The 232229-nt window shown below is 47.7% G+C and overlaps 4 protein-coding genes and 1 long non-coding RNA gene across 9 annotated transcripts; 2 read left to right on the forward strand and 3 right to left on the reverse strand.

Annotated features, from left to right (window-relative positions):
• Positions 1-272: 272 nt before the first annotated feature.
• On the reverse strand, positions 273-15124 carry LAT2 (linker for activation of T cells family member 2). 2 transcript variants are annotated; one of them, XM_064677730.1, is made up of 13 exons: positions 14723-15074; positions 9720-9823; positions 9045-9084; positions 7559-7602; positions 6685-6739; positions 5995-6038; positions 5175-5213; positions 4519-4549; positions 4339-4394; positions 3825-3890; positions 3002-3070; positions 2074-2158; positions 273-1111 (listed from the first exon to the last, which is right to left on the reverse strand). In XM_064677730.1, the coding sequence occupies exons 1-13, from the start codon at positions 15052-15054 to the stop codon at positions 1093-1095; spliced, it is 984 nt and encodes a 327-aa protein (XP_064533800.1). In that variant the 5' UTR covers positions 15055-15074; the 3' UTR covers positions 273-1092. The 2 variants fall into 2 exon arrangements, with proteins under 2 accessions (XP_064533800.1, XP_064533801.1); XM_064677731.1 differs by having other exon boundaries at positions 989-1111; positions 3002-3064; positions 14723-15124.
• Positions 15125-22483: 7359 nt separating this feature from the next.
• EIF4H (eukaryotic translation initiation factor 4H) lies at positions 22484-33976 on the reverse strand. Of its 2 annotated transcripts, XM_064677735.1 has the most exons (7): positions 33820-33976; positions 28364-28545; positions 27405-27469; positions 27197-27296; positions 26473-26538; positions 24465-24623; positions 22484-24350 (listed from the first exon to the last, which is right to left on the reverse strand). In XM_064677735.1, the coding sequence occupies exons 1-7, from the start codon at positions 33876-33878 to the stop codon at positions 24214-24216; spliced, it is 768 nt and encodes a 255-aa protein (XP_064533805.1). In that variant the 5' UTR covers positions 33879-33976; the 3' UTR covers positions 22484-24213. The 2 variants fall into 2 exon arrangements, with proteins under 2 accessions (XP_064533805.1, XP_064533806.1); XM_064677736.1 differs by lacking the exon at positions 26473-26538.
• A 1942-nt stretch (positions 33977-35918) lies between these two features.
• MYBBP1A (MYB binding protein 1a) lies at positions 35919-92321 on the forward strand. The gene is made up of 27 exons (XM_064677733.1): positions 35919-36235; positions 36389-36484; positions 37624-37707; positions 38049-38123; positions 38505-38612; positions 39413-39603; positions 39895-40062; positions 40221-40338; positions 42768-43057; positions 43750-43857; positions 44457-44582; positions 45307-45510; positions 46128-46236; positions 46618-46705; positions 47725-47876; positions 48553-48642; positions 49304-49432; positions 50144-50308; positions 51328-51485; positions 52286-52420; positions 53638-53743; positions 56025-56156; positions 57989-58057; positions 77863-77976; positions 89185-89286; positions 90386-90510; positions 91661-92321. The coding sequence occupies exons 1-27, from the start codon at positions 36035-36037 to the stop codon at positions 92190-92192; spliced, it is 3975 nt and encodes a 1324-aa protein (XP_064533803.1). The 5' UTR covers positions 35919-36034; the 3' UTR covers positions 92193-92321.
• A 3817-nt stretch (positions 92322-96138) lies between these two features.
• SPNS2 (SPNS lysolipid transporter 2, sphingosine-1-phosphate) lies at positions 96139-228338 on the reverse strand. Of its 3 annotated transcripts, XR_010435594.1 has the most exons (14): positions 227897-228337; positions 192334-192399; positions 167054-167190; positions 147103-147254; positions 145226-145292; positions 142519-142661; positions 141235-141387; positions 139470-139659; positions 133881-133946; positions 126664-126762; positions 115751-115914; positions 115097-115179; positions 101030-101076; positions 96139-99302 (listed from the first exon to the last, which is right to left on the reverse strand). XR_010435594.1 is itself a non-coding variant. In XM_064677734.1 (13 exons), the coding sequence occupies exons 1-12, from the start codon at positions 228189-228191 to the stop codon at positions 101034-101036; spliced, it is 1575 nt and encodes a 524-aa protein (XP_064533804.1). In that variant the 5' UTR covers positions 228192-228336; the 3' UTR covers positions 96139-99302; positions 101030-101033. The 3 variants fall into 3 exon arrangements, 1 of the variants encoding a protein (XP_064533804.1); XR_010435595.1 differs by lacking the exon at positions 133881-133946 and having other exon boundaries at positions 227897-228338; XM_064677734.1 differs by lacking the exon at positions 115097-115179 and having other exon boundaries at positions 227897-228336.
• On the forward strand, positions 177655-181176 carry LOC135425376 (uncharacterized). Its single transcript, XR_010435577.1, has 3 exons — positions 177655-177810; positions 178315-178475; positions 180853-181176. It is a non-coding gene; the product is annotated as an uncharacterized LOC135425376 (long non-coding RNA).
• Positions 228339-232229: the final 3891 nt, after the last annotated feature.

The following is a 232229-nucleotide window of genomic DNA, read 5'->3' on the forward strand; positions in this document are numbered from 1 at the left end:
AGGAAGCACCTGGCATCCCTTCTCCTGCTCCAGGGCTCGCTCACCCTCAGCTCCCCTTCTCTGCTCACTCTTACTGTCCCAAAGAGGTGAGTGTGGGCTGTGTTCTTTGCCAGAGCACAGTTTCCTGAACCGGTGTTGAGGAAGGCGGCTTTTAGGGAGCGACATTTTCTCCCCTGCACATCACTCCGTGTCACCTCATGTGCTCCCGTTTCAGCGTCACCCAACTGTGCAGACAACATCTGCATCACAGCAAACCACGACAAAGCACCACGTTTTCTTTGGAAGCTTTTCAATTTTAATAAATAAGTGGTCCAAAGGTGCCAGATCTGTGCATCAGGGCTCAGGAGACCGGGGTTCTGTCTCAGGGCTGATGTTCCTACAGCCCTACCGAGGGACTGGTGCAGTGTCTGAGGCTGCTGGCTGTGGATCTGACCCTCTCAGTTGCTGCTGGTTCTTTGTATCCTTATAAAACAGATACTGAAACACGAGGAAAACTGCCACAGATCAACACTGTGAATCACAAGCTGTGGATAAGGCAGGGACTTAATCCTCTTTAGCTTTTGTGAACAGGTTGGTATCTCATTGAGCTCCACCGAACTACTGCTGTTGTAAATACAACCTCTGCCTTGCCAATTCCTCTCTTGTAGGAAACTGCTTCTATAGGAGAGCACAGGAACTACATCAGAACATAATCCCTCAGGCTTAGTACCATCGTGCATGAGTCACCCTGACAAATTAAGTAACTGGCTGCATTACTGCTCAGCAATTTAAGGATTCACTTCATGCTTGGCAGGAGAAAACATTGCACAGACTGGCCACCCTCCCTCGAGTGGAGCTGCAGGGAAATGAGGTGGGATGATGAGGTGGGGGCCTGCTTGTGGTCCCTGTGGGCAGAGAGCTTTGTCCAGTTGCAGGTTTGCAGTTGGGACTTCTGTGGGCCTTCGAGCAGAGCATTTCTTCCTTTCAGTAACATCCCTTCTATGTGATTGTGGGCACAATTTGGAGAAGAGATTTCACTGAGGGCTGGAAATCTCCCCTCTCCCCCTGTGCATGCTCGCTGGGTGAGCTCCTGCAGCTCAGCCAAGGATTTCTTCAGACCTTATGCAGAATACTTGAAATAAGAGGGGAAAAAAACCAGTGAGTTCTCTGACTTTTAACCTCTGTTTTCAGTTTAACTCTGCTGCCTGCTACGTTTTCTTTCCAGGGACAAGTAGTGATGTACACTACAAGATGTCCATGTCTAAGCAGAAGCCCCAGTCGTGCTCCCAGATGATGATGCCTGAGCAGAACAAGGGGCACAGAGGTGCCAGAAGCCCATTTCTGAATTCAGCCTCCCTTGGTGGAAAAGTTCTGCTGGCATTTGTTGGTTGGATGTGGGGATTTTACAACTTTGCTCTGCTAGGAAAGGCTACAACAGAGGCACTGGTGTAAGGACAATCCCACCGGGTCTTTGTGGGTGCTCTGAGAGTAAAATCCTGACAGGGAGAGCAACACTGGTCCCAGTCTGTCTCCCAGCTGGAGTCCTAGTCCAGTCTGGAGCAGGGTGACCAGCACTAACCAGTAGGTCATTCACTGTCACTCAGTGTCATACAACCTCTCTGCAGCTCTGCAAAGGATTTTACTTTATCTGCCTTGAGTAATTACTATAGAATTCTTTATCAGCAGCAGCAGTTTGGTGCTGATAATGGGGCAGGACATGTGGTCTTAGCACAGCAGACAGGGCTTGGCTGAGCCCAGGGCATCCCTTACACTGCTGAGCCTCAGAGCTGCACAGACCATGAGGGGTCCACAGCATGTAGGACATGGATTCCACAAATTTGTCTCCACAGTCCGCATTAGTCAGACTGGCATCAGCCAAAGATGTGGCACAGCACAGGATGGGCTCCTCCTGCTCCCCCACTGCCCACATGGGCTGCTGGGCATGGGCTCCAGCCAAGCTCCCTTTCTCATAAACCCAATTCTCCCACTCCTAAATAAACACCATAAACCCAATCCTCCCACCCCTATATAAACACCATAAACCCAATCCTCCCACCCCTACATAAACACATTGACCATCTGCTCTGTTTTCACCTTTGCTTTGACAGCAGGGCAGGGACTGATGCAGGAGCTGTGTTGATGTAGACTGGCTCCTCATCTGGGCTCTCTGTCTGCAGGGCTGCAGGCGAGGATGGGAACCACTGATCAGTGAGTGGGCTGATGTAAAAACACACACAACACCCCCCAGACACTCTGTGTGTCCAGCCTTTGGTGCTGACATGTTTTTGTGCCTGAACTAAGAAACCTCAGATCAGTGCCAAGGTCTCCTTGAAGAGGCTTCAAAGTGGTCACAGCAAATTTGTAAACACTCTGGAAGCAGCGAGCCTGGACAGCTCTTCAGAGCATAACGAGATGGACTTAGATTTAATCTAGAGAGTGTGCAAACGGGATAACAAGAATCAGTTGGCTAAGGCAGCTCTCACACCAGAGACAGAAAGCTCTCAAATGTACCTGTGTGCACTCACCACTATCTCCCAGGCCAGGCTACCCCCCTGCCTCACAGGAAGCCACATGTTAGATTAAACTGTGGTTAAAAGGTCAGTTTGAGAAACAGGCACCCTCAAACACAGCAGGAGAGTCACGGGCTGACCCCCTGCCTGTGTGCTGTCTAATTCTTTGTCAGAGGGGGTTACACAGCTGTGCTTGCACCAGGGCAACTTCAAATGGAAGAGGATATAAGACATGGAGAGCAACATTACACTGTAGCATCCCATGGTCAGGGTTTGGGCACACGGTGGCCTTGTGAGCTTGAGAAACACCACGTGCCATCACAGCAGCATTCAGATACAAGAGTTTGTAGCAGTTTGCACATTGCCTTGGATTGTACATCATGGATAGCTGGGAATAAAATTGCTCAAGACAGGCAATGCATTGCCCTGGCATGGTCTGTGCTGTCCTAGGGCACCAGGCACCCTGCCCACGAATCCCATCCCCAAACAGCAAACGAGTGCTGACAACGTACCTTCCTCTTGCTGCAGCTTCCACGTGTGCATGGCCTCGCTGTTCTCGTAGTCTGCAGCCTCATCTGTGACTAAGGAGAGTTTGGACAGGATGATGCTGAACAGCAAATGGTCTAAAAACAGCCCTCTGTGAAAGCCCCGCTCCCGCCGCCGCGCCCCGACCGCGCCGAGCACGGGCTGTTTCCAGCCAGACCTGCTGATGCTGCCTCATCTCTTCCCAGCCCTGGCCACGTGCCTGGATCGCTGCAGGCACGGATGGGGATCAGACGGGTCCCCGCTGCTCCTGCCTCCTGCAATCCCTCCGTGCACAGCCAGGCAGGAGCAGGGCAGGCTTTAGCCGTGCTCAGAGCGGGTGTTAATTCGCTGAAGGAAACCAAACTGACTTCCTATTTTGATTGCAACCTCCCAGGAGTGGTGCTGGAAGCCCTGAAGCAGACACTGTGGTCCAGCATCATCCTCCAGCAGCTTCTCTGCTGGCAGGACATGGTGAGCAACCCGAGCTGGGGGCTAGAGCCATGATCAGCCTGGCTGGAGCAACACTAAAAAGCCAGGGAAGATGCAGATCCCAAAGCTCCTGGATTCCTACAGAACCCCCAAGTCAAAGGAATCAGTTTGGAGGTATCACCACACGTATTTTCCTGCAGAAGGGGGAAATGCTCTGTGCTTGCAGCAGCCCTGGCTCCCTGACTCCACGGCACAGAGCTGACAGGAGGAGCTGAGCCTGAAAAGGACAGGGTTTCCCTCAGCTGAGCAGGTCACCATCCCCCTCTGCACCTCCAGATACCTTTGTGGGACACACATGAACCATGATGGCAACACACCTACCCGGGTCAAAGCCGTGAGACACTCCAATGATGACATTTTCATAGGAATAGGAATCCTCCTCTTTCTCTGGTGGAGGGAAGAAAGAGGGGACACAAGGGACTTAAGGAAGTGCAAGTGACCTGGGAAGACCCCTCAGCACCTGCAGGAGGGGGCTGTTTACCACAATGAAACACAAATTGGCTAAAAAGTCATTGGTCCTTGTGATGGCCTGTGCTGAGCCAGGGGTGGGGTGTCCCAGCACAGATGAACTGGGGGGTCACTGCCCCACAGGAGCACTGTCACCAGTGCAGTGGGGTGACCCTGTTTATAAGGCAACAGATGGACTGATGGGGGCTTGGACATCCCTTATGCCCCATGGCTCTGCTACACCCTTTAATGAACTTGTCTCCTGGATCTGCTCTTGCTTCAGGCCACAGTGATGCACAGACCTGGGCAAGAACAGTCTCACGAGCTCCCTGGAGCCATAGAACAGCCAGGCTGGAGGAAAACCCACCTGACTCTCCTGGACACCTACCCTTGGGTCGAATGAAGAACCTGGCACGGTTGTTGTAATCCAGAGAAATGGGCTCCCTGTGGGCAGAGCAGCACTGTCAGCTCCTCTGCCCCAGGGCACCCACAGGCTCCCCAGGCCGAGCTATGAGAGCACCAGGACAGCACTGGGACCAGTATGGTTTCACTCAGTGAAGGTACTTACACGTAGTCAGAGTCCCCTTGCAGATAATCCTCTGCAAGAACAAGGGTTTGGTGTCAGCACCCCACACCAGGGCATCCACCAAACTGCCATCCCCGAGCACAGCCCGACAAACCCCTGGAGCACAGCCATGGCACATGTCCCCAGCAGCCACAAAGCCCTGGCATGGCTCCAGAGCCCATCCACAGCAGGGGCAGGGGGCTGGGGCAGGGGGCTGGGGCAGGGGGCTGGGGCAGGGGGCTGGGGCAGGGGGGGACGGCCCCGATCCACCCCAGGCCCTGAGAAAACCCCGGCTCACTGCTTCTCATGGACACATCCTGCCAGCTGGCAGGGAGAAGGGGAATATGGGAATATCCTCCCTGGCTTGGGAAAGGAGAGCACAGTCCCCCACACCAATAATCCTCTTAGGGCAGGCGCCAGCTCACAGTGCCCCGGGTGGGAGCCAGGAGACTCGGGAGCATCCGTCCCCTCTGCTCTGCCCGTTAATCAGATCAAGTTGTGTCTCACAAAGCAATCTCTAAATTGACCAAGCAGCAGCTCTGCCAGCTGCAGTGCTGGCTGCCTGTGTGCTCCCTGCTGGCTCCCATTCCCGGGAAGCTCCCATCCCCGTGGCAGCCTTCCCTCCCAAACCCCCCCAGATGTGTGGCTGCAGCATTTACCTGTCAGGAAATTCTGGTACCTGGACTCATCCCTGCTCCCTGGGGGCAAGAGAGGGGCACGTTACCCTTGGGTTCAGGCAGAGTGATGGGAGCAGTTTGACGATGAAGCAACTGAACGTTTTGGCACCGGCAGCTCTGCCCTCGCTCAGCAATGAGCTCTGACAGGCTGGACACTCCAGAGCAGGGGTGTTGGGACAGCCAGGGGTGATATTTAAATAGTCTGTCCTCATGGATTGAGCCAGGACTGGTCAGGCATAGCAGGATGAGCACTGGATTTTAAACTTGGACCCAGATTAAACCCAGGTGGTCCAGCTCAGGGCCCCCAACATAAGATGGATGTGCAGCTGTTGGAGCAAGTCCAGAGGAGGCCATGGAGATGCTCCCAGGGCTGGAACCCCTCTGCTCTGGAAACAGGCTGGGAGAGCTGGGGGTGTTCAGCTGGAGAAGAGAAGCTTCAGGGAGACCTGAGAGCCCCTTCCAGGGCCTAAAGGGGCTCTGAGGGACTTGGGACAAGGGATGGAGGGACAGGACAAGGAGGAATGGCTTCCCTTGCCAGAGGGCAAGGTTAGATGGGATATTGGGAAGAAACCCTTCCCTGGGAGGGTGGTGAGGCACTGACACAGGTTGCCCAGAGGAGCTGTGGCTGCCCCACCCCTGGAAGTGTCCAAGGCCAGGCTGGACGGGGCTTGGAGCAACCTGGGCTAGTGGAAGGTGTCCCTGCCCATGGCAGGGGGTTGGAACGAGATGATTAACTTGAAAGGTCCCTTCCAACCAAACCATTCTGTGACTGAACCTGGGCCTGTCCCAGGGACACACTCACCGTATCCAGCGTGGTGGGAAGCACTGAGCTGCTCGGTGGTTTTCCTGGAAGAGACAAAAGAGACCTAAAATCCCAGGTCTGAGCAAACCCTACCAGGGGTTACAAACCACCAGAGGGACCATCCACAAAAGCTCCCTGTGAGGTTATCACAGCACACGCATGGAGCAACGGAAGAGGAAGAAATTTCGGGTCAAACCCCAAAATGGGAATAACTAGGCCTGAATACTGCAGCAGAGCTACTGCAACTATGTGGTTCTTGGGGCTTTAAGTGATGGGGAGAAGTGGATTTATCACATCAAATCGTTTGTAAGCAAAGAACGGCCATTTCTTTTTCCTGATGTGCCTACTATGTACAGCCACAGCTTGTTTCCCTGGGTTTGATTTAATTGCTTGCCAGAAGAATGCAGTGAGACTGAAGACAGCCCAAAAGAAGTCTAAAGCTACCACTGTCCACTGATAAATGAAGCAGCCTGACTGAGTTGAAGATGTCCCTGCTCCTTGCAGGGAGGTTGAACTACATGGCCTTTTAAAGGTCACTTCCAACCCAAAGCATTCTTTAATTCTAAGCACAGCCCAAGCCACACCTACAGGGCTCAGAGCCCAATCCCAAATCCCAAACATTTATGTATCTTGGGTGAATTTCATCCAACCTTGGCTCTACAGCTAGACTGTTTGGGTTTTTTTACCTACCTTGCTATTGATAAGTTTTCAGGGCCCTTAGTTTTTTCCAGCCTTCGGGTTGCACCTGGCACCAAGAACAACACGGGTGTCGATTGTTATGGCAGCAGCAGATTTTTCAAAGAGCACAGAGCATCCACCAGTGAGGCTTCCCCAGGACTGGCAGGCATTTTCCTAATGCATCCCAAAATAACTTCCAAATTGGTCCTTGAATGTTCACAAGTGGCCAAAGCAGGAAACAACTAGAGGAAAAGCTGGTGTCTGACCGCAGAGCGAACCCTCGCTGGGGGAAGCTACGATCCCAGCTGCTGCCTTGTTGTCTGCTCTCCCCCAAACCTGCTCGATCCGGGGGCCATTCCATGCTCTTCACACTGCAAATCATGAGCTTTGGTTGGGCTGGGCTGAAGCAAAGACTCATGGGGGGGTTATGGGGCTCCAACCCAGCAGGGACCCAGGGCAGGGCTCATCTGCAGACGGTGACGCTTCACACAGACCCGGCAGCAGCTCGTTGTGATACAGAACTCAAAAGGTCAGCGCCAAACCCAGCCTGGTGCAGGAAGCACTGAGGGGGGATGATGAATGACTCACTCCTGTCACTTCAGGCTCACCCACACCTTCATTTTCACAGGGTGCACAGTGTGGTTCGAAGAGCCCCAGTTATTGAGGTGTCGCTTTTCAACTTCGTCGCTTTAGTGAATTGTTTTCAACGCAAAGGGAAGTTTTTTTCCCTAGAGCTCAGAATTTGCATCCCTAGAAGCATCTAAGGCGGCTCTGACAATCCAGGTCTCATCATTTCACTGCCTGGTGTCAAGGTGACCCCTTGAATTTCACTTTCTCTCCCTGTTCTGTGCATGCAGGACCCCCACCCCACGAGGCAGATACTCACTGGAATGGGATCGAATCACCTCAAACCTCTGCTGGCTTTCAAGCCTGGAAAAAAGAGCAGCACAACCTCAGCTGAATTTTGGGGTTGATGACAAGGAAAAGAGATGCAAGAGACCTTGTTGTTTACTGAGTGGAGGACAGAGAGCACGAGCTCCATGCTGGGCTTGGTGAAGTGCCAAGGTGCAGGAGCAGTATGAGCTGGGAGCTGTATCCCAGACTCCTCACTGACCCTTTAAAGTCAAGATGTGCTTTTGGCCAACATCAGCTAAGGGAAGGACACAGGGATGAGGAAAACATCATTTAGGATAATTCCTACTCTGACTCTTTATCCACCAGTTAAGGCCAAAGAGCCTTTTGACCCACAGAAAAAATGGGTGTTCACCCATGAAATGGGTTCAAACTCCATTGCTTCACCTCCACTGCTGCCCCTGCCCTCTCAGCATTCCCTTAACATCAACCTGAAAAAAATAACATGTTATCAACAATAAAGATAACACCCATGCCCAGAAACCTCTTTACTTCTTAGTTAAGAGGAGAGCTGCTCGTCGGAGCACAAGAGGACTCAACATCTCTTCTACTGCAAGTATTAACTCTGATTTTGGGAAGCCTTTCCCCCCCAGTTTCATTGGGGTCACCCCATCCCCAGCCAGGATTCACAGCTCAGGGCTGGCAGGAGATAGGGTGTCAGAGGACCTCAATGCAAATATGTGGAGTCAAAGCACTTTGCTTGCAGAACACCCCAACTAACCCAAAGCAGACCTCTGAAAAGAGCACACAACATCACGAGCCTGAGGTCAAACCACTTAATCCAGACACAAATTACAAGAAGTTGGGGCAATTCAGCAGGAGCCCACAAGGGATGAAGCCTGTGGGGGACAGAACCTGGACTGGCTGCTCACCAGTAATGAAGCACACCACAGAAACAAACACCCCGACCCCTCAGAGGCCTTTGCAGAGCCCCTCTGCACCTCCTTTGCTCCTGTAACAAAGGCTACAACCCAGCTTTTCTTTTTCTTGGTATAATTTACTGTGGTTTGTCTGTTGCTGAAGGAAATAAGGGGGGGTGCATGTGTGTACACTGCATTTCCTTCATTTCTTGTGCTCAGTGGTTGCTCTGGAACAGGGTCCCTCCAGCACCAGCCATGGGCAGGGGCTTCTTTATGAAGTTACCAATCTCTCTACCACATCTCAGGCCATGACAGGTCAGGATAAGGACTTGCCCTTCTCTCCCAGACCTTTTTCCTACTAGTTAATAACTCACGGACATCACGGTCAGAGCTTCAGTTTCATTTTGGATTCTTCTTTTTAAAGGCATTACCCCTCTAGCAGCGCCCTGAGCTGAGGCACATTGCCCTGCATGCCCCATCCTGGCATTAGTTTATTTTATTTTATATAAATCTGGATTTAGCTTGGCTCTGGCTCTGGCCAGGGTCCTACCCCAGGTGAGCTGTTCTGGGGGAGAAACACAATCATGAAAGGCAACTTACTGACTCCTGTGCTCACTCAGTCGCATCTCCCTCTTGGTAGCTGGAAGACAAGGAAATAAAAAGCTCTTAGAAAGAAGATTTGGGAGTCAGAGATCAGAAAGACCAATAAGACACATTCACAAAACTTCTCCAACTCAACAGGACAGCGGAGGCAGCGAGCAGCAGTTATGATAAGGTTTGGATTAATTTTCTTGAAACCACGTTTAAATCCTGGGGTTTGTCTCAGACCCTGCAAAGCAAGGCAGCCAGTCCTGTCCCTAAACCCCAAACTGCAGCCTCTCTCCCACACTAAAACCCACCCAGTGCTCGGGGAGGGGCTCAAACCTCCACTGGGTGCTCATCCCACTCTCCATATGACTTTATCTCCAGACTGCCCCAGACCCTCTGCAGGATTTGTGCACCTGGAGCTGGTCCTCCCGGATGGGGTGTCCCAAAGCCACCCCCACGATGACCACGGAGAGGGGTCTGCAGCCCACAGCGTTACCCCCAGCCCAGGCAAGGGGGGCTGCAGTTCTGGGTGGTCCTTCCCCAGCTCTCCCGTTCCCACTCGGCTCTCGGGAGCATCCCCGCGGGGGCAAAGCTCCCGAGCTGGCAGGTGGCTGAGCAGAACCAAACCCACGCAGGGGGGATTTTCCAAGAGGAAAGGCCCTCCCAGAGCCCGCAGGCAGGACTCACCAGAGAGCTGGCACCTGACGCAGAGGCTGACGGCCGCCCCGAGCAGCATCAGCGCGGCGGCCGCCCCGAGCAGCTCCGGCTGCACCATCCCGGCCACGTCCAGCCTGGAACACAGCGGGGAGGGGAGCCCCGGGAGCATCGGGGGCGTGCGGGGCTGTGAGGCCATTGTCAGGAAGATTTACCCCTAAACAGCCGCCTCCTGTTTGCCCTCACACCCCCCCGGAGCCAGGGGGGTGCTGAGGATGCACAGGAGACACCTCCAGAGGCAGCGCCCCTTCCCCGCGCCGCTCCCGCTCGCTCATTCCCAACCCACAAACCCACAAACGTTGCCAGCAGACACTAATTTTTTAGCATCTCGAAGAGAGGGCAAAGAGGGAGGCACTTGGCAATATTCCAGGTGCCAATATTCCTTTGCACGACGTGCTCTGGCTGTTTCCTGCAGCTCAGAGTGACTTCCAGTGTCAAATTCCCCTGTTGAGCTGGCTCAGCCGCCGGCTCCTCCCCTGCTTTCCACGACAGGCCCTTCCACAAACAGCAGCTAACATTTTGTAACAATCAGCACGATTTGGCTTCAGCTTCTTCCTTTAAAATACAAAACATCCTATAAATATCACAGCAAACAGCCTGCTGGCACTGAGACGGATTGTTTAGCCCATTCCTGTTCCCCAGGGACAGATTTTCTTTAGTTACAGATTATTTTAATTTATTTTTGCTTGTAATAAACTTCTTTTTTCCCTAGGGATGGAGATGCTTCAACTTGCCAAAGGCCAGTATGTCATCATTCCTGGCAGGAAGTTTTCCTGCTGCCTACCTTCAACCTCCCTTATTACAACATAAGCCTGGATTATATTGGTACAGCCACTGTATATATATACACATATATGTGTGTGTATATATATATATGTGTATATATAACCACTAATAATTAAAATAATTCAAAATAATTAAACAAATGGCATTAACAGACAACAGAAAGCAGCAGCTTGATTCTGCCCTGCTCAGAACCTTCTGCCTCTGCTCGTGTAAAGTGGAATAAATAACATTTCTCTGCCCAAAACACCCCATTCACATGGAAGAAAACCCAAAGCCTCCTGTGGCAGCTGAGCCTGTGGGTCCTCAGCAACACCCTCCCATCCCTGCCGAGTGCTTGGCACGGCAGCTGAGCACGTTGGTGGGAGGTTTGTGGCCCAGTTTGGCACTGGAGTCCCAGTCCTATGTCAGGGTTTTAATTACCAGGGCACGGTGCAAATAATTGTGGTGCAAATCAGTGTGAGGCAGGAGAAGGAGAGGGAAGAAGTCCCCCATTTCTGCTCCAGGCAGACCCTTGAGAAAAGCAATGGCCAAAGGGGTTTGGTGTCAGCATCCTCTCAGTGGTTGCCAAACATAGTGTGGCTGCCCAAAAGTGACCTCAGCTTGGCTTTGAGACCATTCTCCCTGCCTGGGAGCAAACTGGGTTTATTCCTACTCCCTCCAAGGTTGCCTGAGCCCCCAGGACACCCTCAGCTCCCAGCACTCCCTCCACCATGGCTTTGCTCTTTACAGAGCCCCGGGGGCCTCTCCCTGCACAGTTTCTTGCAGCACTTTCAGCAGCAGATGGGACGAGTTGTTCCAAATTAACAACGTGCCCAGACCCACCCTGGAGGTGCAGAACCATCACCCTCAGCCACAGCCAGGACATCAGGGACAGAGCCTGGTCAAAACCATGTGGTTTCTCACGTCAGTTTTCCTTGGCTCAGAGTCTCCCACGGAAATCATGAGCTGTGGATCATCCCTGAAGCATCTGCCAGAGGCAGCTGAGGGAAGGTGACCTGATGCTGGTGACTGACACACAAAGGGCTGCAATGCTGCTTTGTTTGTGGGGGGTTTTGGCTTTTTTTTTTTTTTACTTTTTTTCCCTTTTTTGATTTAAAGTGAAGGCCAGGCAGGGCTGAAGGCCCCTGACAACACTGACAGTTTGTCCCATTGCATGACAGGCCACCATCTCCCTTCTAGAGCCAGCTGTATTTCTTCTGCAGGCAGCGAGGCAGCAACCCCCTGCTGCTCCTGAGCCACCCCCACTCACCAGGAACACCAAAGGTGGTTATTTGAGGGGTTGCCAAGCAGGGCATGGTGTGTCCCACCCCATCACAGCATCCCCCCAAGAGAAAGCTCCCAAGTCACACGCACACAATGAGCCCAGAGGTCATTTGTGCTCCCCAAAACACCCAGGTCCACGGAAATCCTTTCTTTTGGAACAAGCCCTGCTCTGGTAAGGAGCTGACAGAAGGAGGTGATGAGCAGATTTGTGACAAGCAGAAGGCTGGAAGCACTTACTCACGGCTGGCAGGATATAAATAAAATATTTGGAAGGCTGAACGTGCTTCCCTGCGCTCTGCCTTGGGGAGAGGGAGAGAATAAATAGACTCGAGCCACTGAGATCTCCACACAGAAGGACACGTGGAGTTCATGGCTGGCCAGCCTTGCTTTTGAGATGCTAAATCCAAACCCAGGGAGGAAACAGGTTCCCATGTAGTTTAGGAGTGACATTTGGGTAGTGCCGCAATGCCCTGTGCTGTTCACACGCTTCCCTCTTCTCCTTTGGCCTGTTTTTCCCCATTTTTGTGCCCACAGGAGCCTCTCCCTGCACAAGTGGGGCCACACTCCCAGCAGTGAGCACAGCCTGACCAGCACAGCCCATAAATCCCCTGGGAGCAGCTGCTCCAGACAAAGCAATTCCCGGGAGAGCAACACATGGGAGTCTGGATCCAGCTGTGGCCTCCATGGCACCTCTCCTGGGAGGGGGAAGCCTTCCCAAACAGGGGCTGCTCCTTCCATGGCCTCAGATATTTAGATATTTTTAGCTATAAAGACAGGCTTTTTTTTTTTTTTTTTTTAAATAGGAAGCATTAATGAACTTGCAAAAGCTCATTCTCCCTGTGCCAGGTCTCATCAGCCTGGCTGCTGGTGTGGAAGGTCTCTAGTCCTAAATAACCCAGAAACAGGGCTCACTATGAAGAGCCAAGGGAAGGAAAGGTGGTTTTATCCAGGAAGATCAAAAGGCCTTTTAAGTCCACTAAAGGGGAGAGTGAGAGGAAATGGACACTGGTGTCCAAGAGCAACGCACTGAAGTGAGAGAAGCTGCTTGAATGGAAATAAGACAATTCTGGCTTATAAAATGAGTGGGGATGCACTGGATATGCACAGGCTAGAAATAAAATTCCTAATGGATGGAAAGTCTGTGAGAAACTTTCCGACACCGGCAGAAGAGGCACAAAACTCACCAAAAAAAAGAAAAAAAACCCCAAACCTGCAAGAGCACTTAAAATAAACTTTTTGCTGAGAAACCAGGAGAGAGAGGAATGTGTTGATGTGGCCTCAGCAATGTCTGGTTTTCCATTAGATAATTTCTCACGAAGACATTTTACCTCCTTGCAGGGTGTCAAGTTCACATGGCAAGATAAAGACCCAAGTTGCAGGTTTATGCAATGAATTTAACCTATTTATCAAAAAATGCCCAAATATAAACCAGTCACCTTCCCTCCCCTCCAGAAAGTTTTGAGGTTTGCACCAGTTTGCAGCAAATTAATTCTAATTCAGGCTGGTGGGATGAGTCACTGGTATGAAATATAAAGTGGAGAGTGTATTTAAAGCCTGGCCATATGAAATTCAGCACACTGACTTGTTGAACAGATGCAATATTCAGCTTGACTCAATGTCTCTAACGTGTCTAAGAAAAGAAACTCTACTTTCTGTTTGCCTGTGTGGTACAGATTGCCACAGAAAGTCCCATCAATTCAGAAATTAGAGTCTCAGACCAAGGAAGCTCCTGTGGCTGGAACCACTCCAGTGACCAGCGCTGAGCCTCCAGAAAAGCTCCTTTCCAGAGGTCTGCACATCCCATTTCCTACCAGATTTATGCCAGTGTGAGGTTTCTTAGGAAAAGCTGCTGCCATACAGTTAAAGCCTGGTTTTTTTCACAGCTATTCAGGCAGATCAGGGTTTATTTTATGCCAGGGGAGCAGTAGATGCATTTCAGCAGAACACAGGGCAAGAGGGGGGTGGAAATTGGAATTGATAAACCGACTTTCCCACGGATTATCACTTTGGAAAACGTGTTAAAAAAAAAACCTCAGGTGGAAAATTGAGCGCAAACCCCATATCACAACACACATGCCAGCACAAGGAGGTAATTCACAGCAGTATCTGATATTTGTAACTTCCCCATCCTTCACCTCCACTGTGAGCCCAGGGGACGCCACGTTAGCAATACAGGCAACCCTCATGTATGTAACTACACACTAAAGAGCCATGAGAACGAGCCCATCTCACACAAGATCATCCCAAAATTATCCTCCTCTGCTCAAGCAGCTGCCTCGTGGCTCACATTACACTGAACACTGATCACAAGGGAAAACTGATGCAAGGACAAAGCTTTTCCCATCCAGGATTAGCAATTTCAAGCACTCACATGCAGTAAAATAAATACTCATATCCACGATGCCAGTCAGCCCCGAAAACGATGGAAAACCCAGGAAATGTCATTTGAATCAGCCTGTTTCATAGGGTTGGGCTTTTGGAGGGGGAGCAGCAGTCCCAGAAGCAGGAGCCAAAAACAGGACCGAGCAGATCTGGGAGGAGAGGAGCTCAGCACAGACTCAATCTCCCAGAATATTTTAGCAGATGTGAATGCAGAAAATAACGTAATTAAAACCCCTCCACGCTGCCACCAGCAGATGGAGGGGGAGATGTAAAGAACAGCACTGGAATTCAGTCCTGGAATCCAGGTTGTATGGGACAGACTCATCGCAGATCCAGAAGGTTTAGTTAAACGCTGCTGAGAAGATAAGAGTTGGTAATTTCCTACCTTGGAGCCTCTCAGTGAGGGGGGAACATCCAGCACGCTGCTTTTCAGAGAGGTTTCACAGGGATGACCCCGAACCCTCCTTAGAGGTCTAGCCCGGGATGGCTGAGCTCAGTGGGACTCCCCACTGCCCGCACAGCCCTCGCACCTTTCCCTACCTCACCCGCAGCTCAGCTGCTCTCCCCGGGCTGTCCCATCTCCTCCTGCCCCTCGCGGCTGTCTCAGCTGGAGCCGGTTCCTCCAGGGCTCGTTACCCGCTGCTGGTTTCCTGTCCCCACGTGAATCACTAACCCCACATCCGCTGCCCGGCCGCTCCAGCCCCTCCTGGGCTGCCCTGAGCCTGCACAAACCCACCCGGGCAGCCTCTCGTGGGCTCCACGGGATGGTTTTTGTACAAACCCACCCGTTTGGCCCTTCGTGGGCTCCCCAGAGTTTACACAAACCCACCCGGGCAGCCTCTCGTGGGCTCCCCTGAGCCTGCACAAACCCACCCATTCAGCCCCTGCCGGGCTCCCCAGGATGGTTTTTTGTACAAACCCACCTATTCAGCCCCTGCCGGGCTCCCCAGGATGGTGTTTGCACAAACTCAGCCGTTCAGCCCCTGCCGGGCTCCCCGGGATGGTTTTTTTGTACAAACCCACCCATTCAGTCCCCTGTGGGCTCCTAGAGTTTGCACAAACCCACCCGTTCAGCCCCTCCTGGGCTCTCCAGAGTTTACACAAACCCACCAGTTCAGTCTCTCCCGGGCTCCCCAGGAGGGTGTTGGCACAAACCCACCCGGGGAAGGTGCTCCCAGGAGCCCCGTGCTTTGTCTGCCCTGGGGAGAGGAAGAGGCTCGGGCGGCATCGTTACCAAACCAGTTGTATTTCTCTAAAAAGGAGCCTGTGCAGCAGCGGGGGGAGAACGTTGTGAGGTTTAATCTGTGAAACAGATAGTGGCTGATGGGCAAGCTCTGGGTTGATGTCCATGTGTTAGGAAAAAAAACAAATGAAAACTTCGGGCTCGACGTGCTCCAGTGCTCTGGGACCTGGGGGAGGGAGTTAACACGGCTCGGGAGGAGGGATGTACCGCGGTAAAGGCAGGATTTATGGGCCACAGGGACATTTGGCAGGACTCCCAAGATAAGGGGGCAGTAATTGTGCTGAGATCAGCTCCAAAGGTAATTCTGGCAGAGGGGGATCTGTGACCACCAACCCACACACCACCGACCCAAAAGGAGAGAAACTGAGCATGTGGACTAATTAGCATGAGAAGTGAGAGAATCATTAGCTAATAGAAGTTAGAGTGCCTATTAATAAGAGAATTATGTAACTTGTAGCCAACAAACACTAATCCTGCGTTTGCTAAAACGTGTTAAAAGTTTTGATGACTGATGTACACGGTTTGTGGAGCAATCCCCATGTACCTTCAGCTCTGAATAAAGTCCTGTCGACTTTCTAACCTAACAAACTGCTAAGAGCTAATTTCCCAGTTTTCAATGACAGCACAGAACCACACCCAGCACCGAGGTCACTTCCCAAGCAGCCCTTGACTTTCAGATGGGCTTGGTGCCCCAAAATTTCAAGTTTCCTTTTACTGAAGTGCCTTTGCAGGATTTAACACCACTCACTGGAAGCGACAGATGCTGCCTGGAAAAACTCAAAGCAGATACAGCAAACTGCAAGACCTCTCTTAGTTTTTACAGAAGAGACGATATCAAGTGTCAAAGGCAGCAAATAGCTGAGGTCACAACTGCTAATGGCCAAACCTGGGGCTGCAAGAATAAAATCATTTCTTATGCTTCAGCGTTGGCAGCTTGCAGGCAGCAGGCACAATTTCACTCTTAAAAAAATAAACTTTAAAAAAAAAAAAATCCCTTAATTTTTTTGGTGCCCGAATAGAACAAGGGGCGCTTATGAACAATGTGGAATTTGTATACTTAGAGCCCCGTCACAGGCCATGAAATACAGGTGCTGCTCCAGCTCTGGGAAAACCTGCACACACGTGGAACTGCGGAGTCGTGGCTGCTCAGAGCAACAGCCACGGGGCACACGCGTTACAACCGCAAACAAAACGCCTCGTGCTGCCCTCACCGAGCCTCTGCAGAGCCTCCCTGACACACAGGCATGTAAATTATTCAGTAAAGGGAAATTTCGTTATATTTAAATTGGGGCACTCAGAAGCTGCCACAACCAGCCACCCACACCCAGCTCCCTGTGAGAGAAGGCGACTCTTCTCTCGCTGAAATGGTTTAAGTCACCGAGTGGTTACAACTTCTGCAATTCTGGGATGAAATTTGGCCATCAAGCTTGCAGAGGGAACGCTGCTTTGATAAGATAATTAACCACTCTAAGGGCAAATAGACTTTCTCTCTTCCAGTTCTAACCTGAGATGCAAAAGTAATGATTTGATGCACCTGCCAGAGCTATTCCCAGGCAAAATCCAGGTGCAGAAGCCTATCTTAAAATCAGTACCTGTAATGTGAAGCAAAGTTTGGAAGAGGCAGACCCAGCTTTGAATTGCTAGCGTGGTTTCTGGCTTGTCTCTGTGTGGGGGACACTACATAATGTGAAATGCCTTCCTGACTGCCAAAACAGTTGCTACAAAATCGGCACTTCTAAAAGAGGTAGTAGTTAATTAACAGCTTTCCAGAAGGGCTTTTACATGTTCAAACATCAGCTGACAACAGAAGTTTTGCAAAAGAGTTCTTTGTGGCAGAACTGATACTCTGAACATGCTGGAGAGATTTACAGTTCATCTTTGGTATCAGAAATCGATTTGATCAGGAACAGGCACTGCTAAAGAGGTGTATTTGCTTACAGCTTCAGGGGTGACTGAGTGCTGTGGTATGGACACTACCACAGTTGGCAGGGGCTGGACCTCCTGGGAGTGCCCAAACTGTCTCCTGCTCCACCACCCAGCCCCTCCAGAGCAGGCAGAAGTCGCTGCTGTGCCCGAGGAGCAAAGCAGCAGGGTCAGCCCAGCGTGATACAGCAGCTCTTGGACAGGGTGATGACCTTCAAAGACATCAGTCCCCCCAAGAGGGCAACCCCCTTGATTAGAGGGTAATTACTGCAGTAACACACACTCTGTGTGTCTCCCTTCTTCATATTTCTCCTGAGAAGGGCTGGATGTGGAAGTTTAGGATGAGAGCCCTCACTCTGAGCACCTCCCAACACAGCCATGGGCTCTGCTCTTCCTAAGGCCAGTCCAGCCCCTCCAACACACACAGAATGACCCCTCAAGCACCAAACCCAGCTTGGGATACCAGGCTCTCCCCTGTGTCCATCCTCTCCCTCCTGGAACCCCTCTGCCTCATCTAGACCTGCTGCTAGAAACCACCTCTGGTCTGATAAAAGGTCAAAGAGGCAGGAGCACCCTGTTTTTATCTACTGCAATCAGTTATAGAAAACACCACCTTACATTTCACCCTTCATGTCCTTTTCAAAGCTCACCCATTTCAGCTCAGGTTTGTTTTCCCCCCCCATAACAAACACATAGTTTGTAATCCTTCAGGCAGTTTCCCCAGCTAACCAAACCTGCTTTTTTACCTTTTGGTACAAAGCTGACCAGCTGCAGAGAGATCTCTTGATGCAGAGAGGTCATGAGAACCCACCTTTCACCCTGCTCAGCTTCCGAGGGCTGCTTTACATCCTTTCAGATAAAGGTGGGGCTGCTCAGAGCCCAGCTGGCTTTGCTTGAACCAGGTGTTGTGACTAACACTGATTAGAAATCAGAGGAGAAAAAGGACTGGAAAATGGTGCATCACCTAAACCTGACCTTCTGCACAAACACACACTGGAAGGTTTGAGAAAGCTCCACTGGGTTTTCCAAACTCCAACAGGCTTTTTTCTCCCCAAGCTCACAGGCTTTGTGGATCAAGCATTGCCTGCTGTGCGGGAGACCAGCATCCAAACCCCCTGAGCTCTGGGACACAATGAGCATGTGTCTCATCCCACTAATTACCCATTTTGCCAAATTTTCGCTGCAGCTTCAATGCAAAGCGACGCCTTGGAGGAAATGTTCTGTCTTGCTGAAGTAGTGCTGGGTATGTTTGTATACACCAAGAAACGGCTTTTCTCTCTGCTGGAGTGGAATGAGCCTTTCCCCAGGCAAAGGGGAAGTGCCACCTCCTCCCCTGCCCCAGCTGCACTGTCGGATCTCTGAAACCGAAAGCGGCTCCGTTCCTGCCGAAGGAAGATAAATGCTGCTACCACCCAGTGGAAAGTCAGCTCACAGCCCTGGGTGCTTCACAAAACTTTGCCCAAGTTTGCAAAGACTAACCCTGAACATCCCTACGGAGCCACAAAGCTTCTTCCCATTCTTAGTTCGTCCTTGTAGATGCAGTAATTCTGAAATTTGGACACAAAAACCTAGAAGGTTTGAATGCTTTTTATTTGAATTTTTATACAGCGATACAAATTATACAGATTTGTTACAGTACAGGTTTTGCAAGGGGTTTATAGAGGTACTTTGTGAGTTTTTGGTTTATTTAAAAGAAAGAGGCAGATCTCGGGAGCACGGTGACATGAACAAAACAATCTCATGGCAGGGAGCAAATCCCTGCCACGGGGAACACTAACCTGGCTGAAACCTACTGGGCAGAAAGGTGGTGGCAGCGTTCCCAGCAACAACATCCCCAAAACATCAACCCTGGGATACTCTTGGAGCTTTACACAGGAATTGGTGAGTGTACAGGTAAGTCCTCACAGCCCTTGGATGCACTTTGCTGCAGAGGGGACAGAAATGGGGGAAGCTGATGTCACACTGAGCAGGAGATGTCACAGAACAGTCACTGCCACGATGGAAAAGGAAACCATAAAATGCCTCTGATTTAGTCACTCCAACAGGTACAGTAAGATGAGGAACACGATCCCAGACTGACACCACATGTGCCACCAGAGCCCGACTGCCCAATTCTTGTGCCCATCTCTGCTGGGTCCAAGTGATCAGACACAGGAGGAGCATCAGAGCTCCCCTGCAGTCCCTGACACCCGGGAGAGGTGCCAGCCACACGGCCAGAGCTTTGGGAGTGTTTCTCCAGTTAGTCCAGAACACACAATGTCATCAAGATATTGCTGTTACTAACGTGCATCAGGCTTGAGAGTCAAGTGCCTGGCACTGAAGGATTAAAGCCTTTCAGAAAGCAGGGTCAAAAATATGATTACACCATCCTAAATGTTTGGTTTAACACTGCTATAGCGAGTGGTATCACGAACAACAGAATAAATTACAGATTATATAGAGAAAATGTGTGCACCAAATAAAAGATGGCTCTCTGCCACTTGCAATACGCTTCATTCCTGTAGTGGTTAAGTGGCTTTTGAGAGGAAGGAGTCAGCTTCCAGATGAGAAAATTCCAGTCTCAGCTGGAAATCAAATTCCTCTTCAGCCACAGAAACTCCCCCTTCTAAAAATTTAGGACAAGCCACACCTACTAAATTTCATCCTGAGAGTCCATCCCAGAGGAGCCCTTAAGAACTACGAAGGTAACTGATTCTAGGCTGGAATACACCAGGACAGAGGAGCAAACCCCTTCTTTCAGAGCCTTTGTGCTCATCTGGTAGCGAAACACAGAAACCATCCGAATGCAAAACATAAACTTAACACAGATTTCAAGGTGCTCAACATTAACAGCTCATCACCCTCGTTCCTGCTGCCAGTGGGAATAACCAGGAGGAAGGAACAAGGTTGGGACAGAAAACCAGTGACTGAAGCCAACCTGGCACACACAGCCTGTGCCCAAAACACACCCGGGGGAGTAGGGGGATTCCTGGTGAAGGGGCTGGACATGCATTCCAAGATTTGCTGGCTTTAGTATTAAATCTTTCCTACAAAAGGAGGGATTACAATATCACAGGATTTGCTCTAAAACTCTCACCATTTTATCATCTCTCCTGAAGACAAGTCAGCAGCCAGTACTACAGGTAGCAAACGTTCCTACTAGACTATGTGCCAAAGTCAGGATTGAAACTATCACAGTATTCATAAGACAAGTGAAAAATATCAACATCATCCCAAACTGCCCTGGGACAGCGAGGCTTGGCCACAGTCCCCCATCATCACCAGCCCTGGGACACCTGCAGAACTTCAGAAATTCATGGTCAGCACTGGAGACTTTCAGTAGTGTCAGCACATCTCAGGAGCAGGTTGTTGCTGCCTTAGGAAGGCCTGTACAGCCACACTTGAGGGCGTGAATTTAACGTGACTCTACCATCACCAGCCCATTATTTGAGTGTGTGGACATTCCTCCACCTCTTTCTTCAGCCATCAGAACAACCTTGATGGCCACAAGCACAAAGAGCACCCTCAGGAACTGCTCCAGGCTTGCACAGCCCAACGAGTCGGCAACACGGCGATGCCAGCACTGGGTGCTGCCCTGAGGACTGGGATGAGCTCTCCCAGGGGCCTTCCTGGGCTTGGGAGCTCAGTGGAGTTTAATTTTTGGTGGTTGCCAGGGAGTTTTGCAGCACATTAGATGCTGCTGTTCACTCCTGCAGTGTCCCACAGCTCTTCCAGACACCCACCTTCCCCACCTGCAACCCAACAGGAGAAACACACCAAAGCACTTCCAACAGTAGCAAACTCAATTCCAATTCCAAAAACTGCCTGCTGCCTTCCTACCTTCAGTTTTGTTTATTTTTCTAAGTTTAAGCTCCAAGAAAGCTCTGCACAGCTACTAGAAATAACTCAGTGAGAACAGGAATAGCCAGAGAGTGAATGATCTGTTTGCTACACTGCTGGTACCTGCTCGGTCTGGGCTTTGCCATGCCAGGCTTAGCTTTAAGCTGCAGATAAAGTCAAGCATTACAGGTTAAACCTCAACTGCTTTTTTGCTGGTGGGATGGGGAGAAAATAATCTTGCTTCCTCCTACAAAACTTAAATGCCACATCCATATATTAAATATAGTCAACTGTTGACACAAGCTGGTTTGATGGGCTTCTGTAGAGGAAAATGTTCATCAGGTAAAATTTTGAAGGAGGGAAAGAAAAAGGACTGGAGGAGTCTGACCCTGAGCTGCATGGGAAGCACAGCGTGGAATGCTCCAAAGAAACCATGAATGTTTGCATATGAAGAACTATAAAAAGGAAAAGAAAAGGTACTAAATGATGTTGGGATCAGGCTGCATTCACTAGTGGGAAACCCTTGACCAAACCAATATTGGCAGATACAGAAAAAGATTTCTAGAACCAAGATGAGCCACCTCTCTCACAAATCAGGGCTCCCTTCCTCCATGCAGTGGTGAAATCACTGGTTCCACTGCAGGGTTTGACAGCCCAGCTGTGGCAGCAGCTGCAGGGCAGCAACTCCCCCAGCCAGCCCTGCCCTTCACACACACCTCGGGTGGGGTCAGGGGGGACACCCAGAGGCTCCAGAGGAGGGCTGGGACTCTGCTCAAGCTCTGCAAAGAGGTCTCAAGAGAAGGTGGACTGAGTAGCCAGAGGCAAGAACTTCCCATCCTTTCAGGCCATGGAAAGCAGTAAAACCAGCAGGGAGGTCAGAGCTCATTTCCTCAATAAAATCATGGCTCTACCTCTTTTAACTTACCCTGCAATAAGCACGTATTTCAAAGCCACAGGGCAACAGTCTCTTTAACTGTTAAGTCTACTGGAAAACAGGTCAGTTGGAAAAGTTGGGAGAAACCCAGCCTGTGGGACACAGTATGAGGAGCTGTAGCACCCACAAGTCCCACCTGGCAGCCTCAGCAATGGCACTGAAGTGACACTGAAACCACAGGGTAAAGAACTTGGGTTTATTTCCACCCATAAACAATTTTTACTTCACTGTTCCAGCACTGTTTAGATTAGATTCCTCCCCTTTATCTTTTCCTCTTCCCCCCTTATTTTGTACCAGAATAGCTCTGGTACAGATTAACACAATATTTGAAAACTGAGGGGGGGAAAAAACATGCTAGAGCAGACTCAAATAAAGACCAATGTTAAATATTACTTAATGTTTTCTTTTATTTAAAAGATCATTCACAAAATACCATATCCATAAATTTATTTTGTTATGAAGCAGAATGTGTTAAGTGTTTGGAATTCATTTCTTATTTTTTTCCTTTGTTTTTACATTTAAAAGTCAACTGTCTTGACTAGAGGTGAGTTTTTATATGGGAATTTGTTCTTAAAATCTTTTCCACATTGAAGATGTAAATAGATCAATTATTGGTTTGGAATACAACCACACAAATGCATGTCTGTCTTAAATTAAGTATTAGTGTTAGACAAATGGTTCTTATCTCAGAAGCAGATTAAGTGAAAGGCAGCAGGAAGGAAAGAGTAGTTCTGTAAATTGCTGGGACTCTGACTTACAACAGGAACTTTTAGGGAAGAAATTCATCACTAGCAGTGGTGCTGGTAGTGGGGCAGCCATGCTTCCAAACTCCTCTTGCAAGTACTCTGGGGTGCCAGCCGTTCTGTCTGAAGGCTCTCACCCCTGGCACTGGGGGCCCAAGTTTTTCCCATGCACTGGACACATCCACACCTCAGGTTTTGGTTTTCAACATTAATGATCTCTCCTTTTGCTCCAGCCTCCCCTCCCTCCTCCCGCACAACGCTGGCAAGAAACATTTCCAAGTGAAAAGAGGTGCAGCAACATGAGATGCTTTTTACCCAAACTTCTACATGAGAATCTAAAGCAAGAGGATTTCTAATCTGCCCACTTTCAAGGTATTCTAAAAGCTGAGGTCCTAAAACTGTACCCCACACTGGGCAAAGAAATTCAGGGGATAGTGGCGATCAAATACTGCATGGCAAAGTATACACTCCTTCAACAAAAATAAAAAAGTCAAATTTTATTGGTAGAAATTTCATTTAAAAATTTACCAAACATGTAAAACCCAAAAAAGTAAGCAGAAAGAGCCAGTGAGCAGTTGTGCTCAAACAGGCCCGTTTTTGCAGCACTCTAACCTTGAGCTCAGAGGTGTAGTAGTATCGTACCATTTGGAAGTCAACAGCCAGCAGGAAGAGGCTGCTGGCAGAGGCTTTATCCATACTGATTCCACCAGCTATTCCCAAGGCTTGTCAGGCAAGGCATCTGTTAAATTGATCCTTCCTGGCAACCCCTGTGAAAGGGCAGCTGCCCCCCCCTTAGTTTCCTAAGGGGCTCTGCTGTGAACAGTAACTGTCACCAATTGTCAGAAATGGCATTTCACTGCTCGGTTAGAACTGTACGTTCCTCTGTTCAACTCATCTGGACTCTTCAGTTTTCCTCTTCAGAGCCACAGCAATACAGAACGAGACATGCAGGTCAGAAGAGGAGCACTGAGAAGTAAAAGGAAACGATACAGGGAAATAACTAAGTCTAACCTGTGCTTCTAAAGTAAAACAAACCCAGAAAGGAAGAAGTGAAGCAGCACCTTTGTCCAGAGACCTCCACGCTCGTGGAAGCAGCCACACTGCCTTTTCTACTGGCAACTGTGCTGCTTGGAAGGAAACAGAAGAGGGCAACTCAGCACAAAGCAGGCACTAGATACAGCAAAGCCAAGAACGTACTAAAAACCACTTGTTAACAGCTGACATGCATTCACAAGCTCTGTGTTTTCGGTTTCAAAGAGGACAAATACCAGATGGCAGGAATGGTAAACTGCAGGGTTGACATTCCAGCAGAGCTAGTCACTCTGTACTGTCTTGCTTTTTCTCCCGCCTCCCCATTCCCTCCCAACCCCAGACTCAGTCGTGCTCTTTTACTACTTCCTCCCGGGGCTTGGCTCCGCCGAAGATCGCAGAGTTTGGGTTGGCTACTTGGTTGAGGGGAGTATCGACTGTTCGAGGCTTGAGCTGCAGTCGGGGTCGCTGTGCTCTTTCCTCTGAAAGAGAGAACAGGCCAGGGCTAAGATCCGGCTGTCGAGGGCAGGAGCTCCCACCTGACAGAGGAACCACGAGTCTCCTTCCCGAGGGAATTACCCAAGGTGGGAGTTTACCTTCTGTTGGCTCTCTGAAGTCCATGGAAGACCCGCGAAGGGGAGGCCCATCTCTGAAGCGACCGGTGCCACCACTTCCCATGGAGGCACCGGGTGGTCGCCGGTCTCCAGGGCGGGTTCCTCTACCCCGACCTCCCAAGAAGTCATCATCTTTGAATCCTGAAGACGGAAGACAGTGGATTTAAAGAGCATATTTTGCAATGTTTTGCATCTAGATTTTTTATCTGGATGACTGGAAAACTTCGCAAGTCACTGCTGCCAGTCCAAGGTGGTGCACTGAGCCTTTTGTCTGCAGACAGATTTGCTTCACAGAGGTCTAACATGTTCTAGAAGAGTCATTCAGATTCCCTTTGAAACCAAGTATACTATGCCAAGTTCAGAAAGAGCTTTATCCACTTAGAGGCTTATTGGAGTGTTGGAGAGTGGGTCAAGTGAGCTTAAAATATGAGCTTCAGCTGCAACTTCAGATTGTTAACACCATTAGCTGACTTCAGAGACAACACTACAAGTACTCAGAGTACTTCTGTAGCCAGAAGATTCCACTGGCTGCAGCCTTAGCATGAAATCTGCAGGAGCAGAGCAAATGGGAAAATAGCTGGGGAGCAGTGAAATACACAGTCCTTACAGAACAGAGTAAAACCCCAAGGCTTTTTAGCTGTACCATTAAGTGACAAGGTATTTACTAGACTAGTTAAAGGATTGGGGGGGAAAAAAAATATCAGATTTTAAACTGATTACATTTCTTCAGTTTATGTATCAAAAAAATCAGGAACTGTCTGTCACTGACCAGAGCTCCAGTCTGTACCAGAGACTATCCTGGAGTATCTCTCCAAACCTCCACTGCCTGCATTGAATTGGAGGAGGATACTTCAATTTAACAGCACAGGAAAGGGAATATACTCAGATTTTCAGAAGCTGCCTGGAAGAGAAAGTTGTTTGGTTCCCAACTGAGATTTTCCTTTCCACTTCAGTATTTGGCAGAGTTGCAGAGCTGTCCCTTACTTACTTCAGTGCCAAACAAACCATCTTTAAAGACTTGATCCAGGGCTGTACGACCTGAGAAGAAAAGCTTTTGTAGCAACTAAGACTTAAATGCTAAACTTTTGGCTCACAAATCACTCGTCCAGCATTTAACAGGCCGAAATGCATCCACATTTGGAGAAGCTGCCAAGGAAGGTATGAAGCTGTGGCACCAGAATGCTTAGCTCCAAAGGCAGGTTAAGCACAGTGCTGTAGCAAGCTCCTCTCTCCAGCATCACACTTCCAATCCATGCTGGTGGCAAGGGCACACTTTGGCACCGCTCCTACATCGTCCATTCCACTCACGCAGAGACCAGACGTTGAAAAGTTGCACTTGCCAGCATCTCCCCAGCAGAAAATGGACCAAACCCATGAGTTCAGAGGACAAAAGCAATTGTGTTAATGCCACCCTGGATTCTAATAGGTAGGAACTGACTGGAAGGCAAGAGCAAACCCGGTGGCTCTGTCACTACCTTGCACTCAGCAAGCTCAGTCACTTGCTGCTGCTTGCATTGCTGTAACAGTACAAGTTCAGGAATATTTTGCATTTAAAAGTACTTTGGAACACTAATCCACCTTTGGAGAAGTCAGTTTCTGCAGGAATACACATAATATGTCACATCTCCCTAAGAAGGTGAAAGCCTCTGCTCTGAAGGAGTGTCAGCCTTTCCACATGACCTGTCTGTCTCTGCTACTATTGAGAAATTTACTCTGCCAGATGTTTGAGAAATGCTTAAAACAGACACCGTGGGCTACATCTGGACAAGTATTCTGTCACTTAGGGTGCTTTCACAGAATTTACAATCAAGACTCTCTCCTCTGTTACAAGGCAATGGAAGATTCCCCCTGAGGAATCCCACCACAGCTGCAGGATGTCCAAGTGGGCACAGACAGTAGATTCAATCAAAGCAGTAAGGGGGACAAATGAAAAGGAGAACATTTCGGTGCCTTTTAGGCTCCCTCTCTGTATAAGTGTGAATACTGGTACCAGAATTGAAGTCATCTCTGGAATCCCATCCACCTCCTCTGGATTCTCGGGAACCTCCTCCCATTCCTAGGAAAAAAGCCACAATTGTGTTCAGATCTGAAGCTGTGGGAAAGACTGGGCAAGGGGATACCAAACCAACGTTTCAGTCCTTCAATGTCCAAAAGTCATGCTGCTGGAAAATCCTTTCCTTTCAGTACTACCAAGTTCCATTGCACAGGAACAGTCAGTTTAAATGAACCAAGAATAAATGCTCAGAAAAGTTTCCCTAATACACATTCAATGGAAACCTTTAGTGAGTCTGGTTCAACCAAGCTTTAACTACAGCCAAGCCTCTCTTCACACTGGAACTGGAGACACAGTCCAAAATAAGTATTTGTCTACTTGTGCTTACTCACTTTTCTTACATCATCATAAAATAGTAGCAGATCAGACTGTTGGGCTTATGATTGTCCTCTGCAAGACACAGCACATTATCAGGGGTATTGGTCTCACTTCCTGGGCTAGGAGTGACAACATATCCAGCCTTTGGACACAAAGCACAGCTCAATTCCAGACACCTCAGGAGCGGCAGCAGCAGCTGGTTAGAAACGTGTATGTGCCACGTTTCTCCTTGCAATAGAATTTTCATGTTCACTTGCATGCCTTGTCTTAGCATTAGTTCAGCACCAGAAGACACAACTACAACCATTATATTTAAGAAGCTACTTAGAAAAATGGAAGTCACCTCTGTCATCAGGCCCGCCACCTTTTCTGAAGCCAAAGCCACCTTTGTCCTGTTTCCTGCCTTCTGCTATGTCCACTCGGAGTGACCGGTCACCCAAGAGCTGTTAAATCAAGGGGAGAATCTGTTCAGGATGTACCACAAGGGCTGCAAAGGAGTTTGAGACTTATGTTTATCTTTGATTTCACAAATTAATTGCAAGTGTACTTACTGCACCATCATATGTAAGAGCTTCCTTGAGTGACTCCACCTCGTCGAACTCTACGTAACAAAATCCTGTAAAAAACAAATCTCAAGTTAACAGCACTTTAGAAGGCCTTTGTAAGAAGCTGCTCCTCCTGCACATCTGCTAATGGCCTCCCTTCTCTTCCCATCTGTGGTAAGTGCAAGATGCATTAATATTGAATGCATTTACCTGTGCCTGTTAATGATGGGGCAAATCCTGAAACAGAACTCTGGGCACTACGTGAATGCCAAGAGCCCTTTTCCACAGAGTTCTCATTGCAGATTAGATCTGATCTATACCAACTGTTTAGGTGAATATTGACACTTGTTTCTTGATATTTTTAAACAAGAAGCTGAAATACCTTCTTGGCCAGCAGTGTGATTTTGTGTCATCACATTACTTAGTGGATTTATTACTTTTCAAAAAAAACCTCTCCAAGTTAAGCCTTTTCCACCCCTAAAAGTAACTTACAAATATAGTCCCTTTCCACTGGCCAATTCCAATGGAAATATGATTTGCATCCTCTAAAAGTTGCCTGAATTGTTCATCTACTTGCTTTTTCTCCCTGTCTACTAAAAAAGGACAGAGGTGAAGCAATGGCAGTCTTCTGAAGTACAGGAAGATTGTGTAAGTACTCAATGCTTAAGGTCATGGGTCTTAAGTGGGTCAGACACTTCAGCTCTGGTAGAATTCACACAAGACAAACAAGGTTTGAGAAAGTCCTTTTAGGGCAGAGCAAATATTGACTCCTGTCACTCAGGTTACATCAAGTGTATCTTAAGGTGATAGAAGGAACAGTGAATCTTGTTCAAATGAGAAACCTCCATAATTCAACATAAAGAACCCAAGATCAACTGTGCCTTAGACTGCAATTCCCCACTGCAGTGGCTTTATTTCCTCCTCCCAGTTCTCCTTCAGCAGCCGACCCAGGTGGGAACACTGACCTTTAAATTTATCTGTTTCCTTGTCCCTGACTAGCCGCACGCTCCTGATGCTGAGATCCTTGAAGATGGCATCTATGTCTCCCTGGACAGTGTTGAAGGGCAGGTTTCCCACATAGGCTGTGAAAGGGGGTTCTGTTGGCAGCTCTTTATTTCTGCGGGAACCAAGGCCACCACCACGAGACCTGTTGGAAAAAGCACAGTGCCCTGGAAGTGACTCCCAGCACGGCCACACTGCAGGCTCTGGGGACTGTCACACAGCTTGGGTAGTTTGTCCACCCCTTTGCCTGCACCTGCCACCTTCACTCCTGGTCAGCTCCTTTCCAGTGTTACCTGGTGCAGTACTTCCATGGAAAAACCAACCAAACAATGTATTTTAATGCATTAGAGGAACTCAGTAACAAGGTGAGGAATGAACTCCTTTCTCATCCCACAATTCATTAAGACCTTATGTTTCCTATCTCTACTGTCCCCTGCTCAAAGACATTATATCTTCAAAACCACATCCTAGACTAGAATTTTGAGAATAATTTATAGCAGTGAGGAAATACTTGTATTTATTTGTCAGCTTATCCTGACACTAAGCTGGATCCAATGCTTTCAACCAAATAGTATATTATCAATACCCACTCCACAATCATCTAAATTATTTCAGCAGCATTTATCTTAACAGAAACACCTTCTAAGTCTGAAGTTGTTGCCATAACTGTCAGATACCTGGACTGGAATGCTTTGAATCAAACACACCATAAAAAACTTGGTTGAGCAAGGGGTTCTAAGGCAGAAAAACCAATTTCAGTGCTGTCTGGATGTTTAGTTCTTCCTTTGTGTCGTGAATGACAAACTGCAGTAAACTAGGTGGTCTTTCCCTGTCTCATCCCTCAGTCTCAGTGAAGCTCTTGGCATTGGCTGCTGAGGAATTAAATTGTCCCAGCTAAATTCTTTACTGCACCATTGTAACACACCTGTGTGTGAATCCCTGTAGAGCCAAACCAGCTTGGATCTCCTGCACAGAGAGCAAGGTAACAAGGCAGCCTGAAGTTAAAGCTCTTGGACTTGCAGACTACGGGGTGCCACTGGTTCCAACACCATTTGCCTCCCTCAGGAACCTCTGATCTTTACCTGGGATGCCTCCCTTCCACTCTGCCCATCTTCCCTTTATCACCTGCCTTCTGCTGGGCTTTGCTCATGTTTGTTCCCCTTCCCAGAGGCTCCCTGTGCATTTAAGAGCCCAGTGGAACACAAGCTGTACTAAAGCAGATTTGCCAGTGTGACATGGACCAATCAGAGTGCTGCAGAATCCTACCTAAAATCCAGGAGGTCAAATAATTTTATTATTTCCTTTTATTCTGGTTGGTTGCATGCAGCCAGAAAATCCATTGAGCCAGCAAGGTACTTGTCAGTATTTTTCCTCATTCCAGAATAAATATTTTATTGCTAATGAATCAGATAATGCATTAAGCTTGAATAAGATTCCTTAACTCTTCCTAGGTGAGCCTGTCATTTGTGCCTTTTTATGGCAGCAGCTCCATGCAGGAATCATTTATCACCACCATTATCAACATGCTGCTAAACATACTTGAATCACAACCTACATATCTTTAATTAGTGTCCACCCAGGTTTGTATTTTTGCATTTTTGACAATATTCCTCATCTGCCTTTGTCTCATTAACAAGTCAAAAACATACTGGAGAACTAAAGCTGCAATAGCTGGGTGCTGTGAATGTACAGCAGAATTAACTTCAGTCACAAGACCAAGTTTTAAGGAGGAACTCCAAGAAAGCTGAGTTGAGTTGCTCTTCTAAATAATTCCATAATACGTAGAATCAGGTCCATGTCTTTGTCCTTAATTCTCATCTATGGCATAAAGAACAGCTATTAAAATGTGCATTTAATTTGCAGCCAAAAAAAAATTAAAATCAATATTTATGCTCTATAGGAACATCAGAATTGCCCCAGCTGAGTAGCAAAGGGGCATCCCCTCCTTGAGCACATTCTCAGCATGTTCCTGAGCTGCCAGTGACCTCCTCAGTGAGCTGATTCACCCAAAAACCTGCCCTGGACTTGAATCCTCAGCCAGATCAACCAGGTGATCTGGACAGCTGCAAAGAGCACCGTGCCAAGATGGGAAGGGGAAGGAGAGCAAGGGCTGGAACCTCAGCTTTCACCAGCAACCCCCACTTGAGCCGCTTTGGGAACCACACCCACAATCCCCAAAAGGATTTTGGGTGTCACAGACAAACCCCATTTCTACCACAGCACACCAGAACTTCCCGGGGTGCCTGTGTGCAAATCCAGGCCCTATTGTGAAATTTGACTAATTTTAAGTCAGGAAGTGAAGTATTCTTTCTGAATTTGATATGAAGGCCTTGGTTATCAGATACAGAACTATGCATTTGGTATTTCAGTTTCTGTTTGAAGAACAGGAATGGTCAATAACTAACTAAGTCCCAAACTGCTTCCTACTGAATCCAGGGTATAGAAACACTAAAACAAAATGGTTTGGTACTTCCCTACATTTTTCCAATACTGAAACAGTGAAGTAAATTAAAAAAAGGGCTGACTTCAGTGACCAAACAATGAGATTGGAAGAAGATTCTCTCATTTACAACAGAATAGGACAAAAGTCAAAAAATAATTGAAAACATCTCTGAACCAAGTGAACTGGGTCACATCACAGTGTTGAATGAATATCTGCATTTCCCACTCAGTGTAACTTGCTCAGACACAATTAGGTAATAATTATGTCATCTCAGTGTGGGAATCTGAAAGACAGGATTTGACTTCCTTTCCAGAAAACCAGAGAGCTGCAGAGGAAAGCTTGCTTCCAGCAACACCCCCGGGACTGAACTTACCTTGTGGTGGGCAGAGTTAACGAGGTGGAAGGACAACTGAACTACCATTTTGAAGCTACACTTTTGGAAAGTTTAGTTCTCTCTCTAGAAAACAAGATCTGTGAAAAGTTCAAAAAATATACTTGCAAGCCAGTAGGTGAGTTAAAGAGCCTTTCCCTAGGGATCAACGCTCAGGATTTGCCAGAGGCAAGAGCCTACCTGGGTTCCAACATTAGAGCCTTACTGGGGCACTGTAAGGATCAGCAGGATGCAAGTTCTGCCAGGAGTCTCCAAGACCACAGCTCTAAATTCATACCCAATTTATTCAAGCAACCCAGGACACCTCTACAGCATCAGATGTCTTCAACAAAAAGCTTCCCCAAGGCTAAAAATTAGGAGACATCTATTAACACTGGATGGGTGAGACACAGGACCCAAAAACTGCCACAAGGACAGGGACTAACTCTCCATTCTCATTGAGCTGAGCAGCATTTCAGCAGGTGAATCTTAACCTTTAGTAAGGTGCTCAGTGCCTCAAGCCACACCTAAATAAACAGCCCAGCAGCGATTCAGGAGTGACAAACACTGTTCCCTTCAACTCTGCAGATGCTTCAACTAGGCCTCAGTATGATTAATTACTGGGTTTTGTGTCGTATTTCGGGCTCCAAAACAGTTCCCAAACAGCCTTTATAGTAAGTTTTTTGTAATTAATGTCAGCAGCATGTTCTTCATCTGGAATAAAGTGACTTCTGCATCCCATAGTGTTGTGCTTCAGCTCTGAATCAGAGCACCATCAGACACATGAGGGGTAGCAAACCAGGCCTCATCACACCAGTCCCATTCTGGTGCTCCTACACCATAATTTTGATTATGAGAAAGAGGCAGATCTCACATATGCTAGAACCTGTTGGGCACTGATTTCCCATCTGTCACACTGAAATCTCACTCTGTACACACCAAAGGTTATGCAAAATGCTACTTCTACAAAAACTACTATATCTCAACTGAGTTTACACTACTCTTACACTCCTAGAGCACCTAAAAATGAGTAGGAGCCACTTTAAATTAACATGGGATTCTTTAATCAGAACCTTCAAGAAGAACAGTCATGTTTTCATTACACTTCCCATATTACAGGACTTTATACAAAGTACAGAGACTTGTTAAGGTCTGAAATTGTGAATTAGCTGTTAGTAACTTATTAGCAATAATGTTAAATCAGATGCAAGGACAAGTTGCACTCTAATATTAGTGGTGTCTGAGGCTTAAAACTGCAGCTAGATCAGAATAAGTACATTTTCTCATCTGTAAATGCATCTACTAGTCTGCAGGATGCCTTTAGCTCTTCAAACAAGGATCCAGGTCTTGCCTGAGAGCAAGTTGGAAGTTCTCTGTTACAGAAATCTGAATATGAAATAGCATTTTAACTGTAATTGCATTACTTCATAGAATGTGCCTACACTGACTAGGCTACACTGCACAGCAACATCTGCATTTATTATGTGTCAAATGCTACTTTAGGCCACTGGCAAGGTTATTTTGTTACAGAATTTAAAAAAGAAAACAACAGAAATGTAAGTGGCTACATCAGCTGTTTGCCCTGGGACATCTCTGGATTAGACACAAAGAGTATCTGTGCATGAAAATGAGCTTAAAAAGCTTAAGGGTCAGAGAGTTTTCGAAGACAAGAAAACTTATTGCTGTTCTAACCCCAGCAGCAGCTTGTCCCTGCTGCCCAAAGAACCTGAAATGAAACCAGGTTATTCCTCTAAGAGCAGAAAAGACATGAACAGTGTCGATCAGGAAACACCTTGGGAGACGAGGTGATACAGTAACATACGTGTGAAGATTTGCTCACCAGGAAGTTTATTCCATGCTTTTATACCTGCTGTTTTGGTTTGGTGCAACAAAGAAACCCACAGGAGCACCAACCTTCAAAAAGTCCATTGTTCGATCGCACCTCCCTAACCTGATTCAAGACAAACTCCTAATTGCTGGTTATTGTCTCCGTAGCTCCTCCCCTACGCGCACTCTCCAGCAAGGAGACAGGGGCGAGCCCTCTCCCCAAGGATCGGGGGCTTGCAGTCGGCACCCGGAGCCCCGGATAACGCAGGACGACGGCTCCCCGAGAGGAGGCACCACAAAGCCCTCCCATTTCCTCCCTCCGCAGGCACCACCACAGCCCCTGCCCCGCTTCGGGGACGCTCCCTCCGCCCCTCCCGGTGCACGATCCCCTGCCGGCCCGCCCTGGCTTCGGCCCAGCACCTCCCAAAACCCCCGCTCCGCTCGCCCGCGGCCGGCGGGATCAGCAACACCCTCCACCCCTCCTCCTCCTCTTCCTCCCGCCCATTCCCGGCGCTCCCGGCCCCGAACCCTGCGGGGCTCACGGAACCACGGCCGGGACCCCCCCGGGACCCGCCGCACAAAGCGGGGCGGCCGCGGCCACAGGAAGGGCCCTGCGGCGCCCCGGGCGGTCCCAGCAGCCGCTCCCCCCGCTCGCCATCCCCTCACGGCGGGGCAGGCCGCGGCCCCGCCTCGCGCGGCCGAGAGCCGCGGGGCGCCGCTCCCCGCCGCCTCCCCCGGCGCGGGGGGAGCCCCCGGGCGCGGCCCCCGGCCCCGCTCACCCGCGGCCGCCGCCGAAGCTGCTGTAGGCCCGGTCGTCGTAGGGATCGAAATCCGCCATCGCCGCCGCGGCCTCGTCCCCGTGCGAGCGTGACAGGACCGCGCCCGAGGACCCCGCAACGCTTATATACGGCGGCGCGCGGGCCGGGGCTGCCCCGCGCCGCGCCTGCCGCCAGCTCCCCCGCCCCGCCGGGGCTGCCCGCGCTGCTGCCTGTGCGGAGGCGCGGCGGTGCCGGGACGGGGATCTGCCCGGGATCTGCCCGGGGATCCCCCTGGGGTCTGCCCGGGATCTGCCCGGGGGCGGTAACGCCTCCGGTGGGTGCGGGGCACTCGGTGCTGACACGAGCCCGGCCCGCGGCTCTGAGGCGGTTTTAGCCGCCCCAGTGGGTCGAAACCTTCCTCATCTGTGCCCCCAAGCATCCCGCTGTCCCTGCGGGTGGGGTCGGGGCAGGGATCGCAGTGATCGTGGAGGTGGATCCTGCTCCAGGGGTTATGTTCATGCTTTAGGGACCACAGGGATGGATCCTGCTCCAGGGGTCACGTTCATTCCCTGCAGTCCCGTGGCTGGCACGGGAGCCTGGAAGGGCAATGGAAGATAGTGCTGGATTTTACTGTAAATAAAGAAAATGGGCTGACCTGTGTCCTTAAGAAGTACCATTTGCACCAACTGGTTTGCCTCCTTTTCCCAGGCCATTATTTCAGTTTTTATAATAAAACCAAATGACAGATTCTTATACAACAGCTGTGCCCACACCTCGTGTCCACCTTTCCCTGAGGGGAGCCCAGGGATCCCTTGGAGCTGGAGCACCAAGTCCTGGAGTCCTGCGGTGGTGCTGGTCTGAGGGTCGGGGAGGGAACATGGCCCTGAGGGGAGCGGGGCTGTTGCAAAATGTGAAATATGTCAAGAGTATCTGAAGTCAGGATGTTCTTTGATGTAAGATCTTTGTACACTTTCAACCTAATCATCAAGAAAGGAGACCTAATGAGAGCAACAGGCAGCAGGAGCATCCCAGGACATCCTGGAAGTAACAACCCTTAAGGATGTATTAAAACAAGATGTTGATGTGTGTCTTTGTATATATTGCTAACCTGGCAAAATCCTCCAGGTGCATGTATCCTATAGCTGACCTACGTTCATTATAATACTGAAAATCACAGGTCAAAAAGACCCTGCCCAGGTGAAGACACATCCCCTGAGCATGTAAAGAGGTTACTTGGGGTTATGTGACTTGCATGGAAATTAATAATAAATCGTTTTAGTCGGGGTGTATTAAAAAAGTTACTAACTGAATTTCTCTGTATAAATAATGGCGCCAAAAGTCTGGTGTTTGTGGAACACACCGACCACGGGGGCTTGCGCAGCTCTGGAATAAATAAATGTGTCTGTCGAGTTGTGTCGTTATTGGCTTGTTGCACAGCGGGGAAACGAACTTGGTTTTGTGGGATGAGGGGCTGAAGGGAGCGGGGTGTGCGGGGAGCGGGGGACGCTCAGGGGAGCGGGGCTGAGGGGCGGCCATGAGGGGAGCGGGCTGTGAGGGGAGCGGGCTGTGAGGGGAGCGGGCTGTGAGGGGATCGGGCTGTGAGGGGCGGCCATGAGGGGAGCGGGCTGTGAGGGGAGCAGGCTGTGAGGGGCGGCCATGAGGGGAGCGGGCTGTGAGGGGAGCGGGCTGTGAGGGGCGGCCATGAGGGGAGCGGGCTGTGAGGGGAGCGGGCTGTGAGGGGAGCGGGCTGTGAGGAGCGGCCATGAGGGGAGCGGGCTGTGAGGGGAGTGGGCTGTGAGGGGAGTGGGCTGTGAGGAGCGGCCATGAGGGGAGCGGGCTGTGAGGGGAGCGGGCTGTGAGAGGAGCGGGCTGTGAGAGGAGCGGGCTGTGAGAGGAGCGGGCTGTGAAGGGAGTGGGCTGTGAGGAGCGGCCATGAGGGGAGCGGGCTGTGAGGGGAGCGGGCTGTGAGGGGCGGCCATGAGGGGAGCGGGCTGTGAGAGGAGCGGGCTGTGAAGGGAGTGGGCTGTGAGGGGAGCGGGCTGTGAGGGGAGCGGGCTGTGAGGGGAGCGGGCTGTGAGGGGCGGCCATGAGGGGAGCGGGCTGTGAGGGCAGCGCGGAGCTGCCGGGCCCGTGAGGCCGCGGCTCACACGGCGGCCGGGCCCGTCCCGCTGCTGCCCCGGAAGAGGCGGAGCGGGCGGGCGGCCCCACGTGCGGCAGCGGCGGCGGCGTGGCCGGGATGGCGGGGACGGAGGAGATGGAGGGGATGGAGGGGATGGAGGGGATGGAGGAGCGGGGCGGCGGGGTGACCGACCCCCGCGGGGTGCTGCGGCAGGGCCGCGCCTTCCTCGACTTCTTCTGGGACATCGCCAAGCCGGAGCAGGAGGTGCGGCTGGCGGCCACCGAGAACCTCCTGCAGCACCTGCGGCAGGGCAAGAAGGTGAGGCGGCGGCCCGAGGGGCTGCGGGGGTGCGGGTGGGTACCCCCGAGCCCGGCTCGTCCCCTCCGCTCCCGCCTGCGAGCGCATCAGTGCGGGCGGCCCCGGTCGGGCCGGGCGCGGGCAGCCATCAGCTCAGCTGGGTCTCTCTTGCAGGACGATGAGCTGAAGTACACCCTGAAGCGGCTGGTGGAGGGACTGGGAGCCACCCGCGAGGCCGCCCGCCCTGGCTTCAGCCTGGCCCTGGCGCAGGTCAGTGTTTCCCAGCGCTCTGCAGCCCCCGGTCAGTTCCTGGGGTCCCCTCTGCCAGCTCTGCGTGCTCATGGCAGGGGAAGGCTCTCATAATAGAAAACTGGTTTTAAATGGTCCTAGTCCGCTCTAGGAACAACGCACTTATAAAGTTATAAACTATACCGGTAGCATATTCATTCCACAGAATTCTGTCCTGCTTCAAGAGCCATCCCCAATTTGCAAACTTTGACCAGGTTTTCAAGTATGCTGCATTTAGTGCTACTGTGATTTCTTAAAACTGACTTGCTTTTGGCTGTTTGTGTGGGAGATCTGAGAAGAGAACCCTTTAACAAACATTTCAGAGTTTGATTTTTTTCCTCCGTGCTGATGGAGTCTGTAACATTGCAAAGAGTCCCAGGAGTTGGGGTCACCAGTGAGATCTGACCTCAGCTAAGAAGAATTTCTGACCTGAGAAGTTCATAAAGCAGAAAAACCTGTGTTCTTCCCACTTCCATCGGGGCCTTGCCCATGCCAAAAAGTTTGATTGCTTCTGTTACAGGATCTGGCAGTTGCAGTAAAATGTGCTCCTCATTAGTCATCTGTCATGTCATGTACAGGGAAACAAAAAAAAAGGAATATCAGCATGTGTATTTGTGTCTGCACAGGATCACAGAATGGCTTGGGTTGGAAGGGACCTTAAAGCCCCGTCCAACCTGGCCCTGAACACTTCCAGGGATGGGGCAGCCACAGATTCTCTGAGCAGCCTGTGCCAGGGCCTCACCACCCTCACAAGGAAGAATTCCTTCCCAATATTCCATCTAACCCTGTCCTCTGGCAGTGGGAAGCCATTCCCCCTTGTCCTGTCCCTTCAGGCCCTTGTCCCCAGTCCCTCTCCAGCTCTCTTGGAGCCCCTTTAGTCACTGGAAGGGGCTCTCAGGTCTCCCTGAAGCCTTCTCTTCTCCAGGTGAACCCCCCCAGCTCTCCCAGCCCAGTTCCTGTTCTGACACATCTTTACTGATCTGGTTGTCTCTATTCTGGCCCAATAAAGCAGCACATCTGCTGCTATGCTGAACAACTGTTCAGCTCTGTTTTAGCTGAACCCAATAAAACTTCACGAAATGGAAGAGTTGCAAAATGAGCTATTCCATCTCTCTCCTCAGGTTTTACAGACTTTTGAGGAAATTCCACTGTGCAGTGTCCTGGAACAGATAAAAGAAAAACACAATCTGAAAAAAGTGAAAAAGGTGAGTCAGCTCATGGCATTTGCCAACTGCTGCTTCAAACTAATTGTTTTCTGTTCTTTGAAGTCTTGGTGTATACTGTAGTTTTGGAGTTCTTGATAAAGCAAACAAGTCTAATGAAATAACAGAAATATTTGTGAAAACTGTAGGTTGATGACATTGTCATTTGGCCCTGTTTTAGCTGAGATTTGCCTGTGTGATGAAAAGGTAATCTAGGACAGTTCTTAATACTGTACAGGGAGTTGCTTTTCAGTGTGTTCCCTCCCTATGGCAGAGCTGTAGCTGGATGTGAAATCTAACTAAAGGGTTTTCTTAATCCTTTTCTGTTTTTTTTTTCTTTTCAGAAACTTGTGAGAAATGCTGCTTTTGGGAACTTTTTTGGAGTTATGGCTCTGTTCCAGTCTGGGCGGCTTGTGAAGGTAGCTCTGCTGCTGGGGGTGTCAGTTCTGGTTCTGGGGCTGTCTGGGGTGGAAAGAGGATCCACAGAGAAAGGGTCATTGGCTCATTGATGCAACAGGACTTGAAGTATCGAGTTCAGTTCTTTTCTGTTGCACTAATCATGGACTTTTTGTACCTTTTAAATGTCTGTTCCTGACTAGAATGTAGGAACTGTGTCAAGTAGTACAGGAGGTTCCTACTTCTCCTGGACACCCATTTGGAAAAGGATGAGTGGCCTACCAGGAAACAATTGTTTATGTTTTTATTACAAGTAGGCATAAGCATCTCAGGAGTGGATTATTACCTTCAGCTTAATCTCTGGTACACACATCCTCTGTTTTTGGCTTATCTTTCCTTCCTAGGACCGCAAGGCTCTGCTGGAGAGCATCCAGCTTCTCCAGGAGCTGACAAACCACCAAACCCACCTCCGAGATCTCCCACGCAGAACTCTCATCGACATCACCTCTGAGGTACAGGCACAGCACGGGGTGGGTGGGAGGAGGGAGGGCTTGGCTTTGGGCTCGGCTTTCCCCTTAGTTTGTTCACAGCTGGAAGTTAAAAGGGATGTGGAAGAGTGAGTTTAAACTGTGGGAGCTGTCTCCTGTACTGCTTATGAGCAGAGGCTTGTATTCTGGGAAGGATGCTCTGGTTTAGCTTGGTCTGATTTCATGGACAAACCCATAGCCTGTTTTTTCCCATTTACTTGCTGGGATATTACATCAGACCATCTGCTCTTTTGAATGTTGAAAGCTCTGATCAACAGACTTTGTTTTTATGCACCAAGCCTGAGCCTAAGCTTGAATTTTGAGCTTTTTGGAGAGAACTGATGTTGTGACAGGGAGTAAAGGAGCTCTGAAGATACAGTAAAAGAAAGAGTTTGTTTATTTCCATCTTTCAAGTGGATATTGTTTGTAGATATGAAGACTCCCAGTGTTAAATCAAAACAGAGTTTCCTCCTGTGAGGGCTGCACGGCTGTACAGGCAGGAGCAGTCAGACAGCAGGAGAACAATTGCAGCTGGAGTCAGGTGACCAAAATTGCTGTCTGATGACAACATATTGTCCTACTCCCCATGGTTAAGCACCTGAGACTGTCTGGCACTGCTGGACACAACCGTTATTTATTTTTGGTTGTGTCACCATGTAGACTTTCTAAAGTTTCCAGAACACTGCAAGCTCTTAGTAGAACGCCCTGCAATGCAGATACTGCACTGCAAATTAGTGAAATACCCTCAGATGTTCTCATATGCTCTCACCCTCATTCCTGTCTAGGTTCCTGAAAGTGTGTTTGAGGAGGTCCTGTTTGACATCTTGCAAGGTGACCTCTCTTCAGCCTTCACATCTCCAGAGAACCTGCACCTTTTGCTTGTGGGCATGAGGAAATTCCCCGGTGTGCTGAAACCTAAAAAGCTGAAGAAGCTGTTTGGCTCACCTACAGTTGTAAATGAGGAGAATATTCCCAGGTAAATTCTTAAATAAGGAGCATTAAATCCAACACTCTTGTCCTCTTGGCTAGCAGTGAGAGAAATGTGACTCTGATTCTGATACCTGCCTGTATTTGCCACTGCAGGTGCTGTTAAGGGCTAGGTGTTAACTGTTACGCCGGTTCCTAAATTATGGCTTTGTCATTTCTCCCAGGAGACACAGCCTGCAGTGCTCAGGAAATGTTCTGTGTCCTTCAGCAGGATGAATTTGGCCTTCAGCACTTCCCCTTCCAGGCCAGATCTCTCACATTATTTTGTTTCTTCTCCTAGACTTGTAGAGCTTCTGAAAAGTGCTGCCAAGTCTGAGAAGGAGGACAAGAAACTGCCTGGTGTAGTGTTTGATTTGCTGCAAGTTGCACTGAAGGAAGGTGCCTTTGAGCTCTTCTGGAATGAAGCTGTGGAGAACGGGCTGTTGAAGGAGAAACCAGGACCCGTGAGGTTTGTTTTCACATACCCTGTTTGTTGTTTGCTGTGTTACCCTTCTCTTTCTCCACCCAGAATTTTTGGCTGCCCTAGCACTCCCTCTCTGTCTTAGCCCTGTGTGTGGATTTACTGCTGTGCCTCAGCCTGAGGGAATCTGCTTTGTTCCCCCCCAGTTACATGTGCTACCGGTTGCTGGGCAGTGCTCTCCCCGTGCTGTCCCTGGAGCAGCTGCAGGTGGTTCTCAAAGGGAAGGTGATGCTGCACTATGGAGAACATATGATAGCAACTCATGTAAGTCTTCTGAATGTGCTTGTGCTCAAGCTTGTCCTGAGCAGGAGTTGTCTCTTCCCCCCTCCTAGTTTCACATCATCCCGGATAAAAAATGGTTTATGTCGTTTTAGACCTTGAACTCTTACTAAAAGCAAGGTTCTTGGATGACCACTGGTTGCAGTGGACTGAATATAATTGCAATATAATTGTAATTGTTTAATTGTAAGTTCCTGTTTTAAGGGTTTGGAAGCTGTTCAGCACTGCCCCACCTGCTTTCATTGCTGCTGCTGAGAAAGCTCTAGTGATGGAGGGAGCAGAGGAAGGGCAGCCCTCAGCATATTGACAGTGTCAGATGTCATCCTTTAGCAGTCCCTTTGATTTTGTGTGTCCAGAAGCTCCTTTTTGTCTGTCATTTGTGCTGGGGGTTGCATGAACGTTTGAAGGCAAAGACAAAAAGGGACAACTCGTGCTTTTGTTTGTTAGTGCTTGTTTCCATAAGCACAGCTGAAGTTTAGGCACAACATTGATTTGGAATTGGATTTTGGAGCCCCTCTTCCTTCTTCCCTCCTGGGAAGCCAGGAAACAACACAGCCCTGCTATAAAGGGAGGAAGAATAAAAGGGGAATATTGATAAAACCAGGCTTTAGCTCAACTTTTTGTAGTAACATAATCCCAAACCTCCTCTGTGGGCCCCAACATCATTGCTGTCACTTGGGAGAAACAGGACTGTGCAGTCTTTCTCTTCTGGTACCAAAGCAGCAACAGATGTGTGGGTTTGCTCTGAAAGTAATGTTTACCATGATGCCTCCCTGCATGGCCTGTATTTCTCCACTGACTTACTCGTTTTCCTGCTTCTTGCTTTTTATTCTCGTTGCACAGTGAATTAAGACTCTGTTCTTCTATCAAAAAAATACATTAATTTAATTCCTGTCTGAAACGTGCAAATCCCCTGAGGACAGTGATTGACTGAGTGGAAGGAGAAACTCCTATTATTGTTGATGATGAGAAAATAGAAACTATCTTAGTTTGAATTTGGTTCTGGTTTTGTGGGTTTGTTTTGTTTTGCTCCTTGACATGAGTTGTTTATTTCGGAACGCGAATACTGTTACCTTGTACTTCCTTATGGGATTCTGGTGGTTGTTGGAGGTGGAACTAGACAAAGCTTGAGCCTGATATTTACTGATAGTTATCCTCATGATTCCACTTTATCAACAGGGGAGCAAATCTACTTGTTTTGCTGTTGTTGAGAGGTGATTGATGAACCCCCTGTTGTGAGCTATTAGCCTGTTTACAATGTCTCTCCTGGAGTTTTTCTCCCAGTTTTCATATTGATGCACAGGTATTGAGTTCTCCAGCAGTGGAAGCAGGAGCTTATTAAGCTGTGTGCTCTGTGAGATTTCTTGCAGGGGTATTTATGTTATAATTGGATGGATTTGTAGTTAATTACAAATTTATAGCCATTACTGTTTTTTGCTCCCACCAGGTCACTGTATTGGGTGTGACACTAGACCAAACAAGTTGTTTTAGTAATTTACTAAAGATGGGTTGCAATTTTTAGTGCAATCACCTCTTTGAGGTTTCTCCAGTCATGCATTTAGATTATTTTTCAGAACAAATAGTGGGATTCAACACTGTGGGCTGTGAAAGACCATAAGGGAATGGGGGGGGGTGTGAGATGGGCCGTGTCCTGGTGGTCTGCATGCTGCTGGACAGTGTTCCAAGGCCAGCAGCCTGCCAGCTTTGTGCCTTGTGAGTCAGTGCAGGATTGAAGGTAGGACTTAGCACGAAACAGCCACACCTCAGAATATGGTTTTTAGGTTAAACATGTCAACTCCCCCTCATTTCAGAGTTCCTCAACACTTCTGAGGCACCAGGGAGAGGAGGTGGCATTTGTTCTACCCCCTGTAGGTCAGCAGGCTCCAGGGCTGCTGGATGAGACCAGAACTGATGGTGGGGAATTTCCACATCTAAGGAAAGTCCAAGGCAGATGATGTGAGAAACACCCAGGACTTTCACCCAAAATAAGAGCTGGTCCAGCCCACTGAAGCTTCGCTGTTTTGGAAGGTGCAAATTGAAGGGTTGGGGTTGGTACATGACAGGAATCTGTGGTTGCTCACAGCGGTTGCTCCTTTGAGAGGAAGACCATGAGCTGGAACTGATGGCCTACTGTAAGCCTTAGGACAAATGTGCAGGCATGTGACTTTAATTTACTTACTGCTACCAAATTCTTTAAAGTGATTTACAAGGGAAGTGTCCAAGGCCAGGTTGGACAGGGCTTGGAGCAACCTGGTCTAGTGGAAGGTCTCCCTGCCCATGGCAGTGGGTGGAATGAGATGAGGTTTAAGGTCCCTTCAAACCCAGGCCATTCTGTGATTTTGTGATAAGTCCTTACAGAGCCACTCAGGCTGAGTGTGAAGTTCCTAACCTGCTTATTTGACTGTGTTTTCCAGCTTCCACAGGGATTTAAGTTTGCTGCAGAGATGGAAGGCTACATAGATAAATTCCTGAGTGACTGCGATGACCCGGAGAGGCAGCTGGCTGTGATGATGGGCTTCTCTACCCTTACCCATAAGGGGAAGCCAGTGTGGCTGAGTGCTTCCAGGGTAGTCAGACACCTACAGGCAGTGGCCTTGCAAAAATACGTCAGCTGGCTCAAAGACATGTTCCTCAGGCCAGACTTGGACTGTTGTTTAGACTTCTCATGTAACCGGCAAAAACAGAACCGGGAAAACGCAGCCGGGTGAGTGTGTGGGTGATGCACCTCCCTCCCTCTGCTCTGTGGGGACAGCAGTTGCCTGTGTGAAGTCTGGCTTGGACAGACAGTGTTTGCTGGTTCCCTTGCCGTGAGTTGACAATTAGTGGTTATTTCCTCTGTCCCAGAGGGTTTAGCCCCAGCATCTGACTCTTTTGCTGGGCTTCAATTCTGCAAATAGCAAACACAGTGAGAACCAGCCAGCCTGACCAAAGCAGGCTGGATCACCAAAAGAGCCTTTTCTCTTCTTTTTCTAGCCCTGACAACTGCCTTGGCAAAGATGTCCAGTAGCTTCCTCTTTCACTACAGCTTCTCAGGTCTTTGTAGAAACTGTGCCTCTCTTTTATCTGTGAATTTAAACTGGCCTGAGTGCCAGTGTGTCTGTGTTACCTGTGTGCCTATAACCTCACTCCACTGACTGCTGCAGTTCTTGAAGAACTTTTTGCTCACCTGCAGTCCCTCAGTGGGTAAATAGACTGTTTTTTTGCATAGTAAAAAGCAAACTTGGGAAGATTATATCTCCTGTAGTACCTGTTGCTCTCGTACTACATAATTGGCCATCTTTAGTGTAAAGCCTCTAAATATCTGAAAATCACCTCTTGCTGTAGTGGACTGTGTGGTTTGTGTTTATTATGGGATAGTTTTCAAACTATTGATTGTGTCCCCTTCCTTATTCCAAGAGCACAACACAAGATTGCTCGACTGAGAAGGTGGATCATGCACAGACTGGTGAGCATCACTGAAAGTGCAACGAAAAAAGAAGAGAGCCTTGTGATGGACATTGCCAGGTGAGAGTGGTTTAAAGACACATGTTTGGGATAATTCTGTTCAGCTTGACAGCAGTATTCCAAGTAATGACACCACCAATCCCCATGACACCAAGCAAATTCAGTAATGGAAATACTCCATAACATAAACCACTTTTGGCTGGGTTTTGTTTTCAAAATACCTTCTGCAAACTTGGAGTAACCTGTGTCATGAGTAGTTGGCACTTAAAATTACTTTAGTCCCATTTAAGTAAATTTTCCATTCCTACTTGCCTAAGCTGCTGGAAGATATTACTTGTAATATCAGGTCTTAATAAGTATTTATCTGTCATTTAGAATGTCTTGGAGAATATGACCCAAATCTGACTATCTGAGTATTGTGTGGCCTCAAGTGCTGGTGCTTCACTTTTGTGAAGTCCTAAGTATTTTTCTCTCTTCTCTCCCCTGTGTACCTCGAGGAAAGGGTCTTATTGTAAATAGTGGCTTTTTTCACCATTTGGACTCCCTCGAATAAGATTATGGTGAATATGTGGCACTGTTTGGTTTGCACACGGGGTCTGGTGTTGCTTTGTGATGACCAAGCTGGGTCTTCATTTTGTTCCTGTCTCCTTCTGTTCCAGGTTTTGCTTCTTCCATGCCTTCTTTGTTGCTAAGAAAAAGACTTCCCAGATAGGTGAGGCGAGTGTCCTTCCATCAGAGCCCCTGGATGAACAGGATCATACAGAGACAGAAAACTACTTCTTTGGGTAAGGATTTACTTGTGTGCTTTATGCCTGCAAATTTCTTTTTTTCCTGAGCATAAGATCAGCCTGTGAATGGCAGGGCAAAAGGTTTGGAATTGTAAGCTGCTACTGGAGCATTTCTTTGACTCCAACAGCCAGGGATGGCTTTTTTTAAGGAGGTCCTGGATGGATTTTTCAAAGATCCATGTTTTGTTCATGGCAAGCCTGCTGAGTATCTGTGTGGTGATCAGGTGAATGTGGAGCTGAGCTCAGACTACTTTTCCCCATAAGATTTCCATGGCCTTTGTTGCAAGCTGGAAGGAGAAGGAGCCCAGAGAGGTGGTGGGGTTATGCTGGTGAATGTTGGCTTTCTGTCTGTTCTGTGTGTGAGCTGCTGATGGCTCCACAGTCCTCCCCGTACTAAGGGAGATGGAATTGGTAATAATAGATGTTTTTAGCTGGGAGGGAAAGCAGAGGACATGGTGAGACACAGCATGGGAAAGAGCTGACAATAATAGTCAGTGTCCTTGGGGGCAGCAGATGTGCTTGGGACCACCAAGACCAGGAGCTTTGCACTGCTGAGCTTGGGTACATGGGGGGGGTTGAAACTTGGCCCTGTGAACCTGGGCTGCAGTGAGTGACCAGAGCTCTGGGCTGAGAGTGCTGTGCTGGTGGGCATTATTTTGGAAAGTGGGAGAAGGCTGTCTGGTTCCTGTGACAGTAACATGCTGGCTGTTCTAATTTGCAGGTTACTTCAGACTTTGAACACCCTGCCTGTTTTGGGGGATACAGCGAAGGCTGCAGCCTTGAGGGAGAAGCACGTCCATGGTGTGACTGCAGATGGGAAGCTGTGGATCTTTCTCCTGGTTGAGTATGCCAACAAGCTGCTCTCCAGTGAGCATGTCAAAGCTGTGAAACCTTTTACCAAGGAACAGAGGGATATCTGGGAGAGGTGAGAGGCTTTGGAGGCTGACCAAGGTGGAAAAGCCCTAGTCTTGGTCTCTCTTCGGGCCAGTAAAAGAGAGATTGTTTTCTCTCATCCTCTCCTGTTCTGGCTGCTGTAGCAGAGCCATTTCACAGGCAGTGGCAGTTCTTTTTCTTTCCTTTGAGTATCCTGCACCAGTGGCTGGGTTTCAGGCCTTTCTGTTTCTCATCACCACATTCCTTTCTTCCTGTTCCCTCTGTGTGTTAACTATGTGATAATCATGTCCTTTTTTATTTTTGCTTGTAGTCCCTCTCCAAACACGATTGTAACTCTGCTTAGCTTTTCTCCTAATAATGACTGTACAAACTTCTCAGTGACTCTTTTCTGAGGTTCATTTTCCATAAAGGTCTAGGCCTTGGCTGTGGTATTAGGAATCAAGCCTGTGCCCAAGTGCAGTTTTTTATAAGCCACACTCAGTAAGATACTATTGTTGGGTTAAGGTTGTGTGCTGTAAGTATGTCCAGTTTCAATAAATTAAATATTAAGTACTCAAAACAGTACTACATGTCATGTTTTTAGTCTGAGTATAAGAGAAGATTTGCTCTTGTAATTGTGAGAAACTCAAGAGAGCTTTCTTTCTTCAGAACACTTCAATCTGTGAAGAATCTGCAGAAGAAGGAAAATAAGTCAGACACTGCCAAAGTTGGTGCTTTCCAGCAGCTTCTGCTTTCGATGGCCATTCATCTTTTCAAGGTAAGACCTCTGAAGAATATTTCTGTGGTATAAAATGGGGTGATGGTTGGGCTTTCTGAACACTGAGCTGGAGGGTTTGTGTTTTTTTACAGCCTCTGGCTTCTGTAACTGGGCAACTGGCAGCTATTAAACTGTGATTCTTATACTGACTGTAGACATGTAGGGGGCAAAGCTTGATCTGAGCATTAGTTTTGCCCTTGATTTGTTGCTGAGTGGAGCAATTTTTACTTGATTTCATGTTTTCTTCTGCAAAACGGTTGTAGTGGCTGGTTGTAGTATCTGTACCTATTTAGGGTGGTCCTTAGAGTTGGAGTAAATTCCCTCTGTTGCTGGTGGTAGTGGGGAATTCTGAGTGTTTATTGTCTGCTCGTGATCAAACAGAATCAGCCTGAAACAGTGGATGTTCTGAGCGACCTCCTGAACTGCACAGAGAGAGCCTTCAGCAAAGAAGCCAAGAAGAAAAAGACTGGTGAGTCTTTCCTGCAAGAAAGAAAGGGAGTGGGATTGTTAGTGGTCTGTGAAAAGGCAGAAGATGGCAGTTCTGCATTAGTGATTCTGACTGCATTTGTTCTGGCTTGATGCACGTACCCCCAGGGGAATCTCCTCTCCTTCCTTGTGTTTCCTTGCCTTTCTGAGTCTCTTGCTCCTCTCTGCACCCTCACTGGGTTGTGTTCCTGTGTGTTCTGAAGGGATTGCTGAGCTCCACAGCTGGCCCTTGTTCAGATGAGCAGTGTCCAAGGTAGTTCTTGTTCTGTTCTGGCCAAGAACTTGACCAAAGTGGTGGATCTGTCTGAGCAAAGCTGTGGGCTCTCCTAATCCCTGGCAGGCCTGAAACATGATTATTTCACAGCTCAAGCTCTGGGCAAGCTAAATGTGTCCTCTGTGTAGATACAACCTATTTGCTGATTGAGGCTGGTCCTTGTTTAGGGCCTCCAGAACCCCTAGCTTGGGACTTGACCAGGAAAGAACTTAGCTCGGTCTTTTGACTTCCTCTCTTGACTGTGGTGTTGTTCTCCTGAATTCCATCTAAATCAATTTGAGGGCACTGTAAAAATAAAAGCTCTAATTTTATGGTGGCTTGATTGTTTTTAGATCAGGATTCCCAAACTTCTGGACTAGTGGACAAGTTTCAAATGCCATCGCTTTTCATGGGCTGCTGTGGCTCCTGATTTCATTGGAAACACTATATATTTTGCTGGCTAGCTGCTGATTGCTTTAATGTGACTAAATAGGTGTCACACGACTTGCAGAACTGCTAATCTACGTAATGGTTCAACGAACAGTAGGTTTTGTTGCTTTGCAGTGGCCAGAAGACCATTTCAACCACGTTTCTCCCTCTGGTTTGTAGTCTTCTGGTCTGTGTTGCTGAGTGGGTACTTTTAAGAGTCAGCTAGAAGAACAATCTTTTTTTCTTCGGTGAATTTTTCTGTAGTTCCTTATTGATGTGCCAGAGCCCCTTCCTGTCATTGTTTGTTTGTTCCTGTGCAGACAACTCGGAGCCGGGATGGGTTGAGGTGATGGTGGAAATCCTTCTCTCCCTCCTTGCCCAGCCCAGCCTACTCTTAAGGCGGATTTCCAAGAGTGTTTTTGTGTGGATTTGCCCAAATCTGACCAAGAGAGGCTTGCAACTGATCCTGGATGTAAGTGAGGCACTAATAGGGCATTGTACTATTTGTCTGTCTTGTCCCTAACAGATGTACAAGCATGTCTCTGTTTTGGCATTGATTGTCTACTTGATTTAGAAAATGTCTGACAGCGTTTGCTACTGAATTCAAAATTACCTTAGAGACAGTTTTTGGGTTTTCTTTCTTCAGTTGTGGTTTTTTTTATGGGAGCCTGAGATCTGTGCTCTTTGGTGGTTTTAGGCTGAAGAAATTCCTGGGTCAGTTTATATAACTAGATTTTATATGTGAGTATAAATGGTAACAACCTTTCTCTAGGAAGGTTAATCTTAGAGGTGCTAAAAATAAGTGACACTAAAAGTCTGAATTGGTCATATCACTGAGCAAGGTGGGGTTTTCTGGGAGAGTAATAGTGTGGATTGCAAAGAGGGGCTGTCAGGTAATTTATGTGATATTAACCTAATACTTCATTTGTAACAAACCAAGATGTGCAATGTCACCAGCCCTCTTCAGTTTTCTCCACCTTTTTTGTAACTTGTAGAAAGAACTTGGCACATTAACGAACAGAAAGTTAATGCCCTTATGTGCTGTTTCATTATTCAGCTGGTTTACTGTGCTGAAATCTCTGTCTGTTGCACACAAGAAACCTGTCAAAACAAAACACTGAAAACACACAAGTCCCTTTTTTTTGTAGGTTTTTGACCCAAACCAAGAGGAAAATGAAGAAAGTGCCGTCGTTGTGATGGAAGAATCGAACAAAAAGACCAAATTAGCGAAGGACACGGTAATTTTTGTACCATTGCCACTGACAAATACTCTTCAGATCTTCACTGTTTAAAAATCATACCTGATCCGTGGTGATGGACTTAATTGCATTTCTCTGTCTGAGGAAAAAGGCTGTTGCTCTGTTGAAGTTTGTTTTAAGGGTGCAGCACATGGATGGCATGTTGGAAGTGCACGTTTGAGTCTCTTGGGCTGCTGGTGTAGGTGTAGCTGGTTGAATAGATGCTTTCAGAGAAGGATTGGCTTTCTCCTGGAGTCAGCACAGGCCTCTCCTTTTTGCAGGCACAGTCTGAATTGTGGCTGTGATGCACAGGCAGCTGAATTCCAGGTCTCACGTTTTAAGAACCGCAGAGATTCCAGCCATAAAGCATTACAGGCATTAGCAGAGGAGAGAGTCAGATGGGGCTGTTACCTCAGATGTTCCTTGGAAGCTTCTCTTTGATACTTACTTAATATGACAGAGAAGTCTGTATTATGTTCTGCTTTTAGCTCTTGTGAAGACCTGCTATCCGATATCTGAGCTGTCTTTACTTGGATCTAATGGCTGGAAGAAAGGCAGGGGGTTAGGGAGGCTCGAAGATTTATTTGTGAACAGTGACACACTGAGAATGGAGTAGGGCTTGAGGGATGGTGGGGTCAGGAGGTGAACTTCTCATCCTCAGGACGAGGAAGGGAGCGAGGACTCCTCGGATGAAGATGACACTGACAGTGGAGATGAGGAGGAGAACGAAGAAGTCGATGATGATTTTCGCAGTCAGCTGATGAATGTTCTGCAAGCGGGGAATGCACTGGTATGTCTTCACTGCCTACCTTGGTACAGATACCAGGAGGTTTGGGGTGGTGAAAGATGATCTAATAACCCACATCCTGTCTGAACTCGTGCAGTGACAGCCCTGGCAGCCATCTCTGTATGGCACTTGAAGCAGGAGGTCAAGACCTTTAAGTGAGCTGTGGGAATAAGTCACTTGTTCTTTTATTTATTGTTAAAATGTCCTGAGCACTTTAGCTTGTCTAGTGTAGCCTGACACAGCTTGTGCTCCTGCCTGTAATAAATGAGATTGATGTGAGCTGAAGCACTAAGATACTGTTCATGATGACTGCATTGGCTGTGTGAAGGAGTGATCCCAGAAGGCCACTCTGGAGACTTCTTGAAGCAGCAGTAGAGTTTGGTTTAATGACTCTGATAAAGGCTACAGACATACCAACATCTGAACCTCTTTACTGAAGAAGCAACAGCACAGAGGGTCTCAGGGTCAAAACCTCAGCCTCTTCCCTCTCCTGAATCCTTTAGTCTACCTGTTAGTGCTGTGCAGCCAGGGTTACCTGATGAGAAATACAAGCAGGATTTCTCATGGACCTGAGAATCTGTGTTCCCTTTGTTCTTCTGGGTTTTGAGGTATTTACATCCCTCCTTGAGTCTGGTCTTGGCTGTGGTTTTCTCTCCTGTGTCTTTTCGAAGTACATGAGTTGACGTGTTGTTTTTTATATTCTAAAAACAAAAGGGTGGAGATGGGAGTGATGAAGAGCTGGATGATGAGGCTATGATGGCTCTTGACAAGAACATCTCTGCCCTTTTTGCGGAGCAGCAGAAACGGATCCAGGCAAAGAAGGATGAGAAAGACAAGATCAGGAAAGAGAAGATCCTGCGGAGAGATTTCAAGACTAAGGTGGGAGAGATGTGTTTGATGTGAAGACCTCTGGCTTAGCAGCACCTAAGTTGAAGCCTACAGTGTGCCATGAGCTACCTGACACTGAACAACTTGGTCATTTATGTATGTCATGAGCTCCTGGAGGCTGGGACTGGATTGTTCTGGCTTGGTACAGCACCTGGCACAACACTGTTGTGGTCAGTGACTGGGGCTTCACAGGCCTTCTTCAAAAAAAAAACCAGTGCTGTGCTTTCAGAAAGTGGACCATGGTTGCCATTTGCTGATCTGAAATGCTTCAGTTTGTTAGATCCTTCCCCACCCCTCCCCAGTGGTGTCTGTTGGTTTTTGTAAACTGGGCAGGCTTAATGTTCCTTAGTGTGACTTGCATGAAATTCCTCGGGTAATTTTGCAACATAAGCTTTTTTTCTTTGGCTTGTTTTGTCGGTAAAATCAGGGGGATTGTGATGAACCCCCGGGTTGGTTTTGACTGTAATGCTGAGTTCAGGCCACCTGGTGTCAGCATGGACCGCCTGGGATATTCCAGCATCCAGGGACAGCTCCAGCTGCTCCCAGACAGAAGTGTCTGCAGTCAGGTTAACCAAGGTGAAAGCTGAACAGTGGAGTGAGCCAGTGGCTTTACTGCACTTCCATGGATGCTGTTGTGTAAAAGGGCTGATTTTATGCAATGCACTGTGTGGGAGTCAAGAGGAGCTTGGAGTTGGTGCTAACAGAGACCTGTGCCAGGTAATAGTGACTGCAGGTCTGGCCAGGTGACAGTGATTCTCATAACTGCTCTTTCTAGGTGGTGTCACTGCACAGAATAGAGCTGCAACCAGCAGACAACCTTTAATCTTTGGTTGCAAATTTTTAATTTTCAGTTTCTCGTGCTCTAACAGGACAAATGATAGCAGAAGGTGTACAAATCTCAGGTGCAGATTGCTTTCCTCAGCCCATGCCAGTCTGAAGGTGCTCTGGGTAGATCCATCTTGTTTCCCTGCCTGCATTGGTTCTCGTGCCAGTAACTCCCGTGTTTGCAGGTGCTGGATCTGATTGATGTGTTCCTGATGAAGCAAGCAGAGAACCCCTTGGTGTTTGATATCATTGAGCCCCTGCTTCAGTTGATTGAACAGTGCATGAGCTCAGGCTCTGACAAGCAGGAGGTTGACTTCCTCCGGAAAACAGCCAGTATCTTCAAGTGAGTGTCCTTAGACTTCCAGATAATACACAATGGCTTTTCATCAACAGCACTGGTGTTGGTTGAACCCCAGGAGTTGGTCTTTCTAACAGTGAAGGCAGTTGCTGTGTTTATAGGTTGTGTAGGATTAGATTATCAGCACCACACATACACACAATGCTTAGTCATAACCTGCAGGAAAGGAATTCGGATCTGGGGTTTCTAGGCTGAGGGACTTCAAGTGTCAGACCTGTCAAACCAGGTGGAAACCTCAAGAACAAACACTGGTACTGCAGGCATGGTGCCATGTCACTGAATATCTCCACAGGCCTCTGACCTCCGAGTCAGACCATGAAACAACTCCCAAGGCTTAAAGAGTGGCTGAAGCAAAACTCCTCACATGTTTTTATTGAGACAGAGTGGAAATTCTCTGTTCATAGCCAGAAGTGAGGGATGATACCAGCTAAGCAGACATAATGCCTGGTGTGTGTCATGAGTTGTCGTCTGTGCACCACTCTCTGACAACCTCACTGCTGCTCTCTCCCCCCACTTGAGAAACAGTTGTAAAGTAATAAGGTTTGAGGCACCCCCTTTGTGGGAGCTCTGAAGGAAAGTCAACTGTGGTGCCTAAATAGGTGCTTGAAGGTGAAGATTAAGTGTCCTCATCCTTCTTGCCACAGCAGTGTGCTGCTCCCAGCTTACTGTTGTTGATGCTGTCACTCCCTCGTGTTGGGTTTGTTTGATAAGGTGATGAGGGTTCCTGATCAGGTGTTCCCAGAGCTCTCTCTGTAGGTAATGGGTTTGTTTGTGGTGCCCTGCAGGAACTCGCTGTGCCGCAATAAGCAGTACTGCAAGAGGGTGGACACCCTGCAGGAACATGTGCACACCTTAGTGCAGAGGCTGGTGAAGAAAGCCTGCAAGCACACTGACTCTGCAGTGGCTCTCTATTACTTCAGGTGAGTGTCCTCCAGGAGCATCTCTGCTGGTGCTGTGAGCAGGTGTGATGTTGCATGTTAAAAGAGGTCTGAGAAGCGAGAGAATCCCTGAAGGCTTGGTGCCAGCATCTGTGTCTTACAGGAGGACTAGTCAGTCCTGGCAGGCTGAAGCATTTTCAAACAGATGTCTGTTTTTTGGTGATCATCCTGTATGGGCTCTGTAATACAGAAATGGTCTGATACAGCTTTGCTGGTGGTGGTGGGAAGCGCTTCCTTGAGGCTTCCTCTGGGAGTAATGCAGTGTGTGCCTTCAGTGGGGGATGAGGGTAATTTCTAGGCAACCTGTGATGATCATTCTGTCAATACAGTGTTTACTGTCTCCCTGATAGCACAATGAGGACATTAATGATTATGAATCCTGACTGTACGTATCAGTGTTCTCTCCTTTGTTGCCAAATACAGGAAAATGAAGATAAGTCAGATGTGTATTTGTTAGGAAACACGAGTGATCTTGCTATTCCTTGGTGCAAATTGGAGTGCTGTTTACCAGCAGGCTCTGTTGTGCCATGCAGGCAGTTTCAGGAGGACTTTCATACTCAGTCTGGGATTTCTCAGCTCAGCTGTGTGTGCAGTGGGTACCGTGTTGCATGGTCAACCCAGTGCCATGGGGCAGTGTTGGCTCTCAGCACACCTGCCTCGAGGCTGGGCAGGAACCGTGGTACTTCTGGCAACACAGGGCTGTCTGTGTGTGCTGCATGGCTTCCTGACAGCTTCCCAGCAGTGGCAGTCCTGGGTGGAGCTGTGCCCAGTTCATTCATTTTCCAAAAGTAGCAGTGTCTCCCTGGTCTCCCAGTTGATGTGCCCCAGTTCTCCAGCACACAGCAGCCTGGTCTGAGAGGCTGCACTGCAGCACTGGCTGAGATGTGCAGGCTCCAAAATCCTGGGTGAATGCAGGAGTCCTCAAATGCCAGTCAAAAGCATGAGCTTGAGGAAACCAGGCTGATAGTGAGGATGTCTGACTGTGGTGATGGCTAATGAAACACGCAGCCTCCTAAGATTTATTTGTCTGTACATCTGGCAAAAGTGGGTTAGACTGAGGGAGGGGGCTCTCTCAGACTCTATAACCCTCTTTGTTATAGAATAAGCTGCCTGCACTGCTTGGCCTCTTCCCTCAGGTGGCTTTGCAGTGGTGCTGTGGCACTGTGGTAACTGATATGTTCTCCCCTTTTCTTTTTTAGTGCCTCATTATACCTGCTCAAAGTGTTGAAAGGAAACACGTCATCAGCTGTTCCTCCCCCTCAGCCAGAGAAGCAGAGCGACAGCAGAGCAAAGCAGGAGGGTCAGGTAGGCCATGAGGCTGCTCCTGAGGATGTGTTTTTTACCAGTAAAGTTGTGTGGCCTGATTTTGCTGAGTGGGCCTTGCTTGTTCAGTGTTCCTGGGCCTGCTGCCTGCAGGTACCTGTCTACATGATTTCCATAAAGCTGAGTTCCTTATCCCCTTCTGGCCCTCCCCCTCCTGCCTTTCAGTGCCTGCTTGCCCATAGCCACCGGGGCTGCTGATGCCCAGTGGATCCAGGTTAGTGGCTGAAGAAGCCTGATGTGTATTTGTGCTGCTCTCCTCCCTGATTTGCTGTTTTTTCCATTAACCTCTTGGCAGTCACTCTGAGTTCTTGTCCAGAGGAGCAGAGAGGCACAGGACAGTGGTGGATGAGAGTGAACTCCTGTCTCCCTGAGGTTTGGGCTGAGTTATATCTGGGTGAAGAGGATGTGGAGCAGCCCTGATTTCAGTGGTAGTTGTTTGCAAGGAGACTCTTCCTCTGGTTGTGGCCATTACTCAGGGAGCCTTAATGCCTGGTCCCCTATCACCTACTGTCTCTGCTGCATTTCACAGGTCTCAGAGCATAGTGACCCTTTATACTGTGCAGCCCACTGCAGTCACCTCCACTGGAAACCCAGCAAAGTAGTGTTTCACCAGCTGACCTGATACTTGCCTCTGAACCTCTCAAACTGAGTGCAGGAATTAATGCCTTAATCCTGTTGACATCTTGTGGGGGAGAAAAACAAACAGGGCTACCTCATGCCAGGGGAGGGCCTGGAAATCACACACACTGAGGTATTATTGGAGGCTGAAAAGACAGCCAGTGTTTCTAGGGCTCAGTGAGAGGCTGAGAGTGTTAATCCAAGCAGCTCTTGTGCTGTGCTGGGCCTTTCTGGAAACAAAGTGGGAAATCTGTGGGGAATGTAGACAATGTACTTGATGTTGAGGCTGGAGTGAGATGTGCTCCACAGCATCCTTGTGCAGCTTCACAGGGAAGGCTCTTATTCCTGCAGGAGCAGAGCTGTGGTCCTGTCCAGGCAAGGACAGAGCCAGCAGCTGATGTCTGAGGGAAATGACAGTTCAATTTGTGTGATGTTGCTGGTGCTGACATTGTGTTGAGGCCAGGAAGGTTTTGCAGTGGGGGACCAGAGACAAAGGTGTGGTGTGTTTCCAGTGAGCTGTGCTTTGTGAGCATAATTTGGAGCTTTTCAATAATCAGGAAAGTGGAACTAGAGCAGAGCTTAGGGTGCACTGGCCCAATTTATGAAAAAACTGGCCAAATTTATGGAAAAATTGTAGAAGAATTTTTTCGTGGTAAACATATGCATGGCAGGAGGAATCAGTTTTTTCCCCTACAGGTGTGTCTGTCAAACAAATGCTAAGTAGAGACACTCAGTTAGGAAACTGAGGTCACATGCTTCAAGATCCATCAGCCCTGTCCCACTTTAGCCTGTGTTCAGCTGCAGTGGCACTGGGAGTTTGCCCTGAGAACGGGACACCACATTAACTTGCCATGGGGCCATGGAAAAATTCCTTGGGCACAGGTTCACAAAAGGCCCATCCACTGTTGTGAAAATCACAGCTTTGGGAAGATCTTTCTTCCCAAAGAGCTGTAGCTTCCCTGGCAATATGAGGTCAGGAACGCTGGAATGGGATCTCCACACTCGGGTCTCTATTCACTCCTGTGTTTGGTTAGATCCACACGGCCTGTGCAGGTCTTGGCTGTTTGCTGTGTTTGGGATCCTTGTTCCCCACCAGAGGGAGATATTGGAGCATGGACAGTGTCCTGGGATTGCTGGGTCCCTGATCGCAGCTAGAGCTTGTCTGCTGAGTCCCTGGGAGTCCTGGACATAGCTCCAAGTGTGTGGAGATCTAGATACCCACATACACTAATATCTGCAGGTTCCAATAGCTCCCCAGCTGAGAACACCCTGTGCACAGCCCAGCCCAGCTGCTGCAGGATGGTCTGGGAGTGCTCTGTGAGCCTCGTGTGTTAGACATGCCCAGCACAAACCTAGAGCACAGCCCCCACACTACCCTGCCTGCACTGTGTGTAGTCTTACTAGAAAGCTGTGCTGCCCTTCACTGACACAGTCATACTGCTGGTGGAGCTTGGGAGAGCACGTTTGGGGCCCACTTGGTTGTTCCTTCATGGTTCTGTGTCATGTCTCGTAGGCCTCTGTGATATAAACTATTCAAGAACAGTTGTCAGAAAAATCTCTGTGCACTGATAAAAATGAATTTCTTCATTGCTAGTGGTTCATCCTTGTGTTTCACTGGGAATGTTCTTGTGATTTTTCCCCCTAGCTGTTGAACCCAGGCTGTTTGGATGTGAAGAGGGTGGCTGTTACCTACCGCCAGGCACTGACCCAGTTCCTGAGCAAACGGAACAGTCCCCTCACGTGCTCCATGTTCCACGATCTCTTCAAGCGCTTCCCGGTAGGTCTTGCTGACTTGTGTGCTGACTGTCTTCTGCTGGCTGTGCTTGTAATTCTGGGGGAAGTAGGGAGAGAAACTTCTCTACTTTACTGTGGGCTTTTAAACTGCTGTGAGGCTTTAGTGGATCTTCACCTGCTCAGACTCTTCATACTGCGTGTTTTAACAGCAGCACTGCAGAAGGCCAGGATCTCATTTATGGTTTGGACTGGGATTCTGCATGGAGAATGCAGGTGAACAGAAAGCTGCTCTTTAAAGCATAGCATAAGAAGCTCTAATTTTTTACCAATATTCAGGACAACGTGGATGAACAAATTTTGCACCAAGGCAAAATGGGCCAGCTTGTTCAAACAGCCAGTGTAGCTCCTGTCCAGCTCTGCTCTGTCTGCATGCTCAGTTTCTCAGTTTTCTTCCAAGAAGGCTGAGGAGTGTAGAGACTAATTGGAATCTAATCTGCAAGCTGGATGTTCAGACAGTGTCAGTGTCTGAAACGTTTGAGGTATTTCCTGCAAACTTGACCCATGCCCAGGGATGGTCTGCACTATGAGGACAGCCAGTTTTTAAGAAACAGGCCTTGGGCCTGAATGTCCTACAGTCCTTCAGGGATTTTTAGGTCAGAGTGAGCCAGAGGCAGTTGCCAGAAGCTCTTTCTCAAAACCTTTTAGGATTATGTCTGACTGAGGTGGGAGGAGATGTAGGTTTGTGTAACTGAGGGAAGATGCTTTCAGACTCTGAGGGAATCCATCCAGGACAGAATTCTTCTGCTTACCGGGTTTCTTAGGACACCAGCCCACAATGCCACCCATGTAAGTTTGTGAAATGGGGGAAGGGCAGGGTTGGGTGCTGCCCACGTGGACAGCAAGCTTAAGATCCCATGTGACTGTTCCTTGAAGAAATGTCTTTTAAAATCACTACATCCACACATCTTTGAAATACTGCCAGAGATGGTGACTCAGCCACTTCCCTGGGGAGTCTGTTCCAATGCCTGACAACCCTTTCAGTGAAGCAATTCCCCAATATCCAGCCTAAACTCCCTGGCACAACTTGAACCCGTTTCCTCTTGTCCTGTCCCTTGTTCCCTGGGAGCAGAGCCCGACCCCCCCTGGCTCCACCCTCCTGTCAAGGAGTTAGAGGGAGGGAGAAAGTCCCCCTGAGCCTCTTTTTCTCCAGGCTGAGCCCCCCCCAGCTCCCTCAGCTCCTCCTCAGACTTGTGCTCCAGACCCTTCCCCAGCTCTGTTCCCTTCTCTGGACACACTCCAGCACTAGAATGTCTTTCTTGTCATGAGGGGCCCAGACCCAACCCCAGGATTCAAGGTGTGGCCTCAGCAGTGAGTACAGGAGGATGATTACTGCTCTTGTCTTATCATAAAGGAACAACTTTGGGATAGATAACCTGTCTCCAGGGAGGCTTTCCTCCTGACACAGTTGTTTCTGGCCACTGTAGCGGGTGGTTTTAGGTGTTTACCAGACACTGAGGTTCTCTAGTCTAACTTGGCATCCTCTCCTTTGCCTGGGACTGTGCACAAAGTGAACTGACACTGCATCAAGTGTCAGGCAGATGCAGACTTTAGTCATCACCAGGCAGAACACAGGAGGTGAAACACTCGCCTCATTTTTCCAAGTGAAGACTTTTGCTGCTGATTTTTGTTGTGATCAAGATTTCTCCCAGGGCTGGTGTGAGCAAAGCTGTTGATTTTCTAATAAGCTGTTGCTGATCTCTTTCTCGTGGCATTTTCTTCTTAGTCAAGAAGCTGTGTAAAATATAGACTGTTTTACTTGAAAAACAAACCTGTCTGTCAGCAAACCATTAATAAGAGACTCTGTCTTTGTTACAGATCATGTGTAAGCCATTAGTAGACACCCTTGTCGAGTTTATCACAGCGGCAGCCAGGCAACATCAACAGGTAAGAATGAAAGTAAACACACAAAGCTGTATTAAACAGTCAATCAGAGGAGTCACTTCATCATGGCAGCTCAGATGGTTCTTAATATGTTTATTATACGTCCCTAGGGCTGCCCAGTTTTGGAAGTGGCTTCCATGGGGGGAGGAACTTTGGCAAATACTGCCTTGCTGCTTCAGGTGTGTGACTGAAGTTGTGGAAGTGCCTTATATATTCACAGTCACGGGGGTCCTTTGGTAGCACCTCCTTTCAGAACCGCCTGCTGAGGCCTGATTGTGGTGGGGGTTGACTCCAATTGCTTATTCCTTGATTACTTCCTTCTTGGGAAGATGTTCCTCTGTGTAAATGGAGCATGCTGTAATCCCTGCCTCCCCGTGCTACCCCGAGGTCGGGTTCCGTGGCCTGGCCTGTGCCTTGCCAGCTGTCCTGCATTTTCTAGGCCATGTGCTGCTGTGTTTAGTTTAAAACCACCTGTACCACAGATCCGATTTTTGATGGTTGATTGCATGTGCCTGACTAACACAAAATTAGTGGAGCCTTATCAATAAAACATTGCAGGGTGAGTGCACAGCTCAGTGTTGCTGGAGCAGGGAATGAGGCCTGTCTGGATTTTCCCTGCAGTGGGGGGGCCTTCTACACAGTTAATAACCAAAACCCCTTTAGGCCAGTAGCACTGTCTCACACTTTCCCACCCCCCAGCTGTACCCTGTGTCTGTCCCCTGCAGGAGTGCATCCTGGATTGATCTTTCTGTTTCATAAATAGCTGTTTTATTGTTTCTGACCATTGGAGGGAATGTGAAGGGGTAGGTATGTGTTTGCAGTGAGGCTGCTTTACATTGTCAGTGTAAATTGCATTTTAGGCTGTTTTACCCAACAGGAATGGCTTTGATTTAAAGGGAAAAAAAAGAGTGAATTAAGCTATTAATAATTTCAGTGGATAGAAATAAGGATGTATTACACAAATAACAAACAAATTAATTGTAAGGCACATAATTGATCCCATCCTCAAGAGACCAGAAGAGCATCCTAAGCAGACAGCTTCATTATGTGGGTATCTTCACTTCTCCACAGGGAACAGCATTGTCCTTCTTCCAGGGCTTCCACAGTTATCTGCTCAAGCTTTGTTTGCAGAGCCTGTTTATCTGTGGGTGGGAGGAGTAGGGGAGGACGTGTGGTGTGTGTGGGAGCTGGGTACAGAACATGGATACACTGCTGTTCAAACAGGCAGTGTGGAGGGTGAGCTCTGCAAAGCCTGTGGAGCCTGGAGGTGCAGCTCTACATTTCTTGCACACTGCTTCCTTTTCAGGAATTCTGGCTTCCTGGTGTCAAATGTCTGATTTGACAGGTCTTCAGTTAAATTTTCCTACTGATTCTCAGTGCAAATGTGCTTTGGTGGTATCCCAAAGGGTAGGGTAGGACTCAGGCTAGGTGGGGTATGTGGCAAAGTGGTGTGGATAAAGCAGGGGGATAACTTCTCCCTGGCAGCCTCTGGAGGAATGAGGTGGAGAGACTCAGCTACCAGAAGGGCTGTCCTAACTCAGAGTCCTGAAGACACCAAAGATATCATGATACCCTGAATTTGGCCAGCCCTGATGGTTGAGGGGCAAGTGGGCTAGTCTCCCATTGTCAGCCCTGAATATTGGCTTCTGGTCATTAAAGTAGCTTAGTCCCAGGGACAGGAGGTTTAATGTCCCTTCCTACAGTCCTGTTATTAGTGCTGATCGTTGTGGCTGTGCCTGCTGCATCTGTATGGGCAGCTAATCCCACTGTGATCCTGCCTTGGCTCTGCAGATCCCTTTGGCAGGGCGTCCTCAGGGCCGTGCCGGGTGGGGAGAGCCGTGCTCTGCACGGGGAGGTGGAGGCTCAGCTCTGGGCAGGTGTCTCCTCTTGGCCTGGTTATGAACCCTGGAGCTGCTGGCCACTGTCCCAGCCAGCCTGGGGGGAGAAGGAGATGCACCTTCAGGTTGTTTAGGTAGTTAGGAGCAAAAAGAAAAGCGGTTCATGAAGAAGATGTAAGGGGGGTGTTCCTTCCTCCTCACCCCATATACCTGGGCTTTGTGGGAGCAGAGTGGAGTCAGGGGGTCTTGGTTACGTCTCCTCTCAGCCAGACTGGTCCCTAAGTTTTTAGGGCTTTTAAGGCAAGATCTTGTGGCCACTGGCATAGCTGCCCAGCTTCTACTTCAGGGGGCTGTGCTCTTGCTGGGGCCTCTAGTACAAAGTCAAACTTGATCACTGAGTGATCACCCTGGACAGCTTGGCTGAGGTGATTTGCAGAGCAGAGTGTACAGCGAGGCCCTGACCTGCCTGGGCTCTTGTCAAGAAGTAGTAAACCTGAACTGTATGTGCAGCGTTGTTCCTGTGCCTTCTGTTGTTGGCTGCTGCAGGTCTGTCAGACTCAGTTTCTGGGCAGTTGTAACTGAGAGAGGCTCCTCTAGGAAATGCAGGAGCTGTTCAGATGCTGCTCAGCTGGCACAGGCTTGGAGAGAAGCAGTCTGGCCTCTCCAGCCCCAGCTGTTTGTCCTGGCCCTGGGGACCTCACTGTCTGCCTGCTGCCCAGGTGTTCGTGCATTTACGTCACAAAATGGTCACAAGGATGATTTGGCTGAAAACTTAACCTTCCTCTTTCACACATACTTTCCCCCCACACCTTTTGCTGTGTTAAAGTTAACTTTAATCAATTCACTGGTCTTGCTCAGGGCACAGGGATAGTCAGTTCAGGGCAGGAGTGGCTGGGTGAAAGCTGTGATTTATTTCTTCAGAGGCAATGCTCATTAACATGAAATTGTGGCTTCTGTGAAGTCAGTGCAAGAATATTGGAAAGCAGAGGTTGCCTGTGGACTCTTGGTTGTCGCTGTTGACTTTGGCAACTGGGTCCTGCACTGCTGCAGCCTTTCTGTGCATCCTGTCTCCCTCAGCTGCTCACCTCTAGAACCTGGAGAACATCAGACCCTCAGCAGCAGCGCTGTGCCTGTAAAGACAGAGGTGTTTGTAGCTATTGGATGGGTGTTGCACGTTTTTCTGGGAGGTGCATTTCTTTGGCCTGGGTGATTGCTGCAGAGAAGGGTATTTTGGAGATACCCAAAGGGTGTATCTTGATGCAGAACTTTGAAAAAAGGAAGCTTTAGCATAAAAACTTTACATAGTGTGACTGACATGGTCAGCCCTTTCCCTCTGCCACTGCTCCTACGTGCCTAAAGCAGCTGGGAGGTTGTTCAGCTCCATGTTGAAGTTAATTTGTGAGATAAAACGAACAGCACTTTGAGGGGTGAGAGCTCTTAAGGCAGTTTTAAGTGTGGCTCCCAGTGTTTGGGTTGGTATGTTTTCTCAGCACTAAGCTCAACCTGTATAACAAGTTTTAAACTGGAAAGGTAAATTTGCAATGGTCTTCCTGAGACTGAACTGGAGACTGAAGCTTGTGCACGTGGCCAAGTTCTGCTCCTCTGATTTTACTCCTGGAGCTCAGATACCTGCAGGAGACAGTAATACAGAAGTTTCCCTGGAAAAGGAAAGAGGTGGAGAGATTGGTGTCATTTGTGAGTGGGGGAACAGAGGCAAGGAGTGCTTGACCAGGGAAGGGGGGTTGTCACCCCACACTGAATTCATTTAGTACCCGTTTAAACCTATATATCAGAAGATACAAGGTGAGGATCTGTGTGACAATGGACCTGCAAAACCACCTTGTTTCAGGCAGCTCATGCATCTGAGCTGGGCTTCTCACCTCTTGTGAGACCACAGTGACTGCAGGACTCCATGAATCCTATTCTGCCACTTCAGATGCCCTGTGACCCTGGCAGCTCTGAATGCCCAGTGTTACCTGTTGGCTGGCCTGGTTTCAAACTCTGCATTTTTTGAAGTGTGGAGCTCAAGTCCCAGACATGCCTCTGTGTAAGTTAAAATGCTTCAGGGTTTAAAAAAATGAACATACTAATGTTTGGATGTCATTCATTTATTGAACTGAGAAACCTGGTGGGGTTTGTGGCAATCTAGGGTGTTTTTTTTTTTTTTTAATTTGGTTTGTGTTTTTTTTTCTTTTGTTTTGTTTTTTTTTTTTCTACAGTAGCTGTCAGGATCTTTTTCTCAAACTCTTTTTGATCCTTGCCTTTCCATATGTATAAGTTAAACCACACTTGAACTTATACAAACTCAGACTTATAACTTAAAGCTGCACTGTCTTCTCAGAGTCTGGCCTGCCTCCTGACTGCCTTGTGTCCTTGCACTGTTGTCTACTTAAAAAGAAGTGACTAGAAACTATTTGAAATCACTCAGTTGTAAGCAGCTGCTGTGAAGCTTTTCAAGAGGACCTTTAGTGTGGGGGAAGTGCTACAAGTTAAAGTAAAAAGAAAAAGAAAGAAGGTGGTAAAGAATGACAGTTTTGTGCAATCTCATCCAGGATGTGGTTCTGTGGACTGAGGTCCTGAGAATCTGACCTTGTCCTTGCTGTAATGGCCAGCAGGGATGTCTTCAGTGGTAGGAAAATGGAGCCAGTGCACACATCACAACCTTTTGGTACATACAGGCAGATCTGAGAGCTTTCTCTTACCAGCAAGGTGCTCACACCTGAGCAGAGTGTAGCTGGCATTTCTAGAATGCAGCACCCACACACATTCCTGCACACACAGAGGTGCTCGGGGTGGCTCAGGTACCAACGACAGCTGGGATGAGAGTCCTCAGAGATGAGACTGGTGTGGGAAAATGACAAGTCATCACAAATGGAACCTGTGTTATCCCTTTGGGTTGTCCTGTTGCTAATGAGCTGTGATAAGTGTCTGGCACAGATGATCCCATTGGCAGTGCAAAGCCTTGCAATTAGCCAGCAGAACGTGTGTGGTGCTCACAGGTGGGGGAGGCTTGTGCTGTTTTCCTTGACAAAGGATGTTGCTGTCAGCCACGTCTTCCACAAGCACTAAACACATTCTCCCAAATTCTGTTTGGAAAAAAATATCTGTGTGAACTTGTCCTCACTTCCTCCTTTCTTAATTCAATTCATTCTTACTACTGCAATTGTTTTTCAGGAGTCCTTGACCTTCAAATTACTTCCCTGTGCCTTGTTTCAGTGGGTGCAGCGTTGCTTTTTTCAGTATTCACAAAAGCTTGGTTTTTTGGTTTGTGCTGATGGAGCATAAACCAGGGATCAAGATGTGTTTAATTTAATGATTATTGTGTGACTCAGCTACATACCAGAACCCTCCTGAGCCTTAGGTGAGGAATGTCTTCCTGGTTTATTTTTAGCTGTATCGGTCTGATGAGCAGAGCTACAGTAACATCTAATTCTGTAATTGTGCAGTCCTGGGCTGTCCCTCTGGTGCTGTTGCAGCACAAATGCCTGCACTGGTAGTTGTGGTGAGGTTCTGTCTGCAGTGCCCCCCCATCCTCATACATGAGGACTGGATGAGTCCATGAACTCATGCTCCTACCCTAAAAACTCCCTCTGCGAGTCTGAGGATCAGGTGAAGAGGGAAAATGTGGGGCTGGTTGCATTGCAGTACCCAGCTCACAGCTGATGCAGGATCCTTCAGGCAAGGGCATATCCACCTGCCAGCTCCAAACTGGAAACAGGCTGAAGCACAGCCTCTCTGGAAGCCTGGCCTGGAACAACTGTGCTGTTCCCTGAGAAGTCCAGCTTTTGTTGGCCAGTGGTACTGGAGCCAGTTTGGAAAGGAGAACTGGTAAATGAAACACCACTGCTACCAGGAGTAAGGTGGTGTCCCCATCTCGCTTGTGGCAGACACTTAAACCTCTTCTACTGTAACTTCTTCCTAGGATTTGCCAAATGATTTGATATCTGTCCCTTGTTCTTTTCCTTTGGGAAAGGCACTGGCAATGTACACATCAACACAATTGCTAAGAGCCTCTGCAATTACTTTGGCACTGTGGTCACACATCAGTTTGAATACATTCCTGTCTTCTTATTTACATTCAGAGCTATATTGATTGAGGATGTTGCAGTAGCTGGGAGCATAATGAGGCTGTATTTGTCCATCAAGTGAGTTTATTTTCTGTGATTTGGCTGGAACTCTGCAGAGCTGATGTAAGTGCAGAGCTGTCATGAAACGAATAAAAGTCATTTTACTTAGTGTGGAGATGAGAATGGGCACTGAGACAGAGTTCAAAATGTCATCTTATGTCATATAGATTCATTAGTATTTCAGAATGTGTTTTTATAAAGCTGTCTGTGACAAGGAACCCTTTAAGATCTATCTAATAGAGAGTGTATTTTAGGTAAGTTGCTAATTAATCTTGGTGCTTTGGCAGTCTCCCCGAAGGGATCAAACATATATAGACATAATTTTACAGAACTGAAACAGGTCTGTGCCAGAGCTGCCATCACCACAAGAGTAAAATATGACCCCAGAGTCCTGCCAGAGAGGTCTTGGCTGGTTGACAGTTACTCTTCTGAACAGTTTATGTTCTGTGTAAATATCTAAGTTAAAAAGTAATTAAACTTTAATACAGCAAGAGCAGTAAAGGCACTGCAAAGCCTCAGAAGCCAGCACCCCCCTCTGTGTGTGTGTTTGGGAGTATTTCACCTCATGCTGGGACAGATGAATGGATCCCTACGTTCATGCTCCGTGCCCTGCCTGCGTGCTCTCGGACAGCTCCCAGCAGGTGGTGGAGGAAGAACTTGTTGTGGAACATTTTGCATAAGCTGTTACTAATAATGAAGCAAAATAAACCTCCCCAGATAAGAACCGGCCCCATTTCAGCTCCTTTGCATCAGGAATGACCCCCGGGGCAGCTGGTGGTGGTGGAGCAACATGCCATGAGTGAAAGGCAGCGTTCCTTTGGAGAATCCTCCATCCCTCGGCAGAGGTGGGACACCCTGTGCCCGTGTCCCCCACAGAGTCTCACTGGGGAGGGCTCATCCCAGGGCCCAGTTTTGCTGAGCAGACCTTCAGAGGGTGAGTTGTGCCCAGGCAGTGAGATCTTCCCACACAGTGCAGTGCTGGAGCAGCTGCTGCCTGCAGACTTCACCCTTTCCATCTTCCTCGGTTCAGAATGCGCCCTGTCCTCCAGGGAGAGAAATCATCTGCAGCTGGAAAATCTGTGCCAAACTGACATGCTTTGGCTCCAGTCAGTGTCCTGTTCCTGTTTTTGTTTTGTGTAAGGTTATGGTCAAGGAGAGCCCCTGTTTTGCAAGGTGAGGCTGAACTATGGGTGGGCTCTCGAGCATTTTTGAGCTATTTCATCACAAGCCAGCAAAGCCCTGTGACATGAACTAGCTCTGGGTATGTAAACTGTCCCTCTGAAGTCCAAGGGGAAGCAGTTGAACGTTAAAGTGCTTTGCTGGGTCAGGGCCAGGTTGCTCTACATTTTTGTGCAGAAATTTTTCATTCCCTTTAGGATGGTTGTGGATTTGGAATATTGCATCCTAACCTTCCATTTTTGAGAGCATCTCTTGCATTGGGATTGCTCAAAGAAACCATTTCCTTTGGTGAGCTGGAGGACATTGACAGCATCTCCAAATAGTCCCTGATGGTCTTTGGAAAGGTGTCTGATGCCACAGCAGAACGTGTCTCCCCAATGAACTGCTTTCTAAGCCATGTTTCTCTCACTTGTGTGAGATGATGGAAAATTTAAAAAGGTCTGTTTAAATTTTTCAGGTCCTTCTGAACTGCATTTAATTGAAAACCCCATGGCATGAGTTTTCACTTGTATTTGCACTGAGGACTTTGTGTGCTCGTGGTGTGTTTCACTTGAACATGGGACCCCTGTCACTGAGCCTGCAGGGTCTCTTGGGAGCATTGTGCACCTTGTGAGGTGTTTGCTTGTTTAATTTTTCCTTCCTATAGTTTTTTTTTTTTTTGTTGTATTTTTTGGTGCTTTTTAATGGCCTCTGTGTCTTTTACCAAGAATGTCTAGCAGACAAATGCCTGCATTGCCCACAAACAAATCCATAGTGATACCAGGCATTAATTGACTGGCACAGAGACGCTGCCCTGTTATCAGTCCCAGTCTTTATATTCCACCACACTCAGTGCAGCACAGACAGAACATGAAAAAGCTCCTGCTTGCCTCTTTATTCTGATGCTGGAGATCTGTGTTTGCTCTGCTCACTCCTGATTGTGTTGATGATCATGTAGCAAATCCTGAGTGGTGGAGGAAATATTCTAGGCTGTTGCTGGGAAGAAATAAGAAAATTAAAAGGTCACATACACTTTAGTTCTTACTGTAGACACAGCTGCTGGCAAGAGCTGCCCAAGGAGGGAACTGCTCTGGAGCATTAACAGCCCTGCATGTTGGGTGGACTTGCTGAGTTAGATCTACACCAGATTGCAGTGATTTTCCAAGTCTGAGTGATTTCCTGGCCTACTAAATTAAACTTGCCATCTGACACATGGGGAGCTGATAGTTTTTAAGAAGAGAGTTGATAATTTTTAAAAAGAGAGTGAACCACCCAAGTGTGTTGTGCTCAGCCTGCCAAATACAACCCCTCCACAGTTGGAGGAGTAGATGTTTGTGTAGAGCAAATGGAGACAAGGTCATTGCCATGTATTTAATAACAGCAAAGCAAAACCAGGGGGGAAGAAGTGGCTGTGGTGTGATGGCATTGATGACTCTCTCGGTCACGGGGACTTGAGTTATGTTTGTGTTACAAAATATGACAAAACCATCAGGATTGAATCCCATTGAAGTTCTGGGGAGTGATTTCTGCTGTGTTTACAGGGGGCTGTCAGATCTGGGTGTGGGAGCACAAGCAGGTGTGTTGGGAGGGTGTTTTGTTGGCGAGTGAAGAAGGATTAGGGCTTCTGCAGCGAGAAATGAAATGTCACCCTGGGCTCTTCTCACTGACAGGGGTGTTCTCGAGGGTTCGTGTAGGAGGTGGTAGGACCATTTTTGTTGTAGTTTGGGGGTGTGGGAGGAGTGGGGTTGGGCTGCTTCTCTTTCTGCTTTCCCTTGGTGTGTATGAAAAGGCCACTTTGCAAGAGTTAAAGCACGAGAAAGGAGTTTGGGTTCCTCTGCAGGATTTCTCAGCAGCCTCCAAGCAGAGCAGGGTCTCCAGCCCCATCCCTCTCCCCAAGGGCACTGTGCACTCTCTTGTCGTGGTGCTTCTCTCAGTGGATTCTGCAAAATGAAAAGAGGTCCAAAAAAATGAATCTTCAAAGTTCAACCCAGTACAATTTCCAGCTTTTTTTTTCTTTTTTTTTTTTTTTTTTTTTTTGCTTAGCAGTGCTTTTTATTTCAATATTCCAAGCTAACAAAATTACTGACGTGTGAGTACTCTTTTTTTTTTTTTTTTTTTGCTGCTTGAAAGCTAAACTTCAATGGTTGGCGTTTGAGTGAATCGGAATTCTAATTTCTCATTATCTGCTGATAAATGTTCTCAAAAGATGAAAACCTTTGTCCTTGCAACATCAAGCCTGGTCTAGTGAATCGGGGGCAGCAGCTAAAAGCACACAGTGTCTAGGCAACATGGGCTCTTTTGGAACGTGTACTGCTCTTAAATCTCCTAAATTATTAAATTTGACTTCAGCGAAGTCTCCTTAAATAGGCTGCATTATGCTGTAGCTGCCTTCTGAATTGCCTCAAGAAAATCCTATTGCAAGTATCTCCTGAGTTGAGGAAAATGGGCTTTGTTGTGGAGAGGAGACATCTGGCTTGGAAAGTGTTGGGAGGAGCAGCTGCGTGAGGGAACTGGAGGGGAGGGTGCTGGTTTTGGTCTTACCTTTGTGTGTGAGTAACTTGAGGTGTCAGTGGAGCCTCTTGATGATTGATAATATAAGTGTGTTACATAAAAACTGACAAAGTGAAAGCTTTGAGGACAGGTTAGTTTGTTTGGTTTATTTTTTCCAAGAGGAAAGCCAGGGTCGAGAGACACGAGAGTCCTGGACGATTTCCCCAGAGGTTTCTTGGTACTTGGTGAGGATTCTTTGAGCCCCAGCTGCTGGGATGTCCTGTGAGAGTCTTTGCTTTGATTTCTTAACAAAATTATTTTTTTTTTAAATCGTGGCTGCGTTCTTAGCTTGGGAGAGAAGTGTATTTGGGAGAGAAAAGGGAAATGGGCATAGTTGTGATTATTATTTTTTAATGTGAGAAGCGAGAGGCTTGGGTACATGGCACAGAATCCAGTGCTGTTCTTTTCTCCCCTGGTCTCCATGCCCTGTGGTACCAGGATCTCCCAGAAATATTTCAATCCTGTAATTGGGCATTACAGAAAGAGCAAGAAAACATCAGAGCTCATGGTTGCTAATCCGTGTTCTGCTGCTGATTTATCTTGTGTCCTCATGGCTCACTTAATTATGGCATCTTTTCATTTTTCAAGAATTTAGGATAATAAGATATCGACTTGTTTTTTTTTTTGGTTTTTTTTTTGGAGAGAAACATTAAGACTGATTGGCCTTTCTGATATGGTAAGTGGTTACCCCAGGGAGAAATGAATCTCTGTGTTGACCAAAGCAGCAGACCAATATATGGATTGTGCTGGATGGATTGCTGTGTCCCAAGGGTCTGCCTGTTGGCCTCTGGTATAAGAAGAGCACAAGGTTTTCCCCAGCCCTGAGTGCTCACCAGCTGTATCTTTGTTATATGCAAATAAAATACTCAGAGCTGGTGTCTAACACCATCAGCCAGGCCTGGCCCAGGGGTCCAGTGTGTTGTTTTATATGTTCATTGTTTTGACTGCCCACATGTCCTGCAGACCCTTCCTCTGAGGCAGAAATCCTGCCAGTGAAGGCCAGTGTTTAACGTGCTGGTATCCTCTGAAAACTGCACTGTCAGATCTCCTCCCTGTGTGCACTGACTCATCTCTACTGCCTTTAAAATCCAGCAGCATCTTATGTCTGTCACTACTTCTTGTTAAATTGTGGTGACCATAGGAGGGAGCTTTGATTATTAATTTTTAAATGATTATTTAATGATTTTTTCTCCCCTCCTTTCCCACCTGAAGGAAGCAGCTGTATGTGTGCACACCTGTGTTGGGCACAAATGTCCTGTTGCAGTGAGCAGACTCTCCCAAATGGGCTCCTCTGGTTAGGCAAGTACAAGATGAGGCTTTTGCTCTGACAAAAACATCCTCCAGAGCACTGTTTGATGTGAAACCAAGCATGGAAAAAAAATCCACTTCTCATCAGCAGTGGAGAGAACATGATTTGCAGAGTCCCTGGTTAAACAAAGCCTTGATGGTTTAGGGCATGAAGTGTAAGTGCTGTATATATGGTCTGCAGGCAGGCTGACTGCTGGTCCTGGGATTTCTGCTGCCTCAAGTACGTTTAAAAACCATCCTGGTGTGACTCTGTCAGTGAAATCAATGAGTATTTTTACCTGTAGGATCAAGACTGGCACAACTCTTGTAGGTGCATCTGCATTATCTAAAGGTAGTTTCTATCAGGTGTAGTAGCTCATTCCACATTTTCAGCCAGGGTGAGCAGTGATGGTTTAAGTGCTTGTGTCTTGAAATAGCTGTTTTCAGGTTGTGGAAGAGGATGTGTCAGTGTAGCTAATGGGATAAACCTCCTGTGGTATGGACAAGTCCTTGGCTGCTGCAGAATGAACTGAACAGCCCATCTGATCAATCAACAGCTGCTCCTCAGAGCCTTGGGAATAGCAGTGGAATTGTATAGATTGCTTAACTTCTCCTTGCTGCTGCCTGGAGCAGGACATCTGAGCCACGGGTGAAGGGGTTTATCAAGGATAACGAAAATAAAGAGGAGAGGGGGGTCAGCAGGAGGGGTAGGAAGATGGAGGTTTCTTCAGTCAGTTTTGTCTCAGGTGCTGTCTTCCAGGGAGCTTTGTTCTTTTTCAGAAGCAAAGTAGCAAAACCTGGAATCCAAATTAGAGTATCCAAAGTGGAGACCAAGATCCATGCATTTGGCTTTTCCTCGACTTGCTGGCATTTTAGCAAGAGATTTCCACCAAGGCATGGCTCTTGAGCCTCTCTCATGGAGGTGAGAGATCCAGTTCACCTGCCACAAAGCAGGTGAGCAGGTGATTGCTGTTCCATTTTTTCCATTGCTGAGGTAGTGGCTGGGAATTTGGCCCACCCTGGGAATTACTGGGACTACGTTCCAGCAGCTTAAGAGGACAAACAACCCCTTGTGTTTGCAAACTACTGTTCACCTTGTTTAGAAACCAGCCAGAGGGGGATGTTGGCTGTTTCAGAGGTCTAGAAATAAAAGTTAACATAAAAAACCCCATAAACCCAACAGGGTTCATTGATAATTTCTGCCCTTGGGAAGGCTTAAACAGATCATCTGCACAATGATGATCAAAGGAGCAGAATGTGTCTCCTGTGACAATTATTTTCAGTGTGCTAATATGCAAGCTGTTGTGAGTGGTTTAAAGGTTCCTGGATGGAAAGTATCCTGCCAGAACTGTGGAAATACGCTTTTTTATTGGGAAGGAAGAACCAGGTACAGGCAGCTTTGCCTGAAGCTGGGGAGCAGTGCAGGTTGGCTTGTTCTAAACCACATTGCAAGAGCCTGATGACGTAGGATGTTTGGTGGGAGTATGCTGAGGGAGATTGCTTTGCTCGTCCAAGGTTGTAAAATGTGATTTAGGTGTCACTTAAATGCTTTACATGTTGTAATTAACCAGCCTTGCAAAATTTTTCTCATCCATTTGTCGCAGGAACTTAATTTAAGCTGTAAACCATCATTTGTTTTCATCACTTTTTGGCAAGGAGAGTTTTGTTCCTGGGCTCGTAAATCTCCTGTTTGGGTGGTTTTTTGGCAAGGCCAGGCTGAGGGAGGGTGAGGAGGAACCTGCTTTCTGGCCCAGAACGTGATGTTTGGGGCACAGGGAGGGTGTGGGAGCAGGGGGTGGTGGATGGTGGGTGGGGGGTTCTGTTCAGTGTTTACTTCTGCTGCATTTTTGTGCCTTCTCTGTTCCTGGGGCAGGAGGGCAGACCTGGAAACTGGCACCTGACAGTCTGACAGCTGCTGTGCTGCCCAAATTGTATCCTGCTTGTGTTCTGCCTGCCTCAGACAGCAATATCACACCTTGTCAGGGCTGGCTGAGGGAACGTCTTGAAAAAGCCATTTGATTAGTCTGAGGACACTGGGTTGTAGCAGGAATTATTGAATTCAGCTCCTGAGTCAGGTGATCATACAGAAGACATTTTCATGCTCTTCCTGGGCAGTGTGGGCTCTCTCTGACTGTGCTTTCAGGCACCAGGAGTCTGTCTGGAGACTGGCAATGTCTCTGGGCCAGGCAGGACAGAGGAGGCAGCCAGGAACAGGGTGCAGGAAAGGCACTTTCTGGGTCCCTTATCAGAGGGATAACAGTGTAAAATTGGGGTAAAACTTGATGTCTAATTTATGATGCTGCCTTGGAGCACTGGCAGCACATTTTTAAACCAAGAAATAGTCATGAAGATGCTCAGGTGTCCCAGCATGGACAGTTCTGTATAGTCAGATCTGCCAGCCATGTTCTCCCAACACCCCTACTTATCCCAGAAGGCACAAGCACTTTCCACTCTGAAACCTTTTAAACACCTGCTAAATGACAGTCTTGGCTCCACTGCTCATGTGCACCTAGTTTCAGTGGTGGTGAGGAAGTTAAAAATTAATTTTTGTTCTCAAAAATAGCTTTCTTAAGCCACAGCCAGGGCTTTGCCTTCTCCTCCCTCCCCCTTCAATTTGAAATATATATGGAATGTGTGTGTGTGTGCATGTGCCATGTGTGAAATACTGCAGTTACAGCTTGGGGATTGAGGAAAAGTGATTTGCCAAATGTTTCTTAATCACCTCAAGTTTTCACTTTTTATATCTAAAGCTTTTAAATAAGCTGTGTATGTTTTAAGCAGATAGTTGGTGTTTGATCCTTGTTCAATGAGTATACATGCTAAGGATCTTGAAGGATAATTTCTTGTTTGTCCTTGAATTTAGAAAGAATCCTGGTTTGCCCCTCTTTTCACCTCCCTCTGAGGAGGAGGCCATGGAGATGCTCCCAGGGCTGGAGCCCCTCTGCTCTGGAGCCAGGCTGGGAGAGCTGGGGGGGTTCACCTGGAGAAGAGAAGGCTCCAGGGAGACCTGAGAGCCCCTTCCAGTGCCTAAAGGGGCTCCAGGAGAGCTGGAGAGGGACTGGGGACAAGGGATGGAGTGACAGGACAAGGGGGAATGGCTTCCCACTGCCAGAGGGCAGGGTTAGAGGGGATATTGGGAAGGAATTCTCCCCTGTGAGGGTGGGGAGGCCCTGGCACAGGTTGCCCAGAGAAGCTGTGGCTGCTCCATCCCTGGAAGTGTCCAAGGCCAGGTTGGACAGGACTTGGAGCAACCTGGGCTAGTGGAAGATGTCCCTGCCCATGGCAGGGGGTTGGAACAAGATGATATTTAAGGTCCCTTCCAACCCAAACCATTCTGTGAGTCTCTGGTATATTCAGCATACACTGAACTGCCATTGCCTCCAACAACCTGCTGGGAGTTTGCTGTACAGAACAGGTCCATTGTTGTGGGCCTTATTCTCCCATCCCACTCATACTTTGTCCTTTTGAATAAGCTTTGAGGCTGTTCCTGACTTGAACCCTGGCTGCCAATCCGTTATCAAACAGTTCATACGTTCAGAAATGCTCAAATGCATGAAACAAATGTGGGAGAGAAGTCAGTCCTGAAACTCAGGAGTGCTCTGTTGGAGCCTTTGTCTCCACCCCACATCCAGTGTAAATGCAAAAATAAAGTAATTTGGCTGTAGGAGCAAAAATGGGGGTAGATTGGCACTTACTTCATGGCTTTGCATGCTTTTTGTTTTCTTCTTAAAAAAGCTTTGACAGTAATTGGAAGAGACTTTTGCTGTGGTGCTCTGGATCTCCTGCCCTGCAGTAGTAAATGACAGGTTTTTCTCCTGTAACCAACAGTCCTGTAGGCTGGAGCTTGTGGTGGGCTTGGGTTTTGGAGGGGGTTGGTTGGTGTTTTAAACACGTAACAAATCACAGACAGCTGAGGAATTTATTTCAGTTTGATTATTCCTTAACATTCAAAGAAAGCTCCTTTAGAATTTCCTGTGTTCTTGGCCTGTGCTCTCTTCCCCAGCTTTCCTGGTGATGTTTGTCACGAAGGCAGCATGTGAATCATGCAATTGCAGTCTCAGAGGGCTTGGGAGGAGAGAATTTCTACAAGTGCAATTATTTTATGCCATATCCCCATGGCTGTAAAATAATCTTAATGCTGAGGATTATACACTGCGAGCTGCTGTTTTATACCACTGAGTCAGAGGTGCTGGAGCTCTGCTGCAGCAGCCTGGGAGCCAGAAGGGAAACACCAGTGCTCTTAAATACCTGGAGCCCCTGTGGTGTGATACCACCAGTGTATTTTTGTCTCCTGGACTTCCCAGAGCAGTGAAATGTTGATAGCACTAAAACTCCTGATGCTTCTTCACTTCTAAACATGTACCTGAGTTGCACAAGCAGTTAATTTTCCAGGTAATGTTTTCTTCATAAATATATATATGTATATTTTTATATATATATATTATATATATAAAGGCAAACAGATGACAAGTTTCATGTTGACAAATTTTGTCCATGCTGCAAAAAAGTAGGCCAAAAGATGGAGAAAATCCATCTTATCCATCTTGATGTCTTTGGTAAGAATTTAAACTCCCCACTGCTTCTGTTACAGTGTGCAGGGAGGTCTGATGTTGCTCAAACACTGTCCTGGGTTGTATCTACTGAGAGTTTCTGGCCTGCCATGTGCTTCAGACAAGCCAGGCAACCTTCCCCCCTCCCTCTCCTGGAAGCTGGAAATGCCATCAGGGAGCTTGGAAGGGTCAGTCAGCTGTGGCTTGAAAACTGCTTTGAGCTCAGGCAGCAGAAGAGCTGTGTGAAAGCTCAGAGTTGGTGTTTGGAGTGTTGCAGTGCAGGCACATCTCGGGTTCTTGCTCCTCTGATGGTGGCAGTGGTTACTGCTGATTTCAGTGTCTTTTCTCATGGGAGTGTGCCAGTGTGGTATCTCTTTTTCACTTGCTTGCAAAGCCACCTCCAGCTAGTCTCTTGGAGCACTTGGGACTGAAAAGTGTTTCTTTTTGCATCAGAAACAAATGCCCTCCTATTAACTGCGTGCTTTTCTTTGAAAAAACAACCCTGAATTTAGGTCATGCCTTCATCTCCTCAGGACTGCAAACAGAATCTCTGCAGCATTGCAAAGGCTTGTTTGTTTTTGTTCTTTTTCTGTTTCCCAACTGCAGGAGTTGAAAGACATCTTTATGTGTTCCCTCCATCCAGTTCACCCAGATGGTGACTGGGGAGAGCAACTTCTGACCTACCTGGGCTTGATATCTGCTTTCAATAGGAAAACAGTGGCTGGATTGGTAGGGAGTTTATCCATTGCCTCATTTCACAGTCAGGCCACATATCCTGTCCTTCCTGTGCAGGGTAAAGGTGAGTTGTATAACCCAGCAACCCCAACTCATGTTCCTTTTTGGCATCCAGCTAAGGTGTGTGAGCACACCTGGGAGTTACCAGCACTCCTTGGTTACTGCAGGGAGCACGTCTCCTATTCCAGAAAGAAATCTTCAAACCTTTACACTGAATGGGATTTTGTGCAATCATTGTAGATAAGAAAGAAATTACCAAAGCCACAGAAAACCCCGGGATCAGCACTGCCCTTAGTTATTGTTTGTTCTCTGCTCCCACGTGGGCTGATAATGAGCCTTTCTGCCTCATTTAGTCATATGCCTGATAGATATATGTGGGAGTGTATATGTGTATCTACTATCTCTGCTTGGATAGACTTCCCTTGTATTTATTTTTTTACTGTTTTATGGCTTTTCTCTTTTAAAAACTGACATTAAGCAGAAAATATTTTGATTGGGTAACTGGGTGGCTTCTGGTGCACAGGATACACTGCAGCATTCTCCTCCCTTTGTAAAAAGCTCTAACGTTGCTGGCAACTGCTTGTAACTGTTCTCACACGTTCCCATTCCAGAGATTGTCTGTGTGTGGGGATGACAACCTTCTCTTCTCAACTGGACTGGAGTTTGGTAGCTGGGACTCTTGAATCTTCTGCTATTTTTGCCCATTTGTGAAGTGTTGATAATACTTGGCTCTCTCATAGGGCTGTCAGGAGCACAGCAGGCCTGATTTGGCACTGACAAAATGCAAAGAGTACTCTGATAGGTTCAGGAACAGCCTCCCAAATTGCCAAATGCTTGTTAGCCAGTCCAAAATACCAGTGTTGTCGGGGAGGGCAGGAAGGGAGAGGGGCAGCTGGGTAGTTGCTGAGCTCCAGGTCTGTGCTGGATTTTGTGGGAGTGCTTTTCAAACTTCAAATTGCTGCTGGCCAACCAATAAGTAAGTATTGTATTTTCATTGTTTCAGATGAGAAAAGTTGTTCACACTTAGTACTAAATTATCATTGGGTTAAAAAACAGTCAGGAAACAAGATAATGTTGAGCAGAGCAATAGCGACGTTTTAATTATGTGAAGCTCAAAAACCATATTTTCACTTTGCTGGAATCTTAAAACACAGTCTGGAGGTGTGAAAGCTCTGAGTGTGACAAAATTACTAAAGAGTGGTAGCACCAGTCAGGATCCTCAGGTGACTGGGTGTTCTGACTTCCTCATCTATGACACACAGAAGGGAATGTTCTGTGGTGGGCGGTTTTTTCCTTTCTTTTAAAATTGTTTTCAAGCTTAGTGCTTACTGAGGACTAGGTCATGTTCAGCAACTGTTCTGTTCTCAGTGAACCCCTTGAGTCTTAGGTCTCCAGTTCCTTTGGATGGCTTTGATTCCTTTCCAGTTCTTTTCCTGCTTGACTTGCAGTGCTCCCACCCACTGCTGACTGGAGCAGGCCCTTGTCACTGGTTCCTCTGGAGTAAATCTGTAGTGCTGAGGTACATCAGGGCACCTTAACAGGACCCTTCTCTCAGCTTTGCACCCACTTGCAGTCTGAATGTGTTTGTAATTGTCAGAGAGCAGCCAGTGCCTGGAGCTTTGTGACCCTGCCTGAGCCTTTCAGAATGAATTATGGTCTTTCATCTGCTCCGAGGGTCACGTTCTCTTTGTAATTGCATGGAAGTGACTTTCCACTACATTTGGTACATGCATGCAGACATGCCATAATTTGTTCTGTAAGACACAGTCTCTCCATAATTACAAGGAATATGTGAGCCTGCCTGCCTTGGAGATGGCATTAGGGTGTTCTCTCTCATTAAATCAGCATAAATCCTCGACGTGGTCTCATTGGTTCCCTGCTGCATTTTTGCCCTCCAGTAAAGAGCAGAATTTCTGTGTGTGAGTGAGAGCTCTCTCTATTTGGATAATTCTTTTCATTGGCCACACTGGTGCAAACTGGAGGTGAGATTACAAGGATGTGTGATCTTACTCTGTGCTGGTATTACCCAGTGAGGGATCCGTGTTCAGTGTCCTGTCTCTTCCAGAAGCCTGGAGTATGTTGTGTAGGAAGCACAGACCTCCTTGAGCTTGTGAGGTGTTCTGTTTGACTGCCTTCAACTCTGGATGGTCTTACTGCTCTCAGGAGATCCAGGGATCCTCACTTTGAATTATTCAGTAAATAGTTCCCTAAAAACACTCCAGTAGAAGTGTTGGTACCATATGGACTGTTTTTAGCCTCCTGCTCCATGTTTTTCAGGTTTCTTTGGACCCAAGGGTACCTGGAGGCCAGGTTGGGTATCACCAGGCTGCTTTTATTCTTGAGGTCTCTTAGACTTTTGATCTCAGTGATGTCTTTGATAAGGAGCTTTACAAACTGTGAAATGTGGTTTAAGAACAGCAACCCTTGCTTTCTCTGGATTAGATTAGTTCTTATTGTTATTCCCTGTGATTTTTGGTATTTGTGCCTGCATTCAGTTTTGAGCTGTGTGATGGCAGCTGGAGGCAACATTTTTTTCTTTGTATATGAGTAGAATTTGCTCACTAACTCCATGCTGCTACAAAAAATTCCCTTTTAAATCCTCTAAGCTATTTGCATTAATCCTCATTACTGTATTTTGTGCATTTGTATAATTTGCTTTTGCCTATTGCTGCATTTTTCTCTTGTACCTTAGAAAGCCTTAAAATAGGAGTTCTGGCATGGAAAAGGCCATGTTAGAAGATTGCAGATAACTGTTGGTTTTCTAGTGGCTGTTCTTTCACTGCTGTTACTGTGGAGGCTTAATGAGCAAGTTTGACTCCAGGGCAAGGCCGAGGCTGCTCTGAACAGCAGTTTCCATCAGGATTCCTTTGAAATGAAGCACCTATGAACCTGCCAGCTTTTATTTTTTGTTATTGGTGCCTCCTGCATTCATCAGGGCACGGTAAAGGGTGCAGCCACACAAAGGTGCTGCCTGGAAACCTGGGGGGACTGATAGTGATGCACTTGGAGCAGCTACCAAAGCATGTTTTGGATATTAATGCCTAAGTCTAGAAGTGGCACAATCCCTCTGCTCCCCTTTGACCTCCTGTTTTATGTATGTGCTTTCAACCAAAACCACCACCCTGTCTCCTCAGGAATGACTCTGTGAGGACACAGAGAATGTTTTCTAACAGAGCCTTAAGCTGAGGGAGGGTGGGTTTAGATGGGATATGGGAAGAAGTTATTCCTTGTGAGGGTGGGGAGGCCCTGGCACAGGTTGCCCAGAGCAGCTGTGGCTGCCCCATCCCTGGAAGTGTCCAAGGCCAGGTTGGACGGGGCTTGGAGCAACCTGGGCTAGTGGAAGGTGTCCCTGCCCATGGCAGGGGATGGAACAAGATGAGCTTTAAGGTTCCTCCAACCCAAACCATTCCATGCCATACATGTTGCTGAGGATATGCAGCATTTGTAACGTGGCATCCCCTGGATGCTGGGCCTGGCTCCTCACTTTAGCAGAGTATTTATGTTGTAAGACCTTCCCTAGAGAGTACAGAGTGTCATGTTCTCCTCTCCCCTTTCTCTTTCAGGCCATGGCTTGTTTGCTTCTCCACAAGGTTCTGCTACTTCATGAACTCAAGCTCTCCGTGACAGAGGAGGAGTGGGAGGAGTTGATCAGCAGAAGCATCAGCCAAGTGACAGAGGTGACGAGCCCTGACGTGCCGCACGTGCCGAGAGCGTGTGACGGGTGCTGCTTTCACCGCTCTGCTGCTCGGCCTCACAGCTGCAGTCTGGGCCTGTGCCAGCTGAAGTGGTCTTAGGGGCCTCGTGCCTGCTTGCAGCAGGTGTGAGCAGTGCCCACCAGGATGGCAGAATTATTGTAACATCACTGATCAGGTGGATTTACACGGAGTGCAAGAGGTGTGCCTGGTGCAGCTCTGTGGCACCTGTGTCTGGATCCAGTAGACAGAGCTCGAGTTTTAGGGAATACACTCATACAGATCAATTTAAGGTGGTTTTCTTTTTTCTTTTTTTTTTTTTTTAATTGAATGTAAAGGTACTGGGAGCATTAATTTCAGGACATCATGGAAGTTCTGTATCAGAATGAACTTCAGGGCCAAAGAAGTAGAGCTGAGGTGCACTAGACCTTTGGCTCCTGGTGCTCTGCAGGCCTTCTGGACCAGACTCCTGTGCTCATATTGTTTATCAGGGAAACCTTAAAATGCATTGGAAAATAAACCAGTGACAGAATTTGCAGGGCTGGCTCCTGAGTCATGGCAAGGGCAGATTGTACCTGAGGAGAGTTCTTAGGTGCAGCTGTTACCTGGGACATGGTCTGTGGGACAAGAGATGGAAGAAGCAAATGCCATTCACTTGTGTTCCTGGGGACTGACGTGGGGTGAACCAGGCAGCCAAATTAATGTTGTGAGGTGGTGACTAAACTTGATGACATGGGAGATTCCAGTCTTGGAATTCCTGTGTAACTGTAATAATGATCTCTTTCTAAGTAGCTTTCATCCTCTACTTACTTCCTCAGATGCTGGTTACGTGGTAATTTAGGCTGTGCTGTAATTTGCTGTATTGGAACAGAACAATAAGATCTGTTTCCTTTAGTCAAGGAGGGACAAAATCTAAGCAAATCTAAATCAAGGAATTTAAAGGTGCTGTTTATAATTCTTGAGGAATCAGGTAATCCTGGGTTTCATTACATAGTTTTTATTTAATGATTGCATCAGGAACCCAATGGGTGGAGTTAGGCATGATTTTATTACTCAGCTACATAAAACGTGCCACTCCTGCCAGCCTGGTCATCTCCATGTTTCTCTCTAGAAGCTGAATACCTGCAGGACTTGGTGATGCTCTGGGAAACCACAAACATTTACAATGCCTTTATGTTGTTCTTGTCAGGGAAAGTTTAGCATCTTGCAGCCCAGCCAGGATTTTAATGAGCTTTGCTACCAGAGCTTCCTCAGTGCCTCTCATTTCTGTGGTCATGTGTGTTTAAAGAAAAATTCCTGAGAAATACTGTCAGTTTGTTTGGGTTGTCCAAGGTTTACCCTGTGGGCAGGAGGCCTCCCATACTGTTGACTGGCAGTGGCATATAGGTTCTGGTTCTTTTTTTGGCCTGAAAAAGCCCTGAGATAACATTTTTACACAGTGCTGTTGGTGTTCATGCATGTGCTGGGTTTTGTCTCCCTTCCTGCTGCTCCTGCCCTGCACTAACCCAGTGCTGGCCATGGGGCTGGGGCAGCTGCATGTCTTTAAATGTTGCTGTAATTAGGAGGGATCGAGGTCTTCATATTCCATATAACAGTTTTGATTCATAGCCAAAAGCTGGCACTTGTGCTGCAAAACTTTCTAAAGCTGCAAAATGTATTCTTGTGTCTTTCTGGTGGTGCAGAAATGCTCGTTTAACTGGTAATAGCTGTAAAAACATGCAGTGTCTCTGTGGTGTGGTAGAACAATACTGGTACTGTCACTGATCTCCTCTGGAGATGGTGTGAAATCCCTTCTAGCAGAAGTAAGATTACTTACTACTTGTTACTACCACTGATACTGAGCAAATGTAGAATCTGTAGAAAGTATGTGTTTGTCAAAGAGTATTCCACCCTTAAAATAACTCACTATAGAGTTTATTAGCCCCAGACCTCCAGGTGGAAGTTGTGTGCTTGACTGAAAGAGAAGCTGCAGGCTGGGTGGGAGTTCCAGGGCTGATGTTGAAGTTTTGGGGTGAGTTTGTTTGGCAAGAGCTTGGGCTGAACAATAGCCCTTTCTGTCCCTGATAACCACACGCTCTCCTGCTCAGCCAGAGGGCATGTGCAGGACTGAGTTTCTCCTGCAGCTCAGTCTCATCCCTTTTCATCCAGGACTTGTCTCCATGGGCCATTCCAGGTCAGCCATGATTTCGGAGGTGAGAGTGTAAGCAAATAGATGTTGGCATGTGAGTGCTTTCCCGTGAGAACCTGGACTGAGAGCTGGGTGATGCTGTGGAAAATAATGGAGTTCTGCTGCCCTACCTCTAGTGGCAACATCTGCATTTGTTGTCATTGGTCATTCCTGCCACTGTCCCTCACAAATAGCTGTTTTAAGAGCAAAAAATGGTAATGTGGAATTTTATACCTTTCTTTGGCCCACGGAGAAGTCTGCAACTCTTTAACTGATGTGCACTTGTAATTCTAGCAGCACTGTTGGTCACAAGGAGACTGTCACCTGAAGGGTTTGCTACACTGTGTCCTGGGTCAGTTTTGCAGCTCTGGGGCTGCAGGATTGCCATGGCAGGTGTAAGGCTGGGAGAGAGGATGGGATGTTATCTCCTGGTGCCTGCCTGCTTGTCCTGTCCCCCCTCAGGGACTGCATTGCCTTCCTGGAGAGATCCCTTGGCGAGGAGCATCCTCACCCGGGGAGCCTGGGGTGGGTTTAGGCACTGATATGTGCTGGAATTGGGGAAGAAGCAGTGAGAGAAAAGTGCAGTCTTGGATATCATTGAATTATGCAGGCAAAGCTACGAGGCAGATGAGGGAGAATCAATGGCCAGGAACGTTCAGTGAAGAGACAGCTTCCCAAAATAGCCCCGGCCGCTGCGAGGCAGTGGCTCTTGTGCTTACATAAGCCAACTTGACCTTATTTGTTCCCACATTGTTTAAGCATGCTTATAAAACATACATCCCAGCCATGAGGGATTCATGTTTGCCACCTCCTTACTGCCAGTGAGGCAGGTCTTGATATCCCAGCAGGTACTTTGGAGCTGTCTCCTTCCTGTGAGAGCCCTGCTTGCTCTCGGGGCTCTTGGCTCGTGCTGCTGGCTCAGCTGGGCAGAAAGGCTCCTCCACAGCCCTGGGACTGCAAAGGTGAGGGAACAGAGAAATAGCTCTGGCACAATTTTGTTGCATCCCAAGTCCTAAATAGTTACTTTACACAAAGCAGAACCTTGCTGTGGTTGTTCAAGTCTGTTCTAACTCTGGGAGTGTGGATGGCTTGGTTGTGTTCGTGGTGTAAAGAAAGAGAGTTGCTTCACCTTGTAAATGACAGGGCTCACCTGAGATGCTGGAACATCTGACAGAAACTCCTCTGAGAGCTTTGTTCTTTATCAGTAGGTCTCAAAGTGCTTTACAAAGGAAATTCAAACCAGTGAGTTGTTGATGTAATTGAGAAAATATTTTGCAGAAACCCACGAGTTAATGGATTTGGTTTGCTGGAGTTGTTCACCCTGTTTTACAGGTGCCACGCTTGGCTGGGAGCTGAGCCAGCAATCAAACTCAGGTCTCCTGAGTCATCCCAGAGACCCTCTCTGTGCATGGACAGTCTGACTGTCTCTAAACTTGGCTTCAGAACAGCCCCAACCAGCTCTGTCCCAGGGGCATCTGTGCTGCTTGTTGTGAGTTCAAACTGTGTGGAGTCAGGCAGTGAGGTGGTGGCAGAGCCTGAGAGGTCCAAGTTCCCCATTCCATGCAGGAAGCTCTCACCCAGCTTTGGTGAGGGATCTCATACACTCTTTTTGACTCTATCAAGCACATCTCAGTTTGATCTTTCAGCTCTCCCAGTTGTCAGTGTGGGCACATTTTGGTGTTTGTTCCCCTTGTTAGATATATTTCTGGTTTCTTTCTGATGTGTTACAAAATTACTGTCTTGGCTTTGGAGTGATCTTGAACCTGTGCCAGTTTTTTAGTGGCTCACTGACAGATTTGGGGCAGGAAGCTCCACGTTCAGAATACATCATTTTATTACTCTTTTTTGTCATCCTTTTCCAAGGAACCAGCTTGCCCTCCTGAACTCCTAACTTGTACTGAAACTCCCAGTTATGATGTGAAAGTCAAAGGGAGCAGGAGTGGATTTTGAGGGATGGTCCAGAAAATGTATATTTTACAGCTGTAAACCTTAAGAGAACAGCCCTCAGAAAACTGTTGTTAAAACTGCTTTCTCTGGCTTGTACACAGAGGTTTCCTGAGGGTTTCCTTTGCCTCTCCCCTGCAGTAAGTACATCATAGGAAGGGCCCAACTTTACTACTGTTTTTCCCTTTGCATGTTGTGTCAGTGCCATAAGGGATGGACAGCAGTGTTCAGGTTGGCTGTTTGAAACCCAAATGGGATCGAGGCATCCTGGAATGGAAAACTGCTGACAGCAGTCTGATACCAAAGCTCAGTGCAAGACCAGAGCACTCCCAGTCACCAAACTGGAGGCTTTCAGATAAATACACAATACCAGTGAGATCCATGTGGTGCCTCCTTCCACATAGGTGGTTGCTTAGGCTTGGACTGGGCAGGCAGCAAGGCATGAATGTAGGCAGACAGGGAACTACATGGGATGGGATGGATAACCTAAGACCTCTTTTCCATATCATTTGGGAGTTACTGTGTGCTCCCTGCAGACCTCTGTTGTCTGGCATTCCAGGGTTTTGTTGCTGTGGTGTTGGTCAGTGAGGGATTTAAAACAACAAGCTGGAGCCACTGAGGATGTGTGGGGGAGAGAGGGATGTACTCTCTGGCCTTCCAGTGTAGACATGCCCTTAATTTCTGAAGGGCATCACATTTGATGATCGGTGTCTTAATTTGTAGGGAGATAAATTATTAACAGTGACTTCATCAAATCTCTATAAAGCCATTCTTCAATTTTTTTTTTCTTGAAGATTGCCTCAACTTTTATCTGTCCATCTTCATGAATTCTTAATTCATTGCCCTTTCTCAGCCTCTTAGCTTGTAAAATGAGGCCAGTAGTGATTTAACTGATATCTTCGATGTGCATTCAGAATACTGGATTTCTCTGTGGAGAATTCCTTCTCCTCCACTCCCTCAGCTCTCCTGTGTGGTTTTTCCCTGCTGCATTTTCATATGGTCTTTGGGGAAAAAAAAAATCAGATCATTAAACTGGGGGAAGCACTGGCATTTTCTGTGGTAATGGCTCCTGGATTTTTTGGTTCCTCCCTCTAATAACAGCCAAAATAAACATCACCAAAAATGCCCTTTAGTTACACCCTTCAGTGTGTGGGTCTGCTTAGTCCCCTGCCCTCCTCCTTTCTTTCAGTCAGGGACAAGCAGAGACTTAGTGGTTCCTTCCCTTTGTAGGCACATCTTGATGATTTGTTTCTGTTACAGATGCAAGGAAATAAGTTTTTAACATTTATACTTTCAGTCTTCAGCAACTTAGAGAGGGAGGAGGTACTGTCAGTGCTTCTTTTCCTCTTTAAGTGCTCTTGGCAGCAGCTGCTGCTCTGTGCAGGTGAGTAGTGTGAGAACTTCTCCTTGTGTACCTTGTGTACATGGAGTTGGAAATGGATGTGGCTCTGTGGATAGATGGAAACTGGAGTGAAGAGGCAGACTCTTCCCTCATCTCTTCTTTGTCTTGCATGATTTAGCCCTAAGTTCTGAGTTTGATTCTGTTGTATAGTGAGTATTGTCATGAAAAGAAGTATTTGGGGCTGGCATGTCCTGGGTTTGGAAAGCTCAGAGCTGATTCCTGGCCCTGTTGTGGTCTGTGTCAGTCATGTTACTTGGCCTCTCTGAGCCTCTGAGAGGTAGAGGGAATGATGCTGCTTCCCTTCCTCCCTCTCAGGAGAAGTGTGAGCATAATTACAGGTGAGGTGAGGGTGCTCACATCGGATAACAACAGGAGCTACAAGGAGCACAATACCACAATCCTTCATTTGATTGTCAGTTTGTTGTTAACCTCTCAGTAGCAGAGGAAGGCTGTGCCCCTCCCAGACCTCTCCTGGGTGTCAATGTGGGAAATCTTGTGCTTTGGCTCAGGAAATGGAAATGCTCTTGCAGGGCCTCAAATGCACTTGCAGGGTGTGATTCCACCACAGGGGCCTGAGCCACATTGACACCAAAATCCCAAGTTGCTCTGGGACCCTGCAGGCAGCACAGAGCCAGGGAAAAGCTTGGATCTTGGCCTTTGGAGCTCAGACCTCCTTGGTGCTTCCTGGTCAGGACTGTGGGCATTCCATGAGGTGGGAATTGTGCTGAACTCTGCTGCTGAAGAGAGTTTGTTTACCTGAGCAACCCCAGGCTGTGCTGGGGGGTAAGGCCATGTGTTCCGTGGAAGGACTTGGCACTGTGTCCATCCATGAATCCACACATTTATCCATCAGCATCAGGGCTGGGGTGGGGAGGAGGGGGTGGATGGGGATAGCACAGTGTGTGGAAGGAATGCAGGTTGGCCAGGCTTCTCCAGCTCCCGGAGCAGTGATGGATCTGTCAGCCCACGGAGGGCAAGGGCTGTTTGTTGTGAACAGTGGAATGGGCTGAAGGATGTGCTGGGAATGCATAAATACTGAATGGGGTTCAAACTTCCAGCTGGGAAATGTGCTCATCTCTGGTAGCAGGACACTCCCTGGCACTCAAGGTGCTGCTGTGGTTTGTAAGTCTGGTCTGAGTGTCCCCCACTGGTCCCTGTGAAAGGGACAGAAGTGCAGGCAGGTGTGGATGTGGAGACTTCCAGAAACACTGCCTGGCTCCGTGTAACAGCTTCCAAATTCCCCTGCAGGGAGTTGGGCAGGGGCTGGGATGCTGACTTTGGCTGTAGGTGCACATGCACCACTTCTCACTGTGTGGCTGGTTTCAGGAGTGTCTTGGGCTTAGACTAAAATCCTACCTGGGAAACAGAGGCATGGATCTATGTGGTTAACTGCTTGCAAGCCCTCTGTCCTACTTGTGTGACTGAATCACTGTGGATATTCACCTCCTGTGCTCTGACAAGCTTGTTTTATACTTTGTGAAGACGGAGGAATGCTGTGAAGTGCAGTGAGAGGTGGAGTCTGCAGTGGCTGGGATACCTCCATGTGTCATACGGAATATAAGAAAAAGCACTGATTGTTAAGATGCTGAGGGTGTGCTGTTCTCTAGAGGTCCAAGAGGCAGAGAACTTTGGATCCAGGAGTGCCCTCCTCCAGAAAGAGCCAGAGGGTTTTGGAAGCAACGTGTCTGACATAACAAGGCAAAACCATCTCTGCCAGCTGAATCTATGTAGGGTGAGGCAGGAGCTGTACTGCTGTATTGGCTTGAGATGAGATGGGAGTTCCAGCTGTGAAAACTGCCTCCATAGTCTCTCTTTTTGGAAAATGACCTGCCCAGATCTGCTGACAGCTCAGATGTATGGGCATGATTAACCATCACAGGTATTGCTGAGCTGGAACTGGAACTGAGATTCCCTGTGAAGTGGGACTGGCTGTTACTGAAGGAGCAGAGTAAGAAAAGCAGAAAGTGGGAGAAAAGCAACATAAATCAGCAGGTGATGCAAGTGTAGCTGTTGGGTATAAATCTTGTGGTCTCTCTGCTTTTAGTATTGATTGGCTTGCGTGACTCTTGGGTTGGTAATGCTTTCAGAGGGCAGGGAAAGGGAGATTTGGATACCTTTGGAACAGCACATGGCAGAGAATCACACAACAGGTGGTCAGACAAGTTCTTCTGGGTTTTCCCTTAACACTCCACCACTGACCTGTAGCATAGCTGGAAGCAAACCCCTGCTTTGTGCCTCAGTCTTGCTGTGTAAAACAGATCCTTGTGCAGGTCTCTGGGATCTGATCAGTGTTTGGGGCTCTCCCAAGGGGGCTGCAGAGGACTGAAACACTGCTTGTCTTTTTAAGGCATGTTTGCCATGTGTTGCAGTTTGCCATCTGTTACATAATAGCCTCTGCTTTAATTTTATGATTGTATTGTATAGATTCCCAAAATGAAATCACCACGGGCCTGTAAAGTGACTGACCCCTGCAATTGGGGTGGCAGAGCTGATTTCACCTCTGGGGGAGCTGAGTGAGGGAGCAGTGCTCGGTACCTTAAGTAGCAAGAAGTTATGACAGATACTTGGGATTAAGTTTGGGACAGCTGCTTTTGAGGTCTAGACCCAGTTCCCATTGAGGAGACTTGGGATTTCATTCCCAGGGAGCTGTTCCCCAAGGCTTGCCAGCAGTCCCAGCCCAAAGTCAGCTTTTCTTACATAACCAGAGTGAGAATGTTTGTGTCTCATACTAACACAAATAACACAAATCCCATCGGAGCAAACCCTCCACTGTGTGCACTCCCTGCTGTGGGAGGAGGAGAGTGAAGCAATGCCCAACAGGAGATACCATCTCATGGAATGCTGATGGGGAAGTGCCCTGAGTGGTGAGATCAGGGTAATGAGTGGCACTGGGCTGAGCAGGAATTGGGCTGTAGACTTTGAGGAAGTTTGACTGTCTCAACCCTGCCACATAGAGAGGTGCTGGTGTCTTTGTGCTCTTTGGAGTAAATTTCTTTTGCACACTTTGCAGCAGAAGCGAAAGGGAGAAGACAACCCATGTTGAGAAACAGTACAGCTTTATGTAAATCCAGCTTCCCCAAAGCCAACCCATTCTGATTCTGGACTAGAGAAAATTGTGCATTCTGTAGGAATGAATTATCTGCTGCTTCCTTGCTGCTCCTTTGGCTTCTCCAGTCCCCCTCCCTCTCTTCCTTGTTCCTTCCTGGTCTTTGAGAGCTGTTTTAAAGTGATCCATTTCAGTAGGGAGCTATTTGTTTGCAGAGCATCTAAATTGTGCTGGATTGCTTCTGGCTATTTACATTGGTGGAACTGTGCTTGTGCTCCCAGACTCATGCAAAACACTGCTTTTAATAGATATTCAGTCAGTAGACCAGTGATATTTTTCCATCTCCAGCTGGGCCAGCCAGCCTTTTCATTCCACAGCTCTGCATGAGTTTGGTCGGGCACCCCAAACTAGATGCACATCCCAATCTCCTGAGCACCTGAAAACAGCTTCCAGACTGCTGAAAATCAGCCCCTCAGGTGTTGCTCAGAGCTACAGGACTTTTCTGTTACTTCAGTAGGATTTGTTTCAAACCCATCAAAGCATCAGGGGCAGCAAGAACAGGCAGAGTCAAGCCAGCACGATTTAAATGCAGTCGTCTGCATCACTCATCTACAGTGAAGAGAAAATGCAATTTATTTTTAACACCTTTTTAATTCTAAAGTGTTTGTATATGGAAAAGATGAAATGACAGCTGACTTCACTGTGGCTCCATCCCAGCACTGCCCTGATTCCTCTTGTCCCCAGGAGCTGACAATCCATACTGATTTTCTCTCCCTGTGAACTTGTGCACAACTTAGCAAGATAAGGATCTCAGTAGCCTCCCTGAAAGCTAATTTAACCACAAGGAATGACTGCTATCTTGGCAATATTTTGTTCTTGAAACTGCAAAGAAAATATTTATGCAACTCAGATTTTTTTTTTTTTTGTTTATTGTTATTATTATTAAGCCTAATAAACAGAGGGTGCCTGGGCCATGGGGTGTTATATCCTACCTGTGAATATTTATTATTTTTTTCCAATCACACCCCCTATGTTTGTTGTTTTACCTGAGAGACGTTAGAGCTGTTGAATTGTGTGACCTTGTAGGTTAATGACAGCTCTGGAATAGAGTTGCAGTGCATCTGCCTATATCAGGAGAGAGTAATTAGCCAGTTATTGATAGTCAGATGAAGTTGCAGCTTGAACTCCAGCCAGCAGGACGTGGTTGCTTTCTAATACAGGGCTTGAGTGGACCATCCTGGACAGGAAATAACTGTATCTCTGTTATTTAAAAAAGATACTCCCAGGGTGTGGAGCCTGCACAGGCAATAAGTAATTCTACTTGAAGGTTGCTGTTTCTGCAGATACATTATCTGGTCTCCCCACTTTTTTGGCTGGAATTGTTCCCTACACTCTTGCTGGGCATCATTATTTGTCTGCTGTGGGTGTCACTACTGAAACAACTTGCTTTGGGGAATAGATTTCTTATTTCTCCCAGTGTCTGCAGGGATTTTTTACTTCTTTTTTGCCAACTTTCTGCTGATATAAATGGAGAACAGTTTGCTCAGAGTCCTTAAAATTACTTGCAGTCTCACTGAAGCAAAAGCAATACGTGGTTTGGGAGAGAACGACGACCTCCCACTGCTGGGTGAAGGTTTGGGGCAGGGACTTTTCAGCCCGAGGATGCTGAGCCTGGGGTGGACTTGGCCCCTTGGCTGGTTTGGAAGGTCTAAATTCCAAGCACAGAAGGGCTTGGCCACAAGTGCAGCCTTCTCAAGAGGGACAGGCTGTGATGGGACATGGCTCTGTCTGCGATACACTTGTCCTGGAAATCCTGTTTCATGTTGGTGTAATCCACGTGGGGTTTGCTGTGCTGAGTGTGTCCACACACAGGCTGAGTGGGGGAGAAAACAACCATGTAGACAGGGCTGCAGGCCCAGCTGCAGGCAGAGGATCAGTGCCCCTGAGCCACTGGGCAGCCTCTTTGATCCAGCTGCCTTTTTATGGCTATTTTCTGCCCTTTTCCACTCGTAAATAACTGGCTTTTATTTGACCTATCTTTGGAGTGATTTTCCTCTAAGCCAGACCTTTCACTGTCTCGGAAACCCCACAGCACATAAAGGGAACACAGGGGAGATCTTTCCCTCAGTTATTTCTGTGAATTTAAGCTTGACAAGGCCTGTTCTAGACTGGCACTTGGGATTTCCTGGGCATAAGCTGTGATGGATTTTTGCAGCAGTGCTTTACTCAGCTCCTGCAGCTGAGTAGCTGTGGTCCCTCAGGTGAGCCTGTTGTCTGGCAGCCTCCTGGCCTTGCCAGAGCAGGGGCAGAGATTATTTTACCTCTTTTTCTCCAGGAAGCAGCAACATGTCTCCAGTTCTGCTTTAGCTTTAGGGAGAGCAGCAGGGTGGTACCTCTGTGGTATTGCTTGCTCTTGTGTTGTCCAGCTGTTTCTGAATTAACCTGGGCATCAGCAGCTTCCACCAGGTGCCCTCCTGAGCTTTTCCAGAGTTTGTTGGGTTTTGTGTTCTGGAGTTATTTTGTTGAGAGGTGAATCCTGCCATTAATTACTTGTTTTCTGCTTTCTCCTGAGAAGTGTGATTTGTTTCCCCATTTAACGCGTGTTTCTTCTCGATCTTCCCATTTAATTTGCAGTGTTTGAAAACACTTGGAAAACCCATCATGAAGGCTGAGAAAGAGAAAGTTGCCAAGAGCTTGGAGCTGTTGAACTTTCTCCTCAAAACTGTGACAGAGCAGGTGAGTGTGTGACCCAGTGTGTGGCAAATGGCTGTTTTCTGAGTATCTTTTAAATGCCACACTTGGATTTTGCCTTGTGACTGCTCTGTCCCACCTCATTTCCTACCAAAGGTACCCCTAGAGGGGATGCCTGGTTGGATCTGAGGACAGAAAAAGCCCTCCTGTCTGAAGGAGCTGATCTCCAAGGGTTTGCTGAAGGATTTGTGCCGTGTTCAGCAAACACCTCCTTTCTTATCAGCAGAAATAAAACCTGGGGTAGTGGGAGGGTGGATTTTGTCCCAGGTGACTGCTCTGTCCTCTCCACTGAACCCCAGAGATTCTGATTCCCAAAACCTGAGACTTACTCAGTAGCTTTATGAGTGGGAGTGAAGCTTTGTTCTGGGGCTTTGTTTCCCTGATGGAAAACGACTTTTTTGAACACGAGAGGATTTTCTATAGGTGACAAAATATGTCTCTAATATGGTTTTACTTACTGGAGCAAAATACCCCAAGCAGCAGAATTGCTGAAGCCCAGTTTCCTACTGATAAGCCCTGAGTTCTGACCACAGCCTGTTTCTTTGTGAAGACTAATAGGAAAGTGGGTAGAGAAGAAAGATTATTTCCAAGGCTCTTGTAGGAGCTGAATTGCCTTTGAGACACACCCTTTTCTGCCAGGTTTTGCTGAAATTACCCAGTGGTTTACAGAAGAGGCTGCCAGACCTTTAGAAACCAGACTGAAAGTGCTGCTGCTTTTCTCTTGGTTGGGTGCAGGGTCATGTATCTTATTCCCACTGCTCCCAGCCACAGACTGGAAAGGAAACAGAACCAAAGGACCCTCTGGTCCCTTTTATGCCACTGCAGTTCTACCTGGCCGGTTAGAGGCATGTTAGACTCATGCCTCTCATGCTGGAGACTCAGTTTCCAGTCAAACCCTGGTACCTGATGGTGCCTTCAGTTTGTGCTCCCCAGCTGGTGTTGCAGGTGGGCTCAGAGCAGTGGCTCGGAGAAGCCAGGCGGGATTGGTTCTTCTGCCACAGCCTCCCCCTAAGGATCTCCTGTGCCCTTCCTGCTGCTGTGAGTGCCCTTCCTGAGCTCACTTGTCTCTCCTTGCCTCTTGCAGAAGCTGAATGTGAAGCTGACGGAGGTGGAGAAGGTGCTGCTGTCCCTGAACCAGCCGGAAGACATCGGGAATTCGCCCCGGCTCGACTCTCTCTACTGGAACGCGATGCGCTGGCTCAACTACACGTACGTGGGCTGGGGATTCCAGCTTTTGGGCTTGTCTGGGGGCCTCCCTGCCTGTCCTGCTTGTGACCATTGGTGTGGGCAGGTGGGAAGAGAGAGGAAGTCAAGGCAGGGAGCTCAGGCTGGAGTTTTGAGTTAAATGGAGCTCCTGGGCTGGTGGGGTAGAGATGCCGCTTGTTTTACTTGTTTGGAATAATACTGGGCTCATTATTCCATGTGCTTACATGCTTAGGATCGGTCCTTTTTGGGAAGGGATTGTGAGCATGTGTGGTATGTTTGATACCTGCCAACAGAGTGAGACAGCTGATGACCCAAGGACAGTCCCTGCTTGCAGCTGTCCCACATGGCAGCCTGGCTTAAGAGCCAAAGCTGCAGAGAAATTTCTAGGCCAGGACGAGTCACTAAGCTCCCATCACATCACTGGGGATTAATTCTGCAGCTGTGAGGCTGCCTTGGGAAGTGACTGGATACCAGAGAGTATATGCCAGAACCTTCAGTCCCCTCCAGGGATCCCCAGCCTGGCTCTTTGAGTGGGTGCCTTGCAGCTCTGGAAGCTGAGGAGCATTCAGTGATTATGCTTTAGTGCTTCACACTGAGAACCAGACCGTGGACTTAGAGCCTGGGTCCTTTTTGGGCCCCCTCTCTGGGCCCCTCTCTGGTGCAGAGCAGCACAGGCTGGGTGCTGGGGCAGTTGCTGTCAGAACAGCAGCAGCAGTGGCTGCCATGCAGGCACACAAAGGCTGCCCTGGTGGAACTGGAATGGGCTCTTGGAGGTTCTTGCTGGACAGTTGTGTAGCACAGCGAAGGCCTTGCTGGGCTGTCACCTCGGACAGACAGACAGACAGACAGACAGTGTCTCAGGAGCCTTGCACGGGGCCACAGGCAGGTGTGCTCGAGGTGGGGGGAAGCACAGCGTGACCATGGAATGGGGGTTCTTCCTCACATCTCCACGTGCTTTGATCAGTCCTGGTCCAGCTCCTGCTGTTCCTTTCAGTCCCTGTGCAGGCTCAGGAACAGCTCCAGGGATAACACTCATCCTCATTCCCGTGCTTCCTGCACCTCTGCTGTGCTTCACGGACTGCCTGTCACATGGATCACACTCTTCCCTGGCTGTAAATTGAGTTGCTCTTGATTTTTGGCATTCTCTCTGCAGGAAACCCAAGAAGGACAAGACAGCCAGTAAGCCTGTGCAGGACACGGAGCCGCTGAAGAGGAAGAAGAAAGGCTTCCTGCCAGAGACCAAGAAACGCAAGAATCGCAAGAGAGGCACCCAGGAGAACGGGACAGCACCGGCTGGAGATGGAGAACCAGCAGCCCCAGAGGAGCAGCCCCTGGGGACAGAGACCCCCAAGCAGAAGAAAGGCCTCGTGCCTGGTGGCAGCAAACACAAGAATCCCAACAAAGGGGTCAGGGAGAACGGAGTGGCAAAGGCGGGCGGTGGGACCCTCCCCGCTGTTAATGGAGGAGATGCTGTGGCTGACAAGAAGAAGAAGAAGAGGAAAAACAAAAACAGAAAAAGAAAACAGGATGCAGGTGATGAAGCTGAGCAGGTTCCAGCTGCAAAGAAACCCAAGGGGAGTGTCCTCCAGGAGACCCAGCAGAAGCAGGGCAAAGCCAACCAGCAGAAGCAGGACAAAGCCAAGAAGAAAAGAAAAGAGAAAAAAAATGCAGTGCTGCAGGAGTAAACTCCATGGACTCACCCAGGCCTGGCATGGCTAGCAGGGCTCAGTAGACTGCTGTAATATCTTTTTTAACTATAGTTTTTATGCCCTCCATGACTTTTAAATAAACCTTCCACGGTGCTGAGCTCTAAAGCTGCGGGTCTGGCTTGTGTGGAGGGTTCAGCCTAGAGCACAGGGAGCTTCAGGAGGTTGAATATCCTTCAGGCTCCTGGAGATGCCCACTCTCTTCTCTGGCAGTGCCAAACAGCCTGTCTCCTGTCTCCATGATTTCCAAAGGCAGAAGTGAGAGGCTGGTTTGGATTCCCTGGGGAGCTGGGTAGGTGTGCTGGCACTGCTGAGTCTTGTGGTCAAGCCGTGTGTCGGGTTCAGAAGCAGCTCCTAAAGGCTCATTCCTGTCCTGCCTGGGCCCCACAGGGCTCACAGCTTTTCCAGTCTGGGAGATGCAGCCTCTGAAATGTCTGGGTTTAAAGGGGTTTGCACAAGCAAACTCAGGGGTGAGATATTCCCAGTTTGGCCACTCTGGTGTTGTCAGTAACTACCATGATCTGGTTTTCTTGCCTGTTTGCTGCTGGGTGCAGGAGGGGTCGTGGCCCCTGTGGTAGAGCAGGGACATCAATAAATCAGTGAAACAATTGAAATGGTTGATTGATTGGCCCCTCTGCCAGGCCAGCAGCCTGTGTGCAGCCATGCAGGGCACCTGGAACAGCAGGCTTACAACAAACAGTCTGGGAAGGTGGCTGCTTGGAATTGCATTTGCTTATTTATCCGCAGGCTCCTGACTGCTGGAATGCTGTCACCCCTTTGGAGAGCACCAGGAGCAAGTTCTCCCATGTGTTGGGTACCTGGTCCTTGTTGAGAGCTGAGTCTCAAAGTGTTTGAAACACTATTTATATTGTAGTTGCCTCCTCCCTCCCTTCCTTGTCCCCCCCCCGACTCCTCTCCCAGCATCTGAGGGAGCAGGGCTGGGTCAGTGGTTGGACTTGATGATCCCAAAACTCTTTCCCAACCTCAGTGATTCTGTGATTCTGTGAAGGCCCCAGTGCTCTCCTCCCTCCTACAGAGGAGTTTGGTGCTGGCTCCTGGCAGAGGGAAGGGCCTGGAGTGGGGGCTGTGCCTGCTGTGCCTTCAGCTCTCATCCCACAGGTGGGTCTGTACCACCAAGCAGAGATAAGGGCACTGGAAATGTCATGTTGCTTTTGGAGGGAGTGAGAGAAGAGCTGCAAAGGGCTGTGTTTGCCTGTGGCTATTTATCTGCCTTTGCAATGATTCTCTTCTCAAATGGCACAGGAGTCCCTGTGAGACAGCAGCTGGCAGGGACACAGGCACGGCCCATTGCAGGCCACAGGTAGGTGCAGCTTCCCATTTCCCTGTCCCAGCAGAGATCCCACAGGCTCTGCTGCCCATCCAAGGAGTGCACTGGCTCCTGGGGCAGCAGGTGAGGGCTGGAGTTTTGCCTACTGGCTGGCAGGGTTCAGCAGAGAGTGTCCTTCCTGCCTCCCCAGCCAGCTTCCCCCAGCTCTCAGGGGAGGCAGGACTGAGGAGCTCTGTGGTGTTGCCTGGGAGGATGCAGCTCCTGGGAGAGGAGGAATTGGCAGGCTCTGGACCCTGCAAGTCAAGCACTCTTCAGGTAGTGGCACAGATTGGGGCAGGAGGTGAAGGGCAGCCTCACCCTGCTCACTGTTGGCCTCCAACCTCAGGAGGGTTCACAGAGGTCTCCAAACAGGATGGAGACTTGGGCTGCTGGGGTGTGACCAGGGCAGTGCAGACCAGACCCTCAGCGAGGTGGCTGGTCCCTGCATCTCTGTGGTGCTCCAACAGAGCAGTTTAGGACTGGACTCATCCTGCTGAACCTTTTTTCCCCCTACCACTTATTCCTCTGGAGGTGGCTGAAGGATCTCGACTGCAAGAGCTGCTGTTGCAGCCTGCAGAAGAGCTGCAGGTCTTTGTTCCCAGGCAGGTGTTGGCAATTATTGCCAATCCTGTCTCCAGGAAAAAGACCCTCTGCTCCAAAGGGGCCTGTCTGTGGGCACTGGGGATGCTGCCCTGCCTCTGCCATTTACTGTTGAAAGCTGGTTCATTGCCTGGTTAAAACCTCAGTCCCGGCTCAGCCCCTCCAGCTGTCCCCAGAGTGATGCCTCTGTGTGTGCAAATGCAGTGCACAGGAGGCTGCAGGTCAGGGCTGCCTGTGTTCAGTGATCCAGAGGGGAGCAGGGGCTCAGATCTGAACACTCTCACTGATGGTCCCTTTCCTTCTCTGTGCCTCTAAGTAGGACATCCCGGGACTTTGTGCCACTGCTGTGCAGAACTAGAGGAGGAAGAGCAGGCAGGGGTGGGGGTGGGAAGCAGGGGAGGGAGCTGGATGAGAGGGCTCTCTCCAGGCAGCTCAGGGAGGGGCCCTTCACCTGCTTCCAGAGAGCACGTGTGGGGCACCCAGAGCCACCACACTCCTGCTGTGGCCACTGCTCTGGGCAGGTCCTTGCCCACATGAGTGAGCTGAGGCCATGGAGCTGGGCTGAGCTGCTCTGGGACACCTGCCAGGGTCACTGCGGTGAAGAGTTCATGTGGATCAGCTCATCACTCCTTCTGGGAAGGGCAAAGCACAAGGTTAAAGCAGTGCCAGCTGTTGTTTGTGACAGAGGGGTGGCAGCTGGGCAGTGCCAGATGTCAGTGGCTGAGCTGGAGAGGTGAGTGACCTCTGCCTCGCCATGGCCATGGGGTGCTCAGCATCCAGTGCCTGTGGAACAGGCAAGGGGAGAGGGGACAGGAGAGCTGCAGGGCATGGTGAGAGTCCTGCTTCTAACAACTCTCTTGCCAATTAAATTACCTGGCTGTAGGCTGGCTTTGATGCACAGCTTAGAGAAAGCAGTCACTAATCCACTAAGTCAAATCCTGTTGCAGCAGCAGTTATTTGTGCCTTTTAACAATCACAAAGGTTTCATTTTACTTGATTTCATGTCCTGTCTGTCACTCGACCTTCAGGACTTCAGGGGACAGGGCATGCTTTGATTTTAATGAAGCCTTTTCAGCTGCCCAGAGCTCTTTGGCAGTGAGAAGAGCTCGAGGGTTCTTCTGGATGCAAGAAAACAGCCACAGGCCCTGGGCAGTGAGGTCCAGGGAGGGATGTGGAGTCCTGAGAGGGTGGTGAGGCCCTGGCACAGGCTGCCCAGAGAAGCTGTGGCTGCCCTGTCCCTGGAAGTGTCCAAGGCCAGGCTGAACAGGGTTTGGAGCTACCTGGGCTAGTGGAAGGTGTCCCTGCCCATGGCAGGGGGTGGAATGGGATGAGCTTTAAGGTCCCTCCAACCCATTCTGTGAGTCTGTGATTTTTTAAGTACTGTCCTATGTGTCATACAGAGATTTTGTCAGGGACACTGGGAGATGGGTGCAGTGCTGGAGTTGCTCAGGAGAGGTTGCCATGCAGTCAGCCCCTCTGTTACAACTGTGGTAAAGGCACCAGAGACAGCAGGACACAACAGTGCCAGCTTGGGCTCCATGAGGTGCTGCACAGCAGGTGCTGGGGAGGGTCAGGGTGCTCCCCCTGTGCCAGCCCACGAAGCTGTTTGTCAGAGCGTGGGTGGCCTTGGTGGCTCTACAGAGCCAGGGTTCATGAAGGGGAGGGGGTGTGGGTGCACACATGGGTATGTCCACGACCCAAACCCAGCTAAAGCTGCTGAGCCTCAGAGCCCATCTACTGGAACATCACAATTTATAAAATTATGCTTAATCAAGTCACTGACACAGAAAGATTGAGCTGAAAGCCCTGAGATGGCACTGCCAGAAGGGGTGGTGGTTTCAGCCACAGGTCCTTTGCTTTAGGGGTGTCCTGGCCTGAACACTTGCCCTGTGCTGAAGGAAAAGGACACTGGAGGGGGTGCTGTGTGGAGCAGCCTTGTCCCAGGGATCAGCCCAGCAACCACAACCAAGAGGTGACACAAGAAAAGGAGCCAGGAGGTACATTTTAAATACTTTTATTTCTTAATTTACATAAAGGTATATATTTGGCTTATTTATCTTTCTTTTTTTTATACTCTGAGATTCACAATCAATTGCTCTTAAAAAATAAAATAGTCATTTGCTTCTGAAAGAAATCAGAAAACTATTTTATACTCCTCCCTTGTATAACAAGTAAAATATACTAATACTCCCATACATCACATAGTAAAAGTGATTTTAAGTGCTGGTTTACCAAACAATAAAGCAAATGGGGAAGAAAACAAGCAGCTGGGACGGAGGGTGCTGAGAGAACTCTGCTTCCCAGAGCACAGCCAGTCTTTTGGGGGGTTTAGGCTCACCCTGAGGGTCTCCCTTGGCCAGTCTGAAAGGGGAGAGGCTCCTGGGGCCACCCAGACCTGCCCTGGGAGCTGGAGCCACTTGGGTTGGCACTTTGCTGCCTTTTGGGTTATTTTCTTGCCTCTCTGGGCAGTTCCCGCTGCCTCAGTTCCCCTCCCTGTGTACAAACCATTGCTTGGGCAGCGGTGCCAGTGCAGGATCAGCTGGGAAGGGGCAGTTAATGCTTTAGAAAATCCCCTTTACGGAGTGGAGGAGAAGAAAACCCTCTCGTGGGTCACTGAGGGCAGCCTGGAACCTCCCTGGTGCCCTCTGGGCACTGCACAGACCCTGGTGAGTGAACACAGCAAGGACCTGACACTGTAGGTCCCACAGAGCGAGGGGAACTGGGAGGAGCCTGAGCCTCCCTCTCCTAGCCTGGAACATGTGGGAGCAGGGATTCAGGGATCCCTTGGTGCAGGTAAGACTCATTTCTCACTCCCTTGCTTGCTCCCTTCCCTCTTGTTCAACAGAGCCCACAGCATTTCCTTCAGAGGATAAAAGCAGCCCCTGACAGCACCGAGCTCTGACAGGGACCAGGGCCTGTCACAGACAAGGACACTACAAACCACTTCAGCTCCCTTGTCATGGCTGACTCCAGAGAATTAATTTTAAGGAGAATTCCTAACCTCTGAACCTTAGCAGGAATGTTTCATTTTGTTGACAGTAAATGCTACAACAGAGGGAGCCTATTGGAAAAGCAATTTCGGAAATGTGGTTAATCTTCTTTGGTCTCTGAGATGAAATGACTGATTGTTGGGTTGCTTTTTGTTTCTTTTTAAACAGCTTAACAAGGAATTTCTTAACAGGAATCAGAAATTCATGTGCCTTTAAAGCCAAGAGTTTGGCTCCCACACTGCAGAGGCTGAGTTTCCCCTACCAATGTAAACAGTGGCACGAGGTGGGAAGTGAAGCATTGTTTGGGATTTGCTTTGCTTTGTTATTTCTAGCACCCACTTGCTGTTCTCCAGAGGATGCCCAGGCACTCGAGGAACTCTTCTGGCTCTGGTTCTTCAGCTAAATCTTAGAGCTGTTGTTAAGGTATTTGAGGTGACAGAGCCTTTGCAGAGGAGTCCTGTGGGGTCTGAGGAGGGGAAAAGGCTCACGGGGTGACAGGAGCCACCTTTGGAACCTGCCTGGGCAGGGACTGGCTGTGGGGTGAGCACCTGGAATCACAACCATCCCCACTGCAAGGCTGTGCTGTAGGTCCCAGCACATCCTGGAAGGGAATGGGAGGTAAACCCAGATTTACCAACAGGACCTTCCTGTGTCTCTGGGCAACCTTGTGGCACAGCCAGGACAGCAGCTTCCAGCCTTAACCCGCATCCAGTCCCAGTCTGGCATTTCCTGAGCTGATTTAGTCCTGCTTGGAGCCCAGCTGCAGCCCCTGGTGAGCCACGGGCACAGGAGGGGCCTTCCCTGCTCGAGGTGTGAGCTGGAGGGGGATCTGACCTGCGGGACAGGGGGGAGCAGGGACGGGGTGGGGAGCTCACGGAGCCTTGTGAGGCAGCCTGGCTGGGCAGGGCCTGTGCTCTCTGTGCTCTCTGTGCTCTCCTTCCTCCCCCACACTGCTGCAGCACCCACCTGGCACGGCATCACTTTGGCTCCTGGAGGCCAAGTGCAGGGAACAAGGAAACAAAACCCCAGTGAAGCGGCCCCGTGACACGTCCCTGCACTTGAGACTCGCCCAGTTCAGACACTGGCCTTGTCTGAAAGGTCTCAAACGCACCTTTGTGAAGGTACAGGTGACACCCCAGGGAGAGCACTTGGACTGGGCAGGGTTGGGTGTGCAGGAGCCCAAACGCTGCTCCCAGGAAACAGAGTATCAGCCACTGCTTTGGAACACTGACAGGGAGAATTAGCATCGACAGTCCGTGTGATATGGCAGCATGTAAACAAAGCACGAGGTCACTGGCACAGCAGTATTGCACTCCCAGGCCCGAGGTTCAGCCATTCAGCCAGGTGCATTTTGGTATTTTAAAAGCCTGTGAACCTCCCAGGCGAGGCTGAATTTGAAAACTCCAGAGCCCGTAGGGATTTCTGTCCAATGTACTGGGCCTTTCTGTGACAACCACCAGCATTCCCAGTGCAGTGAGACTCTCCTCTGCCCATTGCTCAGCCTCAGGTGACAGGGAGGTCACCCACTGGAACTCTTGCAGGGCACTGAGCCAAGGAGAGCTGTGGACGTTACTCATGTCTGCTGTGGTTGCACAGGCAGCTCCAGGTTTTAAACGTTTAAATAAAAACTGTCTATCTAAATATATATATATATATATATCTCATCTAATGTCTTCAGCAGAGATAAAGCATCTTATGACATATTTAAATAAAAAATAATAATCTGAGTTGAGCCTTCAGTGTCAGAGCAAAGGTGATGTACAGAGCGGGTCCCCAGCTAGTGCAGTCGGTGGGTGTGGGAGTGCTGGCAGAGCAGCAGCATTCCATAGGACACCAGTCCTACAAACCATGTGGACTTCATTGGCTACAACTAGAACCATGTACACAATCTACAGTCACTCACGTGGGCAGCACGGGGTGCCGGGGCCGGTTGCTGATGCTCAGAGGAACAGCTGTCCTTGTGCTGCAGCAGGTCCCGTGTCCCTGCCTGCCCTGCTCCATCTCCTGGTGCCTGACCCCGCAGGCTGGAGTGGGGGGGAGGGATTTGGTGCTGGAGAACCCCTCGGGGTGGTGTGGAGCTGGAGGATCCACTGGTATCCAGCACGGAAGGGCTTCGAGCTTGAGATTGGTGTGGTGGGAGCAGAGTCCACGTGTCCTTTCCTTCGGAGGCACCTGGGAACGGGGAAGGGAAGGGGTTAATGGGGAGGTCACAGGGATGGATTGGTAAAGGTGTATCCCAGCTTTGGGGCAGGGCCAGCTCAGAGACCCTTTGTCTCTGTGCAAGGGGGGCCAGCAAAGCCTGCCCAGGGTGGAGGCAGCACTTTGGGATGTGCTGTAGCTGTTTGGAATGGGAAAGGAATGCCCTGTGACCCAGGCACAGCCTCCTCCAGGAGGTGACCAGCAGCAGGTGTAGCTCCCGTCTGCAGTATTTTGGGGCATCAACCATGTGCTGTTTGCCAGGTGTGTAAGTACAACTGTTCCTGATGAAGCAGCTCAGCAGATTACAGGGATATTTTTGTTAGGCTGTTTTTAACCCCCTCAGTTTATTAAAGAAAAGAGGCACTGCCTTGTACCTTAAATTGTCATTTTCCAACCTGCTGTCCCTTGGAGGGCCCAGCAGCACAGCCCAGCTCTGGCTGCTGCCAGGGCAGAGCAGGCACTGCTGGTGGCCCAGGTTGGCTTTGAGGAGCCACTTGTGCACTCTGGGGCCTATCCAGCAGCTTTCCAAGGTAACAGGGCAGGGATAACCAGTTCTCTCACTACAGGATTTCCTGTCAGAGGGTCTGTGCTCCATGTTATGCAAGAAATTGCCCCTGACCTTAAAAATCAGTGACTGCTCAGTTACAGAACAATTCCCTATGACAGTGGCCTGGTTTATATCAACCTGCACAAAACTAGACCAAAAAAGAAGAAAGTGCAGTGAAAAACCTTGCTGTGCCCAGGACCCAAGTGGTCACTTTTATAAGGCAAGTCTCAGCAACACCATCTTGTATTTCCTCTCAGATTTGTTTTTAAAAAACAAACAAAGAAACAAACAAACAAAACAACCCCCAAACTTTTATCTCAGAGCTACTGGTAAATAATAATGTGTGAGCTCACATCCAGCCCAGAGCCTGCAAGCTCCTGGCAGCCCTATCCCAGAATCCACTCCCCTCTGTGGAAATAACACATCTGCTGTGCTAGAGATTGTCTGAAATCTTTTCCCTCAAAAGGCCATTCTTAAGTGTCTTACTGGGTTCTGATCTTCTGATTACTCTTTCAGTGCATTTAATTTATGGGGAAAGAAATCTCCTCTTCAAAAAGTTGCTTTGATTAATTCTGGCTCCAGTGAAGTGCTGGGAAGTGTTTGTGACTGTGGCTGTGGGGGAGTGATAAGGACAACATGGACATGAGGGAGAAGGGAGGGCAGCAGGAAGGGGATGGTCTCTCTGGCTCAGAGTTGTCACCCTGGATCGAGGGTGGCAGTGGGGACAGTCCAGCAACAACCTGAAAGATCAGGTGCTGCCAGAAAACAAAGGTTTGGGAGAAGTTAAGAATGGTGGTTTGAGGGCAGCTGGTGCTGGACCCAGAGCAGGGCAGCAGGTTTGGGAACACCAGGGATGTTCTCAGTTCTGGCTGGGACAGTCACACCTGCTGCTGGTCAGGGGGACAGAGGTTACCTGGTCTCACCTGCTCAAAGAAGGGAGCACCAGGTTCTGGAAGCAGCTCGACACCACAAGGGACATTTGAGGTGACCCCTGGGTTCCCCATTCTTGATTTCCTCTGGTTTGAAGGGAGCAAAGGTGCAGACCAGGGCTGGCTAAGGAAACTTCTCTCCAATAATGAGGAAAGGAATGGGTGGGCAGGGGGTTTGGGGCACAGGGGCAGCTTGAAACCTATTGCTGGTTTGGGTCACTCACCGTCTCAGACTTTCACAGAGGCTGGTGGCATCACAAGTTGGTTCACCCTGGTGAAGGGAAAACAAAGGTGTCATGTGAGAGCTGCAATCAGCAAAGAAACAGGTGCCCAATAACCTGGGGGATCCAGGTTTCAGTTGCTTAACAGTGTCTAAAGGAGTGGGACCATGAACAACTGTCCTGCACAATGGTATAAAGCTGAAACCCTGTCACACAGGGCTGTCTGACAGCAGTCCTGGCAGTGGCTGGAACATGCCAAGCTGACACTGCTGACACGAATTGACAAGGATTTGGGAAGGTCCCAAAGGCATCCAAATGTAGCGACTGTTTCCCCGAGCCAGAACAAGAGTGTCTGTGCAGTGGCTGGTGCTGTCCTTCAGCCTGACAGCACAAATGTAAACAGTCACCACTGATAAAAATTAAATTAAATTAGGAGAAAAGGAGCTGTCTCTCAGTTTTTAGCTCCTGAGGACCTGCTGCTGTTCTGGACACCAGCTCCCGGGTGACGGACGGCGCCCGGCGGGGTCTGCGGTGTCACCCCAGGGACAGCTCCTGCTGTGAGGGGACAGCTCCTGTCTGCTCTGTGGGACCCAGGCACAGCAGCAACAGTCCTGCAAAGTCCATCCCTTGGACCTGCTCCTTCTCCTTGCAGTCCAGGCCCTGGAAAGTCCAGCCTTCCTCTGCAGCAAACACCTCCCCTCCCCACACTGCTCGTCCCTCCCCGGGCGGTAACTCAGGGACAGGAGCCCTTTGGTGAACACAGAGGGCCCTGCTGGGGCTGTGACACAGACACGTCACCCTTTGGGACCTGCTCTCTCTCTGGGATGCTCACTGACCTCAGTGGGAACACCTGGATCCTTACAACAGCACTGGAAAACCCCACCTTGCTCATGGACCTGCCTCGCCTTGACTGTCCAAGGGCTTGACCCAAAGGCTCTCCTTGGGCAAAAGGAGCATAAATCTGAGGCACAAAGGGAGAGTCTTCTCCTGACATTGGGCTCTGGTTGAAATAAGAACCAAACTGAGCCAGCAGTGTGTTAGAGCTTTGCTCTCAGGTGCAAAAGCAGCTTCTCTCAATCAGTGAAACACTTGGGTGGACAGGGAACATCCCAGAGACCATCACTGCCCGAGGCCCTGCCAGGTGGGAACTCAGCAAACATCAGCCTTCTTTGAAAGGCTGGTTCACTAAAACTCACCTGGGGCTCTTCACCACACTTTGTACTGACCCTGGACACTGTTTTTTGGCTGAAAAGATCTGATGCTGGATTCAGACATATGCTCCAGGATAAAAATTAACCAGTGCTCAGGGCACACCTTCCAAGAAATCTCTGCACCAGGGATTGGCCCAGCTCAGCCCACAGCTCCCAGCTCCACACCAACCCCACAGGAAATTTGTCTCCAAGGTGCATAGAAGCCTCTGTGCCTTCTCTGCCTTTCCAGGCCATAAACTGAAATATTTCTGATGGAAGAGCTGACTCAAGTTCCTTTGTACAATCACCATTCCTGGTAACCCCACTGCACTGGAAAATCACATTGCATTGAACATTGTAGCTGTGCTTTGGTAGCAGAATTCATCAGAGACAAAACACATTACCTGGGAATGCTACAGCCAACTTCAGAGGTAGGAAGTAAGTTATGGTGTGTCATGAAACTGTCACAGAGTACTAAAACTCCAGAGGTTTGAATGTGCCAGAATGTTTGGAAGTCATGTCCCTCAGCATGTCATTCCACATTCTTACAGGATACAGAATATACACAGAAAAAGTTAGTTTTGCCATGATTTTGGCACAGAGAACCCACCTGCACTGCTGATGGGTGAACCAGAAATACACACAACTTCCCTGCTTTTATTACTTATAGTTCAGCCTCCTATGGGATAAAATGTACCTCCCTTTTATTTTAAGACATTTCTCCCGAGTTCTGCTTTATCTCTGTCTCACAGATGGGAACAGAGGCCTGGAGGGGCTAATCCTGAAATGCATTTGGAAGATTTCACGGGAAATTGGACCCCACATGCCTGGAGAACCTGCTGGGGAGAGAAATGACTTTCAGGGATCACACAGGAAGCTGGTGGGCAGAAGGGAGAACTGAAACAGTCCCCAGGTTTTGGTCAGTGCTGTCCCCCTCCCCTGTGAAGGCTGAGCTGCTCCTGGCTCAGGCACAGCCGGTCCCAGCAGGGCAGGTGGGGATTTTGTTTATTTTCTTAAAGCAAACCCACCAATAATAAACTTTAAACTCTCTTAGGTGGCAAAATGTAGTACATGGGCTTAAACTAACAAGGCTCAAGAGCATCTAAATCCCTGATTAAGTCCCACTTGTCTTTCTAATAAAGATAATCCCCCACTGAATGGACCTGCTTCCAACCAGTGAGATCTCAGAGCATTGGCTACTGAATTGTTCTGTTTTCTCTGCAGTGTTTTCTTAAGATTGTGAATGTTTTCATTCCTTGAAGAGAGCAGGGTGGGAACCAGTCTGTTGTTTCCTGAGGGGGAGGAAACTCACCCAAATTGCCTTTCAAGAACAGAAGCTGCACAACTTTTCTTGGTGGTGTTTTTTTTATGGGCTCCTCCAGCAGTTAAAAATGTGGCTGATTCCCTCTAACCCTCATCACTTCCTCTCCTGTCAAACCCAAATATTTCCCCTAGATCCTATCAAACCATTTCCATGTAGTGTGACAGCACCTATAATTCTGAAGTATTTATAAGCCTGTCTGTTTAATATTAAACTACATGCTCCAGAGCTGTTAAATATTTATGTTATGTAAAATGGATCTAATTCCACAGCACCTCGGCCGGTCAGAGACCTGCAGGAGGAAAAGACAGCAAATTTAAGATAACAGATGAGTGGCCAGGATTTTTTACAGGTCAGCTCTGCTCTATTTCAGGATCTGGGCAGGATTATTCTCTGAATGCTCTGTCCCTTTCAGCCAACAGCTGATGGAGGTTCCAGCACTGCTGGGCAGCCCCCAGGGACTTGAAAGAGCTTTTGCTGCCACATCCAGTGCAAGAATGTTCTGCTCCAGCTGGGCCAGCAAGGGGGAACCCCAGATCTCCCTTCTCACCTGCAGCTCCACCTGCCCCAGCAGGTCAGGGGGAAGCTGTGGGGAGCAGCAGTGGGATGTGGAGTCTGAGCCCCAGGGATGCGTCACCTCTGTCCATGAGCTCCAACCCCAGCCAGGAGCAGGTCAGGAAGGAGGACACAGCCCAGTGTGAGCAGCACCACCATGCCCAGGGCTCCAGGAGAAAGGCTGTGCTTCCAGAGAGCTGCTGGGAATGCTGCCAGCCCCGTGAAAGTCACGTTTCACACCCCAGTTAAACACCACCTGTATTTCAGCATCCTGCAGCTTTCCCAGAGCCCAGTTTCCCTGCTATCTAAACAAGCCAGGCTCTGGATTTTGTAACTGAGAAACATATTAGGAAATAATGTCCTGATTTTTACAGCCTGCTGTACTTAACATCACTTAACTTTTACAGCCAACAGTAAAATGCTTCGGTAGGGTCCTTCTGGCCTGAAAAGAACTCATTTTTTGAGTTACTGAGCAGGAGTTTTTGAGTATTGACTTTTTGAGCAGGGGCTTGTTCAGCAGACAGGAGTGTTGGGGCTACAGGGGCAGCTGGACCACTGGACTTAGCAATTCCTGCCTGTGATTAAGGATCCCCTTCGTTTCACTGGAGAGAACTCTGTGTTTCTGATGTATTGTGCAAACACCAAATGCCTGTTAGAAGCAGCACTTTAGGAAGGGATACAGGTGGACCAGCCTCCAGCAGATTCCTCCCTGTCTGAACTTCCTCAGACGTTTCTGGGGGGCTAAACCTCTCCAAAAGGCCCTGTGAACACACCGAAACCTGAAATTTTAGGTAATCAAATGTTTACTCAGACTGACATCCCTGAGAGGTAACGGGGCTTTATGGCCCTAACCTATGAAAAACAGATTTCCTTTTCAAATACAGGGAGTTCAAGGTGGTTTGTTTTTTTTTTGGCATTAAGGAATGAGGGGCAATGCCACCTTCCACCCGTGCCCAGGGATGATGAGCAGCCCAGCCAGGTGCAGTTCTGTGCAACTCCAGCTGCTGAAACAGCAGCATTCCCATCCAATGTTGGTGTCTGAGCCTGTGCAGGGAGAACAGAGGCCAAGGAGAATCACTGGCAGCTCCACACCCGTCTGACTTGCAGCTGTAAGAGGGAATTTTATCAGCTGATAAATGAACCCAGGAAGGTCCTTGCACAGGAGGGCACTGCTGCTGTTGTCACTGTAATTCCTGCAGGCAACCGACCAAACAGTCGTGGAGCAGGAATGCTGGGAGAGCTCCAGGAGGGGTTTCTTGATCTCCACATGCACACAAACTCCACCAGGGAAGTTAAGATCCATGGGCAGGAGTGATGCTGTCAACGTGCCCTCCCTGACACGAGAGCACAAGGGCAGCTGCAGCTGGAAGGAGCAGAGACCACTCAGGCAGAGGAGCATAAAGTGAATTTAGGCACTGCACCAGCCCCCCCTCTGAATTTCAGCTGTGGCTGGGACAGGGGGAAGTGTCAGGAGGTGTTTGTTTTATCCACTGCCTTGTTACTGCAGAGATCAATCGCCCTGAATAAACCCTGGCTGAAGCCAATTGCCAAAACACACACACGTTTTAGTGCACAAAGGAGGGAAGTGGAGCCAAGCTTAACAGCCCATCCCACTCCTATTTTCCATCACTGTCAACACCCTCATCAACACAGTCAGCTTCGGGGGGATAGAGCTCATTGCAGCGACCTGCCAGCAATAAACAGGTAACTCAGGACCAGGAAACACCTTAAGAACACAACCACCACCCCTCAGACATGATCACACCTCTCTCGTGCTCTCCACAGACCCTCCTGCTTTGTCTCACTGCGGAGGGATTTAGAACTGCATTTCACTGGGATTTTTCCACATTTCCCCTGAGGTCTTTGAATCAGTCAAACTCCACTAAAGGCTCCGAGTTTCACCCAGCCCTGCCCAGTGCCAACAGGGGAACGCTGTGGGGCTGAGCTGGTGCAGAGATTTGTGCCCCTGAAACAAAGTCCATGGCTCTTCTCCCTTCCCTCCCTGCAGGAACCTGCAGAGATCTCTCAGCTGGGCTCTGCCACCCTCCTGATGCCACACACTGCTCCCAGCCCTGCACCACCTTTGCAGCAGACACTTCACATGGAGCAAACCCAGCAGGCTGGGACTCCAGGTCAAGTGTGTACCTTTTACACCCTTCACTGCAGGGTTTTTGATCAAGCAGAGCAGAAGGTACCCGTGGGAGCCACTGCTGTCCTGCAGCTGGAAGGAGATGGCTTTGGTTCCCTGCTCCACAGCAGAATTCCTGGGATGCTGAACAAGCTGCCGGCTGTATTTGTGCCTCCAGCTCCTCCCTAAAACACAGCTGCACAACATCAACCCTTAGGACAACCTGTTACCTCCTGCAGGAACAGCCAAACCAAGGATTGCTCCCGGAGAGCAATCCGACCTCAGGCTGGTTTGATCATGAAGTCAATAACTCTGGGACACAATTCATGAATTCCTGCAGAACCCTGGGCTCGGAGCAGCTGGAAACAGGGACTGAAAGGGGAGGTGCATGAAAGGTGAGCAGCAGTGATACATCAGCCTGGAGAGGTCCCACTGAGTGGCACAGGGACAGGGCAGCACAGCTAAAGATAGCCCATGCACTGAGCTTCCTGATGCATCCTGACAGGTTATCCAGCCTCCCAGGAGCGGGCTGTCACTGGAGCTGAGGTCAGTGTGCTCAAGGGAAAGAGTCACAGAATGTGCTGAGCTGGAAGGGACCCACAAGGATCACCAGGTCCAACTCCTGGCCCTGCACAGGCCCATCCCCAAGAGTCACACCCTGTGCCCCAGAGGATCATCCAAACACTCCCTGAGCTCTGGCAGCCTTGGGGCTGTGCCCACTGCCCTGGGGAGCCTGGTCAGGATGCCAAGAGAACACTTAACAAAATCCAGCAGAGAATCCAGCACAGGAGTCTGGAGCAGGAAAACACTGCCCACTGCGACAGCTGCTGCCACCTGTGCCCAGCCACCCACCCAGGGAGGGGCCTGGGGCTTTGTGCCCCTCCAGCCCCCATGCCAAGGCTCAGAGGGGAGCTGGTGGTGCCCACCCCCCTGGCAGAGCTGCCCTTCCCTGCCGGGCGGTGCCGCCGGCCTGGGCTGTGCCCGGCGGGAGCCCCGTGCTGGGGGTGGCAGCTGCTCCAGCAGCTGCAGGAGGAAATGAATTGGCTCAAATCCCCTTTTCCTCCTGCACATCAGTGGCTTTAGCAAAGGCAATATGATCATCATGGACAGCAAATACAGCTTTCCCTCTGTCTGGCTCAGCCCCTTAAAGCTGCGCAGACAATGGGAGTGTTTTCCATCTGCTCCTTTCATCGAGGTGCTGATTTGCCTCCAGAGGAAGAATCGTGGGGCAGCTCCTCTTTTTCCTCTTTGGCAGATCTTGACAGAGCAGAAAACGGGCATAAAGGAAAAATCAATAACCTGTCCTGCTATTTTCCCAGGCAGCTGCAGCAGAACAGATGTGAAAACGAGCAGTTAACAGCACAAATCAGGGTCCCAAGGCCCTGGGTGGAAATGAACTCTGGGAAGATGTGGGTCTCAAAACTTGATGGGCTCAGAGTTAAGGTGAGGGGATTTCCAATGCCATGGAAGATGTGGATAACATCATACTCTTATGTCCACTGAAATAATGGAGGAAGGGGGGAGTGGAGGGTCTCGCTTTTTTCTTGGCATGATTGAAAGTGAAAGGGGGGGAAACATGACATACAAAGCAGGTATGATCTAATTAAATCTTGAAACAGAAAATCCTGTTGAACTTCCTTTTGCCACTTGATTAGAAACACAATTCTTATCCTCCACAATAACTGCCTCATGATACAGCTCATCAGCCTCTGAGCTCCCAGGTGTGGGGAATCACAGAATCATGGAATGGTTTGGGTGGGAAGGGATATTAAAGCTCATCTTGTTCCAACACCCTGCCATGGGCAGGGGCACCTTCCACTAGCCCAGGTTGCTCCAAACCCTGTCCAACCTGCCCTTGAGGCCTCAAGGAACCATCCCCATGTTTCACAAGCCCTGTCTGCCACGTGATGATGGTCTGGCAGCACCTTTGGGAAAGACCAAGCCAGAGCACTTAAACACTCCTTACTGGAGCACTGGAAGTAACACTCCAACAGTTTAGTCCCTGTTTCTCCAGGAGATGCTGTTCAGGCCATGCTGGGTTTGCCTGGGGTGGAGTTATTTTCCCTCCCAGTGGCTGGTGTGGGGCTGTGCTTTGGATCTGTGCTGGACACAGGGCTGATAATGCAGAGATGTTCCTGCTCTTGCCAAGCCAGGGCCTTTCCTGCTGGTGCCACACCAGGGAGGGGCTGTGTGGGAAACTGGGAGGGGGCACAGCCAGGACAGGTGACCCCAACTGAGCAGAGGGGTATCCCAGACCATGGGACATCATGAGCAGTACAGAAAGTGGGAGGAAGAAGGAGGAAGGGGGTGGGACTTTGGGAGTGATGGAGTTTGTCTTCCCAGGTCACCTGTGTTGGGGCCCTGCTCTCCTGGAGGTGGATGAGCACCTGCCTGCCCATGGGAAGCAGTGACGTCATTCCTTGGGTTTTTTTGCTTTGCTTGTGTGCCCAGCTTTTGCTTGCCCTATTAAGCTGTCTGTATCTCAGCCCAGAGTTTTCCAGCTGATTATCTCCCTGATCCACTGGTTGGGGAATGAGTGAGGGGCTGTGAGGGGCTTGGTGGGGTTAAACCCTGACCCAAGCACAATTAAATTGCTCTAACACACCCACAGTCACAGCTTGCCAAAAATCTGCCTTGCAGATTGCTCCACAAGAAGGGCTCATTGCTGCTGATAAAAGCCAATACCTTTGTAAAATGCTCTGTGATTGTGACAGGCTTCAGGAAACACAGAGGAGGGCTGAATTTTTCATTATTTCTTCCATTTCCTCGTGTCAGAGATTGTTTCTGGCTTGGAAAGCTGCCACCCCCTGCTCAGTGCTCCAGTCACCTGCCTGGGATCTGATCAGGTTTTGTCCCTGGGCCAGGGCAGCCTTAGCAAAGAATCTGTCTCAGTGAGAGCTTAAAATCTCCTGCATGGCAAAGTCCCTCCATGCCAAGAGCCCTCCTTTGCAATGCCAATGGACATGCTGAACCCATTGGTAGCACATGATTCCAGTGCCCCTTGTACTTTGTGGGCCTCCAGTCCTGTTCCACAGCTGAGGAGCACTTCAGGACAGCTCACAGCACACAGGCAGCAGCCAAGGCAGCAGCAGGACTCCCAAGCAGTTTTTGATCTGGAGCTCCTGGAGAAGTGAGCTTTGCCTTCCTGTAACTTCAGGCACCTGGAGAAATTCCATTCTTGCTGTGGGACAGCACTGAAGCTGGGGGTAGCCTAGGAATATTGTTTTCCTTTCTCCATGGCACAGGGGATTAACCTTGGAAGGTCAGTATGGTGGGGAATCGATGGGTTTGGAGGACCCAGAGCTCTGCCTGAAGCCTTTTCCACAGCTCGTGGGTGCCCAGAGCTGTGCCAGCACCAGCTGGTTCTGTCCTTCTGCCTGTGCTTAAGCAAAGCTCCTGCTGCCAACAATTAACTCCAACAGCATATTTCAAACACCAGGGGCATTCCATGTAAGGACCACAATGAGCTGAGCTGGCTGTGAACAACCAAACTGGCCTCTGACATGTTCCCAACCTGCAGGAAACCCACAGGGTGACTGAAGTGACAGAACAAATCAGAATTTGTTCTGTGTGAGACTGTATTTTCCATGTGCATGACACCAGCAGCTCCCAACTGGAGCAGCAAACCAGCACTAAAGTTCAGCCAGTCCCAAGCTGCTACACTCTTGTATTTGTTGACTCTCTTTATGGAGTTATAAACTCGGCCAGTAAACAGGGGAGAACAACCAACAGCTCTACAAGCAGCTTTTTCCACCAATAATAAAACTACTTACACTTTCACCACCTCTTCCCCTTCATACTCTCAACACTCTGATTCCATATGAACCATCTAATGGTCTCATTTTGTTCCACATGCAGTCTGTCTGTGTGTTTATCATGCCACTCTTGGATACTCAAAACACGCTCTTTGCCTCTCTCCTTCCACCATCACAGATCCTCTGCATCCTAATCCAGGCTTTCTGCTGTAAATTCACATGGCTTTAAAGGCCAAGGTCATCTTATCTGGGCTAAAAAAGCACTGTGGGTTTCTAGTTCTGCAGGAAATGTTTAATTATTGTTCTTTTGTGAAGTGAAAAATAAACAAAGCGATGACATTCCTCCCCCTAAGCAGCTGAGCATCAACAGCCAGTGAACTGCTCAAATATCCCTCTGGGGGAGTTGTTAAAATCCACTTGCTGCCTCTAAAATCCTCAAATCCAAACCCTGCTTCAGTGCAGGACTGAGACATCTCTCTAAACAAAGACTCCAGCCTCTTAAAAACCCTTTGTGATACATTTTCAACTGTTTCAGAGAAGAAATATTATTTCTGGCAATGCAAACCACCAGAGGGGAGCACACTCTGTGTCAGTCCAGCTGCCACCCTAATACCTGTGACACTGGGAATGGAGGGGACTCTGGGCTTTGCTGGCAACAACAGGTCATCTGGTGGGTCCTTTCTGTCTCTGTTGCCACAGAGAAATCAGAGAAAAACAAGGGCTGACAACTCTGCCAGTCCTTCCCCTGCCCCACATAATAGGATCTGCAAAGCAAAAATAAGGTCAGACACTTTCAAATTGCTGCAACAGGAGAGCTGGGAGATCATTTTATATCTAGTTCTGCAAAAGGCTAAAAATAAGCCCGATGTGAGGCAGAAGAAAGAGCCTGAAAATGGATTATTCTCATTTTTCCTGTAATGCAATTTGCAGCTGTGCTGTGTTTAAGACAGCAGAAGAGGTGTCTGGACTAGGGATGGGTTTTTTTGTGCCTTGTGCTCTCTCCTCTGCAAAGAATATTTTCCTCCTAGTGTTTGTAGCCACCACTTTTAAAATGAACCATCCATCAGCACTGCTGCCCAGCTGATCCAAGGCGTTAAGAGTGAAACTGTTTTCTTATTAAACGTTTAATTTTAATTTTATGAGAAGAGAAAAACCTGCTGGAGCTGCTTAAATAACGTGATTCTTGTCATGTGAACAAATGGGTGAAGGATTCAGGCTTGCAGGGCTCTCAGGTGCTGAGTGGTCGATGGTTTAAGGCTGTAAATTCCTCTGTCCTGCCCAGCTGCATCGGTGCTGTTGTTTATCCCTGCTCTGGCAGGGACACACACTGCAGTTGCATCCTGCTGCCTGATCTGCATTGCTGTATCCTCAGAGAAGACACCCAGGATTGCAGAGAGGGACTGAGCAATTAGCAAACCTGGATAGCCATCCAGAGCATCTTTTCGTACCTCTGGAAAAACACCCAGAAAAATCTCGTGGTTCCGGGTATAAAACCAGGGATTAAGTAAAAAAAAAATTAAAAATAATAAAAAAAAATAAAATTAAAAATCCTCAGGGGAGTAGATTATGCTGCACCTGCACGAGGTGTTTCTCAGGAAGAATCCAGGTGAGCTTGGTTTTCCTCAGGAGCAGCTGGAATGAGCTGTGGTTGGGGACAGGATCCCTGGCCAGCACAGCTCCTGGGGTGAACACTCACTGCCAGGAAAGGATCCTGACACACTCCAATTACAGTGATTTATATCCCTGGCACCAGAAGTTGTCACAGCTTGGGAAAAGGACTTTTTAAAATTCCTTTTCATAACAAAAGGAGCACATTGTTCCCTGTCACTGGTGAAGCTCCCAGGAAGTCCCAGTTGGGCATTTCTCCTGCAGCTCTCCAAGGTGTAGCTCTGTTTTTCCCAGTTGTCTGCACTGTGAGTGAGGAAGGGGACACACACAAACCACAGACACAATTCTCAGCACTGCTGAGCTTCTAATTCCACTGAATGAAGCACCTGGAGTGCTCCCAGCCTTGGAAGCTGCTCTGTGCCAGGGCTGCACAGGTACCTGTGCTGGAGCTCAGGGATAAAAGCGCAGTTATCAGATTTCTGATCCATTTCTGAGGGCTCTGCCACGGCAAGACTGGACATATCATCTTCCTAAAATCTACCTTGGGCCTCACCAATTTTCCTTAAGCAAGTAAGAAAAATCCAGTACAGAGTGCAGTCATGTTTGGAAATAAAATACAGCTGCTTTAACCCTCCTCTGCAGAGGTACAGAACGGGCAAGGAACGAGTCAAGTGGAATCACAGCAGGAATTGTATTTGAGTGGTTTGAAAAAAGAATTGAAGTATTTATCACTACTAGTGCCTAAGAGCTCTTACAGAATCCATTCTTAACAGTTTTCCCTCTCTTATCACTTTGGAAGGGTGGGATTAAATTTGTGTTATAAAAAATGCCCCCGAAATGATTGGATTAAAGCACAGTGATGTACTCTGTCCTGTTCTCTGCTAGTCCTACATTTACTAAAAGCCTCTTTAAGCTGTCAGACTTCTGAAGCAGCATGACAATAGTTATAAAAGAATTGTGTTAAAAAAAAAAAAAAGGAATTGCTGTAGAAAGCAATTTTTTTTCATGAGTGTTTTTATGAGAGGGGCAGCCTTGTTGACTGGAATTCCTGTGCTAAAAAAGTCATCTACAAAATATGCCAGGAATTGTGGCAATGATAAAAGTAGTGTGAAAGCCTGGAAATTCTGTTTTTGAAGGGAAGTGTGGTGGAAGCTGGAGGAAGCTTTACAGGAAAGAGAGGTTGCTATCCTGGTATCTGCCCTGCCCGGAAGGAGAAATTATCTCTAAGCAAATGCCCGGAGACCGTTACACAAAGGAACAAACAAACACAGAAATCCCAGCAATAAAACCCTGAACCGGTTTTCACAGAAGTGTGAAAATGAAAGCCGGGAAAAAGCTCAGTTTCCAGAGGCTGCAGAGAGCAGTGTTCCAGTTCTCTGCCCCCACATCAGCTCGTTAGGGAGGTCGGTGACACTGCCCCGCGTGCCCCGACCCCGGGGGTGATGGATGGGTTTAATCTCCGGCGCCCGCGATTCCCGCAGGTTAATTGATTTCTTTTGGCAAAGCACCTTTCCAAGACCCGGTGTCTGAGCAGCAGGACTGGCTAGAGAGGGAAAACAAGGCATCTTGAAATAGAAACTCCTCTGTACCCAGCAAGTAATAGGTAGGAGAGAGGGGAGGGCTGGCAGGGAGGTGTGCGATGCCAAGGGCAGATGGCCTGGCAGGGAGGTGGGAGCTGGACAGTGGATTTGGGGTCCAGCACGGAGCTTTCAGCTGCTGACAGCAAAATGCTCTGTTGTCTTTCCTCTCCCATGCAAGGATGGAGCTACCAACAAATAAATCCTGCCCCATAAACACTGAGGAGAACACTGAACCTGTTGGCAATGGCAGCCAGGACCTGGTCCAGCACCGACCCCGCTGCAGGTGAGTCCCCCCACAGTCTCCAGCCTTACTACAGATACTGCCTGACTTCTCAGGAACTTGAATGAAGCTGCTCTTTCCAGGAATCTCTCTGCAGGATGCCAGGGTATTTTTAACATGGGAGTGGGCACATCCCCAGAAACAGTGCACTAGGAGTCATTTGAGGGAAATTATCTTGTTAACCATTATTTATGACAGTTGTTCTCCCCGGTTTGTAGCATGTAAGATCTGTGGCTGAATAATACAAAATTCATAAACAAATGTGAGTCAGACTGATAAGGAAAGGGAAAGATGCTGAAGGAGAGAGAGCAACAAAGCCGGGTCTGACACCTGCACATGTTTCTTCAGAGAGTGTAGCAGTGGCTGTTTGGGAGGTTGGTGGGCTCTGGACATGAACGGAGCACAACCAGAGCTGCTCAGGGTAGACAGCAACAGAGAAACAAACCCTTCTGTGCAGGAGCAAGCAGAGCTGTGGGGTGTGATCTCCCTCCCAACAGTAACACTGCTGCAAAGTTGGGGTTTTGGTAAAACACTTCTGTAAGACACACCAGCACTGGCACCCTGTGAGTGACCAGCCTCCTGAGCAAGACAAAGCTCTCTTCCTTGAGAACTCCATTGGAGTGAGGCCAGCTGGCTACCACAGTGCCTTGGCCAGCATAAAGGTCCAAGTGGGCTTGATATGCTGATATAAAGATGGGAGTGATGTGGAATTCATCAGCACCTGAAATCCTGAGCCCCTCCTTCACCACCTGAGGTGCCAAGGGACACGGATCTCCACCACAGTTGAAGGTGGAACGAGAACTCTCCCCCCTGAACACAGTAAAGACAAACACTGAAGCTTTCCTAGGACCAGGTAAGCACCCAGAAACATATGTTCATCCTGCCTGGACTCGTGTGTGCACAAGCTCAGGAACAGGGAGGCAGACGGAGAGTCTTCCCATCTTCCCGCCTCATGCCAAGCCAGGAAGGCCTTCAGAAACATGGGACAGCTTTCATGTCTTCTCCAAAGACTCTGCTGTAACATTTACCTCTTTTTTTCTCTTAGGAAGTCCTTCCTAACATCCCATCTCCAGTTTCCCTTGCTGCCATTTAAAGCCCTTTCTCTGCAGATAACAAACCAGGCACACACACGTCACGTCCCCAAAGCCACACTGAGGTTCTTCTCTGCAGGACTTCACCTCCTTACCAGATGAGGTCTTGTTTTTCTGCAATATTTAAACATCTCATCATAGGGGAATGTATATTTTTAAAGGCACCAGGAGGCAGAAAACTTCTCCTTTCTCTGGGGTTTATGTGTGATAGTAAAAGGAAGGTGGAACTGCTCTTACAGGGCCACAGCACCATCTGTGGTACTGCTTCCAAATCCCTTGCATCCATCTGATATGAAAGTGTGAGCCAGAAAGCATCACCCAAACTGTTCACACACTTATGTCAACCTCCAAACACCTTATTTTGCTCCTAGTTGTACTATGCCTAGAAAGAGTGACATTCCAGGGCCCCTCTCCTTAAGGTACACCAAGGCTCCCGTTCTCCAGCGGGGGAAAGAAAAAGGCAACTTACAGTCAGCAGCAGACTAGTCACCTACCCACATATTCAGCATGACATTGCACACAGTAACTCTTATTTTTTGACAATTATGAGAAAGAGACTAACCCCAGAAGTTTGTATGTCATGTGGAAGCGTCTTCTGAATTACTGTAGTTGCCAACCGTGAGTTGATCCGAATCGGTTTCTTTACTGAAAAACAGTAGCTTTTTTTTTACAGGCTGCAGGGAGGGACTGGGAAAGCCTCTTTTGTCACAGCGCCCCTCGAGCACGCAGGACCCCACACACAGCTTTGCTCCCTCCTGGCCTCACGTCCCTGTCTACTGGAGGTGGAGAGCAGGGCACTGGGCACTGAGACGCGGGAGCCACGTTGACCACCGAGCTCTGCGAAGCATCTCCTGCTCCTCACCTCGCAGTCCAACGGTTCCAGCACAGCAGCCCCTCACCACGGGTGGCCTGGGCTGTGACATGCTCAGCCAAGGGTGAAAAGGGGCCTGTGCCCCCCAGTACTGTGCTCCCCTCCAGGCCACACGGCCAACCTCTGAGATCCACCAGAGCAGAAGCGTGTAAAGGATGCCCAGCCAGCACGACCCAAGCCCCTGTGCTTCGTGCAGCCTCATGCACTCTGCTGAGCCCAGGTTCTCCACACAGCCCCACATCCTTTACCTGGAAGGACCAAGGCCGGGGAAAGAGTACAAGCACAACGTTCAGGAGGGAAAACAGGCTGTGGTAGCTCCCCATGTGCAATGGTCAGGTTACTCACTGTTGTTCAGCTTTGGCTCGGTCACTGAGGAAGAACAGGGCTGTGGCCAGGAAGAACATCCCTCCCAGGACGACGACGAAGGGGCAGAGCATGAGGGCGTAACCCAGGCTGAGGAACTCCCACACCGGGGACTCCTTTGTGCTTTGTCGTATCAGGTCTGAGATCTAGGAGAGAGGGGCACGAAAATGAGTCACTCAGATGAAAAAGGGACGTGGTGACAGTGGAGGGAACACGGTGCCCCGAACAACCACCCACCAAGCACATGCCTGAGGTTTGGAAGGGAACAGTGTGTTCAGCACGAGCTCAGTGTCCCCTGCCCACTCCAGCCTTCCACGCTGGAGCCTGGGCAGCTCGTGCTGGGAGCAGCTTGGCAGGGCTTCTGCTCTCCCTGGTGCTCTTCTGGCCTGATCCATTACTCTTCCCACAGCCCTCTCACGCTCTCCTGGCTGCAGCAGTGGCTGCATCCAGGGGTGTCCAGCCTTGGCCGAGCCCCCCGGGATTGCCTGCAGGGCCCCACTGGCACTGAGGGAGTGATCAATCTTCTGCAACTCCTATCAAGTCCTGCTCACTCCCACACCTGACGTACCTTTGGGCAAGAGGAGGTGTTAAATTGCATTTCTGTGTACTGAGTGGGAAGGGGGAAATGTTTCCCACGGAACAAAAAAACGGAGATCCCGTTCGATTTGCAGAAACAGAACTTGAACGTGGGGGTTTGTGCCCGTGTCTGGGGTGTGGGGCTCATTCCCTCTTCCAGCCTCCCAAGCTTGAAGTGTCAGTGTGTGCAAGATGTGGCTCTGCCCCAGGCTCAGACACAGAGGTTCACTCACAAACCACACACCACCAGATTTATGAGCTAAGGCAACCTGCCCCTTCCAACAGCCAAAAAGCATAACTACTTAGAAGTGAACACAAATTTGCACCTACACAAAGGAGCTGTGACATGCAATGGCATTATTTACTTTATTATGAAATGCTTTTGCTAAAACACAGCAAAATTTAATGCCTATCTGTAGCTAAAACTATCACATTTTAATATTTACTGTCCAGCAAACAACTTTACTGTCCATAAATCCCACAGGGTGGTGGCAGCAGCTGGGGTGGGTCTCAAAGGCATTGGGCATTTAAATGTCCAGCTCTGTTTTTATCTGTGACCTTTTGTGAAGGCAGAAACACCAGTTTATACCAAAAGACTGCAGGGAATTTGCAACATAAAATCCTACTGCTGTGCACACACGCAAATCAGCTCCAGAAATAGTCAAAGCTTGTGCAGCAACTTCCAAGCTGCCACATTACCAGTGATGGAAAAGGTGGAGCCAGAAACAACCTACGAGCAAGTTCTGACATTCAAGGCTTAAATCTTGACAGTCAAGTGAGGAAATGTCACATGCAGGAGAAATCACCAACTCACAGCCCTGCAGAGACCTGGAAGGCAAATGTGTGTGGGGAGAAGCCTCAGCACAGGCCAAGCACAACAGAAGGTCACAGAAGGATGATGCTCATGGGGACTCAGACAGGTCACTGAGTGTGTTTTAGCAGGGAGACTCTGGAGCACTGGTGGTCTCTGGATCAACACCAGAGCTCCTTACAGCTCTTCCTGGCTCCCACTGGAGGGATGGAAAGGAGGAGCAGCCTGATGCTGCAGGTGACAGCACTGGAACATGGCTAAGGAAGAGTTCCTGTCCTCTCAAAGAGAACTTCATTCACAGTGTAAAACACACAAAGGAAAACAAGGGTGTTACAAACAAGTCTCATGTGAGAAATGGTGGTTACAGCACCCTTAGACTGGAGCCAAGCAACAGTGGCCATTAGTCTGAGAGATTTATTAAAAATCAGCAACAGGACTTGAATGTGAAAAGAAAGCACCCACAGGAAAGTAGCAGAATGTGCTTTGCACCCAGGGGACAGGGACATCAGCTGGTCATTAATTCCCTTTTGTATCCAGACACCTTAATTCCCAACATTTCCCTTACTCTTCATTATGAACCAGAATTTGGCACCGAGTCAGCCTCTCTGTCAGGCTGCAATAGCCAGAATCGAGGCTATTCTAAGAAATCTAGACATTCTAAACCACTTTTCATTTTTGGGAATGGATATAATTATTCTCCAAAAGGACCAGACAATAAATCACTTGACAAATTGACATGATAAATCAGCAGCAGAGGATGAAAAACCAGGCATGTGCTCCTGCTTGCTTTCTCTTATGGATGACACAGCATTCTAGGCTAAAACCAGCTTTGAAAATGTAGAGTCTCCAACAAGTAAAACTCCCAGTGCAGCTTGTCCCATACTTTTCCTTCTAACACATTATGTTGACCTTCTGTACCAACAAATCATGTTAATATTAAACCTGCTGTACTTTTCATTTTTAACCCAACACATCCTGTAAGTGCACAGTTTAGGAAAAGCCATGTTCCCTCCCATCTAAGGGATAATTCTTCCCATCAGGCCAGTTGGGCTTTCTTATGCAGGTTCCACATAATCCCCTCACCCATGCCTGCAACTCTAGAACTTTACCAGAGCCCACATAGACGTTTTTGCTGTAAACAGTCACTGCTCCCTGTTGTTTTGTTCCCATCAGTTACAAGCCACCTGCTAAGGCTGGAACTTTGGCATCTCCTCAAGAGAGGGCACAGGACATAATTACAGACTTGGGCTCCAAGAATGACACACTGTTTGCCAAATGGTCTGCTCTGCATTGCCAATTTTGGGCTTTCCAGACTCCTCACCATGACAGCATCCCGAGCTGTCCAAGTGTGATTTGGCAAGACCCAAATGGAGCATCATTTTTGGTGTCTCCTCTCCAACATGAGTAACAGACCGCAGGGGTTGGGGCAGGGTCGGTGCCAGAGCTGCAGCTTGGAGCCATGTGTGGGATTCCTGCCTTTGTTCTGCCAGCTGGGGGGTGGCAAAAGCTTCAGAACATTTACCCAAAGTGCAGGGGGGAAATCAAGCAGGGGGAGTCCTGTTGCTGCTCTGCAGTCTGACACAGGGCTTTGGTGCCAACCTAAGGATGAAAGCTCCCGTCTCCTCCCTCGCCCTGCAGATCTCAGACCAAGAGGAACGACTTTGCCAAATGAACTTCAGCTCGTGGCATTCCTGCAGCAGCACAGGGCTGGTGTGTGCCCAGCCAGCTGGATGGAGTCCAGCTGGACAAAGTGCCCCCTTCCCGGAGAAGGGACAGCACAGCCGCAGCGGGCACGATCCCAACCCCCAAACCCCTGGCTGTGCCTCCATCCGAGGGCAGAAGACAATGCAGGGACAAAGGGAAACTTCACTACTTCCTTGGGAAGCATGTGGGGTGTGTTTTGGAACACGGGACAGGCCGTGGGTGCAGTAGAAGCCGAGGTGGGCTGAGCCCAGGGAAGGCGTTCGGACTCTGTTCTGTCCCTCCTGAACAGGGTGGGGAAATGAACCGAGTTATTAATTAGAACTGATTTATTAATTAGATGGTGGAATGGTAGCAACATCTCTGCAATCACCATTTCCTTCCCTCCCATTACCAAGCCAATATCTCAACTCCTCTGTAATTGCTTGATTTTTCTGACATTGCCACTTGGGCACAAATCCTGCTACATAAAAGGCTATTTCTGGCACAAATACCTGATTTTCATGATTACCAGTTTGATACAAGCCAGGTTCTCCCTGGCTGCTCTCTTCAGTACAGTTCCTTAACACAGTATTCCCTGTAGCCTCACAGTGTCACCACAATGGTTTGGGGTGCACCCACTCCCAAGTCAGAGATGCAGGTGAAAGGTTTCTTTGATTTTTTTTTTTAAATCTAATATGAATGCAAATGAAGATGAGAAAGCAAAAATAAGGGATTTTATAAAGTAAACAATTTGCTGGGCCTGTGGGGGAGCACAAGCATTTATACTGTGCTAAATGGCACGAGAAACACTTTATAATAAGAGGAAGTAAACCTGATTTTTTTAATGATATTTGTTCAGACAACTACAGAAAGGTAAAAGCAATTATGGTCTAAAAGCTATTTCAGTTTTAACCTTGGCATGTTTAGATGTTGAATCGAAAAAAAGGCAAAAAAATTCTGCTAATCTTAATTGCATCCTTTTGAGATTGCAAGCAGATTTCATACCCGGTGACAATATCAATATCCTGCATTGATATGTGGCACCCCAGTTTGCCCCAGAAATACCCACAGCAAGGATCTCTGCACTGCTTCCCCCATGGCAGGTTCCTGTGGTTATGCCCTTGTTGCCTTCTCAGGATGACCAGGCTGCTGAAAAAGCAGAAGTGCAAAGGCTGCAGCAGATGCAGATCCTCCATCAGGGGTTCTGCTGCGATGCCAACACGTGCACTTGGTACATCTGGGGGGCAGAGCAACATCTGCCTCCTCTGCAACCCTCTGGAGAGGGTTGTAAATCTATTTTCTTTGTGTCTTTCACTGCCTTTCTCTCCAGGTCTGATCTGCCCAGGGGTTTTCTAAGGTAACACTGGGCTTCCTCCTGTCCCAGCGGGAGACGCCTCATCCCAGGGGAATGTGGAGGAACTCACGTCTGTAGGGATGGGGGTGCCCAAGCCCACAAAGAAATAGGTTTGTGGCAGAGGACCACGATTTGGGAGCACCTCCTTTAGCAGCATCCCTGTCCCCCACCTCTCCCTGCAGCACAGGCCCCTTCCCTGGCTCTGTGTCCCAGGAGAAGGAAGGAATTCCCTGTGCTGCAGAACTGGGACACCTTATTCTGAAAGGTGCTCAGCACCATGAAAACTGTCCCTGCTGGGAGCACACAGGGTCCCTGGCAGCTCAGAGGAACAAATCACTTATTTAATGAGGTTTTTAGTGCACAGGAAGAGTGACAGAGCAGATGGGACAGAACCTGAAATACCTGAGTGCAACAACGACCCTCTCTGGATTTCTGGGCTTCTCTCTAATGAGAGACTTTCACATGCACTGAACATTTATCAAAAATACTGAGAACCTGCACATCTAACCAAAGTCATGGACATGAGAGGTGCACAGAGCTCTGGAAAAACACCAGAGCAGGCTATGAACCCTTGGCAAAGAGCATTTTATAGATGGGAAGTCATTTGGGATTTTAGGGCAGACTTAAATCTTGTCTGTTGCTGAGTCATCAGAAGTGGGAAGCTTGTTAGCTCGTTGCAATGAGAAGGTAAATCCCATGAGGACTGGTCTCCAGGTGGCTAATTCTCCCCTTATTTTGCAGCTGACAGCCATGTCAAAGATTTGGCCTTTCAGTACACTATGAAAAAGGCTTTTAATTACTCAGCTCAGCCTGGACCAGAGAAATCCTCAACTTAAAGTTACTGCTTGAAGAAACAGGTAATGAGGCTGAGGGGCAGGGGGGGTTCTCTTCCTCCCATATTTCCCTGACACAGGCACACCAGGTGTTCAGACTTGCAAGGGCAAGTCCCATTTTACCCCCCACATTTTGGGTCATACACAAGCCCAAATGTGGGGGAAGATCTCTACAGGAGGAGTGATACCATCAGGGCTACAGCACACCTGCCAAGCAGCTGGGATTTGGTAAAGAAAGAACAATGAAAACCATAAATGTGTATCACATTTCATCTACCAACCCCACCAGATGATGGGAGATGCTGCCTGTGCACACTCATGTACACTATAAATATTAAAACATGCTGCCAAAGGCAACAAGATAAGAGACCTCTGTCCCCTCTTTAGGCCCCCAACAGCAATGGAATATCTCCTGATGGTCCATGAAACAGAGAGTGATGCCAGGAGAATATTTTGCACATTTTTGTTACAGTACATGATTGCCTTTTTGGCCTCAGGTTCACCTCTCACCCTGCTCTGGCAGGAGGGACAGTGCTGTGGAACCACCAGCAAGCACCTCATGGGCTGTATTTGAGGAATGGCTGCACAGGTCAGACAGGGACAGAGCACCCAGATTGCAGCATCACACCCCAACCATCCACTTTATTCCACTGCCCTGCTTGTAAGTCAGACAGCAGTGGATCTGAGTCCCAGTGGGCTGTGGCCTGTTTTAATCTACCAAACTAAACTGGAAAAAAACCCCAACGTTCTCCCAGAGTAAGCATGTCCTACTCTGAAGCAGCCATAGCATTTTAAACCATAAAATACGAATTTTAAACCATAAAAAGTGAATTCTGCTTCCTCAGGCAGGGAAGCCTTTACACATAGAACTACTTTCTGTACCTGGTTGGGTAAACACCTGCAAACCAAATCACCAAAAGGGCTGTCTCAAACTGGGACAAGGTGCTGTAAAATCTGCACCTTCACTTATAACTTTCATTAAAAAGTGTCTTAATTGCTGCATTTACCACAGTTTTCCTTGGTTGCCCCTAATGAGAAGCTGATCTCCCTGCCCTGATACTCTGCACCAGGGATAATTAACACTGCTCTACTAACTACTTGCTAAAGGAAGGTCATTAGCATTCTTGCTGCTTAAGTAGCTCATTAGATCTAGTTTGTCAGCCTGCTCACATAGGAGAGTTGGAGAAGGAAGAAAAGTGAAGGGTGAAAGGCTCCCACAGCCCAGCTGCCAGACTGGAATTCCATCCTGGAGTGGCTGGAGGTGGTGTCCCTCCAGTAAAACTGAAACAGCAGGAGCCAAGGAGGTCAGGACAGGTGGGAAGCACCATCACAGGAGCCGAGGGAGCAGCTTTTAGCCCATCAGAAGGTGGAGGAGAGCTGATCTCTGGCACTTTAAAACACCCTCCTCACAGGCTGATGTTGCCAGGTGACAAGTGGATCCAGATAAGTTCCTATCCCTAGACCTGATGGATGGTTGCACAGAGAAGATGAGAGAATTTAAGCAGGCAGGAGAGCCAAGAGCACCAGGGCAGTGAGGACACTGTGTGCCCACACAGCAACTGCCCTAGCACGTGTAGACAGAGCAGTGCCTGCAGCAGGTGCCCATTTCTCATCACAGGCAAGGCAAGGGGGGAAGAGGAAAGCACTGCTGTGCTCAGGTAGGAAGCAAATGATGAATTTGGAGGAAGGAAAAAAAGAAAGCCCCAGGCCACAGCCTTGAAATAAAAAACAAACTCTGCCTGTACTCGGTGTTCCTGAAGGAAAAGAGAGTGTCAGGGAGTGGAGCAGCAGCGTGAAGGATAATGCAAACCCTCAGAAGGGACGACAGGTTCATCCATGTGCACGGTGGACACAGGAGCAGGGACTCACTGGCATGTCTTACAGTTGTCTAATTTTAAAGGGCACCAAAGATCTAACCAGAATTAGTAACACAAGGAGCTGGAGCTGAGATGCAGCCTGAGAAGAGGGAACTATTTCATGTGTGCTGCTGCCTCCCTCCACTCGGCTCTTCCGAGTCTGGATTGCTGTCCAGGGCACAGAGAGCAGTTGAAGACCTTTATCTGATACTCAACATGAGTGGTGGGATTTGGGGCATTTCCCTTAACTCTTCTGTGCATAGTGGGAGCTGCCAAAGACAGAAAAGTACTAGAGATGTTTGGGTGTAATGCCCTGAGCAGGTGAGAGTTCTCACTGACTACCTCAGGAATAAAGCACGGAGTGACAACTCTGAGCTGTTAAACAGAAACTATTTAAACTCTGCAGGTTGGTTATCACAAAGGTCCTGAAAAAAGTTACAGTTCTCTAGGAATAAAAGCTGTCTCCTCTAATGAAATAGCACAGCAATGCTTATTCTTATTTGTGAATGAACAGGCAGCGCTGATTTACAGTAACTGATCTCAGTGCTTGGAAGGTAGCAAAGCCTTATGCAAATCACAGCTGCCACCCCAAAGCTGCATTTGCATAACTCCTTTTTTGTAAGTCACTCTTAAGCCTTTTTACCATAATAAAAGTTATCAATATTTCAAGAGACATGAAAAATAGCCACACATGTGTGCTCCCTGCCTCTTAGCTTTTAATCACCAGTGGGTATTTGGGGCTTTGGGTGGTTGTAAGGAGCTGCAGTGTGAGATGTGGAATGGGGGAAGTTACAGAAAGTCTGAGTCTGACCTTGAGCTCTCTGGGCACACCCCAGAGTATGGCAGCAATCACACCCTTGAGGCTGCAGCTGATCAGCACCTTCTGTGCTCCACCTGAGGATTTTAAGGTCAGTACAATGTTCATTGGCATCCAGCAGAGACCACTGCCTGCCACAGCTCAGTCCTGCAAGGCCACGGGGATCTGGTTCTTTATTAACAGCACTCTTAGAGGGAACCTCACTATGAACTCACCAAAACCAGGTAAGATCCCACCCACATTAGATCAAACCCCTGATCATTCAGCGAGGGAGCTTCAGATGGATTCTATGAGCAGTCAGAAGACACAGCAGAGCTCCAGGATCTCAGGTGAACCCAAGTGATCAGGAGGCTGAGTTTCACCCATTCTGGGCCTGCCTGTCAGTGCAGTTCACAGAATCACACAATGATTTGGGTTGGAAAAGACCTCCAAGGTCATCGAGTCCAACCTATGGCCAGACATCACCATGTCAACCAGAGCATGGCCCTGAGTGCCACATCAGTCTGTCCCTGAACACCTCCAGGGCCTTCTGCAGCTCCCCTTCAAAACCTCACCCCTGCTCTGGGCCTGCCCCTGATAACTGCAGTCACAGCAGTGGGAATTGATGCCTTCAGGCTGGGGATTCCCGGGACTATGGGACTGGGTTCCCAAATTTCCCTTAAAGCCTACAGCAGTAGGTTGCTCAGCCCTCACAGACTGCCTTGAAAATCCTGGTCAGAACCCAAGCCCCTTCCATAACCTGCCCAGGTGAGGCTTCAACCCCTCAGGATGGTCTCCATCCTGTACTGCAGCTGGACAATGCCAGTGGGTTTTAACACTCCAGTTGATTCCTGGCCTTAGCTCTGCTGGAGAAGTTGGCTGTCCTTTCACTTTAACAGTATTTGTTTCCCTGGGCTATGTGGAAGCTGCAGTGGACCTTTCAGTCCTTGCAGCAGAGGGAGGATGAGTCCAGCCAGTGCAGAGGCCACACAAAAGGATGCTGGATCCTTCCATGACATAGTGCTTCACTCCTGCCCCAGAGCCTTGTGCTTGAGGAGTCTCCTCCCAGATCACAACTGCCCAACGATTACAGCATTAAAAAAGGATAATTCAAAATAATAATTAATATTTTCCCAGCCTAAAGAAAGCCTAAGGCAGCCATTAAATTGGGGTTGTGCATGTGTCAGCCAGACATCCTTAAGTAACACAACTTGCTTGATCTCTGAATACCAGAAGGGCAAGGCACATTATTTCTACAACCAAAGACCTTTTTTTTTTTAATCTATGACACTGAGGAGCCTTAGGCAACTTTCAAGATTAATTGCAATCATTCAGGGTCCTCGGTATTCCTCCTGGACATCCCTTTTACGTAAGAAAAAGGATGAACATGCAGCAGAGTCACCTGAGGCAGCCTGGCCTGCCCCAGCCCTGCCCTCATCCCCAGCCTTCAAAGCTCCCTGCCCTGCTTGTTTCATCCTCCTCCTCCACATTCCCCACTCTTCCAGCAATTCCTTTGTTCTTGCCACCTTCAAATAATTTCTAAAATAAGATCCCTTCTCCCTGGGTACCCAGAACACCGAAGTAAATAAAGAGTAAGCTAAATTGTGCATTTTTATTCTCTTGAGACATTTCTCATTTCTTTGGTCTTTTCAGCCTTATCTCTATCTGCCTTTTCACATGTGTTCCAGAGGGCTACACAGCAGCTACAGCATTGTGGGGAGCTGCCATTCCAGAGTAAATATTTATGTATATTTAAATAGATGTACTCACAAAATTAAATATATATATATAAAAATACGTTTGTATAGGTGCACACACCAGTGTCGACAGGATGAATCGATGAGAAATGATGGTTTTAAAAACTAAAAAAGCCCCCCAGCACCCAGCAGCTGTGTCACACAGTCCTGAGCTGGAGGAGCACACCAGGTGATGGGACCAGTGAAGATCCCAGTTACATCACTGGAAAACAGTGGCACCTTCAAAACACCCTGAGCATCACTCTGGGATTTGTGTGGAAGCTGCTGTATTTTATGAATGATTATCTGTGATCTCTCATTCTTAATGCATCAAACTCTGCAGAAGGGAAAAGAAATTTCCCTGGTATATCTAGATTTTTTTTTCCCCCTCATTAAATTTCCCAGGACTTACATTTTCAACTGTGATGCCAGATTTTGGAGCTGGGTCTTTTGTTGCACTCTGCACCAGGATAATGATGGCATAGGAAGGGAGATTCCCAGACAGACCAAGACCAATCACTGCAGCAGTCACAGAAGGGAACACCCCAGAAGGAACACTAATAAAACCCCCAAAACACACACATCCCTCCTGCCATGGATTTTACACCATCACTGGGAGGTTCAGGTTGGATCTCAGGAAAAGGTTCTTCCCCCAGAGGGTGGTTGGGCACTGAACAGGCTCCCCAGGGCAGTGGGCACAGCACCAAACCTTCCAGAGCTCAAGGAATGTTTGGACAACGCTCTCGGGGACAGGGTGGGATTGCTGGGGGTGTCCTGTGGATGTTAATGATCCCTGTGGTCCCTTCCACCTCAGGATATTCTTTAATTCTGTGATTTATCATCATACAAACCAGGTACAAAATATCAGCAGGGTAGGACAGCTGCATGTTGCTGCCCATAAGCAGCTATTTGATTTAGGGGATCAGATTAACAGTTACACACACACACGACTCTCATCCCACCTCTTGTCCACACCACAGAAGCAACACTCTCTCTTTACAGAGCTGTCTATAAGCTTTATAAATGCCTGAGGCTAAAAAGATGTAGAAGCCTGTTTCTCCCCCCCAAGGGGCCCTCCCAGGTTGGAGCTGCAGCACGTGAAACAGCTGCACTGCTCTGCACCACCTCCCACCCTGCTCACAGGCACAGCCCTTCCCAGCAGGGTCCAACCTGGCACTGGAGAGGAGCAGTTAGTAAACAGAAGCAAACCCGGGCAGGCAGCCCTGCCAGAGCCTGCTGTGAGCACTTACAAATCCAATGAGATAAGGACTGCCAGCATCTCCCAGGAGGTGTGAAGTGAAGCTCTGCAAGGCCACTGCGGTCGCCCGGCGTGTGGGGATCACCACGTACTGCAAAGGAGGGGAAGAAACAAAAAGAGGTAAGGGAAGTGAAGTAAGAACCTGCCCAGCTGTGCTGCACTGCTCAGTTTATACCCAGGGCAGGACAGAGTGAACCAGCTGCCCCAGATGCTGGTGGCAGACAGAGCCACTGGCCACTCCACGGGAACTGGGAAGCTCGGATTCCCTGCCTGGCTCTGGAGTTCTCCTGATGGCAGGTGCTGAGGGAAGGAAGCTCTGTCCAGTCCTCTCAGCAGCCCTTTGCCCAGGACACACTCTGCTATTGCTCCTCAGCCTGTATTTTGCTGTAACCTGGGATATTGGCTTTATTCACATTGTATTGTATATTCATATTGTACTCACACTGTATATTGTATTTATGTTACAAAGTGATCATTTTGTTTCCTGAACCATCAGCAATCCACATCAGCATGAAAGGTCACATCCTCCCTTCCCACTCCACCTCCAGCCACTTTGGATTTCCCTCAAAAATCTGTGATTCCACTTGTGGAAAGCGACAAAGTCACGTTAGGAAAATTTTCCGTATCCAAGATACTGTAGTTTGGTCTCCACTCCTCTAATAGGACGTGACACCCTTAGGCAGGTCATGCAGAATCAGTCAGACTACACAGGAGCAGTGGAAAACACAAATTACTTCCCCATGAAGGGACCAGAGCTCACAGAAAACAGAGCCCTAACCAGGGAAAGGGACAAAAGTTTAAAAAAAAAAAAAAAAAGCAACCCCCTGTCCTTAATTTGGAATGACCTTAATTTTATAACACATTTCTAGAAGCAGAAAAAAAGTAATTGTCTCCTGCATAAATTGTGAAAGAAGCTGGCTAAGGACATCTGCATTGAGTCCACAAATCCCGGTTTATAAATTGATCTTGTCTTGATTTAAAGGCTGGAAGTAATGAAGAATTCAATAGGTCTCTAAATCCAAGTGAGCTTTGTTTCTGCCTCTAAGCACTGAATCTCACTGTGCCTTTTCCTGTGCCTCTGGAGAGCTGTGTGCCCTGCCAGGAATGACTCTTGTTCAGCTATTTGTGGACCATCATCCCTTTTATTTGTCCACTTTCTCTCTGATGGGCTGCCTTCAGTCTTTCTTTAGAAGCTGTGCCTTGCCAGGGCTTCAGCTCATCCTTGCAATCCTTTCCTGCAGTCATTCATTAATTAAATGTGACATTTAGGACTGGCCAGAGCTACAGAGAGAGATATCCATTCCCTGAGCAGGAGAGCTCACTCAGGGCAGGGGATGGGAAGCACCTTCCAGTGCTTTGACAGCTCCTCTTGGGGAAGGGGAGCTGCCCTGTCTGCAGGGGAAAGAATGAGCCATAAAAACCAGCAAGAAAAGAAAGAGCACAGAGAAAACCCACCCCAGAAGAGAACTGCTGCCTGTTTAGAATGATCACCTCGTTCCAAGCACAGACAGTTACGAATGATGGGTAAAATTAGATTAAATGCTTTTCCTTAGGGTTTTGCCACGTGCTTTCAGAGTGACCTGCCAGTTCTTTCATCCCTGCTTTGACAAAGCTGCAAATGCACACTGCTAATGCACTTTGATGCCATGTATTAAACAGGCACCCTGTTAAACTCCTGTTGTGCAATAAAAGAGCAGAAGATGTTCAGATCCACAGCAGCCACCCAGCTGGGGATGTCAGCCCCTGTCCTCCTTTTGCATCCAGGAGCTCAGAACATGGCTCAGAGACAGAAATCCCGAGAGGAAAATTAGCTGTAGACTTTATTGGAGACACAAAAGCCTGCTGAAGGTCAGGCTGTGAACAGTAGGAGAGCCCCACAATTCATTCCCACTCCCCAAAGAGGCAGGAAAATCGGTGCAAACTGGAGAGATTAGACAGAAGAAAAGAAAAATTAAGAGTGAGTTATTGTTGTTCTTCCCACCTGGCCCCAGTTCACACAGGGACAATGGAGAAATATTCTGGAAAGGCTGTCTGGGAAGAGGCATCTGGGAAGATACAGTGAAATTCTGCCTAACTGAAGAGTCCAGAGCTGTGTGTGCATCTGTGAAACAGGGGATTTTAAACCTAAAGCATTTCTCTTTCTGTAAAGTTTACATCAGCAAACCTGGAGAAGAAAGCCTGCCTGGCTCTGTATTATATCAATTTTCTTGGCAAAAGGGCAAAGGAAATGGCACATTTATTAAAAATTCACCATTTCCAGGGAGTGGCAGTGAATTGGTGCCAGTTAGAGGAAGAAATCTGAAAGATACCTGTATCATATGTCTGTGTGCACATATATCCACATATATATATATTTATACACACAAATACACACTCACACTTACATTAGACATAATTTTGCATGTGTAGATGTATTATGCAGACATAATTTGGCAAGCAGCAGTACAATTTCCAGCAAGTTTTCAGTGTGCTTAGCTGAAGAAGTTATTGATAGCTGAAACAATGTGAAGTGCCAAAACTTATTAAATTTGGCCTGGAATTCAAGAGATAAACAGCCCACTCAAACCTAAAACCCAACATATGGCAAGCCAATGAATACAAGACTTTTTGTCCTGCTCGAAAAAGATACTGGAAGTTAAAAAAACAAAGCTTAAACCAGCATCTCCAAAACACCAAAAATACTCCACCCTATCCCTGCTTAAAAAGCATTTTCTCCTGATGGACAGGAAGCAGTTGGTAGCAAACATTGTCTACTCTTCTAGGCAGACAGCAGTAAATTACAGCCCTAAACGGGCATTTTGATACTAAAATAGACCTAAATTCAAACCATCCATGGCCTGGTTTGGACATCCCACAGAAACTGGAGGTGGGAGAGCCACAGCAGCCAAGGAGGAAGCCTGTGGGATTGGCCTGGCTCATCCCTGATCCCAGGTTCAGAGACAGGCAGCACAGAGGATGGGCAGGGAGGCTGAGCAAGCAGCTTTGGAAACCTCTGCTCTTTAAATAGAGGTTCAGAAAGGCCATGGATTGCTGCTGGCATCTCCTTCCTGGGATGGAAGCAGGAAGCTGGTCTGAAATAAGTTAACTGGGAAAGCCAACGGGAGATCACCCTTCTCCCAGAAAAAGGCCACGTGCCAGAGAGGTGAGTTCTGGTGTTTATGCCTAAGCTTTGATAGAAACTCTACTCTCTAAAGCACTTTCTGGGTAAGGGCAATTCATACTTTCAGCACTGAAGGCAAAGAAAACACACAGTAACCCTGTTCCAGCCACTGCCCGAGCCTGGGAATAGCCCAGGTGTCCCTGTTGTACCTGTGTTCAGGCTGGGATCCAGAGAGAGCAGCCTGAGACAAAAACCAGGCAGCTACTGTCTAATAAAATACTCTTAAATGAAGTAAAAGGAGGCTGAGCTGGTCTCCAGCTCCCACACACCACGGAGCAGTGCACCCCCTCCTGCAGCCCTTGGCTGGTTTGGAATGGGCTGTACCCTCATTCCCAGGCACTTCTCATCCTGCCTTAAATCCAACCCCCAGCACTCTGGGCACTGCTGAGTGGAGGCACTGAGAGAAGCACCAGCAAGAGGTTCTGGAAATGCAATTTATCTTCAGCTTTAAAAATAGGGCAGCATTTTGGACTAAATAAATAACTGGGGTTTATTTATAGGGAAGGTAATCAGGACAAAAGCAACATTCCTCCATGCCCATGGCACAGCTGAGCAGCAGTCTGTGCCTGTTTCCAGCCTAAAGGAAGACTCTGACTCTACAGCAAAACATCAGAGCAGCTCCTCCACAGCAGGTCATGACCATGTAAAAAGACCTAATGCTTTAAAAGAAAACAGAAATATGTAGAGCAATTTCACTGCATGAGTGTCAGGACTGTGCATAAACTGGGGGATGGCTTTTCTCAGCAAAGACCTAAAGAGGCTGTGATGGAAATAGATAAGGGCCTTTAAACTGCTCTTACACAGAAATGCCACCAAGGCTCTGTCCATCATCTTTATTTTTGAGATGTGCTGTGGAGGGAAAACCCCACTACCAGGCCCAGATTCCAGCAAGTCCCAAGCACTCCCCACGCCTGCGACACACTCGCCTGCTGCACTGAAGCTCATCCATTACTGCTGTTACAAGGCAGTTTTAATGCTTCTTTGGGGTTCTGGTGATTTTAAGGCCAATTTGCAGAGATGGCTGATGGAACCTGTTTCATAATTAGCATGCTCCACACAAAACATCCCCCCTTTCCCCGAGCACCGTCTGAGCATGTGCCTGGGAGGAGATATGGAGAGTTGTGCTCAGGAGAATACGGCCTGTTTTGTACAAATTTGCATTTGGAACAAATATCAGCCTTTCAAAATCTCAGGCAGTGCAGAACATTCTGCAGCACTGACAGTTTATCAGAGCCAGCACTTGGCACCTTGGACTGCAGACAAGGCAAGGAGCCACACGACGACCCTTCCACGGGCAGGCACAGCAGATGCAAGGGAAGCACAAAGCCAGGGAGAGCCAACAATTAAATTGGAAGATAATAAGCAAACATCCTTGTTTTGCCATGGAAATTAAACTTGTAAAACCTCTGGAGGTGCTTGACAACCTGCCCGATAGGGTTCTTAAGCAGTCATGAGATCTGTAAATCTTGGGAGAGCTGTGAGGAATCATTTGGGATGCAGTTTCCAAAAAGCCTCACTCCTGGCATAATGAGATCAGCAGGAACAGTGTTCAGCCAGTATTGAGAGCTTTTATCCAGGAAAACAGGGTAATATTTATGTATAGGATGAAAGTGTTGTTAAGCTCACGCTAATAATGCTTTTAAACTCCTTCCCAGCCCCAGGCAAGAACAGCACACTTCTGATTACACCAAATAAATAGTAATCAGTAGAAATTAATTTGCCAAACATTTAAAGTGCATCTTGCTAAAGCATATCCACACCTTCCTCTGGCAAGGACTTCCCACAAAGCTGTCTGTCAAAGGTGGTTACAGCCCTGGCTCTCACCCAGTGACAGCTTAAACACCCTCTCAACCCCCCCTTGGGTGATCCCACTGCATTCAGCCTGTCTGGTTACAGCCCTGCACTCATCTAAATGATGTTTACATTTATTCCTTCAACACTTTCACAGGTCCACTGGTGCTTTTAGTGCCCCAAGCTGAGCATTATATATGACACTCAGTTCAGTTTTCTAAACAGACCAGAGAACAGTGAGCTGAGGAGTTGGCAGCAATTACCAAAATCCAGTTTTTAACAGGGTTTTAATTTCTTTCCTTTGTTTTGGAAAATGGAACTATTGCTCCCAATCATTTCTTATGGAGTTCTTTTGCACTAAAGCACAGTAAATAACAGCAAATGCATCCCTACAAAATGCAACCAACTATGGGATGCTGGTAAGGCAGATGGCAGACCCTATAAAAGCTGTTAAAAAGCCATGGGATACTGAAGTCACATTGAAATCAACACAAAAAGATCTGAGTAATTAAAACAGGACAATGACCCAGCCCTAATACCCTTGATATAACAGAGCAGTTGGTTGAAAAATATCTTTTGGGGTTAGCCTGAGACAACAGAGGCCACATTTCAGGTCTCCCTCTGGCACAGACTTTCTGGAGGACCTTGAACACGTCTGACAGGACCCTCCCTCTGAGCAGAGACACCACCTCAGCTGCTCTGAGAGCTGCAGATGTGCTGGTGGCTGAGCCCTAACCTGAGCCAGCCAATGCCAGTGAGGGTACAGAGAGCTGCCATTTAAACCCATCCACGAATTCTGAGCAGAGAGAACCGGGATCGCTCCGGGAACATCCCAGCCAGAGGCAGGATGCGACAGGAAGCTCTGGCAGGAGGCAGGAATGAGCAACTACACACACTGCACTATAATTTCTTCCTCAGCACAGCTGGCCTGGAGGCTGCACATCTGTCCAAGTGCTGAGATAGCGCTGCATGAACGGCCAGAGCAGCCCTGAACTCAGCAGGAGCTGCAAACCCCACGGAAGCACCGGGAAGCACCGCTCGGAGCTCTGTCACAGCACACCGGCAGGAGGGAGGAACCTCGGGAATTAAAAGCCCTCCAGTGCTACCAAAGTACCCTGAAACCTTCATTTCTCCGTGTTTACTCACGTCTGAGAGCAGTGGAATTAACCCCCTACTCCCCACAGCGTTCCCCTCACAAATGAGTTAAAGATGGAAAGTTGATCCGTGATGGGAACTGCTGAGCTGCTTCAACACACAAACCAACCCTGAACTCCAGCACAAACACTGCTAAGGCAGAGGCTTGAAGTTCTTTGCTGAATCAATACATCAACACCATTATCTTTCCATCTAGGAGTACCCAGCCTGATTGTTTCCTCCTTGATGTTTGCACAAGCAACAAATACAAGTCAAGGCAGTTTGCTGTTGATGCCAGACTGATTGTATTTTTAGTTCTGTCAACAAGCTGGCAAAGGACCTCGGGCAAGTCCTGTAATGGTTCTGTGCCTTAGTGCCTTTCTTTTTTCATACAATAAGCAACACCTCCTTCACAACAGGGTTTCAACATGTTATGTTTGATGGGCTCTGTGCAGCTCTGATGAAGCCTCTACAAAACACACAAGGCTCTTGAACAAATGTCCACACTACTTCATGTGAAAACGGGGCTGCTGAGGTCACCTTGCTGATCAGAAAGACTTAAAAAGCTCTGTGGTGGAGAAAGAATCAAAAATTAAAGACATGAGGTGAAAAGTCCCTGACAGTTTCCTCTTGGATAAAGTGGACACGATCCAAAAATTCTTTATACTTTCTTTTCCTCCCTGCTCTCCCAGAGGTGGGTTTCTATTGTGGATGTGTTGAATGGTAGGTAGATGAGCTGCCTTTGTGGTCAGACAAGGGAGAGAGGGAGGGAAGGATTTCCTATGGCAGAACAAAGCTGAGTTATTGATAACAAAGTCCATGAATGTGCTGACTGTTAGGGAATTCTGGCCGAATTCTGTGCACGTGGGGCTCTGCACAAACACTTCACATTTGGGGAAATTATTTGAATTCAGAAATGTTGTCCTTTCTGGACATCTCCTCTCCCTGGTGCTCAGAACAAAGGACAAGAAGAATCTTTTTTCTCTCTCTCTCTCTATGTCACTTAGTAAAAAAACCAGAATAGGCTGAAGCAGGATTTGGAAGAAATTGTGAATTTCAGGTTGTTCTTGCAAGCTCATAAACTGTTCTGAACACCAAAAGATGCTGTTCCAAAGTGCACTCACCATCAGAATGTCTGCTGTGATAGCCCAGTTTGAAAACAGAAGAGTTTCTCCGATAAAAATGCAAATCTGTTGTAACAAAACACACAAAAAGGAGAAGATTTATTCACTTGACATTCAAAGGGAAAATAACCTGTCGCAAACTTGCCTTTGTTGCTTATTTGTCTCTTACCTACACAACACACTCCTTGTTACTGTTGTGGTTTATCCTGAATATTAGCAAACCATAGATTTGTATCAGAGCTCTAGAGGGTTGGCCTGCAATTTTGTTAGTGTAAACTAACTAAGTTTATGAACTACAGAGCAGCTAAAACAAAGGCTGACATATTTGGTTATGGTAGAACATGAGAAAGCAGAAAGAAGAGACAGCTTCCATACCTACAATCAGAATTGCTGAGGCTGGAAAAGGCCTGCAAGACCATCAAGTCCAACTTGCACCATTCTGTTCCAAAAAGCCAGTCAGAAAAGGCAAGAAGGCCCCAACTCCCCAGAGCACAGACATTTTCATCACCAGCAATGTTAACCCAGTTATGTGTTAAACTCTGTAGCACATCAGATGAGGTGGAGGATCCCTTCCCACCCCAGTGGCACAGCATGGGTGACATCTGTGTACAGCCAAGACAGGAATTAAGTATGGGCTTGGCAACATCAGTGCCTTGTGGTGAAATATAACCCCTGGCTCTTTGGAGGTGGTCAGCAAGAGACATTAAAAGCCAAGAAACTGCAAGATGGCATGATGTGGCCACTGCCACTGTCTTTCCCACACACCAGCTGAGGTTCCCTAAACCCCTCAGACCATCATGTCACTGCCAGGAATAATTTGCTTTATTTAGCAAGTCTTACACACCGACCTACAGAAGCTTCCTCTATTTGTTCCTAAAATTGCCTTTGTTTCCCACACATTCTCCCTCCCTATCCCCTCTCTCTGTGACTGGATCTGTTTCCTCTGTGATGGTGTGGGCAAGGAAATCTCCATTCCCACCTTCCCACTGTCCACTGGTCTGCCCTGAACTTGGAAATGCCAACTGCCAAGCTCAGGACACAGATCCACTGAACCAAGGTGCTGACAGGAGCTGGAGCCACATGTCCCACAGCAAGGACTTCTCAGAGCCCCAGGTGGGCTCTCAGACCTGCTCTGAAATGTGTCCTGCCACAGCTTTCCTGCTGCTGGGGTTCTGTGGCTGGATGGATCAAACTGAGCTTGGCAGAGATGGGATCACACTTCCAAATGCAGCATCAACCAGCCCTGCCTGCTCATACACATTGCAAACAGGCAACTGCTTGCCTTGAGGTGATGTGAAGTGCACACATGGATGAATTGTTACAGGCAGCAAGGAGGACTTGCCCCTCCTGCAGGAATTCACTTGAATTCCTATAAGTCCTATGTTCCTAATAAGTCCTATATTCCTATCAAGTCCTATAAATAAATCACTGAAATGCTCCAGACTTCAGAGTGCACCAGCTCTCAGTTGGTGAATGTGTTATTTCACCCGTTCCATGAACCATGTGCTTGATGTGTGGCTACTGGTAAAAGGAGAAGAGGAACGAGGAAGATCAAAAAGCAGGACAAAAGACACTGACATTAAAAAAAAAGTCTGTCCTTCAGCTGCTAATGGGGACTTCTAAAAATGAGTTCATGCACTGCAAAGGGTAAATGAGGATATGTGATGTTACTGCTGGAGAGAGAACTCTAGGGATGCTTACTGCAAATAGGGCAGCTCCAGAACAGATCAATAGCTCCTGAAATGCTCATGGGTTTGACTCCTCACACACTTTTTGAAGCCTCACTTTACACTGAGATTTCTGCTCTGTGAAAACATCCTCTTCTGACTCCAGCTGTGTCATAGCTCACCATCTCCCTTTGGTGTCCAGCTGCTCACCTCTGCTGAGCTGGCAGAAGTTATGTCCCCCTTGAGCCATTCTGTTTAAGTGAGTTAGCAAATTCTGATTCCCCAAAATTATAAACAAAGTAGGTTTCAGAGTGGTTCCCCCAGCAGATCTCACAGCAAGACCTAAGCAGGTTATAAACTCCTTCCGTGGTATCCGTCAACATCTTCATTATTTGTATTTCTCTCTGAAATGGTGGGTAAGACACCCTCATATCCTCTTGGATGTGGAGCAATTCCAGCTCCAGCTCAGTGCTGGGCAATGCTGATGCCTCAGGAACAGGCAGGTCACCACCACCACATCACCAGGAAGTCCCTGGAGCTGAGACTGAGCTGCTGTAAAAGCTCCATGGCAAGGTTTTACTCTGGGATTTGCTGTTTCTGCAAGATCATAAAATGTCTTTGAGGAATTGAAATAGATGCTGAAATTGAGGAACTTGGAACAGTGTCAAGAGGAAGGAGAAGCAAAGCATCTCTCTCCAGTCATTTGGAGATTTAAAGGAGTGTAAAATCAGCAGCTGAATTGTCTGAGCTGTGTGAGATGATGATGCCACACAGATAATGGGTTTCCAGAGACAGGTTTGAAAACCAAGGTTCCAAAGAGTACATATTTCAGAAAGAGTGGGACCTACAGATGTGCAAATTGGTGTTTAAGGAGCTGGATTACAACACACACTGCAAGGAAAACTGAATAAGAACTGATTGAACTATACAGCCAAGTGAGATTGTAAAAGAGAGAAATACAAGTGTGTGGGAAGCAAAGTGACACAGAAAACTGGTTTGTTCCACCTTGCCAGCCACTTCTACCACTGCCAATAATTGACTGGATTAATATGAAAAGACTGGATGGAAAAAAATAATTTGTCTCCCTGCTCCAGGTAGGAATGGCTGCTACAGAACTGGAATAGCAGCTGCCCCCAGAGACCAAAAGCACCTGTAAGAGTGAGCAAGGGAGAAAAAGTACATGTGTTCAGGGGAGGAAGAGAGCATGTAAGGGCCAGGGGGATCATGCTCATGGATGTGTAGGGTTTTTTCCAGAAATATAAAACCTATAAACCCAAGAGCTCTGCAGGTTCTTGCTGGAGTGCTGAACACTTCATTTAAGCTGATGCTGACATTAAAAACTCTCAACTGTTAACTAAAGCAGGGAGGGAGGTGGTGATCTGGGGGCCACCAGAGCTCAGTGTCAGAGATCACCATCTCATGGGGAGCCATCCAACTGCCTGGAAGGAAGAATTTTAAAGCCAGTGAGGGGTCCAAAACCAGTAACTGTCAATTTTGACATGGTGTGATCCATGACAGCAGTCTAAGGACAGGCACACTACAGAAGGTTGGCAAACAGCCCCATGCTGGGGGACAGGTCAGAACACTGCTCTTGCCTTTCACAGACACACAGAACTCGAGGATGTAAGTCAGGACAGGAGCTGTGAAGGAAGATATCAGAGATGGGAAAATCATCCCACAAGTTTTCCTGTATTGTTTCCAGGAGGAGATTTTATCATGGATTTTGAGATAAGGAAGGGAAACCCAGTCCACCATTCTGTCCACCATAGCTCAGTGTTCCAGCTCCAGAGTCACGGGACAGTCTCTCCTTCCTTTCAGACCACTGAGACTTAAAAGAGAGAGCAAGGAGAAACTTCTACACCAAGCAACATGTCTCCCAGTGAAATACAAGGGAATGAAACACTCTGGAAGACTAAAACAGCTTTGAATGGCACAGAAAAACAAGGGCTGGTGTTTAAAACTTGCCTTGAAAAGTCAGTTCAACTGATATATGGCACTGCCACGTAATACCTTGTGTTACAAGACACTGGTAGCTCCAACACAGACCTGTCCACCCCTTTTAGGATCAGGTTTCCAGCAGCAGAGAGAGCACATTTAGGGTTACAGACAGGCAGTGTTACCCGCTTCAGCCTAACAGCATCACAAACTGGCTCATGTTCCTCAAACTCCCCCCATATGCAGCTTTAACTCCCTTGGCAAATCATTGACTCTTTATTAGATTTACTGCCCATTCATAATAAAATAAATTGTTTTTAAGACTGGTTAAATAATACCATCTATATTTACATGCTTATACAATGCAGAGTAGTCACATGGCTATTAGAAAAAAAAAAAGATAAAAATTAGATCAATGGCCACCTTTTGCTGCACAATTTTTGCAAAGAGCATTTCCAGCTTAGAAATGGAGGGGTTTCTGCATGAAGAGACTGAACACCACAAATGAACATGTCATTGGGTCTGAGAAAGGAGAAAATCACACAGAGGTGGAGGGAGCAGGTGAGGGATGTGATGGATCTTCACTCAGAGACAGCTGACAGTGAAATGTTAATGCTTCACCAACCAGTAACAGCCTCTCACAGGTTGTCTGAGGTGATCATTTTTCTGCTGAACCGAAGGTCAGTTCTAGCCCAGGCCACAAACCAGAGACCTGAATCTCCTTCTGGCACTTTCTAAACAGCCAGAGTGGACATTCTGGGTCCTGTCTTAGTCATGTTGAACTTTGACTCTTTCTTCTTGTGCTTCCTCACAACAATGGCAGCTACTGAAATACTCACCAAATAATCATGGCCAGGCTAGTGCCAGAAACACAGAGAAAGGAGGAACAGCAGTTGGTTGGTTAATTGTAAGTGAATTCTCCTTGTGGGTGGAGTGTGCACTGCTGTGTGGAGGCTGAGGGAAGGCTTTCAGAAGGGATCCCACCACTACAAACACCTCCTGCTTTCCCTTCAAAAACTTCTCCTAGGTCTCTGAACCCCAGAACCCTGAACTCTCCCAGAACCCCACATGTTCTCTCTGTGATATTAAAAGGGAACCCAGGACCTGTTCAGAGACTGGATTTCCACTCCCTACTGGAAGCAAGATTTTAGCCCGAGGCTGGACTATTACAGTAGAGCTTTTCCTTTTCCCTTCAGTCTAAAAGAGGGATGATTTAGATTAGATATAAGGAAGGAGATTTTTACAAAGGAGGTGGTAAAGCACTGGCACAGGTTGCCCAGGGAAGCTGTTGCTGCCTCATCCCTGGGAACATTCAAGGCTGGGTTGGACAGGGCTCTCAGCAACCTGGTCTGGTGGAAGGTGTCCCTGCACAGTGCAGGGAGGTTGGACTAAATGACCTTTAAAGATCCCTTCCAACCCAAACCATTCTATGATTCTATTTGCCTGGATCTATTTGCTACCCTTTTGTATAATTCAATTAGAAATGCTCGGGGAGGGGCCATATTTTAATCTGCATTTGTGCAGCATCCAGGACTGTGTGTTCCTGGGCTGTGACTGGGGCTATGGTGATACAGATAACAGCAAACTGAAATCACCCAGTAATTAATACTGGTCTGCTGCAATCCACCCAGTTATGGAAATGAATGGTACTTCAAGGCAGCCCAAAGCATGCCCACAAACAAATGACACTGTAATTATAACCTGGTACCACTGCAGCTACAATACCCTCATTGCAAGGGAAGAGGTCGATTTTCCTGTACCAACACATTGGGTAAGAGCAATAAAAAAGGTGTGGGTGGAGGTACAGAGAGAACAGACCTGTGGGTTCCCACGGCTGATGACAGACAGCCAGCAGGGATGAGCAGCTGGGCACCCCCAGCCTGGGCCAAAATGCCAAGAGCAGAAGCAAGACAACACCTCAGGCTTCCTGTGGGGGACAGTGAGGGGAGTCTGGGGGGCACTGGCACACAGGAAGGATCACACTTACATAGGCTCCCACGATGCTGCTCTTGGCAGCCACGAAGATGAGGCAGATGAAGATGGCAGAGCCCAGCATGCCCACGGCACACACCAGCGGGTCCGCCCGCTGCGTCTTCAGCCGGCACCACTTGGTCGCTCCCGCCCCCGTGATGACACCCAGGAAACCAGTGAAGCACGTGATGGCCCCGAAGATCAAGCTAGGAAATAAAAAAAAATAAATAAAAACAACAGGCAGGCGTGGGGTTTGGTTTTTTTTTTGGAGTTTTTCCCAAAAGCGGGCGCGGCCGAATCGCTGGGGTGAGCTGGGAATTCAGTCAGCAGCTTCACAGATTGAAAAATGAGATTTAAAATTTTAAAAGTATTTAAGTAGATTTAAAAAAAAAATCAGAAATTAGAAGAGCTCCCCTGCTGAGTGCTGGTGGTTTTAGCCCTCTTCCCCTGTAATTCAGAAAAACCAAGCACACGCAACTCAGCCTCGTACACAGGCACTGATCCCTGGGCAAAGGGCTCACGCTGCTCCTTTGGGTGGAACTGAGCATCCCACAGAGTCCCCTGTACAGCTAATTTTGCATGCACAGAACTAACTAATAACCTGCACATTGATCATGTAATGGGAAATCATGGACAGAACAGGCACTGGGAAGCTTAAGGGAAGGGAAACCTAAATAAGACTCTTAAATACCACGATTTTCAACACACCTTGACTTTATAGCTCCTTTCAGACCACTTCAAAGAAGCCTTTTGCTGTTGGGTTACACACTTGAAATGTGTTAATTTCAATTTAAAGAGCCAGGAGCTGTCAAGGATTCTCTGTACTGTACGTGCAGCACTTGGATTACAGAGTCTTTGGCAACTCCATTAGAGTAGCTCCAGGGCAGCTCAAAATCGAGGTGTCATCAAGGAGGGGAAAACTCTGTAAATAGCAGACTGGGGCTGTGTTTTTTGCTCACTGCATTTTTGCAGAGCAGCCTGAGCCTGCCTGCTGGACACTGGTGGATGGGACTCCAAACCACTCAGTAGTTTACTTGAGATGGGATTATTCAGCTAGAGCAAGAAGGTTTTCCTACTATTATTTTCCCTCACGAGCTAAAAAGCAAAAGAGCTGACAAAAGGCAGTTTTTCCTATCTTTTATTTACCTGGAGAAATGCTTTTATAGCATTTTCTGGTTTGTGCCATCATGCTGGGGCACAAGGATTACTTTTCATAGCTCATGTGCTGCAAGTGATATTACATAACCAGGACCAAAAACCCAAACCACTGCACGGCATCAAGCACTTCAGCCCAAAGTGTCCCAGATCTCTGTGACATTCTTCAGCACAACTCAGCAGGCACAGCAGTTTACAGAGCAATGAAACAGTGAAGTCCTGCCTCACACAGAAACAAAAGCCTCCCCTGCAGCTTTAGGGGAACCATTCCAACCTCCAAATTACAGCCACCACTGGGGCTACCTGCTCTGTCACAGATGGGTCTTAAGGAGCCACATTCTCAGCTCTCCAAACATCCTCTGAGGCAAAGACAAAAGTCTCTTTTCTACCCTGCACCCCAGCCTGGGAACTAAGAGAGCTGAGGTCATTGCTTCTCCCTGCGTTTGACTTCATGCAATGAAGAAGAGAAATAAAACCTAGTTTACAATCCCAGCATTTCCTATCATTGTTGCAAGGGCCTAGAGGAAATGACAGACATTCTAGTGACTTGACTCTGTGGGACCTGCCTGTTTCCTCTGGTAAATAAGCCCCCACCCCCCTTTCCCCCCTCTGAGTCTGCCTCTCACCTATCTTTGGTGCCGCAGGGCTGCGAGCTGCAGGTCTCTGCTGTCTTCTGCACCACCTGTGCCCTGTGCAGGTACAGAGGGATCCACATGCCAAGTGCCCCCGTGGCAAAGGAGACGGCCGAGGTGGCCAGGGAGGAGAACACGTAGCTGCGGCTGCGGAGGCAAAGCCAAGGGAAGGGTTAGTGGGAAAAGGGAGAAAGCAGGAGCCCCACACGGGAGCCAGGGCTTCACAAAACAGTGTGCCCTCACACCTGCCACCTCCCTTTGCCAAGGCAGGGATAACACAGGGTATAAAGCAGTGGAGAATAAGAAGCATGGAGTATTCACAGGGGATGCTCCACTGACAATAATGCACTGGACTCTTCCGAGGCCATTTTTCACGGGACCATTTCAGAAGATAATCAGTACTTAGTCATGATATGTGAATTACAGAGCTGTCACCCTAATGTCACCTGTTTAAATGGATGGCAAGTTTCACTTCCCCCTCCCCATCCATGCCACCATGTGATTGCCACTTGCATAAACTACCAAAAGAAGTAACACAGAAATATTGACAAATTATCCATCATCGCTTCTCATAGTCCTTTGACACTGGATGACAATACCAGGAAGGCATTCCAGCCAGCAGTCCTAAAAATGAAGGACACCACAGTTTCCCATCAGAATTCCAATGTAACACTGAATTCACAAGTGCAAGTACTTGCACATTCACAGCCCAGCTTTCTGGAGGGAAGCACAGCTGCTTAAACACTCGTGAGCATGTGATCTTTTATGCACATATACAAGCACCCAAACACATTCAGTGCTCACAGATTCAGTCACAAGTGGTTGTGTAAACATATATTTAAACTTGCCATGTAGTGTAAGCTTTTGTGTATTTTGTCCTCTTATTTTTTTTCTGGCATTTAACCCTCTTTTTCCCCCCAGTAAAGTAGCTCTTTTAAGGAAGAAAAAGGATCTAAGTGTCTGAACAACAGTGCCACAACAATTAATACAGGAGCACAGCAATTTCTCCATTTCAAAAGACTTGATTTGTGTGAAGTATGAGCCAAACAAAGCAGACTCTTTCTTAGATGTCAGTCTTGGAAAGGTTAGAGCAGAAGTTGGAATGCAGCATCATCACTGCAGTCAATACCTCATGTAACTGCCATTTTCTTTCCCAGGTCCACAGACTAAACTTCCTGCAACTCCCTGCATGTCATCACTTTCCAGTGCTAAATCCAGGCCACTGGATGTTCCAATTAAGCACTAGAGGCAAAGCATGGTTTTTACAAGTGCTCTTACTTTCTAATCAGTGCTTTCATGTCTCTCAGCCACGAGGTCCGAGCCTTCAGCTGCCCCCCAAGTTGTTCAGCATTTCCTCTTTTAGCAGCAGGAACAAATATCAAGATGAGTGTCCCTGTTATCATTCCCAGGAGTGGAGATACCTGCAAGAAAGGGGCAGGGAATTAGCACAGGAGTCCAGGAGGGTTTGCTTTGACTGGTCAGTGAGAAGCAGATTACATTGGCTTGGTTTCAGGGACTGTTCAAGTCAGAATCTGTGAGCACTCGAGGCATCCACTCCTTTCCTTCCTCCCTGTCATTCCCTGGACTCTTATCTCACTCTGGAAACATGGAGCTTTGACAATCCCTGATTAAGGCAGTCTGTTGTGTTAATAAGTACCAAGACTCATCAAAATACTGGTTCTTAGTGATGTTTAGCTCTTTGGAAAGCTGCTCCCAGCTGGGCTGAGAGACTTTCTGGGTGAGTGCAGAAACCTTTTCAAGGCAAGGGTGAAGGATTTCTGGATGTAGGGAGCATTCTGGCTTTGAAAACCCTTGCTTGGCATGCCTCCTTCTTCCAGCCAACCCACAGTGGCTTCCCATTTTCAGGCATCTCCCTCAGATAACCTCAGTGTACAGCAGACCAAGAAACACTGAAAATTCAGGCCAGGAGGCAGGAAAAGGACACATTCAAGGGTTAGGCTTCCCAGTATCCAATCCTTTCTCCCAAGCACTAGACAAAAATACAAAGATCCCACAGTGCTTTGCAAGCTACAAACACTATTCTTGTTTTGACACTGAAATTCCATTATTGATAGAATGGAAAATACCTCTGTTAGGAAAATAGGAACACGGATTTTCACTGAACTATCATCCCACTTAGACATGCTATTTAAAAAATAAATCCCTGTTCCAAAAAATATGCTTCCATTATTAACCTGAGAATGCCTTTACACTTTGAGCAGTGTTTCATGTCCAAAGATGACAAACCCACAGTTCTGCTAGGAAAGAGAAGACAAAAGTATTTCAGAACTGGAAAGTCAGGAAAATCCCTCATCCAGGAATAAAGGAAGGCTGATATAATTTCCTTATGACAGCTGAACACAAGGCAGCACTGGTAAAAAAAACAGAATTGCTGCTATTTTTTAGGGCCAGATAATTTCAAGTCTCCTTGATTTTTATCTAAAGGCTTAAACCCCCACCAGGACAAAATCCACTGACAATATCCATGGACACTCAGTAATGCTCCCAGGAAACAGCCACATTACTGTTGGATCCAGAGACAAAGCTGCCACTTGTCCACGTGTCCTTCTGTCTTCTTCAGCCCACTGAAGTACAGATCATTCCTGACCTCTCCTGGATTTGGAGCCCACAGGAGGTCACAGGGGGAAGCATCACCTTGGGCAATCATTCACATCTTGCAAGAGGCACAATAATTGCCAGAGGGATGAAAAAACTGCTTTACACTGATGTCTGGAAGCCTTCAGTGTGTGCTGTGTGACTACAAAAACTGAGCAATGCTGTCCAAAGGAACCAGCCCAGGCACGTGCAGCTCATCAGATTCCCAGTGATTTTACACTCAGGGAATCATGCACCAGTGTGTCATTTACAGTGGAAATCATGACTCTGGAAGGGTACAGTCTTGCAGATAGCCTGGATGTCTCAGGATAACTGTGGAGACACCATCTGAAGAGAAAAATGCTGGTGAGGATCCCTTTGCACAAATTACCCACTTGGGTTTTGTGGCCAGATTTGGGTTTTACAAGAGCACTCTGGTACATCAGCCTCCTTAGAGCCCCCCGAGCAGGAGGAGGGGCTTTGGGGAGCTCATTCCTTGTGCTGGCCTCTGCTCAAAAGTTAATTTTACCCTCAAGTATTTCTGCTGCTGAATGCTGTAGCCATCCTGCTGGTGTGAAGCTGTAGGACATTGCACTTTCTATCCCAGGTTCCCAGCTGGGAAATGCCCTCCCACCCTCATGCTGGTGTTCTGGCTTTGCTTCTCCTGGGCATGGCCTGTGTCACACAGGGCACATTTTCTTGAGGTGGGAACCCATGAATTTCATCACCTGCTGGTATAAATGGTGTTGGCCTGAGCTCCAGGGTGTTCATGAAGTGCCAGAGCCAGAGAATGCACCTCACGTGGGCTTGTGCCACTCTCACCACCAAAGGTCAGGAACCAGTTCTGCTGGGCCACTTCCTCTCGGCTCTTTCAAGACATCTTTGTGTGCAGGATCTGTTTGTGAGCATGTGATTGGAGTGGATTATCTTTTCAGCACGTTTATCAGGGTCCCAAGAGGTTAAAATAGAAGGAAACCGACTGTCTCAGGGCAGAAAAACAAGCGGAAACTGGAACAAAGTGTTTTTTCCTCAAAGCAGGAAGCCATTCTCGGAGTTTCTTGACAGCAGGGGACTGAAAGACTGTGGAGTTGATTTAAGGCCAATGCCTCATCTTCCCATCCCCATCAAGAAATCATGGGTGATTGATAATAAAGAGATTGGAAAATTCTTGCTCCCGGGCAGGGAAAACACCAAGTACCACAAGCCAAGCCCACACACCTTTCCCCTTTGCTTAGGGAGTGCATCTGCTCTGCACTGAACATCCATGGCTGTAATCTCCAGTCCTTTACCTTCCAGATATAATAACAGGTCGAACAACTGTGTGATGGAACCCTTCCTAACACAGATCAATCAATTAACTCTCATTAAGATGTGATTACCAGGGACTTACCCTCAAGGCCCAGTGCCAGTCTCCAGCAACCTGCTTCACGCTGGACCCAGTGATGTATCCCAAGCCACTGCAAGAAATGCCAAGATGAGGGTTGGTCAGAGCTTTAGGAGTGGCACAGTCACAGCTGTTCTTAGACAAAGATAAAGAGAGGCACAACCAACTCTTGGGCTCTCTTCTCCTGCAGGAAGGAACATGGGGATTGAAGCAGATGGTGGCCAGTATGTGACTCTTCCCAGCACTGCTGATCTAAAAATGCTCAAATCTGATGGAAATTTGGAAGTTTATAGCTGACCTTTCAATCTACAGTGCATGGAAGCAAAGCCTCAAAAGGAATGTATTTCCCAATGTAATTTCTACATCAGGCCTTCCCGTGTGCCAGTATGAATATTAAACAATTTTATGTTCAAGCTCTCAGTTAAAAAGTGATATGCCCTTCAAGGACACACCATATTCCATCATTTAATTTTTTTCTTGTCACTCAACAGCACTTGGGGTGGGAGAAATCAAACCTGAAGCTGTGAAATCACACCTGGAGATTAAGAAGCAACAGGACCTTCAGCCCTAAGACAGGAGGTGGCTCAAAGACACTGAAAGGTGAATGTAGCCACACTTTTCTCCACATGAGCTGAAGGAATGTGAATATCCCTTTTCAGAACTGCTGCATTTGTGGCTGAGATGGCCTTGGCTACAAGTTGCCAGGATTGCTGTGGGGCAGCTGAGCCCTCACCTGACTTTACTGAAGCCTGCTGAGCTTCGGGGGTTGCCAGCTATAAGTACCCCAAAACTGAGCTTTTTACACAGAGAGGCTCCAAAAGCAAACTGTGGATCACCACAGAATCATGGAATGGTTTGGGTGGGAAGGGATCATAAAGACCATTGAGTTCCACCCCCTGCCACGGGCAGGGACACCTTCCACTAGCCCAGGTTGCTCCAACCTGGCCTTGGACACTCCCAGGGATGGGGCAGCCACAGCTTCTCTGGGCAACCTGTGCCAGGGCCTTCCCACCCTCACAGGGAACAATTTCTTCCTAATATCCCTTCTAACCTGCCCTCTTTCAGTTTACAGCCTTGCCCTATCACTCCATGCCCCTGTAATCCATGTCACTGTTGGATATTGAGATATTTAACTGCCAGAATCAGGCTCGACAGGATGAGTATTTGTGATTTCTTGCTGGCCATAGTTCACTGAATTCTCTCTGTGAATACTTGGAATCTTTGGCCCTCTTGGCAAAATATTCTTTTCATCAATTAAGGACCTGTTTCTCTCTTTTTCCTCAAGAGCAAAGGGATGTTTGTGAGTTTTGTCCCAGGGATGAGTGCTCTAACTTGTAAAATGCACCACCAGAAGTTTGTCTCTGAGTTTGGGACATGTTACCCATGTATTCCCTGCTGCAATGAACCCCTGATGCCCCTTTTGCACAGGATGTTGTCCCACTCTGGGAACTGGAATGCAAAGTATGCAAACCCTCCCTGCCTACAACCTCACAATAGAGGGTCAGCCATTATTTTTAAAAAAATAAAAATAATGACAGATTCCCTCCTGTCCCAACAATCAGATACTGTGTTGGGCTGATAAGGAAACACAACTGAAAGAAACAGTCAGCTAAAATATTTTGATTCCATTTCCACCCCACTGCTGTAAAAAAAGAGGGAAAAAAAAATCCTTCCCACTAATTCCCAAAAGTCACACACGAACCAGTAACAGGGCCAGAAAAAGAATCTAATTCCTGCTACTAATTAGTCACAGCTCACAATATTTTCCTGTCTAAACCACTCCAACCAAAGACAAGAACTATCATCATCAGCAACTTCAGATCTGTGTGAGTTCGTTTAAGTGAAAAGGCAAAACCAGGCCCAAGAATTTTGGTGCCACTTACCTGCCCAGAGGAATTGCAAAGTAGAAGACAGAGAGCATGAGGGTCCTCGTGTTTTTGGTGAACAGGTCTCCGATGATGGTCGGGGCAATGGTGGAGTAACTCGCCTCTCCAATGCCAACCAGACCCCGGGAGAGCACCAGGAGCCAGAAATACTGAGAAAGAAAAACAAAATACAAAGAAAAACATTACCAGCTATCCCCTTGCCTTTTTTTTTTTCCTTAATTCAGGACAGACGACAGCAAAATCTGGGAAAACAGGGAAATACAAAGCCCCGTGACTGGAAAATGATCCTCTTGTACCCATTTATTTTTTAACGCCTCACACTCGTTTCATTTGTCTCCTGCTGGGAGGAAAGGGACTATAATTTTTGTGAAGATTTATAGGCATGAAAGAAAAGTAATAATAAAATGTTTACTCAGTGACACTCAAGAATACATTTTAAAAGAGGCAGAAGACCCTCAGTCTGTTCCCAGGATGCAGCTCAGTCTTGCTAAGTCCAAGTTCGGAAGGTTTGGGGAGGTGGGTGAGTTTAACGAACCCTGCTCTGAAATCCAGAAACAGCAACACCTGCTGAGGCCAATCCAACCCTCCCCAGGGTGCCAAGGGACAAGCTCTGACTGTGAAAGCCCAAAGCTGGGAAAGAGTTGAACCCCCAATCCCCCAAACAAATTTTTTCCTTCATTAAAAGCCACGGAATAAGGGAATCTTTCAAAGGTTAAGGACCCATCTCACTCCACTTGCCTGGAACAGCAGCAGACACCTCCCCTCACAGCAGGGAGGCAGAGTAAGAGGCACTGAACAGTCCCAAAAAGCCTCAGTCCCAATCCCAGCTGCACAAAGAGGAGACCTGAGCTTCACTGGGAGCCCCAGGGACATCTCTGTGCTCTGTAAGCAGGACCTGCAGGTGAACGACTCAGAGCCACACAAGGCAAGGGAGGGATTGAGCTGCCCAGGGAATTCCAGGCCTTTTTGAGGAAAGCTCAATCCCACAGGACGAGGATATACTTCACATTCAGCACAACTCAGCCTAAAATGGACCAAAAGGAATTGTTCATCTAACAGATTTTTTTTTTCATGGCCTGTTTCCCTCTTTCAGCAACACTTTTGTGAACTGCAAAGACCTGATTTTCAACCTCACCTTTCACTGCACCTGCAGTTTTCTGAGTGCTGCCCTGTGCAGGAATAAGGCACAATGCTTTGATGCCTGAACACCTGATACATGAGCACAGGCAAGTTCTCAGCCTATCCAAGCAGCTTGAGCTGCACCCAGGAGTAATTGCAGGGGCAGAAATTAAACAGTCAGTGCACAAAGTTGTAAGCACAGGGCAATCTGTTCCTACAAATGTAACCTCTACAAATCCTCAGCTTACTGTTGTTATTCTACAGATCATCTGTGAGAAGAACAGAAGGGATTTAAACTGAGAGAGGAGAGGTTTAGATTAGATATTAGGAAGAAATTCTTCCCTGGGAGGGTGGGGAGGCCCTGACACAGGTTGCCCAGAGAAGTTGTGGCTGCCCCATCCCTGGAAGTGTCCCAGGCCAGATTGGATGGGGCTTGGAGCAACCTGGGCTAGTGGAAGGTGTCCCTGCCCATGGCACAGGGTGGAACTCAATGGTCTTTATGATCCCTTCCCACCCAAACCATTCCATGATTCTGTGCTCATGATACGTCCTTAAACATGGAAGTGCTTTGAGAATAATGAGCAATTACTGATGCTCCTTCTTCAGATGGGAAAAAGCTGAGTGCAGAGAAGTGTCTGACTTTGTGCCCTACAGCAAAGCCAAGCCAGAGTCCAGCCCTCCCTCCCAAACATGGACAGTGCCATGCAGACACCAAGCCACGTGCCTGGGTGATAAATACATCCAGCAGCAGCCACAAATCTGCCACTGAGGTGTGTGCATTGCTCTCCTCACTGTAATCCCCTGGCTGAAAAGAATTCTTTCAGGATTCCTACAGTCACACAAAACAAATACTTGTGTGCACTCTTCACTTCCTCATATTTTGGTGTGAATTGTGCCCCAGTCCCCATTTTCTGAGGGAACACAAGTTCCTTGTTTGCTGGCAGGGCGTGTGCAGTGCTGCTCACACATCTCCCACACCTGATGCACACGTGGGTGGAACAGAAAGGGCAATACTGTGACTCAGATTAATTTAATTTATGCCAGTTCCCCAACACTCAGCCACCCCAGTGCAGAAATATGCTGACAGTGATTGGTGCACAGGTAACCAATGCATTTGGGATGAGCAACAGCACTTATTGCATGCTGAAAGGCTTAGTCATGCAGAATTAGAAAGCAGGGAACTGGAGGCTGACTGTGGTTTCTGAAGAGGTTCAGATGTGCATCACAGGGAGGGTGACAGTCACCTGCCAGGCCTGGGATGAGTATGGACAGTGCTCCTTACACCTGCAGAATGACAGGTTTGGAAATGCACTGGATGTTCCTCAAATTTGAAATACCTACAGAAAAATGACACCATTTTGTGCTCACCAGCCAGCATCACTCCCAGGGAATGCACTGGACAGGAATTTCCTCCAAACAACGTTGTTAGAAGGCTCCTCTTACAATCCTTGTGTAAAGCAGGAAAACTGTACAAAGGATTCCTTTTGTGGTAAAAGAGTGACTCGGTTTCATCAACACCACGGAATCAGATGCCCAACACAATGAAATAATCTGCAACAAGTAAGACATTCACTCTTCTCTCCCAGTTCCTCCTCAAATCCTCCTCCTCCCTGGCTTATCCCATGCTGACACACTCCACATATCTGTTTAATATTTAAACTATGTTCTCTGCAGCAGCAGTATCCAAATTTAAGTCATGAGATTCCGACTGCAGTTGGGAATAAAAGCAGTCTTCAAAAGCACAGTCCACACAAACACCTCAGTGGTATTGCCCTTCTGAGGTCAGATACTCAGGGCTATGGCCCGTGCAGCCATTCAGGTGTGACAACCAGGGAAAACATACAAAAACCTGAAACAATTTAGGGAATTCTTCTGCCTGGTTTTGGATCTCTAGATCTAGGATTAAAGAACTAATACCTCTTCTTGTCCAGTTGTTCAGGATCTTTGCCTAACAATCACCCTGTTGGAACCCATACAATAAAAGTCAGCAGTAATTTGTTACAGTGAGATGAGACCCCCCCATCTTCCATCCCTAGTCAGGCACTCAAAACTTATATTTTAGTTGTCTCTGAAGAGGCAGAGCTAGGGAGCCCCCTGGGACAAAAACTAGTCCTTTCCTTGTCTTTTTGCTTTTCATACAGGAAGAAAAAAACCCACAAACAAAAAAATTCTTATGGTGCTGCTCCCTTGGACCACGGGAACACCACAAACCGCTTAGAAACTGGCCCTGAAACCACCACGTGTGCAAGACAGACAACTGCTATTTTTGTGTGCATCTATGCACATACATCCATAGGAACATCCCCCTTCCTCTCCAAGTGGATGTGGACATGACAACCAGCACAAACAAATGGCAGATGTGACACATGCAGAGGAAGCTCTGTTCTCCTCCACAGCTGTGCCAGGACACCTCCACCATTTCCTCGGCGCTGGATTTTCCCCCAACTGCTCGTCCCTCCCTGTCTGACCCCAGGGTTCTCAGCAGTTTAGTGACACCAAAAGGGCTGACACCAGCCCAATTCTCTCTGCAGTATCTCTGTGCTGAAAAGCAGAACAGGCAGCTCAGGCTTTAACTGCATTTCACTGTTCCCCGAGCAGAAATTGATATATATTGAAGAAGCTTGTTCCTGTCTATATGACTTGAGAACTCTTCTGTAATTTGTTTATCAGTGCAAATAGGTCTCTGGCAGGAAAATTGGAAATATCTGAGTCAGCTTTCAGGACCAGAGCTAATTTCTTCCTTGCAGGTTAAGCCCAGCAACCTCAACACTTCACATGAAGTGCTTGAAACCGAAGTTTTTTTGAAACAAAGAGCTATGACAGCAAACAATTTATTTATGTCTTTAATTTGGTTAGCAGTCACGTCAGAGATGTCTGCACCTCCATGAGAGCTGTCAGCATCTCCTGGTTTGGAGAGATGCAATGGGATTTTTGGAATGGCTTCATGGCATCAATCCCCCTCCCTGCTCCGAGGCACCAGCCTGGATGTGGACCCCTGGGAAGGGGTTATTGCAGGGACACCTGAGCCATACAATGTGACTGGTGCAAAAGTGCTCCCAGTCCCTCTCTCCAGCTTGTCTGTGCCACAAAAGGGCTGGTGAGACACCAGCCAGGGAAGATCCCAACATACAACAAACCATCCACATACATGGACAGAACAGAGGCTGCAGAGACCCAGAACTGCCACAGCCTTCCTGGGAATTTCCCTTCAAGGAATGACATCACCTGAAACCAGTGCAGGGAGAAAGCACTCACACCTATGAATGTGAGGCATAAAAGGTCAGTGGACCTGCTTTTCTTCCCATCTCCTAAATATGTGGAAGGAAAAATACCCTCTAACCATAAAGCTGAAGAATTTACTCCTTTGTCATTTGAAGACCAACAACCCAAACAAAAAAGAAACCCAATCCCCCAGAACAGAGTTTTGCAAGGGATACAAATCCTTATGCCCTGGGGAATGTGCTGATCAAGAACAGGAATACTCCACTCAGTGACTTCTAAATTTCTTACATTATCAGCAGACTGTAGGGAACAGCAGTGACAGATCAAGGGCTCAGAAGGACCTGGTCCCATCACTGTCACCACACACGAGAAGTTTTGGGTGTGACACAATCCTGCCAGAATTCACATCTGAAAAAAAGCTTTCATGACTGGAGTTAAATATTTAAAATACAGAATCACAGAATCATTTAGCTTGGAAAAGACCTCCAAGAACATCAAGTCCAAGGCAGTTCATGTATTTTCTCTAGAATGTATGATATGGTTTATATCTCACACTGACTTTACTCTCAATCTCACACACACATAAATGTTTGATGGCCTAGGACACATGACTGGCTTTAATCATGTTTGGTGAAACCTCCCAATTATACATTTATCCTGGCTGTATAGACCATTGAGTGAGTAATACATGTTTTAATAGGTCTAATTACAGCTTGAAGTTCCTTCTTTTTTAATTAGTTAACAAAAGGAGTTAAGCCCCAGTTCTTTAAAAGATTAGCTGCCAGTGATAAACCTATAATCTGCCAAATATGTGTACAACTGAACCACCAGATTTACTGTCTAAAGGATCATATGATCCCTAAGCTTTGGTTATTAAGTATTTGCATTTGAATGTGGAATAGCTTGTAAGGGTCTCAAAAGAAGCTGAACAGATGCTGCTTTCAGATGAGGGACACATGGACCGATGAGATCCCACAGCCGGAGCCAACCCGGCACAAATCCCTGGTGTGGGCACAGCACCAGGACAAGCCACGCTTAGAACTGGTGCTGCTGGTCTAAAAGAAGGACCTTTTATACTGCTACAGCACCTGCACCTGTGTCCTTGTGAGGACGTTGAGTTAAACTCCCACGGATTCTACATTAACTTCTGTCAAAGAGGGCTCGGCATCATGAAATTCCACAGTTGAGCCGAGTTTTGCCATATTTTCCTTCTTTTATCATATACTCATTATGCCAAAACCCAAGAGTATAGAATCAGGGTTTGCACCCTTGGAAAGAAGATGTGCATAAAGCCATTCCTGCCACTAGGCTGCTAGGACTGCCACACAGAGCCTCAAGGACTCGTGTGTGGAGTGACAATAAACGAAGGAGAAAGCACTGGGATTGATTTAATTTCCCTGAGTTTCTGGAGCAAGCTCAGGTGAGCTGTGCTGTGTTTCTACAGCATCCAGGGTAGCAGGGCAGTCACAAGTGATCAGTGATAAATGTGACACACTGGGGGGGTGAGATGAGCAGAGCAAACCCCACAGGGCTCCAGGCTCTGTTCCAGGGCTGCTCAGCAGTGGTTCCCTTTGACAGGGACACTCATGGGCAAACATTTGCCCTCCCTGAGCACAGCCTGAATTTTCTGCCCAGGCAAACACCTCTCCTTCCACTGCAGTAAGTTTTCCCAGGTGTGGCAGTGCTTTGCAGGATCTGAGTGGTTAGAAATGCCACACCACACCTTTCACACAGGTAGGAAAAGATGCCCCATTCCCATGATGTCACCCAGAGCAGGACCACGCTGGGAGTATCGGGGCGGTGACTAAGGGCTTTGGCTCCTGCACACTCACACTGCAAATTCCAGCTCATTAGCTGGGACTCACTGGAAGAGCTGAGCAATGGAATGACACTACAAAAGCAGGGGACATATTTGCTTAACCACCAAACGCTCCAGTTCCCTCAGCCCTCCCAGGAATGAGGGGGTCACCTTGAAGAATGTCAAAGCTTCCAAGTCAAACAGGGACACCGGGGTAGCATGAGAGACAGGATGACATTAAACAATGATGTTGATGTTTTAAATTCCATTCTGTGTCTGGATGGATGACAAAGGCCACAGCAGAACAGATAAGCCTAAGTACACCTTCCACCTCTGTGCATGCCTAAGGTTTTACAAATTTTGAATATATATAACCAAGGCACCTGGTGGATATAACTCCTCTCTAACAAAAGGAGAATAAATGTTGTAGAGAGCTACAGAGGGGTTTCATAGTCAGTACTGGTGAGTTGTTCCATATCAATCCTGAAGAACATGTCTTCCTGTCAAATCCAGCCTGGATTTCGAATAGTCATTCCAAATTTTGGCCACTGTTTTTTTACTGTCCAGGAACAAAGGAAGATTAATATCTTTATCTTGGTCTACAAGTAATCTTATCCCTCCTGGGAACTGCCAGCTGAGAGAGCAACACACAAACTAACCTGGGGGCAGAACAGTGCCCTGGGGGGTTTGGTTGGTCAGTACATTTGTCCCCTGTTCAGAGGTTGGGCAAACATTGGTGTCAGGATTTCCTACAGCCAAAGGAATGGGTGATGTTCAGGGAGCAGCCAGGGTACAGGCTGGGGGGGAGTCTGGTTGGAGACAGGTTGATGAGTTATCAGCTCTGAGTCAGTGCTGAGAGCTATCAGTGTTTTATCCATTTTCTGTAGAGATGAGTGCACTTAGAAATTCATGCCACAGTTACCAGTCAGATAAATATAACTATAAACCCCCTTTCTCACCTCCAACAAGAGGTCTCCCCTTACCAGCCCTGAGTCAAGCAGGCAGGGCAGCCTGGGGAACTCACTGCAGCTGCTGGTTCTCCTGCCACTTGTCCCACTGCAGGGAAGTGGTTGGGTTTGGACTCCTCTTCCCTCAATCTGTGTCATAACTCACCCACAGCCACCTTTCACTCCCTGTCTCTTTACAATCCCAGCTGCCTTTTAAGTCACCACTGCACACAACATTCCCTGTAACTTCCATCACCACTGGATTCTGTTTAAGTTTACAGCCTCCTCCCTTCAAATTGAACTCCTGATGGTAGGTCCATCTTCCATCACCATTTGCAAACTGCTCTTCTCCTTTGCATGCCCCTCACAGGATCAGAGAAGAGCTGAGACTGGGAGGGAGTTTTGGGGACAGTCTGGTCTATGCCCCTGCTCAAAGGGGGATCAACTACAACAGGTTGATCAGGATCAAACCCAGTTGAGTTCTGAATATCCCCAGCAATGGAGAAGCCACAACCATGCTGGACAACCCATTGCAGTGTTTGACCACCCTCACAGGAAAAATGTTTCTTCTTATGTTTAATTGGAATTCCCAGTGTTTTGGTTGGTGCCATTGCCTCATCTGTTCTCTGGGTACCTTTGAGAAGAGTCTGGCTCCATCCTTACACCTCCCATCAGGTACCAAAGCAGCACTGCAGGCTTTCCAGGGACAGCAGCACAGCTCTGCAGTGAGGATGCCACTTTGGCAAAGGTAAGCTATTTAAACTCAGTTAAATCCACAGGGCAGACACCACCTCATTTGCTGTGTCCCTGTTCACCCTAACCAGGTTTTTCTTCACTCCCTTTCCTTTAAGCCTCCTTGGGATGGGAAGTATAAATATTTGTGTCCAACAAGGGAGGCTTCTCTGACCCAAAGGTCTCCTGAGTTCTGGCAGGCAGGTCACTAATATTGAAGTGAAAATGCCCTGGGCCTTCCTTCAAGTGTCCACATATTTTATATTTTATTCACACATTCACATGTGTTTTATTCACAAATGCTTATTTTATAAATGTATATGCTGGCTGGAGGTTATAACCAGGTTATAGATGAGACCAATACACAACATCAAGATTTCACAGCAAGCTGCTGAGTTACTAAACCTTAGTATATTTGATTAATCATTTGCTCAAGGGTCAATATTGAAACCCTTTTGCAGTTAGGATGGACTTATGGTACAGCTTTTAAAGCAGGTCTGATTCTCCTGTTCTGATTCCTCTGCAGCCTCCAGTTACACTTTGTCAAAGACTTCCAAACTTCAGCTCATTTGGATGCATTAAGTGTCCCCCTGATTCTCAGCTCCAAACACCTCACCTTTGAACAATTCCCTTTTGGGAAAATTCAGCTGGTACTCGGAGCCCTGCAAGGAGAAGAGAGACTACAGCCAGCAGAAAGAGACCAAAATACATATTTAAATATAGAAATGAGCAAGGGAGATGAAGCAAAGTCCACTCACCTCTCCTTTGATTGTCTCTAGTATTTGTTAATGGCTTTAGCTCTCCCAGGTGGCCTGTTCAGACACACTTAATTGAATGTGGAGGGTTTTATTTGGAAATGCACTTAAGAATCTAGCTGATTAAAGCATCCTTATTGCATGAGATTTTATTATTATTTAATATATAAAAACAACCAATAAAGGCTGTAAGATACTCCTTTTTTCACTCATCAAACCCTTCAATCAGCAACTAAAGTGTTTAACAACTGCATACCCACAGACAGGCTCTGAAGTGAAGCACCTAATTAAGTGCTCTGGAGAAAAACACAAACCCCAAACCACCCTGGAAGTAGCAAGACTCCCACAGCACTCCCCAGAGCCAGCAGGGAGCTGCTTTGTGCTTTGCAGGGACAAAAATCAGGAGCAGGATTTTTCTGAGCTACTTGCAAATGTCGCAGGTGAAATTTCCCTCCAGCGCTCAAACCGCAGGCTCCGAAATCCAGGTTCCCATCACTGCCCTCCCTCCAAACCCACCTGAGGGAACCTCCTGGGACTTTTCAGTCGGTTTTGGGTAGCACAAAGAGAGAATGAGCCCAATTCCCATTCTCCATCCCTTAGGAAATGTCATTACAAGACTCTGGGTGACGAGGCAGCTCCACCAGGTCCTGACAAAATTCCTCAGCTGAGACAAAGCAGCATCTCAGCTCCCTAATTGAAGGGCTCCTCATCCCACTGACCCGTGGTAAAAATATGACATGACAGGCAAATGGGAGGATTTACATTCTTCACAATTCCTTGGTCATTAATAGTGCATTAATTACAGGGGGCTGGGATGGAATTGGAAGGAAGACACCAGATTGTTTTGCTCATTCACCAGAGCCCCATCCCATCACTGCTGTAAAACAGACCTCAAAGAAAAAGGCTGATGTTTTTAAATAAATCCCAGGGATCATAAAGAGCCCTGTGTTCCCAGTGCCTCCTGGAACACGGAGTTAAAGCACTTCTTTCCATCCCTGGCTCTGGTGTAAGGCCCAGAGGAGTCCAGGCACTTCACGTGGCTGAAATAGTGGTCATTTATCCCTGTTACAAAACCATTACACACAGCTCAGCCAGAGTGGATCTTCCAAAACTGCTCCCCTGAGAACCTTAACAGTCCTGGGGTGGAAGCAAACTGTTGCTTTTTGTTCCAGATCTGTCAGGTGGGACACACTTACCAGCACTTGCCACAAACATCTCTGGCATTAGGTACTGTCACCAATTCCCTTCCTGAGATGTGCAAACATGATCACAGCCACAAAAATAGGGACTGGGAGAAATACAGTGTAATTTTGCAAGGCTCTTGACACAGCACAGGTTCAGAAATGCAGCTGGAATATGGGCTGGTGGACACAGAACCAAATATTAATGGGCAGTAACAGGCTACTGTTGTTCCAGCACAAGCAAAGCCTTGAATCCAAGCAACCAGCTGTAAAGAGATCCCAGAGTTTTCAGAACAAACACTTGCAGGCTTTGATACCCAACACTACCAAGATCTCCACCTCCAGTGGAGAATGTGTGAGATCCAACCCCATGGGCTGTCTTGGCTCACACTCTTTGGTTTGGACCAATTCCTAACCCAAAGCTGAGTCAAATCCAACGGACAGGTTGGATTGGAGGTTCTTGGAGAGCACAACCCCATGTCCCTATCCCTGAAACCACTGTAGAACCTGTGATTTCTTTGGAAAAAGCAACAGCCAGCTGATGAGACACCCAGGTGTGAGTGCTCTGCCTTCACCATTCGCATTTTCAAGGGTAGAACGAGCTTTGAGAGGCTGTGAAGGACACATTTTAATGGAATCCCTCAAGGTTTAAATGAAATGAGCACAAACTTACAGTCCCAGCATCCTTCCCCCCGCTGCTGGTTCCGCTGACTCTTGGCATATTTTACTTTGCATATGCTAAACATTCAAGTGCACCAGCAGGTCAGTCCTTTCAGGCAGCTCTGCTGAAGAACCATCCAGATCACTCCAAGCTCTGCATTTTTTTGCTCCTGCTTTCTGTTTTCACGCTTCCCTGGCCTGCTGACTCAACCAAGACCCAGAAGCCTCCAAGAACCATGTGGAAGGCTGACCTTGCAAGATGTTGTCCCACATCTGAGAGGTGCCTCACTTCTAGCATCAGATTCCCAGAGAGGAACTGATGCATCTACCAAGTCCTTCCACCCAGGAGCTTCTTCTTATTCATGATCATCTTTGAACAGTTGTCATGTCCCTTTTGGAAGTGTTATTAAATTGACAGGTTTTTGTCATGCTGCAGCTTCATTTTGTTCTCCAAACCCAGCCTGTTTGACAAAATGACAACCCTATTAAACCACACTAAACACATTTGCATGTTTTGTGACTGTCTTCTCCCGAGACTTCGTCAATCATGTTTTCAGACTCCATGATCAGCACCACTCCCAGGGATTTCCAGCTCAAAATCTATTACACAGGGTCGAGATTAGTACTCTAATTCGAGTTATCTGCATTGCAAATGCAGTGTTTTGTGTAGCCTGGGAACTTTATGCATTTAAAAGACATGTCAACACTTCAAAAGACTAATTTAGCACCTGGTACTGTAAGACATTTCCCATCTTCCCACTATTTGCACATGACTCAGGACACAATGGTTCTTTTTCCAGCCTTTATGCAGGACCCAGGAGGCCACAGACTGTGTGGCCATTGGGAAGCACTTACACTTCCTACAGTGACTGATGCTTTTGGACCAGATTTTTGGATCAGCAGGCAACCAGGACAGCCAAAGAAAGGCTCAGATCCATACTTTTGCATCTGAACACAAGCCACTGCCTGAATAACACATTGCCTCTCTCCTGCATCCTGTTTTTCAGGACAATAAGCACAACCTTCAAGAGCCACCAGGGCCCTGCTAAAAGAAAGTTTCCATTTGTTTCCAGGCCTCCCAATGAGCCTAAAACTGGCATGAATGGATTTTTTTCTTTGTCTGTGAGGCATCATTACCAAACCCTCCTGGAGCATCCTGCTTTTTTCCAAGGCAAAAGCCCCAGGAACACAATCCATAAACTGCCTCAGTTATATCCCCCACTAAACACGTGCCAGCTCACAGCCTCCAGACCCACATTTGAACATCCCAGTGAAGCACGAAGGGACATGTTCTACACCACCAACTTGGTGCTTTCAGGACACAACTACCTGGAAAGCTTCTTTCCAAAGGATCAGGACCACATGGTGCCACCCAGGCTCTGTTTGAAAACTTACATGCACCACTACTACTTTATTGTTTTCTTTTGTTTTCTTTTTTCCTTTTTTTTTCCCCCACCAACTGATTCAATCCCAGACTATTTAAGGAGCGTTTCCCCTTTCTTCCATTCCTTGGATGCCTTGAACAAGGCTGAGCTTAAGATGCTGTTATAATTATTTATAAAACATAAGGCTAAAGCATTATAGAGACTTCCAGTAAGACAGGGTTGAAGCAAGAAGACATTTTTTGTGTTCCATCAGCATGCCCTGGGGTTAGGCCTCTGCTGCAGCATGACAACCAGAATGCACATTTTCATAGACAACACAAGAAGAAGGAATGTTTCCAAGACACACACAGCCTGGAAATAAAATAAATATGCCTTCTTCCCTCTGCCTCCTCAGCAAATCAGTGCCAGTGAGATTTCCTGCTCAGGCACAACAAAAGCAGGACAGGTGGGATGTCACAGGCAGACTTTGCTTCCACACCACCCATTAACTGGCACAGCAACTGAGCTTTCCTACTCTTCAACACAGAGACAATACATTCAGGTTTCTGCATAAAAATGGGGCAAACCTGTAAAGGTCTTTGGCCTGTGAAGATCTTTCCTGCACCACAGTCCCCAGCTGCTGTCACCAAGCATTTTCATGACCTGATGAAACTGCACCAAATGTGTGTTGATTTAAAGAGAAGCAGGGTCTGACTCAATTCCCACAAAATGTTCCCACAGACTTCCAGAGAAGGAGCTGAATCAGAACCACAATCACAGACCCTGTGATAATGATTTCCACGGTAACCCAGATAACCAACAGCTCTCTGAAACAGGGCAGGTGATTACAGGGGTCCTCACTGAGACCCTCTGCAAATCAGCACTGAGCTTTGGGCCAAAGCAGCACTGAGCTTTGGGCCAAATCAGCACTGAGCTTCGAGCCTGTTTCTTGACACTGTCCCAGTACAAAGTTCTGTCCACCTGCTCTGGAAAATTCCTGAGCCCTGAGGGGCAGGGCTGGCACTTCAGTGCAAGCCCCTGCCCCCATTGCAGCGAGCACACGGCAGTGCAGCTGAGCTCTGGCACTCGGCGAGAGAAACAGCCCCTCTTCCAGCATCCACGGGGTTTGATTCAGATATTGCACGACTTCAAACCAATTAATGACCTGAAAGGAGGTGGCAGAGGGCAGGAAGCACATTTATGGACACAGCAGCACGTAACTGGGGTGATTTGAGAAGTTTGAATGGGATGTGGTTGGTGCCAGACTGACCCTGTGTGGGCAAGGTGGGATATGGGGGGGCTGTATCTTGATTGCTTTCAGGTCCCAGAGGGCAGAACAGAACCAATCCTGTTCCAGACACTCTGCAGGTGGGAAATGCAATGTATGGCAGAGATATTCCTTATGATAGTTCCTTGTAGCTCATTTCTCTCATCACAGGAATAAGCTTCCTGAGTAAGCTTTGGAGCTGTGCTCTGTCTCTCTCCTGCTCATCACCAGCTGTGTTTTCAATAACTCTTCCCAAATGCTTCACAGATACCCAGGCACAGATACTGGATGGAAAAAACCAACGCTCTGAGCACAAAATGCAACATTCCAATTTCTGATAACACCTATGAAAAGCTGCCTTCTCTCATAGATTGGCTTTTTTGGGGCTGCTGCTCTGAGAACACCTTAATCTGGTTTTCATTTATAGTTTCCCTTGGAAGGGTGACAGGTGCAAAGGGACAAGGTAGGAATATAAAGCAACCAGGAGACAAATACATGACAGTAATTCTGCACTCTGCAACTATTTCATATATATAAATCTTTTCCCAACTCTTCTGTCCTGGGTCAGCAAAATCTGAGGGAACAATGTGGACCCAAGATCCAAGAGTTCAAATCATTATGCTTGTCTGTGCAAGAGATGTTGTTCTTGCAGGAAAAGAGTTTCCCACATAGTATTTGGAATCAGCTGTGCTGAAGATTAGAGCAGACTTGACAGATGCCCATTATCCCTTAAGACCAGCTCAGTCAGTCCTTCATTATTAAATGAATAAGCAATAGTGTATTTTTTCTTACTGTACACCTCATATAATCCATACTAAAAAATACAAGGTAGTAAAACTTATAAGAGAGTAGCATGGGAAGGAGCAGCAGGAGCCTTCCTGCTGGAGAGGGGTCAAAGAAATAGTGCCTTTCAACTCCCATAGAAACCCTCACACTTTCTTGTCCAGGGCACATGGATTTTGTTGTCTAGTCCTGGCTGCAGCTGGAGACTAAAGCAGCCATGAGGGAGTGTATCACAGCAGAACTGCTGCAGGAACCTGACAATTCCTACACCCAAAGATCTTTGGAGATCTCAGCCCCATCTCCAGCAGGTGGAGGTACATCCAGACTCGAGGGAGGTCCATCTCTTGTGATGGACAACATCTAGTGCAGGTCTAGTGACAGCACGAGGGGAAATGGCCTCAAGTTGTACCAGGGAGGTTTAGGTTGGATATCAGGAAAAAATCTTCACAGAAAGGGTTGTCAGGCACTGGCACAGGCTGCCCAGGGCAGGAACAGAGTCACCATCCCTGGAAGCGTTGAAAAAACGTGTGGATGTCACACTTGGGGACGTGGGTTAGTGGTGAACATGGTGGTGGTGCTGGGTTGATGGTTGGACTTGATGATCTCAGAGGGCTTTTCTAAACTTAACAATTCTTTAATTCTTAAGGGGGCTGTAGGAATTATCTTTCTTCAAACCATCTGCTTTCAGACATATGGGAGAGGAGCACGAGGCAGAATCAGTCTATAAAGAATTCCACTCTGCAGTGTGGAGCAGAGATGAGAGCCCAAATCCTTTCCCTCTTCTGGGACTTCAGAGCCACCTAACCCAGCACAGCACCTCCTTCACCTGGTGCCTGCTGATCCCAGTCCCCCCAGCACAGCAGCTCTCCTGGAGCTCTGATAACCAGGGAGAAGATGCACAGGTTGCATCTCTCCCCTCAGAGAGCAGGGGCAGAGCAGGGGGAGGCTGCAGGTACCAGGCAATGCAGGGGGGGTATCACTGCAGCCCTGACTCATCTGGGAGCTGACACCTCTGGCTGGCAGAGCAGCAGCACTGGAGCTCTGCATCACCCACCTCATCTCCTCTCTGCTCAGAGAGACACAGTGGATAATGTTTTTCCTGAGCAGTCTGGCAAAGGGCAAAGAAATCCAAATGCCAACAGCACCAGCTGGTCTGCAGGGTTCCAGTGCCACATCAAAGGCTGGCAAAGCACAGCAGAGCCAACCAACAGCTCTGGCCACGAAGAGCCCGTGGTAGCTCCAGCACCACTTCAGCAGCAGCCACAGGGCCTGTCAGGAGCTGCCTGAGTTGCACTGAACACACGTGCTGACTGCTCAAAGCTCTGGGAGAACCCCCTTTGCCTCCTTTCTAAAAGGGAGCTCTGCTCCAAAGTAATAGGATGGAAGAGTGGGATATAAACATTCCAGTAATTCATGGTGACTTCAAAGAAAACACCCAGTGCCCTCCTTACACACAAAAGGACAGCCTGGGGATTTTGGTGTTGTTTGCTTCTGTTTTTCAAACTGTGGATTTATCTCAGCACAGGCACAGGAGTGTGTTTTATGTTACAACTTCTGCCAGGGCACTTAAGACTAAAGGCTTTTTTTCCCCCTTGGAGTGAATCATTGTGTGTAGGGGGGTGGCTGGTTTATGTTTATGTTTCTTAAAATTAACCCAGCCAACCAATTGTTCCACACTGCACGTCATTTGTTGCTTCTCTTTTAGGTTCCCCTCAAAAGACAAGCTTTGGAAATAAAAATACATCTGGCAAGTCTGAAAGACAGGACATGAGCAAGCACTGCAGGCTAAGTGGAATTCCACAGTGGACTATTTGCTTCCTCTTTCAGAGATAAATCAAAAGGAAAGGAAAAGAAAACAACACTAGAAGAAATACCTATCCAGGCTCACTTGCAGTGGGAGCATAAAGGCCTTATCCTGTTAACTATATCAACATTTGAACAGAAATATCTACCAAGAATGGAAGGATTCAAAAGCACATTCCTGGTTTACCTTGGTTTGCCATTTCCCAGCTTTCTGGCATGTGGAGCTCCAGCAAACCCACGTTCCCACAGCCTGCTCTGGCTGGTTTTGAGGCAGCCTGGGTGTCCCAACCTCCCAGAGCATCCCTCCTGAGCAGGAGCCTTTGCTCATGGGTAAACCAGCAACCCTTTGACTCAGAAATGTGCAGGTGAAAGTGCCCAAATTCGTGTGCTGGCAGGGGCAGGACTGATTAAAAGGCAGCTGTTTGTACTTCCAAAATACAAATGAAGACATATACATACTTTACTGAAGTTTCTATAAATGGAGTTAATCTAGAGATATGTCTAAATATGTACCAACTTTACCTAATTTTAGGTTAATGAACAAGTTTGTTAATGATTTCTTGATGGAACTTTTATTTTAGGAAGTCCTAAACAGTGTTATAGAGTGGAAAGGAGGGCTCACATCTTTTTTTTCTACAGAGGAATTCTGCACTAACATAAATGATCACATTATTTGACAGAATAAAAGGTGACCTTTTCCATATTGTCTCAGCCTTGTTACTTCTGATGATATTCTTCAGTTACATTTGCCACGAGCTATTTTTATCCGTGGAACCAGGTGTATTTATGGAATTACTCTGTGATACAGTGCTTATTTGGTTTCTTATTTTGATTTCTTTTAAATGTAATGTAAGACTTCATGAACAGTAACCAAACTTACAAACATCTAATTGTCCTGTTTCTATTTTGCTGTTTTCTCTGTCACCTCCTATATACTCTGGAACGACCCTTAAATTTTGGCCTGATTTTCATTTTTTTCGTTTTGGGAGCCTATTATTTAGTAGCTGCCAGCAGATGAGAGATTCATTCTTCATTTATTTGATGGCCCTTATTCCATGTTAAGAACCAAGAGATGTTTGATAATAAATAACTAAGGATATTTTAATAATGCAGTGCTCTCTAGCAACTACATGTCTGCACAGCACATACACCCAATTCCTGATTTACCTGGCAGTTTTCAGTGACTCTTTTTAAACCAAACAGCATAAAACAGCCTTTAGACAGTACTTTAGCTGCACTGTTGTTAAACTCCAATCCTTTTGTGCTGGTTTTGGCTGGGATGGAGTTGATTTTGTCCCCAGCAGCTCTGTGGGACTGTGATTTGGATTTGTGCTGAGAACAGTGTTGGTAACACAGGGATGTTTTCAGGTGCCTACACAGAGTCAGAGTCTGTTCTGCTCCTCATGCCCCAGTGAGGGGCTGGGGGGCACCAGGAATTGGGGGGCACAGTAGGGACAGGTGACCCAAGAGATACTCCAGAGCCCATGGGAAGCTGTGGGAAGGCAGCAGGACAGATAATAATTAACATGTCCTTTGCTGTGCACTTGTTTGCACAATGAATTACAAATAATGTACATATTTACTCACATAATATAACAGCATTTCTGTTGGTTTCCTTTAGCATCCAAATTTTAGCCAGGAACCAATATTACCAACAGGCTGCCAAAAACCTTTACAAATTGGGTGCCTTCAGAGTTCAGCAGCTCTGCAGCTGCTTTGTGCCTTTGTTAAGCTGTCTCTTCCCATTTAGCCTCCAAATTTGAGCTATGTGGCTGGGTGTTCTATCTAATTACACACTGACAGGAGGCAGGAGGCACCAGCCACTGTCCAAATTTGAAGAAAGACAATCCCTGAAGACAGTTTGCTGTTTATACTGAATGGCTTCTGTTTCTCACCTAACTCAGGATTTTTGGTGCTGCCACATCAGGGAGTTTGCTGTGCAGTTCTTCAACGGGCTCAGCCTCTGCCAACTTGCTTCTTCCAGCACTGTTTTCACGTGGACTTGGATGGGAGCACTTCTCTGCTCACAGTGGTTTTACTACTGCTTTTATTTGTGCCAGCAAAGAGGTTTTGATATTTCAGCTCCCAACCCTCCTCCCTGACAAACACACCCAGCCTTAAAGGAAAGGAGGAAAAATGTGAGAGAATAGCCACTGTTCTGCTCCCTGAATGAATCCCAGAGGACAAAGATCAGGAGAGATGCCCAGTTAGTCACTACAGGAGGAAAAAAGCTGCAGCAGCTCTTCCCTGCCCCTTTTTCTCATCACTGTGTCAGGAATTCACCTTGTTCAACGTAGCATGACCTCCCCACTAGAGACCAGGCCTCCAACATGGATTGGGAAGGATGCTATGGGAAGTTGGGATTATTCTTATGACCTCAGTCAACTGCTGGAGCCACTGGGTAAAGCACATCCTGACAGCAGCTGCAAAGTTCTCCATCCTCTCCTGGAGTCGATTACAAGAGCTGAGCATGAGAGCTCTGGATTAATAGCTAAGTCTTCAGGTGGAGTTCAGGATCCCAGGAAAATCAGGATGGGATTTTTCTAAGTATTAGGCTGGTTTCTATCAAAATGGTAGTTTGGGTCCAGAGTTAGTGCTGATGCAAATCCAGCATGAGTTGACACAGGCCTGGCTATTTTGATTTTGTCTCTCTTATGGCATCCAAAACATTGGGGTTTGGATTCCAAACATAATCCAGCTTTAAAAGCATTATTCTCCCTTTCTTTGGCTAACAGTATGCACTTCAGCTCCTGTATACAAACAACCCTATATATTAATATCAATATTAATAGATATTATATATATTAATTATACAGATTAATCCCTGAACTACTTCAGGTATTAAGCCCAAAATCCTTAAACTGAAATTCAGCTCTGAAAACATCAGTCCAGTTCCAGTGTCCCCCTACTTCCAGCTGTGGCACCATGTCCACTGCAGAGAGGTTGAGGAAAACCTGAGCATGATGTATGTCCATAACATGAGAAGTGTTTATAAGCAAGTTATCAGTTCTTTCACAGATGCTTCTCTCTCTGGGCTCTGATCACAGCTGCTGTTGCAGTATGTTATGAGAGACATTTAAAGAATAAAAAAAAAAAAAAGGGAAAAAAAGAAAGAAACCCAAAAATGCCTCTCTGTTTTATATGAGAGGTTCTCTTGCTCTGGAAAGGATGCTTCCTGGTCAGCTATAAACCAGAATAATTTACTGAGTTAAAGGCTTCCACATTTGGCCACCATGCATTTTGCTCTGGAAATGCAGCACCAGCCAATCCAAGGTGAAAGCCAGACCTACATGTAAGAGCCACTGCCTGCTTTGGGTGGGAATTGTCTTTTATTAGAACCTGCAGAGCCCGTGGGTGGGCAGGAGGAAGCAGGGTGGGGAGGTTCAGTCCCAGGTTGTCACTCTTTAGGTGTGACCACAACGCTGCAATCCCTGGAACGCAGCTGGGCAGAAAGGAGGAGGAACATCCCTCCCTCCCTGGGGGAAACCAGGCTGACGGTGCCAGGAGCTGTGATTTGTCCCTCCAGGAATGTTGCCACCTGCAGCAATTAAATCTCCTCTGTAATATGATTTAAATGAGAGGATATTTTCCCCCAGAAACCGCCAGATCATTGTTTCCTGTGAGAGGCTGTGACAGACAGGAGAAGGGATGCAGGGAGGAGTCCTGGGAACGGGCTCCTGGGGCTGTCCTGGGAGCAGCAGAGCAGCTGTGCAGAGCTTGGCAAAATTAAGTGAGCCTGACAACTCCACCATCAGCTCCCCAGATATACCCATCAGCTAGTGTTAAAGGAGCTGAAGGTACATCTAATCTCTGTGTTATCATCCACCTTCTCTGCCTTTGTGGACAGGAGCCAAAGTCCACGTGTAAAACCACTGCTGGCTGCATTTTGTTATTCCACAACCACGAGCAGACTTCCCAAAAAAAAAACTCCAATGGCTTCTGTTACACATCAGAAGACAAAAGAACCACTTACAGCCCTGGGTTTCTTTTCCCAGGACTTCTGTAAAGCCTTTTTAAAGCTTCTCTAGGATCTCCCTCAAAACAAAGCCCTTATGTCAACAGAAACTCTTGCTCGGATGCGCTTCATCTGTTATTTTTTATGAATGTGCACGATCAAAGAACAGCAGCTTTCACAGTTAAGCAAACACAGTTACACAGAGCACACTTCACCCACAAAAGGTCAGCTAAAGCAACATGCTAAATGTTAAACACACACCAGGGGGACACGTTCCCCTCGAGCGCTCGGGGACGGGGAGTTTTTCAGGAACGCACCGTCCGCCTTTTCAGGACACCACGTGCCTTTGCAAGGGCTCTTACCTGCTCAGTGATGAAGGAGCTCGAAAAAGTGACAGCTGACCAAAAGAAGATCCCACAGCTGAGGATGATCTTCCTGTTGAAACGGTCACCAAGGTAACCAAAGATCGGCGCCGCCACCATGAAACTGCAGATGAAAACTGCACGGGAGAGAAAAAGGGAAGAAACGTTTAATAAACATCAGACCGAGAACATGAAAACTAATTTTCTGCAAACCAAATCCTCCAGAGAGCAGTTCCATTTAATTAGACATTCTGCAGCCCTGCCTCACGGAGCTGCACGGGCTGATGGGCTTTCAGAAGTCGGTGTTTCCTTAATCAAACAGATCTTTCATTCCCAGAGAAACTTCGGATCCATGAACTCGTATTACTTGAAAGCACCACCCCCTGGGAGTCCACTGTGAGCTCAGGGTCTGGGGATGGGCAAAACCAGGACAGAATAAATCAAGAGCTTCTGCCTAAACCTTCCTGAGAAGGTGAAGTGGAGGTTGGAAGGAGTTTCAAGCAACGAGAAAACAAGTCAAGGGCTCCCTGTTGGCTCTTGCAGCAGAGACCTGAGAGAAATGGGCTGCAGACACTGAGGTTCTTTCATCCTTCCAAGCAGTATTTTAAGGAAACCATGAAAGAGTGAGGGAAACAGGTAAACACCACTGGCACCCCACTGGCACCAGCCCTGTAGTTAAAAACTCCCATCTCTTCATTAGGTCCTTTTGCCAACACTGAGCTTGTATCCAAACCCATCACTGAGCAACAAAGGAATGGCCTCAGCTGAAGGACTACAAGTTCACCTTCTCCCTTTGCTTCCCCCCAAAAAAATCCCCAAAGCATAAACCCAGGATCTTCTGTCATGTAGGAATGAGGCTCTTGACACAGTGACCTCTGCAACATCACCTCAATTCAGAGTTCACTCCTCCAGCCCAGCTCAAAACAACCTGACCACTGACACCCCTGAGAACACCTGAAAGGGGGCACTCACACCATATTCCTGGTTCATTTGCAACTTGGCAGGTTTTAAGCTGATTTATACCTGGATTTTGTCTGTCCACATTAGAGGAACTACATGGGTTTTACTGCTGTGCAGCATGAACTTTCTAACTTTCCCTGTGTTCAGCAAACCCAGAAGGACTTGGGTGGGACACCAGAACACCTGGAGATCCCTCTTTAGTCAGAGTTCTGGTTCTCATTAATTATCAGGTAGTTCTTGGAGAGTAGGGTGGGCCTTTGGCATTGCCCAACCCCAGCTGTCTGCTTTTAATTGTACAAAACAGGGGGGGGGGGATAGAATAGGTTAAAAAAAAAAAGACAAGAGCAAAGGACACCCCCCCCCATTGGAATGTGAGCATAAAATTAAAGTAAGATCCAAATTATGAATTTTTCATGGATGATGATTTAAGATAGTTCCAAAACGTGCAGAATGCTGAACTGTGACTAAATGTCTCATCTTTTTTCAGTATATTAAGATGTCAAAGCTGCTTTATAAATAATACATACCCATTTGTATCTATACTTTGTGAGCCATATGAGTGTGTTTCTATTTTCCACCGTGATATTTGATCTAAATTACAGATTTACCCTTTTTCCATTTAGAGTAAAATAAATGGAGATAACAGAAAAATGGTAATACCTGAAAAGCAGCACATGCAGCTTTATATCACACATATTTCAGTAGTAATGCCATGGACAGTGTTGCTGTTTAGCTCACACATAAACCCCATTGACAGAACACTCAGTGCCTGCATCCATCCCAAAATCCTTGTGCAAATAAAACCTGTTGAATAAAACTACGAGTGTTTTCGCCTCTGTTTTACACAGAAACTAGACCAGAAGTGGCTCACAAATCTCTGCTCTGCAAAGGTGCATCTGCACTGGCCCTGCTCCAACAAGGCACTTAAGCACATGCTTGTATTGGGCACTTCAGAGCCATCAATTCCATGATTAAATGCTTTCCTGAATTAACACCAAAGCCACTGGCACCTTGCAAGGCTGGTGCAGCAGCCTGGCATGAAGGGTATGGGGCAGAAAATGCCTGTGACTCGCCCAGAGCACTGTGCCCACTGCAATTTGACCTTTCCCTTGGAAGGACACTGCAGTTCATTCATCTCCAAATCACATCTTCTGCCATTTTTACAATGTGAAAAGATGTGAAGCTAAAAAAGCTTCCAAGGGAAAATCAGGAACGTCCAAGTCAGCATCCCACCATTCCAAATGCTGAACAACCTGATTAATTCAGCCTTGAGACACGCGGGGTGGGATCCAAAATTCACATTAATCAGTGGGATTATCAGCATCAATGACCTCTGGATCGTAAATGAAAAGTCTAATTCTGGAATTTGGGGAAAAAAAAGCAGGCAAAAAGCACAAAGCTCCTCTTTCCAATAAAACAACCCAAAAAAAGATCGTCCAATGACTTTCCAACAACGTCCACCCTGCTGCTGAAATCCCTTTGGAGGGGTTATTTTTGGAAGGCTCTGAGCTGTGAGTTCTGTCAGTGGGGAGCAGCTGACTTGACAGCTCCACAAGGTGTAAAACCAGAGGACAACAGAGCCAAATAAATAACAGGTAACGGAACACAGCTGTCACAGGAATAAATGTAATTTATACCAGAGCATTTATGACCCAAATATGCATGAGAGCATTGATTGACTCAAATAAATGCAGAATCTGATGGCTGTGTGGTCTGTCAAAGGGATTTGCCTGCTACAGGCATTCCCCAGGAATCAATTTTTGCAATTACTCCTGCCAGTGACAGCCCAGGCTCCTGAACCCCAGCCTGGGCTGGCACAACAGAGGGGAATGAATGCAGGGCACAGCTCCAGGTGGGCACGGGAACCTGAGTTACCTGAGACCAGGAGCTGAGGTTCTGGCACAACTAAACACCACAAAGGAGAGCCCTTGCCCAGGAGGCACAAACCTGCAGCATGTTCAGCTGGAGACAGGGGCAGCAGAAACGGGGTTAGTTTGCAGGAAGGAGGGCTGAGCACAAGGCACTGCAGTGAAGGAGCCTGGCATTTGTGCCAGCCTCTTCCTCCCTGGCTTCTCTCCCCTCTTCCACAGCAATTTCTGTTCCTTGCACTCACCCACTCCCCAGTTAACACCAAAGTGACACCACAGCAGCTGCTGCTCCAGCTCAACCCACGGCCACAAATGTTTAACATTAGAGGATCGCTGGCACTGCTTTTGCCTCTTCCCAATCAACAGCTGCTCTTCCCATTTTCACCTGGGGACATCTCAGAGTATTTCCAGCTCTTGAAGAGGTGGAAAGCGCAAGCCAGGGCAGAGTTAGAGACCCACTGGGATTTGGGATGGGCTCCTGCAAAGGCAGTGATGGCACCAGGAGCAGCTGTGGGCAGCTGTAGCTCTGGCAGTCCCATCATGGATCTGCATAGATAATTTCTCCTGGTAAAGGACCTCCAGCAGTGCCAGTGGAGGTGGCTCAGTCCCAGCACAGGGTGGAGCTGAGATCCATTTCTGCAGGAGCAAATTACCATGTGAGCAAAGGATGAATAAACAGACACATCATGAACGCCACGGAGGAGGGAGGCTCTTTTAAGTACAGGTATTTTCAAAAGGAGAACTCATTTGTCTTTATTCCTCCCTTTGTGGCTCAGCCGCTGAAACGCCGACTGCGGTGAGGAGGCAGGAAGAGTGGAATTGCCCAAACAGGATGGCCTGGTGTCTATTCCTGCCTCTGGATGCCTGTCCCACCCTGCACAGGTGCACAAGCACCTTCACAGCCAGCACTGCCCAGCTTTTGCCGTGCATGGCTGGAATTACAACAATCCAGCAGCACAAAAATAAAAAACCCTTACGCTTCCCACCCAAACACCCCCCAGAGGAGGAAACCATCCTCCTCAGCCTCAACTGCTGCTGCATGTCCTGCAGTTCAGTCACCTGGCAGGGGTTATGGCCAGGGAGCTGCTATTCAAACCACACTTCCCACACTCAGGAGCTGCCTGTGTGTATCCAGTGGAAAAGTAAATTCCCCAACAGTGGAGGCAAAGGAGAGGAGGGGAGGGGAAGAACTGTAGACTTTGTACTTAACAGCCACAAGAAGCTCCTGGGTACTGAACTAGACTCCACTGCTCTTATTTTTCTCTTCATTCCCTCCAAACAAAAATTTACCAGCTTGACCCTACAACTATTCCCTGAAAAGGCTCTGACCCACCAGCGATTCTGAAGATGCTGCTGCCTCTGTCTCACTTGCTCTTTTCTTACATGGACTCACAACCCTTTGTACCTCAGAGAGGGGTTTCTCCTGCCAGCAGGTCACCACACAGTGTAACCAAGAAGGAAGAGAGGCACTGACAGAGGCACATTCACATTCCTCAGTTCCTGGAAGGCTGAGAGGATCACAGGCACCTCTGAGGAAAGGTCCCTTCTTTTGGGTTTGACTTGAAGCACAAAGGGCTTATTTTTTTCCTCTCAGGAATAATGCTAGAAAGGTTCAGGTAAAAATAGCTCTTTCTACACAGGGATGCTCCATGAGAAAAAAACCAGTGGCTCTCTGTGAGCTCTGAGTCAGCACGAAACCGTCGGTGCCCATTTAACTGAGTGCTGACGGTGGGAGGCAAAGCCAGGCAGCCTCTGCCTCAAGGGACTGGCAATCCACGGAGACACAGCTGAGAACTATGTGCTGGGAGGTTGGGAATATTTTCCCAACAACAAATTTCCAAACAATGAGAACACCTGAGCAGGCAGCTCAGGATGGGATAATTTCTGGGTGTGTGCAAGCACAGCCCTGCTCTGCCTGCGTGAGACACGGATTTGGCTGAGCCACTTCTGCTCCAGGGACTGTCAGGCCTGAGTGCACGTGTTTCTCAAGCTGCTTGTGGGACCAGTTGCCATCTCCCTGCAATGGTGAATAAATACTCTCCAACAGCCCAACCATCCCCTCTGTTCCAAAGACATGGTTTTGCAATGCTACTTTTAATTTTCATTTTCACTATGGTCTTATGCTATAAATAACAGCACATACAACACAGCAGATTTAATCACAGTGGGGCTTGGGACAATTTAGAAAGGAAGTTAAACATTAATTTCTACTTCAGGGCTAAGGAAATTAAGACACAGGGAAGTGACCTGCCCGTGATGAACTACAGAAATCTGGAACCCACACAGGTTTTCCAGCTTCAGCAGTGTCCTGTTTACAGCACCATCTCTATGTTAAAGGGATTTCTGAAGGTCTACCATCACAATTAAAAGTGGTTTTGTTTTTTTTTACAGCACCATTCAAGCCAAGAAAGAACAAAGATCCTTTCGTGCTACTGATAGTTCAGGCACAGCGTTGTGATGGTCAAGCACTGGAACAAGTTGCCCAGGGCAGTGGTGGAGTCACCATCCCTGGAAGGGTTCAAAAAATGTGTAGATGTGGCATTTAGGGACAGGGTTTAGTGGTGGAGTTGGCAGTGCTGGGTTAATGGTTGAGCCTGATGATCTTAGAGGTTCTTCTCCAACTTTAACAACTGTAAGAGGTGACCAAGGTGAAATGGGTACCCTGTGGTGGGACAATCCAAGGCCCTGGGAAATCTCAGCAGCATGATTTAAAACACTCATCCTTTGATGGAGATGAATTAGAATACAATTGTTTCGACAAAACATTCCTGAAGATCATCACTGTCACAAACTCTCCTGCAGGTACCCCCCTTGTTACAGGGACTTTGTTTGACTTCATTGCTAATTCAACAGCCAGCAGATGGATCGTGTTACTGCGCTTTGCCAAGTGCAAACCACGGGATCAGGGGGTTCCAGACTGTCACAGAGACTGGAAGTTTCTGACAAGTGTGAGGAGCTCTGAAACACCCCATCGGTTCCGTATGTCACCCACAGCTGTCGCGTGCTGACGGCGTCGAGCGCGGGAGCTTTAAAGAAAAAAAGGCCCGAGGAGGCACCAAATCGGTGGGGCTGAGGTGTGCAAAGGGTTGGGTTGGTCTGAAGTGCTCTCCCATGAGGGCAGACACGGGACAAGATGGAACAGAGAGTTTCATAAACGCCTCGTTGTGGGTTTGTGTCCTCAGCAAACGCAGGTTCAATAGGGCAAAGTGAAAAGTCCTGCCCCTGGGTCACAACAACCCCCTGAATGCTCCAGGATGGGGCAGAGTGGCTGGAGAGCTGGGAAGGGAACTGGGGTTGCTGGTCAACAGTGGCTGAAGATGAGCCAGTGGGCAGGAGGCCAATGGCACCTTGTTTGGATCAGGAATAGTGTGGCCAGCAGGAGCAGGGCAGTGACCATCCCCTTGTGCTGGACACTGGTGAGGTCCCACCTCGAATCCTGGGTTTATTTTTGGGCCCCTCACTGCAAGGAAGACATTGAGAGGCTGGAACGTGTCCAGAGAAGGGAAGGGAGCTGGGGAAGGGGCTGGAGCACCAGGGGAAGCTGAGGGAGCTGGGGGGGCTCATCCTGAAGAAAAGAAGGCTCAGGAGGGACCATCTCACTCTCTACAACTCCCTGACAGGAGGGTGGAGCTGGGGGTGGGGGGTCAGGCTCTGCTCTCAGGGAACAGAACAAGAGGAAACGGCCTCAAGATGCACCAGGGGAGGTTCAGGTTGGATATCAGGAGGAATTTCTTCACTGGAAATGGTTGTCAAGCATTGGAAGGGGCTGCCCAGGGAGGTGGTGGAGTCCCCATCCCTGGAGGTGTCCCAGGAACGACTGGACGTGGCACTCAGTGCTCTGGGCTGGTTGACAAGGTGGGGATGAGTCAAAGGTTGGACTTGATGATCTTGGAGGCCTTTTCCAACCTTAATGATTCAGTTATTCTAAATTAATAATGAGAAAAGCAAAGTTTTAAAGGTGTGGACCTGACTACTCACACGGTGTTCCTCCAGTGTCTGTTTGCCAGGACGCTCGAGACCGCCTTTCCCTCCCTGCAGATGCCACTCATCAGTATTCAAGCTCCAATCTCCTCTCCTCCATAGGGAGCATGTTGCACCATGAGGTGCCAGTTGTCTCCTCAGAGCAAAACTGATATAAAATGTAAACAACATGTTTAGGATGGCTGTGTACACACACAGTTGACATACAGACATCGAGCACGCTCGATACCACCCAGCTCCATTTGCTGTGACAGGGTCAGAACCTGGTTACAAACACCCCACTGATGAAGCCAGACAAGGCCTGAGCACAGCTTGCCTGGCAAGTTCACGATTCACTCAACAATACACAAGATGCAGCCCTTGGAAGAACACAGCACTGATAATTCCAGCCCTTTTCCTCGCTGCAGAGAGCAGACTCTTCCAAGGGTTTGCCCTTATATTCCCAGCAAAGGATATCCTGAAGCTTGCTTTGTTCACCTTAACCAACAGGAATAATTGCTTCAGTGGGAATTGCTGGGAAATCCACTGCCTGGAAACAGAAAATCAGATAAGAGCAACCAGAAAACCAGCACTCAATTTTTTCACTGGTTTTTATTAATTTCCTATATTATGTTCAAGAAGCTGCATTTAAAGATTCAGCTGTTCAGATCTTCCTTATTGCTAAAGCAATAAGGAGATGGTTACTCACAGTTATTATTTCTACACCTACTGAAGTTCAATTCTATCCTGCTGTACTTCAAAATGTTTTTATCTAAGTGTACCATGCAAAAGCCATTGTTTTACTGTGCTGTTTCATCTCTCTGGATGTCCAGCAAATTTACTTGGAGCAGGAGCTAACTTGCTACAAGATTCAATTTGGAACAGCTCCACACAGACATCATCATTTAAAAAGAAAAGAGGAAAAACCCAAACACTCCTCTTCTGCTTTTCATGTTGGGAATTACAGTGATCACATTACCACTGTTTTAAAGGGATTTGGGCAACCTGAACATCAATAAAGCAGGTGGTGTGTTCCTGGAGATGAGCTCCATACCACAGCAGCAATCCAAAGGGATGGGGCCAGTGAACAGCTCCCAGTGCATCCCTTCCCTTGGGCCTGAACTGGTGCTGCCTGACCCTGCACTGAGCTGGTTCTGGGAGAGCAGGAGCCATCCAGCCCCAGTGAACAGCTCTTCCAATGTAATGACAGTGTGTTTGTAGCAGAATGGCTTCTGTGGCTGCATTAAAACATACACATGAGAACATCTGAGGAGGAGCAGACACCCCCCCATCAATTAAAGAAATAATCTTACATCTGGGTTGGTTCCACAAATTGGTTCATTCCATGAAGAAGGGGCTGTGACAGTTTGATTTCCGTGGCAGTGCCATCCAAAGCCAGCAGATTATTGCCCAGGACAGCATCAGATTGCTGGCACTTGGCAGCAAAGCCAATGTGCTTGTCTGGCAGTGTTTAAACCCTGTTTTTGCATTTCTTACCATTCATAAGTGAAGGACAAATAAGCCAAGGCCACTTCTGTTTTACAGCCACTTCCACTTGGAGTTGTGTTTCTGCAAAATGCTTTGTGTGGTTTGATTTAGACTCCTGGCCAAAGCTGATTCCTTGATTCAGTGGGCATTAGAGCTGAGTTTTTTTGTTTAGACAGAACTGCTTATGACTTCCAATGGCAGCAGAGATCAGAACCTCTTTGCCAACAAACACACCTTAGTACTTGTAACTTTGCTGCCTCCCTGGAACATTAAAGGTTAGTACTGGGAAAAGCACAGAGGGCATCAAAAAGATGACATTAAACATATTGGAAAAGAAACGGGTGATGTGGGATATAGGGGAGATCTAGCACCATGTAGCATGGGAAAGGGGAAAGCTGAATCACCTCCTCTCTTAGAAGACTGACCAGGTGGCATCAAATAAGACTGGCAGCTGAAAAATGCAAATTAAAGAAAGGTTTCATGCACAAGACTTAACTAAACACTGGGATTTGATCACAGAGGCCCCAGGAGCTCAGAGTTTATGTTATTTCAAAACAGAATTAGACAAAGACCTGAGAGAATATGAATTTAAGGACTGTTAAAGATAGCTCCTCTTGTTCAGAAAGTCCTCATCTATTCAGTTCATACCAGGGAACTATCACCATAATCTTGTCCATTTATGTTCTTTTATGTTGTTTTTTTTTCCATATATATGTGCTGTTGATCATAACCTAAGACAGACATACTAAAAGGACCTCTGGTCTGGACTGGTACAATTATTCCCCCCAAAAATTAAAAATTAGTAAGACAAAATTGCATCTGCATCATTTCCACCAGCTTGATTAGGCAACGGCTTATTAACATGTTATGGAATTGCACCTAAAATTAGTTCTAAAAGCACAGGGTAAAATCATAACTTCCCAGTCAGAGCTTTGTCCTCCTGCACTTTCTTCTCCATTTGGCTGAAGCAGCTGTGACTGACTGAGAGCTTGGCTGGTCCCAGCCCCCAGCCCTGCCCGGCCACGGCCCCGGTGCTCACACAGTGCGTGACACGGGACAGTTCGTGCAATCAGCTGCAGGGAAAGTTCATTAACTTAGTTAGCCAGTTAGGATGGATCTGTATCCATTCTGGTCAATCCTGAATTGGCCATGAGATCCCAGAGGTGCCCAGGCTGGTCAGCAGCTCTGCAGCTCTGCAGCCCCGGGAGCTGCGCTGCTCCGAGCTTGGGTTTGCGCGACTGAAACACACCCAGAACCCTCCTGGCTGCTGCTCCAGAGGCAGGCAGGAATCACTCCTGGAGCTCAGCAAAGTGTGCCTGAACGAACAGCAGTTTTGCTTTTCCCTTTTCTGTGCAGTTTTCCAAAGTTCTGCCCACGTGCCACCCCCTCCCAAGAGCCGCAGTCACAAATAACCCTCCGGCTGGGAGGAGGCTGCTCCCGTTTGCCAGGAGGATGAACCACCTTTACCCAGGGCTCACAGCCAGAGAAAGGTGTCTTAAAAAAGAGTTTAAATAACCACAGAGAGCTTTATTTTGTTCTATTCCCTTCCTCTACTTGAGCCCTTTCTTTTTCCACTGCAATTATGACACCAGGCACTCACGAAACCGCATCCGCAGGAGCCTTTGGAAGCAAAGGTGGGACCTCCTCAAAGGACTGGTCAGACTTTCCCCTGTGCCAGCACAGAGCTCCTGTGACCATCTGGAGAGCAAAATCTAGGTGATGCCGAGGACTGAAAACTAACCTTGCATCTTTTCTGGCAAGTTCCCTGATCCAAGAGCTGGGAAGGCAGCAGGGACCTGCAGCCAGGAGTACAGGAGTTCCCTCAGGGCAGGAACAGGGATGTGCACCTTTGCCCACAAAGCCTTTCCAACCAGGGTGCACTTAAACACACCAAGAAATGACAGCCCAAAGCCGGTAATGCAGAATAATCTAAATCCCTTGATCCCTGAAATCTGCATTGAGCACCATGAATTAGATTTAACGAGCAATAAAATACGTTAAATCTGTTATTCCCATAATAGAATGAAGCATCATTTGTATCTGGCATAAAGAGACAGAGCGTTCCTTGTTTCCAGTTTGAGAGGAGTGTTTTTATCCTAAAATGAGGTTTGGCCACCCTTCTTTACAACTGCACCACTAATCCTGCATCCTTCCTCAACCAGTGCTTTAATTTCAAATAATTATCTGTGGTTGCAGTTTCTGTCTCAAAAGAGAAATGAATCTCAAACCCCACTTCCTGCAGCAATAGGGAGCACAAGAGAGAGGAGACACGTGTGTGGTGCATTGCTAATAAATTCTTTGCTACGTGTTATTTACCAACAGCAGCAGCTTCCTAAGAAAAACAAGGCAGTAGGAAGTGAGTGCTTCCCCTTCTCCTAAGGATGGAATCAAGAGCTCCTCGAGCCACGGGACTCATGGAAACTTGCTGAGGGAGATGTTCATCTGACACACTCTCACCCCAGAGATTTCACCAGACTTCGGGTTGGTTTGGGTCTGTTTTTAAGATGAAATTCCCAAATAAATGACTATTGCAGAGTGGGAATGCCTCGCTGAGCTCTACACACAGCCCCCAGTGGCTGCTGGTTGCATTCACAAAGCAGGAGAAACTGCAGCAACCAACCAAACACTTCCCAAAGAGCCACACAGAGCCAGGCACAGGAGCACTGGCTCACAGTTCCATTGTGGAGCCAGGGATTTGGGACAGGCTGGTGCAGAGATGCTGGTTTTTCCAGCAGTCTTGGTCAGAAAGAGACTCAGCCATCACCTCCCACCAGGGCCACAAGCTCAGGGGGAGGGATTTTGGAGGGATTTTGGAGCTACCAGTCCTGAGGGGGGATGCTGAGGGTGGTGAGGAAAAGCTGCATCAAAGCCTTGCAAATCCAGGGAGCTCTGCCTTGGGAATGGGGAGGGGGACACAGCTCTTGGCTGACATTGTCCCCAGGCAGCCAGTGGGACTGACTGATTTCTTTTTAATTGTTATGGCAGTGCTTTAGGGGGCTGTTGTACCATCTACAGAGGGTTTGGCAAACACGAGCTCCCTCTTTGGAAGGGAAAACGGCCACACTTGGCTTTTAATGATGGAATTGGCTCTCAGCTGTCCCAGCACCAACAGCCTCGGGACAAACATCTCCTCTGGCAGGACACAGGTATGAAATGAGCCTTTGCTCTCAATTTTAATGTCTATCATGGACAGCCACCAGAGTTGTCCTACTGAGAGTTAAAACTGAAGACATCTCTGCAGATTCCAGAGGAATTTCTGGAGCAGGCAGAGCATAAACACAGGCAAATGGACAGGAAACACTTTGGGGTGAATGAGAGACACCCAGGGCACCCCAGATCCTGCTCTGGTGTTATCACTAAGGCACAGGAGCAGGGCACTGATGCCTGGACAGGGAAGGACAAGGGATCCTATTCCCAGCGGGTGTTTGTGCACGTGCAGATAAAAGTGTGTCAGGGTTTGGAGCAAACTCCTTCCACACCATTCTTCTGCAAAATTGCTCCCTTTCCAACTCGAGCCATATGTCTCAAAGAGTGCTTTTAGCTGAGCAGTAAAATGCCATCTTTTAAAATCAGTAAAACTCAATAACGAAGGAAATTACCAATCTGAAGGGAAAAAAATACAGATTCATCTCTGTATTGCAGCTAAATTCCTTCACAGAGGTCAGATCGGAGCTTTCTGAATTTCTAAACAGACTGACTTCACCCTGGTCTCACACTGTCTGCCTCTAGTTATCTGGAGGAAAGCAAACATTTGTCAAATTAAACTGAATTCTAAGGGGTGCAAATATATTATTTCTCATCATGAGATCTCCAAGAGGACACGTGAAATATCTGGTTGTTATTCGCTCTCCCTAAGACTCAGGCAGCACCAGCAAGGGGTTCTGCTCTTAAAATCCTGCCATCTGCAGCCTTATGCTAATTCAATTTTTGAGGAATAGAAATCACCCTGGAACGGGAATATGCCGAAATCCACAGAATATATGGATGTAAAAGCAGTTGTGGGTAATTGCTTCTGCTCGGTGCTAATCCCACAGCATGGGATTGTCTTATTTCCCTCAAAGTTTTTCCTCCAACTCCCCCCCCTCCCAGGAATGTTAGTGCTGTTGACAGCTACACATGTGTTTGTGTGGGAAACACACACATTTCGTAGCACTGCCCACCCAACCCTTACTTCTAGAAAGCTGTTTGCTGCTCACACAGGGAATGTCAGTAGTTTGTCCTGCTCAATTACCTACTTTTTCCTGAGTTGCCTGTGTCTCAGGCAATGGCAGCTCTCACTGCCACCCATTAGGGACTGGACCAAAACTTTACAGAGGAAATGTCTGCAGTGCTGACTGGGTTTCGATTCAGCAGAAAGAGGAGAAAAAAAATCACCTCTTGATGGAATCTCACAGTTTCTCCTTAACAGCCGTGTCCATCTTTCTGCCCCAGGCACTGCCAGCGAATAAATAATAAGTCCCCCAGTAAAATCTCTTTCATGTAGCCTCAGGAGACCACTTCATAAGAACAGGAGAACAATGACAACAGATCAGAAAACCATGTAGTCTTGCATCCTGTCTGTGACAGGGACAGCAACCAGATCCTTCCGAGGAAAGTACACAGAATTCCTACCCAGGCAGCTGAATCACTCACAGACTGCCTTCAGCCCTCCCAAGAATTGTAATGTGTTATCCACATAAAGACCTGCTCTTCCAAGCTCTGGTCCTGACAACACTCCTGGTGACGTTCATTTCCACTCTTCCCTGAGAAGTTTTTGGAGCGTTTTCCAGCCAATGGGCCTCTGCTGATTGTTTCTGCATCGTGAGGAAAACATCAGAGAAACACCCCCCCCACCTTTGCAGGGTGTTCATTACTTCATGTGCTTTTACATTACCCTCCCTTATTATTAAGGACAAGTAAATTAATAACACAGGTGATCCTTAAACCTTCTCCTGTGAGGAGGAAGGGGAGGGTGGGTGTGTGGGACAGTGTGAGTGCAGCAGGGCCAGGGCTGGCCTGGACCAGACATGCTGGCCCAGTGGGGGGGGGGTGTAAAGGCTCTCACTGTCTGGTTTCATTATGAATCACAATTCTCAAAAAAAGCAAGGAAGGAACTGTTTGAGCTCTCACTTACCCTGAACTGATTCTCATTTATTACCCCAGCCATGACACTCACACTGCCACAGCAACCGTGTGTTTAGACACAAACAACTGCAAGGGAGGGGGAACAAACTGCTGAAGCACTGCCCCAGTTGGGTGACCAGCACAGGGAGGGCCAGGCAGGACTCTGGAGCCACCAGGCAGCAGGAGCTGCCTTTGGCAGAAAGCAGGGCTCCAGCCCCCCAGCAGCTGCTGTGCTGCTTTCTCCTGTCAAAGCACACAGGGAACTCCACCTTTTCTCCTGCTGGGGTCTGGCACCAAAACAACAACACATTTATATATACATATATATATAAGTATATATATAAGTATATAGGTGTATATATATAGGAATATATGTATATATATAGTTTGTTTGTTTTGTTTTGTTTTAAAATACAACAGGCTTTCCAGACAACCACCAAACCCCACCGTAACCAGATCCACGAGAGCCAAAGGCATCTGGGAGGTGACCTTAGGACATCCAGAATATCCTCATCTCCCACAGCTTTAGGCTACAGAGGGAGTCTCACCATCATTTAAGCACCAGCAGTCTGAGCACAGGACAGGGGCCATAAATACTTTCTACTTCCCCTCCAATTCCCCACATCAGCACTTAAACAACTCTGCCAGGGAATGGAGCCACGGGCTTATCCATCTATTTTTCCAAATGCCAGCAATATTTTAATAGTCTTTTGTGCCACAAAGTAAATACCAAGAAACATCCCCATCAGCTGTGATTTGTTATTGTGTACTGACCACTGGGACAGGAGCTGAACAACCACAAATAAACACCTACAGTGATGAGCAGCCTTCATCCCACAGCAAAGAGGCATCCCAGTAGGTAGGGAAGCCTCTCACAGCACTCTAAGTGCTATTTGACATAAATTATTTGCTAATTCAATGGTACTGGCAGTGTTTAGAAATGCTTTTGCCTCTTGCAGTTATACTTTTTAATTTAGACAGAGAGCAAGTGTTTCACAGTGGCTGGGTGGCCTTCAGAGAGGGACAAATCCATTTCAGGAAACTGCTGGAATACTGACATATCCCAGTGTTTAACTTGCAATGGTTTGGAAAAGGATCATAACTACACTGGAGAATGAATCTGTGTGTGTCTTACAGTTGTTATTTCTGAGATTATCACCCATGTGTCATTCCTGACTTGGAAAAACACTCCAATGCCAAGTTGAGCTGCAGCTCCTGGAGTGAGCTTTGCAACTGAACCTGCTCCTGTGGGTAAAAGAACACGAGCTCTGTGAAAGATCCCAGGGTTTATCTCAGTTTCAGCAGCCATGGAACTTGACTGGACCCTGGTTTAAATAATCCCTTAGTTTAAATGTCTTCTGCCCAGGATCTTTCTGGGAGAACAAGTACCATTGAAAACAATACCCCCAAATGAATCCTGCAGCGTGCAAAGGTTTGCAAATGCAATTCCCTCCTGCCCTCCTGCACCATCAATGACATCCATGGAAAGAAGTAAAGAAAATGTTTGGGAAATCCAGGCATTGTGAAGGCATTAAAAAAGCCCATTTCAATCAGCTCTAAATATGCAGGAGGTGAGACTGAGGAGTGACCAGTGGCCCATCTGACGTTGGTTTGTGTTCAGTGGCTGTTCCATTCCTCTCCCAAGGGACCACACCACCATAAATGTCTCAGGGGACCAGCTGAGCTTTGCCACCAGCAGTCCTGTACAGCTGAAAACTGAGCCTTGGGGGAAAACTTATGGTGCTGCCAGAATTTTGTCTGGTGACTGGACAAGGAAGTCCAGTTTCTGGATTTTGATCCCATAAAGAACAAGTTCAGTCAAGTACAAACAATGAAAATTAACATGTCCTTTATTTGCAATGCAAACATTCCCTCTGCTCTGTGTGCCATACCCTGTCCAAGTCCCTGGGAGGTGCCACATCAGCAGCTGGTAGGAACATCTCACTGGGGAGCTTTCAGTGAAAACTCAACATCCATTGTATAATATCCTGTATTATTAACTGTGCTGCCATAAAACATCCTCTGTGAGAACAAGGACAACTTGGGACAAGTTGCTTTTCAGGAAAATCTGTTCTCCCTCTAATTTTTTCCAGAAATATACGTTCTTTTAATATTTTTTCTTTGACTTGCTACCCTTTCCCCCCAGTAGGGCATATTTAAGTGTCATACTCTCTAATAGTTTTCCCTACTATTACATCCATGGGTTTCAAAGCAGCTGCCACGCAGCCAAAAAGCTGGAAGTAACTGAAGGCTTTGGATGGGTAAAGCAGAAATGAAACCACCTGCATTTTTTTAAGACTTTTACAAGAAATGCAACCCAACAAACCCTTAGGGACAGACTCTCTTTTGGTACCTCAGATTTACACACCCCAGCAGTGCACCCAGGAGCCCCTGCCCAGGGACATCGTGGGATGGGGGAAGATGTTGATTTAAAAACAAAACAGGGGCTGGGGGGAACTAAACCAGCAAAAATGATGAGCCATTTTCATGCTCCTGTTCTGCAATTTTACCTTCAAGGAAATGGGTTTATCTGGTCAAACACCTGCGTGGTTCTCACCATAACAGCTGTTTACATCAGCCCTCCTGAGCTAATATGTATTTTTACTATCAGGTTTTTTCAAAGATCCTCAATGCAATCACTAATTTTGAGCTTGCAATTCACTCCAGGAGCAGATTTTTCTGGTAGAATTAGTGCCACTTAACTACTTTGATTTGCAGGCACCATTAGTAAGTTAAGCATTTATACACCCCAAACTACACCTGTAAAATTGAAGGCTGCTATTCAAAACAGGCCATATGCTTAAACTGAATGTAGCCCAGTCAAATCTTATTTTTCTTTTTTTGGTTTTTTGTGTTTTTTTTGGTGGTAAAGTTATTCTTTAACTCACCCATCTTTCTTACATGACTCATTCTAGTCACAGGGGCTCTCATGAAATAGTGCCTTTGTCAGATCTTGTCAATGATTTCCAGTGCTCAAAAGGTGTGGCCAAGGCTACTAAGGCAATTTTATTGTTATTTATGTTGCCAGGTAGGTTGGACAAAAAGCACAGGATGCTGAAGACACAAGCACAGAGCTCACAACTAACACCATCAACTGCTGAGTGACCAGGACCACTCACATCCCAGGGTGGACAAACCCAGGAGCTGTGATGACAGCAGAATTAAAAACAAGTATTTGAGAGCATATTTCAAACACCCTTCAAGGAAAACAAAACAAATCCAACTCAACCCCAGACAGACAAATCCCGTGCTGGAAATGTCACTGTGTAACTCTTACCAAGGTGGGTTTAACAAGGATCCATCACAGGGTAGGTGACCACGTTGCCTCTACAAACTGATGATCTAGAGAAGGAAGGGAGCAGGGAAAAGAGCCAGAGGAGAGCCCACCCTGGCCAGTGCTGGCAGCAGAACACTCTCAGGCACACGGGGGGATTCTTGGGGTTGTTCTGTGCAGGGCCACGAGCTGGATCTGATGATCCTTGTGGGTCCCTTCCAGCTCAGGACACTCTGCAATTCTATAAGTTGTAAATACAAATCAAAGCTCAAACTGCTTTACCTGCACTGCCTCCCTAATTCACTTCCAAGCTCACCCCAATAGGAATTTATTGTAGCCATCCATTTAAAATTAGTGCAGCTCCAAATAAGCAAGTCAGTGGAACTCCTTAGTTCTTTAAGGCAACTTTTTGCAGGAAAAGTGTATTAAAATTAATGTTCTCACTTCAACACTACTGTCCCACAGGGGAATAAATTAGGGTTGCCACATATCCAGTTCAGCTCAACTCCAAGGAAGGAGGAGAATGATGCAGTAGGAGAATATGTAAAATAAATCTTCCTTCTGGAAACATCAGTGGACAAAAAGGTTGGAAGGAGGAAATGGTTAAAACTGCCCAAATGTTTAATTAGGAATAGCCTGATGTATAACTGAGCAGGGGAATAAAAGAAGTCAGGACTGAGCTTTCCCTAGAAATATCCAAAGCACTTCCTTGCTTGCAGCAGCAAAGAACACAAGGATGTGTGTGAACCCCTCCTCCTTCTACCATCCTGTCAAATAACTGGTTTTCACCTGAGATTTAAACACCTGAGCTGTCCTCAGTCATTTGACTAAACCTTGGAACAACTAAAGAGAGTTTTAGCAAAAACTGTTCACGTGCGTTTCCATTTTTTGATAGAACTGACTCTGAGTTGGGGTAAGGAGTGGATTGTGGTCAGCAATATTTTCTCTCCAAAACCAAGTTCCCTGCTTAATTTAAGCAGAAAATGGGTCTTTGCTCTACAATCTCACATCAGCACACAGGGAACACCCTGGAATATGTGCATGGACTGGGGGCAAGGGGAGATCTCTTCTGAACTGGTGCAACAATACACCATTCATGCAGCTCAGGCTTACTTGTGCTAATTGGAATCTAGTTCTGCAGGCTGCTCACCCTGCCAACACCACGAGGAATGTTCACTTTTTACAGAAGTGATGCCCTGGAATTCATTTGCAAAGCCAGGTACAGGTGACAAATGAGTCATGCTCAGGAGTGTGTGGGTCTAAATATGGGAATCACTGCAGCCCCTGCTGACATGTTGTTCCTTCTGCCAAGGCTGTGGTTCCCAAAATTGTGGTCCACCAGGTAACAGCAAGTTCTTTGCAGCCAGACATGTAGCAGTGTTACTTTTTTAGTGGTCTGATGATAAATCACTGTACAAATTTGCTTGTAGGGATGCAGAGTAGTCTGGTACAAAATGTTTGAGAAGCACTGGTTTGGAGGAAAAGCCACCTGGAACTCCAGATGGGATGTTAGAGAAGCAAAACAATTGCATGGACTGGTCCAGGACCCCAACATTCCCACTACTACAAATACACCCTGGTACTTCCAGAGTCTTTTGGAAACTTCCTCTCTTACAGCAACTCACCCCATACCTTCCCTGCATTGCCAGACAGCACCTTCAGTGCTCCAGAGCTTCTTCACACCCTGTCAAGACTATCTGGGTTATCCAAATGATCTCTCTCTCAAATCCAACACCTCCTCCAACAGCAGTGCTTCCAACAGTCCTGTGTTACCTTGGAAATCTCCCAGGGCACACAGACCAAGCCTGGCCTGTGTATCACCTGATCTCACCCTGTGCCAGCAGGGCTGCCCACACTTCTCATGTGGGACATTGCCCTGCACAGCTGCAGGTCCCTGCTCTAAGAGAATGAGAGTTCTTCAGGGGTGGGAGGCAAGACAAAACCAAAGCAAGCTTGAAATAAATCTTCTAAGAGAGAACCCTTCTGGCTCCCCTGGGATGAAGCATATTAAATATGCTATAAAAGTGTACTATAACAGTTAGTTCTGTTTCCTCACCCCTGGTTCACAGAAGACCCTGATCCAACTTCCCTTAAGGTCAAAGGCAGAAAATCTTCCCCTCTGGGCTAACACTTACCTTTGAATTGGGTATCAGTAGCAACTGTATGCACAGATCTAGATCAGGGTATAGAGGAGAAATCCAGGGCTCCTCCTGATTCAGAACACACACAAACACTCCCCTGGTCACCACACTTGAAAATTAAACTTAACAGGCTCAGTGAAAGGCAAGAATTAAAGCTAAGCAGGTTTTCCACTTCTTACCAAAAGCTTTTAGTGCCACTGCAGAGGAGGAGGAGGAAAAAAGTAGCCTCCTTGTAAGGTTTGGAAGGTAAGTACACACTTCCCTTCCACAAACTGGTAGTCATTAAATATCTGATAACAGGTAATGTAACTCAAATGTTACATCCCTCATCCAATATTCCAAACATGGTGGTAATGAAAAAAGTCAAGGCAGCCCTTCTGAACTATTTGTGCATGAAACACAACACAGTGCAGATACCAACTACATGAGACTGCACAGCTGGTAGGAAGAGGAAGGTATTGCTTCAAAGAATTGCACAATGCCAACAAAAATGCCATCTTCCACTACACAGAGCTTGAATGGAATTCTGAGGTTTGAGGAACATGTCTGGGGAGATGGACAGGCTGTGTTAGAAGCTGTTCAGTCTCTGTTGGAACAATAACTACTTCTCTAAAATCTGTGGGAAATCTTTCCCCTCGTTATTCTAATAAATTACAGAAGTGAAGATGACCTTGGCAAGAGGTGCCTGAACTACAGCCTGAAGGGAACCAGGGCAGTGTCTGCTGACAGAACAGACCTGCCACGGGCAGCACAAGTGCAAGGCTCACTTGCCACAACCAACCCAAGCCCCTGCCCTGTCTGGAAGGCCAAAAGGACAGACCCTCCTTCTGCAAAGCAGAAGAGGGGATGGGAAAATGAATTGTCACCTCGTGTTAGTGGCCATGCAGCATCATAAAATGAAGGTATTGCTGAAGACAAGGCCATCTGCAGTTTCCCTGTTCTGTAGATGATGAACCTGCACTCACCTGCTGACACGGGAAACACAAAATGCAACCCTGGCTGCAGCATTTCTCTCCCCTCAGCAGGAAGCAAGGACACCTTCCCTCCCTTCCCTGCCCCTTCTCCCCCCACAAGGATTATTTCCTTGGCAATCCAGGGCTGCCCACTGAGAGTGCAGGATGCAAGTGGCACTTTTATAGTCTGGTCTTGGTGCGTGGGGGACTGGGCTGGGGCACAGACACATTTTCCTGTGACCTGCTCACTGATTCAAGAAAATACTTTCACTCTTGATTGCAGAGGCTTAACTGCCTTCATGAATCAGCCCCTCAGATTGCTGTGACCTCTTAGTGTACCAGACACTGTTCTAGCACACAGGAATAAAGGACTGTTGGAACTTGCAAAGGACTTAGATGGGAAATAATCAGGCTCTGGACTATCTCAGCTCACTCTAGCAAAATAGGTAAAAGCCAACACTTGTCACAAGATTAATCACAAGAGCCCTGCTTTTCTTCTTTATTGCTGAAACTGTCCCTATTTAATCCCTAGATCACCAGTATCCTACAGGAAGCTGAGGAAGTTCAGGAAAAAAAATGACACAAAATCAGATACAGAAAGAGAATTGGGTAAAAAGGCTTTGTTGATATGACTCAGAGGATCTCCTGGCAAAAAGAGGACTCCACCTTGTCCTGAGATTCTGAGCTCCAGATTGCCAGAGAATTAATTCCTGGATTTAGGAATGTTGAGTGTGGTTGGAAGGAGGGAAGATGACAGTGGGTAGGACAGGGTGGTCCAAACCATCTGAAGTCCTAAGTCAAGAAGAGCAATCACAAAGCATTCTGTCTCCCCTCCTGGACTGGACACCTGAGGTACCAGCACCCTGGGAGGGGCTTGGGGTAAGAACTCATTCACTCAGAATGAAAGCCCACAAATTTTAAATAGAAAACAATGTGTCTAGAATATGATTTCTGCTGTTCTAGTGAGAAGTTAAGCAGGAAGTGAAAGATGAAGATGTGATTCAGTTCTGCACAGCACAGCTGAGGAGCAAGGCAGCATCTATTCAGGTAAAAGCAGATGGTAGAAAAGAAATGTGCAGCACCTGCAACTCTAATCTACACAAACTCAAAGGCAGCCTCCAGAGGGGGTGGTCTGTGTGGAATAAATAGAAATGTTAGAGCATCATAAGCCAATGACAAGAAGATGGGAGTCAAAGGAATTGAATTCAGCAAGTCTGATTTATCCCACCACTGCCCTCCCACTATTTCAAGCCCCCTTCTCACTGCACGAGCTCGGTGGGTACAACCACAACACACCAGAGCCCATCAGGTGTCTGATTTGCAGGGTTGCAATCTACTACAAGGTTACACCAGGGCAACCCAGGGAGACAGAAGGTTTCACTTTTCAAATCCACAGAGGTTTTAGCTGGAATTGACCCTTACAGGAAAAGTGAGCTCCCAACGAGACTTAAGGAAGTACCTGGCATTGAGAGGCTTCCAGGGAAACCAGGGGCTGAAAGGCATCTGGGGGAGTGCCCATCTCTGCTTGGGAGGAGAGATAAGTTCCTTCAGAGCCCCCATTATCTAGGATTATTCACCTTTAATGAGTCCTCCCATCTCCCTCACTCCCTGACCTTTCCTGGCATGTGACCTCGTGCTACACACTTTTGTCACCAGGGTTTCCTCTGGTGACACCCCTTTGCTCCTTCTGAAGACAGACACTTTCTCTGTCTGCATTTCCATGGAATCCCTGCCGTGCCCTCCCTTTGATGCCTCTCAGTTTGCACTTGCAGAAGTCCCTGAGCTGGAGGATTCAGGTGCCCACCAAGGAGGACAAACCCCTGGGGCTGAGCACTGCCCTGGCTGAACGCTCCGTGTTCAGGAACCGGCCCACAGTTCTCCCCCTGGCTCTGCCTCACACCTGCTGAGCCACTTTGGGCCATTTCTCCCCTCTGGCTTTCTTGGTTTCCCCATCTGTAGAAAAGGGCCAGCCTCATTATCCACCCCCCCACCCTCCAGTATAAAACATCCTGAGATCTTTGGAAGACAAACTGCACTGCGAGCCAGGCACTACTGTTATTAGGGCTCTGGGGTGGCACAGGGACACTGGCAAGAGACACAAAAGCAACATAAATCCAAGGGCAAGGAGAGCAGACAGAGCAATAAAGCACAAAAAATGAAGAAAGAAGGGGAAAAAAAATCTAGTGAAAGCCAGAGTACAGCACTGGGATATTACTCTCATGGCCTAAGTATCTATGGAAGGATAACACTATTTTGAAGCAGTTTTAACAAAATCCAGTTGTCCACCTTCTCAGTCTTTGTGTTCCTAGAGGCCTGTAGTTCTGTAGCTGCTCCCACCTAACTCCACACACAGAAAAGTCTTTTGGGATGGTCTGGTCTATAAATATATTGACTGCCTACAGCTCAAGGAGGCAAAGAGATGCTCTATCACCTTCTAAGATCAGTCAGGATTATCCAGTAAGCACAAAAAAAGCTTGGCTGCAGACCTGATGGGCAGTGAACTAAACCAGTATTTCTATAACTGCATAGGTAGTGCTCTGAAAAGGAAGATCAGCACAGAATTACTGCATCAGCCAGAGCTGAGTGAGGCTGGAACCAACCCATTCTGTGTGTGTTACTCTACAGTGCTCCTGAGCAAGCAGCACTTGTGCTCCATCTGTCAGTGTGTCCTCTGCTGTCACAGGATCCTTGCTGCTCACACCACCACCTCCTGCTCCTTTCCATTAGGGATGAGGCTGGAGTGTCCAGGGATTTTTCTGTACAGGGAGTTACAGTGTCCCTCCAACCAGTTTTCATCATATCTCTTGGGCAAAGAGCCACTTGTATCTCAGGATTAATGTAAAAGAAGACAAAAATTCAAACTGTGTCTTTGCAATTCCTAAGGAACCAGTCCCCTTTGCTCTCCAGAAAGCATCAGGAGCTGAGAGTGTATGGATTGGCTTTTGAATGTTTGGAGGGAGAGAGGTACCAGACTGGCTGTACCTGCAAGGAATGGGGTATGGGATGAGCAGAGGGTCAAACACTGCCTTTGGGGATTTCTTTCCCCCTTGCTGTTTGACTTTTCAGAATCATCTCCTCCTAAAAAACGGGTGCAACTTTGTTTCTCAGTTAAAAGGATTTTTTAAATTATTTATTTTAAAGCCTGTTTGATAAATGGTATGAACTGCCAGCAAATACTACATTTCACTCCCCCTCATTAACATTGTAAATTAATTTAGGACTCATTTAGATGCAGGATTAACAACCTGAGGACTCACCCACTCTTTATTCAGAGGGCATCCTCAGGATGAGCAGAGTTTTGTCTCACATCACTCAGTCAGTTCAGCAGGACCATCTCTGGGGAAGCAAATGGTATTTGTGTCCCTGCTTGCAAAGGAGCTGCTCAAGGTTAAGGCAGAGGTGTGGGAGACACCAGTCCTGGCCCCAGCCCTGCTCCAGGTCCCTCTGCCACCCTGGGCAAGTGCTTTTACACTCTGCACCCATTTTCCCTGATTTGCACTTTGAGAGAGGTCAGACTTGGAGAACAGAGTAAAGATTAAAAGCAGTGTTTGTGGTGGTGTAGGGCAGCATCTTTTATTTCTCCAGGGTTAAGGGAACCTGGGCCATGGGCCAGCTGCCAACACAGAAATGTGCTAAGCTGAGTAATACATTTAATACATTTTCAGATGTGTGCCCCTACCCTCACTCTTATGTGAAATGGTGCTTTATTTTGTGAGCACTCTTTTCCTCTGATGGCACTGTGATTAGGGCATTATTATCTATATTGCAGGAGCAAAGTCAAGCCCTCAGTTTTCAGATCAGAAAAAAACACACCCATCAAGAGAAAATACTGCTTTCCTTAAAGCAACAATTATCAGTCAGAAAACTCTTGACACACTCAAGAGCAATCCTGCAATATCTCAGTGATGCTGTTTTCAGATGCCCTGTGTGTTTGCTGGAGAAATAAATAACATTTCTTGCAATTAACAAATGAATGCCCTGTTGAAGCTTAGCTTTTACTAGCTGTCCATAAATCATCTGCAGCAGCACCTCATCCACTGAGGGGAATGAAGATTAAATACAAGCTTTGGCAAGTGTCCTTTTACCACCAGAATATTTTCTTGCAGGCACTTTGTGTCCAACGCTACGTTGAGGACCCGTTCCTCTGAGCACAATAAATAAACACAAATGATTGCTGCAGAAAGGAGCCTGACAGACAAGCAGTGCCACTTTGGGCAGAACTGATTGATGCTCCTCAGAATCAGTGACACTTGTACAGCTCAGCCCGTCCTGGCCACGTGCTGCACACACCAGCTCAGCTGAGCTCTGCCCACAGGGGCAGCACTTGGGCAGGTTTAACACAAACTGGTATTAGTTGCTTGTGTCACAACATTCCCAAGAAGCTGCAGCCACAGATGAGGACCCTGCTGTGCTGTGGAGGAGATGCTGCAGTGCTTCCCTTAGCTTGAAATCAAAGACCAATTGATGGAGCTCCAGAACCTTCTCACCTCTGGTGTGATCTTAAAGAATGAAGGATTTTATACAGTCCAGTGTTTGCCACAGTTCCACAGACAAGCTCCTGACAGCAATTTGGTATCCACTGTGATAGCATGGGAAAACCTGTCTTTCTGGCACACTGTTCAAAACCTGATTGAATTCTCCTTTTTTTTAGAGATGTAATTGTTCCAGAGTGGTTCCCTCAGACAGACAACAGTGACAAGACAACCACAGCACCACAAATCTGAGACTCCAACTAATAATTCTGCAGGAGGTTTCCAAACCAGACTGTTTCCTTAAAATACTGCATTTCCTCTCTGGCTACTCCTTTCAGCTCTCCATAAGGATCAAATGTGCTGCCAAGAGACAGCACTCAGTGTCATCACACCCAGCACAGGGACACAGCCACTCCTCCAGCCACCTCAGCACCAGAGGCCAGAGAAGCTGGGTGTGTCCTGGGGTTGTGCAGCTCTGTCTGCAGGGCTCTGTGACATTAAAATCCCTGGACATCAGAACTGCAATAATCCTTCCTTAACCACAACCAGAGACATGTCTGCAGGCAACAGCACCCAAGGGCAGTTGTTAATCCATGAGTTCCCATGGATGCAGTGACTGTTAGCCCTGCCTGCAGCTTTCAGCCTCAGGTACTTGTCCTGATGAGTTTGATATTTTCAGGCCACTGTCCATTCAGCAGATTCTCTGTAGAGCACGTGAAGGGCATCATATATCACACTCTTTACCACCCTAAAGCAGTGAGAACAACAGGATCCTGCTGTTGGTTTCTCATTTCTAGGGGAAGTAGCCATCTCCTAGTTGAATTTAGTTGTCAAATAATATAATTAGGTTTGTTTGCTTTTGGCCCATTCTACACTCAAGTCATCCTGAGCCCCCACCTCCTGCCCAGCAGCAAATCAAAGCCAAAAAAACCCCTCATGTTCATTCACCTTCCTAGTAAGAGTGTATTTATTCACCTTCCCAGTAAGAGTAAATTCCACAACCAAGAGACACAGATAGGAATCCATAAGCACCCTTTGGAGAAGAGGACACTCACTCTTACCTGTCTGTAACAAACCAGCCCCGCTGTCTTTGACTCCAAAGTGCTGCTGGATGTCCAATAACACACCTACAAGGAAAACAGAGAGCTTTAAATACCAAGATTTCAGACACATAGCTTCCAAAGTTTGCACACTGGCTTCTTCCTTACACATGCACACTCAGTAATTTTGGGCAATTACAAGAAAAACACAGGTAGGCAGATACAAGATCATACAATGAGTTTGGGAATTAAATTCTCACGAATGAGAAACTGGTCTTTCCTTTCTACTTAAATAAGAGCAGAGCTTTCTTTTTGTGTGTTTTCTGCAGAATCCAGACCCATTGCTTCTGTTATTTGTCAGAAATCCAGGGAAACTGATTCTGCACCTTCAAATGGTTTGACAAGACCGACTGAATCCAAGACAAGTTTTAACACATCTCTGTTGGAAGGAGATATGATACATTGATAGGAGCAATGATGGAAGTTTTCGTATTTAACTAGTTCTGGGGAGTTCTTACTTTCAAAACAAATGCAGCAAATAAATTTAAAAGAGCTTAGTAAAAGTGATCAGATGTTTAACTTCAAAGCAGCCACACAGAGAATCAAATCAGGTTCTTCTCTTCCCTGAATCCCCAATATATTAACTGGCACAAGCAAAATCAACAGGTTTTGCAGTATTCACACATTCAGTGAGATGTGATGGTTTTGTTTCAAACATATTAACACATGTAACATCAGGTATATAGGAACAGCCCTGCTTTTGTAACCAACTACAACAGAAAAACCCACAGGAGAGCTTTGGTAGCTCATCCTGGGGGCCACCTTTGCCAAGCTGTTCATGGCCCAGTTGTCTCAGATGCAGATCCACAGGCCTGGATGTTTCTCTGTGGTCTAAATAAACTGCATCTGACTCCCTGGGTCTGGAACAGGCACTGTTGCTCTCTGAATATCTGGGACTTCCTTATTTAGGCTCCTGTTCTTCCCCAAACCGGAGGATACGCAAATAAAAACAGGCCAAGAAACACCATTCTCTAACGACACTGATCATCTATAAAAGTTCACCTCCAGCTCAAATTCTGATCCAGGGCTTTATCCAAAGTGTTTCTGCTCATCACTGCAGGTCACAGGAATCAACTGAGCATCAACCTGAACTCACTCACCACAAATATCTTGTCTTTTGGGACTGCCAGGATCACACTTAATGACAAACACCCAGAGATAAAACACCCAGAGATAACTATTCCCAGAAGACATGTGAGACAATGCCAAGAAAACAGTCATAAATTAAAGGTACTAAAGGGGAAAAAAAATGGAGAGAAGGAAAAAATAAGTAAGAAAGCTCGTTTGAGCTATTCTGTACTACTTGTACCTCACCATTTACTCAGGGCAGCACTCAGGTGGGCTTTAGACCACCAGGATCTGCCCAGAAACATCAGTGCAACCTCCTGCAACATTCCCCACTTCCCTGCTCTCATCAGACTGTTTAGCCCGGAGCAGACAAAGCTGAGGGTGGGGAAGGGTGTGAATCTTATCAATGTACAACAGTGCTGATAGCACAGGGGCAGGGCCAGGCTCCTCACCCTGCTGCCCAGTGAGGGAGGCAAAGGGCACCAACTGAAATCCAGGACATTCCATTCAAACATAAGAAAGAAACCTTTTTACTGTGAGGGAGGTCAAACATTGATGTCCAGAGAGGCTGTGGGTTCCCAGCCCTGCAGATATTCAAAACCCAACAGGACACAGTCCTGAGCAACCTGCTCTAGTTGGCCCTGCTTTGAGCAGGGGGCTTGGTCTAGATGAGCTCCAGAGGTCACTCCCAACCTCAATTACTCTGTGATTCTATAATTTCCTGAAGCATTAAGTGCCTGATTGCCTCCAGCCTGACACAGTGTTCCCCTGGCCCTTCTTTTCTTTTCTTTTTTGGAGCATTGCTGTCTACTGTAATTCCAACAGGAATTTCTTTGCTTTCTCTCACATGGCAGATTTAACTCCATTTACAAAGTGCCCTGGCATTTCTTCGCTGTGCTTCCCTCATTTGCTCCATTAATAACTGGGATATCATTATCCAGGTTATATCTGATGAACAAAAATGAATTTGCATTTGCCTACCAAAACCCTCCACGGCTTAGCTGACTTACCTCCTCCCCTTGGTGTCCCACCCTTCCACAAAAAAAAAAAAAAAATTAAAAAAAAATGTTTCTTTTGCAACCCAACCTTCAAACCTCACTTGACTTAACCAGCTCTGAACACCTGCACTTTGTGCTCCTTTCTGCTTGGTCCCAGACTGCCCATGTCAGGTGGAGCTCAGCAAGTCAAAATGACTTGTGGGCACCATAATCCCAATTTTATGGACCATAAACCCATCAAGGACAACATGGAAGGAGGAGGAAACACTGAATACAGTGTTTTCTCGTGCTCTCCTATCATCACTCAGTTGTGCAGAGAAACTAAACACCCTTTTCACTCCCTGCAGCTGAGCAAGGGGGTTGGACTAGATGGAATACATTCCATGGTGGAATACACACACACAAGGCCAAAGCTCCCTCCACCCCCCTGAAAGGTGCCCACCCTGCCTACAGCACATATGCCCAGCCATGCCACAATGCCAGGAGTCACATTAAACCACAGAAACTGTGAGGAACAGGAGCCTGGGATGTGATGGAAATCATCGACTCAGGATGTTTTTTATGGACTTGCATCATAAACCAGAACAGAAAGTGCAGGAGAATATAATGATGCCTACACAGCAAAGCAGAGGAGGGTTTCCAGTTTGTGACAAATTATCTGTCCAGTGACAACAGCTTCACAGTCCTACAGTGATTCTTCCCACAACAGACCACAGTGTGTCTTACAAGCTTCAACTCCTGGAACCACAAATCAAACACATTTAGGATCCTGACGAGCAGCCACCTCGGGTTAATCCTACAACCTCATTCTGGCAGGGGAAAGTGGGTTCTGTGGAGAGTTAGAGCAACAGGACAATGAAGAACCACAATTATAAGTCCTGTGTGAGCTTGGAAGAAGGTCTCAGAAGATGAAGAGAGATCTGCATGTCTAGTTGGCATGGATTTCCTCCTCTAAGGCTATTTCATATTCTCTTTGGACTACAGGTGTTTTGATTTGGGTTTAGAGCATTCAATTACAGGCAGCAGCAGGCAGATGATGCAACACAGCCATGAAGTGATAGTAATTCCTCTGCTGTGGGAGTTTTCCTGCTCAGCACACTCCTGTGGGAAGACACTCCTCCTCCTTCCTTAGATTTACTCAGCTCTGTTTCCACCTCACCATGGCAGTGACTCAGCCCAGACTTTAATAAGATTTAGGGATGCAATTAAGCAATGATAGACCAGGGGAGAATACAGGAAAATGATAGAGCTTTTGACTTTCCCTTCTGCTCGTCTGTGCTGGGAAGGCAGAGGGCTGGAGCCAGGCCCCAGACAATGTTTTGCCTGCAGAGATGTGCTCCAGGTGTCTCCCAGCACCTGACGCAACCCGAGGAAGCCAAGCCAAGCCTCCCCACGTGGCTGGCAAGGCCTTGCTTGGATCAAAGCTCATCCCTGTGTCCCAGGAGGATCTCAGAACAGCCCAGAGCAGCCAGCAGGCACCAGCCTTCCCCCAGACAACCTCTCCAGAGGGCTGCTGGCCATTGGGGATGTCTGTGTGATTACAGGGCACAGGGTGTGATAGCACCTATTATTTCTTAAGCACATTCTGTATTTTCTCCCCAAGTACCTCACCAGCTGAGCCAGACTCTGTTAATGCTGATGTAGAGCTTAGAACTCGAGATGAAACCTGGGCAGCAGCAGCCAGGAGTGCTGATCTAGATGGGCACAGAGACAGGGCTCCCTGGGACACCCAGAGTGAGCAGGGACTGGCTCCTGCAGCCCTTCCTAGGCCTGCTGTCCAAGGACCTGACAAAGACACCACGGCAGTTACGGGACTTTTGGGGGCACTGGGCACCAAGAGGACTTTTAAGATAAAAGGGCTTTGGGTGTGGAGTGTTAGAGATAGGGAGGGCACAGTCAAGTCAATGGGAATAGGAACCTGGCTGACCTCATCCCCTCACGGGTCAGAGGGTGTCCAGGGTACTGCTGGTATTTGTAATTCACCAACACTGAATACAAAAGACCTAATTTGGAGGGTTTTGGAATGCAAATCCACATTTAATGGCCCAAGTTATCTCTAATTTAAGGGAATTACTTTGGGAAAGGCAAATTTTCCTGGAAATGTGTGGTTCACACTTAGAATGGGGGGCAGGTGGTACAGATGAGGCACAACCAGATAGGTTCTGTGTTTCCTGACCAGAGCTACAACAACTTAAAAGCTGCAGGATTCAACAGGGGTTCTTCACCCATTTTACTGCTGCCTGAACACGTGAATCCAGAGTAAGAAACAGTGTTCATAAGATAAACCACAATGAAATCACTTTTCAAAGCAAAAAGACATTAGAGCTTCCCTGGGAGAGCCCCATTTTCCAGTCACCAAAACAAAACATCCTGATTTGGTTTCAAAGCAGGTGTAAAATGTAGAGTTGGCCTGTGCACAGAGTGCAGAGCTACAGAAGCAAAGCCACAGGTTCTCAGCTCACCCAGCCTTGCCTCAGTAAAGCCAGTGCACATTCTTTAAGCACTGAGTGTGTGTGTGCTGCAATACCTCTGGCCAACCTAAGCAATTACTTGAAAAGCATGTGCATTTTTAAAGGTATGTTTTAATGGGGAAAAATGATGGTGGTTTGAAGGGAACCAGCACCAAGTTTTCCACAGGATGCAGGCCAGGCACTGACAGCAATTGTGTGCCCCCAGCACCCTCCCTCCTGCCCCACTGCAGGCCTGGACCTCTCCCTGGGGAAGCCTCCAAGGAGGTGCTGGAGAACCCAGATTCACTCAGCCCTCTGACAGCCCAAGCAGACTCTGTACTGACAGCTCTGTTTCTTCCCCTACCTCTTGCCACCTTCCTTAGGAAGGCATTTTCCTTCCCAGACTGTGTTCCCCTGGTGCTTCCAGGACCAGCTCTCCCAGGAGGAGGTAACCAAGCAGGGATAGCCAAGCCCTGGCCTTCTAACCATTAAAGGCATCCTACCACCAGGCTCTTCCTCATGCCTGCAGCCATATCCAACCTCCTTCAAACAAAGCATCAGGGAGGCAGAGGAGTGGTGCACACACCTGTCTGTTCAGAGACATGAGAAAAGATTAGGTGGAGAGAAGTTTATTCTGAGGTCTCTGTGATTACATCTTCCCTGCAACCCCAAGGTGTGACAGCACTTCACACCCCGAGCCCTGAGCTTCAAACGAGCTGCCTTCAGCTCAGCCACCCACTGCTACTAAACACCAGCGTCACCGTTCGGGCCCGGGTTCAAGATTCAGCCACAGAAAACCACCGTGGTGGCCCTGCTGATTGTCTGTAGCTCGAGATAAATTCCCACTGCTGCCAGAACTAGCAAGTCTAGAAGAATATAAACGAAGCACCACCTCCTCTGGATTGCCATGAAAGCATTCCCTGCCTGCTGGTGGAGTATTGATAAATGTGTGGTGACGTCTGGCTCGCAAACACTGCCAGGAGCTTCCTTGGGACACAAACGCCGAGTTTCCCTCTGCAAAACTCGTTCCCACTGTTGCCTGACACGACAACAGGCACTGGGGAAACAGCCTTTGGTTTTGAAATAGCGCTGCAGGATTAAAAAGAAACAAACAAAACAGACCCAGCAATTAGAGAAATCAAAACAAGGGTTTCCCAAGACCTGCTCGCGCTGGCACGGACGAAACTTGTGACCTAGAAAGCACTGAAAAGCAAGGGCCAACACCCACAGCAGAGGGTTTAGGAAGGGGTTTCCCTGGGTAATAAAGCAGAGGGCTGGGAAGAGCAGTCCCAGCAGCTCAGGGGGAAGGTCAGAGTGAGCAGGGGCGTGGTGTCACTCCCAGAATGAAACAGCTGCTTAAAAATCATAGAACAGACTCACAGAATATCCTGAGTTGGGAAGGACCCCCAAGGATCATCCAGTCCAACCCCTGGCCCTGCACAGACACCCCAACAATCCCACCCTGTCCCTGAGAGCGTTGTCCAAACCCTCCCTGAGCTCTGGCAGCCTTGGGGCTGTGCCCACTGCCCTGGGGAGCCTGGTCAGTGCCAACCACCCTCTGGGGGAAGAACCTTTTCCTGAGATCCGACCTAACCCTGCCCTGGCACAGCTCCAGTTGTTCCCTAACAAACCCCAGAGCAGGTCAGTGTGAGAGTTCAATGCCCTCACAGACACTGGGAGCCTCCCATTCCCTGCACAAGCCGAAGGTGAGGGGATGGAGGCTCCTGTCAGACGGATCTGCTGGACTGTGGGACACTCCTGGAGCTCTGACACACCACGGGACTTGCTGTTCACTCTGAGCAGCCTTTGCAGAGGGTTTTTGGAAGGAGAGGTGCTGTGAGCTCTGCCAAGCACACTCCTGCTCTGAAAATGAAATCAAAATGCCTCTCTGCTTTGAGGTGACATTCCTATTCCAAATCAAACCCAATGTTATCCTTGGAGACTCACACCACCTGTCACACCCAGTTTTTCCATTCAGTGTTTTTGGCATTATTTTAATGTCAGTGGGGAAGTATCTGAGCTATTCATTCATTCCCAAAGGCTACTGGCTTACCTGCTTAGCACATAACAAGTAATTAAGCATCAGGAAAAAAAAAATAGGGAATGCAATAAAGCAAAGGCTGGGAGAAGATGTATATTAAAAAAAAACAACTTCTCACTCTCTCTGGCAGCAATAAATGATGGTTTCTCTAACACAGCTCAAACTCCACTGTAATGTGGTATGTAAAGTCTGGGCACAAAATTGCCTGCAAGACTGGGAGGAGATAAAAATGTTCATCAGGCGTGGGATCGATTAGCACAAGGCATCATTAGCAGGGTCAGGGTGTCTGGAGAAGGCAGCACAGGACACCTGAGCCTGCTGGGACTAAAAAAATAAAAATCAAACCAAAACAAATAGGAGTTTGAATGCAACCAATGCTTGCCAAATGCTGGGTGCCTCATGGTAAACCCACACCCTAATCAAATCCTCCATCTCCCTAATTACAGTGCAGGTCTGTTCCCAGGACTAAGGCTGGGATGGATGTCCTTGTCAAAGGGGGAGCACAGGCAACATGAGCCTGGGAGCTTAAATAAATTCCAAAACATGGAAGATTATCTATTTCAACAACAGCTCTCAGCAGTAAGACTGCAAAATGACATGGGCCAAATGCAAGGAGAAGCTCAGTGCCCCTTCTCTGTCCTCTCCACCCTGGCAGGTCCCTCCAAGGAGATCCCTAATTTCCCCCCTGCCTCATCTCACTCCTGCTCAGCCAATCTAATCAGCCTGGCAATTCCTACAACCCAAGGGAAGACTTCAATTAGAGATAAGTGAGGGGATTTGGCTCAAAGGACAGGCTCAAATGAATTGGCACCTAGACCTGAACTTAAACCCAGACTTATTCACTGAGACTTGGAACGGTTCCTTTGTGTGGAATGGGAAGAATCAGAACTTGTTATAACTCTGAACAACAAACAACCAGAGGTAGTAGCTGAGGTTTCTATTAGTCATCTGAAAGGACTGGAATCATGAACAGCTTCCAGACAATGCTGGCCAGACCCTTCTCCACACTCAGCACCTCGGGCTCAGGACTCGCTTCAGACCCAATTGCTAGTTTTTTATCTCATGCAAACACTTAAACACAACCTTCACTGAGGGAAAAGGCTGCTCTTGGGACATTTTAGATCTAAGCAGCAGCCTCACCAGATTTTCAGATCAAAGAGGAGAGCCTCAAAAAATAACATTATTATTTCAATTATTCAAATCTCCGGAAATTCAGAGCCTCCCCCCATTCACAGTCTCCTCGTGGATGCCACGGCAGGAAAAATTGGGCCTGCCATCAAAAGCTCTCCTCATCTTCTGCCTTTCTAATCTTTACACAAGACTAACAAGTCGAGCTAATTCATGCAGTGAAACATATCTCAGAGACTTTGTATATGAACTAATTAAAATAAATAAAACCAGCACGGGTAATGATAGAGAGAATCAAGTGCATATGAATCCAGGCAGTGACTCACTGCTCCCTTGTTTTCCTTATTGGAAAACTTGGCGTATCACCACACCGGGGTGATGATGAGTCAGGGAACTGGCATGAGCCACAAATTGCAAGGAAATTAAAATAAGTATCTACAAAATCTCTTTCTGGAGAGATTCTGGAGATTTTTGCTGGCTTGGTAAGGATGTGGTTATGGGCTTCACAGCTCTAATCTCATGGGTTTCTGGCCAGACAAGATCAACAAAGGAAAAGAGCCATTTATGAGTTCTAGAGACAATACATAATGATTGAGCTCTTGTGCTCAGATTCAGTGTGAGGCCTTTACTTTTACAACTTCTTGGTATGTTTTAACCAAATACATTTGAAGAACTAACCCCACACTCTACTGAATGCTGGAGACCACCTTGTCTCGAGATTTTCAGGCAGGTTGGGAACAGAAATCCCACCAAAAAAACCCTGGGCTTTCAGGTGCATTTCCTGCTCAAGCAGCTGCGTCTCCGGGGCTCTCAATATTATGTCACAAGACTAAAATTCAATTCAAAATGTTAAACTGAAGAAATTGTTTAGGGATTTGCTCACAGGTTTCGGGGTTGTGGAGGCTCAATGTTCTCTAATATCACACTCAGGCAAGTGAGGGGTTTTCACCCCCTCCCACCTCTCTTACAGCCACACACACTTTCTGTGACAGAGAAAACTGAGATATGAGTGAACAACGGGGGTAATTAGTGCCTGATGATTTACAGCAGATGACAGCTAATTTCTCCAGTTAGGAAGATTTCTATCAAATGTGGAGAAATGTGCACTCAGATTGGACACACTTCCAAGTGACTGCGTCTCATCCCTCGTTTGCATTTTGCCCTGGAGCTATTTTGGAACATCACAAGCTGTCCAGGGCACATTGGTACATTGTCTGTAATTGTAAGGAGCTTTCTAGTCTTTTTTACCATGTTTATAAAACACAGGGGAGATGCCAGATGCAGAGGTGCCCTGCACAGAAGGGCAGCACCCAGGAGTACAGCAGCCTAACAGGGAATGTCAGGCACATTCCAGGCAGGTTTCTGCTGTGCCAGATGCTCAGGCAAAGCCTGACACGTCCCCTCTCATGGTCCTGGGCTGACAAAGAGCTCTGATGAGGAGCTTTGTGCCAGCACAGGGGGTCTGAGCACACCTCCAGTGCTCCTGCACCCTGATTTTCACTGCTGGCTCTGCAGTGGGAGTTCATGTCCACTACACAAATCTCCCTCTGCACAGGCTCATGAGGCTTTAAGTGCACAAGCTGGAAAAGCTGGAATTGTCTATAGCATCTCTACCACGGGTTAAAACCTGGATAGAACTGTGATGCAAACTTGGTGCTGCCACCCACTTCTAAAACGACAGGAAATATATAAAAATACCCAAACTTTACTATTTTGAGTAGCAACATAAACCTGGTTTTAAATTCCAGATGAAAAAGCTTTTAGAGACAGATAAAAATACCTACCCTAACTTTAGTAATCCCAGAATGGCCCTTACCCTCAGACATATCTCTAAAACCTCTGGGCACTGCTGCTGAACATGGCAAGTAGGTTCATGAGTCTGTCAGTCCATGATCCATAAAGAATCATGGAGTGGTTCAGGATGGAAGGGACTTTAAAGACCATCTCATTCCACCCCCTGCCACGGGGAGGGACACCTTCCACTAGCCCAGGTTGCTCCAAGCCCTGTCCAACCCGGCCTTAGACACTTCCAGGGATGGGGCAGCCACAGCTTCTCTGGGCAACCTGTGCCAGGGCCTCCCTGCCCTCATATTTCTTCCCAATATCCCATCTATCCCTGCCCTCTGGCAGTGGGAAGCCATCCCCCCTTGTCCTGTCCCTCCATCCCTTGTCCCAAGTCCCTCTCCAGCTCTCCTGGAGCCCCTTTAGGCCCTGGAAGGGGTTCTCAGGTCTCCCTGGAGCCTTCTCTTCTCCAGGCTGAGCAACCTGTCTTCAGTAGGAGAGAAAGGAGGATAAAGCTGCTCCAAGGCCACCTTTGCTCTCTCTAGAGCATCATAATTAGGATTTTCTGGGTCTCCTCCCCCATCTCCTCATCTGCAGATCCATTCAGCAGCTTCTCATACCCAACTCATATTCCCCTCCTCCTTCCTTCTCTCCCTTCCCATATTCATTTGGGGAACCCTCCCACCCAAGTGCACAGGTCTGTGCAAGGATCCTGCCGTGTGCCTGATGTAAATAAATCCAAAGGTCCTGGTTTATCCTCACATGACCTGAGGGAGATGTTTTTGCTGCACATGAGGCTTGGGATACATCACACCCCGCCAACATCCTCCTCTTGTGCTTCCTCCCCTCAGTGTGTAAAGCAGCCACTGCAGTGCTCTAACCAGGGCCATTTTTAATGTGTGTTTTTAATCTGAGTGGAAATGTCCTTCTGTCCCTGCCCACGGATTGAAAAAACCTTTCCCTGAGCACAAAGCAATGGGACAGCTCCTCCTCACATCCATCCATCTCCCACAGAAGCACATTAAGTGTTTTTATTTCATTCTGGGTCCTGGTAAAGCTGTGCCAGGCCATGGATCAATCGTGGTGCTCAACTGTCCACGACCACATTAGTTATTCTAAGAAGCATGTCTTTAAATTCATCTGGCTGACAAGAAAAGTGGCTTTGTACAGGTAATTATAAGACACACAGGTACTCAAAGAACATCTGTGTAGGGCACAAAAGCTTGTTATGGAACCCATGGCTTACCCACAGCACCATTAGGGAAAAAAGAAAAGCAACCAGCTTTGGAGTTATCACAGGAGATATTTAAATGCATCAGTCCAACTTCTTAAAATGACCAAGTAAAGAATTTACTATGTTCTACAATAGCCTCATAGGTGATATAGCAAAAATCTGTGGATAAAACCTTATACCTGCACGAGGCTGTGTGCTTAGGTGAGAAAGGGAGCACTAAAATGACAGCTTGGGTTTGTCCAGAACTGGCAGGGGTCAGTGCTGTGGGTGTGAGGCTACAGTGAGACCGGGAAGCCCTCACAGCACAAACAGGGCTTGTCCTGTTCTATTCACAGGGCATTTTATTCAGTGCAAGTTGCAGCAATTTCTGGAGCTAAAACACCCTCCCCAGCAAGGTTTTTGATTTGGCCAAGCTGCATTGCCACAGGACCTCTGTGAGGAGGGCTGTGCTAACAGGACAGTGATGCACACTCCCAAATGACACAGCAAAACCTGAATTTAACCCAGGCTTAGGAGACAGGGCTGCTCTGTTCCCAGTCCTGACACTACATCACTATTTAACCTTGGGTAAGTTATTTGATCATGCAGAATTTCAGAGTCTGCATTAGCCTAATGAAGATAATAACAATAATCATGTGTGTCACAGATACAGTTGGGCTTGGTTATTATGTTCTTGTGAAGTGCTCAGAAGAGCCCCAGATGAAAGGGAAATTAGGAGAAGGAAGATTAATTACAAGACGTTCATCCCAAATAAAAACAGACAGGGACCTTTCTGTTGTTGCTGTTATTAGGGGAGAGTCTCTCTGATTTAGGGCAGCTTTTATTTCTCTGTTGGTAAAGAAGACCCATTTTAACCACTTTCCATGTCCAAACTTTACTTGTAGATTGTGGGGAGGTGATAAAGGCTGCTGAGCCTCTGATACTGCAAACAGACCTTTGATCAAAGGTCTGATTTCACAGGAACCAGTGTCTGTGCCATGACAGAACTGACAGTGTTTTCACCCCTCTGAGGCAAAACAAGGAACCAAAAGTTTACTGCCATTCTGAAGGAAAGACCAGGATGGAAGAAAAGGAAACATTTCCTGTGGATAAACACACCATAGTGAGCACACAGTGAGAAACATTGCAATGAAAATGTGTTAACAAGCACTTGGGTATTTAACAAAAACTTGGGCAAACGAAAACATCTTTTCTACAGTGCTTTCTGTCTTGGGAAGTACTAAGCATTTCTCATTTAGGAACTTTTGCCTGTTGAAACGAGGGGGAAAGGATGCAGGGAAAGACAAGGGGATACATCTGAGCACACATTTAACTGAGCTTTCCCCAAGCCTCAGCCTGGCCTGCTCTCCCCTGGAGCAGCTTCCTCCTCTGCCAAAGAGGAAGCCTCACTCTTCCCACAGCGTGCTGAGGGTGTTACATCCCAGAATCACTGAGGTTGGAAAAGGCATCCAGGATCATCCAGTCCACCCTGTGCCTGATCCCCACCCTGTCCCCCAGCCCAGAGCACTGAGTGCCACGTCTGGGCCTTCCTTGGACACCTCCAGGGCTGGGGACTCCACCACCTCCCTGGGCAGCCCCTGCCAAGGCCTGACCATCCTTTCCAGGAAGAAATTCTTCTTGATGTCCAACCTGAACTGCCCTGGCACAGCTTCAGTGTCCTCTTGTCCTGGCCCTTGTTCCCTGGGAGCAGAGCCCGACCCCCCCCAGCTCCATCCTCCTGTCAGGGAGTTGCAGAGAGTGAGAGGGTCCCCCCTGAGCCTCCTTTTCTCCAGGCTGAGCCCCCCAGCTCCCTCAGCTGCTCCAGCTCCTTCCTCAGCTCCATTCCCTTCTCTGGACACGCTCCAGGACCTCAATGAATCCCAAACTTAAATTCAACATCATCCAGTGACAAATACAGTTCCAACTCCAACTTCCTTATGTGAATTTCAAAGTTATACAAATTCCATGAAATCTCCCCCAGGGCATTCAGTAATGAACTTCTTAAAAAATAGATGAGCACAGGGAAAAAAGATTAGTAACTGCACATTCCTTCCAGGACACACAAACCCCCTCACTTTCACCTTGCACAGAATGTCTTCAGGTTTTAAAAAAATAGGGTGGTATTGAATCCTTCATTTCTCGAGAGTCAGATCTTTAAAAATTGCTGCCAGCAAGTCACCTACACCTTAATTTGTGATAATTAACAACGCAGTAGAAGAAATAAAGGACATAGCCTCCACTTGTTTCAGGAGACACTGCAATACAGCTAAAGGAGGAGTTTCACCCCTCGACTATAAACAGCAAAAGGCTCTAATTTGTTCAGCTTCTGCTCATGAAATGTGCATTAATTCCTTAATGACAGGTGCACCTCGGAGTCAGGACAGCAATCACCAGATCAGGAGGCAACAACAGAGAAACCACATCTGTTTCAAGGAAAGCCCTGGCGAGGTCCCACCAGCCAGTTCACAGCAAGTTTATAGCAAAAGGTTATTTCCTAAAAGTGGAGCTAATGATCCCTGTTTTCCTATGGCTTCATGTCTCCAGACAGCATTCCCGAAGCTTTTTCAGAGGTGGCAGATGTTCAAAACCTTTTGCCTTCGTGGTTTCTTTCCCATCTCATGAACGTGAAGCTCGTGTTACAGGGACTCCCTCGTTTCCCTGGCTCCAAACAAAACCTCCAGCAGTGTAGTATCTTTGAGAAGTCTTCCTTCTTCAAGTGTGGCCAAAATTGCCAATGGATTAAAACGGTCAGGGGGGAGGAGGATAAAGAACAACCTAAAGGCTTACAAAACAGCCTCTGTTTAAAAGAAACTGCTTCCATTGCAATTCGTGTCTTCAGTTACTGGAACTGCTGCAGTTTTTGTATTTTGGTCATAGTGGCCACATTCTGTGCCATAGTGACTTTCTGTTTCAGAACAGAAATCACTGATCCAAAGCCAGCCACAGCAGCTCCTCCTTTCCAAGCAGAAGCACTCCAGCAGCATTATCCCACTGCCCCCATAACCTCAGGAATGTGTGTGCCATCCCACGTCTCTTACAACTCTCCCGTCTGTTAATCAACATTGTCAGTCTTTTTGTAAGATAAAACACCCCACAGCTTTGGTGAAAACCAGACCTAACAGAATTTCTTGCAATGGTGTTTCATAACCTGAAGTTCCATAACTGGCCAATAAAACGTGGCTTTTGGGATAGTCCCTAACTCCCAATCCTTATCTCAGGATGTTAGGTGTGAAATGGAAAGCTGTTAAATCTTCAGAGATAATCAAGATCAGCCACAGGTGTTGCACATAAGGGACTATCAGTGAACTAAAGCAAAGAGAATTTATCTTTCCCTCCTACCCACACCCAGCTTTTGCATAGAAATACCTAAACAGCTGAAGAGATGGGGTCAGGAGGAACATGCTTGTATGGAACACAAGGCACTTTGAAGAAACAGCCTGTTGGGGTCCTGTGAACATCCCTTCTCACTGAACAGAGAAGAAAAAGAAAAAAATCCATTTCAAAATTAAAAGGCAACTCAGTCCTAACTCTGGACAGCCAGTGACCCCCACTCTTTGCTCCTGCACTTCAGTCACTGGTACCACGGGTTCTTCTTTCAGAACACACGTCAATCCCTTTGATCATTTCTTCCTGATATAGATGTTGACCAGAAAATAAAGCACCTGAGTTGTAAACCCATTAAAATGCTGCATAATACAGAGAGGATGAAATTAAAGAAAAGCGGTGCCAGTCTGAGGCAAAAGGGAAAACAAACCTCAGCGTTGTCTGGGTATTGAAAGCAACGCACAGGAGTGTTGCAAAATGCCTGTGTGGTCAGTAAATTTACAGTAAATGATTCTGATACTGATTTACAGCAAATTCAGGAAGCACTGAAGTCATAACTCCAAAAATCGGTGCCATCTGACCAAGTGATTCCCTGGCAAGCACTCAGCTGAGGGGGGACACACACTGCAGATCCTGTGTGAGTGTGCCATGGCCCAGAGACTTTGTCCTGCTCGTGGCACTGGCTGGAATCGTGTTGATGCCAGTACTCTCACGGCGTGGGAGGGGTTTGGGGTTGGGTGTTTGGGAAGTTGGGCTGTAGGGCACCTGCTGCTCGTGCCAGTCCCTCAGCACTGACCCAAGAGAGAGGTTTGCTCTGGGGAGGAGTGGAGAACACACCACAGGGCTCCAGCTCCCCACTGAACGTGTTGGGGCACATATGGATGGCAGGTAAATCCACAGGGACCTGACAAGATAGACAGGGGAGCTGCCCCAGCACAAAGAGCTTTGTTTTCCAAGAGGCCAAAGCCAAGCTGGTGAGGGTGCTTTCAAGTGAGTCCAACATCCCTGGTGAGTGCCACCCAACCACCAGGAGATAGCTGGGAGCAGGTCTGAACAGGCAGCCAGGTGTTCCCAGCAGGAACACACTCCAAGGAGCTGCAGCATTCCTGCCCAGCCTCCGCACTGGGGTGGGTTCCACCCGGGGTCCCCAGGAGCGGTTTGGTCTGCGAGCTCTGGGGGGGGGTGGAAATGAAAACAGGAGGAAATTAATCTTTTCATTAATTTAGGAAGATGCAATCCATGACTCACAGCCAGCTTGTGTAAATAAATGACATTGTTTAAATCTTATTTGTAATTATAGTTAAAGGCAGAGACTTTCAAAGCTGCACTGAGAATAGGGCATCCAACTGTCTAATTTATTGTTATTTTAAGCAGGTACTGTGTGCCCAAATTCCCCTGGCAGATTATATCTCAGCTTAAGTGTTTTGCTAGAGGTAATTTTCACATGTTCATGACGGCAGCAATGAGGAAGGAAATCAAACAAAAGAGAATTCCATTTATGTTGTCCAATTTCTTCCTCTCTCGGGCAAAGCTGGAAGCGCTTTGTGCACAAGTGCAAAGCTGAGCACTCACTGCTCTGCCTGGCTTGGCAGGGAAGAGAAAGTGGAAGTGAGGAAGGACCAAATGGAAGTGGTTTGGGAAGGGAAACAGGCCAGGAGACTTTCTTTACCCGCCATCCAATCTGGGAAAAAAATTAAAAACTGCTCTTTGTGCTCCTCCTGCTCACTCTACACCTGCTCATTACAGCAATGACAACAAGGAGCACAATCTCACAAGTAGATCACCTTGAAAGTCTTGTTCATACATCTTCAGACTCCTGCAATCCCCAACCACAGACTCAAATTTCACAAGGATCAAAAAAAAAAAAAAGTATAGAAAACTGGAATTTACCGAGGGGAAAATGATTTGTGCTAATGCACAAATAGCCCTGGAACTGTGAGCTGCCTGGGAAATGAGTCTGATTAACACCTCACTTAAATACCCCAGGCAAGCTCAGAGGGCACCTGGTGTTCCCCATGGAAATTGGTGCAGTTTTGAGGAACTGTCACATGGCTGGTTGTTCCTGAAAAGTTGGACAGAGAACAGAAGTGGTTGGAGAAATGCCTGTCACGCACCTGCTGCTTTTAAACACCTATCTCAGTGCTGCACTTGTAGCATGAAATCCAAGACATGCAGCAAACACATGGAAAATATCAGCCTCCTAATGTATCTCCCTGCTAGGAGCCAGAAGGGCCACGGTCACCCATTTGTTCACTGCAGAAGCTGGGCTGGAAAACAGTTGCCATCCATCCCTTTCCTCGAGGCACTCTTTTAACCATGAGAGATTTCAACATGTAAGTAGAATCAGATCCTAAAATCCTATATTTACCAGGACTGCAGGAGATATATATATATATATATATATATATATATATTCAGGAAAATTGTTCCCTAAATCAGCTTAACTTTTTTTTTCCCTGCTGCTAGAAAGCTGGACTGCTCCTCCCAAAATGAAGAAACTTGCCTTTCGTGTCAACTCAAATTCCCAAGCGATGGATTTGATTTTTGTTTTGTCTCCTGCTCATTGTTTGTGATGGGACTGACCCTGAGGAATCAGAACTGCTCCTTGCACCCTGAAACCAAAACCAAACAGAGCAGATATTCCTTGTGTGTTCAGAGACAGGACCAGCAGTTTGTCTTTAAATGGCCATTATTAAAACACACACACTGAACCTTGTCCACCCTGGAATTAACTTCAGATTTCTTTCTTTACTTGGCTGTGCCCATATCAGTGTCTGCCACAAGTAAAAAAACACAACTTGATATCTGCAATGGCAGAGACTGAGAGAAATCTCTTGCAATTAATGCATTTTAAATGCATTAATTCATCTCCTGTGGGGTCACAAACTGCTGTTCCCTTTCTTCTTTAAGGGTCCACAGGAGGACTGCAGACATTTGGGGACAACAGGAGATGCTGGATGTTAAAAGATGTAGGTGTTGGAAATGACAAAGACATTTATCAAATGCAGACACGCTCCACCCTCTCCTATCTTCTTTTTGGTATCATTTCCTCCTTTTGTGTTGTTATTAATGCCACTTTTGGGGGAGAGAGGAGGAAAAAAATTACTCACCTCAGGCATAGCACCCTAGGATAATGCAAAAAGAAAAGACTGCATAAAACATCTATAGACAGAAGGCTCCTGCTGGGTGCTAGAGGCAGAATATATCTCCATTCAGCTAAATGGTGCAATAGAGAAGTGGAGGAAAACCTGCAGAAATTGCTTGGAAAACAAAAAAAAACCAAAAAAACTGTTTTCCCGGAGCTATCATCAGGTTTGCTTGTCAGATCAGATGCTTTTTTTTCCTGGGCTCCATTCAAATGCAAAGAAAATGCTTGAGGAAAATTGCTGGTTCTGATATTTACACCCTTCACACACGCAGCTGGAATGAGATTTCTGCTGTGGTGGAGCAGCAGCAGCCACAAAATAGTCTAAGCCTAATGGCAGTCACACTGCAAGCACTGCTTAAACATATGCAAAGGATTTCTTCATCCCCCACTATGTACTTTCAAATAAACTTTATGCTTATCTAATTTTTAAGTACTTATTTTTGCAGGAAGTTGGGCCAGTTCAGGGTAAAGAGTATGAGCTCAAGTGAAAGCAGGACTGAAGGAAGGAGGTTAATAAAGGTAGAGGGAGTCACCTCTAGACGTGGCACTTGGTGACATGGTTAGTGATGGATTAAGGGTTGGACTCAATGGTCTTAAAGGTCTTTTCCAATCTAAACAACCCTATGAGATTCTCTGAGAACCCCCCCCCCCCACTTCAGCAAGGAAGGCAGAAGCTTCACAGAAGGGAAATCCTTTCAGAGCCTTCAGCAGACATTTGTTGTGCTTTAGTTTCCATCTGACAGCAGCACAAACTCTGCCTCATTCCACGAGGAAACGCTTAGGGAATCAGTCCCAACTTTTCAAGAAGTAGGATTTAAGAACTGCCATCTCCTGGGGGTTTGTTTACCCCTGGGAGATCTGGCATTCTCCTTAAAACAGCTGCCATCGAATGCCTTAAGACTAAACTCTACAAAACCACATGGTTGTGCAGAAAATCCCCCAAAACAGAAAAAAGCCAGGCTCCAAATCCAGAATGCAACTCAATCACATCCAAAAGCCACTTATCTCTAAGTCTCATGGCAAACTACTCATCATAGTGGCCACAGTTGTGGCAATTGTTATCTGCAGGCTGTGAGTTGCCATCAGCCATTGCCACCACACTGTTATTTATTTCTTTGCAAACAGAACAATGATGGTTCCCCATACAAACACCTCGCTCAGTCAGAAGACAACAAGGCCACAGGTTAACAGAGAAAGGAGAACACAAGAAAGCAATGCATCATTTCTGTCCCTCTGACAGGTGTCTGGAGGTTTAGAGTGGATATTAGGGAAAGTATCTTCACTGAAAGGGTTGTCAGGGTTTGGAATAGGTGCCCAGGGCAGTGCTGGAGTCCCCATCCCTGCAGGGGTTTAACAGACATGTAGATGTGGCCCTTGGGAACATGGTTAGTGGTGGCCTTGGCAGTGCTGGGGAACAACTGGATCTTAGAGGGCTTTTCCAGGTTGTATCCTGACCCACTCAGTGCTCTTTTTTTATCATTGAACTGCTGGGAAACAAGCCCTCTGTAAAACTACAAGTAAATAAAATCCTCTGCCTTTTGCTTGGCTACCAAAATACTACCAGTGGCTTAAGGACATTGTCTGGGGTTTTACCCCCACAAAAATTTGATTGCCTAACCTTCCTTATGCAATGAGCAGTGTCCCAGTACCTCCCTTATCAGCTGCTTATTCCCAGAAAGCTGCCCTGCCCTGATCCACTTACTGCTGCTCCCCAAGTCACCTGCCAAAGCTACTCCTTGTGTGGCCATGCTGGAGTGGAGCAGGAAGGGAGCACCTGGAAGGAAGGGGGAAGCTGTGCTTCTGCTTTACTTTCTCCTCCCTTCAGAAAACAATTTACTTATTTGCCTTAGAAGACAAACTTAACAATGCTACTGCCTACAAATATCCACGTGAGCCTCCAGAAATGACCAAACGTGTTATTCCAGCTGCAGCATGTCCTAATCCAAACCTGGTTCCAGAGCCTCTTACAGCTCTTTGAGTTGCATTTATTTCCTCTTTGAGTCCATATCAACTGTTAAGTTCTGAATCACATCCTCGATTTCTATCACAGTACAGGTATTTAAAAGCTCCCCATCATCATATTTTTGATCATCATCATATTTCTTTCTCCCTTTCACACACACTCTCTCAGAATAATGCAGGGAAAGCTCCATGTTTTCATACACACTAAGATCAGCTGCAAACAAGAGGTGTGAAAGGAAATCAGGCATTCAAGTCAACTCATTCCTAAATTAACTGCCTATTCATTTGCAGGGGCACGGTGCTCTGACACACTGGAAGGCCTTGCCAAACAACAGGGAGCAAGGGGAGCATCAGAGCTCTCCCAGCAGCCTGGAAACCACTGGAGCAGGTAGATGAAAAGATCCCTTTGTTTCTCTGAGAAGACATTTTGGGATCGGCCCCTTCTGGTTGCTGCTCCCGGTTTCCAAGCACGAGGCCCATCAGCATCCTCACCAACACTGTGATATTAAAATAATAACCACTAAGTCACAGCTCCACTGTGAGCAGGGATTATTTGGGAGGAGTTTTTATGTGCTATGCTGGGTGGGAAAGCAGAGGCTGTGCCCAGTTATGCCAGGGCACAGGGCAGGTCTGCAGGATGGTGGCTCTGGAAAAGGGCCATCTGTGGTTCCCATGTGTGCCTGACATGGCTGAGCCTCCTCCCAATCCTCCTTCCTTGCCCTCCTGCTCTCAGCACCACTGATGGGGGTGCAGCAGCTGAAGAGCACAGGGACTTCTGCAATAGGATCCTCTCCTGCTCTGTGATAACACAAACAGCAACACTTCATGGCAGTGCCCAAAACCAAGCCTGAGCTCTCTCTTCCTTCTTCCATCTATCCTTTCTACCATAGGGAAATCAAGTGTAAAACCTGGGTCTCAGCTGTGCAGTGTAAACATTCTGCAACTGCCCTGGATTCACACTGACATGAAGAGACTCCAGCCCAGCTATCTTCCTTTCTGACCAAGATATGTGTATCCTTTCCTTTCTGAAACTTTTCAGCCCCAGATAAACATTCCTCCTTCACAATCAAACCTCTTTGTACAAACCCACTACTAACATTTCCATGGCACATTTGAAAAATAAACAGTTGCAGCCTATCAGGCAGAGCATTTTGCTTAAATTACACAGTCTTCCCTAAAATTCCAGCATGTGGTTTTTGCCTTTTTGCCATGCCTGGGGCTGCACAGGAGCACACTGCAGGCCCAGATTCTGCTCCATATTAAACAACATAGAACCCCCTTAGTTTGTTGAGAAGCAGAGATAATGATGGTGACCCTTATCAGCTAAAGGCTGCCAACAGCAGAGATTACAGGTAAGGAAAGGTCAGTGAAGGAATCTGTGCCCATAGGGATGGAACAGGTGATCCATGTGCAGAGAGATCCAGCCTCCTGACAGCCCTCACTGTTACTTGTGTGCTCATAACCAGCACAAACTGTGTCCTTAATTGCAATAACTGTAAATGGAAATAATACATAATTAGTGTGTACCCAAAAAGCCCTCCCCAGGCTTCTCAGATTTGTTTAAGCAGCATCTGTGACTACTTTAGTAAGCATCAACACTCTGTTAAATTTTAGAGCTGAGCAGAAAAGTGAAAAATATCTGGAGTTTAAATTATCTTTGTACTTCAGGAGTGACTTCCATCCACAGGTTCAGTTACATCATAAGCCCTTAAAGATCTGAATAATTGGTTAATTCCATTTACTGGTGTATTAGGTCTGGCTGAGCTGGAGTTCATTTCCCCATGTCCTCTTACTTGAGAGATCCATAGCAAGTGTAGTAATGATCATTAAAACAGGGGATGCCCAGAGGATAAAACTGATGGAAAAAGCAAACAACAAAGAATAAGGTTAAATTTCTCAGGACTCCAAACCAAGATGAAACCCAAAAGTGCAACTCAGATCCATCTCTCCTTTCATCTCAGCTTTTCAAGTTCCCAGACCTGATAATAAATGATATATTCTTTCAGTTTGTGACACAACAGTTAAACATACAGCCTAAAATGAAGAGACTGGGTGTGAGCTCAACCTCAAAGCATGTGGTCAGTGATTCCAAACCAGGCAAAGGCTCACAGCAATATCTGACCCTTCCAGCAGCTGAGAGAATCACAGACTCACAGAATAGGCTGAGTTGGAAGGGATCCACAAGGATCAGCCAGTCCAACTCCTGGCCCTGCACAGACACCCCAACAATCCCACCACGTGCCTGAGAGTGTTGTCCAAACACTTCTTGAACTCAGTCAGCCCTGGGGCCGTGCCCACTGCCCTGGGGAGCCTGTTCAGTGCCCAACCACCCTCTGGGTAAAAGGGCTTTTCCTGAGATCCAACCTAACCCTGCCCTGACTCAGCTTCATACAGCATTGCCTTGAGTCCTGTCTCTGGTCACAAGAGTGAAAATGATAAGAATTGAAGAGCAGAAAACATGATTTGGAAGATTCTTGCATTTTTTTTATCATAGCAAACACCTCAGAATTGTTCCTGCAGCAACTCTCAAAGTCACATTTTGAGGTGTCCTAGAAGAAGACAGCCTGGTTCTCCAGCCCATCCTTCTGCTGGATGGTCACACTGCTGCCAAAGAACACAACCTTTACAGCCAACATGCAACCCAGGTGCTGCCTTCACTCACACCTCCTGCACCCCAGAGCCCTGCTCATCCTCACGGCCTTCCCAGGGGAATCCTGGGGGGTTTCTGCCCCAGCACAACCCACAGCTGCTCAGTCCTCCCTGCCAGGCCACCCCCCCCCCCACTGCACAGAGGGAGACCACGCTGAAGAGCCTAAAGCCTTCCAAATTCCAGCTCAGAAAGGGAGAGCTGCCCCTGGCCAACATTTCCAAGGGCAAAATTACAGCATGTGGGAATTACAGAGCTGCAGACAAACCAGCAATTTGTGAGGAATTCAAGTCACCAGAAGCGACAAATTAGGGCCACAACTCTAACAAAATTAGACACGGTCTCCTTTTAACCTCGTCTCTATTTTAAGGGCTTTTTTTTAAAAAGAGACTTTGTATTTGTTTTGTTGGTAAAGTTTCCATGAAATTGGGCTGAGAGTAACTGTTTAAGAATGATGTTTCCCCATAACTTACTCTTGTACCTTAGGATGTGTAAAATCGTGCCCCTGCCTGTGCAGGGGGTTTCTCTCACTATTCAGCAGTGACAGAGTCACCCAGCAGAGGTCAAACTCCATCATTTTTGCCAACATGCTGCTTGGCAGGAGGCTGTCATTTATGGGATTATTTTTTTTTAGGTTCCCTTGCATTCTTCAGCCTTCTCCCCAGTTGGGGACACTGCTGGAGTCAAAAGGCAGCTCTTTCTCAATGTGACTCTCCCTTATCTACATGTCAATAGACTGAGCTATGGAAAAACAAAACAAGAACCAAGCCAATTTCCACCCTGCTCCACTCAATAACAATAAAATCACACCACAGCATCTTTAAAGCCATGCCTGTTCATTGGGATAATTACTCTAACAGCCCATCCAGGCACGGCCTCTGAGCCCCTGCCTCCAATGGAGAGACCAAAACCTGAAGGAGGAGGAGGAAACAGCTCATCTGCTGAACACAATGTTCGGAAACAAGAGGTGAACATTCCTCACCACAGCAAGATGTATGTTCCCACCCCAGCACAAAGAAAGGCTTCATATTTCATATATTTCCCATTGTTTGAGCTTGCTTGTACATAAGTAACTGCATTTAGCAATTATCAATGGGAGAGATTGAGCAGCTAAAATGATTGTCACGTTTTTAACAAAGCAAGAGCAGAAGCAATGAGGGAGGCTGCACCCTGCTCAGTTCCATCAATGTTCTCCAATTCCAGCAGAGATCCTCCCTTCCATGGGTACTGTTACCTCTAACACCCACCAGTGAGAGGGGCATCATCCACTGCCCAAATTATCCATCATGTGAAAATTGTCCATTGCATGAAAATGATCCATCACGGGAAAATTCTCCATCACGGTGAGGGGGCTGCAGCAACGAACCCCAAAGGAAACCAAACTCCACAGTTTGCTGCTTCTCTAAGCTGGGCTTTCATAAAGCTCCCCTGCCCAATGCTGTCTCAGGAATCTTCAGTGCTGCAAAGAGAGTGGGTACAAGTCTGTGTGGAACCAAACAACTCTGGATTGAAACAAGTCAATACTTTGAAGTGTAAAATGTTGAAATGAGATGGCTTTGTGAGATAAGGAGACACCCTGTAGGCAGTGATGCAGGCAGTGGTTTCAGAGCTGGTGTGACTCCAAGGGACTCAGCAGACTGTGAGGAGCACAGAGGAAGGGCTCAGGCAGCCCTGGCAAGTCCCAAAGCCCAGGGGCTGCCCCTCGACCCTGCCCAGGGTGCAGCTGCTCGGGCAGGAGGGGCTGGCACAGAGGAAAAGGGCAGCAGCCCTGTGCCCCAGAGAAGGCACAGTGCCCAAGGAGCTGAACAGAAATGGCAAGGAAGGCTTTACCAACCTTCCAAGAGAAATCTGCAGCGTTGCACAAGTGGCTGCTACAGCTCCAATGACACAGCAGCCTCACAGCTATCACTGCCCAGCAATTGCTGGTGTTTTGGGCTGCTGCCTTTATGTATTTAACAGACACCTCCTAACACTGCCTGTTCCAGCCCTCGCTCTGTGCTCTGAAAGCTCTCTGCCCCTGGCCCCCGTACAAATATAACACAGAGTGTTGGTGGACAAAGACAAGCTTTAGAGGACTGGCAAGGAATTAAGTGTCCTTAAAGCTACTAATTGGGATAGAAGGAACAGGGAAGGCTTATCAGCACAGGCTGCTGGCACACGAGGTCAGAGCAGCAGCCAGCAGCGGCAGGTGCACAGCACGGAACCCGTGTGCACATGGGAGAGGGACGGCTCCAAACAGAGCAGCTCTTCTGCACTGGGGCTGTGCCACTGCTTGGTTTGATCACACACCAGTGAGAGCTGGGGGAGGGAGGGCAGGGAGGGCAGGGAAGGAGCCAGGACCCCCCAGGCACCCGTGTGGAAGGAACAGGGCCCTGGGCAGGGTCCCACAGGGGCACTGTGACACGGCCTGGGCTCTGGGAGACAGACAGGGACTCGCTTTCCCCTGGCAAACCACACAGCACAGAGCAGCTCTGGCTGGAAGGACACCACTCTGCATTTAAAGGGAAAACCCATCTGTTAAAAGCCATAGATCCTGGAGCAGGAGGGTCTGGAGCTGGTGTGAACACCACACACACACACACACTCTGACACTTGGCCCACAGCACTCGTAGGTGACACTCTTCCAGCTCCCCACCAGCCAAGTCTTTCACTGTCTGGCTTTTAAACAACTGCCAAGAGACTTTTCCAACCAGAACTCATAACCTAAAATTATCCAAAGTGTGCTCTTGCTTCCCTCTAGCCCTGAAATCTCATAGAAGCACCCAGGGACTGTTCCTTTAAAAGACAGAACAATTCAGTCTCTATTGCATTCTGCAAAAAAAAAAAAAACCAAAACCAAAAAAAAAAACCACCCAGAGTCTAGATCAGGTCCTCCAGACTAAGCCCAAGAACACCACTAAAGAAGAAAAATTTCTCTTGAGATATTTAGATATAATATATTTTTAAATCTACCTTAAAATTGTCATGACACTACCTACCGGAGTCTAAATTATACTTCCAAAATTATATGTATTAATATCCAAAGTGTGTAATTACAAAGGAGCCGATATATTTCAGAAACACCACACTTATGAACCTATTTTTTAAAATAGAAACTTCCTGCACGACTGTGAGATCTGTATTTTAGGTCTCCTGCCTTTATGACTCAACACCAGCAGAGGCAACTGGAGTCCACATGTTTGAATGGAAGCTGCAAACAGGGATCTTCTATATTATGTCAAAGGCATTGATTAAAAAAAATAAAAAAATAAAAAGACCTTGCTCCTGCAGAATAGAGAAAGCCCTGAAAACAGTGGGAAAACTGTGCTGTTAAAAATTTTTCTTCTCAACGGCTTCTTTCACTAAAGCAAAAGTTTTATTTGTTTTAAGCTACCAAGAAAACTGAAGCGCTGAAAAAGGGCAGTTTTGCCAGCTGAAAGTGCGATTAATTCAATTTACAAACAGCTTAATTGTCAGATCAGTCATTTAAATCTCCTAACTAGTGATGGGCACCCCATGACTGAGCCTGCCTGTTGTTTTCTGGCAGTCTCTGCACCCAGACCAGGGGCTGAACATCCCTGACTGCCTGGACAACCCGAGCTCTGCCACTGCTGAGCACCCAAACCTCCTGCTGCGGGGGGAAAGGCCCAGGAAACCAAACCCACTCAGGACTGAACCTGCCTGTGCTTCATTTGCTCAGGTCTGAGCGAACAAAACCAAACTTCATCAGGTTACAAAGCCCAGTAAGTCCTAAATGGGGGTGAACATATCTCCCATTCACACAGAAAATGGTATAAATAGAGCTTGACTAAATATTTAAATCAAGAATGTTAAGTCCTGATTCAGATTGTGCTGCGTGTGCTTACAGACAGAAAGCTCTCTCCAGCCACTCACATAACTCCTGTTTTTATTCAAACATCAGCTCCACTGCTAATTTATTCTTGTTAAGTGGCTTTCAGCAATGCAAGTGATTTAAATGCACACTTGTGAGGCAAATGTAAGCTTGCAGTGAGGTGCAGTTTGACATTTAAACCATCACATATTTTTGAACATAATGGGACTACAGGAGCATTAATAATTTTGAGCCACTTCCAAACAGAAGTTTTAAAAGCACAATGAAATGCAGAGGAAAAGTGATTTACTTCTCTCTTCTTCAGTTACTGTTGCAACTCTCTTGATCCACAGTCCAAAACTTGAAAATTTTGGTAGCTTTGCAATAACTTGAGGTATTCCCACTGCCCTTTTAAATTGCTAATAAAAATGTGCTTTAATACCACATGCATCTCAGCACACCTTTAAGGACACAGGTAATTCTAACTGCACCTGAAAAGGTGTTTTAGCTTCTGAAAGCTCCCCCCTCTCCAGTGCGCCCAGGGCTTGAGAGTATGACCCAAAATTTACTTAAGTCCTGAAAGGTCTACCCAATATGTTAAACCACATATAAACAGTGCACTACCTTCCAGAGCTGGTCACACATCCCACCTTACAAAATAACTGTGAGCAACACCCATTGATGCCAAGCTGGAATTTGCCAACACGTAAGAGGTGCAAATTTCCACTCCCTAAAAATCCCAGTTTTATGAAGGGAACAGCGAGTGACACTAAACTTTAGCAGTTCCACCAAGACCCTGCTACAATGGAATGGGCAAGAGAAGGAAAAACTCCTTCATTTTATTGCTTTTGCAGCACTTCAGTACAGTTCAAAGCACACCACAGAGCCCACAAGCCCCCAGCAGCACGTGCTGGGGAAGTGCTGCTCACTGCTTGTGTGCAAAAAGTAGATTAAATAAACACAGAGGTAAATGAAATAAAGTTGGTTATTCCCTCAACAGCTAAGAAATGCTGTTGGGGAGAAGGGCAGATATTTTCTCTATTTTGTTGTAGGAATATATATATGAAAATATTTCTGTATTTGCTGTATTTTGTTATAGGAAAGTCATAATGGAGAGATCAATGTTTGCCCTTCCAAGCACTAATACTCAGGTACCTTGTTTGGGTACTTTTGACTTACAGATTCCTGAAAAACTGCAAAGGGAAAAAAAAGAAAAAAGCCTCATATCCTAATAGTACCACATTAAATCATTTTTTTGTCCTCCCTCTTCTCCTCCCCACGAGAGGAGGAGCTAACACATCCAAGACGGAGCTGATCAGGAACTGTCAGTTTGAATCAGAGCACTGGAGCTGTCAGTCACCGGTGGCCCTTGGGTATTTTGTTTCCTGAATATACAAAAGATTGTTATCCTGAAAGTTAGTCAGCATTTCAGGCTGCCAGACGGAAATAACAAGACTATTAGAAATGCTTCCCCACTGGTCTAACTGCAGCAGCACCTGAGTTCTAATAGCTCAGCACACCAACACGGGCAATGACCCCTCTTTATGAGCCACGCTGGTGCAATAGAAATAATTTCTCCTTATTGCATAGTTTGCACAGCTGGAATTTATTAATAGTGCTGCAATTCCATATTAATTATTATTTAGCACCGACAGCAGGCCTGAAACTGCACAGAATTAGTGCCTGGCCCAAGGCACTTCAGCAGCCCTGATTCAGTGTCTCACAACCAACATTTCACACACCAGCCTGCTCCAGGACCAAAGCCTGGACAGCAGTGGGCAGCTGGTGTCACATCAGAGTATTTATCCCAGGCCAATCCATAGTGGCTCTGGCTGGGAGAGAGTTCACAAGCACAAGTGTGTTGGAGAAAACCAACTGGCAATGTAAGCATGAAAATCCAGTGTCTTAAGGAAAATTATTAGGAAAGAAATCCTTTCAGTCTCACATTTACAGATGAAAAGGCTCGCTGCAGAGGAACACAGCAGGAGCACACAGTGATTTGGGGACTTCCCAAACCACCCTCCTGGTGGCAAAGCTGGACTAAAGCAGCTACCTGAGCCAGGATAAATGCAGAACACCCAAGGTCATCACCACCACACGGGCACTGTGAAATGCAAATGTGACAGGCAGAAAGAAGAGAAAATTGCAAATCAACAACAGGGCAAGACCCCCCCTCCAGCTCCGAACTGCTGTGCTGGCAAAGCCTCCCAAAGGGTCCCTCCTCTGGAAGGAGAACATGCAGAGAGCTCAGAGCAGCAAATCCCAGCACAGGCAGGGAATCAGAGCCAACCTTCAGGCAGGTTCAAGTCGGGCCCTGCAGGTTTCACAGCGACACGAGACCCTTTGCCACTGTCAGTTCACCCACTCTGGGTGTTTGCCATGTGGCCAAGAACCCAGGCCTGGCATCCTAACACAATAATGACATGTTTCTAACACAAATACAGAAAATGGGAAGCTATGCAACAAATAATTAACTGTGATCTGTTATTTACATAATTATTGGCAGAAGCCTGAACAAGGAGTAAGATGGATTACTGCAGTTTTGGTTCAGCACAGCCTTAAAATAATAATAATAACAAAAAAATCATCACATGCCAAGGCTGAAAGGATTTTCATTCCAGCACAGGGTTCTCTCACTCTGCCAGCCAAGCCCCAAGCTACTGCAGCTATTCTATGGATAAACCCTGGGCTTTTCCCTCTGCTCTTCTGTTCTGGCCACCAGCAGAAGCATAAGAAAGGTATTAAAAAAAAAAAACAACCCATAAACAAAGAAACAAACAGAAAAACTCTGTAGGAGATAATATCGTTCACCAACAACATAACCCTGGTATGTTCATATTTCTGAAGCCTAAATTTAGGTCTGGCAAGGCATAAAGCTGAGTTTTTCTTCTGTATTTCCTCTCCTCTTCAATTAAAATTGCTCTCTGATCTCAGTTGTGGTAGGAGATCAACAGTTCTGGAGAAGGTTGATTGATATTTTTCCCTTAAAAAACCAGAAGTATGGAATAGTGGGAGCTCCTACCCTGCTCTCATGACATGCTCCACTGCTGTCCAGAAGGATCAGCCTGACAGGAGGACCCAATTCCTTACTCTGTCCTTTTACACAGCGGGAGATAACGTGGGGATTCCCAGCCCTGCCTTGTGTGGAGGCTCCCATGAAACACAGCACCCTGAGGAGTGGGGAGAGCCCACCAGAGCACCCTGAACAGCTCATTCAAGAGCCTCCAAAAGTGACCCTCAGCCACCTCCTGACTGCAACAAGTCCAACGTCATGGCCACAGAAGTGCTGGATTGCACCTCCCTCCAGTCTCCCAGGATCCCATACATCCTCACTCTCCTGATTATTTATGTGCTGCTGTAAAACCAGGAGCGCGGAAATTAGTGCTCCCTCCCTTTCACTTCCTTTCCCTGCAACCCTACAGAAATAGCTGGGTTACATCAGCCACAAACACCCCCAAAACAACAATGCAAACAGATGTGTGGAGGAGAAAGGTGCACGAGGTGCCTGCTGTGCTCACCAACCCCAGGGCGAGTGCTCGTCCAGTCCAGGAACAGGGGGAGCTGATTTACAGCCCCAAGCTCAAAGTGGGGATCCAATAGTTAAGGACTCACAAGTAATGGTTTGGTTTGGGGGTTTGTTGTTTGGGTTGGGTTGTCTGAGGGTTGTTTTCATTTATTTTGCCTGTACCTGTCTCAGATTTGCCTCTTGACTTTCAGACTGATTCCCCAAAAAATGCGATTTTCAAGAGATGGCCATGCCAAACTCCTCTGGAAACCATGAGGTATTGTTCACCTCACTTACACCTCCCTGGGCTCTGAGCCCAAGCCCATTTTGCTCAAGTCCTATTAACTTCCATGTCCCCTCAGGCACTTCACAGGTCCTTTGTAGAACTCATTTTGAGCACACATGATTTTTTTCCAGAACACTCATCACCCCACATCCATAATTCCAATTCCCACAAAACTCTCTCTGCCAGAAGGGCATCATCCTCCATTATCCATTCCCAGCAGACAACTCCATCCTTTGTTTTTATGATGCTCATGGTGCTTGGGAGATGCAAACACTTGCTGACAGCTGCCCTTCCCTCGAATCCCTCCTCACCCTTTGGCTGTGCTGCCCACAAAATAAGTCATATCTGCTCATCTCCTAGAGCCCCTCACCAACCAGTGCTGCCTCCTGTGTCCTTCAGACTCTCCCATCCATGGCCTACAGCTCTCCAACATCTCTGAGAGCTGTGGATCAGAAGTACCTTGGGTGCACCACCTGCTCCAGTAGAAGCTGCACAGTCATGTCCTGGTCTATAAAACACACCAAGCAATGATGATGCAAACAAGCAACAGCTCAGCAAGAGTTCAGATCACCAAATTTCCTACTCTCTATCTGTAAAACAAAATTCCCATTGAATCTCCTTAGTAGGTACCAGGAGCTTTTAGCAACAGTTATAAGGAAGGTCAAGACCTTTACAAACCTTGTTTCATTCAGACAACGTTGTAACACCTTTCAATCACAAGTTCCTCAGCACTCGAAAGCCCAGGGAAGACCTCTGGGATGCCATATTAGGGGAAAATTCGCCAGTTTTTAACAACATCTGCTGAACTTTGTAACCCACCATGCTCCGTAACCAGCACCTCATTTGCTTCTGATGAAAGAAAGACTAAATATTTTCAGTTGTTCCTATTAATTGTACAAGTTGGCTGATGGAATTTAACCCTATGACAGCTTGGTATGGTATTTGAAAAGTCCTGAAGGAATGATTACAGAATTCCCACACTTTTGACCACAAAGCTTCTGATATTGACGGTCGGGGAGATCAAGGGACTAATAAGATCATCACATTATTCTTAAGAACACACTCAATATTTATGAGGATCTTAACTCCATGTAATAAGGGCCACATTCACTGGCTGTGATGGCTTGGATGCTTTGGGGATAAAATTAATCAACATGCATGAAAGAGGATCTCGGAGTCAAACAGGAAAATCTGCCCGTAATAACAAAGATAGTCACAACCTGGCAAAGCTACAGCACAAGGAAGAAAAAACACCGTGATTAAACATAATAAGACTTCACTTGAAATGTAAAGTACTCTGGAACAAATTCTGCCAACTCACTTAAGAACTGGAAGACAGGAAGGAGCAGGCTCTGCAATAAAGCCCATCACAGAGGGAAAACACAGCAGCAGGGAATTAGATGCTGCTACACAGTCCCCTCATCGTGCTGCTGAGCACTTCTTGTCACCTGCCTTTGAAGTGCAGGAGGTTCAGTCCTAAATTCTGCTCCCAGTGCAGGACTTGTTGAATTCTGAGCCAGTCACAGGTAGCTGCTGTCCAAGTGAAACACTGTCACCCTTTCACAAGCTTTCCCATGGGTGAGCTGCTGGCACTGCTGCTCCAGTGCATTCAGTCAATATTATTTTCTGATATTTTCCAGCACTGAAGTCCTTCCACAGCTCAGTCCTGGGCTGAGATTAGCTCAACAAGAGACAGAAGAATGAAGAGCTTGCACTGCCACTTCATGGTTTCCTCCCTGAAGCTGTAAGCACTGAGTCTTGTTACAAGGCTCTCTTTATCCCATTCCATGTGGGATCTCAGGCTGCACGAAGCTCAGTCAGTAGGAAGCACACTCTCAGGTGATATGTTACTATCACAAACATGAGTTCACAAGTAAAAAGAAGCAGTTTTGGCTCATAACCTCCTGAATGTCTTGGCACTTGAGAGTTAGTGCTGAACCTTTCCTAACCCTTCAGCTGGGGCTCCTACAACATAGTTTGAAACTCGACTGTCGACTTTCAGCGATCATTTGCATGCATGTATCTTCAAAGAATGGCATTGGATTTGCAACTATGTGTTGTAATGAGAGGCTAATTAACACAAATATGGCTATTAGCAAGTTGCAGACACTTAAAGGACAAACCCAGCAGACCAGAGCCTGTGAGTTACTGCGTGACAGGACTGGAGAACCTCAAGGATGAGCTGATACCAGCCAAGGCTCTGCCACTAACTCCATCACCACAGGCAAATGGCTCTACAGCTCGGTTTCCCCTTCTGTAGTGGGAGAGTAAGACTCATTTACTTTGCTGGGGAGTTCTCCAGCTTAATTAAATCGTTACCTTTAAATTAAAGGCACTACAGAAATGCCAGGAAGTAGCGTCTGAATTAGAAGGTGGAGGTGACACCCTAATGAAGCAACACTATTTTCATCGTCAACAGTAAAAGGTCACCCGTGGAATAATTGTGAAACCACATTCCAAGCTTCTGAAAGGAAGGTGACTTTTCCCAAAACTTCATTAAGGAAGAAGATGCGTCCCAGCATCGCCAGGTGGCTGAAATGCTGCAGTTTCACAGCTAAACCTACAGTGGTTTCACTGCTGCTTGTTCTCCCTTGTCCTCCCTCTTGGCTTTCCCAACAGCAGCAAAACATCACAGCTCTCGAGAGAACGCTTTTTCCACAGGCAACTGTTTTCAGGATGATCAGGGACCTATTAAGAAAATTGCAGAGGATCATTTCCCTTCAAGTTGGTAATGCTCAGCACAGTTTTCAGTCTTTCCTTTCCAAGAGCCACAGTGGAGGCACTCCCACTTCTTGTCTGGGACAGCTTCTCTCAAATATCATTATATTTTAACATACTCCACACACAGTGGAAATTCCCAACTTTGTATAAAAATAAGGACATTATTGAAATATCCACTACTACAGTGTAGGTTTTTTATTTTTAAAGTACTGGAATAAACTTAAACCACAAGAAACAGGCCAGTCCTTGGGGGAGGCCCAGTTTCACCATGCATTCCCAAAAAAGCTGCAACTTAGTGTCAGGTGTGAAGCTGATAAGTCCTCTGTCTGGGAAACTGCCCCCAAGTTCTGTCCCAGATACCAGAAGTCACATCCCACCCTAAACTCATTTAGTCCAAACTGGGAAGTCATTAAGCCAAAACCAGCAAAACTGGCAGCCACTTTCTTGTGTCTTGCACCTGAAAAAAAGGTTACCCAAGAACAACTCATTATACACAATGTCCTTCTGTCCAGAGCACAAACACCACAAAATACCACATTTGCTGCCTACTTTGTAGCAAGGCAAAAGCTTTTACTCTTAAATAAAGCAAGATGTGCTATAGCAGGGGTCAGCTTAGTTCTTTCCCTTACATAAGATGCTCTTGCATTGACTGGATATGTATTATCCAGCTTCTGTGTGGATATGTTAAAAAATAGTGGAAGATACCCAGGGAACTACATTTGGACCAAATAACTCTGTACATGATCTTTTTTCCTGGTGACTAAACATATACTAAATATATACTTGCATACACTTGTTATATATATACATACACACTAAATATATACTTTTTCTTACACTTGCATTTATTTTTAGAAGGCCAAAATGACTGCAATCAAGTTCTCAGGTAAAATAGAAATTGTACTTGTAGCACTGTGCCCATACAAGTGGATTCTCTGTTTGCTTTTATCTGTCTGTCAGCTGCCTACTAATTGCCTTTGAGGCCACTGACCTGCTTTTGACTAAATTTGACAGCAGGAAGAAGTCCCAAAGCTCCCAACACTTCCATTTAAAAAAAAAATGGTTGGGTAGAGGCGAGACTCTCCTAAGACAAGAAGAGAAAGGTTAATGACAAAGGTCAACCCCTATTTGACGTCAGAGAACCCACAGGAGGGATCACCCTTGAGACACAAATCCTCAGGAACCCCTTTCCACTGGTGCTGATGCTCTTCTAACACTTGTTTCAAATGGAGCTGGAACCAGAAATTAACTCCAGTTCTCACAACAGTTCACTGGCCTCAGGTAAATCATAACTTCTGATGCTACTTCCCCTGCCATAATGTGGCTGGTGTTAAAATCCCTTATTACGTTGCTGCAACAATTCATATTTGAAATGTACTTTGAAGGTCTGGAGAGTTGTATTCACTAATTATTACCTGTCTTGAGACATGAGCTGAATATTCAAAGTGCCAGCTTGATTCATCTGCAAGTGCACATCACATAAGCATATGGTATGCACTAAGACTCAAAATACAAAAGCAAAGATTGCTTTCAGAGAAGATTTTATAATCAAGTCAGTTTTGAGCTCAAAACATATAATTTTTATTACCACAGCTCTCCTATTAGACGAGATTTAAATTATTCCATGTTTTGGATTAGCACTTTATAAAACACCAGTTTGAAAAGTAAATACCAATTGACAGAAGACAAAAAGGCCATGCAAAGTTTGATTCTGTCCCCAGGGGCAAGTCTGATGTCTGAGATCTCAAACCTTTGATATCAGGCTGAATGCTAGCAGATAAGTTCCACGGGGCAGTTATTGAGCACTGCAAAAGCAGAGTTTATCCTGCAAACACTGGCAATCACAGCACTGGGACTGGCAATGCCACACTGCAGTAGGCAGGCATTTTTATCTTCTGCTTGGTCAGGCACTTTCCAGCCTTCCCAGAAAAGATGCTGCTTTCATTTCTTGCAGGTGGAAAAATCAGATGACAAAGGTCTTGCTGAAAGTACCACAGCAAATAGATGAACTAGATAATGACTTATGATTTTTTTTTTTTAAGCATGCACGAGGGGGAAATAGCTTCCCAAAAAAGAAACTTTCCATGCATTGAAGGAAAATGGTGCTTTGTAGTAAAACTCTCTGCTAGAGAGGTTCCTATTTGAGGGCAAGGGAGCAAACTACAATTTCCTTCAATAATAACAGGTTAACCTTGTATCTTCAAGCTTCCTCCTGGAGCAGACTGACGACCAGCCGAGCACTCAATACCTCCCAATACTGGCCTTTACATTTCCTGAAGGAGCAAGCCCTGTCTGCAAATAATAACACAAAAAGCCACAACAGTGCCAGCTAAATTTTCCTTCTAATCCTCCCCATCTCCCTACTCCAGACAAAACAAATACAGCCTGGCCAACTTATTCTGACAACAGTGACTAGATTTATGTCCCTTGCACTCTATCACTGCCCTACAAACATACATTATTTTAATGCAGCATAAACAAATATCTGATTTGCTTAACACCACATCGAGTCCTAGTGATTAAAACATATATATGCATAGAGCAAAATTTATACATGCACAAACCCCTTTATAAGCTCTGAAGATAAAATTATCAGTATTGCCAAACAGAGAATATGCATTATATTCTAATGACATGAGACAGTTGATTACCAACAAGCCTACTTCGTTTCTAATCAGGAAAAGTTTAGTGATGATCTCCTTCCCTGCTGGGAAGGAACGAAGGAGGAGTCCTCTCTAGGGATGGCACAGTTAACATCCCAATGCACATTTATTTCGGAGCTGAGCCTCACAGTAGTAGTACCCACCGAGGCACACAGTGCTTCGCGCAGCGCTGCCGGTCACGCATCCCTCAGCGCATCACATTAAAGTGTTTACCTCCAGAAAACCGAGCTTTGCAAAGTGCACTGCAGCTGCCTGGCGGCTCCTCCTGCGCCCGCTCCTGCCAGCTCTGCTGTCACCTGCCCGGGAGTTCTGCAGGGAAGGGACCCTCCTTGGCACAGGGCTGAAGGACAGCCGGGTGTTGCAGGCGCTCCGCAGAAACAAAGCGAAGGGCGATCTGCCTCGCTGCGATTTCCACCCCCGAACACACGCTCGCGTCCCCGTTTGGCACAGCCCGTGTCCCCGCGGCCGCACCTGTCACCCTGTGCCGGGATCGATAACGCGGCTGCCACCGCCCCCCGAACCTCCCCGAGCACCCTCTGCCCGCCGCCGCTCCCTCCCGAACCCCGCCGGCTCCGCCATCCAGCCCGCACGAACAAAGGGCTCTCCTCTTATTTTCGACAAAATTCGCACAAACTAGAGAACAATACCGGAGGGGCCGCACAATGGGCACCGCGTCCCTCCCGCCGGCCCCGCTCCATCCCCGCCGCCCCCCGCGCCGGGACAGCGCCGGGCACGGCGGCCGCCCCCCGGGACGGGCAGGGCGGGGGCTGCGCTCACCTGCCACCGTGTACCGGTCCAGGTAGTTGAGCACGTTGCCCACGCTGAGGATGCCGGCGGCCGCCACCCGGGCCCGGCCGAGGCTCGGCGCCTTGCGGAGGGCGGCGGGGCGGTCGGGGTGCTTGCCGCCCGCCGGCGGGTTCATCCTGCCCGACAGGGTCTGCACCTCGCCCTCGGCGCCCCGGCCGCAGCAGCCCCGCTCGCCGTCCTCCTCCTCCTCCTCGTCGCCGGCTCGCAGCCGCCCGCCGCAGCCCGGGCTGCTGCCGGAGGAGCCGTCGCTTTCCAGGCACATCATGGGCTGCGGGAAGGGGGATCTCGGCGTGCGGGGTGACTGACCGAGTGGCGGACGGAAGGACGGACAGACCGACGGGCAGCCGGAGCGCTCAGCGCCGCATCCCCGCGGCCGCCCCGAGCCTGCCCGGGACCGGCCGCCTCTGACAGGCGGGCGGGGCTGGGCTGGGGGCGGGGCCTCGCGCAGACTCCGCCCACCGCGCGCGCCCCGCCCCCCCGGCCCCGAGGGGTCCGTCAGACCCGCCCCGGGCGGCACCGCGGGGCGGCTCCTCGGCCGGGCACAGAACAGACCCTGGGGGGTCTCCTCAGTCCGCCTCAGCGCGGCCCCTCAGCCTGCTGCAGGACGGCTTGTCAGCCGTGTTCAGACGGGCCCCGAGAGTGTCCCTTCAGCCCGCCGCAGCCGTCCACAGACCGGCCCTTCAGGGGCTCCCCTCAGGGCGGCTCTTCAGCCGCCCCTCAGCCCCTCACAGACCGGCCCCTGAGGGGGTCCCTCAGCCCGCCTCAGTCCAGGCATAAGGAGGTCCCCGCAACCCGCCTGAGGGCGGCCCCAGTCCGGCCCTGAGGGGTCCCCTCTCAGCCCCCCTCAGCCCGCCCCAGCTGCCCTGAGGGGGTCCCTTACCCCGCCTCTGGACGGCCCCTCAGCTCGGCTCAGAATAGCCATGAAGGGGCGGTTCCTCGGCACCTCAGCCCGGCCCTGAGGGGATTCCCCTCAGATCACCTCAGACCAGCCATGAAGGCGGTTCCTCAGCAGCCTCAGCCCGTCCATGAGGGGCTCCCCCCTCAGCTCACCTCAGCCCAGCCATGAGGGGACAGCCCTTCAGCTCACCTCAGCCCAGCCATGAGGGGACAGCCCTTCAGCTCACCTCAGCCCAGCCATGAGGGGATAGCCCTTCAGCTCACCTCAGACCAGCCATGAAGGCAGTTCTTCAGCAGCCTCAGCCCGGCCGTGACGAGGTCCCCACATTCTGCCTCAGCCTGGCCCTCAGGTGGTCCCTTCAGACCCGCCACGAGGGCTTCCCCCTCAGCCCGTCTCAGACCAGCCATGACGGCGGTTCCTCAGCTCACCTCAGCCCGGCCCTGAGGGCATCCCCCCTCAGCTCACCTCAGCCCTGCCCTGAGGGCATCCCCCGTCAGCTCACCTCAGCCCGGCCCTGAGGGCATCCCCCCTCAGCTCACCTCAGCCCTGAGGGCATCCCCCCTCAGCTCACCTCAGCTCGGCCCCCTCAGCCCGGGAGCGGCCGGGTCTTACCTGCCCAGCATCACCAGCACAGTGGGACCAAGTAATGACTTCCCTTTCTCTACCTTTATTATTCTACAGCGCTGCACAGCAGGCTTCAAACACACCGATGGGCAGAACTGTGTAGTTACCTGGAAAAAACAAAAACTCTCCTTGCCTACTCTGAGCGCCCAGAGCTGTCTAAAGGCACAGGGACTGTCAGGGAAGGGACGATTTGAGGCAGGGCAAGGGCTCCCTGGAAGGTGCCACCAACCTTGCAGCTCCCTGCCTGGCCCCAGACGATTTTCCTATTGCACAGAAGTAGCTTCAGGAGCAACATGCATCTTCAAAGGAAGTAAAATTGCTCCAGAGCTCCCCTCACTGCAAACAGTTCCATCCCGCTCCCTATAAAGTTCCACCTTTGAGCTAAGAACGGCCAAGAGACATTTCATTTCAAAAAGAAGAGTCTTCAAAGAGATAAAAGTGTTCAGAACCAGAGTGGCTCCAGCCTGTCATACCTGTCGTAAAACTACAAAAGGTAACTAAAAACAGAGAAATAAAATGATTGCTGGAGAGCCAACGCACGCTCGTCCAAGAACAGCACGTTAGGATTTCGGATTTCTCTCAGTCTGTTGATCTTACCTAAGAAAACGTGTCATGATTAAAGTCTTTGTCTCCGGGATACACATTTAAACAAACCCCCATCGCCTTCCTCTGCGGAACGTGGAGCTCTCACAGCACAGCCCGTGTGTGTGCTCAGCATACCTGGCTGTGTCACACCCTGCCACTGATGACACCAGGGACAGACTATGCCAGAAATCTGGAGAGATACCACCAAGGGAACCCCCGGGGACGCTGCCGGGGGGAAAGGGCACTTTTTGATGAGTCAGCAGCAATTCAGGGCTGTTTGAGCAACGCCTCTGAAGAAAGGAGCAAACACCCTTCCTGGTGACGTGTGACACTCCCTAGCGGTAAATGACATTGTAATGCTGAGAGTGGGCCTGCACAGACGTTCAGAGCTCATTTCAGTGACAGAAACAACACATCTGGATTAATGATAACGTTCAGGTTGACCTGTTGAAGTCTAGGGGGATAATTTTTTACTCTGTAGCAGCATCTGCAGTTCCAATGTGACTGACTGTACGGGAGAGGTTATTCTGGCAAAGCTGCTTGGTCACATCCCCACTAATTCCACTATTCTAGGGGTGTACGTAATTTGGGCAAGTGACAGTGGTCACCCAGAGTATTATATAGCTCAAAAGGAAACAAAAAACAAAACCAAAACAAAAACCCAGCAGAAACCAGTAGAATTAAAAAGAAGGAAAGAGGGAAAAGGAGTGAAATGGCTTCACAAGGACCACCCAACTTGCCCAGCAGTGGAGGCAAAACTCACGTGTTCTTTAAGCCAGACATATCAGGCATTAAACAGAGCTGAACTGCAGGTTCAAGGAGCTCCAGAGAGACCAGCCAAAGTCTGAGGGAGAGACCTCCCTCAGACACATATTGTCTGATCCACTGTCTGTTCTACTCTACTTTTTTCACTGCTTGGGCTCTGCACACAGAAAGCAATGTTCAGGAGATGTTAATGAGGTTAAAAGGCAAGGCAGAATTAAAGACCTTAGTCTTATGGATCGAGTGGTTCTCCTGAAAGCAGCTAAGAAAGCAGAGCTTTCTCAAGGAACTGAAGTTTAATTTTATTTCTTTCCATTTAACCAGTACCAAGCACAAAAACAGAGGTGACACTGAAGCCAAGGTGGTTTACTGTATGTTAAAATAACTGCCTAAGAAGGCTGGGGAGTGACTTCTCCAAGTCCTCTTGATCCAGCAAATCCCTCCAAAAAGAAAAACCATCCCAAACGCCAACTTAAGGTCAGTGTACATGCTCCAAAGTTCGAGCAGGCCATCAAACATGGAGCAATGCAGGACCAAGGTTGCAAGAGCATCCTTTTATTTCTGACACAGAGAGGAGTTTCAGCTCAGAGACATCCACAGATACAGCACAAAGAGGCATTGCTTGGGCAGTGAGTTACATGGACACACAGCCAACCTTAACACCTTCAACTGTACATGGAAAACTCACAAACACAGCAGATGCCACTGCATCCATATGAGATTTATATAAAGGAAAAGCAGAGGGAACTGGAAAAAACGTGATAGAATTGTCTTTAGTGGCAGGATGAATCATATGACTGAACTGCTAAAATCACTGGTTACCACCCCTTAGGAGGAACAGCGTGGATTCTAGCTCAGAGACATTGCTGGGTTTGGCTGTTACAGGTTGTTGAGAGGCAATTTGATTACAATGTGCAAGTTGTAACATGGGGAGAAAAATGCCAGTTTTAAGAGCTCTAATCAAGAGGGAAAAGGCATAGCAAGAACCAGAACAATGGCTGAGAGCTGGAGTTAGAAAAGTCCTAATGAATCATCTGGTTCACATTTGTTACAGAGTGATTATCCTCTGGAACAAAATGCTAAAGAAGGGGTGTATCCTCTATCCCTCTATCTCCTTCAATCCAGGTTGATTGCCTTTCTAGAAAGTGCATTATTGAATTCAACACGAGCTGTTGCACTCCCTGCAGAGAGAACGGGGGGTAATTTCATGATACAGGAGGTCAGGTTGGGTGGGTTAAAGTCCCAGACCTGAAGATATGAGTCCTTACTCTGCTTACCAAGCACACAACATTTTCTGCCCCCACTTCAGTTGCTCGATGGATCTGAGCCCCTGGGCAAGCACATTACACCAAGCTAGTCTTGAAATGGTGGTTACGAAAGAGGAGTGTCCCCACAGCCCCGGCGATGAAGGCGGGTGACATCTTCCCAGGTACT

This window comes from Pseudopipra pipra, chromosome 21 (assembly GCF_036250125.1).
Source record: "Pseudopipra pipra isolate bDixPip1 chromosome 21, bDixPip1.hap1, whole genome shotgun sequence".
NCBI lineage: Eukaryota > Metazoa > Chordata > Aves > Passeriformes > Pipridae > Pseudopipra > Pseudopipra pipra.

What these genes read in the sequence shown, in the direction of transcription:
- EIF4H (XM_064677735.1), bottom strand. Translation starts at nt 33,878, where the DNA reads ATGGCGGATTTCGATCCCTACGACGACCGGGCCTACAGCAGCTTCGGC. An exon ending in AGCTTCGGCGGCGGCCGCGG is followed by an intron (nt 28,546 to 33,819) that starts GTGAGCGGGGCC and finishes TTTTTCCAACAG; the next exon opens with GTCTCGTGGTGGTGGCCTTG. An exon ending in TGGCGGGCCTGATGACAGAG is followed by an intron (nt 26,539 to 27,196) that starts GTGACTTCCATT and finishes CTTTTTTCCTAG; the next exon opens with GAATGGGAGGAGGTTCCCGA.
- LAT2 (XM_064677730.1), bottom strand. Translation starts at nt 15,054, where the DNA reads ATGGGTGGGTTTGTGCAGGCTCAGGGGAGCCCACGAGAGGCTGCCCGG. An exon ending in GGAGAGCAGCTGAGCTGCGG is followed by an intron (nt 9,824 to 14,722) that starts GTGAGGTAGGGA and finishes GCTGTGTTCCAG; the next exon opens with GCTGGACGTGGCCGGGATGG. An exon ending in GTACCAGAATTTCCTGACAG is followed by an intron (nt 4,550 to 5,174) that starts GTAAATGCTGCA and finishes TTGTTCTTGCAG; the next exon opens with AGGATTATCTGCAAGGGGAC.
- MYBBP1A (XM_064677733.1), top strand. Translation starts at nt 36,035, where the DNA reads ATGGCGGGGACGGAGGAGATGGAGGGGATGGAGGGGATGGAGGGGATG. An exon ending in AGTCTGGGCGGCTTGTGAAG is followed by an intron (nt 38,124 to 38,504) that starts GTAGCTCTGCTG and finishes TTTCCTTCCTAG; the next exon opens with GACCGCAAGGCTCTGCTGGA. An exon ending in TCATCGACATCACCTCTGAG is followed by an intron (nt 38,613 to 39,412) that starts GTACAGGCACAG and finishes ATTCCTGTCTAG; the next exon opens with GTTCCTGAAAGTGTGTTTGA.
- SPNS2 (XM_064677734.1), bottom strand. Translation starts at nt 228,191, where the DNA reads ATGATGTGCCTGGAAAGCGACGGCTCCTCCGGCAGCAGCCCGGGCTGC. An exon ending in CCCTGCGGCACCAAAGATAG is followed by an intron (nt 139,660 to 141,234) that starts GTGAGAGGCAGA and finishes TTTATTTCCTAG; the next exon opens with CTTGATCTTCGGGGCCATCA. An exon ending in TCACAGCAGACATTCTGATG is followed by an intron (nt 126,763 to 133,880) that starts GTGAGTGCACTT and finishes CCTCCTTTGCAG; the next exon opens with TACGTGGTGATCCCCACACG.